Here is a 243793-nt window from a genome sequence, read left to right on the forward strand (position 1 = left end):
TCCATCTTCTCCAATTTAACTAATAATTTTTCATGTGGAACTGTATCAGATGCCTTACTGAAATCCAGATAGATTACATCTGTATTTCCTTTGTCTAGAAAAATGGTTATCTTATCAAAGAAAGAGATCAGAGTAGTCTGGCACAATCTACCTTTTGTAAAACCATGTTGTATTTTATCCCAATTTCCATTTACCTGTATGTCCTTAACTAGTTTCTCTTTCAAAATTTGTTCTAAGACCTTGCATACCATTGAGGTCAAATTAATGGACCTATTGTTTCCCAGAGCATGTTTTTGTTCTTTCTTAAATTACTCAATATACAATTCGAAAGGACTTTGTGTCCAGTGGTATTCTCATCTGTTCATATTAGACTTAACCAAAAGAATTTGTGGCAATGTTGAGTATTTCCATAACAGGTTTTATTTAGTCTGTAACCCTGAATCTTGCTCTCCATACCAAGGATATTGTTAAACTCTGAACTCTAGTCCTAAAGGTAAAAAAATTTAAAATGCACACCTGTTTAATTATGAAGAGGTAGAACCTTGAATGCAAGAAGCTAGACAGATCAGTTATGTATGAAAAGCAAGATTTTTATGTTTGACTCATAATTGAATTTTATTCATTAGATCCGTTTGGGAGAAGAATTACAAGAGTTTTCTTCAATACCGCTGTAAATCTGGGTATAAATTTAGCCAGTGTTTCTCTTTATGTTCTGACACATACCCTATAAGATACTGAATTTTTTTAATGCTTTTTTTGGCATAGAGTAAAACAGATAAGGGCTAATTTAGCATTAGGAGTGAATGCTTTTATTGGTATTATCTTCTTCCTCTTTCCACAGTCTGTCTCCAAGATCCTAGATAGTGCCAGTCTGGAGCTGCTGAATGAGAGCTGCAGGAGATCTCTGTGGAGGAGGGCCAGCCAGGCTGATTCTGTTGAACAGATCGATGACACTATATTGACGTGATATTTAAGATCCCGAAGAAAAGAGAACACTGAACCAACGGCTGCATCAGCATTTCAACTCAAAAACCAATGTTAAATGTTTTCATTTTTGAAAATATATTAATTCTGATGGGGGCTTATGAAAAGGGCTCCCAGAGAGTATTTTAATATCAAAAATATACCAGAATAGCCTTAATTAGACCTACATTCGCTAAAAATTGAAAATTTGGTCCCCTTTTTGAAACTGAATGCGCAAGAGACAGGCATACCAATCAGTATCAGTTAATTGTAGCTGATTGTGAGGTGTGTCTTGAGCATCCAGCCTGTGCGTGAAACCCGTTTCCTTCTCAGAAATGTGTAAAAGCTCTAGGAAAGGAGCTAACACTGGTCTTTTCCACAGATCTTGTGCAGAGGAAATAGAAATCTGTGGAAGTTAAAACGTAATGTTTTTGTGTACTAACTTGCGGCTTGTGATGGTTCTGAAGACTGAAAATCCCTGTAAAACTATTATTTAAAATAGCCTTAGAAATTTCAAATGCAAAAGGGGGATTAAATGCAGATTGTTTGAAGATGGAACGTTTAATAAAGGCTTTGAATTTAATCCTGATGATGAAAGCACTTTTCTTTCTACAAAAGTATATTGTCTGAATGTAAAGCTATCTTATGCCAGGTATATGGGGAAAGCTTTCCTATGATGTGTTTACTTTTTGATCCATTTTTTCAAAAGATATTTGGAGTACTCATTTTTGTGTGTACATAACTTTGCAATGAACAAAAGACCTTTCCAATATTGAAACAAGCTGGGGGGCTTTCAACCAAGGCAAGACTAACACAATTAAAAAAAAAATGACAAGTATTGATTCCAACTCAATAACTACATTCCCCAACTCCCACAATTCTGTTGGTCAATGGCATCTTGAACATACCATCTTCAGTTGCCCAACTGTTGAACATAACAGGCCTCCACTTTTGTGACCTCTAACACTTGGTACTGAATTAAGATCAGTACTAGTCTTAACAAGATTGGGGTTTTTTGGGTAATTTTTCTGGTCATTGAGCTCTGTTGATCTCAGAGTTATTTATCTGGCAAGACCACTTCAAGGTTTTATAGTTCACCAATACTGTTGGCCCCTTATACAGAGAGACATCAGAAAGCTGTGGTAGCAGGAAGCTGAGGTGTGTTTTGGAAGGTAAAGTGAGATTTTTGTGTTCTCTAAGATTGTTAAACAAACCATATCTATTTTATAAAAACCCCATGGGATTACTCCAGATTGTATGCTCAGATAAATAACTTCAATGTATGGGACTAAACACACTTCTCCCTTCATCCTGATTGGAGCCCATAAATTTCATTGCTTTTTGAGGAGTCAAAGCAGTCTCTTTTCATATTTCATATAATAAAGGCAACAAGATTTTGATCCTTCATGATCTAAGCCGCCTCATACTAGTGTGATAGAAGAAATTTAAACCCCTCAAGTGAGTATTTTGAGAAGCAAGCATAGAAATAGCTATATTTTCAGTAAACATGTCATTTGTAGAAACATCTTATTGATCTGATTTCAGAGATATTGAAATCAGTGGGAACTGCAGGTGCTCAGCACCTCTACAAATCAGATCATGTTCCTTAAGTGTGGTATGGTCCTACTACAACAAAATCCTCAAAGGTAATACAATCCTGTTTCCTAAGTGACATAAGTAGAAGACTGATTCAACTATATTCTGTTTCTCACAAATGTTATGAGTCATAGCATTTTTCAGTTTAATCCTCGTTTGCCAGGCCTTCTATCTCTTGCCAAGCTGTAGACATTTACAACCCATGTGTCACTGAGATTTTTTTCAGTGCTAATTATACTAATTCCAATTTTAAATAGTATACATAAGTAATGTACGTGTGAGGGTTAATAAATTGTAAACATATGGTTAAATCCAGTAAAATCAGCTCAGTTTATTGAAATACTAACTTGTGTCAATATTTTGGCTTGAATCTTTGCTAAACAAAATTTGACATTCTTGTAATTGCTTTGAAGACACATGCAGTATCTAGGACATTGGTTGTAGCTGTTTCTTCATCTCCTGCTAGTGCATTTTTGTAGTGTACGCCTAAAAATCTATAAGTGAAAAAAATCCTGAATAAACGCTAAACTGAGACACACTCATAGACTTTAAGGTCTGACGGGACCATCATGATCATCTAGTCTGCCCTCTTGCACATTGCAGGCCCCATAATCTCACCCATTCACTCTTATAATAGACCCCTAACCTCCGGCTGAGTTACTGAAGTTCTCAAATCATGATTTGAAGACTTCAAATTACAAGGAATCCACCATTAACACTAGTTTTGGCTCTAACAAGAACAATATTTCTATAGAAAAGTAATTTGGGAAAATACTGTTAAAGCTACGGCTTCTGTGAATAATTTTTAAAATGTTGTTAGGCTTTGTCAGTTCTCTGTCCCAGCTCTACCTGAAAGTTTTAGGGTATGTGTGAACCTTACTTTGCAATTGCAATAGTCACTTGCAAGTGTGCTCGTACAGAAGCCTCATTATGAATTACACTAGCAGAAAAGACAGAACACCCCAGTGACCTGCAAGGTGGCTGCAGGACAAATGGAGCTCCGTCTTGTATACCTCTCCATGGAAGATGGATAACTCATTGTATAGCTTAATAGGGTGCAGCTGCATACAAAAAATAACAGCTGTCAGCCTTATTGGATCATATCTCCATACAAGAGTAGGCATAGTCTTACACTTTACCATAGGCCACACCTGTTTAGCAAAAAGGGCAGCAGTCCATGAGCTCCACCTACATATTGGATTATTGCAGAGGTCGGTCTTCATGCTCAGTGGATTTCAGCTGTAGATTTCAGCTTATGGAAAATGAGGTAGCCACAAGCATAGTTGCAGAGCTATGCAGGAGCCAGGCGTTGTCAACTGCACAGGAATGCATCTTTCTATTAAGAATGAGAACTTAATTCCAGAGCTGCCAAGGACCCCTTCACCATATGACACAGGAGGGCATTCCAGAAGCTGTCGGGGGCTATGCTGCCTGAGAGAGAAGGGTAGGAGCAGGCTTTAGTGTGGCCTGCCTGGAAGGGAGGCTATTCCAGCATATGGAACGCAATGGCAGCTGCAGGGCTGCCAACTCTTTCAACAGTTGATGGTTTGGTTTTTTTCTTAAATCCTCAGCTCCTGGAGTCATGTGACTGGTACTCTCGGCCCTCATGGCTGCTTGAAAACGTGACCACGCAAGGCTCGGAAGCCAGACGGCAAATAGAGCCCAACATTCAGTGTTGTTAACAATCCCACCATTTTGTAGCCTCTCTCATGTTTGACTGGGGCCCTGGCTCAAGGCCGGGTGAGGCAGGTGGGAGCCATGGGCCTTGCCCTCTGCAACCTGTAATTGGGCAGCCCACACAGCACAGCGGAGGGGTCCTTTGTGGTGGCTCCCTGCTCTGAGGCAAAGATGGGTGGGGCCCCTGGCACAGCAGGTCCAAGGGCTGGGAGCCGCCAGTCTGAGGAAGGCTGTGGGACTCCTGGGGGGGAGGGGCACTGTCCCGACTGTGAAATGGGCGCCAAAACTACTGAGGGGACTCGCGCCTCTCACTACACATGCGCCGGAACACAGCGGCGTCGGGCGTCAGAACGCGCATGCGTCCCTGAGCCCCTAGCTAGCCTCGGAGTGACACGGGCGTAGGCGCACAGGTAGAGGGAGGAAGTGAGCGTTGGCCCGGGGGCCGATAGGACGGGGCGGTATTGCGCATGTGCAGTGGAGTAGCCGAGCGGCTGGCGGTCTCCAGCTGCAGAGCGCGGCTGAGGTGGTGCGCGTGCGCAGTGTGAGCGCTCGGGGTGTTGCTGCCGCCGCTGTCAGTTCCGGCTGTTTGTTCGGGAAGTGGATCCGGCCCGGAGCCGCCGCCGCCGTCTGAGGAGACCCCCACCTCTCCCGCCGCCCGGAGCTTCCGCTCCCCACCGGCCATGGCTAGAGACTACGATCACCTCTTCAAGCTGCTCATCATCGGCGACAGCGGTGAGGAGGGGAGCGAGGCCGGGCCTAGGGGGCGGCGGGGCTAGGCCTCTCCCCGGGGCAGGAGCCCCCGCGCCCCCACCGGGGGGGGAGGCCTGTGGTGGCTCGCGGCGGGGGAGGTTCGGGGGGTGGCGCCGGGCCGGGGGGGCTGGGCTGGGCTGTGCAGGGGCGATACGGCCGGGGGGGATGGATTGGAGGCGGGGGGGGAGGGGCTGTTCTGGTTTGTAACTGGCTGCCCAGGCCGAATGCGAGGTCAGAGAGCGACTAGGGGGGTGAGACTCGTTAAGCAAAGCTTGATGCAGAAACTTCTCTAGGCGGAGCGGCTGCCACCTCCTAATCCTGCCGGAACGGTGGTGGTGGTGCTGCTTATCCGCCCGTGAGAGTTAAACACCCCCCCACCCCACCCCACCCCCCGCCAGCCAGCTTCCTTGGTGGACTTCTGCGGGCTTGCCCTCGCTAAGTGGGGCTAATCGCATCTCACCCCGGCCCACCAAGAGGCCTCCTGTAGCTAGAATGAAACGGTTGTCTCCTTTCTTTTTAGAGTATCTCTTTAACCTGTGGAACTTGCAGTCACAGAGTGTTGAGGCAAATAATTTAACAAGATTCAAAAAAAGGATTAAGCACATGTATGAGTAAGGATAACATCAGCATTTACACTTGCTAGGATAGACTTTACAAGGGCAATCAAACCTCATGTTTTCAGGGCATAGGCTGTTATCTAGCTGGGATCAGGAAGGAATTCCCTCATAATAACATACAGTTAAGTACAGTCTAGAGGGTTTGGTCTGTACTCAGAATGCCCTAAGGACTCTTGTGTCAATTCTTATGTTTTTAACATTTAAAATAAAGTTTTTCTTTAGTATTTGTCAAGATATGCCCTATTGAAGCTTTGTGTATGTGTTCATCAACTTAGAAATAACTTTGGATCTTGTTTAGATCTTTAAAATGGAGAAGGAGTATGTGTTGGATGTATATGTTCCATCTACTAATCATGGATGCCCAAAACACTTAACCTGTTGGTTGAAGATAGGGAAAATGTCTGATCTTTGATTTTAAAAGGCTTTGCAGAGTTTGAAACACTTTTGAAGGGCAAATAATTGAATGTACCTTCTGTCATGTCAGTTGATTTTTTTTGAAGTGCACCAGAAATGCAGGTGGGGTTTGTCTACTTTTATATAGGGGTCCCCAAACTTCACCCAGTCAAGTTCCATAGTCGCAACCCTTCAAGAGCCTGAAACTTAATTTAACTAAAATGGAGTATATGTTATCCACCCTTATCTTTTAACAGAGGTGTGACCTGTAAAGACAGTAGGTCCCAGTATGCAATGTGGCATGGCCATTTGTGTAAAAACTGAATGCTGCATGATCCTAGGAACTGTCATCTCAATAGGCTTTCAGCTCCCTGTCAAAAGTGATTGAATGTATACTACACTGTGTCCCCCTCCTTGTTGCTCTTGTGGCTGCAAGAAAGATAAGGCTTGTGTTTACAGAGGCCCTATTTTAAATAAGGTCCATTTTCTTATTTTAAAAAAAAGGGGGGGGGGGTTATCCTAAAACCCAAGGAGAGGAGGGCACATGTGGTAGCTTACTGATCACTTTACTAGAATAGAGTTTAAGTACTGTCTTCCTTGCCTGCCAGGAGGTTTCAAAACAATTTAGGCAAGATTGGTAATTTGGAGAGAGCCCTATATTGGAGAGGAAGATTTTTCTTTTGACCAATTAAATCCCTTTGCTGGCATTTCTTAACTTGGGCAAAGCCTCTAGTCACTGAAGAGTGTCCAGTGCGAGAAACTGCATGATCTGATTGTGAGAGGACTGGATGCCTGCAGCTCGAGGTTCTAACAGTTATCCACTGTAGAGCTACAAGTATTGAGTGTTAATATTTTCTCTTTAATCCCAAGAGGAAGGCTTTGTCCCAATTCCCAGAAACATTTCATTTGCATCGTTTATTGATCCTTACAGAAAAGCCCAGTGTTAGGAAATGCAGTGGTGTTGGATGGATTCTGCTTTTCCCAATATGGAATTGTGACAGAGTTTAGAGGACAGTAGGTTTTCGTGTTTAAAACAGGTCATTTTGAAAAGATGATTGTAGTCTTAGCTGTTCAAGTTGTGCCAAAAATTTAAAAAATGAAATATACAGATAGTCTATTACTTTCTACTTGCATGCCTGTGTATGTTCTTTCATTCAGCTAGAGCTGGGTTTGTTTTGAAAGCTGTGATAGGGAAATTTATGCACTACTAGATTTCACAAAATTAGTAGGCAAGGCAGTGCTTTTGAATTCTTACTTTTACATGAGTGGAAGAAGCTCTACTGACTCTCTCTCTCTCCCCCCCCCTCCCCCAAACTTAAAATGTACGTGCATAGGAGGTGGGGGCCATGAGGAGTGTGGTTTCTCTGTATATGAGCAGTGTGCTTTATAGACAGTGTTCATTCAGTGAGATCTGTCATCTGGAACAGCTAGAATTTCCTGAATTCCGGAGGCTTGGCTTCTCTTTACAAGCCTTTTTGTGATTGCCTGTGGTCAAGACATTGTCCACCACTAAAGTAGATAGATCCTCCTGACAACATGCAAGTCATTTGCTCTCCATGGAGTTCTACAGTGCTGTTTGCAGCTGGTTTTGTCTTAAACATAGAGATGCAGTCTGATAAGACTATAAGACCCAACATGTGGTGTTGAGGCCACTTGGATCAAGATGACATGCTCCTCCCTGGGATCTGTAGACTCAGCAAGCTGCATCTTTTTTAAAGTTGACAGTGGTTGCAACAGCGTTTGTTATATAAATTATATGAAGCCTTTGGGCTCTTGGCATGTTGCTAGTGCAGCCCTCTCTAAAGTTTGGGCAACTGTTACCAACCCCTTTCTTGGAGCTTAGGGTTGTTCAGCATCTGGCTACTGTAACTTGGTTGTCAGTATTGCCTTCTGTATAACACTCATCTTCTGTGAGAGGCTACCTTTTCTGCTCTTGATGTTTAGGCAAATGCTGGCTAGGCTTATGCTTTTGGCCTGTGAGACATGGATTTTTGGGATGGCAGGGAAAATAGATACTTTGTTTAGTGTTATGGAAGGTTGGAGGAATCTGTAAAGACTGAAGAACTATAGGAACTCTGTGCAGTCATCATACAGAAATCCTTGCAGAATTGTTAATAGTGACTGCAACTTAACACGAGTAAGCGCTGACCTGATAGACCCTAGTTTTAAATGAGAGGAAATAACATTGGTCAGTTACTGTGATCAGGTGAGCAAACTGGAGCTAAGGGTCTCTTCTAAGAAGCAACCTGGGGTTTCCTCATGCCAAAACCCAGTGGGTTTGTTGTGAAGGAGTCAGTTTTGTGATGGATTTTATTGGAAGCAGGTGTGCACAAGATGTTCCCATGAAACTGGAAATGCTGGAATGTGACTTCAGATTGTTTAAGGAAAACCTGAATGAAGTACTGTTCAAAGCATTCAGAATTGTTACATGAAACCTCTCGTGCAAAGGGTGCAATTTCAGTGATCCTGCAGTATGGAATACTCGCTGCTTCCTGTTAGATGACAATATAGAACAATGGTTCCCAACCTTCTTGAGCAATTGCACTAGTTTACCTTGGCTGTATTAGTCAGTGCCTCCTGTCTTCCATTAAATAATGCCCATTCTAACCCCAACTTGGCAGCACCAAACCCTGATCTCAAGGCCCAAGTAGCCCAAATTTCACTGTGGGTTCAAGTGTACATGATTGAATGGGAGATAGGCAGTGGTGCTCAGGCATGGCACAAAAGATCAGAGATGGGATTTTTTAGAATATCTGCTGGGGATGCCTGCTCTGTCATTATTGGTCCAAGAACTGAAAGTTGAGGGAATTGCAATGGATCCCTTGAGATCTGACCTGCAGTTCTGTTCATGCCAGTTTTCTCCTCTGAGGCTTTGGTCAGGAACTGATAGAACTAGATTATCTTCCAGAAGAAGAAATTAAATGGGATTCAGAAAATACAGTGAATGAAAGACAAAATACCACCATCTGTTACTTCTTTTCCAACAGAACTCAGCATTTTTTCTCTCTCTCAGGTGTTGGCAAAAGCAGTTTGCTGTTACGCTTCGCAGATAATACTTTCTCAGGTGAGTGTTCCTTTCCTCCAGTGGTGAATTGGCCGAGGGCTGTCCTAGCACTGCCCTATCACTAGAGAACTCGCATCCTGGGAGTTCACTTAACCTGGCACTGCTAGCCATATTAGAAATCTGTTATCTTCCCAGCTCCATTTCTCTTGGCACACCCACACAAAATCCTTGCATTTTGATTGTGAAAATCCCATGGTGTCTAGATCAGTGTGAATCCTGTGAAAGAGTTCAATTTGTTAAATGTCCGTTGCACCATGCAAACTTCTGCCCATTGTAAAACCTCCCATTCATCCTGTGGGATTAGTTAAATCATGATAATTTAATTCTTTGTAACATGATTAAGAGTTATCAGGAGGCGATTAATAGAATAGATTGTAGTCGAAGGGAAGAGAGATTCCACTAGCAGTTAAGATAAATTTTGCCCTGCAAACTCTCACAAATATTTTACTCTTATTTGTTACCCCTCTTTTGATGAATTTGGTGCTTATTCTCAACCACTGGTATGGTGTTGGAATAGCTTTCTTGAAATAGATTTTTTGCCACTGGATTTGATTTTTGGCATCAGTAGTGGAAAATAGCCTGGACTCATGAATAATTATTATACAAATAAAAATGGGGCTTGAGATACCTGTCTAAAAGGAGTCCAGATAGATTGGGCAAAGTGACAGAGTCCTCCTGAGGCTACCGCCAGCTGCAGCCTAGACATGTGTCCTAGTGAATGTTGATAAGTTTAAAGGGAACAAGGTTTGGTGTTCTCACTTGCATACACACTTCCTCTCTGTAGGCAGCTACATTACCACAATTGGAGTGGATTTTAAAATCCGGACAGTTGAGATTAATGGAGAGAAGGTGAAGCTACAGATATGGGACACAGCTGGACAAGAGCGTTTCCGGACTATCACATCGACGTGAGTATAGTTGGGCTCCTTTGACTGTGGCTCCAAGCTTAGATATGATGGGCTTCTTGGAATGTAGCTTGGCTATTATAGCACAGGAGTTTCTCAAATATGTGGTCTATCTGTGTTTGTGGGGATTCTTTTCCAAGCTTTCCCATGACAATTAGGGATAAAGGATTTATGGTTAAGGCACAGGACTGGGAGGCAGGACTCCTGGATTCTTGGCTATGCAACAGATTTTCTGTATGATCTTGGGCAAGTCTCTTAATTCCTCTACCTCTGATTTCCCAACTGTAAAACTGGGAATGTTTCTCTTTTTTTTATACGTCAGGAAATCTAGCCTCTCAACCTTCTGCAAAATGTACTACAGAAGTCCAAAGTATTAATCCTCTCTATCAGTTTTAAGTATCAGAAAAGCAGCAAGCATCCCTGTGGCACCTTATAGACTAACAGACGTTTTGCATGAGCTTTTGTGGGTGTGAACCCCCTTCTTCGGATGATGCATTGCATCATCACACAAGCTGCAAAAACGTCTGTTAGTCTATAAGGTGCCACAGGATTCTTTGCTGCTTCTATCAGTTTTGTAGTTTTAATGAGGCGTTTGAGGTTTAAGAATTCAGTGTCAAATATATGGATTCTTTTTGGAATTGCTAATGGTGAAGGGACATTCTGATGATTAAAGTACATAGCGTTCTGTTGAAACAGACACCAACAGAAAGTTAACCTTCTTGGTCTGAGGTCAGTTCAAGCTCATTGTCCTTTGAACAACTGCAGTGCTTTTCCTGTTCCTGAAGAAACCACACCCTGAGCTGCAGCTGCAGCATTGAAAGCTCAGGAGAATGACATGTTTTTGCTATAACTGGTTACGGTGGATTTGGGGCTGCTCAGAGTGGTGTTGGGGGAAGAGGAAGGAAGACCTTTGGAAATGGATCCTTTGTTTCCTTTCTGTATAAAATAAATTTGTACTGGGAGGACCCAAGTGCCTGTTTTCTCATACACTTTAAGGCTAGAAAGGCCTAGATTGTGATAATCTAGTCCTGTCCTTCTGCATGTTGCAGGCCACAGAACCTTGCCCACCCATTTCTGTAATAGACCCGTAATCACTGGCTGAGTTACTGAAGTCCTCAAATCATGATTTAAAGACTTCCAGTTACCGAGAAGCCACCATTTACTCTAGTTTAAACCTGCAAGTGACTCATTCTGCAGAGGATGGTGAAAACCCTCCAGGGTCTCTGCCAATCTAACCTGAGGGAAAATTCCTTCTTGACCCCAAATATAGTGATCAGTTGTACCCTGAGCATATGGGCGAGACCCACCAGCCAGACCTCTGGGAAAGAATTCTCTGTAGTAACTCAGAACCCTCCCCATCTAGTGTCCCATCTCTGGCAGTTGAAGATATTTGCTATTAGCAGTTACAGATGAGCCATATGCCATTGTATGTAGTCGTATCATACTGTCCCCTCCACAAAACTTACCAAGCTCAGTCTTGAAGCCGGTTAGATTTTTTGCCTCCACTGCTTCCCTTGGAAGACTGTTTCAGAACTTCACTCCTGGATGGTTAGAAACCTTTCTCTCATTTCAAGCCTAAACTTGTTGATATCCAGTTTGTATCCATTTGTTCTTGTGTCAATACTGGCACTAACTTAAATAACTCCTCTCGCTTCCTGGTATTTATCCTTCTGATGTATTTATAGAGGGCAATCATATCTCCCCTCCTCCTTCATTTGGTTAGTCATTCACAACTGACTTCTCCTTTGGCTTCTGTCAGTTAACTGAGGCAGGTCATTTTTCATATAACATCAGGTAACTACCCCAAATTAAAAAGCCTGATGGGGTTGGCTGCCTCGTTTGGATATTAGAAATCGGTGAATTGTGCTCCATCCTTTTCCTTTGCATTTCTTCACTGATACTGCTGGAGACTTGTTTCATAAAAGCATTGCAGATTTCGTTACCTCTCCTAGTGTTCCTGTGCATGACATCACTTCTTGTTTCAGTGCTGTGGCCAGCTTCAGAAAGGAAGTGGTGAGGGGGGAGGCAGTAAGGCACTGCTGAAGTTCTTATCAGCTGTGCATATGGAACACTTGTTCTGGTTGAATTTGTGCTGAGTCAGCAAGGCACCTTCCTGTTTTCAGAATTCACAGCCACACTTCAGCTCTGAATTAATGAGCCTTGGTTCGCAAGGCTGTGGGGGCTGATGTGAGCTAGATCCGAAAACCACAATGCCCAGCAATTAAAGGGGAATTCCAGGAAATGACTTACTTTTGAGGACAGGAATAGCTGCAGAAGTGACTGTCTAATGTAATGTGTAAACCTTCTGCTTCTCCTTCCACTCTCAATCATTTAAAAACAAGAACTTTTGAGAATCATAGAGGATGCTTTCTGCATGAAGGTTTTTGGACTTCCTGATGCATGTAATGCTGCTGCTGTTACAACTTCTCTGAGAGAGCTGAAGACAAATTGTAATGTGCAGGGGAGTAACGAGCCCCCATGTTTTCCCATATTGCAGAGTTTTCAGGGTAATTACTAGCCTGCCACAAACCTTCCGCGGAGAAGCAATAAATATGTCCAGCTTTGCACACAACTGAATGGGCATTTTTGCTTTCAGCCCCTCTGGGACGTTGATGGCAAATACTTAGGGAAGAAGTAAAAAAGCTGCTTCAACACCCTGTACTATAGTAGAGAAACTTTTTCCTCCAGCTAGGTGGGCTGGCTGTGGCTTCTGGAGTACGCTGCTACTTCCTCTTTAGTTGGCCAGTAGGTGTGAGGCAGCCTCCTCTGGGGTGGACCATATTCTCTATATAGATAATAAACCACAAGATTGTGGATTCAGAGTTTTATTGTCAAGGGAGTAACTGATTTGCTTAGAGCAAGACATTGAGTAGCAGATCAAATTACCAGGTTATAGAGTATATGGAAGGGCTTGGCCGAACAAAGCGTGGGAAGGGTGCCAATACATTGTCAGCAGAATGGTTGAAATTTTAGGTTGCTGTAGCAGTGACTCTTTGGATTGAAAGGGAAAAGGTGATCCTTGGCTATTGCTATAGACCAGTAAATCTTTTTTGCAGAGAAAGATAGTCTACAGGTAGATGTCAAGTCAAGTATGGTAAACAAACTTGAAGTCTGAGAGCATCTGTCGTAATTGTGATGGGTTTGAAGTGCTGCTGGGAAGACTTAGAATTGCAACATGACTGAACTGAGTGCAAGTCTGTAGTAGAAAACGGGAAGACAGAAGAAGCTGCAGTCAAGTCATCTCTGTGTAAAAGCCCAACATACTGAAGTTACAGAAGCTGAATAAGACACAGAAGCTGTTAAGGAATGTAAAGGAATCTGAGCAGGAGAATTATTTTTTATAAAGCCAGGAAAAGTAAAATAGACTGAAAAAATCCTACAGTAAATAGCAAAATGTCAAAGGCAGCAAGACTATGTACATATGAAATAACCAGGGGTCTTGGGGTTATTGGTGTCTAGGTGGAGCAGTGACTAGTGCACTAGCCACTTAACTTTAGAGTGCTGGGTTGACTTCCTCCTAAATCCAAACAGAATTTTAGTTTTGATCTGATAATCCCATATGTGCACATCAGAAACCCTCTGGGGACATTGCAGGTCACGAATAAGATGTGAGAGTTGCAGGCGCTGCATCTTTCCATGCTGGGTCTGCTCAAGTACATTTGTGAACATAGAACAGTTTTTAACGGGGTTGGTAGTTTATATCCAGTCTCCTTAAGGACAGTGTGGGCTTAACTCAAGGAGTGAGGTAATTATAGAGTGACTAGCTACCATGCATTTGTAGAAGAACAGGGTGGAGATATGTCCAAGTCAGGGATCAGTTTTCCAGGGACAGCAGAAGTAGAGTTATGGTGTACTGAACACCAGATATGGTTATTAAAAGGTCAGATGTACCGATTGCAGATGATACGCATTCATGCATCTGACAAGAAATAAGCAAGGAAATGGTGAACTTTTAACAAACGTTGAATTCACTACAGTCAAGTGAGATTCCAGAGGACTATAAACCAATGAACTAACTAACAGCTTTGGAAATGCCATATTGGACTAAACCAACAGCTCACCTAGTTGGGTGTCCTGTCTTTGACAGCGGCAAGTTTTGGATGCTAGAGGAAGGTGTTAATCTCCAGGCTGTATGTAACTGTATGATACAAAACCAGCAATTTAGAGGGAGATTTTTTTTCCTGATCTCAGGTGGTGATCCGCTTATATCCTGAAGCATGAGATCTGCTTCCGCTTGTAATATAAAACAGACTACTCTAACTGCAGGTGCTATTGATAAATGTCTAATCCCTTTCTAAAAAAATGTATTAAGCTTTCTGATTCAATAGTATCCTGTAGCAGCAAGTCCCACATGCTAATTCTAAAATGTTTCCTCCTTTTATAGGAGTAGCCTTGGAAGAGATGTAGTGGGTTGATTTAAGGATATCATTGTTTAAACAACCAGCCCTGGAGTTTTGTGAAGATTTACTACTCTGTTGTGTAATGATTCAATAATAATGTACTTACAGCTTAAGATTTTACAAAGTTTTGTAGAAAAGATCAGGGTAATGTTTATAATGTATTGATGCAGCTGTATAAACTGCAGGATTCTCATTCTTTTATTTGAATTTCTTATGATGCAGCTCCAGAATTTAAGCTTTTGTACATTTAAAGTCTCTAGTTTTGTGGTAGAAAGGTAACCTTCGAAAGGTAAACTGACCTAATAACCTTTGTCTGCGGACATTTTGAAATAATAATTTGGAGGTGTGAGTAGCCCCATTCATCTCAATAGGACATTAAATTGGAAAACCAGTGATGCTTTAAACATCAACAGCTATTTGATGACTGTTCTTTTTAGGAAAAACACCAAGTTATTATACTTCTCCATTGTTGGATGTTGTGGCAGCTATTGAGTTGCAGGGGGTAGCTAGTTGTCAATATTTGTGGGGATGGGGAATGAGGATTTCATTCCTCCCTCCTTCAAATTTAAAATGGCCTCCATCCTACCCAAAATAGGGAGGGGGGGGGGAGGAGGAGATGCATCTGCTCCTTGGTATCAAAAGCCTCAACTGCCTCTTAATTGTCAAAAACACAAAACTGACTCCCACTCCTTCCCGGGTGCCAAAAGCCCCGTCTGTCCCCTACCCATCTGCCAAAGCCAACAACTTCCCCCAGGCAATTTCTATAAAGCAGTTATGTGTGTTTAGTGCAGCACATGGAAAACTGAAAGTATGGCCACAGTGTAAATCAATATACAAATGAAATCGTATAGTCACACTACTGTGCTGCACCTGGGCTGCATCAGCTATGTCTAATGTGCCACTTAAGACACAAGACCTTGGATAAGATTCATGGATAGTGTAAAGCCGGGCGACGAGCTTAAAAAAAAAGGGGGAGGAGGGGGATTAGTATCTGGAAATAAGAGTAGTCATAGATTAAACCACCAGGTTAGTCAAATGTTGAGTGAGATCTCAGACAACGAAGAAAATTGCAGTTTAGCATAGACAAATGTAACATTGTGGGGGGGAGAAATGGGTCAACCCAAAGAACATCTGTTACATGAAAGAGTCTTCCAGTTCAGAATCAAGAAGAGGATTTAGATTTAAAGCATCTGTCCATTGCTCAGCACCAGCAAAACCAAACCAGATACAGGACTAGGTTTGTGAGCAGGATGAGAGAGCACAAAACGGGAGGTGCTGTGCCTATATAAATTTGGACCCAATCTGGAGCAGAGCTTGTCGTACAAGTCACTGTTTCACATGGAAGAATATTTTTGATGTGGACTGCAGCCCCTGAGGATAAAGATGTTGTGTAGTCTAAAGAATCTGAATTATAAAGGAAACTTCATATTTTTTCTACTTGAGGAAAAGATGAATTGGCCTAACAGGCTTCAAAATCATGAAAGGATTGGTTGAGAGAACTGGTTAAAGGGTTTAAAAGTACAGCACAATCTAGAAAAAAAAGTCTGGGATTGAATATTCTTGGTCTAAGCTATTTCATGCCAATGGAATTGAACATATGGCATATGTTTCTGAGAAAGCAATGCAAGAAAATTATGATATGCCTGGGTTTCTTTGTGGAGAACGTAAGAGTAGAGATAACACATAGATAGGCAGACAGGTTCGCATGGTGACCTTCCATACTTCTGAATTGTGGTGATCCTATCCTAAAAAGTTGCTCAACACCTAGTTGCTGCCACCACCACTACCTGATGATGTGAAACAGAGGCCAAGACAGCAGTTAGCAGGGAAAAGCATAGCTGAAAAGCCTTCTAGAGATAGCAGTACTTTACACGTCAGTGGGTGAGAAGCACTGTGTGTGTTGCAAAGGTCTGGTATCATTAATTCTAGTCTTACAGATGAGGAGACGGCGGTAGCGATGTTAAGTGACTTGCTCAAGCTGTTACAGTAAGTCAGTGGCAGAGATGAAAATATAAATCAGAACTAGTCTGAAGTGTAGCCCAGTTGGTCTTGCTCAGTGTCACAGTGCACAGATGGATTGGGGTGTCTTCTATCTGGGGAAGGATTAATTCAGCAAAGGGAGAACTAGATTCAAAGTGTTGGTCGCAGCTGTCATCTCTGAAGAGCAGAGGGAGGAAGAGCCCTTGTGGAAATGCTGATGATGAGATTGGTCTCTGGAAATCTTGAAACATATTTCTAAGGGAAGTGCCTCAGTTTGGCTGCTGTGAACTTCCGCATTTGCATTGGTAAAAGCTAATCCTAGTCAGACACAAGAAAAGGAGGAGGAGGGGAAAGACAGGTAAACGTGCAAAGTGCACCTAGTAATATAATTCTTGGAGTGGTTCTACAAAGAAAACCATTAAAAAAAAAAAACAAAAATGCCAAACCATTGAGAGGGATCAGTGTTAATTGTCTCAATGATTTACAGAGCAAATTTGCTCAATTCAAAAGCAAAAGGTTTCTCTCTGAAGTGCCAGCCCTGCAAACTCAACTGGGATCTGAACGTTAAGCTGAACATAAAGGTTCTTTCCTTCATGCATATCATTGTACTAAAGATTTTGCAGGCCATAAACGGTCTTCATTGATGCCTGCACTGCTCCATTTTTTTTTTCAGTGTTTGCACAGGTGAAACAAATTGGAACTTAGTGAACAATTCTGATGCACAAAAAGAAACTGAATCCATCTTCTTTTCTTAGCTGTGTTGGTTCTGCAGGACTAACTAGCTTTGACTGAATTTCACTTATTTTTAATCACTAAAGGTAGCAGATATGACTCTGAATGCACATATGGAGCAGATCTGTTGAGTAGGAAGGTGCCATCAGTACACAGTTGCTTTTCAGAGTAGCATGGGGCTTTAAAGCAAAAGGAGTAACTGGGGGCTAAATAGCAAAACAGACAAATCTCTGAATAGTTTATATGTGGAGATCTGATCACAGATTAGACTTGTTCATGTTAGTCCCTAATGAGCATTTTTCACATCTCAAAACTACAGCACAATTTGGCATGATTTAATGATCTTTGCAGGAAGGCCTATGGCTGGAATAGTGGGTGCTGTTGCTAGAGAGGAACTGGAGGCACTTAATGATGTAGGAGAGAGGGAGGGGAGCTTGCAAAATTCCTTTCCTGACTGCAACCATTGATCAGTCTTTAATTTGTGCAGGAACCAAGATTCCCATGAAATAGGCAGTGGAGGATGGATTGCCACTGTCTGCTCCCACAGCCGGAAGATCATGCTTATCCTTGTTTGGGTCCCAGGCAGCCCGAACAGGACCTGTAGGAGCAGGTTTATCAATATAGGGGCTCTGAAACTTGTTCATATGGGCCAGCTGAGCAGAGAACTGTGCATGTTTAGGGGCAGAGCATGAGCTGACAGTTGCACATTAAATGACTCCCAGTGGGGTGAGGGGGATGGGGACTTGTTTGTTCAGCTTTGGGGATTTCTATCTAAATGATCTAGAGGCCCGTTCCAAAGAACGGTGTTAGGATAAGGCCAAGCAGCCAGAAGTTTGAACTAGCATCTGTGTCCTTTTCCCACCCCATAGGTATTACAGAGGGACGCATGGGGTCATCGTTGTCTATGATGTCACCAGTGCAGAATCCTTTGTGAATGTAAAGCGGTGGTTACATGAAATTAACCAAAACTGCGATGATGTCTGCCGGATACTGGGTAAGCTCCTACTCTGCTGCTGCTTGTTCTGGGAAGCCTTTGCTACGGCAGCCTGGCCAGTGGAGGAGGTGTAGCACTGACCTTTTTTCCTTTTTAGTGGGAAATAAGAATGATGACCCAGAGCGGAAAGTGGTGGAGACGGAAGATGCCTATAAATTTGCCGGGCAGATGGGGATCCAACTGTTTGAGACCAGCGCCAAAGAAAACATTAATGTGGAAGAGGTAATACCCTGAAGGGAATAGGAATATGGCGACTTTTCAGAAGTAACAGGCTAGGAATGGCAAAATATTGCATCTGTTAAAGGGAGATGCAAATTTTACTGTTAGGAGGCCAAATACCAACAAAAGTAGGAGGGGTTTTCATTGCTATTAGCATTTATTGTGCCTCCGTATATGCAAACTGCAGCTGAGCAGTTGCAGTGGGAAGGAGAGAGAGAGGGTCAGGTGGAGAGGTACTGCAGATAAGGTGACTTTTCTTCAGTGCAATAAAGGCTAAAGCTGGATGGCGAAATTAATAAAAATGCATCAGCCTTTTAGATCTTTCCCAAGAGATCTTCTTTCACTGGAAGTGCCAGCCTCAGTGGAAGGGAATGCTAGAGCCTGAGTCGTTGGCCTTGGTGGTGCTGTGGGCAAGTGAGGGTTATGCCAAACCCTGACTTGCTGTTCTTGTTGGCACTGCTGGGCTAGACCCTCACTCACAGGTTTTAGTGGAGGAGGGGAGGGTGGGGCTGGAGGATGCTGGACCCCAGTTCACTGGCCTTTGCAGGGGTTGTGAGAGAATATGCTGAAATCTGACTTGCTGGTCTGAGTGGCATCATGGGCTGCTTTTGGTGTTCCATCTACTTCTCTAGAGGGTAGCCCCTCAGCAGCCAGCCAGCACTCCCAGATGGTCTGAACTGCATTGTGTTTTTCTTGCAGATGTTTAATTGCATTACAGAGCTGGTTCTGCGAGCAAAGAAAGAAAACTTAGCAAAGCAGCAACAGCAACAACAGAATGATGTGGTGAAGCTAACTAAGAACAGTAAAAGGAAGAAGCGGTGCTGCTAATGCCATTTCCCTGTTGCAGAGACTCTGCTCTGACAGATCAGCCCCTCCTAGACTTGGGCTACTTCACTGGGGCAGGCTTTGGGAGGACTTTCTCAGTTTTGTGCCGTTATTTAAAGATTTTTCTCCATATTTTCTATCAAGAGGCGCTGGCACCTTACCATGTTAGTGCCAAGAAAGTATCGGATGGACTCTTGCCCCTTCTCTCCTCCCCTGCTCATTCCAGTGCGCCTTGTAGACAAGAAAGGACGTTGCCTACCAAGTGGACTGATTAACCCAAGAGTTTGTACATAATGTATATTGCTTTAACCATCTGCACCTCCCTCTTGTCACTTTGGCTTATGCCTTCTTAATGTCAGCCAATCATGAACTGCAGTTATCTTTTTAAAGATAGAATACAAAGTTCTTAACTCGAGTAGGCTCCAGGCTGGCAGCGATTGCTGCTGGGGCCTTGGGCTTCATTTTGTTTGGGCTCCAGGCTGGCAACTGGTGCCCCTGGGGCCTTTGGCTTCACTCCGAGTTCCAGACTGTTACTGGGGCTTCAGCTTCATCTTTCTAGGTTCCGGGGTTGCTGCTGGAGCCTGGGGTTTCACGTTACCAGCCCAGGGCTGGTCTGGTGCTGGGTTTCACTTTGCCATACTCCAGGTTTGTGGCCAGGGCCTTGGTTTTACATTTGCTTTGTGGTGCAGCCCAGCTGTACCTGTGCTCTTTAGTTTGTATCAAGATATTTAAAAACAATGGGATTTATTTGGATTTAAACTTTTTAAAAAAACAAAATGAAACTAAACTCCAGTGACTTCTGCTTCGGGGTCTGCTGGTTGTTCCAGGTGAGGGTCCAGACACTTCTTGAGAGCAACAAAACAGTGTGAATCTGCCAAAAAAGCTCCTCGTGTTGCCCTGTCCACAAGTAGATCTGAATTCAAATGTGAATGCTGGTGGCAAAGCGTTGCTTTCAAGAGAGATGGAACATGTGGAAGTGAATCCAGCTCTTTTGGTTGGTGTCTGGATCCAACAGTTGCTGCAGGATCATTCCCAGGAGTCTCCTGTCAGAGAGGAGGACTGCTCTCTCGAATGTAAAGAAATGGAAAGCTATTGCTTGTATTATGTGGTGATGGTTGGGGGTAGGGGTTTTCTTTGGTAATGTACTCTGGCTTCACTGTGCTGAACAAACAGCATTCCTCTGGCCTTCATTGGCTTTTGTGGGAAAATAAGGGCTCAGTTCCTCAGTCCCTGAATAGATATGCTCAGAGGCTGAGACTGTCGTAGCAGGAGCACGAAGTCTTTGGGTTGCTGAGTAACGTGTGTTCATCAACTGATTCTCTACGTAAAAAAGAAATTCTCTTGAAATACTGACTGGAAAGGGATGGGGGTTTGGGCTTCTGGCTTCATACTTGACCTTGAAGATGACACAGCACTCAGGTGTCAGCACATGGTCCTCCGGAATCACTGGCCTTAGGTTTGGTAGGGCATGTCCCACTGACATCCATGAGCTTGGATAATCCCAATCACACCCAGGAAAGGCTAAATTGAAATCACTTATTTATTTTGCCGGCCTTTTTAGATTCTTATGGTTTGTGGTAAAAGCCCTGATCATACAATCACATCACAGATCAGTCTGACTTTAAAGATTTTTTTTTTCATGCAAACCATGAATGTGTGACAAGTTTTTAACTAGTGCAAGTGTTGGGAGTGTATAGCAGCTGCCTTTTCCCATCCCCCATCTCTCTTCTGCACATATCTGTCCATGTTTCAATGGTAACCCAAGAGTAAAAATGAGCTGGGGATATTGGGGTGATACTGCTAGAGTGAGCACTGCATGAATGACAAGACGTGCATTGGTTGCTTCTGCAGGTGGCAGCAGAAATTACACCAGGCATCCACCCTATGTGCTTCCAATGTGGAATATAGCATATGTACCAGGAAGGAGCTCTGTCAACCTCCTCTGTCCCTTCCTATTGAGATGGAGCTGGCTTGTGCCACAGTTCCCACTCTGTGGACTTGACTTGAATTACATTGATGGGGCTCGTGTGCTGAAGAGTTTGTAGATCTAGGTAGGGGTAAAGGGTATAGGCAAAAGTAAAGGGGAAAACTGAATTTGTTGGAACTGATGCAATAAAGTGAGGAAATGGTGCACCTGATCTGGAGTGTTTTGATGTGGAAAGGTTAGTTCTCACTGAGTCCAGGTCTTTGTGGCCGCAGTTGTGAGCTTTGCCAATCCAGCAGTCCAATTTCCTGACTTGAAGTGGGATGTTTTTTTTAGTGCTGCCTCTACTGGCTGTAGAGGAGCAGCTGTCTACCTGCTGCTGCCACTGAGTATTAGTATTGGGGGATAGGGACTGCATCTCTAGTGGTGCTGATGTGAAGCGATGGAATGTCTAACTGGTTTGCTAGGATTATTTCTGCATTGACAGTTTCTAATTATGCTTTTTAAATAATTTTAAAAAACTAAAAATAAAGGTTACAAGATGCCAAATCTTCCTTTTGAAAGTCTGTTTCCTCTGCTGTCCAGCATCTGGAGCTGGGTTCTCCCCCGCCTTGCCTCCATCCTCTTGTTATATGTGCTGCTTTTCTGGGGGGGGGGTGTTTGGCAAGGAGCAATGGCTGCCTTCAGTCATCTTGCTGCCCTGGGATTTTTCGCTCTGTTTAGTGGAGCTGTGTATTAAATCTTTTTTTATGGGTTGAAAATTGGTGATTTGTGCTTTATTCCTTCATTCCTGTCCCAAGGGAAAGCTTTGGAGACTTCATTTGCAATTACACAGGATAGAGCTGGACACTCCAGCAGAGTTTGGAGCTCTTTGTTAGAGGCAGGAGAGGACAAATACTAATTAATAAAATAAGAGGCTGATTTCCCACCCCACCCCTAATGCAATTCTTTACATTGTGGGTCTACCTCCAGTTACTGTTCCCCATGTCCCCTCTCCCCCCGCCCCTCATAGTGACTTACGGCCATGGCTGTACTTGTTGCCCTCGGTATTTAGTTTCTCCCAGTGTAGACAGGATTACACGGATGAGAGAGCTTCTCTCATCGACGTTGCTACCGCTTCTTGGGGAGGCGGATTAACTGTGCTGATGGGAGCAGCTCTCCCGTCGGGGTAGGAGCGTCTTAAGCGCTGCAACTGCGCCAATGCAGCATTTTAAGTGTAGCCCTTCTCTTAGGTTCCCAGACAGCGGAAGGTGTGAATACTCCAAATAGATGGGTTACGACTGCTTCTCTGCCTAGTCACCTGGAAGCGTGCACATGGCTCAATTGCTTGAGATTGTGAGATGTACTGAGTATGCAGTCAGGGTGAGGTTCACAGAATAATCAGGGATCAAAGCCCAGAGACAGTACCGTAGAAATGATCCATTTTATTCTGAAGAGAACTATTTACAAAAGAAGCTGTGGAGCATTGTTTTTACTAAAAATATGCCTTTATAGATTTATATAATACGTATCTTATAAAAACCATACACTTATTTACATTACTTCTACGTACAAAAATTACAGCACTGTGGTATGTACATATCTATAGATACATTCTTTCTGTTTGTCCCTGCTGTGTGCTTTTTCACTTTCAGTCTATGGGGACTGTCGCGTCACTATCTTACCCAGGGACGTCCCTTGTACCTCTAAGCTTTTGGTTAAAACAATCTTGCTTTGCAGTGGTTGAAGTGGGAATGGTAAAGAGGGTTTGCTCTATGTCCAGAATCCACCATCAGTCCTAGATAGGGTAAGGCCTACACGCATCACCTGAAGTCCTTGTGCACGCACTGTTGCCTGTAAGCCCACTTTATTGCTGCTCTGCACAAATTGTGCCATAGACTTCACTCCTCAGTTTCTTTTCTTAAATTGATCTCATTTTCTTGTGTAATGGTACCTTGCTGATCTAAGTGTGTGTTAAGACAGTAAAGTGCTAGTGACTTGACTTGCATCTACATTTATTGTCTGGACCATGCTCGAGTCTCATATATAACAGTAGGCCCCAGCTGTAGACTTTGCTAAAGGGAACTTCCCCCAGCTAGCAAAAAAAATTTGCTTGTTTTCCCACAGCGGCAGTGAGATTGCTTTATAATTGTCGTTCAGTTGTGTGAAATGTGCAGCCTCCATCCTTTAGCTGTGCAACTGTTGTACGTCCCTGCCATATTGCCTGGAACTACCCCTTAAGTACTGATGGGTGAAAATAGTTTGTACTGGTGTTGACTGCTGCAGATCCAACTCCCGTGCAGTGGTATAATCCCTGTAGGCTGATGCTTGCCTGGGATACGGAATCTACTCTGCTGGGTTACTGTGCTTCCTCCAGTTAGTGTTCTCCCTCCCAGTGACCTTTTTTCAATAGGTTTGTAAGTGTCAGGTGCCCTGGGGGCAGGGGAGGGGGTGCTGGCATGCTGAACTCCTCATAGGCAGTGAAAGGAGCCTGGAATTAATCCACTATCAGCTGTGCTGTCTTTGATGGTGAGTGCTCAGTGACAGTTTAAGGCAGTGGTGGGCGGCCTGTCAGGATAATCCGCTGGCCGGCCATGAGACAGTTTGTTTACGTAGACTGTCCACAGGCACGGCCGCCCGCAGCTCCCAGTGGCCGCGGTTCGCCATTCCTGGCCAATGAGAGCCGTGGGAAATGTTGCAGGCTGCAAGGACGGGCCGCAGGTTTCCCACCACTGGTTTAAGGGACGATGAAACATTTAGGACACTTAAAGCACAGCATTAACTACGTGACATTTTGCTGAGAGATTGTACTGCTAGACACTGTTTTATGTATCTGGTGTTAAGGTAGTTTTGTTGCAGTTGAGCAACAGCAGCTCAGCACAAGGACAGTTTCCTCTGACCTGGTTCATAACTCTGTCCTCCCCGTTTTCTGGGCTGAATAGCCCCCATGCTCAGATGGAGTTGCACTTTAAGTCCAAGAGAACTATATCCCAACCATCAGCTCGGAATATGCTTGCTTTCCTTTCCCAACCTCTATCAACCTTCCCACTGAAAAAATATTGCAAGGAGATTAAGGACTAGCTCCTTCCTTAAGTGAAGAGATTTGTTGTGAATTTCAATCACTGGCCTACGCAACTGTGACTCACGTCCACTATCCCCTTCCAGCGAACATGCAACAAAAGGCACCTTTCTTATCACTGCATCTTCATTGCATAACTTAAGCCCCTTTCCTTAGGATGGCAAATATACACTACATCATGGCTATAGATTCCTCTCCTCACCCACACATGTGCTGGGTGTGCAGCTTGGAGAGGACTGTAGGAGACTGGCAGTTGGGAAATGAAAAGGTGACAGCAGCATAAAACCCTTCTAGAACAGGCTGTTGCTTAAACATGCCAGTGTCAGCTTTCTCTAAAGGGGAAATGCTTATTTTATTGGTGGTAAAGTAGTTTTAAAGGAAGAGCTCTAAGTGGTAGTAATATGGCCTGCAGAAGGTACCAACCCTACTAATAATCTCATACGTACTGCAGGACTTCTAGCACCAAAGTGTGTGCATATATGTAGAGCAGCAGCATGTTCACACTCCTCACCCCAGGTTGATCAAAGCCGCCTAACCACAAGGGGAGGGTCTACGACCACACTGAGCATGAGGGGATCCAACCTTCTACCATCAAGGCCTGAGTAGCAGAAAACGTATACACAGGAGCTATGGGTTGGCCCTGAAGATCAGCCCTATGACTAAAGCTACTGCAGCAATGCTGAGCAGTGGAAGAGCTACACCTAGGACCTGATCTTCAGACACACAACAACCCATTCCTATTCAAATCCATCAGTTTTAGGTGCTCAGGACTTTGAGATGGCAGGTCATTGGAGCCCAGTCCTTAGTCCCATTGAAGCGACTCAGATTTTTGGCTGTTGATTTCACTAGGAAGATGCACAAGGCCTTTGGTCCTAAGGCTGAGCTACACTGAACTTCCACAGCGAGACGAGGGGAAGAGTCGGTATCTGAGGAGCACTGAACATTCAGGCTCCTTGACGATCAAATCTTCAATACTCCGGGGTCTGGAACTGACCAACAGGGACCTAGATTCACCTCACAGCATTAGCAGATTATAACTGCACTGAGCTGGAAGGGATCTGGAGTCCTGATGCGGTATGAGTAGCTATGGAGAGCACCAGGGGGAATAAAGACTTCTGGTCGTAAGCAGAGGACAATAAGGACTTCCCCCACAGAGTAAGCTACAGCCATGTAAACATGTTATGTTCCCAGGACCAGTGCAACTACCGCCTGTGTAATCTGCAGGACAGCCCAGCTGCCAGGACTGGAGGTTGTATGAAGGCCACAACTTTTCCCCTACTCTTCCGTGACACTAGTAGTCAGTCCCCTGTATTGCCTCGTCTTGGGGTTGCTTATTTCCTTCTCCAGCATAAGAGAATGAGTTTAAGACAATTGGATTATTCTTCACAGCAGAAACTGAGTGGCCTGTGTCAAAGCGCCTAAAACGTACCCTGAAGTTTATCACTTTGCTTAAGGAATAAGAAAAGTTGCTCTCAGTTGGTACCATATTGTCAAACTGCAAATCTCCAATTCATGTAAACTTTTTGTTCAGAGCAGGTGGATTGTAAATAGTGCAGTCTCAAGGGTTAATTCCTTCACCCTTTGTGTTTTTCCTTTTGGATCAGATTCAGGTCCATTAGGAAGCTGGGCAGCTGCCCCCAGCTTCCCAGCTTTAAGCAGGAATAATTGGAAAGATTTCTCCTTTCACATTAATTTTTCTTGAAAAAGGAAAAGAGACGGTTCCTTTCTGCCCCAATGGGCTCATCCCCCTGCTGCTCCGGCCTGAACACGGGGGAGGGTCTTGCACACCGCTTTGCTCTGTAGCCACTGGAGAAGGAATAAGCAGGCTGGCTCCATTCCTTCAGATGTTTGTCCATCAGCTGCTGGTCAATGACCCTGTGCATGTCGTCCTGTAACAGAAGTGGAAAGGGATGTTCAGTCAGAAGCACAGCCAGCGTCTCAGCAGAGTTTACTCATGGACATGGCTAAAATGGGATTATAGAATGGCCATGATGAAAGGAAGAAGGGTGGAGGGTACAAGGATCTCATTTAGCCACACAGCATGGGGCCTTCACCAGCATCGCTCCTCAAACACCAGGCCCTTAAAGAGACCAGATGTTTACCTTTTGCCCCACAATTGTTAAAATGGAAATCAGGCCATTCACAGTTTAATGTAATTTAGGGGGTGGCTGTTTTTCAAGGTTTTGCTGATGGCTGTGAAATGGAGCACGGCTTCTGGTACCCTTCTCTCAGGTCCCTGGCTTGTCTTTTCAGAGCTGGCTGGCTGCCATCTCCCCTCTCTCTGTCCAGGAAGCTGCACAGATGAGGCATGTGGCTGAAGCAGAGGCCAGGAAGGGACAGGACTGTAGTTCTGAACCTAGAGTAGCTCTGTACTGAAGGGTAGGCAGGCCAGGTGGCAGAGAGAAGTTGAAGGTGGCCACATACATGAGAACCTCTTCAAGAGGGAACTAAGAAGGTAAGGCTTCTTTTCATAATCAAAGAGAAACTACTATCATGGGTTGTGCTATGGATGAGTTACGCAGCACTAGTACAATTTACTGAGGAGTATTATGGTATCTTTCTGATCAGTTTTCAAATAACATGGCACAGACCATCTGCAGCTGCCTGATCAGCAGGAGGTCATAATTCACCACTGGATCATCCAACACTTATACTTTAAAAGACACCTTCCTTCCCGTAAGTAACTTTCACAGCATTGTAACCAACAAGATTGCCATATGCAAAAGGATTCAACTCAACAGCCAACTCTGACAACATCCAGCAAGACATGACATGACAACAGGGAAATCGTAAGTTTAATAACCACAACCCCAGTTCTGCTGCAATTGGCTCTAATGTCATATACAAGCAGGAGACCATCTTGTACATGTTTTACAAGAAAATAGGGTCAGAATTACCGTCTTGTTTGAAATTTCAAGTATGTCAAATGAGCCCAAATGGCCGAGGCTCCTTGCCTCTCAAGGGCGTTGCTCATCCTTGCAATGTCCATGAGGGTCAATAGAACGTGAGGCTCTGACTAGTTAAACACAGCAATACAAATACACAGCACTTCCAATGTTCAAAGCTGTGCAAACACTAGTGCCTCAGATAGACCCCTCACTGGAGGCTGGTGCAATCAGAATCCTCAGTTCACGGAGGGGGAAATGGAGGCTGTGTGGTGATGTGACCTGCCAATCTCAGAGCAAGTATTCTGTTTATGCCAGTCTCCTACTGCACATCAGCTGACTCAGCCCCCACATCCTTCAGAATTCAAACCAAAACACAAACAGCTACCCATCACTCATGGGAGTGACGGTCTGAAAAGCCAGGGTTGAGCTTTCACATCTGTCCTCTGTTCAGCCTACTGTGTCCAGGCGTTGCCAAGGTTGGGGGCTCTCTCGTCTGATAGCTGCTCTCACTCTGGCCTGCTGTCTGATAGTCTCTGCCAGCAGCAGGCAGCTTTAGGCATCCTCATGCTAAAAGGCCTATTTTTGTGACACACCTGAATTTGGGCTCTGCTGGGCTAATCCCGGAATGAGGTAATAACCACCTGGCTGTGGCGGCTGACGACCTCACGGCTGTCAAAGCCTACTGTTTAGAGGAAGCCCACTGAGTGGTGGGGTCTGATTACGCAGAATGACTTTCTAGCCAGATGGCTACATAGTTTAACAAAGATTCGGCATTAATCAGACTCAGGGTTGCGTGAGTCCAGAAGATGACAATTTCCAACCCACGCACATTTTATGCAGCATAACACTCTAATGGGGGTTGGTTGCTATGGACGACCATCAAATGCCAGTGGACACAGATGGCACATGCTCCATCACCCACCATCACAGCAGGTGCAAGTGCCGGCTCTGATTTGGGATGTTTAGGCAGTTGAGGGCTCCAGATCTGTGTAATGTGGTCAGTGATTCAGTGAAGGCACTGGGCTCCTCAGACTCATGTAAACAGCCTGCAGACACTTACGGTGCCATTCACGTTTACAGTGTGTTATAATAAGCCCGTTATTTACAGGCTAATAGGAGGTGATGTCCCACTTTACAAGGTGATATGGTTGGTTGCCTGCTAGGTAACCAGGAGGGGGTAAGTTGAATAATTTAGCCTGAAGTGATTAGCTTGTTTTCAGGAGGGAAAATCCCTGCCTTTCTAACTAGTCTAGTACATGTAATATAACAATGTTCATTTTAGATTCCTTTGGACCCCAAACTATTCCCCCACCTAACTCTGTTTTCAGGCCAGTTTTAGAAATATAAATTTACCTAGGATGTGCCGTACTGGAGCATGCTGCAGTTCCAGTTAGTCCACTAGGTTGCCTCTGCCCTATGTATCTGATGGATTTAGAGGCAGATGATCAACTTCCAGCAAACACACAAACCACCACACCTGAGCATCTGTAATGCTAGCTCCGGGTGTGTGGGAGAAGGGGGAGAATCGCCCCTTGTGGTCTATTCACCCAATATCTGGAGGTGGGTGGACTGATATCCCTTGTGATGTACTTACCCGAAGCCCAGCCCTGTTCTCTGCGCTCTTTAGGAAGCAGATGCAGTGAGCTAGAAGTAGCAGGAAGAGTGACAGGGCTGTTAGGGGGCCTGAAGCAAGGTTAGACTGAAGAGTTCATATTTTTTTTAATTAGGGCTGAAAAAAAGGAGGCTGTGATGGAAGAAAGTGAAGGGGGAGGGGGCAAGATGAACTTCAGTATTAGCTAAAACAGACTCGAGCAGCTTAACATACTTTGGGTTTATATACCCAGCTTTTCAAAGGGTGGCTTCCTCTGTGCAAATGAGGAAGGCACTCAGCCATCTCACGGGCAGATTTGTGCCCTCCTTTAACTGTGGGGTACCATATAGATACTGCAGAGCAAAGGATAAATATAGGGCAGCTGGATAAAGAGCCCTTTAAAAGACTGTCCCAGGAGACATTACAGCTTGAGGTCGCTGACTAGACAATGAGGTAGGTCAGAGGTTAGAAGTTCAGTGACTTGTCCTGGCCATGTCTGCGCTGGCATTAGAACTCAGGAATCTGTGGCTCCTAGTAGTTTGCAGCAAGGGATACACAGGGATGGAGGGAGTGGAGAAACTGGGTGAGGGGAGCGGTGATGTATCAGTTTCATTCAGTAAGCCAGAGTAGACAGGGATAATTTGACAGTGCCTGTGTATTCTGATTGGCTGAGGGGGAGCCTCCATTTTTAGAGTACACTGTTACAAAGAACGTGTATCGTTTTGGGCGTGATGTCTATGGACTAGAACACTGCGCCAGGACAATATCCCACTGCTAGAGACAAGCCCCAGGGAAAGCACAACATTTATCAAAGCTAACCAGCAAACCTGGTTAGACACCCTATTATCCAAACAATCTATTCCATTGACTAGCTCTCATATACACATGATTAATGGCATTCGCTTAGTGCAGGCGTGACAGTTGTTCACAACAGCATTGTTGGGCAGCTGCATTTGGATGTCTTAGTGCTCGTGAGGCTGACTCTTTGCTGCCTTTCAGCTGGTGGAGTCACTTACAGCCACTTTGCATGGGTGTAACATGCTACTATAGCAGAGTTCTGCTCTCCCTCCTGCCAGCTGTAACATTTCAGAGCCAGCTTGCAGGGGAGTAAAAGCCTTCACATGGTGCAAGGCACCAGAGAATCAGGCCCCAGGTTTCTTTCAGCCCAGGTGTTGTGGGCTTCTCCGACTCTACTGGGGTTTCATGCAGCTTTTCAACAGCCAGGCATGTCTTATTTAATAGTGAACGTTAAAGGGAAACTGTTGCATCTCTATTTGAATAAGCAACACACAAACCCCTTTCATCATCTAAATTTTTCCCCATTTGCTTTTGGGGGCACCACTGCTGCTCCTTATTCAGATAATGGTAGGCACAGGTAAAATCAGTGAAAATATCTCGTGAGCCATAGAGTAAGAAATGGCACTTATTCTAACCAATCTCTCATTTTCCCATGATATGTGTTCAGTGGCAGATCCTGGGTTCCCCCGTGCAGCGATGTATGAATAAAAGACCAACTGGAACATTTAATTCCACTAAGATCTGCTGTTTCCACACCCAAACTGAGATGAGAATGGTTTACCTGGATTGCATGCATGTATCTGTTAAATGTTCATACTGGAAATAAGCTATCCCCAGCACTAGGAAGTGATGATATATGGCTATTTTTGTCGAGGGCCATTGGTTAAAATAGAGACTAAGAGAGCAAAAATGTAGTAGTTTGGACACCTCACCAGTACCAAGATACAATTATGAATTAAACACAGCTAGAGTAGTGGGACAGTTAATTTAATTTTCTAAAAATATTTGGGGTCTTGGGGCCTCCCTGCCCCCCCCACAAAAAAAACCCTTAAACTTCATTTATATTAGATGGTTATCAGACATGAATGACTCTTTTTTTAAAAAAAAACCCTCTCTCTAATCTTTTCTGGTTCAATAAATCACAAGGCTTGGCAAAAACTTACTGCAATATAGGAATAGATATATTTTTAAATGTGGAGTTCCATTTCTGATAAACTTCTGTAGTGGACCACTTTCTGCTCCCATTAAAGTCAATGGGAGCAGGACTGGTCCTGCTATATTTCTGCTGTTTGACATTATATACTATGAAATATAATACAGCAAATGCCTGTTAATAAAACTACAATTTAGCAAAGTACTACACGGTAACTAAGAGTGGTTGACAACATCAGTCCAAGTTCCAGTAGAAACCAGGGATGTCCATATAAGTCTTATCTGCAGCCTTCGGTATCTGTTGTACTGTCAGCAGTCAAAAGATAAGACTACAAATTAAAAAAAACCTCAATTTTTATTTCAATGACTCTTCTAGGTAGGCGAATGAGACTGAATGCATTTTTAGCTATTAGCGGCAAGAATTTCTAGTATGGGCATACCAGGCCAGATTCCCACTGTCGTTCACTTTTTGAAGTCACATGCATGCAGAGTGGGTACAAAATGCTACCCAATCAGAAATCTCCACTCACAGTGGTGGTGGAGCTTAATATTAGCTTTGCACAAATTTAAATGACTGCACAATGGGAGAATGGGCTCATGGTCCTTACCAGAGGCAGGGACACCTTGAATAGTCCAGTTTTTCCATGTAGCTTTTGAAAGACTCCTATCCACTAGTGTGCGGAGTTTAAGTTCACTTGACATAGGGCATGTCTTCAGCTTTAACGTGGCTGTGTAGTCACAGTATAGTGCTAGGAGCGAACTCTCCCAGCGCTATAAAAAACAATCTCCACAAAGGGTGCAGCTCCCACTGTCTACACTGGTACCTTACAGCGCTGAAACTTGCAATGCTCAGAGGGGTGTTTTTCACCCTCCTGAGCGAGAAAGTTGCAGTGCTGTAAAGTGCCGGTGTAGACAAGCCCTTAATCTTTGTGAATTTGGGTCTGTACCTAGGGGGGCTTCTCAGCTCTCAGTGAAAAGCAGCAATTTTTTTTCCTCCCGGGTCAGTAGCTGTTATCATGTAGAGCCCGTTTGGTGGCCTGTGTGAAACAAGTCTCAGTCCAAGCTTTACTGGGTAGATATCCCAGCTCTAAACCAACCACCACCTTGGCCATTTTAGAGATGACAAGGACTGAATGGATCATGGAGACTGAACTCCCTTCAACCCTAGAGAGGATCCCTCTAGGGCAGGATTGGGATGCACTAGCCGGGCAGCGTCCAGGAGTTTACTCTATCCCAGCCTGTGCTACCTGCTCTGTGAATAGCCAGACGTTTTCAGTTGCAAGAGCTATCAATCCAGCATCCTCCGCTACTCAAAACAGAGGTAAGTTATCTACTGTGTCATCTCATCTAGGCAAGATTCCCTGGTAACATCCATGGAATAGGAATTTTTTTGTTTTGTTTTAAACCAAGTGTGGGATTTTTTTAATGTATCTTCTAAATTTTGTGTATGCAATTGGAGGAGTGTGATGTGTTTTCTCAGCTTAGAGGGTGAGAAAAGCAGTTTCCTTCATTCTCAGGCTTGGACTACACTTCAAAATTTACATCGGCAGAGCTGTGTCAGTCAGGGGCATGAATGCTGACTAAACTTCCAGTGTAGCCACAGCTGTGCCAACAGAAGAGTACTTCTGTGAGCACATGTCATGTTCCTACACTGGCAGAAAAACTCCTGTTGGTGTAGGTTGTGTCTACACTAAGGGGCTATGTCAACATTGCTATGCCAGCATAAGCTTTGTAGGGTAGACATAGCCTGAGTGGGTAGTGTTATGGCTTTAAAGTTTGCGTCTTTGCCCAGCTGTCACTAACTCTGGATTGGCTTCCCAAATGACTGCTTCAATGTCAGATGGGTAAGTGTTGTAGTGGCATGGAAAGCTAGTTATATACGTTCTGAACAGGAAGAGAGAGGGCAATGCCTGCAAGGGCTTTTCTTGGCAAAAAGTTTTACACGCTAAGGGCCAAGTTGTGCTCAGTTACATTATTGTAAGTCTCTTGGAGCAGTTCTGGGTTTACTCTGGCATAACTGAGAGCAAAGTCGGCCCTATGATGTAAAAAGGTTTTGCTTTAACTTTAAAACCCTTACTATGAAGTGATGTTTTGGTTTTACAAAGCTTTTCAAAAGGCTGTTTGTTCTCATTCATTATTAAACAACATTAACTCAGTTTTATAGGCCAAATCCATGCCTGCTGTAACTCCAGAAATCAATGGCGTTACACCAGGAGTTACAATAATTCTGATTATTTAAAATGGTAATTACCTGCTATGTTTTCTTGTTCACAGCCAGTTGTCCTAACACACATCAAACTCAGTGAAGTTTTCAAAGCAGAAGGACTTCAGGACTGGACACAAATGACAACATACAGTACTCTTCAGAAAATACTATTTCCCAGACAGACTCTATTAGCTTCACTAAAATAGACCCGACCTTTCCATTCATAGAGCTGTTCACATCCTCAGAAAGGAACAGCTCATCTCACCTGTTTAATAAGATTTGTGCACATGCCAAGAGACATTTGCCATCCGTTTACCTGTGCAACCTCACTGAAGTCAATGGGTTGTGCAGGTGTAAGTGAAGGTAGAATTTTACCCTTACAGATCTGTTCTTGCTCCTGTTAAAGCCAATGACAAGACTCCCACTAGCTTCAGTGGATACTGAATCATACCCTAGCTTTGGAGAGGAACACAGGTGTTACAAGGAAACAGCTATAGGAGACAGACAGTGAATTCGAATGGGCACCTTGCACTGTGTGGAAATGATCATGGAGGATGCCATGTGTAATGAAAGTAGTGAATGGAACAGAGGCTACTGTAGTCTGTGAGACACACTTTCCTTCAGCAGAGAATGAAACAACACTGGACTTGGATGTGATGGGAGAGTGAATGAGGTGGGTGGGATGGAGCGTGGGAGCTCACCTCAAAGGCAGGAGGGGTGTACGACTAAAGCTGTTGGTACGGGAACTGAGAAAGGCCACTAGATCAGAAACCAAAGGAGCCAGATAGTAAAAAGCCCTGAGGAAGCAAACTGTAAGCAGGAGAAAAAAGAGAAACGAGAACACAATGGAGTTGAAATAGGAGAGAGGTTGCATGGGAGAGGTTTCTACTGGTCAGCTTGGATAGTCAGTGCAGTCATCATCTTACTCGTTCTGTAACAAGCTACAACAAACCAGGGATCCATCAATCTCTGCCTTGGTCTTTGTCTCTCCTGCCATTTGTTTGTATCTTTTTTCACACATCCCTCCTCCATATTATCTGTCCAAATAACAACTGTATCTTAGTTCTCTCAAGTGATCTCTGGCTTTGTGTGACGTTGGTACTAGTGGCTCCCAAACTGGAAGAAGCCAGGTTAGCCATTTTACCTATAATTTGGAGTGGGACTGAGTTTTCACCTTTCCCTCTAGCTAGATTTTCTGATGGAAAAGAAAACATTTACATCTGTGTCCTGAAACGGTAGAGCCCAAATGATCAGTAATGGCTTCGTTGCCTCTGTTCCCTAACTGAAGAGGAGGCACAGGAGACTGACTGAAGTTTTTAGAAGATTTAGTGATGCTACACGTGAGTGTCTTCAGTCAGCATGTTACTTGGATAGTAATCTGATCTGAGATGGTCAATGTCTCTGACCTATGGACACAGGAAATCTAGAGTAAGGAACCTTTGTCCCGTTACAGCAAAACTTTTCCACGTCCACATCCCAGAGACCGAGCCAGGTCACAGCTGTTCGAGAGAAGGAGCTGAGTTTTGAAAAGGAGGTGTACCTGTCACTAGGCCTATGTGCAGCTGTGAAATTAGAGCTGGTTCCTTTAGTTGCTCTATCCCCATATTAAATAGTAGTTTCTTTATAGTACACTGTAACAGCCACCATCTGCAAGGGTCCAAATTCAGAGATCACTCCCCGGCTTTAACCCTGGGGCTCTCAGTGGGTCTGTGGCTTGTGCCCTTCACACTAGTGTTTTATTACTTGACAAACAACAACTTTTGTATTCCAGATATAGTCCAGCTTCAAGTGTGACATGAGTGTACAGACAAGAATGAGTCAACCTGTGGAACTTTCCCTTCCTCAACCAGTTATACCCCTCGCCTTGAGCCAATGATCTGTAAGTGCTTCCCACCAATGCTCCACTTTGCACTGATGTTGGGCATCACCTACCTGCCATGCCTCAAGCTGCTGTGAGAGGTTCAGTTTCTGTTGAATAGCATCCAGCAGCTGACTGTTCAGAGACATCATGTCGATCTTGCACTTGGCTAGTTCCATTTCCACTGCATTCTTCCTGGGGGGAAAAAGAGAGACATGGACACTCTCAGAGCACAATTCAATTTTACCTAGATCAATTCCTGCAGGTCTTCAAAACCACCTCACCCGTGTTCACTGATTTCCATTCAGCAAAATCAGGATATGGAACCTGACATCAGATCTGCCAAAGGACTCTGATATTTAGTGAGTGACTAGCTCAAGCTTCTACTGGGACAATGAAAAGGAGATGTATCCTGCCATCAGGTGAGCAGAGCCCTTATCATATGGAGAATACTTCTCTGTAGAGGGGGAATGGAAAGCAGGACATACTCTGATAAATTGTTGTGTAGGTTTCTGGTATTAAGACTCTGGCCCAAACAGTTTACACTTGTAAGTCTTTATTCAACCATTTCCTGTGTCTCATATGCCCAAGAAATAATATAAACTGGTAGGGAATATCTTGGCTGCTAATTTTAGATCCAAGTTTGTTCTGATATTTGTATTAACCATATCTGATTCATCCGTTACCCTGCAATAACAACTTTCCCCTGCTTTTCTGCAGAAGAGTGGTCTGGGAATTAGTTTTTATGTTATAGGCAGAGCGGGTAGCACCACCTACGCTTAACAATGCTCAACACCTCTCATTAAAACACTGTTCTCAGTTGCTTATAACTTTGCCAAATTAACTGTTCAGGCTGAAATTTTCCATGCTGGGTGTCTGCCTGAGGCTGAATTGTTTTGGAAAGTTTCAGCAAAAATGGCTTGAGATAGGAGGGAAATAATATTCTTGCAACTTCTCCCCTGAGACAGTCCAATACCTCCAGCCTTTGGAGCAGGGTTTTGAAGTTTGGCAGGGGATGTCACCTTGGTGCTTGGGATGTGCCTTTTGCTGTTTTTTATATCTGTTTGTGCATGCACAAACACTCTCACCTAAAGCACCATCCCCCCTACCCCTTGTCTGCAATCAGTCACAGTCACTGTACACCCTCTCTCCAGTAATAGCGCACACCCCCAATTCCACACACCATAAATATTAATGGTTTGTCCCATGTGAACTGCTAGGGTCACTTGAACAGCAAAAAATCTGCAGATCTCCAGTGAAAGGCCCCAGGTCTGAGTGTTTCAGAAAAATATGCTTCTATTGTAAAACAGCCCATCACTGCTTGATATTAACCGTGGAATTTATGCATCCCCCGAGTGGCACAGTTGCCATAGAGACAGCAGAACTGGCAACCCATTCTGCTATTAAATGTCAAAGCAAGCCTTTTGCACCAAACATCAGTAGCAGGGATATTCCCTACTTCTGCCAACAGATGGCGCTGTTACAATGGCATTCTGAAGGGATTTGGTACCCTTTGGGACACTGTAAAGAACACTTGACAGATCATGTAATTAAAAACAAAATTAAGCCATTGTGTATGCTTGCTTATCTGCCCGCCCTCCTCATAGACGTGCATGATTTGAAGTGTTCTGCTCCTCTTGCCAACCCAGCAAGGGTTAGGCATTGCTGTAAGGAAGTGGGCTGCATTGTGTTCTGTCCTGTCTCACTTCACCGGAGGTCAGAGAGTCTCCTCTGATCTAGAGTAAGCAGAATACAAGTGCTTTTGCCATTCTCGCCCTTCCTCCAGAGCTTGGTGTCCTGAACTTCATGTTCCTCCCTCAGGCTGCCTAAAACTGAACAGGCAAAGATGGGGAGGGAAGGGGAAGACTGGGGAGGTAAAAAAAATAATGAAAAAACGTGGCATAAAGACTGGATCAAAGTCATGGGAGGGGAAGGACAGAGGGATGCAGTAACAGGGTTGCACAGAGAAAGTAAAGCAGGAGAAAGGGAGAACAGAGGGAAGGTGGAACACAGAGGCTAAGGGCAGAAGAACAGGATAGAGGAGAAGCATAACTGAAGGACCAGAGGATTGCAATAACAGAGATTCACAGAGGCACCAGAGCAAAATGGAAGAGGGGGGCTGGAAGAGCTATGGAACAGGTTAGAGAAGGTGCAGTAGCAGAGATACACAGAGGAACTGGAAGGGAGGCTGGAAGTGCAAAAGAAAATAGGAGGAGGAGGAAGGGACCAGTTCCAATATTTGTATTCCCTTCCCAAATGGGGCAATAGCCATCCCTTGGCTTGATGAAAAGATCTGTCCCCCAAAGTTGCTAAAAATAGAATTTATGGAGTTTCTTTTTAATGAGAGCAGAACTGCTGGTTCCAGGAACTTCCTGGGATCAGGACCCATGTCACAGGCACTTAGCAGGACTCCTCAGCACTCAGAAGTGGGAAGATCTACCACTTTACTGGCAGCAGCCTGGCAACAAAGCTGCCCACAAAGTGACAGCTTTGAACAAACTGATGGGTAAATTCTGAGACCACAACCCAAACCCATCTCTGTTTTTCAATAGAATTCTAGTTACTTGGCAATGGCCTCATCTCGATCCCTGATGGCCTTCAGAAGCTGTTCATTTGTCTCCTTATCTTCAGCTGACCCTCGGAGCCTGTCCCTTTCTTCTTTCAGCGCAGTCATCTCCACACTCAGCAGCGTCACCTGTCAGGAACAGAAAGAGCACTGTCAAACGTTTCTCCTCTCAGGGTAATAATTAGTACTAGTGGAAGGCACCTGACTGGCAGCCTTGAAGAGAGAAGTCCTCTAATCACAGAGCACTTAAGATGAGCAGTGACTGGCTACCACTGGACATGTGCCTCAGCTCTGATCTGAATGAGCCACCTTGTAAGGGTGAGAGTTTCCAATCTCCGGGCCCATCAAACCTTGGTCTTTACAGGGGCTGCCAACAATGGTGATAACTGAAGTGGTGGCTCCTACCTGCAAGGCCTAAGCTTTGCCAACTCACTTGACATAGGCTGCCAAACAGCCATCAGATGGCAATGACGCCACTCCATTACATTTAATGATCACCATGGATAATGTTAAAGGCCATTTTAAATGCTCCACTGCAGCCCCTATGATCCACCATAAAGGAGATGGGTTGTGATCCCACTATCTCAGCTACATTACAGCCACTGAAGGTTCACTGTCAAAATGTTACTTCCTCACCAAGAGACTCCTCTATTGATCCAATGTCCTTTCAGCCTGCACTCTGGTCTCTGATCTTTCCTTGACATCACTTGGGTTCATAAATTTTCAAGTGCCCCTGCCCCACCACACTGCAATAAGTTTAAAAAAATAAAAATGAAAAAAACCCCTCATTTTCCTGACTGTCTTTTCTTTAGAAGTAGTGAGCAGTTAAAAACAAACCTATACAAGAGTGATGATGTGTGAAAGGCCACTCAGCTCTAAGGAAGGTGTTACTGGCACTCATCAGAATTTTAATTAGACTTCAAAGTACATGTAAAATATTTAATAATCTGAGAATCTATTTGCCATTCATCATAGAATCTCAGGGTTGGAAGGGATCTCAGGAGACCATCTAGTCCACCCCTCTGCTCAAAGCAGGACAAATCCCCAGACAGATTTTTGCCCCAGATCCCTAAGTGGCTTCCCTCAAGGATTGAGCTTATAACCCTAGGTTTAACAGACCAATGCTCAAAACACTGAGCTATCTCTCCCCCATCCCAGTCCAAAGTGAATTAATAGCATATGAAATCATGAGGGACTCGCTCTATCACAGCTCTGCAAACCTCCATAGGCATTTGGTGTCTTGGTCTGCTGTATGGAGGAATTCCGTTACCAACATACTGCACTACCACCTTGGAAAGCTTTCTGAGATGCAACAAACTACCCTTCTCTAAACCTCACTGGTGGTGGGAAGACAGCTAAGAAGTTATCCATCACAACGATACTTCCAGTGACAGTAGGAAAGTATCTGCCATTGATCTGCTTCTGGGCATGGACAGATTGTGGGAGATGAATGTACACAGAGAAACTGTTTTTGAAGATGGAATTCTGATGCCAGGTTAAAATACAGTACTGGCGGGCAAGTCTTTCTGGGAGGCTGAAGGAGGTGGTGATATATGTTCACTAGGCTGAAGTCCTACACAGCGTTGGACTCTCCGTGTCCAAGTAAAAAATACAGAACCATAGAAATGTATGGTTAAAAAATAAAATAAAATAAATAATTGGAGATGTACCTAGCTCCTAGAACTGGAAAGGTCATAGAGTCCAGCCCCCTGCCTTCACTAGCAGGACCAAGTACTGATTTTTGCTCCAGATTCCTAAGCGGCCCCCTCAAGGGCTGAACTCACAACTCTGGGTTTAACAGACCAATGCTCAAACCACCGAGCTATCCCTCCTAGGAAAGAACCTGAAGAGGTCATCTAGTCCACCCCATATGCTGTGGTAGACCCAAATAAACTTAGACCATCGCTGAGAGGTGTTTGTCTGACCTGGTCTCAAAAACTTCCAGAAATGGGGATTTCCAAAACCTCCCATGGCTGACTATTCCCGTGCTTAACTACCCTTCTAGTTAGAATTTTTTCCTAATATCTAACCTACATCTCCCTGGCTGTGGATTAAACTGATTACTTCTTGTCCTACTGACTGTCCTTCTTGGCACTGACATTGCTCAGACCCTGGATCTGGCTCCTCCCAGTATTCAGGCATCAGTGGTTTGGCTGGGGATGCTGCTGGGGAGAGCGATCTTTCCCTTTTCCTCAGTTCTGGAAGGCTTGAAGAAGTGTTTAGGTTGAGCTGAAAATTAGCGGGTTGGATACGTGCTGGGTTCTGTCTTGCTGCCACAGTCAGTAAGACGGAACCAAGACAGGGTTGCAGCCATCCCACCTTTATGCTCTCGGATGAGGCAGCATAGGGTGCATACATGGCTCCTGCCACGCCAGGTCCAATCTCGCATATGCATGAGGCACATGCACACCTACAGAGGGATCCACACTGAGACATACTTGACTCATACAGGGCTCTGACAGGTGTTGCCAACAGGTCTTCTCAGGATATGACTAGATGACCTCTTCCAAGTAAGCAGAGCGCCCTGTGGGAATGTGCCACACTCCTGTCTTATAAAGCAACATGCATTTCAAGGGGAGTTGTGGGGCAAAAGATATATCTAGCTTCAAGACTAAGCTTGATAAGTTTATGGAGGGGATGGTATGATGGGATAGCCTAATTTTGGCAATTAATTCATCTTTGTTTATTAGCAGGTAAATATGCCCAATGGTCTGTGATGGAATAGGATCTGAGTTACTACAGAGAATTCTTTCCTGGGTGCTGGCTGGTGAGTCTTGCTCACGTGCTCAGGGTTTAACTGATCGCCATATTTGGGGTTGGGAAGGAATTTTCCACCAGGGCAGCTTGGCAGAGGCCCTGGAGGTTTTCACCTTCCTCTGCCGTGTGGGGCACACATGGGTCACTTGCTGGAGGATTCTCTGCACCTTGAGGTCTTTAAACCACGATTTGAGGACTTCAATAGCTCAGACATAGGTTAGGGGTTTGTTACAGGAGTGGGTGGGTGAGATTCTGTGGCCTGCATTGTGCAGTAGGTCAAACTAGATGATCATAATGGTCCCTTCTGACCTTAAAGTCTATGAGTCTGAGTCTGAGAGAAGGTCCAGCGAATCTGTATGGATTGCTCACCTGGCTGTGAAGTCTCTGCAGCTCCTCCAGGCTCTGCCTCAGCTTCCCTCTTTCTCCCTCCATTAACTCCCTCAGGGCTCTTGAGTCCTCACTTGTTTGCCTGATCTGTTCTTCTAAGGCATCATCATCACTTCTCCGAGAACTCTGGCAGCAAGCAAGAAACATCTTGCTCAGCTTTCATGTATAAGTTACAGTTTGCATTAGTTTTGTACTGATTTGGGGACAGCTCTAGGAAAGTGGGAATGTCACTCTGCAAGATCTCTGCTGTTACAGTACACATTCACATACGTTTATACGGTGTCCAGAGGGCTCACAACGCAGCCAGTCACAAATACATCAACTAAGACGAACACGCACACACAGTCCCTAAGCCTGGGTAGAGAGAACACACACAGATTACTTACCTTAGCAGAAAGATATACAGACACACTCCCCACTCTGTAATCCTCTACCCTCATCTCTGAGTACAACCCAGCTCCGATATTTACCTCTTCATACACTTATTCCTAACCAGGTTTCCATGTTTAGCCTTTATATGTTATCTCCATTCTCCCTTGAACAAATACAACCTTGTATTCTTGCTCAACCTTTTATTATTCAATCCTAACTCCTACAGGCATTGAAACTGGTTGGGTCATGGTTCCCATTCATATCTGAGGTTCGCAGGTACACATAGCCTGCTGGCTTATTTCTGGATGTGCCACTCCAGAATGGAACTGCCTTCAGGTTGGCTGTTTCCTTGTGGAGAACACACAAGTCTTGAGGATGAAGCAAATGGAGGGCCAAGATGTGATTTTTTCAGTCTTTGTGAAAGGCTACACATTTCCCCACTACTTTACTCTGTCATGGAGGTTATCCCAGTTCTCCAAAGAGAGGATCTGCAGGTCTCCTCCAGCATGATTTCATTCAATCACCTATTAAGTTTCTGAGCTCTGCTGCTATCCTCAGTACTCCAAGGCAAACAGTAAATGCTATGCTGCTGCAGAAGATTCTCTCTCCCATGCATAGGGGCCACCTCTGGTGGCTTATCACAGGAGTGTTTGTGTCTATACTCTATAGGGACCCCAATCCTCATGACAACTCTTACCTTGCTTTTCACTCTCACTGATCTCTTTATATCATTGCAGTTTAAAACAGGGTTGGGAGACTTTAATCAGAAATGATGGTGAAAGACCCAACATACCATGAGAAAGTTTGCAATATTTTCAAGCTGGCTGAAACTAACACTAACTAGAACTCTTGCAAGAAACCCTGATCTCATGAGTTCTCCAGAGTGATTTCCAGACTGGAGAGATTTGGATGAGTATCTGAACAGAACCTTGATACCTTTTGAGGTCATAAGCTTAAATCCCTTGGGTTGGCATGTCTAAATACTGGCCTACTTGTGATATGTGAGATTGCTGGAAATGGGTTGTGCACCCTGATGTCCCATCTTCAAGGCCACAAATTCTGAAAGCCCATAGAATTAAAGATCTAAAATAACCCACCCATACCAGACTCTTCCTTGCCTAGCACCAACACTGACACCGAAAATCCTTCTCTGTGTCCAGCTACCTACCGGGGAGTCTGTGCCATCTAGAACACTTTGTATCAGCCTCTTCAGCTCATTGAGACCGGCACGTAGACTGCCAGCAGGGACGTCTTTGGCTGATGAGGTTTCTGAAGACTCATCCATGGAGGAGTCCGTGGAGACTGCAGAGTCTGCGCTGTCATTTCCTCTGAGATGAGAGCAGAGATATCTGACTTGGCAATAGGCCTCCCAGAGCTGCAGTCTCAGCTGGAACAAGACAGCATTATATTAGTCCATGGCTTCAGGGACCCATGAGATTCTATTGCCTGTAGACTTCCAGGATGTGACCATGCCCTGTTAGCTAGAAAAGTCCTTTGATGCACCCTATCCTAGATATAATATTAATGAAAAACAACAAGTACTTATCTAGTGCTTTTCATCTAGAGGTCTCAAAGTATCATTACCTGCATTGCATATATAGGGAACCTGACACAGAGAGGTTACTTGGTTTGCCTAATGATACATGGTGAGTCAGCATAGGAAATTGAGATAGAACCCAGATTTCCTGATTTACAGCCCAGTGCCATGTCCACTGGATCACACCGTCTCCTTGAATAGCCAGGACTTGTGCGGCCCTTGCTCTTTTCATCTGTGTGCACGCGCACATGGATTTTAAGTGTACTTTACAATATTGTCTCCTTAGACTAACCTCACACTTGGTAAGGCAACTCCCATCTTTTCATGTATTTATCCTAGCTCCTGTATTTTCCACTCCATGCATCTGATGAAGTGGGTTCTAGCCCACGAAAGCTTATGCCCAAATAAATTTGTTAGTCTCTAAGGTGCCACAAGGTCTCCTCGTTGTTTTTGCTGATACAGACTAACACAGCTACCACTCTGAAACCTTAACAATATGTGGTAGCAGTGCAGCCCTTTCTCTCTCTCCTAACTGGTGTGGTTTTGTACCCCTAGGTAAGTTCACACCAGCATGTGCACATGTATTAATGCAGTGCTATATTAGATCTAAAAAAAGTGTTGGATGACTACAGTGTGGTTTTTCAATAGGCTGTGACTGTGGATTTCTTAACTGATATCAATAGCAGCTTTGTGGAATGTGTGGTGTGATTCATTGCCATTTGCACTAGTCTGCCATGCTTTCCAGCTACTAGCCATGAACATGTTTACACATGTGCGTTCATATGGTGCACATTTACAAAAGTTCATACGCTTCCCCAGTGTGCAAGGATGATCATACCTGCTCTCTCTCTTGTTCCAGTTCTTCTGCCTCCATGCTCTGCTCAATCTCAGATAGCAGGGATGTGCTGGTTGTGTTGAAACTTTGTAGACTTCTCTCCTCGCTAAGCTCTTCTACCTTTCCCTGGAGCTGCCGACAGGACAGCCGCACCTCCTCGAGCTCCAGCTGACTTTGATGCAGCTTCCAAAGGAAATCAAAGGAAAAAAAAAACTAGTGAATATGACTGAGGAATAGACAAATCTCTCAGCTCATGAAGGACCTTTGTGGGAGCCCTGAAAAGAGGGTTTCCACGCATGTGGGAGGAACGGTCTTTGCTGGCTTGACTAATTTCTAAAGCTTAACAGTCTAAGACATTATTACCAAAACTTTACTCTCAGCTAAAACTAGACATGGGCTGGGATCTAAAATATGCTGAAGACTCAAAATCACTAGGTTAGTTACGGCTAAGATGTATTATGAAGAATTCCAGAAGGAGCTAAGGAAAAAATAGGTAATTAGACAACAGAGCAACAAGTGAATTAAAAAAAATCACACAACCATTTGTGTTTCAAAGAGATGTAGTTAAACCCTGGTCATTCAAACCCCGGTTAACCAAGATTCACATATCCATTGCATCTAAAATTCACAGAGAAACATTTCAGTAATTTGAAACTCCAGTTATCTGAATGTTTCAGATATCCCTCAAGGCATTTAAATCAGGGCATATCTGTAGTGAGAGGTACACAACTGAGAAAACAATTATTTACAAAAATATATGTGATATGCTTGTAAGTGATGTAAACGGAAAGTAACACAAATATATCAGGTCTCTTGTTACACTGCTGGTACAAAGTCAAAGCAGTAAACGCTAGTATTGGGTGCAAGCACTTTCTACACAAATAACAGGCAGACAGAAATTCAGTGGACACAAGTGCATGGGAGATAATGTACATTAAAGGGAACAGTTTAATCCATCTGTTTACACTGGCAGGTTCTGAATTAGTGATAGCCTCTAAGGAAAAAGATCTAGGCATCATTGTGGATGGCTTAGTGTACAGCGGTGTTCAAAAAAGCTAAGATGCTAGTCTGTACTAAGTAGGTGATAGAGAGAAGTATGAAAAAAATACTATGACACAACGATGGTAAATCCTCACCTTGAATACCACATTCTGCAATGGTTCCCTCATCTTAAGAAAGACAGCAAAGGTCCAGTGGAAGGCAACAAAATTAGTTGGAGGCATGCTGTGGTGGGGGCGGGGTCCAGATGTGGCAAGATGAAAAAAGACTGGGAGTATGTAGTTTGGAAAGGAGAAGAGTTCTGATAGATACTATTTTTATAAATACTGTATACTACAAAAAAAGCAGCTGGGAGTTCCTATTTAACTCTCTCCCATTACATGAGAACTAGAGGGCACTTGCTGAAATTAAAAAGTGGAAAAATGAATGAAGGAAATATTTTAATGCAATGTATAATTAGCCCATGAAACTTACTTGGGCAAATTGAGGCACATAGCTTAGTAAATTTCAAAATCTGATTAGACTTTTATCTATGAATAAATTACATTAATTAGAATGAAATTATAGAGGTTGGTGAAATGGACAGCTCAGGATGTTAGTAATGGCAGAAAGAGTCTTTCACGTCTAGGTCACCAGTTCAAATCCACACCAGGCTGGTAGCAGAGTACTAAGCAGCGCTCAGATTGTAATGACTTTCATCTGCATAAAATGAATTGGTGGGTCTCAGTTCAGCTCCCGGTGGACAGGTGTCCAAATCAAAAACCCACTATCACAGCTCACATTAACTGGCCCCCAAAATGGCAGTCTCACAGCAGAGAGGCCAAGGACCTCTCTGGAGTTCAGTGGAGCCTGAACTCCTGGGATGGAGTTCCTCCAAGCCTGGATTGAGGAACAGTGGTAGGGCAGAGTGAGAAACTTTGTTTCCAGGACTATTGACCCTGAGTTCAGGAAGAAATTCTTCCCCTCATCTACTACGGTAGAACAGGATTCTAGTTAGGTGCATTATAGGGGATTTTGCACCTCCTGCTGAAGGAGCAGCCAAGGTCAGACAGAAAATAGCAGGCTAGATGGACTATCAGTCTGTTTGTGTAGCAGTTCCTATATTATTATATTCCACAGACTGGCAGAGAAAATGGGGAGCTAATTGCCAAAGAATAAAATAGCCGGTATGGCCACAAACCTGCAGTGGGTAGGGTGAGTTGAGAAAAGAAACCATAAAATATCACTCACCACCCAGAAACAGGCCCTATAACACTGACATAGAAACTTGTTCAACATCATTCCAGGAGTAATATTTACTAAGGGGGGGATAGCTCAGTGGTTTGAGCATTGGCCTGCTAAATCCAGGCTTATGAGTTCAATCCTTGAGGGGGCAATTTGGGGATTTAGTTGGGGATTGGTCCTGCTTTGAGCAGGGGGTTGGACTAGATGATCTCCTGAGATTCCTTCCAACCCTGATATTCTATGAAAAGCAGCTGAGAACTCCATAGGTATGGTTTGTGAATCTTTTGAATAGTGACAGATCTGAGGCTGGCTACCATGCTCTGGACCTCTGCCCAAAATAACCATAAGAGGACCTTATTGGAGTTAGTCCCAGTAAGAAATCAGCAGAAATGCAACCAGGTTCCTCAACTTCCAGTGAAGTACCTGTTTTCCTTGATTAAATGTTCTCACTCCTTGTTCTAATAGTTCATTTTCTCTTCCTTCAGGCTCCTCTGTGAGAGTTCCCATTCTCTGCAGGCCATATCTAGGTGCTACCCACTCTGTTGTTCCTCTGTGATCATGAGAGTCATTTTATTCTTCCCTTTGGTCTCCTATCTCCAAATTCCCATTCTCTTAACTGTAGGTCCAATCCCAGATCCCCTCCTTTATCCCTTCTTAGCTTTCAGAGTTCCATTTTCTCTTTCATTTGAGCCTCTCTCTCCACCTCCTGTTCTCCTCACCTGCAGATCCTTATCATGGCTTTGTCTTTCCAGGACCAGCACTCGCTCCTGCAGTTCCTCCACTGTTCCCTGAAGCAGATCATTTTCTTCCATCATGGCACTAAGGCGACACTCCAGCTCCCGCTTCCTATCGGTAAGCATCTTAATCTGAAAGAGAAAGAGAGCTCGAGTTGGGCTCCAGGCTTTGGGAAAAAAAATTTCTTTCACAATGTGGTAAGAGAAAAGCAGCAGGAACCAGAGTACGTCTGTGTCTGCACCTGTATGAGAGAGACTGTGCCTCTTTATGCAACTCAGAGCTTAGAAAGAGGCTGAAAGAAAACACCTCCCACCAGAAAACTCTGTGGAGCAGAGTGGGAGTGCAGCTCCTGAGACGCTGGAATGTGCGTTGCCAGGCAAACATAGAGGGAGGGAAGGGGCAAAAACACTGTGTACCTTGGAATTTCCGAAGAGCTACAGTAAAGCATGACCCTGCCCTACCCACCCTCCTAAGGATTCACCCAGACCATAAAATCTGCAAGAATGTGAAAAGCTAGTTACTCTGCCCAGCTTTATTATGACTCTGTTCCTGGTGTGAGCAAATGTTGGAGTTCCCAGGAAGGGAACCCCCCTGCGTTTCTACAGGGCCACTTACTGGAATCCCCAGGAGAGGTAAGGGAGGGGTGTGTGTGTGTGAGAGAGAGAGAGAGAGAGAGAGAGAGAACAAGTGTTGCTATGCCCTTTGTGGGTGATAGAGAGGATAGCATTGTGATCATACACCTTGTTCTTTGCTGTATGCTTGGTTTGATGATTTCTCAACACAATATAATTTTATGCTTTAAAAAACAGCCTGATGGTTTTGTGCAACAATTACTGATATCTTCCCAACAATTACTTGTTTTAAAATAGATTCAAGCCTTTCAGTTGTCCAGTGCCGCAAGTGCAGGTGATGAGGGACAATGTGCCAAGTCCATTCACTTAGCAAGAAGCTGTATATAGGATGATTCAGCACTAATAAAGGACACTGTTTGTTTAACCAGGAAAGAGAATAAGTTTTCCCACCTAGCTATCTATCCAGGTTCTTCTACAGTACCTACCACCATGATACCTGAGTGCTGGCCGGGGGTATGTTTTGTACACTGTCCAACGCCATCAGCTGTTCTTCAGCTATGCTCACAGACCTTTGATGCTCCCAGTACTTCCTGGTCAGTTCCTACTCCATCTCAGATGGCATGGTCCAGCAACTCATGTTCCCTAGGCCTATCTGATACCCACTCTCCAGTAGTGTCCCAGGTCCTTTGAGGCCTCTCCGATAGCTTGGGAAATATGCACAAAGGTCTCTTCAAATCTCCTTTGCAGCTCCTTGATTAACCTGCTGGTTCTCTCCAGGTTGCCCTCCCACCTGTTCTGGATGCACTCCTAGCCCCCATTAACACATGCCCTAGATGCCTTAAACTGTCTCAGATATTGGTCTAGCCATTCTGTGGTTGCCTTCTAGACTCTCCTCTAATCCCTCCTGCCTTACTGTTCTCTAGGTCTTCTCCAGTACATCCATGTTAGTTGCTAACTGTCCTCCAGGCTATCTCTGATATTCTTCCATCTGGCTGCCTTCCAGGCCCAATGTTTACGGTTATGTATGTAGTGTACAGATGGTGCCTGGACATAGATTAACTAGACAATCAGCTGTCCTGGAGAAAGGAGGAATACTGTATTCGTCCAGGGGAGTCAAGTGTTTGGAAAGATGAAGGGATATTATGTCAATTTTGTATATCTGCATTTCTCTATTTATAGAACACCTCCTGTACGTATTAGGACATTATTCTTCTATGAGTAATGATTGCTGAGAAGTCTCTTCCCCTGCAAGCATGACTTCAATGTAATGGAGAGAAGGGATGCAACAGAGAGAAACACAGAACAAACAGACTGCATTTTACATTAGTACTTGTTATAAAACTCAGTAATGAACACCCTGTGAATAACTGTAAAACAAAACAAAACCCACAACTGTCCTGCAGGCCTTGGGCCAAGGCAAGTGGGTGAGGGGAAAAAATGGGCTGAAAGTGCAAGACAGGAAGGACCTTAACAGGTGGGGCATGCACAGTGATGGTAACAGACATGCATTCAAAACTCAATCAAAGCATCTGTACTTACTTCAAGGACCTGCTGCTCCACACCAAGGGGAAGAGGACAGGAAGGGAAGAGAAGCAGAAATTTAGGAAAAAACTCTACTAATCAGTTAAAAAGTAGTAGGATTGTACAATAGGGTTTTTTCCCCACTCCTCCAGGTCCTTCATACTCAAATCTCCCATCCTCTCCAGATCACAGAAGGAAAAGGAAACAAATAACATACTGGCCAAGATATCCAGAGCTAAAATAAGTATAAAGGACGGCCTCATGTTTCCACACACATCTCAAATGCAGGAGAGGATTTCTGCTTTCTTCTCAGCCATTCAGAACAGCTCCCCCCTCAGAAGTGGAGTGTGTGTTTGGATGTGGCCAACTGGAACATACCCACATTTTGTCTCTAAAAGCTCCCCATCGCTGTCTCCTCTGCTTTACATCTTCCTGACAGGATTATCCTTTAGACAGGGGCTAAAACAAACTGAAACAGGATGGGGCACTCTCACTGCACCAGTCAGGAAGGAGGAGCTGTGGTTTCCAGCTGACTGTATATACCCCTGCCTTTAGAACATTATCCATACTCGGAGTTGAATGGCAGGGAATGTCTTCCATTGAGCTCTGAGAGCCATGCTTCTTTCATGACAGTAGCTGTGCCTGTATGACAGTCACCACCTTAAAGAGGGTAAACTTAATGGCCTGTATGTGACTAACACACTTTTGTACATGCAGTGTTGTTGTAGCTGTGTCAGTCCCAGGATATTAGAGAGACAAGATGGGTGAGGTAATATCTTCTATTGGACCCACTTCTGTTGGTGAGTGAGACATGCTTTTGAGCTTACATGGAGCTCTTCTTCAGGTGACCTGAACATACCCACATTTTGGCTCCTCAGAGAGCCACCTCACTGTCTCCCCTGCTTTCCATCTTCCTGATAGCATTAAGTGACCTGAAGAAGAGCTCTGCGTCAGCTCAAAAGCATGTCTCTCTCACCCACAGAAGTTGGTCCAATAAAAGGTATTACTTCACCCACCCTGTCACACTTGGGTACAGTAACTCAGGCTATTCTCAAAACAGGGGACAATTCTGCTACTTATATACAGGAGTCCTGTTGGTGTGAACGAGGAGCATCAGTTAAGAAAGAAATACATGTGGCCAACTAAATTAATTAGCTCTTTCTGCCCTCTAGCTAGCATCCCTTTTTCTTGCTGGCACAAACTATCACCATTAGGAATTTGGTTTTGTTTACCCAGTTCAGAGGGGTTCATTACATAAGATTAAAATATTACCGAATACCTTGAGAGACGTATCAAACCTTAAACCACCATGATCAGAAGGCCACTCACCTCAGCCTGGAGACTTTCAAGCCGTACTATATGTTGACTGGTTGATGAGTTCTTTTCCCGGAAGTCCTCTCGAAGGGTATGGACCTGCATTGAGAGTTGTCTCTCCACCTCTGATGCCTGCAAATAGGAGGCCACACACAATTACCTTGAAATGAGAAACAGGGGCAGGGAAAAATCCGGAAAGTGATCAGCTTCTCCCACCCAGGGTGGATTTTATAAATATGAAGGGAAACCCCCTAAATTGATGTTATTTCCCAACAAAGTGTGGAATCACTAAAAATTCAGAAAAGGGAAGGCACACTGTGAGCTGGCTAACCCTCCAGACAAAGCTGCTGAAGACGCTTGAGTTGCATAGGGTTATAAATCAGTGCAGAAGTCATCCCACACAGCCTCCTAGAACCACTGCAATTTAGCAAGCATCTCAAGGATGGGGACAACCAAAGAACACAGCCCACAGCTTTCCTCCATTTCACTCTGCACTACTCCTACTGCATTCAGAGGCTTGTGCTGAGCCTCAGCATTAGTAGACCAAATTTACCTCATTTGCATCTATTTATATTTGGCACGAGGAGAGGAATAGCTTGACAGTGAGGGTAGCTGGAAGTTGACCTCTCTGGGTCAATCATGTCGTTTCATTATAAGATTTAAAGTGATCTCCGGCACCCCACTCTAAGCCCCGGGCCATCTCTCTACTGGTATGGTTCTAATAATCTTTGCCTTAGGTCTGTGGCCTGGTAAAGGGGGAGATGCTCCAGGTGCATCTCTGAGTGGGGTTTGTTATGCTCTTCCCTTTGGTTTTGTCAGCAAAGATGGCTCCCAGGTTGGTATGATGAGGGTTGAGAATAGTTCCAGAACATTCGACCAGCCATTCCTCAGAGACTACTGCAGAGCTTCAGCTGTAGTAATAGCCACAGAACAGTCCTACTGCCACTCAGAAATTCAGAACGATTCCTGCACTTGCATAGCCTATAAAATCATAGACGAGGAAATAGAGCAAAGCCACTTTTTCCAGGTTGGAAAAAAATGGTGGTAAATCGGAAAAAGATAGTTTAATTGGTTCTCTCAGGATTTCCTGCCTCCCTGTATGTCAAACCTAATTCAAAGAAGCCACTCTCTGACCCCTATTAGAACCATAGCACCCAAAGCTCACGCCTATATCTGTCAATAAAAAAGGCTCTGTTGCGGGCTACTAACTGATTTTTAGCTTCCATCCTGTGCCAATATATTGTGTTTCTCCACCCACCCCATCCCAGAACAATTTCCACCGGGACTCATGCATCCGATGAAGTGGGTTTTAGCCCACGAAAACTTATGCCCAAATAAATTTGTTAGTCTCTAAGGTGCCACAAGTACTCCTCATTCTTTTTGCTGATAGAGACTACACGGCTACCACTCTGAAAACTGTCACCAGGCCTTTGTGATTCTTTTCGCTTTGTGGTAAGCTTGGAAGTGGAAAAGAAAAGCATATCCAATTTGACTATCTGCTCAGTGGTAAATTATGTCCTCTACCACTATTCCTTTGACAATATAAAAGGTAAGGCAGAGTAGGCTATTTATCTGCTGAGGCCTTAAGCTGGCTGATATGCTTGATTGGGCTGAATCATCAGTGCAACACAATCCAACACGTACACAACGAAAACACAGACTGATAAATGCCACGTTGGGGTTTTTTAGGGATTAATATGATTACTATATTAGCATAGCTTACAAGATTGAAACATAGTTTTAAATCACCTGCTGAGAATTTTTTTTTTTACTACTTTGTGATAAGGGAGAACAGAAACCCACTGTTGTCATGGGGCATGTCTACACTAGTAAAAACAGGTGTATTTGTACAATGTGATAGCTAACACAAAAAATCTTAATGTAGACATGGCAAGTTGTAGTTTTAGCTCAATTCACGTGGCTGAGGTCATCTCGTGGAGGTGAGTAAAATAATACCTTCCTTAGCCATATAAAGTGTGGGAAACATAGTCACCCACCAATAGCCTAGTGGAGATAAAAAGGAAGTGACCACATCACATGTTTCTTTATTTCTCTCCTCAACAGCATGGAGAGAAATGGTTCCAATCCAGAGTCACCCTTAGCTAATCAAATAATTTATTTTTACATTCTCAAATTTTCCAGCATTCACAGAGCCAAGAAGGTCACTTCTCAGCTGGTCGCTGTGTATGGAGATCTGTTTGTCACTGTTGAATTTTTGTGCCAGCTTGGTTCTGAAGGTTATTAATCCTGCTGCAAAATTCACTCCTCCAGATATGGATTGAAAAGGACTGAATTTTCCTCCTTCATTTAAATTATTTTATAGAAAAAATCTCAATAGAATCAAATGCTCTAAAGGTTACAGAACAACACAAGTTTCAGTTAATAAATATTTAGGTTTTCTGATTCTACTTATTGTTTATTTTGATTTATAAAGTCCCAAAATTGCTCAGCTCATGTTCTGCCTAACGTTTAGCAGTATCTGATTTTAATATGTCCATTTACCTTTAGTGTTCTCAAAGATCTTGTCTTTGCTCTACCTTTTTCTTCAGAGGTGGATTAAGGTTTCCTGGGGCCCTGGGCCAGAGTAAGTGGGGGCCCTCTCCCACCCCTTCCGCCTGCAGCCTCACACCTGTTCCACTCCTTCCGCCTGCAGTCCTGCCCACAGCCCCACCCCTTTCTGTCCCTTCACTTGGGGCAGGGCCCACCCCTGTTCCACCCAGGGTCCCCCGCCCACTGCAGACCTTTTGCTCCTTTCTGCCCACCCTGCCACTGTGGCCCCAAGACCGGAGACGCTCTGTCCCCGTGCCATGGCCCCGGGATGCGCAGTGGGGAGTGAGAGCTCCCCCAGTCCCAGGGCTGCAGCAGGGGTCCAGGTGCTGGAGTTTTTCCCTAAAAATAAGTCCTATATAGAAAGCTAACAAGACTGTAAGAAGCCAGCATCTCTACCTAATGTACTTTTATAAGGGAGACAATATAAATTTCATTAAGACTATTCAAGACAAATGTTAGTTTACTAAATCATATATAAAAGGAGAGACAGCTCTTAATTAATGGCAAAATCAAAAAAATTAGGAAAGTGACTGAGTTACTCTTTTACTAATTTGCCAATAGCTGAGCTCAAGAGTTCTCCTTTCCCCTGTCACTGCTCCTGGATCATTAACACTTACAGTGCAGCAGTTTCATGCACTGCCTCCATGGCTTTAAGGTACCTGCAATATCTACAATTTTTAAAGGGGACAGCGGAGGAACCATAAATGTGGGTCTTGAAAGGTAAGTAGAAAAGGAAATTATTAAATATTTTGTTTTAAAATATATTTCCCAATAATAATGAAGTTTTTATATATATCCAGTTATTGATTTGGGAGCTTAGATTTTTACCAATGCTTTCAATTCATGTCAAGTTTTATTCAGGTCCACTCTGAACAGTGACTCTAAGAGCAATATCATGGAGTTCCTTGTTTATAGCCTCTCAATAACTCTTGTGCTCATTTTATAAGTGAAATTAAGCCTTTCCTAACAGCCAGCCACTGCAACTCAAACTGTTAACAATTGTGTTGACTAGTCAGCAGTTATGACTTTGAACACACAAAGAGAAATCTTTCCAAGCTTTCTCTGTAGCACCTGTCATTGTAGTTTCTAAGTGCTATGTAGCTAATTTAGAGTGTGAAGTGTTTCTTATCGTGGCCTTGCATGGATTCTGTCCTTTGCCTCTCCAAGGGTATGTCTACACTACCTGCCGGATCGGCGGGCAGTGATCGATCCAGCAGGGATCAATTTATCGCATGTACTCTAGACGCGATAAATTGACCCCTGAGCACTCTCCCGTCAACTCCTGTACTCCAGCTCAGCAAGCGGTGCAGCCGGAGTCGACGGGAGAGCATCAGCCGTTGACTTACTGCAGTGAAGACACCGTGGCAAGTAGATTTAAGTACATCGACTTCAGCTATGTTATTCACGTAGCTGAAGTTGCATCACATAGATTGATTTCCCGCCCCCACCCCCACCAGTGTAGACCAGGGCCAAGATTACAGAATTCAGGGGCCAGATCAGATTTTCCTTCCCCCCTTCCCATAGTACGAAAGTGCCATTTCTACTTAAAGAAGAAGGTGGGTGAGGTAGTATCTTTTATTGGGCCAACATCTGTTGGTGAGCGAGACAAGATTTTGAGCTTACACAGAGCTCATAATTATCTCTCGGACTAACAGAAGTTGGTCCAATAAAAGATACTACCTCACTTACCTTGGCTCTCTAATATCTTGGGGCCAACATGGCTACACCACCATTTCTACATAGTCACTTTTCAGTGCAGAACCACCCTGAGTAAAAGGTTAATCTCTATTACACAGTTCAATGTAAATTATACAGTATCTTGTGCTAGATATTGTGGCTGTCTGTTAAAAAATTACACTGGAAAAATGAGAACTTCTGTCTGTATCACATGATGGAAGCAAAAAAATTCCCAACACTATTTGAAAACTCTTCTATGGTAAAGGCTTTAAGAAGGGATTTTTTCACACAGTTGAAGGGCTGTTAGCATTGCACAGCAGGTTTAATATCCTAGGATATTTTTAGAACATTGGCATTTTCAGTGTCCGTGAAAGTGTATTGTATGTCTTTCTATCCACAGTTGGGTTGTTGCACTGTTGCAGGTATATTTCATACAGGCAGGGCCGGTGCAACCATTTAGGTGACCTAGGCAGTCGCCTAGAGCGCTAGGATTTGGGGGGCGGCATTTTCTTTGGCAGCGACCATGGCGGCCGGATCTTCGGCTGCGTCGGTCACCGCCGCCATTTAGGTGAAGGGAGCTGGGGCAGAGGAGCGCGGGGAGGGCTGCCTGCAGCAAGTGTGGGGGGGGCGGCATGCAGGGGAACTCCCTGCCCCAGCTCACCCCTGCCCCGCCTCCTCCCTGAGCACACTGTGGCTGCTTCACTTCTCCCGCCTTCCAGGATTGCGGCGCCTAAGCTGATTGGTGCCGCAAGCCTGGGAGGCGGGAGAAGTGAAGCAGTGACGGCGTGCTCAGGGAGGAGGCGGAGCAGGAGTGAGCTGCTTCACTTCTCCTGCCTCCCAGGCTTGCAGCGCCAATCAGCTTAGGTGCCGCAAGCCTGGGAGGCGGAAGAAGTGAAGCAGCGACGGCATGCTCGGGGTGGAGGTGAAGCATGGGTGAGCTGGGGTGGGGGGGGATGCCTCAGGGCGGAGGGTGGGGAGCTGCAGCAGGGGGGGCGCCTCAGGGCGGAGGTGGGGAGCTGCCGCGGGGGGCACCTCAGGGCAGGGGCTTGGGGACGGGGGAGGGCGCAAGGTGGAAGTTTCGCCTAGGGCACGAAACATCCTTGCACCGGCCCTGCATACAGGAGCAATGGGTGAATATGTCCTATCTGCTTAGCTAATGTGTGGAAGTATTTCATTTCCCAAAAGAGGTTTCTTTCTACTCAGTATCAGCTCCCTTAATGTCTGCAAGCAACACCTGCAAATATGGAGCATCACCCACTCACCTACAGCTGCTCTTTCATCACCTGCAATTTGAGTTGAGCTGACAGGTTCAGGACGCCTCTAGCCTGGCAGGGAGTCTTAAATCTTGAAGTTCTGTCTTCTGGTCTATGAGGTATGATCAGAAGCCAAGTACTTAACCTAGACAGACCTAAGGGAAGCCCAATTGACGGAAGTTCCAGGAAGAATAGCTGTGGATCCTGTGCTTGGAGACAGAGGCACTTGGTAAGTGGTGTGTTTAGTCAATCTGTTGTTTGTTTTGTTTTCCAAGAGGGTCATGTGACTGGGCTGTGGGCTCTGAATAAGCCACATAAGACAGGTTTGTTTGTTTATGTCTTTGTGAGAACCATGTGGCTGTGACCCTGGGGTCTTTGATCAGCTCCAGTGTTTGAAGTATGAGTGAGTAATTCCTCCCTGTTATTTAGGGGGTGGGTTTAAGCAGTGAGGTTTAGTATACAAGTCAGTTGCCTGGCAAACAGGAGCAGCAAATGGGAGTTTCAGCAGGAGTTTAGACAGGGAATACGCTAGGCTTTCATTCTATATGCAGTTCTGTGCTCAGTAGTGTGATGGAACAGTGGTGACCTGCAACAGATATACCACGTTTTCTTTCCTGCCTGAAACCAGAATGAACTTCCTCTGTATGAAGTGTGAAATTATGACTGGGCTGGAAGAAAAAGAACAGACACTGGATCATCAAAGAGGGTGAGGAGATTTTGGATAATCTGATTTGGGAAATATCACCACACCAGATTCAAGAAAGAAAGCAGCTGGCCACCAAGTAGCCAGAGTGTGTGAAAACCAGAAAGGAGGCTGGGCAGTTTGTAACCATCAGAGACAAGAGGATGAGGCAGCATTCTGTATGTCTGGAGGCAGATGAGGATGGGCAGGCTGTGACTATGAGAAACAAGGACCAGGAGAACTTCCTTATAGCGAGAAGTATTTAATCATTTTGTTCTTAGCATGAAAATTGCAGAAAATATCTCTGAAGATCCAGTTGGTTGAGTGGAATGCAGAGATGTATGGGACACACCTGTGGATGGCTACTGAGCCTAACTCACAAGACAATCAAGCAAGTCTGCAAAGAGATCTCCAACTATCAAAGGGGATTCTATACTAAAGAGATTGAAAGAAAGTTCTGTAACGGACAGGTGGACATCAGATGATGTGCTCTGTTCCTGGAGGCAACATGTGAGATCTCACAGATTTGATAGGCTTCTGAAGTCAGCGGGCAATGATCCACTGGTGGTGATGCACATCTGCACTAATGACATTGTTTCATGGGATACTTCACAGATCACAGGGGATGTCAGGAACTCTATAGGGTGCTAAAGGAGAAGAATGTCCTTGTGATCTTTTTGGAGATCCTTCCTGTCCAATGAACAAAGGAAGATAGAAGGCGGAAGATTCTGGAAATGAACCACTGGCTAGGTAAGTAGTGTTAGGGTTGAGAGTTTTCATTTTGAGGAACGTAGGTCCAGCTTCTATGAGCAGAGGGGGCTGTACAGTTTGGATGGCCTCCACCTCAGTAGAATGGGAACCAATCTTCTAGGGAACAGACTGGCTAGACTAGTCATGAGGGCTTTAATCTAACAACAAAAAAGGAAAGGTGAAAATTGGAAACAAATGAGCATTCATTTAGCACAAAATCAAGATGCTGAAAACAAAATTAATCAGGCATCAAGGGTCATGAGGAGAAGAAATTCTTTAATTGCCTATATGTCAATGCTGGGAGCCCAAGTAAGAGGAATTAGCATTGCTCATTTATGAGAATAAATTTGACCTAGTTGGTATTACTGAAACCTGGTGGGAAAATTCACATGATTGGAATGTTAAAATGTACAGTTATAGGGAAGGGATGAATGGGCAAAAGATAGGGGAGTGGCATTCTCTATAAAAATGGCATTAATGGTTTTTGAGTCATGGACAACTCGAAAGCAAATCATTTTGAATGTTTATGGATCAATATTCTAACAGATGCATAAGATAAAGCACTAGTTGGTGTCTGTTATAGGTCACCAAATCGCTCAAGAGACTATGATAACCAGCTTTTAAAGCACCTGGATACAATGTGTGTGTGTGAGGGGAAAGCTGCCTTATCATGGGAGATTTCAATCTGAGTGATGTATGCTGGAGACCTCATGCTGCCAGTTCTAAAATGTCCTTGGAATTTCTAAAAACCTAGATGACAATTTCCTAACTGAAAAAGTGCTGCATCCAATGTAGGGTAATTCTTTATTAAAACTCATCCTGACAGATAAAGAGGAATTGATCACAGAACTAATAATTAGTGGATGCTTATGTACAAGTGATCATGACTTTATTCTGTTTGGAGATAACAAATGTAATCAAGTCAAAAACAGTAATATAGTTAAATGTGATGATTTAAAGGGGCCAATTTCACAAAGCTGAAAACAATTATTTGCCAAATCAGGTGGAAGAAGGAATTTAAACTGAAAATTGAGAATGATAATTAGGATCTGTTTAAGAACACTTTATTAGATGCTCAAAAAGACACAATCAAGAAAGATTATACTGATTAAAAATCCAACCTAGCTTAGAGGGTAGTGAAAGCAGCTATAAAAAAAAACAAATGGAAAAAAGAGAAGTTGATAGCAATGAATATAAACTGGATGCTATGAAATATAGAAAATTGATAGGGGAAGCAGAAGGACACAAGGTGAACTCTACGGCCAATGGAGACAAGGACAATAAGACGGAGTTAAGTATATTACCAAGAAAAGGAATCCTAATAATGTTGTTGGTCCATTACTAGATGGAAATGGTAGGACTATCAACAATAATGCAGAAAAGGCAGAAGAGATCAATGAATACTTCTGTTCTATATTTGGGAAAAGGTTGGATAAAGCAGTGCTATCCAGTGATGATAAAACACTTGCCATTCTAACAGTAATTCAGGAGGATGTTGAACAGCAGCTACTAAAGTTAGACATTTTAAAATCAGTAGGTCTGGATAACTTGCATCCAAGAGTTTTGAAAGAGCTGGTTGAGGAGCTCTCTGGACCATTAATATAGATTTTCAATATGTCTTGAAACACTGGAAAAGTTACAGGGTACTTGAAGGAAGCTAATATTGGGACAATATTTAAAAAAGAATAAATGGGATGACCTGAGAAATTATAGGCCTGTCAGCCTGACATAGATCCTGGGCAAAATAATGGAATGGCTGATACAGGACTCTATAAATAAATAATTAAAGGAGAGTAATACAATTAATGTCTAATGAGTTTATGGAAAATAGATCTTGTCAAACTCGATACCTTTTTTCATGAGATTACAAGTTTGGTTGATAAAGGTAATAGTGTTGATGTAATATTCTTAGACTTCTGGAAGGTAGTTGTGTACCAGATGACATTTTGATTAAGAAGCTAGAGAAATACAAAATCAAGGTGGCACACATTAAATGGATTAAAAGCTGGCTAAATGATAGGTCTCAAAATGTAATAATCCATCTGGTTGGAGTGTTTCTAGTGGGGTCCCACAAAGGTTAGTTCTTGGCCCTAGTATTCATTCATATAGGTTTAAAAACAACAAATGCAACTACAACAAAATACAACACATCAATACTTGCTAGTGTGCTCTTGTGTATGACCTTTTTAATAGTACTGATGGATTATTCCTGTGCCACTAAACACTACAATATTGGAGAATGGATGGGTTAGGAAATCAGTAATAAGGGGGAGGCTAGAGGAATTAAAAACAAAAAGTTTTGGATCTTCCCAGGCCTTTCACCTTTTCTTTGGACACTACAAAGCATCCAGGCTTTTCTTTGTAAAGGTGAGAGACATGCAAGGACTAGTTTGCAAGGCAAATCTCTGCATTTTTAAACTGAACTCTCAGAAACCAGATGCAAAGCAGCAGCCTTCATCTTGTGCATTGAACACTGCTATTCGGATAATTTCCTGGGTAGGTCCAAATTTATTACCATAGGTTAATTTGTCTTCCAGGATTGCGAACTTTACACAGGCACAAAAGTGGAGTATAAACTGACACAAGAAGATTTGATAAAAACTACAGGTAATAACCAACTATTGTCTCCGTATGGAATGTTTTCTGATTCGTTAAATGAAAACGTCTTAACAAATGACTATGCACATCACAGGGCGTAGGGTGAAATAGGGTGACCAGGTGTCCAGTTTTCAACCAGAACACCTCGTCAAAAAGGGACCCTGGCAGTTCCGGTCAGCACCGCCAACCGGGCCGTTAAAAGTCCGGTCGGTGGTGCTGCCCAGCTAATGCAGGCTAGTCCCTACCTGTTCTGACACTGTGCTGTGCCCCGGAAGCAGCCAGCAGGTCCGGCTCCTAGGCAGGGGGCCACGGGGCTCTGCACGCTGCCCCCACCCTGATCACTTGTTATGCACTGCCAGCCAATGGGAGCTGGGCAGGAGGGTGGTGCCTGTGGAGGAGAGCAGTGTGCAGATCCGCCTAGGAGCCGGACCTGCTGGCTGCTTCTGGGGCACGGTGCAGTCTGTGGTGACCGGGAGCCACTGCAGGTAAGCCCGCGCCCCAATCCCCTGCCCCAGCCCTGAGGCCCCCCCCCCATCCCAGAGTCCCCTTCTTCACCCCTAACCTTCCTCCCCAGTCCCACCCCAGAGCCCTCACCTCCCACACCCCAACCCCCTGCCCCAGCCCAGAGTCCCCTCCCACACCCTGAACCCCTCATCCCCAGCCTCACCCCAGAGCCAGCACTGCCAGCCCAGAGCCCTCACCCCTTCCCACACCCCAACCCCATGCCTGAACACGCAGCACTCTCCTGCACTCCAAATCTTTCAGCCCCACCCACCAGCCTGGAGCCCCCTCCTGCACCCTGAACCCCTTAACCTTGGCCCCACCCCAAAGCCCATACCCCATCCCAGAGCCCATACCCCGTCCTGCACCCCAGCCTTGAGCCCACTCAAACCCAGAGTCCCTTCCTGCACCCCAGAGCCTGCACCCCCAGCCCAAAGCTCTCAGCCCTCCCCAGCACCCCACCCCCCTGCCTCAGCCTGCAGCCCCCTCCCACATTCCAAATCCCTCGGCCCTGCCCCCCAGCCTGGAGCCCCCTCCTGCCCTCCAAGCCCCTCATCCCCAGACCCACCCCAGACTCCTCACTCTCTCCCACACCCCAACTCCCTGCCCCAGCCTAGAGCCCCCTCCCACACCCTGAACCCCTAATTTCTGTCCCCACCACAGAGCCCACACCCCCAGTTAGCGCCCTCACCCCCACCCACACTGCAACCCCCTGCCCCAGCCCAGTGAAAGTGAGTGAGGGTGGGGGAGAGCGAGCCCCTGAGGAGGGGGGAATGTAGTGAGTGGGGGGCGGGGCCTGGGGGTAAGGGGTGGGGCCTCAGGGAAGGAGCTGGGCTAGGGTGTTTGGTTTTGTGCTATCAGAAAGTTGGCAACCCTGGTCTGAAGTCCAGCCTCCCTGTTGTACTGAGCTTTAAATGGAAAAGGAAATAAGTCATGCATTCAGCTTAGCTTAAGAGGAAAAAACTATGCATTAGAGAGGGCCCAACTCCTTCTCCTATTAAAATCAATACTCCCATTTTGGACCTACAATAGGTTGACATTAAAAGTCCACAGAGAGGACAAAAATATGATAAGAAACAAAGCATTATAGTGCTTGGAGGACATCCAAAACTAATTAGTGCACAGTATTGCACGTTTTGCTCTTGTTCTGCATGCATATGTTCCACTCATGGAAGAAATGCAGAAAACGGGATACAGTTCTGGGTGTGAATCACAGAGTTGAATTTTGCTCTCAGACTCTAGGTGCTCCCAATCTACTAAAATGAAAATCAAACATAGGGCTCAATGGCAGCAAACTTATTCCTGGTTATTAGAAAGGAATAAGACCCTACTCCTGTTATACTTTAACTATATTAAAGATTATTTTAATTGTCTTTACAGCATTGTCAATCTTCATATGTGACCTTGCGCAAGTCATTTAATTTCTCCATGCCTCATAACTCTGTCTGTAAAATGGGAATGGATACCACCAACCTCACAGGAGGGTTGAGAGGCTGAATTAATTAAAGGTCAGGTCTAGTTTCACTGAAATCAATGGGAGCTGATTTCAATGGGACCAGCATTTGGCACCAATTGTTTGTAAAGAGCTTTGGGATCCTTAGCTAGAAAGTGTATTATATCTTACTGCAAAGATGTCAAAGATAGATCCCAAATGTCCTCAGTTTTATCATCTGGCCTTGACTTTAAATGAAATACCTGAATGATACACGCCAAGTCAGTAGAGGTCAAGGTCATTGTTAAGAGATCAGTGTGCAGTGTTTTATACTGTGGAAAAGTGAGCCTTTGTCTAACAAGGAAGGCAAATCTGTACCTTTCCAAGGAATGAGAATTCTGGGAAAGGAGACTATCATAAACCTAATCTTTCAAACTCCAGGATAAGTGGAATTTTAACATTTAAAGCGTCTACAAATAACTGCTGTTTCCCCAAATAGGGGCATGCTTGGAGTTCTTAATATGGACTGTGGCAAAAATCAGCCTATATGTGGCCTCTCTAATAAGAAAAGCCAAAGAGGAGTTTGAAGAACGGCTAGCCAAAAACTCCAAAGGTAATAACAAACTGTTTTTTAAGTACATCAGAAGCAGGAAGCCTGCTAAACAACCAGTGGGGCCCCTTGACGATTGAAATACAAAAGGAGCGCTTAAAGACGATAGTCATTGTGGAGAAACTAAATGGATTCTTTGCTTCAGTCTTCACGGCTGAGGATGTTAGGGAGATTCCCAAACCTGAGCTGGCTTTTGTAGGTGACAAATCTGAGGAACTGTCACAGATTGAAGTGTCACTAGAGGAGGTTTTGGAATTAATTGATAAACTCAACATTAACAAGTGACCGGGACCCGATGGCATTCACCCAAGAGTTCTGAAAGAACTCAAATGTGAAGTTGCGGAACTATTAAGTAAGGTTTGTAACCTGTCCTTTAAATCGGCTTCGGTACCCAATGACTGGAAGTTAGCTAATATAACGCCAATATTTAAAAAGGACTGTGGGTCTTTTATTGCTGTGTTGATGTACCCTTGTGACTAGCTGGGGACATAGGACCTTCCAAATATCTTCAAGAGTGTTTATTTTTAAATGAGGAATAGTTATCAGTGTGGGCACAAACATGAAATACTTCTTCAGAAAGAGAGAGGCTCCAAGCGCCTAGCTGGCAATTGGAACCCACGGGAATCCAGCCTCTATTCTCAAAGTCAGTACTGAAGGAAGTATCTTAGGCTGAAGTCTAGCTGAGAGACTGGCCATCCAGGTTCAAAAATATGACTTCTATTCTCTCTCTTAAAATGTGCCTATGCCTAAAAGTGGGTCACAATGAGAGGCCCAAAATGCAGGACTGCTGGAAGCTTAAAATGATTTGACATCCATTTCTTTAACATAAATAATAAAGGGGAGAACACACCAGAGTTATTTCGGGGCACATTTAATGTGTGACAATCAAGGCAGAGTTGTGAAGGATGGGAAATGAATTCTAACATTTTCACACATAAAGTGCAGAGATGCAATTTCTGCGTTTAAGGTAAACTCTATTCTAGATCTTAACATGCATTAATCAGAAAACAAAAGGAAATCCATTAGATGGCCCAAGCTTTCAAAAGCATTTGTACGCCGTGTTTAAATTTGTGCCTGCAAACAGACTGTTGACCGCTAGCTATCTGAACTGTAGGAGTTAATATATCAGTGCTTGCAAACTGAATAGGTGGATGTCAAAAGTATATTATTTTCACCTGCAAAGAGATATATGCCAAGAAGTGCAAACACAAATTCAGAGGCTGTTTTAGAAAACTTGGCCCATAACCTTTAAGAAACTGACTGGCAAGTAAAATCTGAAAAAAACTCCTCCTCACCTCATCCCCAACCGAAGAGAGAACAGTCTCTAAAACAGAAAAGGGAAGAAAGAAAATAACTTTTTCCTAGTTTGCAGAATAAATCGATGTATCTAAACAAAGGATCGGGAAGGAATTTTTCCCCCAAGCCAAACTCTGGTATGACCTTGGTTTTATTTTTCCCTCCTCTGCAGTATGCGGTGCAGGTCACATACCAGGATTATCTGGGTATAATCAATTCCCTGCCTTTGCAGAGGCCTCAGGCATTGGTGCATGTCGGTCTCTCCAGTTCTCTGCCTGTGGCACATAATAGTTTAGTCTCCTACGGCTGTAATACTTTGGTCTAATTTTGTTTTTTGGGTTTAGCGTGCAGGTGTTGGGTGGTGTTGGTGGCTTGTGCTATACAGGAGGTCATACTTGATGATCTGATGGTCCCTTCTGGCTTTAAACTCTACATATGACTCTCTGAGATGGATTTAAATCAGATCTAAGGGTTACTAAGCCAACCATTCATTAGGCTCAATTTCTGTCCTGTCATTCACATCACAGTTCAGTTCTAGAATAAAATGTTCAGCTGACACTCATGCTGATTTTGGTAGCTTCTCAAGTGTTTTTTTCTCAAATCTTGAAGCCCCAGAGCTGATTAAATTTTCCTTGGACTTGAGCACAGACTGTTGTTGGATAGTGAACAAAGCCTTCACTCCAATCACTTTAAAAGTTCACTTTAGCAGCAGGAGTTTCATTTTAACTCACACAATAAAACAGATTTTTGGCTGCATACATAAGAAGCCATGGTCATAAACTTAAAATTAATACTTGGGCACAGGGAATCCAACTCGGGACTATGAACTCAATAAATATACAAACTCCTCTTTGGGCTAACGGGGAATCTCTGCCCACTGACAGTCACATGAGGACAGAATGTTTTTGTAGGCCAGTCACTAAAAGGTGAAAATCCTAAAAACAGCTCCGATTCCATCACGCGAAGAGTGCAGTAGTACACACACCAGTACAGTACTGGTACAGTACTACAATTGTAGGGTCACATTAAAAACAACCCCCCCCCCCCAAACTGTCTCTCCTTTGAAGGAAAGCATCATCATACTTTCTAACTGTGCTGGTGGGCAAGCCTTTGCCCTACTAGCAATACTCCCTGGTCAGTCCTTTTTATTCTCCCAACAACCTAGAATACTGCTGACCATAGAACTGGGCTGTTAGACATCCAGATGAAAAGCTTTTAGATGTCTATTAGGTCTGTCTCCTCCATGCAGGTAACCTAGCATCCGAATACTTTTCCTTCTATATTTTCATCAGCCTCCAGACACAATCCTAAATTGTTGTTCTCCTTCATGATAGCAAAAAATGATCTGTCTGTTTTAGATTGGAAGCGCCTTGGGGCAGGGTCTATGCTGTCTCTGTTTTTGGTTGGTTAGTTGGTTTTTTTAAATGCTTAACTCTAAAGGTGAGTGCATTATGGAGATCCTGGAGGCTGCATCATCATGTCTTTTCCTTTATCCTCCCCACCCAACTTCCTTTCTATGTTGTCTCCCCCTGTGCTTGACTTAACTTAGCATTGAACACTGCAAATATTTTACACTAATGCATAATTTTACACAAGTGCATAGTGTCCCACTGATGTATGTGTTTACAGGATTTGGCTCTTAGACTGTAAGCTCTTCAGGGCAGGGATGTGGCCTTTGTTTTTTGAAGTGCCATGCATCTCTATAGTGTCATTTAAGTAATAAACAAAGAAATAATAGCAGCAATAAACTCTAATTGGGGCTAAAGCTGCTACATTTGACTGCATTCGGTTACTCTGTAATGAAGACTCTCTTAATAGCTACTTATACAACTTAGGGTACACACCTACACAGCAAAACAGACCGGCAGCAGCAAGTCTCAGAGCCTGGGTGAACTGACTTGGGCTTGTGCAGCAGGGTTAAAAATAGCAGTGCAGACATTTGGGTTTGGGCTGGAGACCTGGCTCTGAAACTCACTGAAGGGGGAAGGGTCTCAGAGCCTGGGCTCCAGCCAAGTCTGAACGTCTACACTGATATTTTTAGCCCTGCAGCATGAGCCCCGCAAACCCGAGTCAGTTGACACGGGGTCCGAGATTCACTGCGGTGGATTTTTGTGTGTGTGCGCTTTATAGACATACCCTTTGAGTCTAATGGGCCAGATTCTCCAAAGTGCTCAGCATCCAGGAACTGGGGCTGCTGAGTGATGAGCACTTTTGAAAATCTGGTTGCTTATTTAGGTGCCAATGTGAGAGGAGTTGGGTGAAGAACTGTTTTGAAAATCTGGCCTTAGTGTTGCTATGACTGGTTTGAGCTCATCAGGTTCTTAGTCAATTTTCTTGAGAAGCAATTGCATAAATGTGGGAGGCTGGAGGCAAGAGCATGGAACCTTTTTTGGAAGCTTGTCCTCCCACAGTGGGATTTTAAACAGTTTCTTAGAGCAATTATTTTTAAAGTTCAGCTTTCAGCATATTTTCCTGTGTTTCTGCTCTCAAGCTATGTCCTACAAAAATGTGTGCTTGGAAATACCAAAAATAAAATCAGTAAATTAACAGAAAGGACAATTTGTATGAAAAATAAAAAGAACAAAGCTAATTTTAAAGGCACACCATCCCACAATGTTTTTACTCACAGTCTGAAATCATACATACGTTTCAGAGCATGTTATCACTGCTTGAAAAGAGGTTTTTACTTGTTTTTTCAATGTAGGTTACAGGATGTTGGGCACCAAATTAGGGACATCCCTTCATATGCTGCATGGGTGGTCACCTGTGCTGAAACAAGCCACTTTTGGGTCACATAAAAATAACTGAAGTTTTTATTGGAGGGGTGGGGAGGAAAATAAATTTCTGGCAGGAGAAAAGAAAGAGCTACTGAGGCGATGTCACTGCCAAAGGTTGGCGACAGTGTAAATCAGAATGCACTGAAAGGATATTTTAGGCACAGACACTTTTGTGCCTAGCTTTGTACTCTGAATTTGGGGCACCAATGTCCTAATTAGATTTATGAGGGCAGCCATGGTTTTGAAAATGTAGGTCAGTCTCTGTTATTGTTTAATGTAAAAACCTTCTCCGAATGGTTCAGTAGGAGCAGAGATCTGCTCTAGAAGGATACATTGTCATTGTTTTTGAACTGTTTTTATTTTGGCACTAAATTTTCTGCTTCTTGAAAACACTGAGCTCAGACATATTGAGTGTTTTCAGTAGTCACAGACCAAACAGGTTCAGTTTGGAGTGGGTGAAAGAGGCACAAATGCTCAAAGCAGCATGACCGTCACCTGCACTCCAGCTTTCTGTGTAATTATCAGCAGTGAAGTCATTCCTATCGAGGCAAATCCAAGTCAATTGGGTAGAGAGGAAGCTGAGGACATTGTCCAGATCTCAGATTAAAAATATTACCAACCCAAGCACAGTGGGAATTATACAGAGAGGTGTCTCTGTTTTATGTCACTCTATTTGCCCACTTCAGAAAGGATGTTCTCCATCACTATATTGCTGCTAACATACTGTCCTTTCCCAGCAGATGAAGATTTGATAGCACATGCTCCAGTCCCTGACCAAGACAGCTTCCTGGCACAGCTGGCAAGATCAGATTGAGGAATATGGTTTATATTCCAAGAGCTCCACCTACTTGGACTCTGTCCTGAGGTGGGGATCTCAGAGTACATCTACCCTTTGAGCTGGGGGTGTAATTCCCAGTTTGAGGTCTGATTGAGCTAGTATACTAAAAACAGAGGGTAGCTGTGGTGCCGCAAGTGATTGGAGGGCTAGTCGCCTCAGGTATGTGCCTGTAGGCTACAGAATTTTTAGCACACTTTCTCAGTCAGAGCTTGCATGGGAATTTCTCCTCACACTGGGAATACACTCCCAGTGCAAAGTGTAGCGATTCCCTATGAGTGCCACTGAGGCAAGAGTTTTTATTGATGCTGTCACTACCAAAGCCTTGTGGAAGGGAGTGAGAGTAAACATATAAACACCCTCTCCTGCACCTGATACAGCTGGTCTGTCCACTTGGAGATGGGAGGAATTCAAATTGTTGTTAGTTAAGCAGAGGTCCTGTTGAGTGAGGTCCCTTTTAGTGTTTATAGGGATGGCATGTTGGTGATCTATACCGGAGCATTTTAAGATATTTCGTTTGACCTAAAAAGCCCTAAATGGCTTGGGATCTGCCTATCTGAAGAGACTACCTCTCTGCCTGAGCTATGCTGCTGCTGTTGAGATTAGCAAAGGCACCTGAGCTAGAATTCCCTCAGTATAAAAGAGCAGGAATGGCTGGCACAAAATGCACTCCTCCCCTTGGTCTGAAGTAGTTCAGTCCTGTTGCCCTCCAGGGCATGCTGCAAGGTTCCTCATTCCATGGTGGCTTTTGGGGAGTAGGATGTTGCTCAAGGGGCATGGGGTATTTATATGGAGTATGGGGCATTTTCCTTATTTATTCCTTTGCTGCAAGATTTAACCATTTGCTGTTGTAGTAGATAAAATCAGCAGCAGCCTCCTCTATCTTTGTTTAGTTGTGCTTTTAAATAATTGTCAAGGCTGCCTGGAGCTTAGGGTAGGCGCCTTGTGCCTGTTTATACAAATTGAAATAAATAAAAAGAAATATTTCAAGAGGACAACAACTGGAATGAGAGCTGAATAAAACAGATGAAGTAACTGTGTGGCTGTGTCAACTCCTCTTAACTGGGAGCAGGGAGATTTCATGCTCACATACAGTTAGAATCAGATTTATTTTTGGGAAGTTTTTATTTTGAATTCTGGCAATTTGCATTTTCTTTGTCTCCTTTTCCATGCAAGTTCATTTATTGTTACTATTTTTATTTAAAGGGAGAAACAAGGCTAACCTCATAGGGGAGAGCATGCAGATTATTCCACATTTTGAGAGCACACTGATCCAGTACAGTAATTCTTAAGAAACTTCAACGGGCTTTTAAACTGGGATCTGACATAGCAATACTGCATTTAAATTAATATTTTTCTTTTCCTCTCATACTGTATATCTCCTGTTAGTGAAAAGCAAGATTAATGTGATCAGTGTCAGAAGAGAAAACTTTATTCTACATCCCAGGCTGGGATGTGGCTGATATTTCTCTTGTACATGCATGAGTTTTTGGTAGGAAGAATAAGTGCATCATAGCACTGTGGGCCCAAATATGGGGCTGAATGAAGGAATGCATCTAAGATGGTGTAACTTACACGTTCTTCCAGCCCTTCAGCATGCTGGTTACAACAATGTAGGCCCAAGCTACAGTAACTATTGTAAAAGCACCAGTGCCTAGTTGTTTGTCACAGTTAGGTGTGTCCATGTTCTAGAACAGCTGATTTTTGGAGTGTGAACGGGATGTTAGGAAATAGAATTACAGCTCCCTTACACTCACCTCAGCCTCTTTTATGCCTACTCACATGATGTCCCACTTATCAATATGCTGCTTATGTCACATTACATGGCAGCCCCGTGGTTCTGGCCCCCTGACTGGACTGTTTTTCTGGCCTGGGGCAAACCTGGAGTCCTCTCCCTCAGACATTTGCTCTTGGGGGAGATTTAAATGTGCATAGGCTTCCCTTGCCATGGCCATCCAGGCATATTTGTGTAATGTGTGGCTAGGTATAACCTTGCTACCTAAGGTGTGGCTTATTTTTAACAAACCATATTACTCCTAGAAAACTGGAGTAAATACTAGGTCTCAGTATATAGACTCTCTGTTATGATACTTCTTCATGGGTTCAATATGTATTTTCAAAACTTTGTCTGGTTTCAGTTGCTTTAACTCTTTTCTATGTTCCCTCACATACTTTGGTTTCTCTGCTCAGTTCCTCCCTCCTTTTTCTTTGTTGTTGTTGCCTTCCTCCCCATTTAATTCTTTTCTATCCCTATCCCCTCAGATAAGCCTCTCTCTGATCTCCTAGTTTGTCACAGGCACTTCAGGTGCTATTATTCCATCTATTTTCATTCTCTCTTTAATTTTAAAGGAACAGCACCAACACCACTTTTTTTGGCCCAGTACAACCAAGCTGCATTCAGTGAAGGACCTGAGGTGGAGGCAGAAAGGTCGCTTTATGCCCCTTTTGCATTTCCTGGGACAGCCAGGCCTGGTTTGGCCCCTACTGCAAGTTTCAGAGCTGCTTTATCTTACATTGCCATTAATGGCTGAGGATTGCTTTCGCACAGCATGCTCCAGTGATACCCCCTACATCATGGGCATGATAGTGGCAGACAGACAGCTACACCAACTTAACACCACCCAAAGATTCCTCCAGGCTGGGGGAGACCCTGACCATGGTAGCTTTCCGGTCCTTTTGTGCCACCAGATCTGTAGGAAGTGTCTCCACGGGGGTCAAGTATATGGCCTATTTTGTTTATCTAGGTTTTTACATGACACTCATCATCTTGGGAGCTGAGGAGCAAGAGAAAGGAAAGGAATATTATCCATACTATAGTTCTTTATAGGAAGATAGATACTGACTAGACAGACCATGGGTCTGATTTGGTATGGGAATGCCTATCTCCAACATTGGCCAGTACCATATACTTGAAAGGAAGGTGCAAGAAAACCTGCAATAGGCAATTATGGTATTACTTGCTGTGATGGAGTGCCTACTGTATACAGGTAGTGAAAGAGTTGATATGGACTGGAGAGGCCAATTAACTCACTTGGTTGCATCTGGAGGGTTGGCCAGACCTAATTAATGATGAAACAGAGCTGCTGAGAAGCTGGGTGGTTACTGTAAAGAGAGAAAATGTGGCACAGATGGGGGTAATAGGCAGAAACTTTGCAGTCAGCTTCCTGGTAGGGAATAGGAAAGCTCTTGCAGGGTGAGGAGAAAGGCATGGTAGGTAGAAGTCCAGGGAGGTGGCAGCAGGGAGTCTGCTGGAGTGAACCTGGGCTGCCTGTGCTAGGGTCCCTGAGCTGGAATCCAGTGTTGTAAGTGGGCCTGGGTTTCTGCCAGCCAGCAGTATGGTGGCGTGAGCCCCCTGAGAAGGGGCTATAGATTACTGGAAACTCTGAGAAAAGCATGTACAGACCACTGGGTCCAGAACTGAGCGTGGCAGATGAGATGGAGAAATTAGACATTTGTTTTTGTTGAACTTTTAGATATCCCTGGACTAAATGTGACCTGGCTGGAGGGCTGAGTCACGAGAGGAGACAGACAATGCAGGACCAGAGTGACTGTTGGTCGAGGGTGCCAAATAGGAAAGAGTTGCTATGCCCAGCTGTGAGGGGTATACTAGCAGTGAGCTCCCCCTTCTATATTTGCCCCCAGAGACAGTTTCTAAGCCGCATCGGTTAGAGGCTGGTTTATGGCCTTAGAGGTAAGGACTTAAATCCTTTCCTAAGTACTCAAGAAAAAAATCTTTCCTATTGTAACCTTGGACATTTGAATCATCAGTATCAAAGTCCAATACTCTTTAGAATCCTGGCAAACTCTGGCCTTCAAAGATATCTGGGTGGCAATGAGTTCCCTAGGCCAACTGTGCATTGTGTGAAAAAGTAATTCCTTTGTATTAGTTTTAACATTAGGGTCTCTGATTGTCATGGGAGGCTTCCTTTTTCCTGTATACGGAAGTGTGTGTATTCCCACCAGGGCAGGCGTGTAAGAGGTCTCACATTGAAGGGGTGCGTGGGAGAAACCTCTCACTCCTCCTTCAGCTATGGACCTTTGTACCCATGAAGACCACAGCTTTCCCTTGAAGAATATCAAACCCCATCTCTCTTTCCTTTTCCCCTGCTCCACCCATAGTAGATTGCTAAGAAGTTAGAACATTGTGTCTGGTCTCAGGGTCAAGATGGGTGATGTTAGAATAAAATCACCCTGATAATAAAGTGTGCATACAACTGCACTTGACATTTTCAAAGTGTTGTCCTACTTTAATTTCCTCTCACCTGGGAGGCTGACTAGATATTATGGCCATTTTACAGATTAGAGAACAGGCAGAGAGGTTAAGGGACCATGAGACTTTAGTGGAGAGGGCAGCATTACAAGATCTTCCACACACACACTCTTTCCCTGCAGTGTTCCAGCAGGTCACTCTAGGGCAATAGTTGGAGACAGCAAGCAGCTGGCTGGGATTAGTTAGGCTATTCCTAGAAGATGATTTCATTGCCATGATGGCCTGGGCATGGGCACCAGGTTTGTATAATTTTTGGTGCTACCCAGAATAGGTCCAAGCAGAGCTGTCCTGTCCATAGGATAGACCAGGGTAACTTCCCCAGGCCCTGAGCTTCAGGGGGATGCAGGGACCAGGGCGGCCTGGAGGGTTAGCGGGGGAGCTTGGCGCCGGCCTGCCCTGCTCTGCTCTACCCTCCTGGCTCCCAGCATCCCTTGGGGGAGGGGGCGTAAGTCAGAAAGAGGCGGGGCAGGGGCTTGGGGTAAGAGGTGGAATGGGATGGGGAGGGGTCAGAGCAGGGGCGGGAAGAGGTGGGGTGGAGGCGGAGTAGGGGCTGGGACGCTCACTGCTGCTGGCACCAGGTACCCTGCTAATCCCTCAGGCTGCCCTGGACCCTGCATGCCCCTGAAGCACAGGGCCCCCCAATGTTCAGGGCCTGGGTCGGGTGCCTTGGTCCATCCTATGGCTCTGAAAATATAAGCCCAAATACTGGGGAAGCTGGTCCCACAGTCCTGACTATTGGTGGAGCCCAGGCATCACGGGCCCATATAACTCGCCACTCATGGGCCTGGGATCCAGGCAATGAATCCCAGCAAAGCCTAAGGCTGTCTGCAGCAACTCTGCCAAAACCAGAACATGAATAGCACATTGCTACTCTTGTGCTTAGTCTTAACATTTAAACCACTAAATGCAGGAAGTGCCAGAGAGGTCCTTCACTGTGAATGAGGGACCTTTCAATATATGTTTCTTGGATATGATTAGCTGGATCTGAACCATCCTAAAACTGAACATCTCAGAAATATAGTTCAATCATTGAACGAACAAAAACGTCATCGGTTCCTGTTGTTGCAATAAAGCCATCCCTGCCCAGGGACAACTCAGAAATGCACTCTTCTATTGTCAAGGATACTAAGTATGTCCAGAAAAAGTGGACAAAGACACAAATGCCACGTAGGAAGATACATCTGTCTGGTGGAGTTGAGCACCCCACAGTTATCTTGAGGGATGTCCCAGAAATGTGCTTCTCCAATATGGGACATAGTATTGGAAAGTCACTTTATTCCATTATTTTAAAATGGTTTAAAACACAAAGTGCCAAATAGCAACACCAGACAATGGTTTAAAGAGCTTCTCACTTCTAGGTCAGGTCAAATGGTCACCAATAATAAAAAGTTATTGTTGTCTAGCTGTTTGATGCCCTATATGAAATTAGTTTGGTGGTTTCAGTCCAGTGGTCAAGTGTTCACATGTTTCTAACAAATTGTCCAACATTGTTGGCAATGTCAGCAGAGAGAGACTGATCAGGCTACAGAAACTGAACAACATACACTCAGACTTAAAGCTGATCCATTCAGGTCAGGATTTATGAATGTTGGTAAAACAGTGGGGGAGGAGGAAGGGAAACTTGCACTGCTACTGCCCATTCTATGGTAAACAGAGGCTAGCCATTTCCAGCAGTGTCAATCCAGCATCAAATTCCCATGTGTGAACAAAGCTACACAGGAACTCTTCAACTGGTGCTTAAATTATAAAGACACTTCTTTTACTATTGCCAAGGGAAAGTATTTTTGATGAAACCAAGGTGTTCTTTCACTTGTCCTTGTTCAAAGAGTTTGCAGTCATGTCAAATTATAGTGCATATCTCCAAGCTGAGACATTACAAATGAAGACACAAATAATACTGAACAAAAGGGGAATAGATTGTGAAGAGGAGACAACTAGTTTAAATACTTGTGCACCACAAGCCATGTTTGCTGTCACATTATGTATTTAATAAAGGCTGAGATGCCTATATACTATTTTAATTCTTGGTTTGCTTACCAAGCTGTTTTTCCAATAAGAAAAATTCAAGAGCTTCATATCTTAGCAATGTTAACCTGCAGTATGTGTACTGGGGTATGTGGAAAGCATACTGTGGGCTGAATTCACTGGTCTTCTAAAGTCACTTTGCTCTGCTTATTATGCATTTCAATGTGGCCTTGAAACTGGCTGGTCATAGCCAATGAAGAAATCCTCCTATGCAGAGGAACACTCTGCTGGTGCAAAGCTGGCAGAGGCAGTTCTGTCATCTTCTGTGCCAGCCACTCCCTTCCTTGGTGTAAGGAAAAGGAGGGGGCACATCAGGGAGGGGTCGTTGTGGAGTGGAACTCTGCTATGACTGACCTTCCATTGGTGTAAGGTCCCAGAAGGACTTTACACAAATAGTATCAGTCAAGGCTGCTCCTGTGCGCAGTGTGATCCAAACCCAGACTGAACAGTATTCAGAAATTAACAGGTTAAGGGGGGTGGTTGGGAGAAGGGCAGCATCTGTTCATTAAGCCCTTGTTGTGGGGATTTGGAACTTCCCAGCATGATACCCATTGGCACCAAGGGACTAAGGAGATAAAGATATTAAAATCCAACTTTTCAGTACAAGCCTTTTGTAAAGGGCTGATTCAAAAGACACCTTTACCAGTCAAGCTGTGAGGCACTAAGTATATCCACACAGCTTGAGCCTGATAACTTGGAGGGCAGGTACAAACCCTAGTTTTTGGAAACAGAATACTGGCTTTCCCCTTTCATTACGTTTACAGGGGAGCTTTGGAGTTCGTGGTAGTAATAATCTCACTGCAGCATTTTTTAACATAACCTGGTGTAGTGAAGAGACTGGCCTCCCACCCTGTCAGAAGGAGAGAGACCTGAGATCGCCCCCTGGTGGGCAGAACTAGGTCACTTGTGGCCACCCTGCGGAAGCAGAGGGGTGAGACAGGAAGCTGGACTATAAAAGGCCAGCCTCCTAGTTCAGTAAGGAGAGGGCTGCCAGAGGAGCAGGATGTCTGTTTCTTGCTGCTGGGGCCAGGAGCTGATGGAGATAGCTGTGTGACTAGAGGAGTTACCTGAATTGCCAGAGACCAGCAATGCTGATGAACTGCTGGGGTTGCTATTGGTTGTTTACCCTGGAGAGATTGAGGATGACCCTGGAACCCAGGTGCCCCAAACTGGGGAGGGTAGGAAGGAGCCCAGGGATGCTGAATAGGGTTTGGCTGTGGAATTATTGTGAATTGGCCAGCATGTTGTGGGTGGATCCTCTGCTGACCTAGTGGTGAACTACCCTGCCACTAATAGGGCCCTGGGCTGGGATGCAGTGGAGTAGGAGGGCCTGTGTCCCCCTACCCTGGGCACCCCACCTGTGGAGGGTGGCCACCTCCCACTTGGAGGCCTGAATGGGTTAGGCACTGGCTGGAGCTAGGGCACCAGGCACACTTGCTGTTGCTAATTAGTTGAGAGCTAATTCCCCACCCTGAACTGCTGGGCTGTATTGCTTGGACTCAGCCTGAGCTATAAACTGTGAATTGCCCTGACTGGGGTGGAAAGATTAAGGCCTGGGCTGATTATTGGCCAGGCCTGCTAACTGCTCACTGCCCTGATTGAGGGATTGGGCAGAGGGATTAACTGCTACTTGGATTAATCACCAGGTGGACTCACCAGCTGGGAGCTGCCTCCTGCTTGAGGAGGAAGGAAGCTGCCCTGTCAGAAGGGGGAGAGACATGTGCCCTTCATTACACCTGGTCAATGCTCTTCTTTTCCAGTAACTTCACAGAGCAGGAATTTACACCAGGTTATAAGGTTCATTGGGGCTAATCCCTGCTAGTATTACATGCGTCCATGGTAACTGTCAGATGAGGCATAATCTTAGTGTGATAAGATGTGAGAAGGGTATTTATGGATAGTTGCCTGATGATGCTGGTTTAAATATACCCCAAATAGATTATGTGAACAGCTTTTACTTAGATGTGTCTCCTCCATGGTGAATTTTGGAAGATACATTTCAGATTGAGTCCAAAGTCACTAATCTGCCATGTAAAACAGCAGCCAGTTTGGGGGTGGGAAACCATCCCTGTCATTTCCAAGTTGCCCTTCGTTGCCTTATCCACTGTAATGCAGCTGGGGGGGCAAAGCATCAGTGTCATGAGATCAGTGGCCATCTGTTTGCTCTTTGTATAGTACCAAGAGAGAGTTTGGTGCATGCCTGTGTAAACATATACACACAGCTAAGTTGAATCAGGCATAGCACTGACATGGATTTAATAAAAATCCATCTACCATATGTACCTGGCTCTATTATGAGAAAGTGTGGCCACTGTTTCAAGGCAATTTTTTGTTTTGTTTTGGGGTGCTGAGTGCATATGAATGTTGGTTTGGAATCTCTCTAGGAAGCAGTTTATCAGCTACTATATTTCTCCCTCCGACCTGTGAGCTGGGCAGCTCTGGGCACTAACTTTGCAATCCCCCCCCCCCCCCCCCCCGGTATGTAGGAGGAGTTAACTTTTATAATGGGTGGGTGGCTTGCATGCAAGTATGTCCAGTCAAACTAAGCTACCCATTCTCCTGACTTGAATAGTCCCTACTAGCACAAAGCTCATGATGGCTATAAAGTGAGCCAGTCCCCAGGCTGGTAGTGGGTGGGAGTGCCCAGGGGACAGAGCTTTCAGCCTCTGGCAAGACAAGAATGCATCCTGTCAGGCAAATGCAACCTCTCTGGCTGATTAAGGAGAAATGCTGGTGAGCAACAAAACCCACTTGTTTTCCTCAGCCCATGATAGAGGGCCTTGAGTATGGATTGTAAAGCAGAAAAAAAAATAGGGAGGGGATTCCCCAAGTTTAAGACCTGATACAAATTACTCTCCTGGAAGGAGGTGGCAGGTAGGAGGAATGTGTCACTAGCAGCTGGTCCATCAGACTCTGTCACTGCTAATCTCAGTAAGCAGCAGTGATGAGCTGGTGGGCTGGATAACACCTTCTATTGTGGGAGGCTTCAAAGTAAATCGGCTGGTTTATCCCTGTACTTGAGTTAGGAGGAGCTTTTCAGAAGGCTCATAGCAATAGCTGCTAATCTCAGTGCCCCCTCACTCCTTCCATTTTAAGGGGGTTCAAACAAGGGGGCTAGACCCAAAGTCAGCTTTACACAGTAGTTTAAACACTGGGCAGGGTCACTGGACTCAGCTGACTACTGATCAGGGTTCTCATCTAGCCCTCAATTCTTCATGTCCTATAAAACAAGTCCTTTTCCATTCACCTCTTTGGAATTCATGTCCAATAAATGTCCGTTATTCTGAACAAACAATGCATCCCTTGGAAGCATCACCTTTTGTGAAGGCCATAAAATCTGATCCACAATGTGGAGGCAGGAGTGAAGTGTCTTGAGGCAGGTTATTTTGAATTTTTAACTTCAGATATTTAATCTCAAACTCTCTAGGAGTTGGCTTTTAAAGGTTTAAAAAGCTAATTTTCCTTTTGTGTGTGTGTGCATCCTTTTAGCCAAAATATGTGCCTCAGCATCTCTGATGTAGGCTTTATAGGCACCCACTACTTCAGATACAAGTGCCCTAAAGAAGGCTGGTTTTTGCTCTGAAACAGAATGAGGAAAAGGAGCCAGAGTTGCAGATGGAGTCTAGCAATAGACCTTACTGGGTCTAGAAGAAGCTTCACAACAACAAGCAGGCAGAATCTGTTTTGTATCTCTTCCAAAAGATCTACTTAAAGTAGATATGTCCCCATTATCAGGATCTGAGCACCTCACAATCTTGAATGTATTATCCTTTCAACACTCCCTTGAGGCAGGGCAGTGCTATTATCCCCATTTTGCAAATGGGCAAAGAGGTACAAGAGGCTAAATGACTCACCCATGGTCATATAGGAAGCTGGTGGCAAGGCAAGGACTTGAACCCATGTGTCAAGTCCTAGGCTAGTGACCTAACCACTAGACTAGCCTCCCTCAAAAAGCTTGACCTTGAACAGGGCAGAGCTTCCTAATGCCATAGTGGGACAGTGATTCAGTACTGAGGGTGTTTTTTTAAATCTCACTTACCACTTTCTAAGAGGTCCCAAGGAGAGGTGGTACGGCTGCAACAATCATTTTCTTTAGTGACCAGTCTCCATAAACTAGCTGTCCTTGGCTTTATAGGCTTGAGATATTAATCTGGTATTTAAATCAGAACCATTTAGCTAACTGTTTTTTTGTTTTTTTTTTTTTGGCCATTCATGCTAAGGGGAAGAGAAGAGAAAAGAGTGCGACAGGCAGCAAGGAACAAACACTTAGCCCATGAAGTACAACAGTCAATAGAAATCTACATTTTTCTAGACAAAGGCAGACTGACACTATTAACTGCAGTGAATGTAGTAACATGCTGCACCTTTATAAAAGCTACTTAACACAATGTTTATTAAAGAGACTCAACCTGTTAACTTTTAGAATAACTGACATTTTAGGAACATTTTTCTTGTCGCTTCATGTAAATGAGTCAGAAGTAAAATGAAGCTGCTCTAGAGGGCTTATAATATTCCTCAAGAGCTGGTGGAACAATCTGCCTTGGAACCTTTCCCTGCATTTCCATTCACTCTTACATCCCAGGAAAGAGATGCTTTATGCCTGCATACTTTACTCTCAGCTTGGCTGGACAAAATATTTCCAAAGCGCATGTCCTTTTAAACCACTCAACTCTATTCCTTTAAATTTTTGTTAAAGGAAAGTCATCTTTATGACAGGGCTGATAAGTTGTTTCCACCCCTCTACCCCGACTTTTTTTTATCTTGGAACTTTCTGGAATGTCGACTCTGATCTATGGGTTTTGCTGAAGGATCAGATGGATATTTCAGATGAAGTCTATTGTTAAGCTTTCATAAGATGACTAATGGAGCAAGGTGATTGTATCTTTGACAATGGACCTCCTTTCTCCAAAATGTTAGTCGTAGTTAACTACATGTTCACAAAACAAAGAATTTTGTCTAAAGGCCATCCTCAATTGCTAGTCTTTCATGCACAGTTCTTGTAAGGTCACTTCACTAGTTCTCCACTCATCACAGAATCTTCCAAGGTAAAAGGACCTGAATTTCTAAAAGAAAACAAACCTTGTTTTGAAGAAATATCCCAATATCTTTTAGACCCTATTTTATATTATGAAACAAAAGGGCACAATTGCAATGTCCTTTCTTTTCAGGGCACTTTTAGACAAATTCTGCTTGTCCAAAGAATACTGAACTTATCACAATGTCCATGTTGTGTATATAAAAATACTAGTTTCATTGTGACTTCTTTGAGATGTCTTTCTTAGTTTATAGGCTGTCTCTTCATTGTCCCCTGCATAATATCTTTGGTGTAAAGGTTAAAAAAATCTTCCTCCTGGATTGGCCGGCATGCCTGTAGGTGTACCCTGGAGCTATGCGCCTGGTTTTTGAATATCTCCGATTTAAAGGCAAACGTGTCATTAATAGTTATAGGTAAAAATCCAGCAAGATTGTGTAACTGCTGTGTTCTTTAATCCTACTACTAACTCAATCACAAACTACTCAGAATGGTGAAGCACTGGAATGGGTTACCTAGGGAGGTGGTGGAATCTCCTTCCTTAGAGGTTTTTAAGGTCAGGCTTGACAAAGCCCTGGCTGGGATGATTTAGTTGGGAATTAGTCCTGCTTTGAGCAGGGGGTTGGACTAGATACCTCCTGAGGTCCCTTCCAACTCTGACATTCTATGATTCTAGGTCAAGTTGTCCATGTAATTTCCCACTGCAATAATGATGGGTATCAGTCTATGCATAAATCATCTTTTGTATTGTGTTCTTCCATTAATTCTTGAATATTGTCTTGCAGTTTCACTGCTCAGGAAGGGTGATGGGTCACTAAATTTTCTAAACTGAAGCCTCAAAATGGCTTATACATAGCCTTTTCTCCTAGTGCTTATAGGTTAAGGAATTTATGTGCATTATATATAATATATATCCAGGAGATCAAGAGGAGAATTAAAAAAATTGTTTGAAACCAATACTTCCTCTTGGTCTCCCAATGCATCATCTTATTGGTGTTGCACTAGAATCTATGTAAGATTCTAATCTATGGCAAAATGTATCAAGTACTTATAAGGCCCTCATCGGATGAGTATATGACCCCATTACCAAAATATCTGAGCACCTCACAGCCTTTAATATATTAATCTTGTGAGATAGGGAAGTGCTATTATCCCCATCTGAGTTTGTGGGCTACCACCCTTTTTGGAAAAGAACAGGCAAACAAACAACTTAAACTAAATGTGGTGCTAAACAAAACTAGTTTCCTGAAAGTGGCTGCCCCCTAATAACCTACAAAAATGGACATGAATTTTGGAAGCAGATTCATGCTGGGAAAACTTTCCCTGACTAAAATGACTGACACATGGGGCCAAACTCTCTCTCCTCAACTGCACCACTGAAGTCTGAGATCAGCCTCACCAAAGTAAATGAGAGTAGAGAACATGGTCTTGCGTCTGTTTACGGGTAAACATCAGTTAGGTAAGGTTAATTAACAATCAGCCCCAGGCTAATATAATCTAACTCTGAAATTAGCCATTTTGGGAGGGGAAAACAAGGAGGTTTTGGGCATACCAGGGAAAAATAAGCCTTTGAGGGGCAAGAGAAAAACGCATAGCAGCTTGAATGTTCAGAATAGCTGAGTCCAGAATAGGTTTTAGAGAACTTGGATGAAAGTGATAAGGTAGGAAGGGATGTGTCTGGGAGAAGATGATGATGTAATGGCCAGGAAGCTAAGGGGAACCAGTGATTGGCTCACAACACCTGCTTCAGAGCAAACTACAGTACTACTGTTCATGATCTTCCAAATGGATCCACTAATTGCTATATGAAGGGCAAGTTCAGATGTGAATGACATATTTTAAGTGCCTGTATATTGGTGGAGAAAATTCCTGTGCCAGATATATAAACAGTTTTTTCTTGTGACTTATCTTCATATACATCATGACCTGTGCAAAAGATGGAAAATTCAGTAGTTTTTTCTTAAATGTTTAATTTAAATGTCAAAGATAGACAATTAGAGTGTTTTAGGGAGTAGTTACCAAAGCGTTAGAACTTTGCTCCCACTGGGGGTTCTCCTCCTAGTTTTGATCTCTTCCATCCCCCTTCTCTGGACCTTGCATCATGGCAATCCTTCTAGCCATCAAGAAGGGCTGGACACAACTCCCACCAGAGTTAGTACATGAAGCTCATGTGTCAGCACTTCTTCCACATGGAGGTGAGCAAAACTGTCTTTGCAATGTTTTCTACTGGCTGGGTTCTGAGCTCTGACCCCATGAAGAAATTGCACCAGGTCAGTTTTGTCATTAGCTTGAAGTGTTCACTTTTCTATATTCAGATTCTACTCATAAGCTACCACTATCCATGCAAGTTACTTGTGTCCCCACGCATTTCATTTTGTTCTATAAAATCTGTATCAGACTCCTTTCCCACCTCATCTTCCTCTGCATGCAGTTTGTTTTTCAGATGCACAATAGAAACCTGTCAGACTGCAATACCAGTAACATTTAAAGAAAAATTAGCCTCACAACCCACCCACTCCCAAATTGCACCATTCAAAAGTGACAGCGCCGTGCACTTTCAGTCAAGTGTATGCTGGCAGTCTTACCCAGGAACTGTCTTGTCTTTCTGTGCCACAATTAGTGTTGCCAATATGTTGGTCTAACTGAGCTCAATTCAGTTCTACATTTAAATAGTTGTGGAACATGTATCAAAGGTCTGTAAAAAGCTCCAGTTAATCCTATAGGTCTTTCAAATAAGATGTATGATACATTGCTAAACATGATTCTATACAAACAATTTATTAAAGGTTTGGTCTTCATGCAAGATGACTCTTGTGTTTCATAAGTAAATAGAACACTAAGTGCGCTCATTTAATAAAGCCAATGGAAAGGAGACCTCACTCTCTCTCGAACTTTTGTGTAGTAAGCTATTTTTAAATGGCTAGTTTAATAAAAAATTTTTTTAAAAGGCCTTTACTCTAAGATATAGATCTAGAGGCTCTTTAGAGGTCAAATGCTCTAAGTAGGTTCTTCCATAGAGATGTTTACAAAGCTGAGTTTTTTTGAATAGCCCTGGTTTCAGCTAGAATTGCAATGTGTGGACTAGACACTATCACAGTTTTCTAGACTCTGCTGGAGCAGATTTACAGCTGCAAGTATGAATAAACAAATATTTTAAAGATTTCATTTCCTACCCACATCTGAGCTGCTGCACAAAACAATCACTCTAAACATTAAAATTAGACATGGATTCAAATTAGAAGTGCTGAATTTCTTTGGAATGAGAGAGCCAATGGGAAATTGTCAGGTCAAAACCCAATTCAGTTTTGGTAGCAGGTCAGAATCCAGAAAGGGCATATTTTCCAGATGTCTCAAGGGGGTAGAAAACTGAAAGCCAGATCATCCTATGCAACTTCCATCATTCTGGGGCAAAAACTCAAACAGCTGAGATTTCAGCACCAAACTCTAAGCCCAGATCCAGATTTATCTCTCCAACAGCTATCTAAAGTATGAGAGGCCAGTGAGCTCTAGTTATGGCCATTTATCAATGAACTACCCTACAACTTATGTATGTGATATACCTGCTTTTGGAAACTAGCACTCAGATGGGGCATACCCCAAAGGAGGCAATGGCTGCGCACAAGGCAGGAGAGTGGGAATCAGGAGTCCCACGTTCATCACCACTTCTGAAAATGTTGTGCTGTGACAGTTGGGGCAAGCTACTGCCACCATTTTGTGCCTTGGTTTCCCCTGCCTACAAAATAGGGACTATAGAAATGCTGTGAGGCTTGTTGGCTCAGCACTAGGATTCTTGGAGCAAAGGCACTTGTCTCGTATCTCACTTATATCAGGCTGAATTTAGTATATAAGCTGGTGCAGCTCTCACTTAAGTGAAAGAATTTGCACCTTCTTATCCCAGGCTTAATAAGATTTATTGTATGTATTTATATATATATATATATATATATATACACACACACACATACAGACACAGAAATTCACCACCTTCTTTGTTGTGGGTGGGGGAAAAATGCATTTTATCAATGTATTTCAGTAAGGTGAGCCTTGCTAAATTCCACTTGGCCATTTGCCTGGACCAAATAACTACTTTTAACAGGTGAATAAAATATTTTGTTCTTCATCACCTGTTACAATAAGGTATGGGCTTTCATTCTTGGGCTGACAAATCTCCATGACAATTTCTGGAAGCCTAAAGCAAATCAAGGAGAACCTGTTTTCAGATGCAGCCCTACAACATGCACATGTCTAATTCAGGAGATGGGAGTGTGCCACTTCCCTGTAGCTATTCATTTAAAAGGGATGTCAGATAGTTCCTGACTGACCAGTTTAGACGTCACAACTGCATCTTCCCTGCACTTGCAGCCTGACCGCAGCGGACTCACAAGTGGAATAACAACCCTGTCACCATGGCAACATCACCAGACTGGGACAATGTAATATGCTGTAGCCTAGCAACTGGTGACGGGGCTGCTCAGCAGCTCTGGAAATGGCAAATAGACAGCGTAGAGTGAGATTGATCATCCCCCGGCAAAAGCTGGGATGACGCTGAGTCGAGTCCCCTCTCACCCCCGTAAAGCCTTGCTGCAGGCATCAGATGGGAAAACACCAACATTCCCCCACCCCAATGATGCTCAGTGGAGGGATGAGGATGGAAAACACCCCTACTACAATCAGCAAACACTAAACAATCCTCCCCTAGAACTTCATCCTATAAAATCTGCCGATCTCTCTCTCTCTCTCTCTCTCTCTCTCCTTTACCACAAAGCAGGGTGCAGCATTTTCCTAGTTGTTATCATACCTAGGGCTTATGAAAATAATAGCACCTTATAGCTGTAGTACCTTTCATCCTGAAACACTTCACCCAACCTCAATCCATATATGCAATACCCCTGAAATTCAGCCACAGCTGGGATGAAGGGAGTAGCTATCTGTGCACGCAGGCCAGCTACCCTCTGTTAAATTTGTTAAAATAATTTCTCCCCTCTGACATTAAGAGCTTTCCCCAAGTATATTTCAATGGCGTTAAAAGATGTGCCCGTAGGGGCTCCGAGAGAGGAAAATCACTTGTTGCTGACAAATAGGGAGGCAAGTGACATTTTGATTAAGAAAACTAGGACAAAACTGTAAATTTACATCAAGGGCCATGGGATCCTGAATGCCCAGAGTGAACAGACAGGCCCTCACTTTAAAGGTCTGAGCTGCAATTCATCTGATTGCAGTTTACTGAATTTGTTTAACCCTCGATTTTGAGGAAAATAATCTGACCCTCCTGGAATTCAAACTTGTGGTTACAAGCAATCTAGCTATTTCAAACTAGAGGTTTAGATAATGAAGCCATTCCCCCATGTAACCAGCAGCGAGCCTTTGTTAAGCACACCAATAGGGAGAGATCTACAGTGATCTTAAAGTGTCATTAAAGCAGTTTATAACCTTAAAACTTCTCTGCATCTCTCTCTGAACACTATTGCCTTTCTAGACAGACAACAAGTGCATGTTTCTTAGCATCCATCTATGGCACTGAATCAACTTCGTGCAGAGCTTTCCAGGGAAGAACACACAGCTGTGTGATGTCCCACATTTACAGCTTTAGTAGAGAAAAGTCCCAATAATCTGGTCATGATATGGTAAGAAGCTGGATTATTATCTTGGAGTCACTGCTATGGTGTTAATCAGAAGCCTTTCCTGGCACAGTGTATTCTGCAGAAAATTCCATGTGCACGGAATAAACAGGGTCCTGTAAATGATGTGGGGATTTTTAGCTATCGGGGAATGGTGGGGCAGCCAAACAGTCCCATACAATTCATGAAGGGCTTGAGCCAAAGCTCAATGAAGTCAATGGGAGTCTTTCGGTGGGCTTGGATCAGACCCTTTGACTTTTACAATCTTACTCTCGGCCCCATGTCTAGGCAGACATGTGTCCCCTATTACTTATGCAGTATATCAGAACAAGACTTATCACGATGCACTGACTCAGGTCAGGTGACCTTCAGGCTCTGAACCCAACTTTGCATCACTTTAATTAATTAATTAATGGAGATATCCTATCGCCTAGAACTGGAAGGGACCTTGAAAAGTCATCGAGTCCAGCCCCCTGCCTTCACTAGCAGGACCAAGTACTGATTTTGCCCCAGATCCCTAAGTGGCCCTCTCAAGGATTGAACTCACAACCCTGGGTTTAGCAGGCCAATGCTCAAACCACAGGCAATGTATACCTGTAGATCAGAGTTGGGCAAACTTTTTGGCCCAACGGCCACATCTGCATATGGAAATTGTATGGTGGGCCATGAATGCTCACAAAACTGGGGGTTGGGGTGCGGAAGGGGGTGAGGACTCTGGCTGGGGGGTGAGGGCTCTGGGGTGGGGCCAGAAATGAGTTCAGGGTGCAGGTGGGGGCTCTGGGCTGGGGCAAGGGGTTGGGGTGGTGAGGGCTCCAGCTGGGGGTGCGGGCTCTGGGGGTGGAGCTAGGGATGAGAGGTTGGGGGTGCAGGAGGGTGCTCTGGACTGGGACCAAGGGGTTTGGGGGTGGGAGAGGGATCAGGGCTAGGGCAGGAGGCTGGGGTGTAGCACGGGGTCAGGGGTGCAGACTGCAGGTGATGCTTATCTCAATCAGCTCCCAGAAGGAGTGGCATGTCCCTGTCCCCCCACCCCCTGGCTCCTAGGCGGAGGCGAGGCCAGGCAGCTCTGCGCGCTGCCCTGTCCACAGGCACTGCCCCTGCAGCTCCCATTGGCCATGATTCCCAGCCAATGGGAACTGCGGGGGTGGCACTTGGGATGGGAACAGTATGTGGCGCCCCTTGGCTGCCCCTACGCATAGGAGATGGAGTGGCGAAATATCACTGCTTCTGGGAGCCACACGGAGCGGGGCAAGCCCCTGACCCCACTCCCTGGCTGCAGCTCGAGGGCCAGATTAAAACATCTGGAGGGCCGGATGTGGTCCCCATGCCGTAGTTTGCCCACCCTTGCTGTCGAGCCTCCTGTGTGAAGATTCAATACAAAAGCTTCAGTAGCAGGCAGCTGATTGCTGCTTCATTAAAACAATTCTAGCCACAACAAAATTAAAACAGTACTTTAAAAAACAAATCAGTGATTAACTTGCAAGCCCCAGGATGCAGAACTGGTAATTCACAGGAAGATCCTTCCAGGGCTGAGGAAGTTTGCTCTCCTGTTTTCAAAAATCTGTGCTAGTCTGAGCTGACTTAGTAACAGAGGGTAGGTGCAGGGGTGGCTCTAGGCACCAGCAAAACAAGCTGGTGCCTAGGGCGGCCAAATCTAGGGGGCGGCAGGCTGCGCCAGCGGACCTGCCGCAGTCATGCCTGCGGGAGGTCCACCGGAGCCCCGGGACGACCGGACCTGCCGCAGGCATGACTGCGGAGAGAGCGCTCGTCCCGCGGCTCGGCTGGACCTCCCGCAGGCATGACTGCGGCAGCTCAAGCGGAGCCGCGGGATCCGCGAACCGTCCGCAGCCGCGGGGGGTCCAGCCGGGCCACGCGGGACCAGCGGACCCTCTGCAGTCATGCCCGCGGGAGGTCCGCTGCTCCCGTGGCTCCGGGGCGCCTCCCGCGCATGACTGCTTGGGGCGGCCAAAACTGTAGAGCCGTCCCTGGGTAGGTGCCACATCTCCCAGAGACCTAAGAGGCTTCTATTAAACATATGTTTATAGAATAAGTTATTAGAATGCTATAGACCAAATTCATTCCTGGTGTAATGTCACTACAACTTAATGGAATTACACCAGGGATGTATTTGGCCCAACCTGTTTCCCCTAATAATTAGCCACAATGCCAGAGCTGGAAATGCACTCTGCAAAGCCAACTTATTATGTATATGTGAACCTAGATAAATTACCTGCCAGAACCAATAGAAACATTTAAAAAACCCTTCAGCTTACTAACTGCAAACAGAAAACTCCACGCTGCTCTGAGTAGGGCAAGGGTAGCCAGAAAAGGTACTCAATAGAAGTGGTTGAGAGAGGATATTATCTGGCCTGCAACTCTGGAATAAAAGCATTTCGCTCCAAGCAAAGGAAGGCAAAAGGCAAGAAGAGACCTTCACTTCTACTCAGAGGTGAAAGTGGGCTGGTACGGGCCAGTACAGCGTACCCAGAAGAAGTGGCCGCTGGTACGGGCCCATACACAGCCAACGTTAAAAAGCTGCCACGGCAGAGCTTTAACACCACTGCCCCTTTTTGCTCCCCCTTCCCCCCAGTGCCGCCGGGAAGGGGGGGCAAAAGGGGCAGCTGCCCAAGGGCCCCGCAATTTAAAAGGGCCTGGGATTCCTGGCTGCCGCTGTCACTACCATGGTAGCGGCCTGAGCCCTGGGCCCTTTAAATCGCAGCCAGAGCCCCGGGCGGTGCAGGACAGGCAGCACTGGCTGTGGGAGGCTGACCCCCAGCCCCGCCCCTTCTGCCAGAGGCCTGGAGACTTTTACTTTTAAGTTACTTTCACCCCTGCTTCCACTCCTATGAAGCTTCCATCTCTTAATACAGAATCTGAAGAGGAAAACACCCATTTAAAAATTGAGACAGATTAGTCACCGAAAGGATGGCATGTGGCTAGTAACTAAAACCTGCGCTGGAGACTTGTACTTGAAGCTGATCTTCCCCAAGTTTTTTTCTCTCTACGCTAGAGGGATTGATTGAAATAGCTCATTCATTATAACACCATGTCAGCAGCAAATGTTGTCAGAATATAAAATCTACAGTGACTCTACTGAAGAACTATCCTAGAGGGAAACCAAGGCAACCTAAGACTTCACTTTCTCTAAACACTGTATTCCAGGAACACAAGAGAATACACACTTCTTCCTGCCCCAGAGAACAGATTTTCATTGCAAAAACTACTGGAGCTTGATGTTGTTAAATTACTTCTTAATGCTCCATGTACTGTAAAAGAAGCTTAACTTAAACTGGGAATGATACAGCCTCATCCAAACTGTAGATGCAGCCTCATCCAAACTGTAGGCTTCAGCAGTCCATTGCTTGGTAGCTGGAAGTATGTGGGAAAGCCATCTGGAAAAACCTATTTCAGAAACAACACAAAGATTCCTTCAATCACTTCCTGACAGCTAATACTTTCTCTCATTCTAAGTAGAAGGTCCTTATTATTTATATTACAGAAGCAATTACAGGCCTGAACAGAGATCGGGGTCTCTGTTATTTGCTTTAGCTACACATAGGAAGAGCCAGTCCCTGCTCCAGAAAGCCTACAGTCTAAATAGACAAGATAGGAAGTGTAGGAGAAAGGGAGCATTATCCCCATTTCACAGATGGGGAACTGAGATAGGTTAAGCACCTTGCCCAAGATCACAGAGAGAACGTGTGGTGGACCTGAACTTGGATGTAATGAGCCTGTGCCTTAACCACAGGACCATCCTTTGTCTCCTATACATCATACTTAAACAAACAAATATTATAATGAATTTCTAAGTTATATTGATGCATACCTCTCCCCTGCATTTAGGCAGAATCAGAACTAATCAACTATGTGTCAGACATTTTACTGCTAACCGATATTCTCCTTTACCTCATGTTGGGGCCTGTACTAGATGTCTTACAATAATACTTTGTATGTTGAATTAATCCAACACACAACTGAGATTTTAATCACAAATCAGGAAATTCAGAGGTACGGTTGTTGTGGAGACCTTAAACTTTCACTTTTTTAATGTATCACAATAGTCTTTCATTATGATCTCAATACTGCTTACCTAAGTTCTCCATGAATTTCAAAAGGATACAATATTCTGTTTCCATTTCCCATTTTAAGCTGCTGAGTAGTGTTGCTCTGTTTTGTTACAAACAGCTACTGCATCCCCCAAGGAGCTGCATTTCAAGGGTAGGTTAAGTGCCCGTAATATAATAATATTAACTGTTATTAGTAGAACTATACACACCTATACTACTTTCTCATCTGAATATCTCAAATCACTTTACAAACATTAATTTATCCTCTCGTCACCCCTGTGAGGAAAGAAAATATCTTTAGTTTTACAGATGCGGGAAAACTGATGTACAGAGAGCTAAAGTCTACAGCAAAACTACGAACAGATCGTCTGACTTGCAGTCCTGTGTTTTAGCCACAAGACCATCTTGCTTATGTCCTTTAGCTACTCCAGAGCCAGTGTAGGGCTCTGTTAATGTTGAAAGCTAGGGCTAAAAAGCAATACAAAGTAATGTAATGCTTTGGCAACAAGATGCTATTTAGTAAATGACATATATAATCTTTCATCCCTATATCTTTAGATACACATAAAATATGTACCATTTTGTATTGCAATGCAAGATTTTATTTTATTATCTTCTAATTAAAGACCCTAATGGGACAGAAATATTCAAGGGGGCAGAGTTAAGGCAGCTGTGGAAAACTTTGCTCTGAATTATTATGCAATTAAAGCTTCCACCTTATTGTTGCATTAACATTATTGCATATGAATCTCTTTTGGAAGAAGAAATTATTAAAACACACAGAATAAAAAGGCATGTGAAAACCTACAACCAGCACTACAGTAAGCCTTTATATAGTACCTGCGCTCAAGATCGCAAAAGACACACCTTTTCCTAGAATCTTTTTTCACTGGATGTCTTCCAGTTGACCAGACCTAAGCTTGCTTAGCTCATGAGAGTCCCAGCACCATGGCTGCTGCAGGCTAGTGTTTTTTTGGTTTTTTTTTGTTATATTCACTGAAAGCCTAGGAAATAACATGAACAGGAATCAAACCCAGGTCACTCACATAACACTGCAAAGCAATTCTACCAGGTCAGATATCACATATATATCTTCAGAATAAGATAAGGGATCATTAAGCGCAACAGTTAGATTACAGAGGAACAACAAATGTAGAACACTAAGCATTCTTAGGTAGTCACTCATCCATATACTAATCAGGCTTAGATTAAAAAACAAAAATTGGATAACGAGCAACAATCTGATTTCAGGCTATTAGACCCTGGCACTTCAACTGCGATTTACCAAGATTCCCATGGCTTCATCCCAGTAAGAACTTATAACAAAAGATGATGATATAAGATGTATATTAAATGTCAGGAAGTGTTGCACAGGTGCCAAACTGAAATGCTGAGAACTACATTGCTTACTAGTATCTGAAGTTCACCCAATAAGTTCTCTCCATAAATCCACACTCTTTATCTCTAAGAAGGGGGCTGATTGTCACTGCATATGTGACGTTCAGCACCAAGACTGACATTCTAAAGAGATGAGTGGCCCCTCCTCTTCCAGTGTCTTTGTGGGACACACAGGTTCTGTAGAAATGGGTTAGGAGGGACACCGAGCATAGATCTCTGGAAGTAGCAGGGATTTAAAGGAGCAAAAAGACCAGTTAGGACTTGGATGGTGGTGGAACACTGTGACTCTTTAGAAAAGGAACTGCCATATGCCATGTTTGTACAGTGCAATGGGGCCCCGACTTAGTGGAGGCTCTAGGTGTTCCTACACTATAGACACTATACAATTATAATCCTGTGTGGCCCAAAGCCCAAGGAAAAGGTTTGTCCTTTCTTGAATTGTCTTTCAGCTTGTTATGATGCCTGCAAGCTACAATCCTTTATGTAATTGTCTTAATGACTGGCCGTGAAAAGAGCATGGCAGTGGAAAGTGGTCCTGAAGCTGTCAGAAATCTGACTGGGATTAAGTTCACAGCCTGACTCATGTGAAGTCCTAAGCCTCTACCCCCTGCAATATCAAACCTAATCTCCAGAATGTCTCTCTAGTCCTAGATGAAGATCTCAGCCATGGATTCATCTCTCTCCTTGACAGAATTGTCAGTGTATGCTACAAAGAGCAGATTCTAGATAGCCCTATCACTGTGGTATGAGAGTACTTCACAAACATTAATGAATTTCTCCTCTACACCCAAGGAGCTAGGAAAGGATTATTATACCAATTAAAAAGAAAAACCACAGATGGGGAAATAAAACATTAAGTGACTTGCCCAATGCCACACACATAATCTGTGGCAGGGCTAGGAACAAACCCCATAATTTCCCATGTTGCAATCCAATGCCTTAACCACAAGATAATATTTTCTCTCATACAGAGACCTTGCAGAAGCTACATATGCAAAAAGACACAGTAAATGCACAGCTGCAGCCAGAGCCCCTGTGTCCAGCTACTGATATTCTCCGGGTGCCAGCACTGTGGCTCAGGTCTTATTTTTCCCTTCACCAACTACTGTGTTCCTATCAGCTCTAGACAAGGAAATCCTGGCCCAAGCCAACACTTTGAGCTGCTGCTTCCCTACTGACCCCAGTTCTGGATCTTTAGCCTGAATCTACACAGTGCACTGTGCTGCTCCAAGTACTGCACTTGATATGCTGGAGTAATTTACCACATTCACATGAGACATTCTTGCAAGGGTACTACCATACAGACTGTTAGATTTCTGTTGATTCTCTGGGAGTACCATGGAATAAAGGAGGACAAAAGATACAGATTCTTAATGTTCTAAGACAGGTTAGTTGTTGGGCTTGACAACCCTTAATCATCCTTCTTTAAATTATTGAAGGTATGCATTCAATCTAGAAAAAATTCTCATCCCAGTTTTCAATTTTCAATCCTCCTTCATGCAGTGGGCCAAATTATGCCTTTAGTAAAAATCATGCAACCCCAAAGATGTTAGTAGGGTTTTGTATGTTTACCCATGGACAGAATTTGCCTCAGTGAGTGCATGATCTCGGGGTGACCAATTCTGCCCTCAGTTCTAACAGTATAGATACCATTTAGCTCAATAACTGTCACACCTGGATAACTAGAGGCAGAATTGGGCCTTTGGTGTCATCATTAAATTGACAGTAGATTAGTCTTGCCCTACATATAGTAAAATATTAATGACACTTCAAGCTGATAGCTGTTTAGAAGTCTGATTTAAGTTCCTGGAGAGGAAAAGAGAAGTTGGATGAAAAATATCCATAAAATAAATAGAAAACAGCCTTGACTCCACAACTAACAATATGTGATTGTGTTGTGGATCACCTGGAAGAGCCCATTTTCAGGGTATGAAGTACAGTTTAAGGACAGTACATCTTGTTAGGGGCACTGATTTAGTTTGACCAGAGACATGGAATAGATTTTTTTTTTAAGGGAAGGGTCTCACTCATTTGTGTAAAAGGTTGATTACAGAAGAGTTCAAGACTTTTCCGAATGACAGAGTTGACTAACGACGGGGGGACTTCCACCTCCCCTGCCCCTGTCCCTGCTAGAAGGCCTCACCTTGCTGAGCTGATCCAAGAGTCTTTGGTTCTGTTCAGATAGTTCCTGGACGGCTCGTGTTTTCTCTCGATCTGCTTCACGAAGGTGAACCTGCTGCTTCTCCAACTCATCCTGCAGCTGTTTCACATCGCTCTCCAACTCGGACACCCTTCCTTCCCATTCCCCTTCTCTGTTCTCAAACCGTCGCCTTAATTCGTGTTTCTCTTGCTCTAGATGCTAGGTAATAGAAAGAAAGAAAAAGATTATGAAAGCAGAAAAAAACCCAAAGGATGCTGCATGTTCCTACCAGATTCCCCATTCCCAGATATCCCTCCTGTTTTCATCAGCGCCTCCCTGTATGTTCATGCAGCAAACACAATTCAAGAATTTGCTACTTCTATATGACTTGCAAATCTATATTAGAGTCAAGAAACGGGTAGTGAAATCTCTCCCTATTCCAATAATAAATCTGTCCATGTGCTTTGTAGATAAATGGAGGAAGTAAAAAATGCCAAATTTTGTTTTGAGTACAAAGAAACAGCAAAGCAGACTCTGAATGTCAATAAGCAGAAAATTTAGGTCACACAGACCAATTAATAATTTAGACAAACATGAGTCAACTCAAACAATTTTTTGGGGGGTCAATCTAGTACCATCCTGGCATTCTTGTTCTGCTCTCACAATCAGAGATCTTTAAAACCAGTTCTGTGGTGCTTTAGGCACCCTGCAGTAAAATATGCTTCTTGTCAAGTGGCTCTTTCTGTCCTAAATGGGTACATAGTATTACTGCATGCTGTAAAACAACTATTGTTTTCCACACCAAAGGGGGTGAGGGGGATGTATCCGTGACTGGTGAAGTGACTTCTGTACCTAATATATGTATGCATATATTTAGAACCAGATTTTCAGAAATTGACTTTAGATTTGCAAGCACAATTTTGCATCCACAATAATTGTTTGTAAAAATCAGGTAGTTAGAAGTCTATTATAATTTGCATGTTTTGCAGGGCCAGTTAACTGAAGGTCTAAAAATGGAGGCTCGGCTAAAGTAGAGCTGAAAATTAGGTCAATCTCCTTCCATAGTATACCCTTTTGCAGAAAAATCCAGGAGGGCTAAAGTTGCTTGGAAAACTCAAGTTCACAGTGTTTCTGGGGTAACAGAGGCCACATTTGCTTGCCAGCAGACTGGTTCACAGAGTGAAGCCCTTTCCTGTTGATGCTCCAAGATTCTTGGGGAAATCTTGGGTATCCTGAAGAGTGACAGCCTCTTCTTGCTACTCTCTGGGTCCCTTTGTCCCATATGGCAAGCTGGCTCCATCAGAAGCCATGCTGCCAATGCCTCTTCTCCTGAATGTGGTCCTCCTTTCAAGAAAATGTGACAGCATGGGACAAGAGGCCACTGGGATTAGTACAGACAGCAATTCCCCATTTTAACCAGGACACAATCCCACAGTGAACAGGTCACTATCTCCCCTCCCTTCATGTCCATAAACCTATGGGGAGAAAAATCATACAGTATTTATGTGGAGTGGCTTCTTTGGTGTCTTTAATTCTTTAATTATCTGTACCGTGTTAGCACCTGAGTCTCAGTCATGGATCGACCCCCATTATGCCAGGAACTGTACATCCGAATAAAGAAAGACAGTCCCTGCTCTGAAGACTGCCATCTCGATTTTAGAAAAATCTCACGAGGAAACGTGTTTCCTACTATTTTAACGATGCTACAGTTCCTGCAGTCTATGGGATATATTCTAATTTTAGCAGGTGAGGGGGAGTTATGCATGTATATACCCACACATCAAGCCAAAAATATCCTCCTTTATAGTTCAATATCTCATTCATTGCTAAGCACTGTTCAGAAGGATATGGGTGTGTGTGTTGTGGATAGAAGACTGAACCTTAGCATGGTGAGTATAAGCAGTGCAAACAGATTACAATCAACATTCTCAGGTGTATAAAGAAAGCTATTGAACATAATTCAGAAGCAAACTGTAAGCCTATATACAGGACCAAAATGACTATTTTAAAATATTGTGCTGATTTACTACAAAAAGATTAAATAGATGGAAGAGGTGTACAGCCAATGGGAATCATTGATTCGGGGAATGTAGTTATCAGGAAGACCAAATAGCTCTAGCCTAGTTGTCTGGTGAAGGAGATACAACAAAAGGTATTGTGGGAAACCACTGCAGAGTCAAAAGAGTGGAATCCACCAAGATGGGCTGACTAGATTTGTTTTGTCTCTACCATTTTTTTTTTCATTTTTACAATTTTTTTTGTCTCAATAACAGACTCTTCCTATAATCAATCCTTCCCCAAACCTGGAGTCCTGTAAGTTGGATGGAGATCTCTAGTGCATTTCCATGCTATTTAGTACTGACTGGAGTGAAAGAACAGACTGTTCTACTTGATATTTCATTTCTAGCATTTATTTCTACTCAGAACTGAATTCTATTCTATTCTGAAAGGTGTGCTTCCTCATCCAATTAACTGAGTTGGGTCTGTCCTGACTTAAAAAGGCAGGAGCAAGTGGGGGTTGCCTTGTTGACAATGAGAAGCTGCACTGCAAAATGCTGGAGAAAGGACACAGAATAGGAACAGAGGCATTAATTGTTTTAACCCTTTGCAGAGGATAACAATGAGATTCAGAGAGCATCCCAACTATAAGATCTGGATTCCATATCTGGAAATGAATGTAAACTCTGACTCAGCACTGAGAGGTCTCTGTCAAAGTAGGTGTGCTTGGTACCAAATGCAGAACCTTAGTAACCAGGCCATCAAACACACAGAGAACACTTTTGGAGATAACAAAGAGCTAACTGTGCATTGTGTGTGTGTTTTCAGAGGAAAACAAACGTATGAATCTGCAAAGAATCAAGAGAGAAAGCGCATATAGATTTATAGCTGTTTTGGTGACTCCAGAAGAGCAGATCAGTACATTGTTAGGTGGGAAGTGGATACACTGGAAAAACTGCACTGAATTCTCAGCATTAGCTCTGAACAGTTAACTTGGGAGGAAAGGAGGAAATGTTTCTTGAAACTTGCTATTTAAAGCAGTAAATCTGAGTGACACTGTAACTAGGGTGATCTCAGCTAACAGCTCAGTTTCAAAAAGCAGCAATAATAAATTCTACAAAGAGAGAGAGAAAATGCAATATAGGGAAATGGATAAAATAAGCATGATCTTTTCCTTTCCCTGCCCCCCAGTCTGCTCCTGCTCCCATTGAAGTGAATGGAAGTTTTTCAATAGACTAACTTTTAGCTTGATGAACACAGGATTATCAATGTTTTTTGCAGTATTGTGTAGCCATGTTGGTCCCAGGATATGACAGAGTCAAGATATTATCTCAAAATACCATGTCTCTTAGGTTAAAGCAAAAGCAAATCTAACTATTAATGCACTGGGAGTGAAAAGGGCTAAATATTAAAAACATGTACGTGGGGGAACATTAAACTAATAAATAGTGTAATTAAACAACATTTTGAACAAATGTCACCTTCACTACTGTTGCTATCAGAAGAGTAAAATTACTGAGAAGTTTTACTATGGAGATAAAGTTATTGGCTATAGTAAAGTATAGGGTTTAATAACAAAAAGACAGATATCCCTTTAGGATGAAAAAGCTCACAGAACAAAGAACTTTGGTACTTACAGTAAATTCACAAATCCTCTTGAATTTGCAAAGATATATGACTCCACAAGGAAGATAGGAATATACTGAAGTGTACACACAGGGTCAGTGTTGGGTAATGGTTTCAAATTAGAATGTTAATCTGTCACTGTTCAAACTAGCTCTAAAATGGTGTTCCCTGGGTTTAGTATTTTCAACAATATTCACTGGTGGAATTAGAAACTTCTAGTGTAAATCTCTAAGCAAAGAACTGGTGTAACAGTAATACTTTATATAGTTGTGTAATAGAATATGTCCAAGAGAAGCTGCCTGTACAAGCCCTTTCATTTATAATCACTCCATTTCAACCTAAAAATCAATACATAGCTCAATCCACTGAGTTCCTAGCAAACAGCTTTTCCCAGCTATTTATAGGTATTTTCAAAGCAGACAGTTCACAGACACATTTAACATTAAGGTTATCTGCTGGCATACATTATCCATAACAGCCAATTGCTAAGGCACAAAGATTATGTACACAGTACCTTCTACTTTAAGTTTCAATTCTGAAGTATTCCTGAATCTAGACTTAAAAAAAAAGTGTGTGTGTCCACAGTTAAAATGTACCTACTGTTCTACCTACTTATGCAGGGTCAGCACCTACTTCACAGACCTTTCAGCACATTATGTTGTAGTCTGATTTAGTACAAATTATTCAAAGTTCTACACAGTAAACAAAACTGAAAAAGAGGAATATTTTCCCTGTATTGCATCATTAATTTTTTCCCAAATAGGTTTTTTCCTGTCATCAGCCTGGGGGATTTTCAGTTGATGCCTTGTTGAAGGCCTTTCCAGGTCTGTCTTGGGTTCTCCCTTTATAATAACCATGTGCCTCATCTCCAGTAAACATGAGAAAGGAAGGTACCTGTATTATGAATTACTATTTTCTAGAAGACCAACCACACCAGAGAAATGTTTTAAAGACAGTGGGTGAGCATAATTTGTAACTGAAATGCCTTCATGCAGTTCCAGATGTTCCAGTAGATTATCCAGGTGTCCAATTATATACAGGTTATACAAAACCACTATGAAATTAACCTCAGATGATTTCATTTCCATTAACTATAGTTCCCATGGCAGGTTCTGGTAGGTCTGCAGATAGATTTTTGCAATGTTGTATAACTTATCTTTGGGCAATCAAAGGTTTTCATGGTTCCTCCCATCCTCCATAGCCCTAAGACAGGAGGTCAAGGCAAGAGCATCTCTAGGTTTCAATATAGAAATCTTCTTTTAGCACATTACACAACAAAGTAAATTAGATAAAAAGGACTTGTGCCTGAAACCTACAAACAAGTCCCCAAAGTTACCTTGAAAGGAAAAGTAATTTGGGTGAAGATGGAAAAGGGGGGATGTTCTTTACTTGTGCCTTTAGAGTACAATGCTCTAGCAGTGCCCCTGAACTTAGCATTGCCAGCTTGTGGCCACTGAGCAGCTGAGACACACAAACAACTTGCTGCGAAGAAAGGCCTCCTCCATGCTTTCTAAGGGAGCTCAAGTCTTCCTGCTCCTCCCGCTGTCTCTCTCTCTAGTCCTTGGAGCCGGGGTGCTTCCCACCCCGAATGCCAATGCATCTCCTTCCTTTCACCAGCCGGGGCCTGCAACTTAGGTGAAACGCTCGTCGTTATCCCTGGAGCCCAGGTTTCTCTCACCCCTCCCGTTTCCTCTTATAGCGTCCCTCAAGGGCAGGTTTCCAGAACCAAGTTCTCACTTGCTCCCACCTACACTGTCACTGGAGACTAGGGCTTCTCGCCCCACCCGGCACGCGGTTCCGAGGCTCACATCTTCGCCCCCCCAGTAAGTGAGGCTGGAGTCACCCAGCCCAGCCCACCCCACTGCTTGCCCCTGGAGCGCAGCTCGCCACCTACCCCGCCTTGTCCCGTGTGCGAGTGTCCCTGAGGCCGGCTCCTCCCCTAGCCTAGCCCGTCTAGCGGCCAGCCCCAGCCCCTCACCTCCAGCTTGTCGGTGAGCTCCTGGTGCATCCGCTCGTACTGCCGGCTGATGTCCTGGTTCCTCTCCAGCAGCGCTTTCCCCAGCCGGGCGGCCAGCACCAGGTCCTTCTCCTTCTGCCTGATCAGCGAGAGCAGCTCGGGCTGCTGCCCGGCCGGGGCAGGCCCCGCGTCCTGCTCCCCGGCTTGCTGCTGCCGCTGCTCCCCGGCGGCGGCCAGGAGAGCCAGCTCCTCCTCCAGCGCCAGCTCCAGCTCCCCCGGGCCGCCCTGGAGCGGAGCTAAGGCGGCCGCGGCGGCTGCGGGGCTCCGGGCGGCTCCTGCTCCCGCCGCCCCCTGCAGCTCCATGCAGCAGGCGCTGTCCAGCTCCGCTGGTGCTGAAGCGGCGCCCGCCAAGCCCAGGCAGTAAGCGGCCATGGCCCGCCCCTCGTGCGCTCCAGGCTGCGGGGGCAGGCGAGCCCGGCCCCCGCCGCTGGGGCTGCCTCTGCCCCTTCTCCTCCCGCACGCTGGGCTGCGCCAGGAGCCTGCCCCGCGCTCCGTGCCCGCGCCGAGCCGCCGCCGCGCGCGCCGCCTCCCGGGAGGACGCGGGGAGCCGCCTTAGCCGCCCTGTTGCCGGAGCCGGGCTGTCTCAGCGCGCGCGGGCGCCCCGCTGCTGCCGCCGGGCGCGGTCCGCAGCGCCGCTGCCCGCGCCCCATCTCCGCCGCGGCGCCTGCAAAACATCGCGCTGCAGCAGCGGCTGCAGGAGCCTCGCGAAGCCGGCGGCGCGGCCACCCCCCTCCCAACCCCGAGCCCTGACGACAGCAAACACCTGTTCTCCGAGGGGCTCTGATTCGCCGAGCCGGGTAGCTCCATAGGCCGGCACCCAGGTGCTGCCCTGATTAACCCCTGCGTGCCCCGAGCCTCGCCGCACTGCCCAGAACATTCCCTCCCCCAGACACACGCAGGCGCCGGGGCCCCTTCCAGACAACCCACCTTGGACTAACACCCAGGCACAGGCTGCTCTCGGGGTGGGGCCGGAGTACTCGGCCCTTACCCTGTCTATGGTGCGGCAGGTCTTCTCCAGCCAGCCCATAACGAACAGCACAGCCCTAGGATGGGGTCCCCTAGCGCCCCTCGCAGTGCCCGGGGCTGTGCTGTCTCAGTGCAGGGCCTTCAGCTGCGGAATGCCTAGGAGAAGAGGTGAGGCTGAGTCTAAACCTGCCCCTTCATACTACGTAGGAAACTATTTGTGAGCAAAAACAGACAAAAGCAAAGAGTTCAAGCCAGCCCAAGGCAAACCTTACTGACGGTATTTGCCATCTAAGATGACAGGTGCCCTCAAAATTACCTCAAATTAGTCTTTAAAATGCCTTACAGATATTTCTTTATAATAATGCCACTCACTTTAACGGGGGTAACATCTTCAAAGCACTTTACCGATGTTACCTAATCCTAATACTCAGCACTTATATAGCAGCTTCCATCTGAGGACTCAAGCTCTATATTACCATTAGTAAATTAAACCTCACAGGCCCCCTGCCATAAATGTTATCCCCATTTTACAGACGATGAAACAGGCAGAAAGCATGTAATTTACTTGCCCAAAACTACACAGCAAGTCTAAAGCTGAGTCAAAATTCCCTCTCGAGGAGTTCTTCACTCCCAGGCTTGCTCTACCACCACTACTTCTGTTGTTATAAACCATGATCCTCTTAAAAATCTGCCAGATTCCAATAACAGCCCTAATGTTGCATTTCATCCTGCCTAAGATTGGTTCCTGAAAATCAGAATCTTTATGGTTCTCAAATAATTCAGAACTCATTTTTGGATGAATCATAATCTAAAATATTTTTCTTAGACATGGTTCTCAAAGCTCAGGCAACATGGTTTACTGGTCAAAGCAGGGGACTGCGATTCAGCAGGACTCCTGAGTTCTATTTCCAATTTACCAGTGACTTGCTTGTTATGCTGAAGCAAACTACAGAAGTCCTCATTTTCAAAAGTGGCCTCTAGTTTTGGATTCCCAATTTTGGACAGATAGGGCTCAACTGGAATTGTACCTACTCAGCCTCCCGAAAAACCACAATTTATGTGTCAAAAGTTGAGCAACAAAAAGTGAGGCACCTAAAGCTAGAGGCTACTTTTGAAAATGTGGGCCTTATTCTCTCAGTTTATCATTGTATTCATCTGTAAAATGAATGGCATAACAATGTCTACTTTGTAGGCATGTTGTGAGAATTACTGTAAGCATGGCTCTGATTTAGGATACTAATGACACAATCAAAACACTAACCTGTTAGTAGAATTGCTGTGATGGGGCACCTCTCCACACTGGCATGGAAGGGGTTAATAGACCCCTAAGGAGGCTGTGCAGGAAGCAGCCAATAGGGAGAGGCTGTGAGGAGCAGCCAATCAGGACCCAGCAGGCCCATATAAAAATAGGGCAGGGCAGAGTAGAGTTAGTTACTTCCTAGAACTCTAAGAGGGAGGACGTGTTAGTGCACGCATTCATTCACTCTGGACAGAGCAGTGTTAGGCAGGAACAGGGGAGTGAGAGGGAGCTCTTGCCTGCCTGCCAGAAGTGGGATGCTGTGCCCCTGGAGTAAGGGTGAAGAAGATGCTGGTGCTGTGGGGAAGTGGCCCAGGGAAATGTACTGAGGAGCTGGAGGGGATGCAACATGTAGCTGCTATGTACAGGGTCCCTAGGTGGGCCTGGGACCTGCCACTCACCACTGGAGAAGTGGCAGGACAATTGACTGCAGTTGCCACTGGAAGGGGGGACGCACAGATTGTGATGTGGCTCAAGGGCTGTGTCATGAAGAGGCCACTGCAGTCCTAGGAGTGATATGGGTCCAAGAGCAGATGTGATGGTGGGTGAGGCACCACTGGGTGAGGGTGTATTGACCGGCAGAGCTAATCCCCAAGATGGCCAGCAGGAGGCACCAGCATGGTGAGTGAAGCCCTGCCACAACTGCCTTTAATGAATTGGGGGTGGGGAAGGCATTTCAAAAAAGCTTATAATTGTAAAATAACAGTTCATTAAAGAAATTCTAGTATTGAGTTAAAGAATTAAAGAAAAGTTTGGAGAATCCCATTTCATCCTCTTAATAAGAGTGTGTGAAAAATTAACACTATTGGCTAAGCCAGTGGGGCATCACGCATGTACAAATTCACCAAAAATATGGTTCAGACAGACATTTTTTTTAATGCTGAAAGGAAGAGTTCACAAGTAGAAACGGATTTTTTTTTTACACCCCCAAATCCTCTACCATATCTGGCATAAAACTGAGATCTGATACTTGTAGGCCCCCAAGCCAAGGAAAATACCATCCTACCCAAATATCTCTAAGGAGACAACTTTGCACCCCTTAAAGTGCCATTATGTTATCCAAGCCCTTCTTGCCCTTTTGGAGGCCTTGGTTAGGCTTGCTAGGCTAATGAGGTGCTCCTCAGCATCTTTATGGCCAGCAGTTTAGTTTGGATAGCTGACTACAACTCCCAACAGCCACTGGGGCTTGCCACCAATTAAAGATCAATACTTTTATACTAGGATAAAGTTCATTTTAAAGGCAGCCTCAGTGACTGCTGGGAGTTGTAGTCAACTCTAGGATTAAGTTCCCTCTCTGGAAGGAGACAACACAGAGGAGTTGGGAACCATCAAATACCCAGACTCCCTTGAGATCTGTATTAGGGTATTTTGCTAAGGGCCCAGGACTTGCCCTAACTTTTTTTTTTCGGGGGGCGGGGGGCTTGGGGAGGGGAAGAAGGAAAGTGGTGCTGAGATGTCAAATTATTAAAACTTATTTTTTTAAAAAAGGTGTTATTTTAGCTATGGTTGAATTGAGACCCCTTTAAGGAAGACTACACTCCTGTAGAAAACAGGAATTTTACACAGCTTTATCCCACTAAAGGTTGCCTCTAAATTCCCTCCCCCTCCAGGGGCCTCACTTGAATTCAGTCTATCTCTATACATAATTGCATATATATCAATAGCTAGGACACAGAATTAGCCCCACCCTCCAACTAATTACATCTCACAATTGAGCTGTATCCCTTTCTAGTGCTCATGAAGATGTCAGATTGGGAGCCCTAAAAATCTTCTGTTTATCCACAGATAGGTGAGTTGTGCAAATGCAAACTTCCCTCTAGCTTTCTGCTAATGGCCCTTAACTCTGCATTAGGAGAATAACTTTGAAGGTAACTTACCCAGGATGCCTATTCAGTCCTTGGGATTCTTCCTAACAATGTCAGTTAATGTGAACTGTGGTGGAGTTTTTGTGATATGAATACCTGTTCACTAGGAACTAGACTGAGGCCACCAAGAGCCATCAAATGGTATAACTGTTGGTCATTATTACCCAGAACTATATTTGAACCAGTAAATTAGAGGTGAAAGGCTCTGTATCCCATTATCAATTCTTTCAGTCATCCAGTTCCTAAGACCTGGCTTTTAATTAACAGAAGTTTGATTGGAAAGCAGGGCTCACTTTACTGCGAAATGATCCTGTACAATATTATATTCCTTAAAAGAACCTCTCCCCAGAACAGAAACCATACTATTACTAGGTATGCTAGGTTTCTTCTTCTTAACTAGGGGAGGTAATTTAAAATCCAAACTGATGTGCCTTCTGCTGGTATAGCCTATTATAACAAGACAAGCTTTCTGGGGTGGTTAATGAAATCCATTGTGGCATTCATTTTCATCTCTAATGCCTCCTTCAATGTATACAATAAAAAGAGATTATAGTGAGAAGATATTAATCCCCCCCCCAAAAGCTTCAAACAAAACTCTTAGCTCTAGCTGTTGGATGTGTGAGAGAGGTGACTGCCTGGGAGGAGAAACAGACAACCTAAACAGCATTTATTACAGATATGTTAATACCATATTTGTACATTCTAGTTCAACATGCTCAGCTTTCATTTGTGCCCAGCTAACTAAACAATATTCTATGTAATACATTTGACTCAGTTTATATTAATGCTTTGTTAACTGCATGGCTGTCTATTAATCTCCATGTCAGAAAATCCATCACTGTCCTCAGAATTTAATAATTGATTACTGAATTGCTTTAAACTCCTTTATTCATTACCCTTCCTTTATTGTATCATGCACATTGTTTAAATGGGACGACTATGACGGTTAGCAGTCGTATTGCACCGTCCGCAAGGCAAGGGATGCTGCTGTGTAGCACTGCAGTACCCAGGAGACATACGGTGACAGTGAGCTGAGTGGGCTCCATGCTTGCTGTGGTATGTCGTCCGCACGGGTAACCCAGGAAAAAAGGCGAGAAACAATTTTTTGCCGTTGCTTTCAGGGAGGAAGGGAGGGTGCCTGACAACATGTACCCAGACCCACCCGTGACAATGTTTTTGCCCCATCAGGCACTGGGAGCTCAACCCAGAATTCCAATGGGTGGTGAAGACGGCGGGAACTGTGAGATAGCTACCACAGTGCAACGCTCCAGAAGTCGACGCTAGCCTCGGTACTGTGTATGCATACTGCTGACTTAATGCACTTAGTGGGGACACACAATCAACTGTATCAAATCGATTTCTAAAAAATCGACTTCTATTAAATCGACCTAATTTCGTAGTATAGACATACCCTTTGTCACCTCACTGTTTAAACCCTTTCCAACTCATGTATGAATATATTGAACAGCACAGATCGCAGTATAGATCCTTGGGGGACCCCTCTATTTACCTCTTTCCATTGTGAAACCTGATAATTTATTCCTACCCTTTGTTTCCTATCTTTTAAAATCCTCTATTAAAAATCAGCACTAATCCATAACGCAGATTAAATAGAAATCCAAGAAAAGGTAAAAATGTCTAGACAGTTGGGTTTACAGCTGGTCTGAACTGGGTAACTCAGCAATGTTTTTCATAAGTGCCTATCAGGTATCCTGAATTTCTGACCCTAATATTAGAATGCTCTTAGCCCATTGACTAAGTGCAGCTCTGAAAAACAAGTGATGAAAGTGGAACGGATATTATGTTAATGATAACAAATAAGACATAGAATCATAGAATATCAGGGTTGGAAGGGACCTCAGGAGGTCATCTAGTCCAACCCCCTGCTCAAAGCAGGACTAATCCCCAACTAACTCATCCCAGCCAGGGCTTTGTCAAGCCCGACCTTAAAAACCTCTAAGGAAGGAGATTCCACCAACTCCCTAGGTAACCCATTCCAGTGCTTCACCACCTCCTAGTGAAAAAGTTTTTCCTAATATCCAACCTAAACCTCCACCACTGCAACTTGAGACCATTACTCCTTGTTCTGTCATCTGGTAACACTGAGCACAGTCTAGATCCATCCTCTTTGGAACCCCTTTTCAGGTAGTTGAAAGCAGCTATCAAATCCCCCCATATTCTTCTCTTCCATAGACTAAATAATCCCAGTTCCCTCAGCCTCTCCTCATAAGTCATGTGCTCCAGCCCCCAATCATTTTTGTTGTCCTCCGCTGGACTCTTTCCAATTTTTCCACAGCCTTCTTGTAGTGTGGGGCCCAAAACTGGACACAGTACTCCAGATGAGGCCTCACCAATGCTGAATAGAGGAGAATGATCACGTCCCTCGATCTGCTGGTAATGCTCCTACTTATACATCCCAAAATGCCGTTAGCCTTCTTGGCAACAAGGGCACACTGTTGACTCATATCCAGCTTCTTGTCCACTGTAACCCCTAGGTCCTTTTTTGCAGAACTTCTGCCTAGCCACTCGATCCCTAGTCTGTAGCAGTGCATGGGATTCTTCCATCCTAAGTGCAGGACTCCGCACTTATCCTTGTTCAACCTCATCAGATTTATTTTGGCCCAATCCTCTAATTAATCTACTGAGCGTGTTCATCCCATTTGTATGTATGTATCATTCTTGTATCTGAAGCTAGAAATATGAAGTATATCTCCTGAAGTCCTATTGTAATTATGCAAAGTGTGGGCCATCAATGATGGTTTGGAAGCTTAATGGCTCCCATTGTCTAGGACAATTGGTTGTAAATGGCTCTGTTTACTTGCAAACCACCCTGAGTAGGTGCAGGCCAGCCCTGGAAGAAAGAAGAATGAGGTCTCACAGGACATGTGACCATGTCACATGATACTGAAATCCATCTTAAATCAGTTACTTTTCCATTTGGAAGGAAGGGTAGTGACCCAGAGAGACAAAAGATTCCTGCCTTGGGCCAGAGCTACAAAAGGGGGTGGAACAGAACAAAGGGGGCTGCCAATCATGATAAATCCCCTAGTTACCACGTGAGCTGGAACTAACAAGGACTGTACCTGGGGAAAAGATTGGGCCCAGACTAGGAAGGAGTCTAGTCTGTGAAAAAAAGCTTATTGGAACATCTCTGAGGGTAAGATTTACCTGTAAACAGTTTCTTAATGTATTAGGCTTAGACGTGTGTGTTTTGTTTTACTTTGCTTGGTAACTTACTTTGTTCTGTCTGTTATTACCGGTACTTGAAACCACTTAAATCCTACTTTTTATATTTAATACAATCACTTATATTTATTAATTAACCCAGAGTAAGTGATTAATACCTGGGGGAGCAAACAGCAGTGCATATCTCTCTATCAGTATTATAGAGGGCAGACAATTTATGTGTTTACCCTGTATAAGCTTTATACTGTACTGTATTTCATAGCATGTTGGAGTATCTTACTGTAACCCTTTGATCTATGAATTAGAGATGGACATTTTTTACTACAGTTCTTAGTCATTTGTTTCCACGTGAGAAACCCTTCAAAGCTTCACAACAATCTCACGGGACCTATTTCAACACTAGAGCAAACAAGCACATCACTACTGAAGCCAATGGATTCATACTTCCATATACTGGCAGTGAATTCAGCTTGTATTTACTTCAACAGGTGCTCAGTTAGTACTAAAGAAAAACTCAAAGTGGCTTCATTTAAAATGAAACACATGCCTTTTGCAGAGGGTTAGGATGAATTTTAGAGCATGAGAATGCATAATGAGACTCAGTGGAATAAGCTTTCTAAAAATGTAGCCCATTCTCACTCAGAACTTTTTGTTGTGTGGTCAAGTGGAAGACAGAGCAAGTAGCATTTTCTTCTGTCTTGTGGTTTATTTATATGAAACAGTTATTCTCTAACTTTCTGGGCTGCTGTATTAACCTGGTTAGAATTGTTCTGTGGTCATTAAATGCCCAGACATAACTTTATGCATTGTTGTGGGGAAGGGAGAAGGCAGAGAAAAGTTTTTTTTAGTATCTGTCCGCTTGCTTATGCATATGCTGCAATTTGTAATCACACACTGCTGTTGCTACTGTGAGTCATCTATCATTATTGTGTTATAAGTGACCATGCTGATACGAAGCAATCTTGATTTTTAGTGCAGCTCCTTCAGGAAGGACCACTACTGAGGTCAATTATTTCATGATAATGGCAACTCTGCCAGGTATTTGTGCTTCACTGAACAATCATGTTGTTATGGCAACTAGGGTTCTATAAATTATCTGAAAACCAGCCCGATTCACAAGTGTTGGGTGCAGCAAGTGGAAAATACTGTTTTCCTTTTAAAAAATGTCATTTGTATTCACAAATGCAGCCACTAATTAATAATGTAATCCAAATGTTGCAGCCATATTCACTTGCACAGTAACCGCTATTTGGGGCAAATCCTCTTTGGTGCTGATCACAAGTACACAGGCTTGACACTGAAGGCCCAACAGAAGGGAGAAGGAATCCTCCTTGAATGGCAGCTGAGCCACATTGGCCATTATTTTAGCTTCATTAGTGTTTGGTCAGTTGCTAACCCATTTTTTGAAGTGGTATATGACCAGTACATCTACATACTTCAAGATCCACTGACTCCTGCCTTTACCTTCCTTGAGGCCCCATCTGCAGCCATGCACTGGTAATCCCCAGGCAGCTGAGCTCTGCATCATGCAGGCAGCATACACTAGGCTCCTAAAATCTTGTCCTGTCTATGCAATTGAACCAGATTGGCTGTGCTGTGGGACAAGACTGTCTGTGGCTGTGGAGAAGCAGGAAGGATGTGCTCCTTTAATGTTGAGAGAAGGGGGACTGGAGAGCTCAAGGGATTGGTTATAGGGTACAGAACCTTTCTCTTCTACACAGCTAGTTAAAATCTTGGTGGCCTTTGTGAAATGAATTGATAGCCTTGATTTTTGTCCACAGTACAAAAGCACCTTCACCGGCTGGCTTGAGGAGACTTTACACCACCAGTACATCTTTCGATACTATCTCTGTGGGTTAGAAGTTCATTTATCTGGGAGAGGCAGTGAATAAAGTCCCCTAGGAAAGGATATAAAACATATATAAGCCCTTTAGCCCTCAGACGCTCTGCTTATTAACCATCTCATAGGAAACAACAGGCTTTGGGCTAAAATCAGTTTTCAAAAGTTTCTGAATATTATTCAAAGCTGAGAACTCAACCTAGTCTCTGAATAGAATAGGGAAAAGGGTTTAAAATAGTCTTTTGTCTGAGCAGTGTCAACTTCAGAAAGTCAGATCAGACAGTCTTGGGCTTAAAGGGTCAGTATACAGCCAACTATTGCAGCTCTCAGTATTTTTCATGTATTAAAACTACTTTTTAAATAATACATTTAACCTGATATCTTGTGCAAACTATGGAATTTAAACACTATATAGTGCTTAATAAGCTATCTTTTAAAAATAGAAAGAATAGTCCCTTTATGCAAAAGTGTAATACTATTGAATAAATTTAATAAACCATGATAGTTTTAAGCAATCTTGAATGCTAAAGGTAGTTGGCCTGATTTATTTATATATAAATACAGTTAGATAAATCTGTAATGGCTCAGTCCTGCTCTTATTGATGTCAACAGCAAAATTCCCCATTATTTTTAATGGGGTAGAACATGGCCCTTTAAAGTCGTAGAGGCTGGGGCCAGTCAACTTTAGTTACTAAGTAGGCACATCTGAGCAAGGATCAGGTGATTCCCCTATAAACAGCAGCAGAAATCTGCGGAGTTAGAGTCCCAAAAGTTCCAACCTGTCACATGTTCCAGGGGCCAGAAACCCTCTATACATTCCACAAAATGCCCACAACAGGGATCACCTCTTAACACTGAATGCTGTTTAGTCCCCGAGGTATTGAACACTGGGGGATGAACTAGTGTCCTTTGGGGACAAGACATCGCTGTTAAGAATGTAGTCCTGATATTCAGCCTACTTTTTTCCTTTGTTCAGATCCTTCCTATTGCCCCATTATACCCTTTTGTACAATTCTAAATTGTTCCCCTCTCTACTGTGGTAACCACTTACAGGAACTTGAAGAAAGTAATCATGCTCCCCTTCCCCCTGGCTTTCATTTAGGCAAGCCATAGGTATTTAGTTCTTTTAATCTTTCCTTGGAAGCAAAAACCCTCCCAGTCATTCTTGTTGCTCTTCCCTTAATTCCCCCAATTTAGCAACACCTTTCTGGTTTCATCAAATGAATAGTTGCCACTGGCAACTTGCCAGGCTGTTGGACCATATCTTTCGGGCCTGATGCCTGAATCACAGTCCATGCGGCTTTATCAGAGTCAAAATACGCAGCTTTAGGGGAGCAATCTGCTTCTGCCCAAGGTAAAAGTATATTGTTTATTAAAAAATAAACTGGAGAGCTACAGGAGGATGTTTCACCATAAAATAAGATTTATAATTGTCTTCAGTTTAAGCTAATATTTACATATATAAAAGTTTGTAGGGAGAAAATCAAGTATTGCTAAATAATGCATTACAGGGACATTGCCAACTTAATTTCATTGGGTTTGCTTGTGTTTACTATCCATTGTTTGTAATATTCTCTTAGAGATGTGAACACACAAGATTTTTACAGTATGATTCTGGCTCTTCCATTTGGCAAAGGTTGCTTTTTTGGGGACAGGGCAAAAACCTGAATATATATTGATTGAAATAAACCTACATTTTCCTTGCCACCTTTACTCTTTATTTAGGTACCAGCATCACTAATAACATCAGCACAACCTGGAAAAATTTGTTTGTGATATTGCTGCGGAACTAGGTAAAGGAGAACAAGGGAAAACTATTTATTTGTATAGAATCTACCCAGTGACTATTCTTTTATACAATGTTTTGGTTAAACCAGAACTTTTCATGAAGAGATACAACTGTAAGATTTCAGTTAAAGAATTTTTTAATCCCAAAATTGGTGTTTTGTGAGCAGCCCTATTCAATTGTCTCAGACCAGTTCAGTACATTGCTGCCAGGTGCTAAGTTGATGGTGCTCAGCACCTCATCTGATCAAACCCAGTGAGATTTGAGGGCACTTGGCATGGTGCAATACAGACAATAGCCATACATGATCTTGTACCATTTTTCAATTAATGACCCCGAATAAGCACAACACTGAAGCATTCAAGTGGGGAGGTATTTAATTATCTTTAGAAGAAAATTTATTTTAAAATTGACAGTCACACAACCTAGATTTTCAAAGTGTTATATGCTAATCAGGACTTTAGGTAGAGCATCTGCACTAAGCACTCTTTCCCTCAGGTAGTTCCCCACAATGGGTACTTTAAATGATCACTCCCCTTCAGATGGAAGTCTATTGAAAATGAATGTTGGAAATGGGAGTGCAACTAGATACTGCAAAAATGAGGCATATCCTACATTTTATGAGACCACCTCAGAAGTAGAAAATATTTCAAGACTGCCACTGCCTTAAATGATACAGATATGAGGGGGATTGTTTTCTCTGACTGCAATGGGTGCCTTTAAGACAGGTAAATTGGAGACATCTAGGCTTTTGCTAGAACAGGGAAACTTTCATACCAAGCCCCAAACTGATTATTCCTGCCTGATTTCATTGCCCCCAACCCAATCTTCTGCTCTAACTATTAGGCCACACTTTCTCTTCGAGTCAAGCAGCTGTAAGGGACAAAATGCTTATTGTTTGCTTCCTCCTATTAGAAATATTAGACTTTTGAGGCTGCATATTAAAGGTTAAAGCATAATTATTCTATACCATTTCATAGACAACACAGATGGGTACTGGTTATCCTATAAAAGCCTGAAGAGAACAGAAAGACACTGACACTGCTCCAAAGAGCTTGCAATCAAAATTTAACACAAATCACAAAAAGAAAGGGTGCTCAATAGCAAGACAGGAAAAGGAAGGACAAAGGTTCTAGTAATCTTACCTGGTGAGATTTTAAAATTTAAGAACCAAATCTGCTCTCCATTGTAAATAGGGACATACCAACATGAGGTTTTTTTTTTATTTTTTTTTTTAAGTCCAAAGTCTTTCTTTGCTCAGGTTAGGTGGATGCAGTCCAGAAAAATTGGCTATAAACATGGCAGCAGAGCAGGGAAAATACATTTCTGATTGTTGCAAGACTCTCAGAATATCAACTTCTCCTGTACTACTAATTCAGTGATGGATCATAATAGAGCAAATTTACTGGCCATGTTACATAAAAACAAAATCAGAGGAAAAAGTATGGTATTCTGGGAAAATGAAATCTTTCTTGTAGGACAGGTTTGTTGGGAGTGTTCTGTATAAAGTTCATACTTTCTTTCAAAAAATGACAAAAAATAAATCTAAAGATAAAAAGCTCCCTTTGTTTTCCTGCCTCTCCTACTAACCCTTAATACTGCATTGTACACGTCTAGATATTTTAGAAAGTGTGCAGACCATATTTGTCATTAATATATTCTGTATCAATTATCTACTTGCACACAGCTCCTGCGTGGGTGAATTTCAGATTCAAGAATTTCCTCAGTAAAGTAGATTCTGCCCTTGTTGCCCTCTTTAAATTCACTTTAATTATTCTGTATAAAAAGTGGCAGGCTCTCTCTCATACCAAAGGAGGGTTATGAGAAAATTGCTGCAGTCTTCTATACTATGTATAGTATAGCCAGCAGGTAGTATTCATTGCAGCATCTTCTTGTTTATACCTAGCCGACTAACCTCCACATACATAATGGAAACAGCTATGTGTTTGCACTATGGTATTGTTTATTTAGCATTTCAGAAGTGACTTTGCAGCAAAAAAGACAGTGTCTAACCTAAATAGTGAGAGTCTGCAATCTGCACTGGCAATGCTATTGTACCACCTTGAAGCTTATTCCTGCATTTCTCATGCACTGAAAAGCACCCATGGATGTCCTGATGGGAGTTGTGTGTGCATGTGAAAAGTAGGATTGGACCCTTGTGATTTTCATTCCCTTGGCACATGCTTCTATATATTTTGTTTACCCAGAGTTGCACTGCTCTCTCCTGGTGACTTACTGCCTCAGTGAAAAGGTACAGTCAAAACAAACCACAGTACTCTAAAAAATGGAAGTGATGAGACTTTCATAGGCATATTAATTAAATAAGCCTAAATTTATGCTCATTTTGTGCTGATCTTTAGATGAGATCATTCATATCTATTGAGGGTAACCTCAGTGGTTTCCAACCCTTTTATTGTGGGCATTCTATGTCAGTCTACTTATTTTCCCATCTCTATAAATCAATGAAGTATTTTCTTCATATCGTGTTAGAGGACTATTCTATCAACATGTGAGGATTTATGGAAGATATAAACTGCTTTCAATGGGAGTTATGTATATGAAATGCCTCAAGTTTGGATTTTGGGGAAAAAAGACCCCTCAATTTCTGACTCCAGATTGTAAAGGGCATGATTTACAGGTCATATGTGAACACTGAAAGCCTATCAAAGTGTATTATATTGAATCTTGGCATAAGATCTTTGCTTCTCAGGTTAGAAGTGGTTGAAGTATTGTGGATATGGCTTACTCAGTTCTAGATGGAAGAGAGGATGGAGTGCATTGTACCACTCCGATGGTACCCTGTACTAGATAACTTGTGTACAAAAGGACAGTATGAAGGAGGCCTGGATTGTTTACTTGCCTGCAAGACATTGCTATAGGTTGGCCTGGTTCAAGGGAAAATTCTCCAGGGAGAACAGAATAATATCATCTTACCTATGAACATAGAACCCAGAAGAGGGAAAAATCATCTTATGGGTTTTGTCAAAAACTTCTGTTGGTCCTGGCCACCTCCAGGTTCTCTCTTTTTTTGCTTGTTTTGTTTTTTGTTTTGTTATAAAGGTAAGTATTGGTCACTGGCACAACTTGCTTGCTTATCTTTTAAAATTGGTTCATAAAATTGGAAGGAGAATGTATAATAGAGGAATCCTTTGACACTGCCAGAAAAGTAAATATCTCCATCTACATTTCAAATAGTTCTCTTAAAAATCAAACCACTTCATATTCATGTATTAGACTGGATCTCAAATAATGGTACATGTACCAGAAATGATGGTTCAAGCTTTTGTAGCTAGTAGTCTGAGCAGTCTCTACTTTAAGGACTGCTTTTGCAACTTTAGTTATATTGACTAGCACTCATTTATGCACACAGTTGCTGGAGAATTAACTGAATAAGTGCAGTTTAACTTGACTAATGGTAGCAGAATTGGGCCTTTAATGATCAGCTGCTGTGGAGAACCCAAGTACCCTACCAATGCCTGTTTCCTGTCCTATCCACTTATGAAGTTGGATACCCTTATATGTCATCAAGCTTGGATGACATGTAAGAGACAGGAGCAGCCCAAGCTGCATCTCAAGTCAAAGCATGTTAAAGCAAATAGGTAGAATAAGGACTGTCTTGTACAGATGAGGTCTTAGTCTGGTAAGCTGGTTTTATAACCTCCAACTTTCTGGAGAACTAGAGTTGCACCAAAAGGTTGGGATACACTGTACTGGATATACATGTTTATCCAACAAAACACTGATGGCTTGTCAGCATGAAGGAAAAAAACTCCTTTATTTATCCAAATACTTATATTGTCATCACTGTAGCATCTGAGCTCATCCATAGGGATTCTGTTCAGCATGATTGTCATTTAGCAGACTCTAAAGGAACACATCACAGCAGACTTCCAGACCAAATTAAATTGCACAAACAATACAGAAGACTTGCAGTCTGTCTGAACAATAACAATCCTGCATCCATACTTTCATTTTGTTTTTCTAATGTATTTTTCTTCTGACAGCCCATCAACATTTAAAAAAATATTATACTGTTACTGATGCTTGAGCCATTTGACAGCCACTTGAAAGAACCCCAGCAGATTTTGCTGCTTATTTTATTTGTCCTGACTTAACTAGTTTCCTCTGTTGAAATATCATAGCTCAATCTGTAACTCCCAACATAGACTATGTCAGGAAGCACAATATGTGCGGTGTAGGCGAGTGCGGGTACTTAAGCTGTCAAGGGAAATCAATTATAGGAATTCTTGAATTGCGCATTGGATAAAAAACAGATGACATAGCTTTACATGTGCAAGTGTGATGTAAGCTTTTTTAATTTAAATAAAAAAATTTCCATAATCACAATGAACATTTGACATTAAATACTATAAATTGCCTAGGCATAGTGATTTTTTGTATATTTGAAGTACTGCAGTCTCCTCTTTATTTTGGTGTGGAAAATATGTGCAAATAAAAAAGTAAAACATTCCCATTCTGCAAACATTGTGTCCTCTGCATAGAACTCATGCAGATGTGGTCCCTTAGAGAAAGAAAGAGGTTAAGGAAAAAGATTAGTTACCAGTTACTGGTGTTCTCCTAAAGTATTGCTTTTGCTGATCCACACTGGGTGTTGTGTGCCCTGCCATGTGACCACAGGAGCCATTGTAGTAAGGCAATTATCCATTAGAGGGGTACCACTGATCTGGCACTGAGTAGGAATAAATTAAGAAATACTGAACGTTGATGTGTTTGCTGTATGACTACAGTGGGTTAGCTCCACAGGAGTCTGTCTGGAAACATTTAAGAAGGAAAAAGAATGGCTTAAGATAAGCTAGCCCTCAGCAAACACTTGAGAGTTGTTCCTGTCTTGATCTCTTACAGGACTGGTTTTCACCAGAAGGGTCAAAGCCTGGGGGGAGAGAAGAACGATAGCAAAGTTTAAAGTTCATGTTCGTTCTCTCTCAGCACTTGTTGTTCAGGCACCCACAGTGGAGGACTCTAAATTAGGCCTGCCTAGGTTACCAACCTTTAGGTAAAACACCTGTGTGTGTAGATTGTTTTAAAATGCCTTTTTTCTTTTGCTTTTTTCCAACTGTTAAAATAAGTGATACTTTTAAGAAGGCTGTTTGGTCACTATAAGCTACTAGTCATATTAGGAAGAATCACAGGTACCTGAACTTGGTTGAAGCTGCAGGGTATGCACAGTGGATACACATGATTCTATAGCCCAGGGCCCTATCTAAGAGTGGGAGAATTGTGAAATTCCACCGGGAGATAGGTAAAGGCACTAAGACCTGAGGTGGGCATACTCAGGGTACATCTACACAGGGCCTGAGTCCACTGACTTGGGCTTGAGGGGCTCAGGCTCTAGGGCTGAACAACTGACATGTAGACATTCTGGCTCAGGCTGGAGCCTGAGCTCTAGAACCTTTTGAGGGTGGAGGGTCCCAGAGCTCATCTACACAGCAATTTTTAGCCCCACATCTTGAGTCAGGTGGCCCAGGCCAGCCGTGGCTGTGCGGCAGGTCTTTTATCCCCGTGTAGACATACCTTCTGAGGTCAGAAAAGGGACAGAGGTACAGCTAGCTCTGTAACTATGAAAGGGTGCATGCCTCTGTCCCTCAAATCCAGTATTCTAAATCCAAGAGTATAAAAGCCCAGCCTCCTACTGATCCCTGCCTTCATCTCTTTATGATGGCCCAAGTTGACGGAGAATTCAGTTCTCTGCACTGGTGTTTTTATTTTTAAATGACAGCTAGTGTTCTCTTTCAGAAAAGTTGCTAGTTAATAGTGAAGATTACATAGTTGGTATAAATTTCCAACTGTTGGCATTTAAGTTTGACCATTACAACCTGATGTGAACAAAAATGCAAATAGTTAGCTAATTTGTTTAATGTTTAGAAAATGTAGGTGTATTGTATTACTGGCCAAGCTTGTGAAGCCCCCAAAATACCTACCTTCAGCTGGTATGCCACTCTCGGTAAAATCAAGCGAGAGATAATTTTAGACATGTGTCCATGAGCTTCTAAAGTAGAGGGGTCACATGCTTCATCGCATATATAGGCCAAGCTGTATTTCTAGCCAATAACTCTTGAATGCCAGATCTGGTCAATTCCAAATTTCAGGGAATGTTCTAGGCCTCAATGGACAGAACCCTACTGATTTTAGAGAAAATCAGAACAGGGAAATTGGGGGAATCAACGTAATAAGGATGGGGGAAGTGGGTAGGTACAGAGCTCCTGGCAAGAGGAAGAGGGGTAGGTTGCAGAGAGTCCCAGAACTAGAAGGGGATGGGGGAGTAGCACACAGGGAGCATGGAGGGCTACAAGGAGTCCCAGTGTGTACAAAGAGCTTGGCCTAAAGAAGCAATGAAATATGCTGGTTTATTATATTATAACTGATAGGCAAACCATTAAGAGGAATGTCAAGGATCTTAGTTTGTCTCCCCATATCCCTCAGTGTTATCAAAACACAAAAAAAGTCAAAGAAAATATATGTATTTTATTTTCAAAAGCTCCAAATGAAGATCTCTTTGCAATTCTGAAAGTGGGGCCTGTGGATACATGAAAGAATCTTTGAGCCAACTGCAGCCTTTGTAAGTGAAAAGATGAGCCAATTGCCATCGTCCCTTCCCCTCCACTCATAATTTGACAACTGTCCCTAAAAACAGAAGATTTGAAAGCAAATGTCTTTGGGATGTGGTTTTCCAACTGGAGCTCTGAATTCTATACATTATCTCTTTCCATGTAACAAAACAGCAAGCTCAAACCATCAATTACAGCATAAAATCACGTATACACAAATAAAATTCCTGTCAGATAAGTTTAAAATTCAGGATGAGGAAGTCCAGATCCATCACTTTAAGAACCAACACTAATAAAAATAGCCTTTTTTAAATGGAATGTTTTCTACAGAGGAACTCCCGTGCCTAGTGCAGTCTCTCTTTCAAGGCCTGATATTTTAGTTACCTTCCTTTGGCTGAAAGGGATTAAACATGATTCCTCTGAGGACCATCAGTGGTGCTCTGTGCCCATAGAGCAGGGTTGTTGCAGTGACACAAGGTGCTTTCTTTACCCCCCAGAAGAGGAGTATGCTGCTTCTGGAGGCCTTCTAGTCCAAGTAGCAAGGGAAGAGGTTGGTGTTTTGGTTGGGAAAAGGGATGTTAAATTATTTTATGTTTAGTTCTTTCTTACAATGTCAGGAGTGTTAAGAAAGGGCAGTAGTGTCCCCAAAAGTTCAAAAATTACATTTTGGTCTTGCAATGGCCTAAGGGCCAGCAAACAATTTTGTAAAAGCAGCAAAGAATCCTGTGGCACCTTATAGACTAACAGACGTTTTGCAGCATGAGCTTTCGTGGGTGAATACCCACTTCTTCGGATGCAAGACATGTGGATACCCACTTCTTCGGATGCAAGAAGTGGGTATTCACCCACGAAAGCTCATGCTACAAAACGTCTGTTAGTCTATAAGGTGCCACAGGATTCTTTGCTACTTTTACAGATCCAGACTAACACGGCTACCTCTCTGATACAAACAATTTTGGTCAACCATTTTTACTGCTGAAGTTAATTCACTTCATTTGCCATTGTTGTCTTGGTCATATAAAGCATACTTTAAAAATATTCAAACATAAATTAGCATGAATAACTGAGTTTAGACTCAAGCTATAGCCCTTGCAAAATAGTGAATATTTCTTGGCCGAATCTGACAAAGCAAACAGGACAGAACTGCTAATTCAGAAAGAATTAAATAAAGTAACATGTAGGATGTCACTGAGTTCTACAAGACAGGAGAACCACACCCACTCAGAAAAAGAACATCTTAAATATATACAGTACCAAAATCGTGATTCTGAATAAAAAGGCAGCTAATAATATCTAAACTTCCTGAACAGTCGTTTGCAAGATTCCTTGTACATAATCTGTCACTGCTCATAGTGATGGTTTTACCTACATTGTGAACAAAGCACCAATATTGTTCATTAGTTCTTTTCATGCTTACCATCACATACATCAGGTTACAGTGTACAGATAATTATGCTTGTTGGAATTTTTGGATTAATTCTCTAAAGAGGTTTCAGCTTCTTTCTTTTAAAGTAATCAGTCATGTTAAGCTATGACTTTGCTTTTGTACTCTTTGTCATAAACACCAGCAAATGAAACAGACTATTATGTATAAGTTCTTAGAGAAATGATTTGCCAGTGCCATACTACATCATTAAAAACAAATAGTCTTATCTCCTTTTGGACTTATTTTACATAAGAATCATGCTCCTTCTGGCTTGCAGTATTTTTGTTGCTAACTTGTAAGTGTAATCCAGCATGTTTAGTTTTGTTTCATATGACAGAACTCAGGCCTATTCATTACATTTTATCTATAACACCCATTTACAAATTCCAATAACTCTTACATGGTAGAAAGCCAAAGAAATGCCTGGGAAGTGGAGACTTGACATAAATGAGCTCTTTTATCTTTTGATCCACAACTCTGAAATCCTTATTTTCAGATCTTAAATATCCATCTGTAGATGTGTGATCAATTTTAAAAGACAAAGAATAAATTACATTATGTAACTGTGGTTGTGTTCCTCAGCCACTCTTTAAAACTGACCTATTTTTAAAAAATCATCTAAATTTGAAGGGGAGATGAGAGTATTTCCCAATCCATTAGAAACTTGGTTTCAGTGATGCTTCTTCTTCAGCCCCTTCTCCAAAAACATTAACAACTTGTTGTTTTGGCCCAGCCTAGTCCCAAAATAACTACTTCCATTTTGCTATATAATGCAGTTTAGACAGAGCAACAGCAACACATAATTTACATCTAATTCCAGAAACACCTAACTAACAAACAGACTCCAAAGAGTCACATCAGTGTAGCAACATATATGTAAGCTGTAACGCCATCTAGCTAACTCCCAAATTAATTCACATCACTGCACCTTTCTGGAGGTCAGCCAAACAGAGATGCCGTATGTCTCTCTATAACTCATCAATATTAGAAGAAGATATGAATTGTTTGGCACATCTTTCTGTCTCTGGCTGATGTCCGAGACAGATTAATCAGAGAAGAGCACATCACCTACATTAAGACATTTGGGGGATTTTCTGAGCATCTCCCTTGATGTCAATTAAGTGGATGGGACAAAGTCAAACTCCTGCATTAGAAGCAGGATATAGCCAGCAAAAAGTATGGAAAGTTTACAAGGTCCTCTATGGATCAAAATTGGCATCTATGCAAAGTCCAGAAGAGCCTCCCACAAGCTGCTGCCTAAGGAGGCCAATTATTGTTAAATTGAGCTCTAACAAAGTGTTTTCTCTATAGTATTTTGGTTTGAAGCAAGGAAAGGATCTGAATAGCTAACAAAACACCCATTAGCTTGCAGACTGCATTTGTTCTAGGAAAACAAAAGTGCCAGTTAGAATTAAAACTCTACCAATCAGTTTTAATTGTGATGGCATTTAACATCTGTCTGTTTCAGTCTAAGGATGCACTGCCTGGTAAAATCCTTCTGTTTAAATACTCTAAAAAGAACTTTACAATTGGTATCTTCACTTAAAACTTGCAACTAAAATAACTGGATTTAGCCATCTTTTAAACCATTAATATAGCTAAATACTGGAATAGCTGTACTTTTGAAGACTTTGTACATTTCTAGATGATAAAAATAATTGTAGTTTACTTTTAAGTAGTGCAAGTTCACACTTTTACATACTAGTTTTGCCTTTCAATAAGTTGTTTTTAATATTCCCCTCCTTTCCATGCATGTTTTCTCTGCCAAGCAGTCCTTTCTTCATGCTTTCCCTTTTGTACAATAAAGCTGTTTTGTCTTAAAAGCCTCTGATACCTTGTCAATTTTGCTTTAATTAAGCCTTCTGTCATTTGTTGGTCTGCAACATATGATTCTCATTGTGTCATGATAGATCTAGTATTCAGCTGTTACACAGGATGTTAATGTGAACACATCAATATTCATGCTTCTTGATAGATCGTGAAGCTTAATAAATCACTTTTGAAAAGTCAGTGGTGTTCCTGTCAGAGCATAAAACAAGCTAGAGGATGAGGTATGTAAAATGTAGGTTGTTTGTTTTTATCTGGTTTTTATTCCAGACATAAATAAGATATTTGTCTAGTAACAGTGAACTACTTGTTTTACTGTAAATATTAGGAAAATAAATCATTATTCTTACATTTCAGTAGTTATGGGGCTACCTGCATCTCTATGCCTTTCTGGACCCTGAATGCACCCAATTCAGGTGTTTGGCCTCTTGTCGGTTCCTGTGTCAGTCATCTTGTGATTCTTAGAGCAGGACCCAGGTATATTACCCTCTGTATACCAACCACTTAACCTGCAGGCCCTCTCTTTAGAAACCTATGACCAGTGATATTGACCAGCAACCTTTATAAAACAAAGTATTTTTATTTAGTAGTTAGACCAAAGCATCCGAGAACAGATTTAAAAAAACAAGTAGCCTATACACTCTTAATCTAATTTTATGCTTCACTACAAGCTGTTAGGTAGGCTGTCCTCTTACATCACAGGAATGGAACTGAACCAATTTATGGTTTCATAGCCAGCTCAAATCTTGCTGGTCTGTAGGTCTCTGCCTGATAGGGTGACCAGACAGCAAACGTTAAAAATCGGGACGAGGGTGGGGGGTAATAGGAGCCTATGTAAGAAAAAGACCCAAAAATCGGGACTGTCCCTATAAAATCGGGACATCTGGTCACCCTACTGTCTGACTCATCCTGTTCAAACTGGGTTGGGTGCTTCCCACAAGAGCAGGCTAGAGCCATTAAGGCTATTCTCTCTGCAACTGTCATGTGCAATTTGTTAGATGACTATTAGAAAGGGCTTTTTCTCTTTGTTTCTCTAGGCAGATAGGCTGTGCTATCCAGACAAACTTCTAGGCTGAAATATCCACTCCCAATTACGGGACAAACACACCATATTAATGACAAATGAAGATACAGTATTAAAATCAAAGAGTACCCCCATACTTGTCAGGAGGTGAATGACATTTATTGTGATGAGGTGACACTTCATCATAGGCTAGAAATGATTAAAGGGAAAGTCAGGCACATTCAGTTCACCTGTGTGGTAATTAGTTACTTTTCAGCCAGAGAGGGTGAGACTAAGAAGGATCTGGTAATCACCCAGACACTAAGGCCTCATAAATGGGCTAAGAGTTCAGTTTGGGGAAAGAAGCCAGAGAGCAGATTTATATGAAAGGCCTAAACACTGTTAGAAGCTAGAGGCCTGGATTAACCCAAGTTACTCAAAAGGTCACCTTTCTTTCCCTTCCCTCTGACAGCCTAAGGGTACGTCTACACTACGGGATTATTCCGAATTTACATAAACCGGTTTTGTAAAACAGATTGTATAAACTCGAGTGTGCGCGGCCACACTAAACACATTAAATCGGTGGTGTGCGTCCACGGTCCGAGGCTAGCGTCGATTTCTGGAGCATTGCACTGTGGGTAGCTATTCCGTAGCTATCCCATAGTTCCCGCAGCCTCCCCCCCCCTTTGAATTTCCGGGTTGAGATCCCAGTGCCTGATGCGGCAAAAATCATTGTCGCGGGTGGTTCTGGGTAAATGTCGTCAGTCACTCCTTCCGCTGGGAAAGCAACGGCAGACAAGCATTTCATGCCTTTTTTTCCCTGGATTGCCCTGGAAGATGCCATAGCATGGCAATCATGGAGCCTGTTTCGCCTTTTGTGACTGTCACAGTATGTGTACTAGATGCCGCTCACAGAGGCGATTCAGCAGTGGCACACAGCTGCATGCTTTTGCTTTTGCATGATAGCAGCGATGGTTATCAGCCATATTGTACCATCTACCATACCATAAATTGGTAATAAGATGGGCATGGCTACCAGTCCTTTGCACTGTTCCATTTGCTGCTGTCATAAGTGCCCCTGGCTGCTCTTAGCCAGGGGCTAAAGTTAAAATTGGGAATGACTCCCTGAGTCAATCCCTCCTTTTTGGTATCTAAAAATAGAATCAGTCCTGCCTAGAATATGGGCAAGTGTACTAGAGAACCACTGTATCAGAGAACCAGAGAGCACAGCTGCTCTGTGTCAGATCCTGCATAGATTATGAGCTGTATGCTATTCACAGGGGGTGCTCCTGCAACAACCCCACCTGTTCATTCCATTCTTCCCCAGCCTTCCTGGGCTACCATAGCATTGTCCCCCCACTTGTGTGATGAAGTAATAAAGAATGCAGGAATACTTGTTAGTGAGAAATGAGTGGAAGGCAGCCTCCAGTTGCTATGATAGTCCACATAGGACATTAAGGAGTGTGGAGGAGAGGAGCCTAGCATCCTGCTGCTAGTCCAGGGGCAATTGAATCTTTTCTTTACACATGAAGGGTGGGGGCTGATGAAGCTCAGTCCCCTATTGCTATGATGATGATGGTTATCAGCCATATTGTACCATCTACCAGGAAAAATTAGGGCCAGGTGCCCTTGATCGACCTGACCGATGCTAGTAGCATGGTTACCAGGCCTTTTGCACTGCCCCATGTGCCAATAGGCTGATGATGACAATGGGTATCAGTCTTATTGTACCATCAGTCACCCATGGCGGGGTGGGAGCAAGGATGTTGGTGTTGAGTGCTGCACCATCGCGTCTATCTGCAGCATTCAGTAAAGATAGGGTGACATGTAAAAGAGTCAAGACAGGATTGTTTTCCCTTTCACTTCTGGGGGGGGGGGGGGGTTCGTAAATTGCCTAGCAATGCCCTGACCCACCATGGACACTGTTTTGACCCTAGAAGCATTTGGAGCTCAGCCAAGAATGCAAATGCTTTTCAGAGACTGCAGGAACTGTGGGATAGCTTGAGTCCTCCAGTCCATGAGCGTCCATTTGATTCTTTGGCTTTCTGTTACGCTTGCCACGCAGCAGTGCGCTGAGTCCCTGCTATGGCGTCTGTCTGGAGATATTTAAAAAATGATTTTGAATTTCGTCTTCTGTAACGGAGCGCTGATAGAACAGATTTGCCTGCCCTTACAGCGATCATGTCCGCATCGTCCATGTTGGAGCTCTTTTTTTATTTTGATTTCGGACTGCATCGCCACCCGTGCTGATCGGAGCTCCACTCTGGGCAAACAGGAAATATTCAAAAGTTCGCGGGGCTTTTCCTGTCTACCTGACCACTGCATCCGAGTTCAGATTGCAGTCCAGAGCGGTCACTGGTGCACTGTGGGATAGCTCCCGGAGGCCAATGCCGTCGATCAGCGTCCACACTAACCCTAATCTGATATGTTAATACCGATACTAGCGTTACTCCTCTCGTTAGGGAGGAGTACAGAAACCGGTTTAAAGAGCCATTAAAATCGATATAAGGTGCCTCCTAGTGTGGACGGTTGTGGCGTTAAATCGGTTTTACGCTCCTAAAACCGGTTTAAACGCCTAGTGTAGACCAGGCTTAAGATAGCTATGCTAAATTCAACTATGGCCACTTTATTTCAAATGAGAGCGTCCATATGGTGATTTAACGTGCTGTAACTAATATGTATGAGCTTAACACCTTAGTTAATTTGTCTTAACTTTCCTGAGTATCCTCATATACACAAGCCCTGAAACAAGTGAAATTTGGCCAACAGGGAGAAGTTTGTGAATACAGGGGGGAGAACTTTCATGGGAACTGTACCAATAGAACTCACTCCTAGAAGGGATAAGCAAGACCACAGACTTTAACAGCATTCAAAAACAAATGGAAAACCCATTTCTTCTCCCCCTCAATAGTTCTTAACATACTTAATCAAAGTCACTGTCCTTTAACAAAATTCAACTACTCTGTGTGATGAAGAAGACATTTATTGTTAATTACTTGAGGCATTTCATATTATGGTGATAAAGGCATAAGTATCTAGGTAGCTTTCACTACCACTGTTCACATTGCATCTGTTCTTTGGAAAAACTGAGCATCAGTCTTTGATCTACATAAAAGTTTCCCATGAATTGTTCCTCTTCCCTTAAAACCTTCATCTCTGTCTAGGATCTTAGATACAGAGCACTGTGGAGCAAAGAACATCCTTTTGTGTGTCTGAAAAGAGCCTACTACATTTTCCGGGCCAACGTAAACAAATATAAATAATCCTCCCTCTGGGATTCTAGCACATCTTAAATTCACACACAAAAAGAATTGTTAATAATTCACTCAATTTACCTTTTGCCACGTGGACAGACTCTTGCTTTGGTGATGTCAGGAGTTCAGTATACAAGATCTCAGCATAAACAAAAATTTAGCAACCAAGGGGCTGTAACTTTGGGGGAGCCTGATAAAAAATAAAAAAATTCATTATAAGAAGTGTGCTCAAATGTGAGTTGGAATAGGGGGTAGTGTATGATTGGTCTGAGGAATAGTATGTGCACTCACGGTGTGTTCTATAAGCAAAAATATGGATGGAGTTTCAGAATCTAATAGGAAGGTTGTCATGTTCTCTTTTAAAATGTTTTCCTTAAATTTTACTTGTGCAAATGAATATAAAGAGTAAGAATTATAATAAAAGTGAGTGAACATAAAACAATTTTTCATAATTTTATGGGAGTGCACTGTTTATGTGAGAAGCAAGGTCCACAAAGTAAAACTATTTCCCCAGGCTTATCCTCTCCTCCCCTTCACCCAGTTCCTTACATCTCCTTGTCAATTGCTGGAAATGGGCCATTTTCATTACCACTACAAAACAGTTCTTTTTCTCTCCTGCTGATAATAGCTCACCTTAACTAATCACTCTCCTTATAGTGTGTATGGTAACACCCATCGTTTCATGTTCTCTGTGTGTGTGTGTATATATATCTTCCTACTGTATTTTCCACTACATGCATCCGATGAAGTGGGCTGTAGCCCACGAAAGCTTATGCTCAAATAAATTTGTTAGTCTCTAAGGTGCCACAAGTACTTCTGTCCTCTGGTGATGTTGCCTTAGTTTATAACTGTGGCTGTATCTCTTGCTGGCCCACCATCTCCCTCTGGTGGAGGGATGGCTTTGTGAAAAGAACAAGGAGTACCTGTGGCACCTTAGATACTAACAAATTTATTTGGGCATAAGCTTTCGAGGGCTAAAACCCACTTCATCGGATGCATGCAGTGGAAAATACAGTAGGAAGATATATATACACAGAGAACATGGAAAAAATGGGTGTTGCCATACCAACTATAATGAGACTAATCAATTAAGGTGGGCTATTATCAGCTTTGTATAACCTTCCAACTAAACCTATGTACACCCTTTTTATTCTCGGGTCAATAAAACAAGTCCATACAAAACGAAGACAAAGTAGTCATTCACCAGTCCTGTGTGGGCTCTATATTTCTCTGTCTCATGTCAGGCTCAGTCAGTAGTCTGTTTGTCCCTTTTCCCCTTCTACTAGAGAGTACCAGCTTGCCCCTGCTGCTGAGGGGTAATAGAACAGACCTCTTCCTCAACTCCAGATTACAGCTTGGATATTCTGAATTGTGAACAAGCATGTCCCCTTCTACTTGCCTGGTGCCTTTTAGCTGCCCAGTCCTCTGTCCAAATATCTTGTCACTGAGCAGAGGCCGCTCTTATAGTTGCTTTGGTTGTTATGATCCCTGTCCCCCAGGGAGTACACCTCCCACAATTTTCCTTTCCTTAAAGAGCTCAGAGCTAGTAGTGACCCTGCACAACAGCACATCCCCTTAAAGAGGCCACCACACTCTTACAAGAACTAAGATGACATATAGAGGGTGTGTCTGTGTGTGTTTTGTTTTAAAGCCTCATGACCTTCTACAGTATAAATCCCCTTTCTTTTTCACATCCTTGCCTCTTGTCATCCTGTGTCTTATCCTACCTAGACTGTAAGTTCCTCAGGGCAGTGACCGTGCCTATCTTGTATGAAAAACCTCTTGTGCACCAATGATCTATAAATAGCTAATATGGATGGAGTTTTAGTTGTCCCTGTATTTCTTGAGTTTGTATATTTGATATATTACTTTAATATTGTGTGTGTGTGGTCTGTATTTTAGATTCTTTTTAACAAGAGAAGATTCTTATGGAAGTATGAGAACCCAAGCAAACTTTAAAACATGCATTATTTAACTAATAGACTTCAGTGGCCTAGTGTGTAAATAAATACAGGATGAAAATCTGACTCCACTGAAGTCCATTGGAGTTTTGCCATTGACTCCAACAAGACCAGAATTTCACCCACAGCATTTAGACATATACATTGCTGCATGGGGAAGTAATGCAGAAGTTGTGAATTTGAGCATGCCCTATAGTACACTTTACTTTAAAAGTAATATCTCTTTTATCCAAAGGATGAAGCTTACAGTATAACCACAATTATAATGTCTTATTTATGCAGTCATGGGTCTTTACTCAGGCAAAATTGAATAGTTGCATCCTTTTTATTGATTATTAAAAGCACTAGGACCCACTACCTGATCCACAGAGGGTCCACAAAGGAAAATATCCTGTAGTTTTAAGGATTTACATTACAATTCACATTCTATTTAGAATGTAAAGATACATGTACACACCAACCCACTGATTACAATACATATTGAGCAGAGTTGTAAGGGCTCCTCATAGCATACTAAGAGTAAAAATTAAAAATCCATTCAGTATTCTCAGAATGTATGGTATAATTTACATTTTGGACAAAGGTAGTTATTTTTTACTGAACTTTAGTGAAACGATTATTAATTTATATTTACTTAGTACTCTACATTCTAAAAGATCCTGAAGTGCACCACAGTTATAGGCACATAGAACATTTGGAATGCAGCCATCTCAGCATATTACCTAACAGCATGAGGAAGGAAAATGTTGGCCAAGGAAAACCTCTACTCTTATAACAAGAAGTGCTAAACAGACGGTAATCAATATAGTGCATGGTGAGATGTCAAACAAGTGAAGCTGCATATCAGGATCTGGTGAAGAAAAACTAAGAGCTATTTATTCTGTTAAGTCTTTGATTGACCTCTTAATTAATTTAATAGTAGGGAATGAATATTTTGTTCTGTATACTTGCAGGGGTTCTGCTGGTGAGCCTTTAAATTGAATGAGACTAGTCACATTAGTAAGCATTCACCAATCTGGCTCTTAAGAATGGAAGGAATCAGTCTACTATGGCTGGCTTTGAAACATGTCATTTAAAACATTGTAGAGGTAGAAGGAATCAACCCTTTAGCTCTGAGAACTTACAGTGATACCAACTTAAATAACAAAAATAAAGCACACTTTAGTCTGAAGCTTCTTACCTATTGTCACAAGAAACTGCTAAGATTACTATAACAAATGTTTTTCTCAATTTTTCAGTTTCTTGGTGCCTTTGATAGCACTGTGTGTATTAGTTTCATTTGTCAGTTTCTCCTGTACTTGTGCATAGTCTCTTGTTTGTCTGGGTCTTTCACAGAGCAAGGCAGCAGGGGAAAAAACTACAAATGTAACACTACTTCCAGATGGCTAGTGGCAGCAAAGGGCAAGGTTCAATATATCTAGGGGCCCTCTTGACAAATAATGAAACCAGTTCAGAACCCTGGGAAAACTAAATACACCTGTGCTACGTGCCCTTAACAGGGAGAACTTCCCCATGTGCAAGCACTGCAAGACCATGTACAAATAATGGAAATCTTTATTAGGGAAAGGGAATACAATCATAAACTTAGAAAACACAGCAACAGAATATATATATATATATATATATATATATATATATATATATATATATAATATTAGGCCTGTTGATTAATCGCAGTTAACTCACGTGATTAACTCAAAAAAATTAATTGCAATTAATCGCAGTTTCAATCTCACTGTTAAATAGAATACCAACTGAAATTTATTAAATATTTTGGATGTTTTTCTACATTTTCATATATTGATTTCAATTCAACACAGAATAAAAAATGTATATTTTTATTACAAATGTTTGCACTGTAAAAATAATAAAAGAAATAGAATTTTTCAATTCACCTCATACAAGTACGGTAGTACAATCTCTTTGTTGTGAAAGTGCAACTTACAAATGTAGATTGTTTTGTTTTTGAGTGCAGTTATGTAACCAAAAAAAATATAAAATTTTTGAGCCTGCACGTTCACTCAGTCCTACTTCTTGTTCAGCCAATCCTTAAGACAAACAAGTTTGTTTACATTTACAAGAGATAATGCTGCCCTCGTCTTATTTACAATGTCATCAGAAAGTGAAAACAAGCATTTGCCTGGCACTTTTGTAGCCGACATTGCAAGATATTTATGTGCCAGATATGCTAAACATTTGTATGCCCCTTCATGCTTCAGCCACCATTCCAGAGGACACGCTTCCATGTTGACGACGCTCATTAAAAAAAAATGCATTAATTAAATTTTGTGACCGAACTCGTTGGGGAGGATTGTATGTCCCCTGCTCTGTTTTACCTGCATTCTGCCATATATTTCATTTTATAGCAGCCTCAAATGATGACCCAGCACATGTTGTTCATTTTAAGAATACTTTTACTGTAGATTTGACAAAATGCAAAGAAGGTACCAATGTGAGAGATCTAAAGATAGCTACAGCACTTGACCCAAGATTTAAGAATCCCAAGTGCCTTCCAAAATCTGAGAGGGACGAGTTGTGGAGCATGCTTTCAGAAGTTTAAAAAGAGCAACACTCTGATGTGGAAACTACAGAACCTGAACCACCAAAAAAGAAATCAACCTTCTGTTGGTGGCCTCTGACTCAGATGATGAAAATGAACGTGTGTCGGTCCGCACTGCTTTGGATTGTTATTGAGCAGAACCCATGTCCTGTGCAATGGTGGTTGAAGCATGAAGGGACATATGAATCTTTAGTGCATCTGGTACGTAAATATCTTGTAATGCTGGCTACAACAGTGCTACGAGAACGCCTGTTCTCACTTTTGGCTGACATTGTAAACAAGCAAGGGCAGCATTATCTCCTGTAAATGTAAACCAACTTGTTTGTCTGAGCGATTGGCTGAGCAAGAAGTCGGACTGAATGGACTTGCAGGCTCTAAAATTTTGTTTTATTTTTGAATGCAGTTATTTTTGTACATAATTCTATATTTGTAAGTTCAACTTTCAGAGATTGTACTATAATATTTATTAGGTGAATTGAAAAATACTGTGGGGTTTTTACAGTGTAAATACTTGTAATCAAAAATAAAGTGAGCACTGTACACTTTGTATTCTGTTGTAATTGAAATCAATATATTTGAAAATGTAGAAAACATCCAAAATATTTAAATAAATGGTATTCTATTAACAGTGCAATTAATCATGATTTTTTTAATCGCTTCACATCCCTTATATAATATAATGTGTGTATGTGTAAGTAAAGTCATCCTCTTTCTAATAACTTTGTCAACAATGCCTCTAATTCCTTCCCACCTGCTGGTGAGAATCTGTGAGGGGTAACAGTCCCTTGGCTGTACCACTCAGCCATCCACCAAAACCATAGTCAGTTTGGATCAGTAACTTGTTGTAATCCCAGCATCTCTTTGCAGGTCTTTCTCCAGTCCCAAGGAGTCTTATCTGGTCCAGCCTGGAGGACCACCAGTGGTTAAAGTGGTCTGTGTGGGGTTTTGTTCTGTCTCCTCCCCCCTGCCCCCAGTGGGCTGGGGAGGTCTATCATAACATGGGAGCAGCAGCTTTGATAAGACCATGCTTAAAGTGCATCACTTAACAACCCAATTTGATATCGATCTATCTTTCTATCTAGATAGATAGAAATAATAGATTTTTACCAGTGTCTGTGACCTCCACTTTTAAGGACTAGACCTACTTCCTGACCCATTTTTGTCATTCAACTTTATTAAAGTCCTGCGTAGAAAGGTGCCTCACCAGAATCCCCTCAGCTTTGATGCTGTTCTCTGCACTGTCTCTCACAGCAAAGTCTCCTTGGGAGGGGAACTGAGAACACTTAAGACCCTTGGACAGAGAGTTCTGATTGCTTGGAAGTAAGTTCAGAGCAATGAGGTCCACATAGCCTCTCTGGAAGCCCACTACCCTCCAACCCGAAATCCAACTTTGTACAGTGATGGTGACTTTCCAAGTGTCACTAGCGAAACGGTGATTAGGTAGCCTATGCAAATAGAGCTCTCTGTGTCAGCACTTTCCCTTTCCACCCAGAGTGAATAGAATGCTTTTTCCCCTCCAAAGCTTCTGCCCATAAGGCTTACACAAATATAGGAACATGCAGCTATAAGCATAATAAGATTTAACTTTATATTGTCCCTTTAAATAATAAAATGCTGGCTGTCAGTTATTTTTAGTTTTTGCCCTGAAACACAAAATACTCAAAAGCTACCTGTAGAGAGAATGTAAGAGCTGTCTACAACAATTTCAATAAACAGATTTTTGAGATTTAAATATTCCCTTGTAGGGTTATGCATACAAAAACCACAACTGTATGGTAATGCATGAGACCTGGAAAGTAGAACTGACTAGTCTAGGATCATTGTTCAAGCTGAGTGAAATACAAATAAATCAGACGTGAAAATGGTGGAAAGTAAATTAGATTTTAAAACTTTCAGTTTTAGTATCTTGAAGTGAACCTAGATATAGAATTAAAATATTTGTGGTATGATTATCTTATTGGTGTCCTCTAAGTCTTCCTGGGGGGAGGAGTGGAATAAAATCACTAGAGGAACTATATAAAATTCATAATAAAATTATGATAGAACAATTTTTCTGTTTAGATCTTAGTATTTATATAGACCCCTTAAACTAGGGAAGTCAAAGTTATTTACAAAAATTTAGACCCCCAACATTCTAATGAGGTAGATAGGTATCATCCCTATTTTACAAAAAGAGAGATATGGAAGTATGTATAGGTAAAGTGACTTGCATGTAGTCATGCAACAAACCATTAGTCCCATATTTTGCTGGCTTGATACCAAGATGATGTTACCGTAACTGAAATGATTGCTGGATGGTGAGACAGTCAAAAGTTGCTCTGTGAGACTCTACACTGCAATGTGATTATTTTAGGGTTGGGCAGCTGAATGATCTGATGACTGGCCAATTGACCTGTTAAATAATGTCAAAATAATCCTATTTTAAAGCATTAATTTATTGCAATAGTAATAGAAGAGAAAGACTTTATGGTCTCCAACAGGCTTAGTTTTAGCTATAGACAGATACTTATGCCTAATTACAATAAACAAGTTACTTCACCGAGTTATTTTAATTCAGAAATTGTGAAACAAATTCTAAAAATGATGGAATGGTTCACAATTCAATCAAAAGGCAGTCTGCTGCCTACATCATGGTATCCTTGCTGGACTATTTGACTATTCAACTAATAGGTGGTCAACTGACATAACTTCTCTGGTCAACTCACCCAGTGGTCAAGCAGAGATTATTTTTAAGGAATGTCTCCAAATTGCATCATCTTGGCACATCATCACATTGCATCCCGCCCTGATGCTACTGGACCAGACCAGTAACCCCCTCACATCGCATAATAAACACGCTGCCATTTTCCAAGTGTCCCGTCACTTTGGCAGGGCAGCCTCCCTGCTTCACCCCCCTCTTCCCCAGCTCACATGGCCGTGCAGCCACCTCTTCACACGAGGCTGGCGCTCTGGGCAGAGCACCCCGGTGATGCTTGGGAGGGCCCACGCTGCACTGCAGCATTTCCACGCCACCCAGCCAGTGACATTTTTGCATGAGGCTCACGCCACGCTGCTGTGGTCTGCTACCACGTGCCCGCCCCCGCGGCATTTCTTCTATGCGCCACCCTCCACTGGGGGCCTTTTCTCAGTGCTAACCCCTCTTGCCTACATTGTGGGGCCAGGCAGGCCTCAGATGGTGGGGTGAGTGGCAGAGCTAGGCGCTGTACGCGGGCTGCCTCTTCTGGCGAGACCGGGACCAGCCTCAGCCTCCAGGAAAGCCCCGTCTCGCTCTCCCTCAGGGAGAGGTCTGAGGAGAGGGAAACGTGACGGTTAGAACCGTTAACAATTCCCCCCACCTTGCTGCGCGCGAGCACGGGCCTCAGAGCCGACTGTCTCCGCCCACAACGTTTTTCCGCCGGGGAGGGGCTGGGTGGACGCACGAACGTGCTCTGAACGGGGCGCAAACGTCACCAGGAGGAACATTGGGGATTGGCTAAGGCTGACGTCTGCCTCGCGTCACCGGAAATGATGGTGATGGGGACACTACCCCCTGCTCCGTTCAAACCTGGATGGCGGCAAAGCAGAGCGGCGGTGGGTAGCAGGGCCCTGGGCGTGGGGGCTGCTGGGAATGTAAGAGGTCTTGGAGAGCTGGTTTGTGTGTCTGTTTATAGGGGAGCCGGGCCCCTCCGTGGAGCGAGGGGACTCTCTTCCCCGCCGACTTTCCTGGGCTCCCCCTGGACCTAGGGAACCCGCCCCTTTTCCTTCAGTTGGGGGAGTGGCTCAGCCCCCCCATTAGTCTCCTCTCATTAGAGGTTGGGGGTCTTTCTGGAGGGAGGTAGCCCCTTCCCCAGCTCTTGTTAGGGACGTGGGGTCGAGCCTCCATCCCTTCCCTTGGAGGGAGCTGAGCTCTCTCTGCAGGGAGGGGTCAGCCTACCCCCACTCCCCTCTGTTTCCTTGGAGAGATGGGGGTGTCAACCCTCCACCCCAATTCCCATCTCGTTAGGCGTTGGGGTCTTCCTGCAGGGAGGGCCGAGCCCCTTAAGTCCCCTCTCTTGGAGGGAGGGGGTCAAGCCCCCTTATTCTCTCATTGAGGGCCTGCCACTCCCTTCAGGCAGGGGGTTGCTAGCTCCCCCCTCCCCCACACACATTGAGGCATCGCTTGGGCGGGGGCAGCTCTCAGCCTGTCCTTTGGGAGCAGAAGGTTTGATGGTGACAGATATACTAGGGCTCGCCTTACTAGGTGGGATGGATGGCCCTTAAACCATTTGGTTATGAAATGTTGCAGTGAGGTGTCTTTTCCATATGATTTGAGTGCACTAGGCTAGCTGACAGGCCTACTGCCTGGTTATGAAGCAGGTACAGTAGAACCAGTGACATAGCCAGGTTTTCAGTGTAGGGGGAGCAAACATTACAAAGGAGCCCTCCCTTGGCTCCTCCTCTGGCCACGCCCTCTTGGCTCCTCCCATTCCCCCCAGATTAACCCTGGGACTGGCTCAGGACTCCTGCGGGCTTCCCGGGGGTGCGGATACCCCCGCGGTCCCGGGAGAGTCTCTCCTGCCCAGCACGCTCTGCAGGTATCCCCTGCCGGGCTGTGCTGCCCAGCCCCACCCACGGGGTCCTGTCCCCCAGGCTCCTGCGCTGTGCCAGAGGGCCCCCCCCCTCGTCCAGACAGCACAGCCTGCGCCTCTGCCCTGAGGGCCCAGCTCTGGGGAGCCCCTCACCCGGACCCCACAGTGCAAGGCACCGGACCTCCCCCCCGCCCCTGCTTACCTTCCATCCTGCGCCGCCGCCTGCTCCCGGCGCGCTCCATGTGGGGCTCGCCAGCCAGGCAGCCTTAAAGGCACAGGGGCCCTTTCGCCTCCCCCCACCTGCCGCATTAGCAAGGGATGCGGGGGCGGGGAGCGCTTGGCTGCCGAGCCCTGAGCCGAGGAGCCGGCCCCCTCGCTCCTCCAGCCGCGTCTGCCGTCCCCCCACGGCTCCTCTGGGTGTGCTGCTGGCAGTGCCGGCTGGCAGGTGCCGCTTCTGCACTGGCCTGCCGCCCCACAGCTCCTCTGGCCCGCTAGCTACGCTACTGTGTAGAACCTCAAAGTTACGAACACCAGAGTTACAACTGATCAGTCAACCACGAAGTACACAATCAGGCAGCAGCAGAGACAAAAGAAAAAAAGCAAATACAGTAGAGTACTGTGTTAAATGTAAGCTACCAAAAAAAAGTGAAAGCAGCATTTTTCTTTTGAATAGTAAAGTTTCAAAGCTGTATTAAGTCAATGTTGGCAGCTGTAAACTTTTGAAAGAACCACCGTAACTTTTTGTCCAGAGTTACGAACGAACATTTTAGAGTTACGAACAGCCTCCATTCCCCAGGTGTTTGTAACTCTGGGGTTCTACTGTACTGTTAACCAACAAGTTTTGTTACCTCTGTCACTGCTGTGAGGTGAGACTTTCTAAGCTGTCTCAAGGATTTAGATCCACAGTTCCCATAAGTTTAGTGGGAGTTGTACATCTAACTTTCCTAAACAGCTTTGAAAATCTCCTTTTGTGACTAAAGGCACGGTGTGTGTTTACAGATCCTGCTTGTGTATGAAACCATAATTCTTCCTAGAGTTATAAGTTACCTTTAAATTAACTGTGGCCGAGAGAGATACTCTTTTCTCATTTATCAGGGGGTAGCCATGTTAGTCTGTGTCCACAAAAACAACAAGGAGTCCGGTGGCACCTTAAAGACTAACAGATTTATTTGGGCATAAGCTTTCGTGGGTAAAAAAACTCACTTCTTCAGATGCATAGAGTGAAAGTTACAGATGCAGGCATTATATAATGACACGTGAAGAGAAGGGAGTACCTCAAAAGTGAAGAACCAGTGTTGACAGGGCCAATTCGATGTCTCAATGTCTTTATCTCAATTCTCAATGTTTTTATCTTGCATGTTGGGCAGCACGTTGTATGATCTCGTTTGCTATTTCTCCTCTAAAGCATATGAGGTGTGGTCCATGCCTAAAAATTAGATCGACCTATTTACATCACTCAGGGTTGTGAACAATTTTGCACCTGTGTGATGTAGTTAGGTCGACCAAACCTCCGTGGGGAGGTGGATTAACAACATATTCTTTTAACTGAAACTTGACAATCACAAACATTTCTCTTGACCTTATGCATCCTGGAGTTAGTGCTGGGTGAATTTGTTTTGGCAAGTAGTTTATTCACCAAAAAATGCAATTCTGGATTGACTGAACCTGTTCACGAATTCAGGTCAAATTTAGCAAATAGTTTCAGTCAAAAATGAGGGAATAATTTCCAAAAAAGTTGAAATATTTCTTTTTGGACACTTTGGAAATGAGACATTTTGATTTTTTTTTAAAATGACATTTCGTTTATACATTTAGCTAGATTTAATTAGCTTCCCTTTGTGCAAAAAAATGTTTAGTTTTGGGTCTAACCCGAAATGAAACTTTTTCAGTTTTTGATGTAGACAAGAAAAAACAAAATATTATTGGTTCAGGTCACCCCACTGAACTGAAAAAACAATTATTCGCCCTGCCCTATGTAGGGCTCTGTACTGTTACCCGTAGCTCAGAGCCTTCCACATGAAATATATTAGCAATAATGAGGTCCCTAGTGGACTTCATGGAGCCTTTCTCCCTAATTAGTTTTTAATATTTGTCTCTCCAAAAAAATTTTTTGGCTTAAATTATCCGAGATTTCTTTTAAAATTTCCCTTGACAGCCCTTCGAATTTTCTTTTTAGGATGTATATTTCTGGGGTAAACTGTGAAGATGCTGAAGTTTAAATATGCCGCGCGGAGTCCGATGGAGCCAGCTTCCATGGAGCCCATAGCTAGCCGTGCTTCTCGGCTGAACCTGCTCTTTCAGGTATAGGGAAGCGGGAATCAGACTTGATGAACTGCATGATAGAGAGGCTTCTTGTTAGAAGCTGAAAGTCTGCACCTAATTTGCATAAAGTATAGATGATTGCAGCTGACCATCTTTTAATATGGAGCTGTTGCTCATATACTATAGATTTCAGATTAAGATGGAGCATCTGATGCTGAGTGGACTCTTCTGAGATGAAGATGGAACATTGCATGCTGGGACCTGTAGTCTTTGCCGGCTTCTCACTTGCACTTGAAGATGAGGGTGGTCATAAGCATCATTTGACTAACTAGCTGCACTTCGAGCATCTTTTTTTCAATTAGTGTCCAGGATTTAAACAGCCTTTTACTTCAGATAAGAGTTGCTATGGTGATTGCCTAGCTCAGGGGTTCTCAAACTTCATTGTACTGTGACTCACTTCTGACAACAAAAATTACTTCATGACCTCAGGAGGGGGACTGAAGCCTGAGCCTGTCCGAACCCCACTTCCCCAGGTGAGGGTGGGGTGGGGAACGGGCCAAAGCCCAAAGGCTTCAGCCCAGGCAGGGGGCTGGTAACCTGAGCCCCACCGCCTAGTACTGAAGCCCTTGGGCTTTGGCTTCAGCCCTGAATGGTGGGGCTTGGGCTTGGGCTTGGCCCCGGGCCCCCAGCAAGCTTAATGCCAGCACCGACGACCCTATTAAAATGAGGTCACAACCCACTCTGGAGTCCCAACCCACAGTTTGAGAACTGCTGGCCTAGATATTCCTGAAGCACATGGCAAAATCCATGGGCTAGTATAAAAATAGGACAACTTAAATCAGAAGCATTCAGAGGACCTAGAAAAAGAACACAAATGATGTGATTTGGCCTTTTAGCTGCCTTTTTTGAGTTTTCAAGGAAAAAAGTAAAACATTTGTAATAGTTGTGTGCATCACTAATCACTATCTGATGTATTTAAAACAAACCTCTAAAATATTATTTGTTTAATTTGTGAAGCAGCGAGGTTTTTTTGGTTATGGATAATATATAGTCTGTTCCTATACATATGTTATTGATTTGAGGCTTTTCATTATTGTCTGAGACTCCATCTGCTGTTGCTTTTTTTCAGGGGAAGCCACCCTTTGTGACTCAACAGCAGATGTCTCCTCTCTCCCGGGAAGGCATCCTTGATTCCCTATTCGTTCTTTTTGAAGAATGCAGCAATCCTGCTTTAATGAAAATTAAACATGTAGGCAACTTTGTAAAAAAGTGTAAGTTTTCTGAGACTAATTCTAGAACTAATTTGATGGATAGTAGTTAAAAGTATGGGCATTTAAATAACAAACTTAAATGCATAAAGCATTAATATTGCTGTCTTTGATTTGCTCCTGTAAATTACTTTGTATGGGCATCTCCTGCATTTATGTGGCAGTCTCCTGAACTTATTGGAGCTCTGTACATATGCAGAGGTCCACCTGCACAGTCAGTTGAAGGATTTAAAGTGCATCTTTTCTAATGTGATTTTGTAGTTATGATATAGTTCTGTTCGAAGTCCCTTAGAGTACTGCATACAGAATTGTTCTGGCTATAAACCATTGACAGATGTGAACAAATTGGAAGGAATTTGGAGAATATGAGAATAATTAAAGGCTTGGAAGGACTTATTTAAGAAGGAAGATAAATATTTAATTATTTTAGCCTGGTGTAATATTTTAGATACCATGTATTATGCATGGTGTTTTGTGTATGTGAGCGGGTTGGTGGGTATATCCTGTAAGCAGTAGGTTGGCACCTAAGAATTTTTTTCAGTCAGAGTAAACTCATTTTACAGTGATATGCTGAGATTCTAAAGAGAACTGCATTACAGTCAACTAGCATTTTTGCTAAGATCTAATTGCACAACATTTAGTTAAACAGAGTTTATGACTATCTATAATAGTTCCATCTGATGACTTCCAAGGATTACATGTAGAGTGAAACTACTAGTGTTTGAAGACTAAAATAATGGAGAGAGAGGAATTGATTATCATGATCCAAGGAAGTATAACAAGGAATAATGGGATAAACTGAGCAAAGGAAAATTTAGGCTGAATATCAAGAAAAAATTGCTAGTAATTGCTATTAGATTATAGAATAGTCTCTCTCAAGGGACGTTGTGAGGAAGTGGTGAAAACCCTGCTATTTGACTTCTAAAACTAGACTGGACAAAGTACTGTAACACAGTATAGCAGTGGTTCTCAAACTTCTGCATTGGTGACCCCTTTCACACAGCAAGCCTCTGAATCTGACACCCCCTTATAAATTAAAAGCACATTTTTTTAAAATATTTAACACTATTATAAATGATGGAGGCAAAGCGGGGTTTGGTGATGGAGGCTGACAGCTCGTGACCCCCATGTAATAACCTTGCGACCCACTGAAGGGTCTATACCCCTGCAGTATAGAAACTAATCTTGTATTGGCAGAGAATGATTGAGATTGTCTAATAGGTCTCCTTTATTTCTGATTTCTCTGATGCTATGAAAGGGGCTGAGTTATGGTTGCTGTGCAAACTATCTTTGAATTTCCTGACTCTAAAATCACAATCATAACTTTGCATTTGCATTTTTAAAAAATTAATTTTGCTTGATGTAAGTAAACAAGCAAATTATAAAGTGATTTTAATACTTATTGAGGGCTTGGAACTAAAGGAGTATTTCTTCCTTTTCTAGAACTGTAATCATCACAAGATGTCACTTGCCTAATGTAAAATAACTTCCATTTTGTTCAGATTCAGAGACTGTAGCTGAGTTACGGGAACTGCTGCCCAGCGTGAAGGATTTTGAAGTAAAAAGTCTGGTGGGAAGTGGTCATTTTGCAGAAGTACAGGTGGTGAGAGAGAAAGTGACTGGTGATGTCTATGCTATGAAGGTGATGAACAAGGAATCCTTGTTGGCACGAGAACATGTATGTGCATTCATTTATGGTATATTCTTTTAATTATGTCAGTAGACCTGCAAAAGGTGACCTAGTGGCCGTGAGCATTTTCTGTCCTCTGTTATTAAACTTTGATTAAAAACTCTGATGGGAAAGATGGTTCTAACTTGGAGTAAAATGATATAATAAAGAATTACACTAATATTTCAACAATAAATTCCACCTCATGGTGTTTGGGGTGATTTGGGATTAACTAGATTGATGGAAATTTTACTGAATGAATTGCATTTAAGGTAGCATTGTCATGTAATGTTTCACTATGTATTTTTTGCAGAATTGGTTATAGGATGCTCAGTCCTAATTGTGCTAGCATGGGTTCTTGTTCTTGTCTGATTTTGTTTTTCCTCAACTGGGTGGTGGTATTATTTACTATTTTTATTATGGAAGTGCCTAAAAGTGCCAAATGAGATTGGGGCTTCATTATATTAAATATTGTGCAAACGCATAATGAGAGATGGTGTTACCCTGGAGAGTTTCCTATCTAAACAAACAAGGCAATGAAGTGTGGGAAGGGAAATAGAGGTACAGAGAGGTGAAATGACTTTTCCAGATCACACAGCAGGTTAGTGGCAGATGATGGTTTGTAAGTAATTTTTGAATAAATGGCACGTTATAAGCTTATGGCAATGATGGATGTTCCTCTGGAGCTAGGGAATTCTAATCCGTTCTGCTACTTTTTATTGGGATTAAAACTAATCCATTTTTTTTTTGTAGGTGTCATTTTTTGAAGCAGAACTGAGTATATTATCTCGGAGTAGCGGTACTTGGATCCCACAGTTACACTATGCGTTTCAGGACAAAAAAAATCTCTACTTGGTAAGTGTAGATTTTTTTTCTCTTCTGTGGTATTTAAGGTTGAACGTTTCTCTCTTTTTTATTAAACAGCATTATGGTGGCTGGAAGTTGAACCTTTCCTTCTGTAAATTCTCCTACACTATAAGTAGGCTTGGCAGAATTTTTTTTTTTATAATTTCAATGGATAATATTGATTTTTTTTTAATTTTAAGCATTTTTCTGTTTTTATCAATTTAACTTTTCAGAGTTGTGCAAAATTATAGGTCCTAAGCTTTTTTTTCCTAAGATTTTTATTGATTTATATTTTTGCAGTTGTGGGAAATTATGCAGAGTCAGGCAATGGGGTGTGTGTCAGACAATTATTTAATGACAGACACTAAGATTCAAAAAGTTAAAGCTTTATAAATGTTAAAACAAGAAACTGTCAACACTGTATGTCAAAATTTTAGCCTTAAACTCTAATAAGCAACATTTTTCTTTCTTAGCCTAGCTGTAAATTTCTATCATCAATGGATATAGTTTTCAATTGATTTGTGTATGTACGGTGAAATTGATGTTTATCTACATTTACTGATAAAATACAATCCTTGCAAGCCTAACTATAAGATTATCTGGCCTATGTAGTATTTAAGGGCTTAATGGGATGTCTTTTTGTGTGTCTGAACTACAACCATGTCTCTAAAATTTCATTCAGGTTATGGAGTATCAACCTGGAGGAGACTTATTGTCACTCTTAAACCGATATGAAGACCAACTAGATGAACGTATGGTGCAATTTTATTTAGCAGAGCTGGTTTTGGCCATTCACAGTGTCCATCAGATGGGCTATGTACACCGGTAGGTGGGCATCTCTTTTAAATACACTTACGATTTTATCATAATTCTGGAATGAGTATTGGAGTGGTGAACTCCAAATCTCATAGAACATCTATTCCAAGGTCTGTCTTTCATATGTTAGGAAAAAAATTAGAAAACGAATTATACTCCAGCTGCAGTTGTAGCTGAAGGCATTACGTTTGATGTAAACTCTGAAACTAATATGAAAGGATGGCGACAGATATGTTTGGAAGCTCAGTTACATTGTTTCGAATTATAGAAATACGAAGACATTTTACAACACTTGAGTTGGCATGTTTTTGGCACCAAATAATAAAATAAATGATTTGCACTGTTAAAGATTATTGAGGTGAGATGAGTGCTTTGGAAAAACAAAGCCAATATAGTATGTTAGAGTACTTGAGTGCATGTATGTATTACAAGTATTTCTAAGGAACCCATCACCATGGTACATGGATGTTATTACAATCTGATACTCACTCCAAGTGTTCAGTTGTATGGACAGACAACACATATGTCCCAACCAACAGCAGCTGCTGCATGTAGGGCAGCAGGACGCAGACTTTTAACAGCTGGAAGACTACTTGGCTTTGAATAGCGTTTGAAAGAACAACAAAATAAGTTGGTTCTAAGGATTTGATTTGAGAACCATGTGATATTGCATTGCCATTCAAGTTCAGCACATTGATGTGTCATGAAATAGCAATGCAACAGCAGCTCCTCTCTTCTCTTTTCTTTCTGGTGGAAGAAATACATTTGTTATTAATTGTTGGTTCCTCCACCCTCCAGTGGGGAAAACTCAGTAGCTGACTGCCTAAAACCAAAGTTGTGAGTGGAGCAACAATTGGAAGTCTGGACCCCACAGAATCCCTATGTAGGGTTATGAAGAACAGCATGCAATTAAGGAGACACAGATTGAGTAGTAAGGAGATGTTATGTAGAAGTGACAGCGAGGAACAGCTACTGACTGGCATAGAGAGATTATTGATTGTGTTGTGCTTACTTACAGAGATATCAAACCAGAGAATGTTCTCATTGACCGACTAGGACACATTAAACTTGTGGACTTTGGGTCAGCTGCCAAAATGACAGCGAACAAAACGGTAATAAAGTGTGTATAAACGTTGTCTGTCTTGTTTGGATACTTCAGTTAAAAATGAAAACCAAATTCATGTCCATTCCTGACTGTTGATACTTTATTCTTTTGTCTTTCCTGTCTATTATGGAATATTAATGAAAACTTAACACTTTTCGTCTTTGAAGTATCTTCCATAGCTGTAGGTAGATCTGTAAACAGATTAGCTTATACAAGTTTTCAATTGTGGGTAGGGAAAGGACAAATCTTTTACAGTGCTTCCCTTCTCATGGCACTAAGGCTGTGTTACAATGTGAATTCATACTTTAAAAGATCTTTGTAGCTATTGATTTTCCTTTATTTTTCTCTAAAAGGTATTTTGCATTGGTATCACAAAAGTTCCCACTAAAACATTTGAGTGGACAGTACTACTTGTACGCATACTTTTCAGAAATCCAGGATAAAAAATCACATGAAAGGGTCTAAGGGCTTTTTTCTCAGGAAGGCCCTGACTCATCAACATACTTAAACATGTGGAGAACTTAAGCAATTGTGTAGTCCAATGGATTTCATTGGAACTATTTATGTGGTAAAAATGAAGTCAAATGAAGTAAAAATCTTAAATGAACCAAACTGTACCATAGAATTTCTATGGATAGTAATTCCATGCTCTAATAATAAGAACATAGCAGTAGGGATATACTACCGACCACCTGACCAGGATGGTAATAGTGACTGTGAAATGCTCAGGGAGATTAGAGAGGCTATTAAAATAAAAAACGCAATAATAATGGGGGTTTTCAACTATCGCTGTATTCACTGGGTACGTCACCTCAGGATGGGATGCAGAGATAAAGTTTCTTGACACCTTAAATGACTGCTTCTTGAAGCAGCTAGTCTGGGAACCCACAAGAGGAGAGGCAATTCTTTAGTCCTAAGTGGAGCACAGGATCTGGTCCAAGAGGTGAATATAGCCGGACTGCTTGGTAATAGTGACCATAATATAATTAAATTTAACATCCCTGTGGTGGGGAAAACACCACAGCAGCCCAACATTGTAGCATTTAATTTCAGAAAGGGGGACTTAACAAAAATGAAGTTAGTTAAACAGAAATTAAAAGGTATAGTGCCAAAAGTGAAATCCCTGCAAGCTGCATGGAAATTTTTAAAGACACCATAATAGAGGCTCAATTTAAATGCATACCCCAAATTAAAAAAACATAGAGAACCAAAAAGTGCCCCTGTGGCTAAACAACAAAGTAAAAGAAGCAGTTAGAGGCGAAAGGGCACCCTTTAAAAAGTGGAAGTTAAATCCTATTGAGGAAAATAGAAAAGAGCATAAACTCTGGCAAATGAAGTATAAAAATATAATTAGGAAGGCCAACAAAGAATTTGAAGAACAGCTAGCCAAAGACTCAAAAAGTAATAATAATAAAAAAAAATTGCTAAGTATATCAGAAGCAGTAAGTGTCCTAAACAACCAGTGGGGCCACTGGATGATCCAGATGCTAAAGGAGCACTCAAGGACGATAAGGCCATTGCAGAGAAACTAAATGAGTTCTTTGCATCGGCCTTCACGGCTGAGGATGTGAGGGAGATAATCAAACTTGAGCCATTCTTTTTAGGCGACAAATCTGAGGAACTGTCCCAGATTGAGGTGTCATTAGAGGTGGTTTTGGAACAAATTGATAAACTAAACAGTAATAGGTCACCAGGACCAGATGGTATTCACTCAAGAGTTCTGAAGGAACTCAAATGTGAAATTGCAGAACTACTAACTGTAGTCTGTATGCTCTCATTTAAATCAGCTTCTGTACCAAATGACTTGAGGATAGCTAATGTGCTGCCAATTTTTAAAAAGGGCTCCAGAGGCAATCCCACCCATTACAGGTCAGTAAGCCTGACTTCAGTACTGGGCAAACTGATTCAAACTATAGTAAAGAACAAAATGATCAGATATATAGATGAACATAATTTGTTGGGGAAGAGTCAACGTGGTTTTTGTAAAGGGAAATCATGCCTCACCAATCTAGAATTCTTTGAGGGGGTCAACAAGCATGTGGACAAGGGGGATCTAGTGGATACAGTGTACTTATATTTTCAGAAAGCCTTTGACAAGGTCCCTCACCAACTCTCTTAAGCAAGGTAAGCTGTCATGGGATAACAGGGAAGGTCCTCTTATGGATTGGTAACTGGTTAAAAGATAGGAAACAAAGGGTAGGAATAAATGGTCAGTTTTCAGAATGGAGAGAGGTAAATAGTGGTGTCCCCCGGGAGTCTGTACTGGGCCCAGTCCTATTCAACATATTCACAAAAGATCTGGAAAAAGGGGTAAATGGTGAGGTGGCAAAATTTGCAGATGTTACAAAACTACTCAAGATAGTTAAGTCCCAGGCAGATTGCGAAGAGCTACAAAACTGGGTGACTGAGCAATAAAATGGCAGATGAAATTCAGTGTTGATAAATGCAAAGTAATGCACATTGGAAAACATAATTCCAACTCTCTCTCTGTCTCTGTCTCTCTCTCTGTCTCTCTCTCTCTCTCTCTATATATATATATATAAATAAAATGTTGGGGTCTAAATTAGCTGTTACTACTCAAGAAAGAGATCTTGGAGTCATTGTGGATAGTTCTCTGAAAACAACCACTCAATGTGCAGTGGCAGTCAAAAAAGCAAACAATGTTCGGAATCATTAAGAAAGGGATAGATGATAAGACAGAAAATATATTGCCTCTATATAAATCCATGGTATGCCCATGTCTTTAATACTGCATGCAGATGTGGTCGCCCCATCCAAAAAAAGATATATTGGAATTGGAAAATGTTCAGAAAAGGGCAACAAAAATGATTAGGGATATGGAACAGCTGCCATATGAGGAGAGATTAATAAGACTGAGACTTTTCAGCTTGGAAAAGAAATGACTAAGGGGGGATATGATAGAGGTTTATAAAATTGTGACTGGTGTGGAAAAAATAAATAAGGAAGTGTTGTTCACTCCTCATAACACAGTAACTAGGGGGTCACCAAATGAAATTACTAGGCAGCAGGTTTAAAACACACAAAACGAAGTATTTTTTCACACAACGCACAGTCAACCTGTGGAACTCCTTGCCAGAGGATGTTGTGAAGGCCAAGACTATAACAGGGTTCAAAAAAGATCTAGATAAGTTCATGGAGGATAGGTCCATCAATGGCTATTAGCCAGGATGGATAGGGATGGTGTCCCTAGCTTCTGTTTGCCAGAAGTTGGGAATGGGTGACGGGATGGATAACTTGATGGTTACCTGTTCTGTTTGTTCCCTCGGGGGCACCTGACATTGGCCACTGTCGGAAGACAGGATACTGGGCTAGATGGACCTTTGGTCTGACCCAGTATGGTGGTGGTTATGTACTTATAAGTCTTGCGGAATCAGGGCTAAATGTATTCAAAGTGTGCATGAAGGTGGCATATCTTGAACTCTACTGATACTCCAGTTTTAAAAGTAGTCATATTGCAGTATTCTGGGATTAGATTCTGAACACATTGCTTTCTAAGTGAATAAAACCTTATTTAGGTTTAGTTTTTTTTTCCAAGCTGTTTCTAAATTTAAAATACCGTGTACATTTTAAGAAGTGAGAATTTGAAATTAAAATATTTAGAAGCTGTATTTATAAATAAAATATACATTTCTAGTCTAGAGCCTGCTTTTGTTGTGTATATTTGGAATTTATATAAAGAGCCTTTCTTTATCGTGATCTTCTCTTGTATACTGTACTTTTGTATCTTCCAAATCTTTCTTTTAGCAGAGCCCCCGTACCTTCTTATTACCTTTCATGTTCACCCTTTTCTCCTTTTTCTCATGTCTTCTATTTCTTCAACCTCCTGACTACTGCGTTGCTCTCCCCTGCTGTTTTGTTTCATCCTTATGCCAGTAGCAGTGTGAAAATGACTGTAATTCTGATTCCTGAAGAACCTGTTCAGAGCACTTCAGAGACCAGGATTCCAGTAAATTTTAGTTTCTGGTGGCATACGCAGAATGGAATAGTAGGGGAGAATGATGGATGAAGTGTAGGGCCAGGAAGTCATGCTGAGAAATGTTGATCCCTAAATTTCACTTGTGTATGAGAATTTAGCTCTACACTCCCAATAATGTCAGTGAAAGTTGCATCACTGGGCTATGCATTACCACTTAACATCAGAGGTTAGTGTATGTGGTACCTCATGCTCTTTAGAATGCAACATTCTAAGTCTTGGTTACTTCAGTTGTATGTGGTTTGTAGAAACAATTAGCTCTTTTAATCTGTTAACTCACTCCATGTGGTGAATAGTTTTATCGGAAGTTATTAATTTTCAGTTTCCCCAACACTGTAACTAACTCTATATTAATTATCTTGCTCTCTGATTCTTTTATGGGAAAGCTCCTACTTATAAATTTACTTGTAAACAGTGGTGTAAAACCAGATGCCTCTGTTCTTTATAAGCATGATGAAAAATTAATTTCAGTGCCGGGAAAATAATCGAGGGCAAAACTGTGACTTCACATGCAATGTCTTTATTTCCAGGTGAATGCCAGGCTGCCTGTTGGCACCCCAGACTACATGGCACCAGAGATGCTAACTGTTTTGAACGGGGATGGTAAAGCTTCACATGGCCCAGAGTGCGATTGGTGGTCTTTGGGAATCATTGCTTATGATATGATTTATGGAAAATCTCCATTCACTGAAGGGACCTCAACAAAAACCTTTAATAACATCATGAACTTCCAGGTAGAGAGGTCTTTCCTATATTTCAGGATAAAGAAGGCTAGAACTAAAAATTCCTTTTTTCTACAGCTGGAAAAAGGAGGTTCTAGATGTCTGTTATTTTGTCACATTCTAAGAGTTCTATGAAACATGTATTGAAAATGTTTCCCAAATTCTCCTTGAATGTATGTCAATCATTTGACTATCTCAGGTTACTTCACTAATTATTATAAGAATTGTCTATGCAATTCATCAGTTAAGAAAGATTTCTCTGTGTCATGCTGTAGTATTGATAAGATCTTCTTTGATGCACTGTGAAATTGTCACAAAGTATCTATTAACAAAATACTTTCATTCCTATCTTGAACCTTAAAGTTTTTGGCATATCTCAGGTTAATGAAGATTTGAACCTAACAGCTTCAGATTCTGTTTTCCTACTGAGCAAAGAAATATTTTTATTTCAAATGCAGAGGTTCTTGAAGTTCCCAGAAGATGTGAAAGTCAGTAATGAATTTCTTGATCTGGTCCAGAGTCTGCTATGTGGGCCAAAGGAGAGGCTAGATTATGAGGGTCTCTGCTGCCATCCATTCTTCTCTAAAATTGACTGGAATAACATCCGTAATAGTAAGCAGAACAATATTATATTAAAAAGGTCCTTGATAATATGTGGGTATGAGTAAAATGAGTATTTGCTGAGTGTTTGAACTGATTAATCATTAAAAAAAGAAGCAGTACTGCATTATGACAGCATAAATGTTTTGAGGAATGATTTATTTATTCTGTTTTATGGCTAGGATGTGTTAATATACTGTATGTTATAACCTCACAGGTGAAAATTTAAGTAAAGAATGATATAAAATACAAATGTATTCCTGCAACTCTTCCCCACTCCAGTCTGCCTACACCTTTATTTTGTTTTTGTTTTGTAGTTTATTAATCTTCTCTCCTCTTACCGCCTCGTGATTCAATTTGTTATATATGAATCATGCTCATTTTACCTTCTGTTTGTAGTGACCTATGTCAGGGATGCTATCGGAATGGAGTTTATGCTACTAGAAACTAAAGTAGAACAGGGATTCCCAAACTTTTTCATAGTGTGGATCACATCTAAATAGAGATTTTCTTGTGGACATGCCTGTTCACAATTGTGCAGTCCACCTTCTCCCCTGGTGATAGAATAAACACCTGTGTGGCAAATACTTTTCCTTGTAAACAATGCCTGTAATATTAGGAAAGTAATGCAATTTAGCTGCTGGAAATACTGAGGCGCCAGCACCACATGTGAAGCCAAGTACTTCATTCACCAGTGGTCCTTGAACCTTTGATTTTTAGAATACTATTCAGTTATTTAAACTGTGAAATCCTTGGAGCAAGAACCATGTCTTCCTTACATTTGGTACAGAGCTAAACAGATTGGCTACCATGAGAATAGTCTAGATTCTGTGATTACTATTCGGCTGAGACTGCCAGCCTCAGATGACTATTTGTCCTCTTACTTTGGGGATTCTCGGGTTGAATATTGACTCCCTCCTTCTTTTCAGCTTCAAGAATCCTAAACTTTTAGAACAGCTATTCTATCAAAACTGTTGGTGGTTACGTTTATAATATCATTGAGTTTTGATTGAGAAGTTTCTTCTTATTTCAGCATGTCTGGTGCAGATTTCAGCTCACACTTCATCTTTTCCTTGAGCCATCTTTACTAGTTCACCAGTTTTTGTTCTCGAGGTTCCTATATTGATTGAGTTTAGACCTTAATCTTTTCAAAGGTACTTTGGATGCTGTGGAAAATGGTGAATTGGAATCCATTCCAGTGCCACCTTGGCAATCTGCTTGTCTGGCATTCTGGAAACTGCCCAAGTTAGTTGGTGTTGCCTTGCCACTTCACAGGAGAACAATGATGCTGACTGACTATTCAATTGTTAGGCATTCTTGGGGTTCTTTTGAATGTCCAAATACCCATGTGAGCAAAAAGGAAAAATCCAACCCCCCAAAACCTCCAAACTTATTTCCATCTGTAACTGGACAGTAAATTGTGCCCTAGTCTGTTACATACAGACCTAGCCATGCTGAGATCAATACAGTTGTGACCTATAGGCTAAATTATTATGACTCATGTAGGAATGAAGCCATACCCCATGAAAAAGCTGTAATTGGTACAAAACACAGCAGTACTTCTGCTTTTAGCAACAGAATGAATACATCACCCTGGTGCTTTGCTCTCTGTATTTGTTCCCCATTAACTAAGTTTGTCCAGGTCAGTGTCTGTCTTACTATTCAGAGCTGTCAGGAGTTAGCTTCCAGAAAGATTGCTGCTCTCTCCATCAGCTTGACTTCTCATGATAGCTATGTTCAACTGGAGCAATGAAACTGTCAACCAGTAGTGGGATACTTGTGAGAGCAGGAAGTGGAACTTTCACAGGAGCTAGACATAGCCGATGGAGCTCACACCCATGAGCTGCTGATCATGAACCTGACCACTTTCAGAATAAAATGTAAAACTTATTCCTTTGACATGTCTTTCGCTAAATAAGTTCTATATGCGCGCACACACAGAGATACTCACCTATAAAACAATCATGTTATTTCTCTTTCAGGATGAGAAGGAAGAAAGTGATAGTTAGTGTGTTACTTCCTAAGTATTTGGGAGGTACTCCATCACTGTTGTAACTGGGGCTATTTAAGCTCCTAGATAATCAGCCTAACTCTACCCCTTTCAGCTTAGAATTTGTGCTGTTAATACTGACAAAAACATCCTTTAACTTTTTGTTGTTATGGGAACTTATAAACCAATTATTGGATTTGCATTTAAACCGTATCTTCTCTTCCCCTGAGATAGTCACTTCTATAAAGCTTCCAACCTCCATGGGTTCAGGCAGCTGGAATCTGAAGTCAGCTCCTAAATGTAGAAGTAGAATGCAGCTCGACGTAAGCCCCCAGGTCAGCCAGCTGAACCTACTCCAGTAGGTGTTTGAAAAAGCTTTTCGTTGTTAGTGCTGTCCTTGCCCTGTATTTATTTACTTTTGCTGTTTACTGAAGTTTATTATTACAGAACATTCACTTCCTAAAGATTGCATGTTGATTTACTTGACATAATGTACTGCAAAAGGTTTGGATTGTGTATTTAGTATTTTACATAGAGTAAAAATTATATTGGTAGCCAGAATAATTATACTTATCTGTCAGTTAAATAATAATCAGGGTTTAGACTGGAAAATTCAGAACATTGCTCTTTAAAGTATATAAAAGAATACAGAATAAGAGAGACGAAGGACACTGGGTATTATGTGCTGCTTGCTTACTGGCCAGAAGATTGCAAGCTATCCAATAAGCTTTTCATAACTGTAGTTTCATGTTTCATTGTTTTTTAAAGTCAGTAATTTACATTAGCCATTTAATTTGAATCTAAAATTACAAACTTAATCTCATGAAGTACAGTTGAGAAGTGGTCAGGAGGATTTTTGCCTTAATCTAAATACAAAACACACAGGGCAAGGACAGTATTTCCTTTGGGGATTGTCCTGTAGTTGCTCTTTGGCAAAGTCCAAAGGAAAATGGCAGCAGTCATAGTAGTAACTAACAGCGCAGCAACTAACAGAAGGTCTTGAAGGGCAGGGCAGAATATTGACCTGTAAGAAATTAATCCAAAAGTATCTGAGAAGAAAGGAAGGAACTTTACATCTTGGTGCAAAGGAAGGTGTCTGATAGAGAGCTGGACACTACCTCTGGAGAAATGGCTTCATAAAAAAAAAAATCCACTGTATTCATTCTTCCCAATCTGTGATGCTTGAGGTAGTGTCATAACAGAGGAGAGATCCAAGTGAATCTATTGGTGCTGAAGCATTTGTTCTTTTCTGACCTGGCCTGAGGAATGATCTCATGGCTTTGGGAAGATCACTCTTCTTGTTAATGGCAATGGACAATGTAGCCAAATACATAGTGATATTTCCCCCCCCTCTTTATTGCTCTTTCATACAGCAAGCCAAATGTTTTGGCTGCATACCCCTCTTAGCAGAGAACAGGAAAGAGTGTTCATATCAGAGGATTCTGTAAGGGTTGGAGTAGCATTTGAATATGGGAAATTGAAAAGCAAAGGAAACTGAAGCAATTACTTGGGACTTTCAGAAGTACCCTCCTGATGAAAGATGATAGTTTAATAAGCAGGATAAAATGTTTAAGAATAGCAAGCAGAAAGTGAGTTGTAGAAAAGGTTACTGAACAGGAGGAAACACAACCAGGGAGAATATGGCAGAGAGAGAAAATGTGAAAACTACTTGAAAAGACATATCTTCCTGTTTCTCTTTGCATGAAGTTTGTATGATATTGAGGTATTTATGTAATGTATTTTTTTTGAGAAATGGGGTCTCAGGAACAGTTTACCAGTATAAGTGACTCCAAATCATGCATCCTTACAATATGATAGTCTATTCTGCAAGATGTACATTGTGGGAATGTTTCCCACAAATTAAATCTGGATAGCTGAATGTCAGGAACTTGTCAAACTTGTCAGGCTTTTAAAGTTCACTTCAGATATTCCAGAATTGAGATCATCTCATTTTTGAGCCCTCGTATCTCCCAAATGCCTTATTGGCAACTGTCCAGAAAAAACTGATCATTGTCCTAAAATATTTTAATTTTTTTTAGGTTGGGTGAAGTTACAAGGGGATCAAAAAAGGGCTAGTTTCTGCTTTCATCAGGGAGAGACTATCCTGTCTGTTTAAACAGTTGAGAAAAGAGAGGTTCTTAAATTTAATACTTGGGCAAAAATGAACTGTGATTGAGATCTGAGTTCTTCCCATATATGTGGGCTCTGCACACTAGTTCATGCTGCCACGCATACAACCCCACATGGTTTGTAACTGCAGTTGTGTACACAGATGTGTCCTCCAGAAAAATGGTGTCTCTTAGACGTAATTTCACAAGGGTCCATAAGAATTTAGCTCATGGAATTCCTGCTTGCTGTCTGCGTCCCTTTTCTGCATGGTCCCCCAGATAAAAGATGGCTTTTTCACATCTAAAAGCAGAAAGACCTTGCTGAAATGTTTCTAGTATGGCATAAGTTAGTATGACCTGAACCATTCTATTTGTTGTCTGCTGTACTGATGAGGGAGAAAAAACTTGTGTGTGAATATTTTAGAATGGGCTTAAGGAAAATTAGGGCTTTTTGCCATCTACTATAGTGTCTTGTATCTTATAAATTTACTCACTTTTTTGGCACATGGCATGTAGTTCTCAAATTACTTATTTGCATTGTTTTTATATTATATGGTGATAACTATTACATTTTGTATTTTTTTTCACTAAGATATTGTTGGTCTTCAGTAATAAAAAATACATGATTTGTTTTTTCTTTTTATTAATCACCAGTTTGGTAGGCAGCAACTGAAGCCAACTCAAATTTGGAGTGACACTGCTGTTAACTGAAATAAGAATATATCTTGGGAAGATAATTGCCTTCAAACAATGGAAAAGATTCTAAAGTAGCATCTTGTACAGTTAGTGAATATTGTTTATAGCTGGGATAGGCCTATTGTGTATTATAACCTTTTGTAGTTAGGCGTTTCTAGATCAAATATTCTTAAAGATATAATTCAGAGCTGATGCTGTCCTTTGGGTTTTCCATAACTATTACTGAAAGCACAAGATACTAATGCTCAATCTACTTGCCATTGGAAAGGCAGTATACATTTTTGACACTGGGAAGAACAGATTATATACGAGATACATTTCTATTCTGTAGTTCCTCCAAATCCCCTAGTCCAGTAAGGTCTGTCTTTGACCTAGAAGAGGGGAATCCCAGGGAAATGCAGTATCCAATCTCTAAAGTTACATGGAAATAATTTGAAATGATGGAGTTGATTGTATTATGCCTTGAACTAGCATAAATACACATATTAACACAGTTCAAAACCTGTTTTTCATTTAGTGTAATCATAAAGATGGTGATAAGCTGAGTAATTACTGCAGTGCTATTTTTTAATTTATCAGCATATGACACCCCCTTACCTCCAGAAGTCATTCTTTAGAACAGGTGGATGAGGGTTATATACTTCCTCCACAAGAAGGGTATCTGAGTAAGCAATTGATTCTTATGTAATGTACAGTTCTCTAGAAGGCATTTAAATAATGACCGCATATGCTGTTTACTTGCAACATATTACAGGCAGAAAATGATCCATGTATCAATCAGTTTTTATAAGATTAAAGTTTCAGGATTAGAATATCCTGTTTGTAGCATCGTTTTGTTTCTTTTTGAATAAACCTGTAGAGGGAAAAAAATATGAATCTCCTGAACAAATCTTTAGTTTTGCCAGATGCAATGGCATGTATTTGATATTCAGTTCCCAGAGTCTTACTATGACCTCTTTTAAGCGTTCTTATTTTTTAAAGAAGCACTTGAGAATAGCCTCAATATGAACACACTTACACCTTTGTATTTGCTAGTCTTCATCCTATTTTGAGGATACCATAATTATAGAGGAATGAGAATTCTCTGGTTTTAAACAAGAAATAATTGGCCAGTTCTGGTTACCCAAGGACCCTTTCATAGACATGCATTTAAACCTTGTTAACCAACCAAATTGCTCCCTTTTCTCAGCCTGTTATATAAGCCGCACCAATTATTTTACAGGCAGTTTCAAGAGACAAGCAGGGGAATGCCTTAATCTCAGGAATAAAGGAATCTAAAGACATTACCAAGTAATTATCAAAAGCAGCCAAGCAAAGCGGATCTAGCATATCTCTTTCCAAGTGTGTCCCTTCTCCCTCCTGTGAGTCTCTTCTCATCCAAAGTGGTCTGAAACCTACCTCTGAAGAAATTCATTTTCCCCTTTCAGTCACTGTCAGCAGTTCTGATCCACTTGCAGCCAGAGGTGTGTTTAATGACTTTCTTTTTTTCCTTGCCATTGTTTCTTGATAGTAATATGGTAACAAGGTTAGAAAGAAGAGCTTCTCAACTGTGTTAGGTTGGTAATAGCTCTTCTCACATGAATGCCTCTTCAGGAGATGCAAAGCAAAGGGCAAATTCAGGTTTCTTCCCTTTCAGCTAGCTTTCTCTGTGTCTCTCTCCTTTTGTGCAGAGCTTTTATTAAACATCAGAAGAAATTGCAGTAGAAAATGTAATATTAAAATTAGCTTTCTCTTTCTAAAAGTCCTATTTACTTTCCATCTTTAGCTTTCTTCAACCATATGAAGATGTTGCTATTGGATATTGTGTTGTATCTTGTTCCTCCTTGCTTCTGTTGTTCTTTCATTGAGTGCTATTTATCTTTTATCTCTATACTTATTTTAAGCATATTTAAATTAGCTCTACCACTGTAGTCTGAGTGGGGACTTTTAGAAGATACTTGTTAATGGTGAGAGGAAAGTTTCTTGCCTTTAATTGTAGTTGCCTGAGAATGGTTCCTCTGTAGATTCCTTCTACTTTCTGATGAAAGGTGAGATTCAGTCTCTCTCTTTATTTCTAGCTTGAACAAATCTGTTAAATATTAAATGATACGGTCTTATATAGAGTTATAATATATACCTTCCTTTTCTGTTAAGGTATGTTTTTGACTTACCTTACAAGAGGGGTTCTAGACTTTACCATATCAACTAGATAGTCTTCTCCTTCCTATATTGCTCTGTCTCATCAGTCCAATCTCTCTTTAAATCTTAGATGGAGGCAGCGGGAATAAACCAGTTAAAGGGTGCCCATAGGCCTTTTCATTCTGGATGCTGAAAATAAAATGTATTACTTCTATTTCTTCCCTTTACTACTCTTTAATTCTTTATTTTGCAAAGCATTTTGGGATGCCATTTGTATGAAAAATGTTATAGCTAATTAAGTTGTATTGTAATCTATTGCTCCTGTGTTTGTGTGAGTGAGAGCGCTAGACAGAAGAGCTATAACTGGATGTCATATTGAGAGAATTCAGTCTGTAATACAGATCCCATCCTATTAAACATCTGCAATTTTTTTAAACCAATGAAGTATCAGAACCTATTTGTTTGATAATGACAAAGATGATTTGAATGTTGTCCTGTTTGAGTGGTAATATACTTTCCTTATTAATGCATATTTTTATCTTTGAGTTTTTCATTCATCCTACTCCAATGTTCTTGAAACTATGGTATGTGAGTAGTATCTTCCCAGCTTGATGGACCTTCCTTTCTTTTCCCTATTTGGAAGCTGTGTCAGCATGGCTCCCTGGAAAGCCACTAATAGAGCATGCATGTATTGTTGCAATTTACTGATTTAAACAGGCAGATTTTTGTTTGTGAATGCTGGTCTAGTGGTAGCTTGGTGTTGGTCTGCTGTTAGCTAATACACAAATTAGCATAGAAAATTAAGAGTTAAAAATTGAGCTGTGAAAGGATTTGGCAACCTAGAGGGAGCTAGCAAGCTCCAGCAGTGACTCATTCTGCTTGTGTCAGTCAGATAAGCATCAGCATCTGTCACGAATGCAAGCAGGTAGGGTTAAACTTAGAGCATGCACAGAGTGAGGAGCAGGGAGCCTGCACTGCAGGGGCTGTAATGTTTGTTCCCGGTTCTTCAATTCTCATCAGCCCTTCAGCTACAGGAGATCTATACTGGATCCATGGTAACGGTTTTAGCACACAACACTTCCATCAGTTTGTAACAATGGGCTGTGTTCTAGTTGCGGACTGAAGAGCTGTCTGCTTCATAGAGCAAAAAAGAGCTTAGTAGATTTGCAGGGAGTGAAGACCTGAATGATGAAATTTAAAAAAAAAAAAAATCTTGGGAGGAAACATGCTTTTATGAGGTAGGAATTGCACAGCAAGCTTTTACATTCATTCTTTTCACACATGCAGCCAAACCAGCAGGGACCTGGGGTGCTGCACATCATTTAAAAGAACTTATCCTTTTGTTTTGTTGTGTTAATTAAACTGCAGCAAATGTTAGAAGATGGGCTGAAATTAAACAAGTGGTTAACAAGTTAAGATATTTTGATTTAAAAATTAGAGTAAGAAATAGATTATAATTCCTGCCATTGATACCTCGATTCAGATTGTATTGGAGCCAGACTGCAGTGGTGTCCCACCAAGAGTTCCAAATCCTAAGCAAGCTGTCATGGGGAAGCAAATCTTTATTTCTTTTTCTTCCTTCTCCAAGAGCTATTTGGGGTTAGTAGCTGCAGCATGTTGAAATCTTCCAGGAACAAGATACGTTTACTGATGGTAACAAGAACCAGAAATCTGGACTGGGGAGGCTGCTGGTAGAGGTGATAGGCAGAAATTAGTCCTTAGCTGGCTAGCAAGGTAGCTCACTCTATTCTCATGAAGTAGTTTACTCCACTGATTTGGTGGATTAGAGACATTTTTGTTTTTCTAGAAAAATCAGGAAGAAATAACCTGATAATAATAAATATGAGACCAAAGCTTTTCTTAGCCTGGTGCCTTTGACTCAAAATACCAGTTTAACCAGCATGGGAGACACTGTGGCTGCAGAATGGTAGCCATGTTGGTAGCTGAAGGGTTAATCTCTTGTTGCTGTAATACGATTTGAGAGCAGCAGCTCAGTCTGCTTGTGTTAGCAAGATTAAAAGCAGGAGCTGCAGTGCCATTGCAAGCATTGAATGAATGGGACCGTTGCAGAGCAAACTGTAGCTGAAATTTGTCTTTTCTCCTCGTTTTTTCTGCCAGCTCCTCCCCCCTTCGTTCCTACCCTCAGGTCTGATGATGACACCTCAAATTTTGATGAACCAGAGAAGAATTCGCGGGTTTTATCCTCTCCGCGGCAGTTGAACTCAGCCGGCTTCTCGGGTGAAGATTTGCCGTTTGTGGGGTTTTCCTTCATCAAGGCTCTGGGGATCCTCAGATCAGAGTAAGTGGGAATTACTGTCTAAGTGAACAGGATCAGTACAAGAAAATCATGGCTTGTACTGGGGAGGGGATGGGGGAGGGGGAAAGCTGCTTTTAACTGGCCTGCGCCCTGCTTTAGGGAAGCTGACAGCTTTAGGCTCTATCTGTTGCTGCTGTGGTTTTGTATATTTAATATTGTTCTCTGGTTTTGTGTGGAAAATAAGGCTGGTTCTGAAACTGACATTGCTAAAATTATGATTTGGTTACTTTGCATTAGTTGTGTTTGCTGTTCCCTGGAGAGGAGTGGGCAGTTTGATTTCTGTTTTTTCAGGTCTCTGGAAGAAGGAAAATCTTACGGAGTTCAGAGGCTGAAGTGGGGGTATGTTCTGTTAGGTCAGAAATGCAGAGACTGGTTGTCACAAAACTAGGGGTGGGTGTGAGGCTGAATCAGTGATTCACAGAGATGGAGAGCCACTAATCCAGAAATGTGTGTTGATGGGTCAGTGACCCAGAGATAGAGCTTCACTGAGCTGGCAGTGTGTACTGCTCGGTCAAGTTAAACACTGAGACTAGGCATTGCTGTATTTTGGATGTAGTATGGGGTCAGAGAGCCATAGGCAGTGCAGGGAGGGGGTGAGGAACTGAAATCCATAAAAATTGGTCTTCATTTGGGAAGGAATTAGTATTTCAGAGAGAGAACCGAGACAGGAAAAGGAAAAATGTAAATGGCATGGTGTAAACCCCTTTGACCTGGTGAGTCCTTGGTTCCTGGTGTTAGAGCTAATGAGAAAAGCATTAGTGCAGCACATCAAATTGAGGAATCCTTATTCCAGTACCAGAAGGCGACTCAGAAATGCAATTCCTTTAGCTGACTTGGTGACTCAACATGCTAAGGTACTATCTTTTAGTTTCAACCGTTTTCTGTCATCACTGAGTTAATCCCCATCAGGGACTTGAACCAGGTTTCATGTCTTTGTCATATTGGCTGTGATAGTTGCTTTTGGTGCTGAGTAAGTTGCTCGAGAGAGAAGTGTGGAACCAAATTTTGTGGTATTCTTGGCTGTTGCCCATATTTTGAGTCAAGGTTATATGATGTATAGGTTGGTGATCAGAAGGGGAGACTCTAACTGTCTTTAGTGACTGTCCCTCCTCACAGGTGTTGCCTGCATGGTTGGGAGGGAGGAGGAGGAGGGTATAATAATGGTTGAAAGATGAGATGTTGGCTTTTAGTGAGATGTCAGTGGAAGTCAGATGTCAGTTGGTAAATGTCAACTGTGGATACTTGGGGTTAAAATCTACCTTGAATTATAAGTGAAATGACTTATGGTGTCATCCTACTCCCTAATGGACTCTTCTCCACATAACAAAACCAGAATGCCATTTGTGTAACTGTCAGTAGAGGCTCAGAACTTGATCTAGGTGTATTGCTAGAACTCTGTATGTATTGGGATCCTGGTACGAGAAGTGTGGAGAGGGTTTATGGTTAAGTCTCAGGTCCACTGGCAGATGTGTGATATTGGTAAAAGGCTGATCAGATGAGGGTGTTACAGGTTGATATAAGTGTGCATTGTCAAAGCTGTGTTGGAACTGATTAGTGGGAGGTGGTGCATATAACAGTTAAGGACGACTGTTGACGTTTTGTTTGGGTTCTAGTAGTAGAATAGTGAGGATACAGCAAAAGAGGGTCAAGATTAATATGCATTGGAGGAATTATGGGTAAAGTTGTATAGAACTGCCTAATGCAGCCTGTTCTCCTGTATGTTGATGCACAGAATTGGTCATATATTAGGTTCCTTTGGAAGAAAGGGATTATAAGAAGATTCTGTTTATATTATAGGCTGAACTTTATATTAGAACTGGATTTTCATAAACTCGTTCCTGGATTTACCTTTGGGAGTAAAGAACTGCATTTTGTTTTGAGGAGCAGCTGCTAAATATTGCAAGGAATAGAGGGAGATTAGGATACATCAGTATTTAAACTTGTGTTGAGCTAGTGCAGTGACTAGTGATCTCCTCAATCCCACTGCTAGGTTGGGGAATGAGGAAGATTTCTTTATAATTTATAAAATGTCCACTGTGTACTAGGTACTTTATTGAACAAATAAGACACATTACCTGCCCTGGGAAGCAGGAGGCAGTGAATGAGAACAACAAACAGAGAATAAGGCTTAAAGAATCATTTGTGTACTTTGCTAGTAGTAAGTGGGGTGCTTTCTCTAACAAGTGTGAGTTACTAACTCATCAGTGCAGAATTTAAACTGTCATTTAAAAATGAATTATAATTCTTATGGTTGCTAAGTGATGCTGGGCTGGTTTCCTATGTTTGCAGACTGATAGCTCTAGTGCCTTTCTTGCTGCCCACAGTTTTGTGCAGCAGCAGCAGTAGATTGTAGTTAACAAGGTCCCTGTTACTTTCACTACATCTGGGATGTATTAGGTTAGGTATTTCCAATAGACATAGGGAAGTATTAATGCCATTGTACAAGGCACTTGTAAGACCTCATCTGGAATACTGTGTACTGATCTGGTCACTCATGTTCGAGACAGATGAATTCAGATTGGAATGGGTGCATAGAAGGTCTGCTAGGATGGTTAGGGGAATGGAGAGCCGGTCCTACCGGAGGAAACTAAAAGAGCTGGGCTTGTTTAGACTAGCAAAATGAAGGCCGAGAGGGGATATGTTTGCTCTCTGTAAATACATTTGGGAGGTAAATGCCAGGCAGGGAGTAGAGCTATTTAAGCTGAAGGAAACCCACCATGGATAAATTTTAGGCTGGCAATTTAGAAGAAAGTTTCTAAACATCAGAGGAGAGATTCTGGCACACCTTTCCAATAGGAATAGCTAGTTTTAATATGGAGCATGATAAGTTTATGACTAGGATTATATGCAATAGTAGGGAGTGGGTTTGATGACCCAGGAGGTCCCTTCCAGTCCTATGTTCCAGTCAGAATCTAGTGGGCTGTAGCCAAACTGTCAAGAATCATGTTACTTTCACATTGCTGCCGCTGGTTGGCAAAGCCTTGAGGAGCAACAGTGCAGATAGGCACTTGCATGATTCATGGGTAAGGAGGACTCCCACAAAAGGATGGAATAGGGGGTACAGCAGACCTCTCTTCATTCTCTTTTGCCCCAACTCTTACCCTCCTTAAGCCAATAAGAGACTGGAGAAGTGTGAAGAGGACTGGTTCTTCAAATTTATCAGACACTTACTAGCTAGAGGTAAGGCTGATACAAAATGAGGAATTCTCATGTTTGGTGCAGGTAAGCATCTTCTATGCATCTTCCCCCTCCCCAGCAACTGAGGTTGGGAGAGGGGCTGACCTTATCACCAGTATGTTACCCCAGACTTTGCTGGTGAGGATTTCTTCCTCTGTTGTTTTTCGTATTGACCTCTCTGGCTGGTAAGTTTAATCTAACAGCTGGTAGGTTTCTGTTCCAGCCCTTGGAAAGGGAGAAAAGAGGAAAGGGAGAACAAGGTTTCAATAATAATCTGCTGTTTCAGTTCATTGCATTCACATCTTGATGGTATCATTGTTTGGTTTTTGCTGTGTTTTAGGATGGAGGAGGCATTTGAGAGGGAACAGAAAATGGAAAGGCTGGAGGAGTGGAAGGGTAGAGATGGAAATTAAATTAGAGAATAGAGAATGAGTAAGGATATGATTTGGTCACGGATTCCGTGACTTTAATTGATTTCCCTGACTACTTCAACTTCAGCTTCAGCCCCGTGCATGGCAGGACTTGGGCTTCTGTGAGGTATTGTTTATTTCCTGTGTCCTGTCCGTGAGTTTTACTAAAAATACCTGTGACACAATCTTAGCCTTAAGCATGAGGCATGGGAAGGGGGAGTATGGATATATGCAGGGGCCAGGATTAGGACAGATGGTACCAGCAGCTATGAGAGGGAAGAGGCACAGGTGAGTTGGAGGCTTATGAGATTGGGATAAAAAGATGAAGTAAGAAGATACAGTGCATGATAGAGGATGGGCTGTGAACTTGCCATTCCCTTTTGGTTAACCTCTAGCTTTTTCTGTAGTGATTCTTACTTGAAAAGATTAGGACAGGAGGAGCCCTCTGATATCCAGCACTTCTGCACCATTCCCTACAGTCCTTCTGGGAGAGGCTCTGGCTCTATCCATGAATTACTAGGTAATCAGCATTAAGCCAATTCATTTAAATGATAACTCAAGGAGATAATTTTCCTCTTGAAAATAGATTAGCACAGCTAGTGTGGTTAGCGTTTTCTATTGTAGATTTGACCAAGACTTAAGTTTTTTTATATTCCCCTTCATTCCTGTGTCTTATTTACATAAGTCATTCCCTTTTGTTGTTGTTAATTTGGAATTGCAAACACTGTTGTGCTGAGATAAGTGACTCTTAGTTTAATGCAGTGGTTCCCAAACTTGTTCCGCTGCTTGTGCTGGGAAAGTCCCTGGCAGTCCAGACTGGTTTGTTTACCTGCCGCGTCCGCAGGTTCGGCTGATCGAGGCTCCCACTGGCCGCGGTTCGCTCCTCCAGGCCAATGGGAGCCGCTGGAAGCGGTGGCCAGTACGTCTCTCGGCCCGCGCCACTTCCAGCAGTTCCTATTGGCCTGGGAACGTGGATGCTGCAAGTACACAAACCAGCCCGGCCCACCAGGGGCTTTCCCCGCACAAGTGACGGAACAAGTTTGGGAACCCCTGGTTTAATGGTTAATTTAATTAAATATTCTGAAATGATACCAGTTGAGTGATATGTTTGCATGGTAGCTTTTGCTGTCAGATTGAATGTGTTTCGCTTCTGAGATAACTCTGAATGAGGGGGTATGTAACAATGACACTACAGCACACATCTCACATCTTGTCATAAAATCCTTTGGGAGTTTGGATCTCCGTGATAAGGCTTCTGTTAGATTTTAAGCATCCCATTTCTCTTGATTACTCTCTCTCTCTCTCTCTCTCTTCTTGAGACTTAAAAAGGTGGTAGGGGTACTTAGGAAGCAGTCTTAGTAGAGTTTGCATGAAAGGAGGAGTTAGCTGAAGTGGACACTGCCGAACTCTTATGTGTGCCTAATGCAAATCCAGTATATGGAGACCAGCTTGCTTTGGGGTTGAGATGTACCGATTTTCATAGTGACAAAAAATTGCCATGGTTAGCGCGCACATTTTTTTAAGGGATCTTTTTTATTTTGAATGGGAGGGAAGGATTGCAATGTATTTCTTCCCAAACCCCACACATCACACCTAAGAAACAGCTATCTCTAGAGCCAGTTAATGACATTCCAAACTTTGGCTGGGGGATCATTTAAGGGTAGCAATACACCCCACTCCATCCCACCACTCCATTGCTGTGCGGTGTGCTTTCTCCCTGGGTCCCATACTGTTGTTCCCCATGTTGCAGTGCAGCTAGATGGTTTAGTTGTCTCTCCAGGCAAAATGTTTGAATTGCAAAATGGTGTGTACAGTATTATGAGCATGCTCCTTAAAAAAACAAAAAACGCACACCAGGATGAAACAGGAACTTTTATAATGAACCAGTGGTGCAAGTGTCCTCTTTTCTATCAGAACTAGCTAGAATCTGCTGAGCAGTGCCTGTGGTTTGAGCAGAAAACTAAAGGGCAATGATGAATGCTGTGGAACTATGTCAAGTATCAGAGGGGTAGCCTCTGCTTGCATCCGAAGAAGTGGGTGTTCACCTACGAAAGCTCATGCTACAAAACATCTGTTAGTCTATAAGGTGCCACAGGATTCTTTGGTGGAACTATGATTATTTTTAAAAAATGGCTTTTGCTGAGATAATTTAGAGATCTCGAAAGTTAACATTTTAATATAAAAAACTTGTCAAAATTATCATTACACATTTGCAGTTATTTTTATATTTATAAGAATTACATTTTGAAGCAGATTTCTTTGCATCTTTTTTAGTTAATGTGATCTTTTAATTTTTATTTCTAGCACTGTTTTTTCTCACCTATCCATTTTTAGCCTTGTTTGTACGCCTGACTATGATGGGATTTAATAAGTATTTTTCTCTGATGGCTGCTTGTTCTCTGGAGGAGTCTAGTGATGTTTTGATATATTGACTTTTAAAAATGATAATCTGGGGGATAGGATTGATTAGACCAAGTTAACCAATTTGAGTGTCTAACCAGTGCATTCAATTTTATGATTTATTCTTCTAATAAATCCTCATTATATCTTGTCATTTGATATGTGGGTTTCATTCTTCTAATAAGCTTGTTTCTCAGTTTTTAAAAAAAAGTGATTTCATTATATTAGATATTTCTATGTAGGTTGGGAGTGGTGGGCTCTGCTATACTTAGGTTAATATCAGGATTGCATTCCAAATGGCTTTAGAAGGTGGCACTCATTAAAATCTGTTGTTCCACACATGCTGCTGCAGCACAGTTTTATAAAGTCCATTTCTTTTCATGTGTGTGACTAATACCCTCTGTGTGATTTGGACTTGGGAGTACATTTTCTCAGAAAATGGTGGTGGTAAAATCAAACTTTCCTTGGTGTAAGAAGAGACAGTGCTGCTGTGTGTGGGTGTGTAGCTATGTGCAAAGGGCTGCTTGAAGCTCATTTCTCTCCATGGGGATAACTGGCTGCATACCAAAGCTGTGGCCAGGAGAAGCCGGCAAGCAATGTGTGGGCAGACTGCATGTTCTTTTATTAGCACCTTCATTGTACTTTTAAAATCTCAACTTACAATGAGCTCTAGGCTTCTTCTGTTAAAACTGGTTCCTTCATTAACTACTTAACTACCTAGTTGGAATCACATTTTGCTACAGGGAACTGTTTCTGTCGAATATGATTTTGTTTTTTAATTTTTTTGTATAATTTGAGATCATATTTAAGCAGGTAATAGTTAAAACATCTGGTTTAAGAGTACAAAACACTAACATATGCTCCAAATCACAAATAGTCACTTCTAATGCTTTTCTAGAATCAGTTTAAGCCATGGGTTCTCAAACTTTTTTTTGCTGGGACCCCCTTTGTAAATATTTCAGGTTTTGATAACTGCCCCCCCAAAAAAGTGGACCCCCCCCATGCCACCATTACTTCTGCACTGCTGCTGGCAGAGGCACTGCCTTCAGAGCTGGGTGCCTGACTCTGAAGGCAATGCTGTTGCCAGGAGCAGTGCAGAAGTAAGGGTGACATGGTATGGTATTGCCCCCTTTACTACTTCACTGCTGCTGGCAGCAGCAATGCCTTCAGAGCTGGGTGCCCAGCCAATAGCCACCACTTTCCGGCTGCCCAGCTCTGGAAGCAGTGCAGAAGTAAAGGTGGCAATACCATGACCTCCCCCATAATAGGTTTGCAACCCCCTTTGGGGTCGAAACCCCCAGTTTGAGAAGCGCTGGTTTCAACCAACATGAATAGTTAACTTTATGGGGGGGTAAAGAGCCCAATCAGAGAGAGTGCTAAAAAAATGTAAATGCGTTCCTCAATTTCCTGCAGTCAAATTTCAATGAATGCTACAGTTAAGTAGATTTTTCTCAGGAGATACCGCTTATTGGTGGAACTTTGAGATCTAGAAATGAGGCTAATTGTGTCCGTGTGGATGAAATAGAGAAGGAGTGTACAGAGCTGCACTGGGAATGTTTCAGTAAAATCCTGGGATAGCAGAGAACAAGTTAACGAGCAGGTGCTTCAGCTCACTGTGGTTCAGAGTTTGGCACCTTTGAGTTTTCAGTTGCTTTTCTAGTACTGTCTGCTTTTGTTTTTGAAACCTGTTTTAACAGTAACAAAATATAACAGGCAATGAATTTTCAGCGAATGATTTAACTTCTTGAGTGGTTAAAACCAATTTGACATTTGGCTTTGTAACACCAGCAAGGAGCATCTAGAAATGCGTTCCATGTCACCTTGTTTGATGTTATGAATTTAAAACTTACTGTGTAAATGAAAGTACTAATCTTGTAACCAGTAGAGGAGCTGACGTGGTGGTTACTAATGACACACAATGTTGATTGACCTAACCTAGTAGCTATTACACTATAAAGTTTGCCTCATCTTTCCGCCTAGTTTAGCCCAGGATAACCACCCAATGATCTGAGCAAAGTTGTTTAAGTGGAGAGTCATGTACCGTTTTGCCGATATTTATGTATTATTTGGCTTTGTTCTTTTAGGTCTGTTGTCCTGGGGTTGGACTCTCCAGCTAAGATCAGCTCCATGGAAAAGAAACTCCTTCTAAAGAGCAAAGAGCTGCAGGACACCCAGGACAAGTGTCACAAGGTATTTATTTATGTGAGTGGCCTCCCTCATTGCTCCAGGAATCTACAACCAATGTATGCCAAGGGATCTGTCAGATGCTGCTGATCGTCCAGATCTATGGTGGGCAAAGTTCTTTTCCTTCAGTGAAATGGCTTCCTGATCAGTACAGAAGAAGATGAATTTAGGCCATGCCTTTGCTGTAGATATGTTAAACTTAACAAGAGGAGGCTCTGGATTTTAAACAGCTCTTTTCTCACCATGACACAGATGACTGCTTCTTCCAGCATGCAGCATTTACTTCTCATCGGTTGCAGAGTTGCTGCATTTCTGTTCTGAGTGATACAAAGTCTCTCTTCCTAGTCCTTCAGCTTCTACTTGTGTAACTGTTGCCATTTCATTGATTATGGTGAACATCTTTTAACAGTTGCTGTTTCTTAGTAAAGAGAACTCATTGGAGTCTATAAAAACTCAAGTGTTGTTTGAGACTTTTATGAGAGTGCAATTATTTGTTTCCCTGTCTTGTGCTGGATTTGACCATTTATTCCTGCAAGGAGATGGGGGAGACCCATCCTCTGGTCCAACATGGATTTGGGATAAAGCTAAAGTGACCCATCTCTGCAAAACCAGAGATGACTGAAGAATGACTGAATATGAACAAGCAGCTTGAATGAATGGGGTGACTTAGACTTACTACCTGTCCTTGTGAAGAACTGTGCATTCCCAGGAGCAGAGACAATGGTATTGGAATTTAAATAGCATTTGGAGAATTATAACTAGGAGTCTCTTAGAGACTGAAATTCATCACATGTGGTGCGTTGAAATTAGCAACTGACAGAGCTTTGGGAATGCTTTTTAACCTTTCAATGTTTGTTGCAGATGGAGCAGGAAATGACGCGATTGCACCGGAGGGTGTCAGAGGTGGAGGCTGTACTTAGCCAAAAGGAGGTGGAACTGAAAGCCTCTGAGACCCAGCGATCCCTCCTGGAGCAGGACCTGGCAACCTACATCACAGAATGCAGTGTGAGCCTTTATCGTAGTCCTTTTCCCTTTGAAGGTGCAATTTCTGATAGTCTTTAGCTTTCTGTTCCATGATGGTCTCGGTGGTGCATATACAGTAAGGAAAGAAGATAATGTGGAAGAGGAATGGTTGTCTATTGAAATCGGAGCAGTAAATTGTTTGAGAGTATTGAAGGCCTGGTAGATACGGGTTTGTTCAAACTTTATTCCTTGGCCTATGTGCTTACAACATCATTCAGTAGTAATGGTAAAGGAGCTAAAACCGTTGTCTTGCTCACAGTGAACTACATTTTGGTTCTCTTCTTGTCCTAGTAGCAATACTGTACCGTTTTTGGGTTCTGATCTTGATAGACTTCAGAATGAAAGCAAGGTGGGGCCTATTCAATACTTAAAGGAAAACCTCAAAGGACAACAAAAGTGTTTCAGGACATGGTGTTGACTCAATAATGTGACATTCTGAGTTTGTACTGCTCCAATTCCCCAGCGTAGTGATAGCAATGTGTCTGTGGCAAATGCTGTTTTTCAGATGGGATATAAAAATGAGGCCCTTAAAGATATGTATTTAAGATCCTTTGTCATTTTTACAGGAGTAGGGATGTCTGCCCTGTTGTCTTGGCAAAATTCCAATGAGGATGTTTACACTCTGCCTACTTAAATAGGGCTTATATTTTCAATTGGATTTGGTATTTTGCTGTCCTCCTTCCCCTCTCTCACCAAAACCCAAAACTCTGTCTATGTATCATGCCAAGGCAACACTCTATCAGTGGCTGCTTTTCAGTGGAGTGTGAAGCATTTCCTATAGAGTGTAACTTCATTTATCTAAATAGAATGGGGAACATGAATTTATCTGGATAAATGGGGGGCTTTAAATGCAATAATGCACAGCAGGAGGTGCATCTGAAGCTGGGTTGAACCATCTGGATATACTGTTTTCTGTTGTATAAACAACATTAAAAAGTTTTGGATCCTTCATATATATATATGTTAAAGAAAGTGTAGATTCAAATGAAGTAAAAATCGTAAGCGAATCCACAGGTTCCATAGAGTCTCTATGGATAGAAATTTCATGCTCTAGTAAAAATATAACAGTAGGGATCTATTATCGACCACCTGACCAGGACAGTAATAGTGATGATGAAATGCTAAGGGAAATTAGAGAGGCTATCAAAATTAAGAACCCAATAATAGTGGGGGATTTCAATTATCCCCATATTGACTGGGAACATTTCACTTCAGGATGAAATGCAGAGATAAAATGTCTCAATACTTTAAATGACTGCTTCATGGAGCAGCTGGTACAGGAACCCACAAGAGGAGAGGCGACTCTAGATTTAATCCTGAGTGGAGCGCAGGAGCTGGTCCAAGAGGTAACTATAGCAGGACCGCTTGGAAATAGTGACCATAATACAATAGCATTCAACATCCCTGTGGTGGGAAGAACATCCCAACTGCCCAACACTGTGGCCTTTAATTTCAAAAGGGGGAACTATACAAAAATGAGGGGGTTAGTTAGACAAAAGTTAAAAGGTACAGTGACTAAAGTGAAATCCCTGCAAGTTGCGTGGGCCCTTTTTAAAGACACCATAATAGAGGCCCAACTTCAATGTATACCCCAAATTAAGAAAAACAGTAAAAGAACTAAAAAAGAGCCACCGTGGCTTAACAACCATGTAAAAGAAGCAGTGAGAGATAAGAAGACTTCCTTTAAAAAGTGGAAGTCAAATCCTAGTGAGGCAAATAGAAAGGAGCACAAACACTGCCAACTTAAGTGCAAGAGTGTAATAAGAAAAGCCAAAGAGGAGTTTGAAGAACGGCTAGCCAAAAATTCCAAAGGTAATAACAAAATGTTTTTTAAGTACATCAGAAGCAGGAAGCCTGCTAAACAACCAGTGGGGCCCCTTGATGATGAAAATACAAAAGGAGCGCTTAAAGACGATAAAGTCATTGCGGAGAAACTAAATGGATTCTTTGCTTCAGTCTTCACGGCTGAGGATGTTAGGGAGATTCCCAAACCTGAGCTGGCTTTTGTAGGTGACAAATCTGAGGAACTGTCACAGATTGAAGTGTCACTAGAGGAGGTTTTGGAATTAATTGATAAACTCAACATTAACAAGTCACCAGGACCAGATGGCATTCACCCAAGAGTTCTGAAAGAACTCAAATGTGAAGTTGCGGAACTATTAACTAAGGTTTGTAACCTGTCCTTTAAATCGGCTTCGGTACCCAATGACTGGAAGTTAGCTAATGTAACGCCAATATTTAAAAAGGGCTCTAGGGGTGATCCCGGCAATTACAGACCGGTAAGTCTAACGTCGGTACCGGGCAAATTAGTTGAAACAATAGTAAAGAATAAAATTGTCAGACACATAGAAAAACATAAACTCTTGAGCAATAGTCAACATGGTTTCTGTAAAGGGAAATCGTGTCTTACTAATTTATTAGAGTTCTTTGAAGGGGTCAACAAACATGTGGACAAGGGGGATCCGGTGGACATAGTGTACTTAGATTTCCAGAAAGCCTTTGACAAGGTCCCTCACCAAAGGCTCTTACGTAAATTAAGCTGTCATGGGATAAAAGGAAAGGTCCTTTCATGGATTGAGAACTGGTTAAAGGACAGGGAACAAAGGGTAGGAATTAATGGTAAATTCTCAGAGTAGAGAGGGGTAACTAGTGGTGTTCCCCAAGGGTCAGTCCTAGGACCAATCCTATTCAATTTATTCATAAATCATCTGGAGAAAGGGGTAAACAGTGAGGTGGCAAAGTTTGCAGATAATACTAAACTACTCAAGATAGTTAAGACCAAAGCAGATTGTGAAGAACTTCAAAAAGATCTCACAAAACTAAGTGATTGGGCAACAAAATGGCAAATGAAATTTAATGTGGATAAATGTAAAGTAATGCACATTGGAAAAAATAACCCCAACTATACATACAACATGATGGGGGCTAATTTAGCTATAACGAGTCAGGAAAAAGATCTTGGAGTTATCGTGGATAGTTCTCTGAAGATGTCCACGCAGTGTGCACAGGCGGTCAAAAAAGCAAACAGGATGTTATGCATCAATTAAAAGGGGATAGAGAATAAGACTGAGAATATATTATTGCCCTTATATAAATCCATGGTACGCCCACATCTCGAATACTGTGTACAGATGTGGTCTCCTCACCTCAAAAAAGATATTCTAGCACTAGAAAAGGTTCAGAAAAGAGCAACTAAAATGATTAGGGGTTTAGAGAGTGTCCCATATGAGGAAAGATTAAAGAGGCTAGGACTCTTCAGTTTGGAAAAGAGAAGACTAAGGGGGGACATGATAGAGGTATATAAAATTATGAGTGATGTTGAGAAAGTGGATAAGGAAAAGTTATTTACTTATTCCCATAATACAAGAACTAGGGGTCACCAAATGAAATTAATAGGCAGCAGGTTTAAAACAAATAAAAGGAAGTTCTTCTTCACGCAGCGCACAGTCAACTTGTGGAACTCCTTACCTGAGGAGGTTGTGAAGGCTAGGACTATAACAATGTTTAAAAGGGGACTGGATAAATTCATGGTGGCTAAGTCCATAAATGGCTATTAGCCAGGATGGGTAAGAATGGTGTCCCTAGCCTCTGTTCGTCAGAGGATGGAGATGGATGGCAGGAGAGAGATCACTTGATCATTGCCTGTTAGGTTCACTCCCTCAGGGGCACCTGGCATTGGCCACTGTTGGTAGACAGATACTGGGCTAGATGGACCTTTGGTCTGACCCGGTACGGCCTTTCTTATGTTCTTCTGGATGAAAAATGATATCCTCATTAAGTAGGTGACAGGAGCATTTGTCTAAGTTGAAATTTGTCAGACACATAGAAAAACATTAAAGGTTTTGCCCAAATCTTGAAACAATGTTGCTGCCCCTTTCTCTTTAAAGTTTAAAAAAGAGTAAAGGACATAACTGAGTTCAACAGCGGGGAGAAAAATAGCAAGTCATGGTGGTAATATAGCATCAGCTAAGTGCCAGTGCTAGAGATGTGAATAGATAGTGCTAAAGGATGGATAATTAATGTCGCTGAGAAGTCTCACTCACTGTGTGTGCTCTTTGACTCCACACCTGGTCTACAAGAGTAGGGTTTGAACTAACATCTCTGTGCAATAGATGGTATTTGTAGGTGTGTTGCTTTTCTATGGCTGGAAAAATTGAAGTTCGGTAGCAGTGAATTTGCAAGTTTCCGTAATTGGTGTCTTAATTTATGTTGTCTCACAGTATTTGAGGAGAAGCTTTGTGTTCCTTTGACTGGGATATTTCTTACACAGTAGTGTGCAAAGGGTCTATGCATTGAACATTTTGCTTTCTGCAGAGCTTAAAGCGAAGCCTGGAACAGGCACGGATGGAGGTGTCTCAGGAGGATGACAAGGCACTACAACTTCTTCATGATATCAGAGAGCAGAGTCGAAAACTGCAGGAGATCAAAGAACAGGTACAACTGCTTCTTGGGAGCAGAACAGCTGACAGTAGAACTCACTGCTTGTATTACCTGGTTCTGATGCCAGGAATGTATTTTATATTGGTGGGATGCCAAGGCTGTCTGTCTGTCTGAGGGGATAGGGAGCAGGAGGGAAGAGTTTCTTAAACAAAGTAACTAAGAACAAATTTGGACTTGGGTGTGTGTGTGTGTTTGCAAACATGCATGGTCTCCAGCCTTCCTATATTATTTTGCAGTCCATCAAGCTGATCAAATGAAATCTTTGCCTAAAAACCAAATTAGGAGAAAGTTGCAATCTTTTGTGAAACTGACATGTTGGAAAAATCCATTTTAAGCAATCAAGTTACACAAGTTAACAAGGGTTAATATTGCTTTCACCTAAAGCTCATGAATCCTCACATGGGAATTCTGAATTGAGGGAGAACCATATTAACCCATATCTTGTTTTAATTTGACCATTTTCAGTGTCTACTCAGCTTTGAATGTGGCTGTTTTTCAAAATACTCCTATGTCGCTGAACTGTTTTTTCCAACTTAGCTTTTTTGCAGAGAAGATGTTTGTTCAGATAATTTTTTTCCTTCAGAAAAGTGGTAAAAAAATCATTATTCTGTGAACTTTGTTTTACTGGGGGTGGAGAGAGAGCTTAAATGAAAAATACAACAAATAATGTTGGGTAATTTTAAGATTAAAAATAGTCTACCACACAGAACCCATTACATTCTATAGTGTAATGGAAACACATTATATTGAGAAAAAGAAATTGAAATTTCTCCGGAGTTCAAACAATAGTTGGCAATCATCTACTGCTTTTCATCTTCAAAGCACTTTACAAATATTAACTGACTAATGTCTTTGTGTCTAAGACTCGTATGCACAGAACCCTTGGTAATAGCTCTTGTCTGGAGACTTATCTTATGCAAAATTTAATGAAGTGCAGATAAAACCCTCAGGATGTGGCAGAACCATATATACAGCTGAAGTATTCGTTTTGCTGGTTGTTTTGGAAAATGACTGTGTTCTAAGGCTAGCTACTTTGAGTGCTGTTGCTGATTTAGTAGAGTTGTTTTAAATATTTGTTATATGTAGGATGTTTTTGGATGATGATTAGGTTGCGAAAATGTACAAACTTATTTGTCAGAGAGGAAAAATAAAAATGTTGTTAAAACTTGCATCCCAACATGATTTGAACTCAATATCTTTTAACACAGATTTTGGCTAAGATTCATGAGAATGTTAAGGTGCTCCTTAGGTCACCAGAGGAAATTGTGTCTAAGAACCTACTACAGGGTTCCTCTGAGTTATTGTAAGCTTAGGTGCTAGAATTCTGCATAAACATGCAGTGTAGAATCTGTTCACTCGTACTAGCTGGTCAGTCTTGGCAAATAAGAGGGCTTGGAGCATTTCTTTCAGGAAAAGGAAATTAGGGTCTGAGACAGAGGATGGAGATCCTGCAGGGAAAACACTAAGAAAAGCCATGTTTGGGAAGAATCCTGCTGAGGTGGTGGTACTTAAGTTACCAACAATGGCAAATCCCACAAGGAGAATAAAGTTCAAGTATTTGATATTTCAGGGTAATGCCATAAATTCAACATCAATTTGGGTACAGTGTATAAAGAGAGCATTATTATTTCTGACTTGGCTTCTAGACATTACTTGACTTAGTATATTTTTATATGACATTTTTAAATCTCTGGTTAGTTTTCACTTCAGCTTTTCTGAGTTCAGTTGCCCAATGTTGGATGCCTTAGGTTAAGATGTGGAAGTGGAAGTGTTGTGTGTTTGAGTTGTGTGGCATTTTCTTCTGATCTTAGTATATGATGTGCTTAAAGAAACAGCCTGGATAGTATCAAGAAGCAAGAAAAACTGAAATTTTATTTAACTACAAATTCATTAACTTTCTCAATGGCATGTGAGGCCTTGCTTATAATTCCTTTGTCAAGTGATTGTTGCTCTAGAAATTGAGCATTCTTGGAAATGCTGATCCAAATTGTGATCTCTGAGCAGAACAAACTTCTTCCAAACATTCTGCATCTTTCTTTGCACAAATCCATTGATGTGAAAGGATATTTTGAGCTAATGCATGTTTGCATCACCTATGGTATAAAAGCTCCAGCCCCGTCCAGGGAGAAAATACTTGGACTTTAACAGTTGGACTTGGTGGGAGGATGGACCCCAGCTAAGTCCCCTGTTGGTATTATGAACCAGAGAGTCACTCTAAGGCAGAAGGCTGCTAGTGGCAACCTCCAGCCATATGTGGCAGGAAGTGCAGAGAGCAGAGAATTAACTGATAAATATGACTTTGAACACAGGAGAAAGTAAAAGTAGTGGGTGAATGGGCAAGGTTTGGTAGGGAGAAATGAATAATAGTGTGCGTGTATATGGACTCTAAGAAAATAACATGGAAAGCAAGATCTGTTATGTCCTTTCTCCCATTCCTTTGTCTGTGTTGTGTACTTGCTTAGCATACTCCTGGTGCACATGCTCCCCACCCACCAGATAGATATAAAATCAAGCTCTTTAGGAAAGGGACAATATTTGTTTTCTTGTAATCACTTGTATATTTAAAGGATTATACAAATGCTTATTATGTAATAATAATCAACACTTAGATTCCTATACTGAAGATTTCATTGGTCACCCCAGGATCTATCTACACCACTTCTCACCTTGGATGCTTGCCCTAATTGGAACAATTAGTCCAAATGTTCTTTCTGTTCTTTGATTTTTAGGCATTGCACTTTTCCAGAATTTTTATTCCAAATCCTTTATTGTAGTTTAATGGAGGAGTGCACTACAAAAAATAGTAGCCTTTGGGGGGGCGGGAAATGTGACTCCTAGAGGGTTATCCTCCAAAGGTAGCATTTGATATCAGACTACCGCTACTCCCATCAAGAATGATAGAGGACTTTTACTTTAGGTTTAATATTTTTCTTTCCTGAGCTATCAAAAGAAACCAATAAACTGATGGTTGGAGGCCACAACACTTTTTTTTCTCCTTTTCATCCACCCTGACCACCCAGGTTTGTAGTAATTCTCATGTTATCAGTCTGAATAACTTTGAGAGAATATATCTGGGTGTTTGACAGAGAGACAAAACTCAGAAGCATATGTCTATATAGATCACTAACCTTCAGGGAGAGAAATAACATGTAAGTACTTTACTATTTGTTTAAAAAACCATGGGTGTGTTTCTGCAGTGGAATCCCCTCAAAATAGATTTTTTTGGTTACATTTCGTATCTTCTCTGAGGTAATGGCTTGGAAATGACATATTGGCTCTGTCATGAAAGACACAAGCCAGAAAGGAATGGATACTGTATTCTGTCTGTCTCTCACCCTTTTATTTCATGTTTTTGTCCTCTCTTTACATACTTTGTCTGCTTTCTGCCTAGTCCATATAGGTACTATCGTATTGTTTGCCACTCTCTGTCTTTCCTCTGTGCTTTCCAAAATGTAATGTCCCTTTTCCTCTCACAGGAGTATCAAGCCCAGGTGGAAGAGATGAGGTTGATGATGAATCAGTTAGAAGAGGATCTTATTTCAGCTCGTAGACGTAGTGATCTCTATGAATCGGAGTTGAGAGAGTCACGATCGGCAGCTGAAGAATTCAAACGTAAAGCTACTGAATGTCACAACAAACTACAGAAGGTAGTGAAGGCTCCCTGGGAAAGGTGTTGTTACACTCCTAGTTTCTAGTGTGTGTTGGCTGGGATTTATAAATGAGTTGCATTCAAGTCCTTGGAAACTTGGTACAGGTTGTATGGTTGGAAGCCATTTTGTATTACCAGTATGGTTGGAACAATTTCATTTATTCCCTGTAAAGCTGTTTACATTTAAACTGCCTGAGGTTATGATTCTGGGTGAAGTCCAAGATCCTACAACTTTTCTTCAGAGTTATACATTTTATATTTTTAAATTACAGGCTAAAGACCATGGGAAAACTGAAGTAGGAGAGCTGTATTCCAAACTGGAGAAGGTATGCTTCCTTAGTGTCAGTAGAGTTTACTGCCCAAGCATATTATCACTATCAGAAACCCAGAACATCCATGGATAGTCAGTGGCATGAACAGACTGCCATCCTCTTTCTCTGTGGGACTGACTGTTCTGTGTGATTTGATTTAAAGCTGGGCTTGGTCAGGCTGTTGTCAACTGAACTTATAGAGTAGGTATGCCAAGACAAAGCTATTATGAGCAATCTGTGCCGGAGGTGAGTTAAAAGAGAAACCCTGTATGTATCATTATGAATGAAGAATAGCACATGGAAAATATGATGATTCTGAAAAATAAATTTATTTAGTTCTGCATGCTGTTGCAAAGTGATTGATTTATTTAGTGACAAATATGGCAAATGGTCTAGAGGAAATTAGGAGCAGGAATGCATTGGATCATCTGGCAGGTTGGAATTATAGGGAGAAACAAAGATCCTGGGAAGCAAGACTAAAATAAATAAATCACAAGTATGGTGGACATTCATTTTTTCTCCCTTGCATTTAACTGTAGATCAATACAGAGCAGCAGACCAAAATCCAGGAGCTGCAGGACAAGCTGGCAAAGGTAAAGTCAGGGGTGGGGTTAGTGAATTTTTCACAAGGCTTTCCAGCAAAACCCTAATGCAGGGGAGATGTGCACTGTTTCATAGTCAAAAATAGAATTAGTCACAGCAAGAGGGGATGTCAGAGGGAGAAAGTGGGGGTGGGAGCCGGTATCTGAAATCAGAATTCTCAATATGCTTTCTGCTCTTGAAATGTGTCAACAGTGTTTATTTTTACAAATGAAGCTGAGTCACAACAGGAATAGTGCGCAGAAATTCTAATTTAAAAGACCAGCATGGGCGTACAGCATCTAACACGCTATCCTAACCTTTTATTTCTGGAGACCTAGGTTCATGTCTTGCTAGTTCAGCAGTGAAATGTATTTTGGTCTTGGCTTACTCTCCCAGCATACTTTGGTATTAATCATAAAATCACTTCTCAATTAGCAATCTCTACTCTGTTGATAGGTCAAACAGTAGAATGCAGGGGACTGGACTAGATGACCCATCGAGGTCCCTTCCAGTCCTATGAGTCTATGATAAGTGTTCATGACAGGATTAGGATACATTAGCATCTGGAGGAAGTATACACAGTGCCTACCTTGCTGTAATCAGTGCTATCAGTCTCACTTTAATGGGCACTGAAATTCCAGTGCACCCAAAAGGGCTATGTATGAGAAGACACTATACCAGCTAATACATTGCTAATGGTGGTTCTTTTTGGGGAGAGGAGAGAGCTAGCTGCTTCATATCTGTCTGGGAGCATCTGAAACCCCTTCCCACAACTAGTCTGCTGGCCTTTTTGGCTTTCCAGAAATGGGGCTTCTTTAAGGAGAATAAATCTGTAGTGTGAACATTGAGGTCAAAACAGTATGAGGATGTCATTTTCATCTCAGTCCTTCCAGCAGGCCACCAGTTTTCACCATTACTGTCTCATTCGTTTCAAGAAATGATGTGGCTCAACACAATGTTCTCTCAGCACTTGAACAGAAATATATTTGTGAATCTTGTCTCAAGGGATTAGGCTGAGTTTGTGGACTAGGCTTGAGCTCCAGTGCAAGTAGAGCAGTAGAAGCTACTGGTACAACAAGACAGACCTGTAATTCTCCTTCCCTCATGCTCTTTCCAACATTTGCAATAGCTGAAGTGAAGTTTGGAGCAGAAGTTTGAACTTGGATTCTTAGAGTTTAAGGGCAGAAGGGACTACCATGTCATCTAGTCTGACCGCCATCACAGGCCACTAAACACCTATCAGCCGGCCTAACACCAGACGTCAACCAGAATTAGAACAAAGTATTACAGCCCTCAGGAGACTAAATGAAATATTCCTTCACATGGTTGGATGTTGTGCTAATTCTAGGCTGCCAGACCAGGCTTTTATAAATGTTTTGTTCAGCATTCTGAACATCTGAGGTTGCCATCATACTGTACATGCATCTGTTACTCTGAAGACTTTGTGTGTGTGTGACTTCGTACTAACATTTACTGATATTTTTTTTCCTTTTGGTTTAGGCTGTGAAAGCCAGCTCTGAGGCAACTGAACTTCTTCAGAATATCCGTCAGGCAAAGGAGAGAGCAGAGAAAGAGTTGGAGAAATTGCAGAATCGGGAAGACTCTAATGAAGGCATGAAAAAGAAACTGCTTGAAGCAGAGGTGAGCAGAGAATTTCTGGCTACACTGGACTAGTCAATAGGATGTAACTGGGCTTAGAAACCCCTACTTGTAGAACACTGAATACCCAGGATCCCTGTAACAGCTTGTCAGAGGAGAGAGATTAGAAAATAGCAGTTGATTATTCATTCTTTTATAAATGTATTTCTCTGAAGAATACTTACTGGGAGGCTTTTTGGTGTTGTTTTCCATCTGGATTCAACATGAACATGTGACTAGGTTAAGTCTTTGGGAGTGGGGATGATTTTGGATGTAGAAGAGGACCACATACTGATGGCTTCAGCTGACTTTTCCTAGTGCCTGCTCACTGCTGTTTGATGATCAAAACTTGTTTAGCTTAAATGGCAGTTCATAATTGCTCTGCAGGAACGGCGCCATTCTCTGGAGAATCAAGTGAAGAGATTAGAGACTGTGGAACGCAGAGAAAACCGACTAAAGGAAGATATTCAAACTAAATCTCAGCAGATACAACAGATGGCAGACAAAATTTTGGTGAGCAGGGATGAAAATGAAATAAAGGGAAAGAGTATGCCACAGTGAAGTGGGAAGAGAAGACATAGAACTACATAAAATCGGGTGGGGGTTGTTGAATAAGGGAATTGGATGTTGTATAAATTTTATGTTGGAAATAACTTCAGGGCACAAATTCTGCTGCCTGCAGTGTTAATTATAAACTAACTCCTAGGCATCTATGATCTCTTACCAAATGACTTTTTAAAAATCCCAGTTGCCTCAATAGAAAATTTTCCAACTCAATTGTATTAACTCACTAGTATGCAATTCATTTCCTACTGTCTATTTCAAATGCATAACTTTCTTAATGGTCAGTGCTGGGTTGTGTAACAGTGACATCTTTCGTATTTAACTTTGAAATCCCTTGCAATTTAATCCGACTTCTATCCCAAATGCTTACATTTTGCAGAAGAACAAAATTAATCATCAGAACTGTTTTTCTCTTAAAATATTTGTCAGAGATCCATTCTCACCCACATACCTTCCCCACTATAGTTGGAAATTTCTTGTTTTTCTTGTTGTTAGATCTGTTAAGTCTTTTTGGTTAATTTAGTCTAAAGGGAACCAAACAGAGAGTACTGCTGGTACTTTATACCTCCCTGGGGGAAGAAGCCATTGTCTTGTGATGAGGCAGATGAATAAATGTGTGCTTCTCTGATGAGTTCTCTTCTACAAATACCCATTCAAACAGTGGGTTTCCTTCTGCAGCATAGGCTGTAGGATCTAGACCTGTCAGTCACAGGGAAGTGATTTACTGTGCCCTCGGGAGCACTCCCCACCGTCAGTGAGACTGCTTTCAGAGACAAAATATATGTTACATATATCTTTCTTGGTAGTTGAGTTTATCAACTATCTATCTTTCATTAAATTACCTTTCTACAGTGCCTGAAGGAGACCCAAAAGATGTATTGAAAATTAAAAATGATCCCCTACCAAAGGAAGGGTGTAATGGTAAACCTGACTCATTTTTTAAGAGGAGAGATCAGGATAGTACATATTTAGCTTCCCCTTAATAGCTAGGTTCATCATTCCAGCAGTAAGTTTATAACAGCAATTCTAGTCTGAAGGAGGGCTAATTAAAAATGTGGTGTTGAAGGAAAAAGGTCACATATTTGGCGTCGTTTGTTGCTTTTAGCTTGAATGGAGGTCAGATGAGACTGTAATCTAGAAAAGCGATAGATATGGATTCTCTGCCCCTCCCCCACTCTTTCTCTTGGGGTTACTACCAGGAAAACTAAGATGTTAAACACCCTTGAACAGGTGGTTGTAGTCCTGACTGCAGGAGAACTGGAGACATACCCTGTGTGAAGGCCCAATGGGAATGTATAAATAGCCTTAACTGAAGTTGATAGGTGATCTATAATTGATCTAAGAAATAGCTGCATAAATGGATTTCAAGATCAGAACCCTTGAGGCACCATAAAGGTGGTAGAATAAGGCCCTTGGCATTGTTCTGTCTTTCAGCATCAGGGCATGATAAGTTTAAGACCACTGCTTGCTGGGGTACAAAGCCAGCTTTATATTCAGAGACCATGTAACACATCAAGACTTGTTGCATAAGTCTCTTGTGTGTATTTGGGCATTTTTGTTTGAGTTTTATTATTCTCCATAAAAAATGGAAGGGAATGCAGAAATATAATTTCACTGTTCAATGGGCCTTGTTTTGGATCTGTAGTTTTCTCCATGTTTACATAGAATGTTGGACCATAATGCCCTTATATAACACTAAAGCTCAGTGGTTTGAGCATTGGCTTGCTAAACCCAAGGTTGTGAGTTCAATCCTTGAGGGGGCCATTTAGAGAACTAGGGTAAAAATCTGTCTGGGGATGGGTCCTGCTTTGAGCAGGGGGTTGGACTAGATGACCTCCTGAGGTCCCTTCCAACCCTGATATTCTATGTTCAAAAGCAACTAAGACAAGCAGGTCTGGAGTTTCAGGGGTCTCTTCCTTAAGTCCTGCCAGTTCTGACTTGGAGAGTTATCCCTCTTTGGAGGGCAAAATAGAAAATGAAGTTGGTTTTTGCTGATTGCAGTTAGAAGGTTTCTTTTTATGATGTCTAGAGTTTTTGCTCTACAGTTTGGTGAGATCTGGACTTCTCTGAGGAAGCGTTTTGGTTTTTTTCTTTAACCATAAATGCCTTATGTTTCTCCTGGTGACAAGACAACTGGCAGAAGACCTGAGTCTGAAGATAGGTCAGATGTGGACCGTTGTTCTGTTGGCATGTTCCTGTAGCGGAGAGGGACCTTTTCTGTGAATTATTTTTTTTTGCTACAGTGGCAGAGTATATGGGGTGGTGGGCTGAGTCAGATATACATACCTCTGTCTGAAGACTCCTTAATCCCATGAGGCAGCTGGTATTGGGCATTTTTTTACAGGGACTCTGATGAACTGTTCTTTGGAGTGATGGGGAGAAGAGGATGGGTGGAGATGTAGGAACAGGTATGGCCTCTGTTTCTTCTAGTTTTGAGGGAAGAGAGAAATGGAGCCAGGTGATGAGCCTTCAGAAGAAATGGATGATGGCTTTCTCTGAAGGAATTAACTCCTCCGGTTGTACTTGATTAGCCCTGCTGGCCTGTCTGTAGATGAAGAGAGCCACAGGAAGGAAATGCCAGGTTCTGAAGCATAAAAAATAAAGGGCAATTTATTCTTTGCTGCTTGGGAGTAGAGATGGCTGTTCTCAGTGGCGATGATGAATAAAAGACGGGTTGGGTGCGGGGAGCTGAATATGAACTGCTGGAGAAGATTATCTGAAATAAGAGACTACATTTCTATGCCCACACTGCAGAGGACCACTACAGGAGCTGGCAGAGCTTCTACTCTAGCATCAGCATGTGCGTGGTGGTAACTCTGAAGCTGCTGCTGACCTGGTTCTGTGATTCACTATTTGGACCTAGACTGTGTGGGCCTGTGTGAAAGCTTAATTGGCTTCTCGGTACTAGAAGACGTTTTCCAACTGAAGAAAACAATAATGCCCCTTCCAGGGTGCCAAATTTTGCAGGCTCCTTCTAGATGACTACTTTTTGGCAGGCTTTCATTTTTGTAGCCCGTGTGGTAGAGGGTTGATGCTGTGACTGGATCAAAGGAACCTTTGTGTGCTCCCAAGATGGTTTCCTGAGATAAGAGAAAGGAAGATCGGGGGGATAGAAAATGCATGTGTGTTACCTAGAGAAATGTCAGGGAATCAATCCACTTTCCAGGGTTTGTCAGGTCTGGATCTGCCTCCTGTGCTGCAGAAACTGCTGGAATGGCAAACCTAGCCATGAAGGAGAATAATGTTCTCTGAAGTCTCAACTATTGAGAGCAAGCCTCAAGAAAGGAGACTCTCTAGCTCTACCTTAAAGACCAACTTCATGAACAAAAATGCCCCCCCCTCTACCAAACTGGCTTACCTGTGAGAGACAGGGCCATTTAACTTATTCAAGGCTGTATTTTGTGTGACTTATGTTCCTTCACCCTTGTGAGCCACTGAGGATAAAAATATTTTTTTTTGCATCTAATATATAACTTATAAAACACTTTTCATCTTCAAAGCAATTTATAAATATCCATCCTGGCAACAACCATGTAGGGAGGACAGAGAGGATTATCCCCACTCTACAAATGGAGAATCTGAAGCATAGAAATTAAGGCACCACTGCACTGAGAACTACACTGATGCAGAGGTTTACCTGCATGATCCTCAGTGCAGAATCAAGGTGTAAGTGGATGGATCACTTGATGATTACCTGTTTGTTCATTCTCTCTGGGGCACCTGGCATTGGCCACTGTCGGAAGACAGGATATTGGGCTTAGATGGACCTTTGGTCTGACCCAGTATGGCTATTCTTATGTTCTAAATGATATGCCCAAGGCTAGAGAGAGAGGGAGGGACATTATGAAAAATGAGACTAAACTCTCAGGAATTCCCTGTCCTCTATTCAAATCACTCTGCCACATGTCTTTCCCTTGTTAGATATCCATCCATATATTTGAAACCTTCACCAGCCAATCTGATGCAAAGGAATTTAAAGTTAACGTCAAGATGATTCGGTTTTTTTTGTCTATGGTTTCAGAATCCCATCACACATCTATCATTCATAACTGCTCATTATCACAAACCATTCTGGCTCCATTTTGGGGAATGCCTTAATTTTTTTTGAAAGCAGATTGGAAGGGGCAGTACTGGCTCAGGAGGCAGCTCTTGGTGGAGGTGGAATCTACTTCTTTTTTAAACATCTCTTTACCCTTTTTATTATACTACCTAACACTAAAATAGGATAACTGATATATCTATCTGCCTATAAGGTTTAATGCTGGTGATATGTACTTACATAATGGTATCTCATGCAGCTGAGATCCAAGGCCTCATAGATTTATACTAGAAAGCCTTAAAACCAGAGGGAATGAGTGTTTTGTACATGTACTGTATATGTATTTATAAATTCTGTATATTATATTTCTATATATGTCTGACATAAATCTTTGCTGTGTTCAGGAGCTGGAGGAAAAGCATCGTGAGGCTCAGCTGTCAGCACAGCATCTGGAATTGCAGCTGAAACAGAAAGAGCAGTTCTGTGATGAAAAAATCAAAGTAAATATCCCTTTTCATTACCTTCATACTCTCTTTTATAGGTGCATTGGGCTCTGGATTATCCCCAAACAGCTGCTTTTGGACTCTGATCCCTTGTCCTCTGCTTCCTTCTTCATTTCTTCTGAGGGTTGAATGAAAACTAAATAATTCTGCTTTTCTAACCTGTGCCTGTCATGCTCTCACTTTTTGTGTGAGGCTGCATTATCCATGTAGGCTTTGTGAGAGCTATATGAATCTAACTGTTAACAGACCATTCTTTTAGAACGGGTGATTCTTATTCAGTGCTTGTGGGAAATCAGTCTTTCAAAAAGGCTTTTAATTCTTCCTGATGATCTTGCTTTGATCTGAAGAGCGTTAACGCTAGCTTTAAAGCTTTAAATTTAGTAAACACAAAAGCACTTTTGAAATTCCACCTCCTTGGAGCTGTAACATCTGCCAGTGAGTCCAGGGATCCACCCACTCTGAATTTTTTCTCTTCTCTAGGATATTTTAAGAATTGTAACAAACAGTTGAAAACATGATTATAGATACCACCTAAAATTAGGGAAACCATAGAGAGAGAGAGACAGGATTATGTAGTCAACTTCAGAATTTATCTAAAAAACCTACAGTTTGTCATTCAGCAAAAGTATTCTTTAAGGATCTCTGTGCCTTCCAAGTGTGATCTTTTCCCACTCTTTGTCATTATGATTTATTACATTTATATAGCACTATAAATTTACACAGCATTTACAAATGTAAAGGCGTGTTCACTGGCCCAAACAGCTTAGTCTGAATAAGATTAGACTTCAAACAACTGTCCAGGAGAGAGAGACTATGATGATGATGATAAAAGAGAGGAGGAATTTCTTGAAAAAAAATACTGAGTAGTGGAGGGTGCATGGCAAAATGGAACAAGCATACTTTTCAAGGCAGGAAGCCAAGAGTTGGATGTTAGAAAGGAGACCAAAGAAGTGGTAAGGTGAAAGGATTGAAAAGAGTGTAAAGAATAGGAGGGAGCAGTAGAGGGAAATGAGAGCCAGGGTATAAATGGGGCAAGATTATGTGGGCTTTGGTAAATGAGATGAGATGACAGTGAAGGGATTTAGGAGGTGGGAAGCATGTATTTGGAGCAGAAATAATAGTAATGGGAGGAAAAACTATAATGAGAACCTGGATTTGGGAGAGGAAGAGCGAGAAAGGTTGAAGATTATGAGCATGGGAGGCACTAAAGATAGTGGAGTTAACAGTGGAGCTAGTGCATGGAGTAAGATTAGGAAGGAAGATGTAGGGAAGAGACTAGACGGAGGGACAAATTCAGTTTTGGAGAGGGGGAGAGTGAGTTTGAAATGGTGGCTCTTCCAAGAAGAGATGTCTGAGAAACATTGGAGTTGTGACAGGACAGAAGAATTAGAACGGAATCAAAATGTCAGTTGTCTCTTTGAGTCCAACCATCGCTACAACAGTAGTCCATCAAGTCCAGTCCTCCTACTCCTTTCGTGGCTAGGTTACTGATTTGAATTCAGATCTGTAGTCACTGAAACTTATAGTATTATGAAAGCTCTTACGTACCTCTTATGTATTTATTTTGGGGCTGTTAAGCGATTAAAAAAATTAATTGTGATTTTAAAAAAATTAATCGCGATTAATCGCGCTGTTAAACAATAATAGAATATGATTTATTTAAATATTTTTGGATGTTTTCTACATTTTCAAATATATTGATTTCAATTACAATACAGAATACAAAGTGTACAGTGCTCGCTTTATATTTATTTTTTATTACAAATATTTGCACTGTAAAAAAACAGAAGAAATAACATTTTTCAATTCATCTAATACAAGTTCTGTAGTGCAATCTCTCTATCATGAAAGTTGAAATTACAAATGTGGAATTATGTAAAAAAAAAAAAATGCTTTCAGAAATAAAACAATGTAAAGCTTTAGAACTGACAAGTCCACTCAGTCCTACTTCAGCAAATTGCTCAGACAAACAAGTTTGGTTACAGTTTTCAGGAGATAATACTGCCCGCTTCTTGTTTAATGTCACCTGAAAGTGAGAACTGGCGTTCGCATGGCACTATTGTAGCCGGCATTGCAAGATATTTACATGTCAGATGCGCTAAAGATTCATATGTCCCTTCATAGAATCATAGAATCATAGAATTCAAGATCAGAAGGGACCATTATGATCATCTAGTCTGACCTCCTGCAAGATGCAGGCCACCCTTGAAGGCGAAAAATGGGAGGAAGGCGAAAAACCTCCAGGGCCATTGCCAATCTTCCCTGGGAGGAAAAATTTCCCGACCCCAAATATGGGCGGTCAGCTGAACCCGAGCATGCGGGCAAGACTCTCCAGCCAAACCCTCTGGAAAAGGTTATATCATACCATTCACCCATTATACTATTATCCCCTCCATAAACTTATCTAGCTTAATCTTAAAGTCATGGAGTCTGTTTCCTCGTTCACTGTTTCCAGTAGTGCACTCCTCTGATGATTAGAAAAACCTTCGTCTAATTTCAAGAATTTCCTTCCTGACTGACAGTATATCCTGTTCGTATCCGTCCATTAGCACTGAGCTGAAATAATTCTTTTTCTTCTCCTTCTTTATCCTCTGATATATTTAATATATGTAATCATATCTCCTCATAATCCCTCTATCTCTTCTTAACAAAAAGAGCTCCAAAAAAAACTCCTTTCTCTCCCAGTTTCTTTCCTTTCATTCACTTCGGATCATTCTAGATCATTCTCCTCTTCTTTGTTTGTTCCTGTTCAGTTTGAATTCATCACCAAAACACACAACAAACACACAATCTCAAAAATAAGGTCTGATATAACGGGACTAGCACCTCACCCTACTGCCCCCTATCCTTACTAGAAGCCTAATGCTAAATGATTTTGCTTTCTTTTTTTTTTTGCACATCCACATCACATCATCATCATCACTCATAACCATCCTCCTCCTAGGTCCCTCTCCTCCTCCTCCTTCTCCTCACTGGTCCCTCCCCCTTATAACTAAAAGTCTTGTTGTTAGACATCCTAAATGCATAACACACACTTCACACATTGAATTTCATCCTGTTAATACTACAGTTTACAAGGTCATCTATCTAATCCATGAATAAATATATCCCTCTCCTCTCCTCGAAATTCAACCCCCCCCAACTGTCATCCATCCATAATCCTTATCAGCCACCTACTCTCTTGGTTTCCAGGTCAAATAAATTGATTGAAAAAAATCGGAAAAAAAACCGCCTTGAAACTCACACTGGTAACCCCCCAACAACGGACAGTCCCCCCCTTACTACCCTCTGCAGTCTCCCTTTAACCAGCTCCTTCCACACCTCTTTTTCATTTCGATCCCCCCCCTTTCCAATTTTTCCAATAATTCTTCTTCATGTACCGTATCACATCGCTTAACTGAATCCAGATATATGATATATGAGATCATTTCCCTTAAAAAAAAAATGTTACTCTCTCAAAGAAGGAGATCAAGTTGGTTTGGCACGATCTACCTTTCGTAAATCCATGCTGTAAATTCATCTTTAACCACTGTTCTAGAGAACATTTGTCCACGGTCATGATGGGTTCTGCTTGATAATGATCGAAAGCAGAGCAGATAGACGCATGTTCGTTTCCATCATCTGAGTCAGATGCCACCAGCAGAAGGTTGATTTTCTTTTTTGGTGGTTCGGGTTCTGTAGTTTCTGCATCGGAGTGTTGCTCTTTTAAGACTTCTGAAAGTATACTCCACACCTCATCCCTCTCAAATTTTGGATGGCACTTCGGGTCCTTAAACCTTGGGTCGAGTGCTGTAGCTATTTTTAGAAATCTCACATTGGTACCCTCTTTGCGTTTTATCAAATCTGCTGTGGAAGTATTCCTAAAATGAACATGTGCTGGGTCATCACCCGAGATTGCTATAACATTAAATATATGGCAGAACGTGGGTAAAACAGAATAGGAGACACAGAGTTCTCTCCCAAGGAGTTCAGTCACAAATTTAATTAATGCATTATTTTTGTAATGAGCATCATCAGCATGGAAACGTCCTCTGGAATGGTGGCTGAAGCATGAAGGGGCATACGAATGTTTATCATATCTGGCACATAAATACCTTGCAACACCAGCTACAAAAGTGCTATGCGAATGCCTGTTCTCACTTCCAGGTAACATTGTAAATAAGAAGCAGGCATCATTATCTCCCATAAATGTAAACAATCTTGATTGAACAAGAAGTAGGATTGAGTGGACTTGTGGGCTCTAAAGTTTTACATTGTTTTGTTTTTGAGTGCAGTTATGTAACAAAAAATCTACATTTGTAAGTTACACTTTCACGATAAGAGATTGTACTACAGTACTTGTATGAGGTGAATTGAAAAATACTATTTCTTTTATTATTTTTATAGTGAAAATATTTGTAATAAAAATAATATAAAGTGAACACTGTACACTTTGTATTCTGTGTTGTAATAGAAAGCAATATATTTGACAATGTTGAAAAACATCCAAATATATTTAATAAATTTGAATCGGTATTCTGTTGTTTAACAGTGCAATTAATCATGATTAATTTTTTTAATTGTGATTAATTTTTTTGAGTTAATCGCATGAGTTAGCTGCGATTAATGGACAGCCCTAATTAATTTTTTAATTTCAATTTATTTAAATTCCAAAGCTGTGGACATATGTGCAGAGTATTAATTAAAAAAAAAAATCTATGCAACAGCCAAAAGGAGGAGTTTCAGTTCACTTTCTAGTGAACAAGTGTTGGTATCTCTCAAGTCGCCACCTTACTTGGCGCTCTTGTTATATGTCTCAGCAGAGAGGCAAAGGATTAAAGTAGTCATGGAGGCTGAATTACTCTCTCATACCTACATGTGGTTCTTCCCAGTGCCGGCTCCAGCTTTTTTGCCGCCCCAAGTGGCGAAGAGGAAATAAATAAATAAAGCCACAATCAGCGGCACTTCGACGGCCGGTCCTTCCCTCCGAGAGAGACTGAGGGACCCGCCGCCGAATTGCTGCTGAAGACCCTGACGTGCCACCCCTTTCCATTGGCCGCCCCAAGCACCTGCTTCCTGCGCTGGTGCCTGCACCCGGCCCTGGTTCTTACAGGTCAATGTTGAGGCACATCAGTGAGATAATGAAAAGGAGCTTACATTGCCACTTTTCTGCACCATACTTCTCTGTGAATAGAGGAATTAATTTTCCATGTATGTCTTTCATGAGCACAAATTATGAAACTGTTTAAAAAACAATAACAGCCCGTAGTATTTCCAATAACTCCTTTTACTCATTAAACTCAACCTTTTCAGATAGCTGAGTAGTCCCCTCAAAGTTTGCTGTCCCAGGCATTTCCTGCCATCCCATCTAGTTTTCCTTAGAAGGTGGTCACGCCCCTTCATTGATTGTAAGCCTTCCCTGGTGGCTTTCTTTTTGACTGCCCTTTGACTAATGAAACAGGTTCAAGGACAGAACAAGGAGTAATGGTCTCAAGTTGCAGTGGGGGAGGTTTAGGTTGGATATTAGGAAAAACTTTTTCACTAGGAGGGTGGTGAAGCACTGGAATGGGTTACCTAGGGTGGTAGTGGAATCTCCTTCCTTAGAGGTTTTTAAGGTCAGGCTTGACAAAGTCCTGGCTGCGATGATTTAGTTGGGAATTGGTCCTGCTTCGAGCAGGGGGTTGGACTAGTTGACCTCCTGAGGTCCCTTCCAACCCTGATATTCTATGATTCAAAGTGAGGAAATTTGTTTTGTTTACTTCAGGTGCTAGATGCTCAGATGAAGAAAGATCTTGCTGATAAGGAAGCACTTGAGAATATGCTGCGAAGACATGAAGAAGAAGCACATGAGAAATGCAAAATTCTGGCTGAGCAGAAGGCGGTAGGTGTAACTGAATCAGAAACAGAAACATTTTAAGAGTATGTGAGAAAAATAAAAATTAAGATTTGATAGATCTTAAGGTGATTGTTGTTAGTTAAACGTTTAACTGCATGCTGTAAGGTATGGTACAAAGAGAATTGTGTGAAGAGATGAATTGTGTTGTGAATTTTCAATTTTTTTTTTCTGTTGTTTATGCAGACAAATATAGAATAAAGATAATAATATGCTTAATAAAAAACAAAAAAAATTTATCTTCAATCATTGTCTCCATTTTTTGCTTGTCTGCTAGAAAAAAAAAAATAGATTGTTTATGAATTGTTTACTAATGAGAGAGATCCGTCCGGACACAAGGCAACAGTTTTGACTCTCTCCCTCTTGTGTTCACTAGAGTATTTAATAAAGTATTTTGATTTTGCTGCACCCAAACAAAAAGCGAGAACTGAGTTTTTCTTCGACAAGTATTTTAAGTCTCTTACCCAGTGATGTTCCTACAATAAAGATCTTTTGCTGCTGGGTCTTGTTGCTGGAGGCTTCTTGGGGGTGGGGAAGAGGGGTGTGTGTTTGTGTGGTGGTTTGTTTTGTTTTGATAGCTGTCCTTTTAATTCATTATGTCTGCAAGAACATTCCCTTTCAAGAAAATCATCCATGCCTAGTATGTTACTACCTGGCAGTCCAGCACATGGTTCACATGGGAGCTGCTTGCTCGTGATCTGGACGAGACTGAAAAGCAGTTATAGATTGATGTAACAGATGTAACATCTGAATATGTGATTGCTTCTTTGTTTCTTGTCCACTCAGTCTGATATCTTGTTTCTGAATGAAGTTTCTAGAAGTGATTTTTAAGTGCCCCCTTGCTGTAGTCACTAATTTCCATCACATGATCTCAAAGGCAGACTGCTCTGTTTCAGATGATCAATGCCATGGATTCGAAGATAAGGTCTTTGGAGCAGAGAATAGTCGAATTGTCTGAGGCTAATAAACTGGCAGCAAATAGCAGCCTTTTTACACAGAGAAACATGTAAGTAAAGGAACTGCTACAGCACTCTTGCATTTACAAACCCCGGTGTGAGCTCAGTAAGACCTGTTCTCCAAATATATTATTTCTCTAACAAGCAACTATAGTTTGCTCAATATTTTATTTCCCCTATCATAGCTGTTCAGTTTTATTGGTCTGTGTTGTTGCATTTGTTTTGGATCATTTCATGAGACTTGCTGTCCCTTTTTTTGCTGCATGCAATTTTTCAAAATATATATATATTTAAATGTCTGAAACACTTCTTGAGAAGCAGTAATTCCAATACTGTTCCAGCTGTGGAGATATATAACAATTAGTACACCTCTACCCCGATATAACGCTGTCCTCAGGAGCCAAAAAATCTTACCGCATTATAGGTGAAACCGCGTTATATCAAACTTGCTTTGATCCACCGGAGTGTGCAGTCCCGCCCCCCTGGAGCTCTGCTTTATCACGTTATATCTGAATTCGTGTTATATCGGGGTAGAGGTGTATTCCTTTTGCTTCCGGTGTTTAGGACTTGATCACATCTGCTTCTTGTGGCATTACTCATTGGAACTCAAAGCCTTATTATAATTATTTGACACTCAAAGATGAGAAGAAAATGTTAAATGTCCTTTCTTCACAAAGCTTCCATCCTGCTCCCAACAGCTGTTAAGACATCTAAGAAAATGAGATATTGGTTTAGGAATTTTCCCTCATTTTTAAATGTTGATTATAAATATGAGGTATTGGTGTTATCTCGGCCTGTTTTCGTTTTTTTTTTTTTTTTTAAAAAGGGGTGGGGGCACGAGCCGAGCCCTAGGGTCGAAGTGATTCTTTAATTCTGATTCCTTATTTCTGATCCTGAAAGTATTTGGATACAGTATCAGCCACAATGATTCTATATGGTTTTTAGCTTCAGTTCCTCTTCAGATCTTCTCATCAATGGCCAGTCGAGCTCTCAGTTTAGCCATTTAGGGACCTTACTTTTCCTCCCCATGGCAGCTCCCTCAGGGTATTCAATTGGGACCTACAGTCCTCTTCGCTCACTGCAGCATCAGCAGCTTTGCTAGAGGTAAATCCTTATTTTAAAAAAATGAATAATAAAATACTGGGTCTTTTGTTGCTATTGTCTCAAATCTTTGATTCCATCTCAGCACCAGATTTTGGTTCAGATTTTAACTTAGATGCCTTATCTTCCCATGAAGATAATTGTTTTCCCTTATTTTTTTCCTAAATGGTTTTAAGTGATTTTAAGGCGATGTTCTGTGTTACATGAGATTCTACTTTCATGTGTAGGAAAGAGCATATGCTACTTAATATCCTGTAAGTAGGAAAAAATAGGGCTTGAGTTGTTCCTATCAGTGAGATATTAGTCATATCAAAGTTTGGCTGTCTGGAGAAATATGTGCAGACCATCAGCTGCATAGTGGAATGCTGGGTGGCATCTCTGAGGACAGCAGTTGGTTAGATCCATTTGTGAAGTAAAGCAAGGTTGAGTTTTGGCAAAGATTCTCTGAACTCTTCTTTTAGCAGTGATTGTACCAACAGAGATGTAATAAAAATTCCTGGCTTTACATTTCAAACTTCTGTCAAGCTCTTCAACCTGAGCAGACTGAAATCTTCCACAAAAGTAACTGTTAAAGTTATATATGAGTTGCTTTATGCAGATGATTATACTCTTGTTATATGCACTCTAGTTAATCATCCAAAAAGCTTGTAGAGGCTGCTAAAACCATAATATCATTAATCTGAAGAATCCAGAAGTAATCATACATGGGAAAGCATAGGTAAGACTTAGCATCAGTCAGTCGTCTTGAACTCAGTGTGGTAATAGATTTCACTTCTCTTGAAATGCAGTTCTTGCTGACTAAAGAAATGTTTACCAGAATCAAAAAGGGGCATTCTACCGGTTAAAATATTAACTTTGGAACCAGCATGGTTGTCATATGTGAGACCAAAGTTCCATGTTCACCATGCTGTAATGATTTCTTTCGTGGTCTGTGGCTATGAAAAATGGAGACATTTGCCAGCATATAAGAGTTGGAGAAACTTAATCAAGACACTTTGGAACTCTTTTATGGATATTATGGTGGCTGGATGCTATAAGGATGGGTATTGTAATAATTTAATAATAAAATCACAAATAATGCAATTCTGCAAAGAGGATGCATAAACAGCTTTGAAAGTCTACTACTGAAAGCAACGTTTAGCTGGACTAGATGCAGCCTCTGAAAGGAGGACACCAGACTCAAATCAAAAGACAGAGGAAGAAATATAATGATGGCTAAAAAAAGAATTCTACCCATTGTGACTTATGTTAAATATTCACATGTTGGGAGGGAGAGGGAAACAAATGGCTTTGGCAAGTCAGTAATCGTGCAGCAAATTTAGAGTGAGTCATGTTAGTCATTAAGAGAAGTGAGTTCTTTTTGAGCAGAGACTGTAGATCTTATAGATATAACTAGCAAACCCTACTGCATTACTCTGACCTGTGAAAAGGCATGTAAATCTGTAACTGAACCATATTTGAATCCACAAAAGCTATTACTAAACTGAGCATTATCGATATGGACAGTTAGCAGTTAGAGCCTTCAAGGAACTGTGGAATCCAACTAGCCTTTGTTCTATCAGTAACTAAAAAAACTAATGATTGGTTCTGAAGGAGGCAGTCATTTCTCATTCTACTGTTGCCCTGGCTGTTTGGACAATTCTGGCTGCCAATAATCAGTTGAGGGAAGTTAGAGGGAAGGATGATTTTTTTTTTCTTATCAAAGCACAGGACTGTGACTCAGAAGACCTGGGTTCTATTTCTAGCTCTGCTATGTGATCCCAGGCAACCCATGTAATTTCTCTGGGAGAGGGATAATAATACCTATCTCACAGTATTTTTCTGCATATGAGTTCATTAATATTTGTAAGCTCTGTGAAGAACCTGAATGGAAGACACTATACAAGTGCAAAGTTTTCAAATGTATTATAATATGATTGTAGGAAGCTACCACTAATTCAGAAAGAGCTTTTCAGCTCTTTTTCAATTAGGGTATCTAATTATCAAGCCTTCATGGTAAAAAAAATAAAATAAATAAAAATAGATCATTGGCTGTAGCAGAAGTTACCAGCTTCTGAATTTCTTGGGAGCACAAGTAATTGTGTGTTCAGTGCATACATCAGGGTTTCAGTCAGGGCAAAAGTTTGCTAAAGTGTTGGCCAGATTGGACTCCTAGCAAGTTTCCGAAGTCCAGAACTAATCTGTATGCAATGAAGCCAGTTGCAGTTCCTCTGATCTTTTAATATGGACGTCTAATGTATGGAAGTTCCTGCTCCAGCATTCATTGAACCATTTTTTTTTTCCAAATGGAAAAACAAATGATGAGGAAAAGGTTGACAGCTTAGAATGAGTTGTTGATCAGACATTCTTGTAGGTTTCCAAGGTTTGGTGTTCACCTTTCTCCATGTACAAACAGATGTACAACCTGCAAAACCATGATATCTGAGCTACTCAAGGCACATACTTGGTTTAATCACCGATGTGGGAATCTGTGCAGAAGCCGACATAAGAGTCCCTATTTTTTCCATAAAGGGGATGTGAAATTTAAAATAGGAAGAGCTAATTTTGATGTGATCACATTCTGCTTACCAGGAAACTTTTATACCAATGAAACTACATGATCAAGATATATCTTGATTATGTCTTGTCTTGTTGTGTATTTTCCTATCAGGAAAGCCCAGGAGGAGATGATCTCAGAGCTCAGACAGCAGAAGTTCTACCTGGAAACACAGGCTGGGAAGTTAGAAGCCCAGAACCAAAAACTAGAAGAGCAATTGGAGAAGATCAGTCTTCAGGACCATACTGACAAGAACCGCCTGTTGGAGTTAGAGACTAGACTGCGAGAGGTGAAAATTTAATCTTTTGCAGACTGATGTACTTGGTCGTATCCCCTTTCAAGGAGTACAGTGAGAATTAAAATTAAGTAGTTTCAGTTTTCAGCACTGCAGGATAATGACTTGAGCTGAATGACCCAATTTTTGCTCCATTTCTGTAACAGTGGAAATGTCCTTGCTGGAAAGAGTTGAGCATGACTATTTTGGGTTTTTGTTTCTTAGACTGGTCGAGTCTGAGTTTCTAGATCAGCTTGCTTTCTTAGAACCAAATTTATTTGCATCCTTTTGTACAACATCCTTTAATAGTGCCCAGATATAATGGTGATGGGCACAGTATATATGCTTAGCTGGATAATTCATTTATTTTCCATTGTAGACTTGAAAAATCAAGTTTTTATATTATTTTCGAATAAAAAGGACAGACAGGCAGAAATAGGTTGGAATCACCTCATGTTCCAGAGAAGAGTAACAAAAATGATTAAAGGTCTAGAAAACATGACCTATGAGGGAAGATTGAAAAAAATGGGGCTTGCTTAGTCTGGAAAAAAAAGAAGACTGAGAGGAGACATAACAGTTTTCAAGTACATAAAAGGTTGTTACAAGGAGGAGGGAGAAAAATTGTTGTTCTTAACCTCTGAGGTTAGGACAAGAAGCAACGGTTTAAATTGCAGCAAGGGAGGTTTAGGTTGGACATTAGGAAATAACTTCCTGCTAGGGTGGTTAAGCACTGGAATAAATTGCCTAGGGAGGTTGTGGAATCTCCATCATTGGGGATTTTTAAGAGCAGGTTAGACAAACTCCTGTCAGGGATGGTCTAGATCAGGGGTCGGCAACCTTTCAGAAGTGGTGTGCCAAGTCTTCATTTATTCACTCTAATTTAAGGTTTCACATGCCGGTAATACATTTTAACATTTTTAGAGAGTCTCTTTCTATGTCTATAATATATAACTAAACTATTGTTGTATGTAAAGTAAATAAGGTTTTTAAAATGTTTAAGAAGCTTCATTTAAAATTAAATTAAAATGCAGAGCCTCCTGGACCGGTGGCCAGGACCTAGGCAGTGTGAGTGCCACTGAAAATCAGCTCGTGTGCCGCCTTTGGCACGCGTGCCATAGGTTGCCTACCCCTGGTCTAGGTAATACTTAGTCCTGCCATGAGTGCAGCGGACTGGACTAGATGACCTCTTGAGGTCCCTTCAAGTCCTATGGTTCCCTGGATAATGTCTTTTTTCCTTCTTTGCTGTCCCTCCTCTAATTCTCAATAAAGACCGAGAGCTCTACTCTGGCTAAGAGGTTTGGGATGTCCAATGTCATTCCTTTAATTAGCCAGTTGTTGCTAGACATCAGTGTAAGGTCTTCTGGCAGGCCTATTTTTCACACATCTGCAATATTATGGGCAGATTCCCTTTCAATAACATAAGGAGTCAGGCTTAAAGTATTTTAGTTTGAAAATAATCTTTTTCCCAGGGCAATCCTTGGAGGAGGGCATATAAGTGAACAAGCAGCAGGAAGAAAAATTGGAACTTATTCTTTGAACTATTTTCTCCACTCTGCCATGGTAAATGGGATCTGCCAAGATGTTGCATCAGTGCAGCGATAGATCTGTCTGTAACAAGAATCTGAAGGGAAGTTTAAATATGAAAGTAATTGAACAGTATGTAAAGACACTTATCTATTCAAAGTAATATTGATAGTTTCTTCTTACAAAGCCTCAAATGCAGTATATTAACTTGCAACTATGGAAGATAATCACACAAATTATACTTCAACTTTCATATTGTCACAATTATTTATATCAACATTTGATATGTATTTACAACATAGCTGGCATTACTCTTATATCCTAGTTTTCATTTCAGAACACCATATAGTTTTATGTTTGAACCTTTTCAAACCAAATGAGTGTTTTTCAAGTGATGGATGAAGCAGCATCCTGGGGATAGTTACCTTCAGGTCTGATTTTTAACTAATCCATCCAAATCTGACATTAGACTGGAGTGTTGCCATGTAATCCCAGAGTGCAATTCTAGGGCAGGCCTCTAGTTTGAAATGAACAAATGTAGCAGCTGTACTCTCCATTTCCTTATTAGTAACTCATATCCAGCTGCTGTTGTTTCTCTCCAGGTTAGCTTAGAGCATGAAGAACAAAAGCTGGAATTGAAACGACAGTTAACAGAATTGCAGCTGACCCTCCAGGAAAGAGAATCTCAGATTTCAGGGCTTCAAGCTGCACGATCAGCCCTCGAGAATCAGCTCCGTGAGGCTAAAACTGAACTAGAGGAGACTACAGCTGAGGCAGAGGAGGAGATTCAAGCTCTCACGGTGAGTCCTATACTTCTGGATTGGTATTGTGAACTATACCTGCAGATCTGACAGAATGTTGATGCACACTTCATAATAATTGTCCTAACTTATTCGTTTTGAGGTTGTCCTAACTTAAATTTTGTATGTTTTTCATTTTGCAATGCAACATATGAAATGTGCCTTGGATTGAGGAAGGCACAGAGACGGCTGAAATGTCAGAGTTCTTTGTCACTCAAAAAATACGTATGCCTGTTATTTGTTGTCCACTTGTGTGAAAACTGATTGGCTATTAGTGAAAACTTCATCAGTTTACTTGATAAGCTAAAAGCCCCACACTAAATTATTTCTACTGTACGACTTTAACTTTCTGCTGTTTTGACCTTTGAAAGTAGTGCTGTTTTAAAAGGAATGTGATCACAAATGTTCTGATATTTTCTCTATAATAAGTTAGCCAACTCTGCTATCCTTTTAAAAAAAATCAGACACGTACTATTGTTATTTCTCTAATTTTACTCCAAAGGCTGTTCCATTAAGAATTGCTACTTTTAGATCTTGCAGTCTCTTGTGAGGTGTGTGAATTCCACAAACTTCAGCAGGGGTTGGGGTGGGGGAAAGATTTTTCCCTGCCCAATGAACGAACCACTTAATTATATGCTGCTGGTTGCTGCTTTGAGTAAAAAAGATGCTTTTAAACTGTTGGATTTTAAATAATGTTTGCTTTGCGAAGGCTTGCTAATGCTGTGGGAGGCAAAGAAATAACTGACCTCCTACTTGAGCTGCCGGCTATCACTCATCGAAGTATCAGTCTTCACTGACCTTCAAATCCAGTTATTTTAGAGTACTGGAAATAGTCTGTTGGCTCAATAGAATCTGATAAAAGGGAATCTCCTTGAGTCCTTATTCCTGCTATTATCACTATTCAGATGGGATGGGGGTTCAGCTGAAGACTGGTGTGTGTGTATGCCAATGCTGTTGGATATCCCAGGGTTGAGGAGGGAGATCATTCACTCAGAATTGTTCTAAACTGGTATATACTGGGTAATATATGCTAGGAAAATGCAACAGTAACTGAATAGGGCATGGCAGCAGTGTATCTCAAATACAAAACAGTTCTTTTTGCTCAAAAGTGAGATGGTCCAACTGAAATTTGAAAATTTTGGCAGAATTGTTAGCTGCCATGCGAACAGAATGATGACGTGTTTGATATTTCTTCCTACCACACCAATGAAACAGATGAATGTGTGTGATCTGTGCTTGCTCAGGCAGATATTACCACAACTGTTCTGGTGAAATGGTAGTGCTTTTGTACCAGCTATCGTAAGATTCCAATTTGGCACCTCCATGTCACTTTACTCCAGTTTAATGGGTTGGGATATTTTTTGTTTTGAGGGTCTTTTTTGCATTGCCTGTTCTGGTAAGATAACTTTTTAGTTATCACATTGGACTTCTGCTGACCAACTTTTCCTATTGAGTCTCTTGGCTGTAAGGAAAATGTCTTGAATAAAGGTGATTGGATGTGCTAGTGCACTAGCCTTTTATCTGTTAAGGCCTTAATATGCATATGATATTAGTCACAACTTAAATCAGTTTGACAGCCTGAGTGAATCTTGAGAGAGGCCATGAGGCTGAAACATGAAGTTTGCTTTATCATGCTTTGCTTGTTAATAAGGAAGTAAAATGATGCATGCATTATTTAATTCTTTAAAAATGCTTTGCAGCTTTTAATACTTTGGTTTCCATCTTCCAAAGAAACCATTATTTAGTTTAGTCACGGTTTGGGAGAGTCTTAGGACTAAACAGGAGTTCCTCAGGATAGGGTTGAGGTAGATTGGCAGAGCAGTTTGTGGAAGCGTACATAGTGCTTCATTGTAGACTTTTCTTTGCAATCATTAAAATATATGTAGTATTAAAAACATGTTACATACAGTATTAATCCAAATGTGGAAGTAAAAACAGAAGTAAAAACAAACTACTCAAATTATCTTAAGCGAAGAAGGTACACACTTAACATTAAATGATCACTTACCTTGGAAACCACTTAAGATGGAATGTTTTGCATCATCCAGTCTGTTGTACATTTTGCTACAGTAGCTCAGAATTGGGAGCATGTGTGCGCTTTGATTAAGTAGGATATGACTTAATCAGTTCTTTGCCACTACAGAGTGCTTTCATAGCCTGCAACATCTGTCTTCCAAACTTTGCTTGCTGATAGATTGTTCTGCAGTTTATTTAGCAACAGCTGTTGGATTCTAATTCTAATGTATGAAAAATTGATGATTAACTTCTTACCTCCCTTAGGCACATAGAGATGAAATCCAGCGTAAATTTGAAGCCCTTCGTAATAGCTGCACAGTGAGTATTAAATACAGATCATTGAATTATTTTGAAATTAAGGATAAGGAAGGAAACAAACTCATTTACTCCTTGATGGCAATTGTTCCTGACATTGGCTTCTGGCTTGCAGGAGTTAGCCTGATTGGATCTGATTTCGTTTAGGCCTCAAATAAACCTCAATTTAGAGGTTTTATTCTGATTTAAAATTGACACTGCCTTCATCTTTTTGGAGAAGGAAGTCAATTCAAATATCTCATTGCAGTGCAGCTAGTAAGAATGGTGTAGCAGCTGCAAAAATTATGTGGGATATAGATTTTTTTCCTTTTATAAGGGAAGGGAAAAGTTTCCCTGTCCAAATCCTGAGCTATATTATAGATCTAGGCCAGAGTGAAGGCTCTATCTTGCCACTCTGGGTTTTAAGGAGGGCTTTAACTCTGTCTGAATGGAAAAGAAGTCCTGTGCTTCTGAATAATACATTGTTACATTGTTCAAAGAGAACTCATTTAGGTTCTTAACTTGTACGTTCTGTTACTCAAGAGATCTTTTGATATGTTTTTTCATTCATTTAATTCATACGGGACAGATATCCTAGATTTTGTGTTCCTTATCGTTAGATGTTTTTCCAGATCTGCACTCTTTTTTTTTTCTTATTTCTTTATGGTGCTGTGTGGACCATGATGACATCGATGTTTCAATGACACACAAATTCTAGAAGTGTCACACACTGACCACCATCTTCTGTGTAATAATTGGAGGCAGGTCTCTTCAGTCTTTCTAACCTCTCCTCCACTAGCTGGATCTAATTGCTCCTTACCTCTCTAATGGGTATTCCTCTCCCATACTCAGTGACCTCTCCACAAAGTTAATTGTCCACCATGCTTTGATTGCATAGTCATAGGTGCTGTAGGAAAACCCAAGGTAGAAAGAAAATGCCTTTTTTCAAGAACATCTTTCAGAATTTTTTTTTTTTTTAAACCTTCCAAATCTGTAGTCCTTGTTCCTCAGGGCCAGGAAATTTTTTTACTCTGTTTCCAGTGTACACTGATTTGAAAAAATGAGTAAGTAAGGCCTAGTCTTAATTTGCTGTGGCTTAACCTCTTCCAAAATAAATTCAGACTATCTGTACCTTCTGTCCTCTCTGTCAAGGAGGTAGAGGGTCCACATGTGTATTTCTATCTATCAGTGCTTATTCCCACAGCTGCTTTTTCTACTTCAGTGGTAGATACTCCTTTTCATTCCCTTGTTCTCTGTCTTGCTGTCAGCACAGAATAGCAGCTTTCTGTGCAAGTGACTGATACAGATTATTGGATTTGGCCAGCTTCAAAGGTCACATAATCTGTGGCTATTCCCATAAATTCTCTTTTCTGCACAGCAAGCTAACTTAAAGAAGTCAACATTCATTATTTGGCTGATCTATGACTTTGTAAGAATGGGCAATAATCTCCAACAGTGAGGACTGGCACAAGTCGATGCCAAACACGCCAGGTGGTTTCAAGAACAGTGTGAACTTTGGAGATGCCACATGAAAAGATTTGCAAGTGTAATGTTCATCTTAGGTCCTTTAGAAGGGTGGTTCATATAGCAACCAATCCCCATCAATAAGAAATTAATCAAATAGCAACTGAATGAATAGTGAATGAATAAAAATTCCAACACCACATTCAGTTTGCAACCCAAGAGAATGAAAAATATAGTTCTCAAGACTTCTCTCAATAGTTCGTAGGCATAAACTCTCATTTCATGTCAGAAGACGTCTAACAGCCTACCCTCTTCTCTTCATAAGAACTGAGGAAATGACAGCACAATCTTGTATTGAGCAAGGAGAGATCAGTGCATTCTTGTCATGCCTCTTTCTCTGATGCTTCAACCCCATGTTCATTCAGTAATGACCATTATGATGCAGGTGTAACTTTTTAGTGGACATACAAGGCTATGCCACAGTGGTTCAGGGGTGCTGGAACAATTTTTATAGTGGGGGTGCTGAGAGCCATTGAACCAAATTGTAAACCCTGTATATGATGGAAACCACTTCAAACCTGAGGGTGCGGCAGCACCCCTAGTTCCAGCAGTGGTTCAGAATTTGTGCTGAACTAAAAATAAGATCCATTAGGGTTGTAATTCAAACACATTCCTTTTTAGTCAGCCTAGTAAGGATTAGTGGCCTCTACTCATAAGGGATGTTACTTCAAGATGAACATCAAGAGTTAATTTCCTTGAAGCACTGTGCTGTCAAACTTTATAATGGCCATTGCATTTGTTTTACTTTACTTACAAGTTCAAAGCAATATAAGTATGAAAATAAAATGAATTATATAGAAAATGTATTACTGAAGACTGAATGATTTTGATAATGTAGAATGAAAAGTTGCTGTACAGAATGATAGGTAAAGATACTTACAATCTACTTTCTTTGATATCTCCTAGTTGTTTAACTCTTTAGAGGTCCGGGCGTCTGGACACAGAGCAAGCTTACACTTCTAATGTATGTTCTGGTTTATTTATACCCTCAGTCCACTCGTGTCCCTCCAACCAAGTCAGGTTACTGTCAGACTCTTCTGATTGTGTACTTTAAAATTACTATGATTTGGGATTTGTGCATAGAGAATGTTGTGTGATTGTATTGCAAGCCTTTTGTTCTTGCTAGAAGTGCCCCTGCTTGGTGCGTGAACTACATATTCAATTGCTCTCTGATAGATTCAGGCTTGAGTTAATCAGTTTACTTCAGTATATCTTTCTATTCCCATCAGGAACAAAAACAAATCTTAGCCTTTGCTCTTAGTCTTATAAGAAATAACATAATTACAGTAAAAATTGCTTTACTTCTCTCATATCTTATCACATCTGTAGCTTATCCAGCAAGTCTGCTAAAAGGGAAAGTCTAATTCTGTGCTTCCAAAGATTCAGTACATCAAAAATGCATCACTTGACTTTTTTGAAATCATATTCCATAACAAATATTTTCAAGACAGTCAGAAGGATTCTACTAATAAAATGCATTTAATTAAATAGGGAAGTTTTATATTTTTGACACCTTGCTCTTATTTATGGTTTACTGATGGATTTAATGATTTTAGACAACAAAAACAGTTACGTTGGCTTCAGCAGTAATGTAAGCATTTCATAAATATAAATTTCCGTAAAGAGACAGTAAAAATATCTGTGAAAACTTAGGAAAAAAATTAGATCCTTAAATAAATTACTATCAAGTTAATAAAATCCTGTACATTTCTTCATATAAATCAACATCTAAACCTTTGGGCTCTTTCAATTACAAGCTATTTTTATTTATTACTTTGGCAAGGAGAATGGAAGATCTTGATATATTAATTGGGTGCAGCATCTCCATTTAGCCAGAGAATAATCTAATAAAACCAGATCCACCTTCTTCTCTCCAAAATGGTACCTACACTTTTTTGTCATCACCTTCTATTGTTAGCTTTAGCCTTATCAGGGCTTGATCCTGTAAACACATGTGAACGGATTGGACTCTGAGACACAGATCCTGCAAACCCTTTAGGCACTTTACTTATGTGTATAGTCCTGTTGACTTCAACCAGATGTCCTGATTCTGAACTGATTTCAGTGAGATTATGCACATGAGTGAATTTACCTCGTTGGTGCTATATACAGTAACATTCATTCCATAGCAAGGAAACCTTGCTATATCAAAAGATGAGACTGTAACATGAGGCTAATGCCCAGGCAAAAACTTTGGTATGACTGAGTTAAATGCATAAAAAAATCTGTCAGTTGCTTGGCTGTGTTGTAACCCATCCGTTATTTTGTAAAAAAGGCTCCTTCTTGGGCATCATCCTCCTTCCCTTCCCCCCACCCCAAAATTGCTTAATATGGGGAGAAGAAAAACACAGGCACCAACATGTCACACTGCCTCAGACCCATGGCATTATCCCAACCCCAAGATAAGCAGTAGGTGATTTTCCAGGAGGTGGGGAAAACAACCTCTGCTCCTAAAGTGTGCCTCAGTCATAGCAGAGGCGACTGGAGAAAGGGGAGGGAGGTGGGCATCGTCATCTTTTTCTCAGCCACTGAAACCACTTGTCAGGGCTGAGATCTATCACATTCTACTACGGTGTGCTATAGGACCCCTGGATCTTCTGTCTTCCCTACTGGGGTGGCCTTACGTGGTGTGGGAGGGGGGTGGCTCTTGGGTCCAGGGCTGTGTCTATTTGTGTGTATTTAGGGGTGATCTTGGTGCTTGTCTTGTCTCCCCATTAATCTAGGATTTGGGGGGGGGGGATGCCTCGTTCTCCTTCCATGCACCCTTTCTTGTTAGCTACAAGGTGGTTGTAAGGAGAAAGATGAGTAGAGCAGAACTTTAAAGGGGAAAAGCTACACACATTAGTCTGGAAATTTCAAGTTAAGATTGCACTTAAGATCTTTACCACCCCCAAAGAGTAGCTATACTGATGTGCTGCTGAGGTCACCCAAAACCCCCCCCCAAAAAAACCTTAATTCTTTCTTTCTGCATCCAACCTCCTCCCTGCACACCTATTTGGAGCTTCTGTGAATGGCTGAGACATCTTGATGGAGGTTTGAAGAAGTTTGCAGTCTGCAGTGAAGAACATCCTAAATCTGATTTCTTGGCATACTTTGCCTGTAGTGTTGAACTGTGGAGAATGTGTCTTGAGTTTTGTATGGCTGTGTCAGATATGTAAATCTAAACACCACTATCCTGAGCCCCTGACATCTAAGCTACCTAAGTTTTGATCCATCCCTGGAGAAATTTATAGGCCCAGATATGGCAGCTATGAGTCTATGTGAAATATCACAGCATGGCAGCACTTTGCATTTGAAACTCTATGTTTGGTGGGAATTGTCCTGAATGTGGTCACTTACATAGAAGAGATGTCATTTTCTGGTTACTCTGTATGGTATTATAAAGGTAGGTGTAGTTCACTATAACAATGTAAAGACGATGAGGCATTCAGTTTAAATACTGCAGTAGTGTGCAGCCAGTCTCAACAAGATTAACATGTTCTGGTTAAATCATGTCTTAATTTTCAGAATTACAGATGTGGTGATGATGTGCATTGTCTGAGGATATAATTGTTTCTTTGCTTTCAGATGTTCTGTGGATGGTGATAGAGTGGCACAGCTAAGTTTGGTGGCCTGAAAGTGTATTTTCATGCTTTAGTATTACTTAATGAAATAGATAAATATTAACTTTGAATTTTGAAATTGCATTTGGGTTTTTAAAGGACACTACTATGTACTCTTAAGCGCGCTTCCCTTAACTGCTGTTTGCAAATTTAACTCCAGTGTAACATAGTTTTTTGCCTGGGAATTTCCTTAATTTTACAATCACTTCAAGAATTTTCTCAGTTACAAGACTTCAGTGGGGTTGCAAGTTGTATGGACTCGAACCTCCCTTTTTATCAGACTGTACTTCCAGTGTCTCCACACATAGAATCATAGAATTATACGACTGGAAGGGACCTCAAGAGGTCATCTAGTCCAGTCCCCTGCACTTACAGCAGGACTAAGTATTATCTAGACCATTCCTGACAGGTGTTTGTCTAACCCGCTCTTAAAAATCTCCAATGATGTATGTCCTCAACCTCCCTGAACAATGTATTCCAGTGCTTAACCGCCCTGTCAGAAAGTTTTTTTCCTAATGTCCAACCTAAACTGCCCTTGCTGCATGATTGCCTTCTTCCTGGTTTCCAGGCTAGGCAGCTCCCTCACAACTGGCTCCCACCTTCCTGCGTGGCTGTCTCTCATCTACTATTCCAAATCTGGGCTCTGCCCCATGTGGCTGCCCTCATGCTGCTGCTCCCATTGTGACTCTCTTGGCTATGTAGAATTTATAAACTCCACATTGGGTCCATAATGTACATGGAAGCTGATTTTAATAATTAAATCTGTCAGCAAATCTCCCCTTCCTCCATATCATCTGCGGAAAGAGAAACCCTAGTCAGAGAGATCATTCTTTGCCAAAGTCAACCGATTAAAATAAATTTGAAATTTGTAGGCCAAGCCATTTTGGAGTTAAGATGAGCCAAAATAATCTTCAAGAAATGAGATCACATCATTTCCTCCATTTTTGAACCCTTCATCTCTCAAATACTTTGTCTGATTTGCCTCAAACTTTCTATAAATGTTCTGCTTTGGAATAAGATCACCAAGTTCAGGCAGATTGGTTTAGTTTTGGTGAGGTTGGGGGAAGTGAGTCAAAATCACGCTTCTAATGGAAGGTTAGATTTCGCCCTGAAGGGACGATGCTATCATCTTGAAATTTAGTCAGTTTGAACTAAAATTAAGTTGTTTCAAGTGCTACTCCAACCACTGAGTTGTTCTGCTAATTTTTGCAGTTTTACACTCGCTCTTTCCTGTATTTTAAAAACTATAAGTGAAACTGATTGTATAAGGGAGGTGATGAAACTGATAAGACTGGTGGTGCTGTCAAATGTATAAAGAAAACCAACTGGAAATAGAAGAAGAATTTCTCTGGTCTGAAATGTAACAGAAATCTCAGTTACATTTTCAGACAGCGGTGTTTTTGTTTTTTATTTTTTTTTATTTCTTAGTTGGTGTCCCTTTTAACAATGTAGAGACTGACATGTCCTCATGGTGCAATCATGGTTCCTAAACAACTGATATGTTGTATAAGTGATACCAGGACAAAATATTTAATTTCAGTAGAGCATTGGGAGTGTTAAAGTAACAGCCACACTATTGAAAATATAAGTCAGTGATGTTGCATTTTAGGGTATGAATCACCTTATGAGTTGGCCCTAAACAAATGGTTGACAGAACCCCCCTTCACCCTGTAGGGAGTAGTTTAAGTCCGTCTTTTTTGCCAACAGTTTAAAAGGCAAGTACTGTTGGTTTAGATCTAGGAGAGGCATGGTGAAAGCCTGCCATGGGTATGCTTTAGAGAGCCTGTAGTCAAAAAGAAATGGTTGCATTCCCCTCAGAAAAGCTGAAAGGAGCTGTACTCTCTACTGCAGATATTGAGGTCCTTGACTGTTGCATGGGAAACCAGAACATTTAAGTCTAAACATGTCACGAGATAATGTTCTGGGATCTTAAGTTTTGCTTTTAATAAGGTGTTTTATTACCTTGACATACACTAGCATTTTTACATATGTGCTGAAATGCCTCTTGAACCTATTTAGGGCATTTTAACACAAACTGTGCTAAATGATGTTCTGTGGTTCTTTTTGTTAAGCTGTTTTCAGATTAGATGTATGAGGTATTTCCCTTCCTCCTTCCCCCCAATTGCATTGGTCTAGTAGTACAGGTAGCTGTAGAATTCTTTTCTACTGATCTCCCCTTGAGTTTTTCATACGGGTTTCCACTCTCAGAAACTGGAGGGTTGTATGAAAATACTCCATTTTTATTATTAATTTTTTAAAACTTTGGGATAGTTTAAAAAACCAAACTTTGCATAATGAGATGTCATCTAGTTTAATAAATGGACAGTCCTGGTTCATAAAGGCAAGGTGTTGTCAACCTGGTTGAATCCTTGCTTTTCTTTGATGGCAGTACTGAATTTTCTACTATAATCCGTGGTGCTGCCAAGCTTTTTCTGTCGTCATATTTGTCATGTTGCCATCCATAACTCTATTGTCTTGATACTATCTGTTCCTTCATAAATTATAGCTTTTCATGGCTAGTTATGATTTTAGTTAAAGTAAATTAAGCAATATCTAGGCAGCAGCTTTCCAAATAGTACCACATATTGCACCTCTCATTTAATGATCTTAAAGATTGTTTTACAAAACCTCTGAGAAGTATTAGCCTTATTTCAGAGATGAGGAAACTAAGTTATCGAGGTGAAGTGCCTTGCATAAGGCACACTGCAAGTCAGCGGAAGACCTGGGAAGAGAACCTAGCTCTCCTGGCTCTCAAGCTGATGTTCTAACCTCAAGGGTGTGCCACCAAATTAATCATAAATTGTATTGCAACATATTTATACCTTTTTAGGTTAAATCAGAATTAAAGTATCTCAAGTTGCTTTCTATAAGAATCAAGAAAGACTGCCCATGCTAAGCTCATGCCCTTTCATAAGATCTGCAATTACAATTGTGCTCATGTTTGAATTGGACAAAAATGCTACAATCTGTCTATTTGTTCAGCAAGGTGTGGCTGTAGGACTGGATAACATCCTTTCACAGAACTCTACTCACTGACCTGTGACCCAAACTTCTTTTGTTCTTTTTAGGTGATTACAGACTTGGAAGAACAGCTGAACCAGCTGAGTGAGGACAATGCAGAACTGAACAATCAGAATTTCTTCTTGTCAAAGCAGCTTGATGAGGCCTCTGGGGCCAGTGATGAGATAGTACAGCTGCGAAGTGAGGTTGATCACCTCCGTCGAGAGATCACTGAGAGGGAGATGCAGCTCACCAGTCAGAAACAAGTGAGAGTTTAGAAATTCTGTTTAAAATCTCTTCATGACACGTATCTTCTTGCAAGACTCTGACTAGCTAAAAATTCTTTCTAATTTGGAGAAATAATGGAGGGTGTTTATAACTTTTATAGCAACTTGACCCTACAATGACCACTCTGGGAAGGAGTGTAAGAATGCACTGAGATCTTTAATATGTCCCTTTGTGGCTCACTGCAACATTGGCAAGGAATGGTGCTTCCTAGTTGTTTCATTTTTGCTTGTGGCTAAAGCCATCGTGGGGTATTGGTGACATTAAAGGTAACTACAATTAAATGCATAAAGATTCAGGCCTTGAAATAATGAGATGTGACTTACCAGTTGATGCTGTGGATTTGCATGTACTGTAATTGGAATGGTGAAGCTGTATCTTAAAAAGTGCATGTTTGATGTGGGAAGTGAGAATTAATGGGAGGATTTATTTTTAGACAATGGAGGCCTTGAAGACAACATGCACAATGCTGGAAGAGCAGGTGATGGACTTAGAGGCCCTGAATGATGAACTGCTAGAGAAGGAACGTCAGTGGGAAGCATGGAGAAGCGTTCTAGGGGATGAGAAGTCCCAGTTTGAATGTCGGGTGCGAGAGTTACAGAGAATGTTGGACACAGAAAAACAGAGCCGGTATGGCTTTTCTCTTCATTAATCTTTGTGTAAAAGTGCTCTGTGGAATATAGTTCAATATAATATAGAATGTGAGACATGAATTTGCACCCAATATTAAATTATATGAGGTAAAACTGGAAGATGGATATTTAAATTGATACATGTGACTCTCCAGTGATGTGTTCCCCTTCATTCCTGTGCAAGGCCACTGAATTCAGAAAATAGTATTTCTAACTGTAACTTGCAAGCTATCTTTCAGATTAAACCTGGACTGTACCATGATATGGTAAACTCATCTTTGATTCTCATTCCTTGTTCTGGTGACTTTGAATTCCCAAGCAGTAGTTCCAGCAGGGGCTGAGAACAGGATTCTGTAATGTTGGAAGCATCATAATAAGATGACTGGCTATATAAACCAACATTTTGAGTGTGAGGCAAGCCTCTGAAAGTGTCTATTGATGTCCTAGCATCCTAGAAAGAGGTCAGTCCCAGAGAGGAAATCATCAGGTAACATTTTTTTCCCATTTTTAATACAGAGTGCGAGCAGATCAGCGTATTACTGAATCCCGCCAGGTGGTAGAACTAGCTGTTAAAGAACACAAAGCAGAGATTCTTGCTCTCCAGCAAGCACTGAAGGAGCAAAAACTCAAAGCTGAGAGTCTTTCTGACAAGGTCAGTATCTTTTTATCTTAATCTTCTATATATTCACTAAAGAAAAATGTGTCAACTCAGGTGTTCGTGATAGAAATGTAGTTTTGAGCTGAACAGTCTTTCAGTTGGAGGGGTAAATTTTACAAAAAGACTGAGGCCTCTCTTGTTGAGGATGCAGTTCTGAAGGCCAAGAGCCTAGCTTTCCAATCAGTTAAATTTAACCCAAAGGGCTGATCCCTACATCATGGGTGTTAATGAAATCTCTAACCGATGTGACATCCACATTTGAGCAGCAACAGCCAAGACCCTTAAAAAAAAAAAAAAAAAAAAGAAAAAGCAATAGGTAATATTTTTCATTCTAGCCTTTTATGTTTGATTGGTGAATTTGGATTTTAAGATCTTTGGGTCTTATAATATTTGTTTGCATCTATGATTTTATATATATATATGTCCGTCTCAACTGCCTAGCTCAATGATTTGGAGAAGAAGCATGCAATGCTGGAGATGAATGCACGCAGTTTACAACAGAAGCTTGAGACTGAACGTGAGCTCAAACAGAGGCTTCTGGAAGAGGTAAGGGCTACCCTGTGACGGAATTTCATGTTATACAAATGTATTTGGAAAGATCCACAATGTGAACCCACAAAAATAGTTGTACTAGGTTTCAATGAAGCTAGAAAATTCAGAGTTAATGCCAAAGATCCAGGTTGCTACTCTATCCTTCCTTATCTCAAAAAAGATATACTGGCACTAGAAAAGGTTCAGAAAAGGGCAACTAAAATGATTAGGGGTTTGGAATGGGTCCCATATAAGGAGAGATTAAAGAGGCTAGGACTCTTCAGCTTGGAAAAGAGGAGACTAAGGGGGGACATGATAGAGGTATATAAAATCATGAGTGATGTGGAGAAAGTGGATAAGGAAAATTTATTTACTTATTCCCATAATACAAGAACTAGGGGTCACCAAATGAAATTAATAGGCAGCAGGTTTAAAACAAATACAAGGAAGTTCTTCTTCACGCAGCGCACAGTCAACTTGTGGAACTCCTTACCTGAGGAGGTTGTGAAGGCTAGGACTATAACAGCGTTTAAAAGAGAACTGGATAAATTCATGGTGATTAAGTCCATTAATGGCTATTAGCCAGGATGGGTAGGGAATGGTGTCCCTAGCCTCAGTTTGTCAGAGGGTGGAGATGGATGGCAGGAGAAAGATCTCTTGATCATTGCCTGTTAGGTCCACTCCCTCTGGGGCACCTGGCATTGGCCACTGTCGGTAGACAGGATACTGGGCTAGATGGACCTTTGGTCTGACCCTGTACGGCCGTTCTTATGTTCTTAATGTTGCTGTGGAGAATAGAAAGTAAGTCAAAATGGTATGTTAGTTTTCACTTTGGAGAAGGGTGGTTATCCTAGAGATGATGACTCATCACCTATCGCAATTAAGGTGGTTTTGTTTTTGCCTCATTATAACCTTGGAGTTTTGGTGGCTCTGTGTGCTTTGGTTGGTTGTGCGGAAAGATAGTTTCTTCTGCCGCAGGTAGGGAGTAGAGACCTGAGCACTTGTAATAAATTTAATTTCACAGATCAACCAAATATGCAGATGCTTGACCTTGTTTCTAAGAAAGGTCTTTCTTAGAGAGAAATGTTGAGGTAGCTTTTGGTGTCTGTGTGAAAGGCTTGGAAAACTGGCATCCAGAAATTCTTGATGTTGCTGTCTCCCTCACTAGTTTAGCAGATATACGATCTCCAAAAACCAAACAAAGCAAATTACTGCTTTATTTATTTTTGTGGATGTGTGTGTAAAAATATATTTAAAAAGGCAGCGTTGCTATGAACTCATGCAAATCACTGGTGTTAAAGATGATAATATGGCACTTTGGGAAGAAGGAAAGATTCTGGGATTTTACAAATAGGGTAAATTAATATTTGAGCTATAAAATAAATGGATGTTTAATTTTAAGTTCTAGGAAGATGCTTGTGCTGCAAGAAACATTAACATTTGGCCTTTGTTTTCCCACTAATAGCAGGCAAAGCTGCAACAGCAGATGGATCTGCAAAAAAACCACATCTTCCGCCTGACTCAAGGCCTTCAAGAAGCTCTGGATCGAGCAGATCTTTTGAAGACTGAAAGGAGTGACCTAGAGTACCAACTGGAAAACATTCAGGTGAGGGTCAGTAAGAGGAAAGCAAAAGGGCAAATATCAAATGTGAGATTTTCAGTACGTAGCCTGTCATTGTTATGTGCCATTTCCGACAACTGGATGAAGTCAGCTCTGCTTGAGTGTTTGACTTCCTGCTTGGTCTTCCATACTGTCTCATCTCTGATTGTTATGCTGCTGTTTCTCTATTGCTGAGGTTTAATTTTCTTTTTTCATGTGTGGTTCACAGGTTCTCTATTCCCATGAAAAGGTGAAAATGGAGGGCACTATTTCTCAGCAAACCAAACTCATTGACTTCCTGCAAGCAAAGATGGACCAGCCAGCCAAAAAGAAGAAGGTGGGTTAAAGGTTTGGGAGGCAGAATTCAAGAAACTAGCCATGGAGTCAATGACTGAAATCTTCATGATTTAGTTATTTACTGTGTGTTCAAAATATTTTTTATTTTTATCCTTACTGCATAACACAAACACATTCCAGTTTAAGGAACATTATAAATGACTGAAAAAAGCTTTATCAGGCAACATGTCCGCCTTGTGGCCTGTCAGTATTTCTGTTTCCACAATGAGTCAAGTTGCAGCCCACTAAAAACACCTCTGCAGCAGCTGGGGAAATATGAATCTTCCCAGTTTTGTTTTGTTTTCTTTTTTTTTTTTTAAATGAAAATGTACGAACAAGTTTTTTAAATGGTAAGTATATGTGAATGTATTAGAATCAGGAAGGGTTAATCTTTTAGTTAAATCATAAGGTAGGTAGTCAGGAGTCCTATTTCCAGCTTTGTCACAGACCTCAGTGTGACCCTGAATTAAGCAATTAAATCTATACCAGCTTGTGAAATGGACATAATGTTAATGTATGTCAGGGACGTTGAAGCTCAATTAGTTAGTGTTAACACTCATCGAGATCCTCTGTTAGGTGCTATAGGAAATGCAAGGTATTGGTGGCATTATACAGGCAATGTACGCTGCTTATTTAAATTAAAATAAAGTTCTCAACATTTTTCTCTTCAACTCCAATTAAAAGCCTATCCTTTTGTACATCATAATTACCACTAGGCCCTCTGGCCTGCAGTTAGTTAGTTTCCCTTTGCCTAGTTTAAATCATCTCTTACTAGGAGTTAGGAGTTGTCTGTGTGTTTCTGTTGCTAGGGCCTGTTTAGTCGGCGGAAAGAGGACCCTTCTTTACCCACACAGGTTCCCCTGCAATACAATGAGCTGAAAGTGGCATTGGAGAAGGAGAAGGCCCGTTCTGCTGAGCTGGAGGAGGCTCTACAGAAAACACGCATTGAACTCAGATCTGCTCGAGAAGAAGGTAGGGGGGTAACAGAAAAATTGAATCTGGAGAAGAGAGACATTTTGGCCTCAAAACTTGCCTTAAAATTGTGCGTCTCTGTAACAGTAAAATTACTGTCTAATTCCTACTTTGCTGCTTTGAAGATACATTAGGGCTACATGCTTTCTGCACATTGTAACCCTTGAATGGTTACATAGAACCATGGCTGGAAACTAGCCTCATACTGGATGAGTTAACAAGTTGTATTTGTCTCTGTAGCTGCCCATCGGAAAATAACAGACCACCCTCATCCATCCACTCCTGCCACAGCCAGACAGCAGATCATCATGTCTGCCATTGTCCGCTCCCCAGAGCATCAGCCAACTCCCATCAGCCTGCTTGCTCCACCCTCAAGTCGCAGAAAGGAGTCCTCCACACCAGAGGGTAAGTCTAAAGGAGAATATGAAATGCCTGTTCCTATTCAGAATATCCACCCCCCTTTTCAAAACCATCTTTTCTCTTTTCATGCAGGTGTGTATAATGACGTGCACAAGTACTGGTGAGCTCTAGGTAGCAGACTTGGAAAGTAATGTGAGGGGAATTGGAGCCTAGTTTGTATAAGGGAAAGGGGTTGTGTTACCTATTTGTGAGGGATGAATTTTTCTAAAAACTCCTGTCATAATAGAAGTCTTGGATCATCCTTTCTTGCTCTTGTTCTGTAGTCTAAATCTCTGCTTGAATGAAATTTCAACACCACTTATTGTATAAAACTTCAGTTAAAGGCTTTCTGTCTTGGCTTGGATTTTTTTAATTGATTGATTAAAAGAAGCCTAGTTTTTGATAGAGAATCCTTTAAATAGTGTGTCTGGAATTAAACTTTTTTCCAATGGGTTTTTCTGTTCCCTTGTTGTTGATTAGTAGGCGTTTTTCAGCAAGCAATACATTCTCTGGGGGATAGTGAAGCTGGCTAGACTCAAAGAGCTGTGAAATGCATGAAGTAAACATACTCGGAAAAAAGGGTTTTTTTGCTAACCTCTATCTTAAGTCTCAGTAAAGACTGACAATGAAAAGTGCAAACAAAATCCATTCCAGTCTTACTGTTGTTCCATATTGTGCCTCTTCAAAGTCACAATGTTCTTTGTAAAATAGGGATTCGTACAGAGGATATGCTGCCCTACATCAGCACAAAACAGGGCTGTGGTAGGCTTTGCTCTTCAGACTGCACTTTACTTTCTCAACTACAATTCTGCATTGATCAAAAGGGTGTATGGATGTTTCCTCCCTGGCTGACACATCTTTACTTGTCTAAGCTGCAACTTCATTCAGCTGAGCCGAGAATTCTCTATAAAGGGAAAGGAATGGCAATAGGCATGAGGAGACACATGAAGCGTGCATTGAAAGGGTAGGTATTGGGTGAGAGGAGAAGTTGGATCCTTATTAGTAAGGAATGAAGGAAGAGGTGTATGCTGTCGAAAATATGGGGCGAGACTCATCAGCAAGAAGGATGCAATTGAAAATTAAGGGGCTATGCGCACGTGTATATGAGAGAATTGGTATTGGGTGTCTGGATGGTCCCTGGGTGGGTCATAACAATGGGGATTGAACCCCAGACCTCTGAATCTAAAACCATAAGCCTCTACTGCCTGAGCTGAAAGACCCAGGTCTGTTAGCCCAATGGTTGTCATACACTCAGAAACTCATATGCCAATGGAGATGGAAAGAGAGCCATGCTTTGTAAGCATGGATTACATAAACATAAGGAGAGATGTCCTCAATCATGGGTAAGCGATGGGTATGGGTAGCATGGGAAGACACATGCAGCAGGGAAAAGAATTGACATGAGGGGTAAGATTTGTTCACTGCCAATCAAGTGTATTGGCAGGTGCTGAGATGTGCTCATTGGTCAGCACTGAAAGTTGGGGAAATCTGTTCTCGGTGGTATGAAGTTGGTATGGGGAAAGCATGCGCAGTATCTAGCATAGGTAAAGTGAGAGAAGCAAGTTGTTTGTTGGCAGCACAGTCCTTTGTGACCATCTAGTCTGACCTCCTCTATAACATAGGCCATAGAACTTTCCCAAAATAATTCCTATATCTCTTAGAAAAAGATCTGTTCTTGATTTTAAAAACTGTCAGTGATGCAGAATCCACCATGACCTTGGTAAGTTGCTCCAATGGTTCATTACCCTCATTGTTAAAAACGTACACTCTGTTTCCACCAATTTACAAAATTGTTTCGTTTCAACCTCCAGCCATTGGATCATGTTATACCTTTTGTCTATCCCTGTGACATTTTTCCCCCTTCCAGAGTTCAGTCGGCGTCTGAAAGAGCGAATGCACCACAATATCCCTCACCGTTTCAATGTGGGGCTAAATATGAGGGCAACAAAATGTGCAGTGTGTCTGGATACTGTGCACTTTGGACGTCAAGCATCTAAATGTCTTGGTAAGAGCAGGACGTGTGAGTGAATGGAGGGCAATTGAATGCTAGAATGGAGGGTTAACACTTCAAGTCATTCAGAATAGAGTCTCATGTCCTTGTTCAGTGAAGACGGTGAGTTTCTCCACCAACAGCCTTGGTTACATTTTTTTAGGTGTCCGTGGAAAGAGACAGTTCTCTTTATTTGGGAAGGCAGGTGACTGATTCCCTCTCCTAGCTACCATATGGTTATTTTGCCCATATTGCCTTGCCAAAAACAGCCGGGAATTGGGACAGAGTGTGACTACCCGGAACTCTTCACCAGGGAAAATATGTTGTTTTCTGGACCAGTACTGCCTGTGAGAACTGGAGAAATCATTCCAACTTCTTTCTCGCTCCATGGGAGTATTTGGTAACATATTCTGGGCCATCAGAGACTTCACCATCCAGTTCTTTCTCCCTGCAAACAAAGATTGACAGTGTCCAATTATGAAGACCTGAAGAGTAACTAGAGGGTATATTTGAAAACATCAGATGGCTAGATTGAACAGGAGAGGGGTGGGTCTCTGGGTGACTGGTTGGAAGCTGAATGGACTGGGCCATGTTTTCTGGTGTATGCCTTATAAAGTTTTACTCTCCCAGAATGCCAAGTGATGTGTCACCCAAAGTGCTCAACATGCTTGCCAGCTACATGTGGACTGCCTGCAGAATATGCCACACACTTTTCTGAAGCCTTCTGTCGGGACAAATTGAACTCTCCAGGACTGCAGCTGAAGGAGCCAAGCAGCAGTTTACGTCTGGAAGGATGGATGAAGGTGCCAAGGTATAAACATAAGTCTTTGTGCCAGAGCAGGTGGTGGCACATATGGAGCTGTGCTATAAATTATCCCAGATCGTGAGGCAATTTCTCTGAATTCTCTCGATATTTGCCATTGCAATCTTGTGTTACCAATGAAATTTATCCCCCAGGGATTTGCTTGCCACTCCAATTCAGAATCTTGGTGGAAATTCTGATGATCTTTTGTGCTTGCTGTGTTTTCAGGAATAATAAGCGTGGACAGCAGGGCTGGGACAGGAAATTCATTGTCCTGGAAGGAACTAAAGTGCTAATTTATGATGCTGAAGCAAGAGAAGGTAACTTCACACCTTCAACTAACAAGATTTGCCTTTTCTGTTTTCTGAGATTATTCGTTGTATCGAAGGGTCTAATGAATATGTTAACATTAGCTATTGCTAATTTGAACTGCCGTGTCTAATAAGGCAGAATTGTTTCCCCCCCCCTTTAGGATTTTATTAACCTTACATGCTTTAAATATTGGCAGTAACCTTGTACTCCAGCTATGAAAAACCCAATGTGCTACCCACTTCCTTCCTCCAGTTCTTCATTATTTTCTCACTACTTTCTTGTTTCTTTGGGTCTTGTTCTCATTCATCTTCATGTCCCTTCCCCTTCCCCCGAAAGCTGGACAGCGGCCTGTGGAGGAGTTTGAGCTGTGCCTTCCTGATGGAGATGTAACCGTTCATGGGGCTGTAGGAGCTACTGAACTCGCAAATACAGCAAAGACAGGTGAGAATCAGTGCAGCCGAGGTAGAATGGATTTCAACTGATCCATGAATATGGCTTGGCATCCACCGGCAGTTAACTGTGGTAGAACAGATCTCATTCTGCAGTTAACCTTTTAAACTGCTGTTCTGTAACATCATAAATCTTCCTGAGGTTACCTCTATTTCAATTAGGTATGCCTTGTGAATAGTTCAGACATCTAGCGTTGGACCCACAAAGTTGATTGCTTCTCTCCCGATGGTTGAACTGTGAATGAGGTACTCTTTCATTCAAATAGAGGTAAACCTTAGAGTGGCTTTATAAAGTTATTATAAAGCACTTTTAAACATAGTTCGTATAAACTTCCTCCTTCAGTGCCCTCCGCCAATCTGAATTTTCAAAGTGTATGTTCTAGCAATAAACCATTAACCTGAAATAATATGAGGCATATGGAATCAGTTATTCTCTAAAAAGAAGTAATATTTGTACTGTACTGATTGTGTGTCTATATATGGAATTGAACTGATTTAAAGATAATTTATCTCTTGGATTTAATATTGTAGGTTAGAGAGTTGAGCTATCAAAAGTAGGAACATTATTGTTTCTTAAAACAGGTTATTGAACAACAATTTAAAAAAGGAAACTGTCTTCTTGTGTTGCATAAGCCAGTGTTACAGACATGGAAGAGATTACTTAGTGACTTGCTTTTAGAAAGTGTACACTGTGTAACAGTGCAGAGAAAACTATCAGGGATCGCTTCAGTCATAGGGCTTTTTAAAAAAAAGGAACTTCTGTGTTATAGCTGACACTTCTCTTCCTCTCTGAATAAAGGCTGATAGTTAATCTTTATTTAGCAGATAGAAAGATGGAAACCATACACACAATGCTATCAATTTTTTTTTAGCTTTAATAGCTAATTTGCAGCACCTGGAATGGAAAAGCCCATCTTTACTGATAGTATAAATTGTAGCAGTAAACATCTTGTTATGGTGATGTCCTCTCTGACAAAGATGAAGGATGCTAATTTAAGCCAAGTGAAATTGTTCCGAGTGCTAATCCCAATTTTGTTCTCTCTCTGCACCACCTTAGATGTGCCATATATACTGAAGGTGGAGTCTCATCCACACACCACATGCTGGCCTGGTAGGACACTCTACTTACTAGCACCTACTTTCCCTGATAAGCAGCGCTGGGTCACTGCTTTGGAATCAATAGTGGCAGGAGGGAGAGTTTCCAGGGAAAAAGCTGAGGCTGATGCTGTAAGTACAAATAGATTCTCTAATAATAAAAGATTCTTGCAGGGAACCATTTTGAAATTTTCTTGTAGTATCTGACATGCTGAGTTTGAAATTAAGTTAAACTAGTTAATATTATTTCTGTCTTTAATATCATGTAATAGGAATACCGTGAGCCATGGTTTACAACGAGATTGATGCCTCACAGTGTCGCACCGTCTTTCAGATCCGAAAAATAGCAAATCTCAGAAGGCGGCTTATTTTTCTCCCCCTCCTTTGTGATTTGTTAGCTGTTTATTCCTGACAAAAATGGTGTTACGTGGTCTCACTGCTGTTCCATTTAGAACAGCCCTTTTCATCGCTATAACTTTCCTGATACAGGGAAATTGTGCTTTTTGGCATCGCATATTCAAATTTTGGCTCCCGAGTCAACGGAAATCTGACTAGCAGGAGTAGTCCAGGATGTTAATTAGAACTCTCTTGATTTTCTTCCCAACTATTACGCTGTTGGGCAGTCTCTCTTTCGAAAGTTTCAGTTTAGTTTTTCTAACCACTTTGTGGGTGTTGAGACACATCAGGATTTCTTAAGTTGTATCACTTCTCAAATGTTCCCTGTTCAAGTAAGTGTTGGGATGTGTCTTGAAGGGACCTCAGTGCCACTCTGTAATAAACTAATATATGAACCTTCTGCTAACTTCTGTGTTATTAATAGACTGATGTGCCAGTCTTAGAGCCTCCTTTCTGCTTGGACTCAAATAGAGACATACATGCTTGTTTCCTCACTTTCCTAATAATTGTGCCTTGTTAAGTGGCAGCTTATGAACCCTTGACACACGTTTTGTGTTGCAGAAGAACTCTACTTTTCCACAGCTGAATGCTGTGCAATATAGCAGATGGTTGCAGTTCAGATAATGATACATTGTTTAGTGTTTGTTACAACCAATGTAGCATGAGTCTGGAGGAATAATGTGCTTTAAAGTTTTGAGACAAGATTGTACATGCTAGCTCTTCAGATGGCTGTGAGTCAGTGCTAAGTGTTGTCTAAGTGTTTGATTTGTGTTTCCTAGTTAATCATACTGTGTTTTCTTTTTCTCACTTACAGAAACTGCTTGGAAACTCCCTGTTGAAGCTTGAGGGGGAAGACCGTCTGGATATAAACTGCACAATGCCCTTCAGTGACCAGGTGATGACATCAGTGCACAACACGCAACCTGGTCACTGTATACCTTGCATGAATGGAGTATGTGTATCCAGACTTGTAAATAGGAACATGTTTCCTTTTGTACCTTGGGGTTGGATTCCATTTTCCATTGGCTGTTGTTATGCATGAGTGAAATTTAGTCTTGGAGCATTTCTGTGATCTTATACAGTGCTGACTGTTCAAATTTTGTCTTTATAGGTAGTACTCGTTGGTACTGAGGAAGGTCTCTATGCCCTGAATGTGTTGAAAAATTCCTTAACACACATTCCAGGACTTGGTGCTGTTTTCCAAATTCACCTCATAAAGGATCTGGATAAACTGCTCATGATAGCAGGTATGATGGTAGGAAGCTGGCAGATTTTTGCTTTTGTGGAAGTGTTCTGATAAATGTTCTAGATTGTGAAGGTTAAGGGGAAACTCCCTACAGCACAATGTCAGTGGAACTTGCTTTCCCTGGGTTCCTGGCTACATTTTATGTATAGCTTTTCTGTGGTGCTCATCACAGAATCACCTCAGATTCTCATGTACACTAACGAATGAAGTAATGCTCACAATATCCCTGCACAAAGGCAGTGAGCTCTCTGTTTTTTTACAGATGGGGGACTGAATAACAGAGGCCAACATTTTCAAACCTGAGTTTCTAAAGTTAGGCTTCTTACTCTATATTTAGCACCTAAATAAGTGTCCTGGTTATCAGAGGTGCTGAATACTCAGTGCTGTGATTGAAGTCAGCAATAAATGTTTGTTGATTCCCAGACCTCTCCTGGACTACTCTGGCTGTCTGTATAGGGGAGAGGAGCCGTTCTTTGCTAAGAGCTCTCTCAGGCAGAGCCAGTCGAGATCCCGTCCTGCTGTTTCTGTATCATTCCCACAGGTTAGAAGGGAAGCAGGCAATGGAACAGTGAGAGCAGCTCTTTTCCTTCCCCTCCCATGCAGCAGCAGAGATCTGCTGACCTTCCCCCCTCCCCCCAGCACACAATGGAGTTGCTCTGGAGGCTGCCAGGGAAGTGGTGGGTGACAGTTATGGGTGGTGGTGTCCCTTATTGCCTCCTTGAAGTAGTGGGGCTGTTGCAAACACCGTTTAAAAGTTGCAAGGCCTCACTCGGGATACGTATCCAATTCTTAATCATCTACACTCCTTTTCCTTTGTTTTTAACAGTCGCCCTGAAGGGCCACAGATTGGTCACCACTGTCCTAGGATCCGCAGCACCATGACCCTCTAATGCTCTAACAGAGGCTCCCACGACGCTTGCCCATGTAATATAACTAGGGCTGCTTTCATTGTCTGCTTTTTATGTCCCTCAGTCTGAATGCGAATTGGAGCAATATACTTTCCCAGTGGTGCTTAGCTCTCCGTCCTGCTCTTTGACTAGAAGGACTAGATAGATAGCGCAATTTAATATCAAAACCTCCTGCATAATGTTTGTGGGGAATCAACAAAAAAGCTTCACACATTTGCTGTATAATATTAAGATGCCCTAGCTTTTTAAACAGTATTTCAAGTTTGTAGGAAAGAAAGTAATTGTAGACAAAAGTTACACCCAATGTGATATTTGAAAAGGTGATATTACTGAAAGCTCAGGGTTCCAACATGGGTCAAAGTGATTCTTAACTGTAGCACCATTAGGCTCTACTACAAACTTGTGTGGGCAGAAATGGTAAAGCACCTTTCACTTGAAAAGGAGGGGTCTTCCTGGCTAATCTAGGCAGTGCCTTCATGAGGCCATGTACTGATGTCTTTCAGCTAGACACAGCAACTATAACAATCCAAGGAGACAGTGCTTGTTTTCCCGGGTGTATTTATTACTCCTTTTTTAAAGTCCTCTTTCACATGGAATTATTTTTTACATGTATAGTGTTCTGTAGCTGTTACCACAGTAACAACCCATAATTAGAAGCCGCTGCTTATGTAACAGAATAGGCTCTTGCAGTGAAGAGTGAAATTCTCCCCTTGCTTTACTATCTTACATTGAAAAAATGTAACTGTTTCTGTCCTCAGGAGAAGAGAGGGCTCTGTGTCTTGTTGATGTAAAGAAAGTGAAGCAGTCTCTAGCCCAATCTCACCTCCCAGCCCAGCCTGATATCTCACCAAACATCTTTGAGGCTGTCAAGGGATGTCACCTTTTTGCTGCTGGCAAGGTAGGATATAGATCCTTTGTGCCCTGGGCTGTGCTTTAGTTTAGCTATTGATCCCAGACCCAGTGAGACACTAGAAGGGATTGCCAGGTTTAATCTTCATCAAATCAGCAACTTTATTTCTTGTCATAATCAGCACATCCAGGAGCTACATACTTGGTTTTTTGTATTTTTCTCCAAATAAAATGAGTAAAAGGGAGGGGGGGAGGGGAAGGAGCTTGAAGGGTCTATCACAAATATAAACTAGCACAGACCACCAATAAATGGAATATGCTAACCGGTTACATGATACAGACTGTGAGATAAACCTAACATAACTGATGAAGAAGAGCTTTGTATGAGTTGAAAACTATTCTCTTTCACCAACAAAAGTTGGTCTAATAAAAAATATTATTTCCTCCACCTTGTCTGTCTGACTGTAGACATTCGCTCTCCATTTTTAGTCTCTTGTGATTAATAAACTTCCTATTCCTCTCTTTGCTCTTGAACACTGGGTGGTGCTTACCCAGGTAGTAAATTTGCTCATGCAGTTGTATCATTCAACAATGTTCAGTGTGCTTGCCAATTTCAGTGTGAAACACTTGGCCACTGCAGAAGTTTTCAGCAGGAACTGCTTATGCAGATTACTCAGATCCTTGACAAGTTGAACATAATTTCAAAGCATTGTTTAAGATACAAGTTCAAGAGGTTAAAGATCTAACCTGCCTGGGTTAATTTGGGTTCATTATCACTCTTAACAGAAACATCATTCTATTAAAAGCGTCCTGTTCTTTTAATTAACTTGCTTCAACTACAAAAGAAATCGCAGAAGCAGTCTGGATGTGTGCTGTCCTTTAGGAGTGTGAAAAGGCTGTTCATTCTTACACTAATCTGCAGTTACGCCACACTGTCCTATTACAAATATTACTCACTCATCTCTGCCAACATCTCGGTCCCTTTCACCAAAGAGAACTGTTTCATGTGTTCAAAATATTTTCCCCAGCTTTAGTGTGAACTTCTCTATTGCTATCGCTAACCATATTTTTAACCTTCTCTGTAGGTTGAGAACGGACTCTGCATCTGTGCAGCCATGCCCAACAAAGTGGTGGTTCTGCGCTATAATGAGAGCCTCAGCAAGTTCTGCATCAGGAAGGCAAGTTTATTGATTTCTCTCAGTAGTTCACATATTCATAACAATCCAGTGTGAGACTCCATTCTGCTGAGGAGCAAGTGCCTAAAACCTATGTTGCTCATACCGATTTTGCTTGCTGGCTAAATGACAGTAAATTGTGACCTGCTCCAGTTAAAATCAGAGCTGCTAGCAATTTTGGGTATGTCTGCATTGCAATTAAAAACCCGTGGCTAGCCTCGCCAGCTGAATCGGGCTTGGGCTAAGGCGATATTTAATTGCAAGTGTCCAATCCACTTGAGTCTTGAGAGATCCTAACCAGTTCTTTTTTAACCAACTTTGTTACAAATAAAAATAATTCTTCATTCTCTCATCTAAAGTATATTCAAAAAATAAATTTGATTGGCAGCATCCCTCCCCTCCCCCCATGCAACTCTTGCCTTTAAGGCCTGGAGGTGCCCAATTTTATAGTGCTTCAACCTAGTTGTCTGTTAATATGTAACACTGTGTATAAGTAAGGATCACTGCTTTACTCTAACTCTGCTTCTCAAATCTCTCCTACATCCTCTCCACCCCCATAATGGGGCTGTACAATGAACACCACAGCATGCTATTTAGAGTATTAGCCTAATTTGTAGTTGACAAAGGTGTAGATGACAGTTGCATGGTCTGTCTGAAAGAAACAAATCCAATCTTTTGGCTTTTCACAGATGCAAAAGCTGATCTGGCTGTAACTGTTGCTGCCTGCACTTCTAATGGTAGCTGGAGTTCAACCAGATTCATAGTGTGCACACCTGTCTTCTAAATAGCCAGTACAACCCCTGTAGAGAAGGAAACTCATGGATGTAGCAGGCAAATTAATACTAGTTCTCCCAGCAAGGGAACTGTTCCACCTGCTGGAGATTGCAGGCTCGCAGTCTGCAATTGTTAAACACCTTTTATAGAGGGAAATATTGCCACTCAGAATCCTATAAAAAGAACAGGAGTCCTTGTGGCACCTTAGAGACTAACAGATTTATTTGTGCATAAGCTTTCGTGGGCTAAAGCCCACTTCATCGGACGTATAGAATGGAACATATAAGAAGAGTATATCTACACATACAGAGAAGATGCCATACCAGCTCTAAAAGGCTAATTAATTAAGATGACCTGTTATCAGCAGGAAAAAAACATTTGTAGTGATAATCAAGATGGCCAGTTACAGACAGTTGACAAGAGGTCTAAGCATAGTTATCATAAGGAAATAGATTCAAGTAGTGTAATGACTCAGCCATTCCCAGTCTCTATTCAAGCCAGAGTTAATGGTATCTAATTTGCAAATCAATTCAAGCTCAGCAGTTTCTCATTGGAGTCTGTTTTTGAAGTCTTTCTGTTGCAAAATTGCCATCTTCAGGTGTGTTACTGAGTGGCCAGAGAGCTTGAAGTGTTCTCCTACTGGTTTTTGAGTGTTATGATTCCTGATGTCAGATTTGTGTCCATTTATTCTTTTACGTAGAGACTGTCTGGTCTGGCCTATGTAATAAGAGAAATGTTTAAACAAATACAGGGGAACTAATGGAACAGAAAAGTTGAATAAGGATCATCTAGACTCATGCCAATGTGCCTCGTCCTTCTCTTCCAGGAGATTGAAACTTCAGAGCCATGTAGCTGTATCCATTTGACCAATTACAGCATCGTCATCGGAACCAACAAGTTCTATGAAATTGAGATGAAGCAGTATACCCTGGAGGGTAGGAATCATTTCCTGTCATAAATAAACAGCTCTGTGAATGTTCCTTTGGGGTAGATACTTGTCTACCTACATGGGAGCAAGGGGTATGAACTTACAGGAAGGCTGGTGCTGACACTGCTGTTCCTTTCTACCCCTTTACAGAGTTTCTCGATAAGAATGACCACTCCTTAGCCTCTGCTGTGTTTGCTTCTTCCACCAATAGCTTCCCAATCAGTATCATACAGGTGAACCCTACAGGACAGAGGGAGGAGTACCTGCTTTGTTTCCATGGTAAGTGTATCATGTGGCTGCTGGACTAGCATGATCATCTGCACAGCATTTGTCACAAGATACCTGGGAACTGTAGTTATGGGAGGCTAGCCATTGGGTGTGCATAATCATATTGGGTAACAACATTGCTGGAAATGGCATATTAGACTGTAGGTCATATTGTGCAATATAAAATATAAAGGTTGTAGATCCTAAAAGGGCAAGACACTGATCCTATCTGTTAAAATATGTTGGTCAGATTCCTTCTGGGTTATGTGAAGATCTCTGTGCCTGTCAGTCAGCTCTTCTTTGAGTGTCCTCTGCATATTCCCACTCGTGTGACGCTCCAACCAGTGCAGCATGAACTGGTAGAACTCTAGCTAGCAGTAGTCGTTGGAGCACTCCTGCGCCTCCCTGGCCCATCCCCTCAGTGAATGTTGAACGTTCCAGGGCATAAGTATAAAAGGGGGTGTGGCACTCCAGCTGCCTAAATTACTTACAGCTGCAAGCAGCTGAATGCATGAGGAACTGCTTTGGGGTGCTCCTGGATCCATAGCTTATTAGCTAGTTAAGTTTTATAATTAGATTTAGTTAGCAGTTTGTTAGATCGTTAACTAGCTTAGTATTAGGTGAAGTTAGTTGTAAGTCTGCAGTTCAGAAATGGCAGAACTGAAGAATAAAAAGCCCTATTTTAAAAGATGTGTGTCACATCCGGCAGTATTTGTGGCATCTGACACACCTGCTAGATACTTGGCATCTCTGGGTGAGGGACACTCACCTTCAAAATGCTAGTTTGCTTGACTTATACAATGTGAGCAAAAAAGAACAGACAGAACAGGCCTCAGACAATTTTACTACAAGAAGCACTGTCAGCAAAACCATCTGGAACTGGGCAAGTTCAAGGCTCGAATGAGTCTGAGGCCAGTGTTGGCTCTGAGTGAATCTGGAGGGAAGGACAAACCAGCCACCTCTGTACCCAGTACTAAAGGATCTGGAAGTGAGAAGCTTCTGAAGAGGAAAACTACTGTGGTGCCCAGTCCCTGTTTCCAGAGTCAATCCACAACAAAGGCTATAGCTGTTATGGCGAGCACGAGCATCCCAGCCATGTCTGTCAGCCTCTTTGCAAAGAGCAAATCCCCAGAGAGACCCCTCTGACCAGAAGTTATTCAGTGAACATACTTGGGGAAAAGCATCATATTGGATCTAAATGAGTGCCAGGCCCCTTTACACCCTCGCCTTGGAACCGTTTGTTCACTGAGCGGGGAGGATGCGTAGCGCATGAGGGCTCCAACTTATTGCTTGCTAGAATTCTACCTGTTCAAGCTGCATCTGTCAGAGCATCCCAGGAGTGCGAACTTAGAATTCATTTGGAAGAACTCCAGTTACAGGTAAGTAACTTTCATTTCTATGCCAGTGCTGAAGAGAATACAATGGGATCTTTTAAATGAATGTTCAGTGCGAATAGATGTATAACCACTCTGATTAAACGTTCCTGGCTTTCTAACTTAAACTAGAGGATTCCTTATGTGATGCAGTGACTTCAATAGAAAGATTGTTCCTTTCATCTCAGTGGAGAAACAAAGGGTTATAAGCTACTTTTTAATGAAATTGTTTTTGTTGATCTTTAGTCCAGTGTCCTAGAAGTCCACAAAGCACCTTTAACTCCAACAATAATAATCCTTCAGGTATTTACAATAACAGCCTGCTTGGACAGCAGGCACACTTTTATGACTAAGGGCTTGGCTACACTTGAGAGTTACAGCGCTGGTGGTGGCTTTACAGCGCTGCAACTCACTCACCGTCCACACTGGCAAGGCACATACAGCACTGTATCTCCCTGGCTACTGCGCTGGCTGTACTCCACCTCGGCCTGGGGAATAACGACTATAGCGCTGCTCTTGCAGCGCTGGGGTGCCAGTGTAAACAGTGATTAATCTTACTACGCTGTAACTGACCTCCGGAACCTTCCCATAATGCTTTTTAAGTAAAGATAACACTCTTTGTTTTGTTGTGATGCCTCTCTTTGTTTTGTTGTGAACTCGGGGCTCCCCGAGCTGCTTATCTAAAAAACAAACACAGCTACTGTTTGCTCGAGCAGAGGGGGATGAATGTCCACAGCTAGTGTTTGCTTGAGGAGAGAAGCAGCCGGGTGGGGGGGTCTGTTTTGGAGCAGCTGCTTATCTGGTCTGAAGGCTATTTGCATTTAGTGAATGAGAGAGGGGTGGAGGATGGGGTTTAAACTTTTAAAATGATTGAAGGTTGGTGCTGTGTATCTTCAAGTCCTTAGAACTTGTAAGGCAGGGAGCTGACACAGTGTCAGCTCCAAAAATCCACTCTCTCTGTCCACCCCACCCCCCTCTTTTGAAAAGCACGTTGCAGCCACTTGAACGCTGGGATAGCTGCCCATAATGCACCACTCCCAACACCGCTGCAAATGTGGCCACACTGCAGTGCTTTCCCTACACAGCTGTACGAAGACAGCTTTAACTCCCAGCGCTGCACTCCTGCAAGTGTAGCCAAACCCTAATATTTCTGTGTTTCTCCTATTTGGAGATGCTGGATTCCTAGAAGTGTAAGGAATAATAACTTTACCTTACTCAGTATAAAGAGGACTTGGACTGCAACAACTGAACTATTGAAATCATTCCTAAACCAGCAGGGTTTGCAAGCACTATGTCAATGAGCGTCATTTAATTCTGGCTACTGTAGAATTCACCAGCTGCAAAAGATGGCCATCATATTTCTGTTGTAAAAACCCACCTTTGCTTGCCTTCCTCTCTTTAAAAAAATAAAAAATAAAAATCCAGCCACAAGCAAATGACACTGGTGATTGTTCTCTGCAGAGTTTGGCGTCTTTGTGGATTCCTATGGAAGGCGCAGTCGGACAGAAGACCTGAAATGGAGTCGCTTGCCTTTGGCTTTTGGTAGGTGTTGAATGATGTTTACCAGTTTTGTGCTGGTTCCACCCAGTTCCCGTGTTCCAAAATATTCAGCGTTCTGGGGGTTATCACATCCAGAAAACAGCCCCAGTGGGAAGGATCCCCTTCAGCCTCAGTGTTTTCTAGTGGTTACAAATAATTATAAACCTAAATGGATGTAGCAGCCTTTCTGAAGCATGAAGAATAAGAGGAAAATTAAATCAAAGTGATATATTTGAATAATATTCCCAGTTTGACAGTGACTAAATTGACCACGGGTATTTTTAATGATGAATGCTTAGATGTGTCTGAAATATTCAAGAATCTGGCATATCAAAATGAAATCATAGGGTCTTTTGCGGTTCCTAATAGATTTTGTCCAGTTAATATTCCATTTTTAAATCCCTTTTGTGAGATATGATTGATATAATGGTATGGGAGCAGATAGGTACAAGGCAATGCTTCTTTAAGCTTGTTTCTCCCCATTTAGCAATATAGTATATAGAACTGCTACAGAAAACCCACATCCTTAGTCTTCCCTATGGACTGCAGGAGGGCAGGAAAATGTTATCTTCATCCTGCAAGTTTCCTGACTAATTTTTACTAATGTCGAGTCTGTGCATGGTGTTCTTTCTCTGCTGCAGCCTACAGAGAACCCTACCTGTTTGTGACTCATTTCAATTCCCTTGAAGTGGTTGAGATTCAGGCGCGTGCTTCTCTGGGGTAAGTCATGCTCTGCTCAGCACTTTGGAGAGAAGAACTATGCTTTGCTGCAGGGGTGGTAGCTCTCCAAGAATAATATACAACAACCAGATTATAAAGAGTTTTTCTCTTCCCCCCCCTTCACTCAGCACTCCTGCACGAGCCCACTTGGATATCCCAAATCCTCGGTATCTAGGGCCGGCAATTTCATCTGGAGCAATTTACCTGGCCTCCTCCTATCAGGACAAATTAAGAGTGATCTGCTGCAAGGGAAATCTAGTGAAGGAGTCCAACAATGAACACCACAGAGGATCCTCCGCTACACGCAGGTATGAGTTACTGTGCTACATTCAGTGCCATTCCTCATGCTATGTATGAGCATTAGTTCTAGACCCCGTTCTCCAGTATTATTGCATGACAGCCTCATTTTGTTCTAGTGGGAGAAGCTCAGCTTCTCTCAGGAGTATCAGAAAATCCTGCTGGTTTAACAGATGTTTTAAAATCCAGAGTGCCGGTGTCTCCCTTCTGGAACCTGAACTCTGTGGCCATACCTCGATAACTTCCTCCACAAATACTTTCAAAACAAAACAGGAGTGTTTTGTGATGTTAACAATACTGTTGTGAAAGAAGAGATGGCCCCAGGCGATGAAGAATCTCTGCATGCATCTGTATTGAGATTCTTTTTGAAATTATTTTAATGTGTGTGTCCAAAACAAATCTTGCCAAGGAGGTTTCCTAATTGTTCTAGACAGAATATCCTAGCTGAGTCCACTTTCAGATACCCAAAGTCCCATAGAACAGGAATATCTTGAATGTTTTGGAATTAAAAGAATTTATTCTAGAACAAATAGATAATTAAGCTGTGATGATTTCCATCAAGACCATGGGAAGGCCTTCTGTGTTGAAGTCTAGGGTGACTGCCTTCCTCACTGAAGAATACTTTCCATAGAAATGGATTATAGTCAGTTGCTCCGAGATCCCTAGTTGATCCCTAGATTAGTACTGGATGAATCAGAGATGAGTTTTTGCCACAGGTAATCTGGATGCTTTGTTCTCTTAACATGACTAAGAAAACCTGTACCAAAGTTCAGTTTTAGAACAGTAATAAAATTAGATGTTTAAACATCGATACACTAAAACAAATTTTTTTGAATAAAATATTTATTGAAATAAATTGCTTGGCCCTAGTCATGGAATTATTCCTTAGCTACAACAGCTGGGACTGACAGAACAGAATTTGGACCAGAAATGATATTTTAATGTCATGCTGATGTGGCCATAGCTTGAAAGTCTAGTGCTAACAATTCATTATTGCAATGAAAATGAAATACAAGTGGCTTTAAAGGGTTGGGATTGTGGCTTTTAAAAACCATTTCAATACTGTATGTCTGAACGGGACAGAGTAGGAGACTCAGATAAGTGACGTGATCTTGTTCTGTTAAGCAGAGCGGGGACGAATTGGGCGGGTAAGTGAATATTGTGATTGACAGTGCCCTGTTGTATAGTGAAAAGTGTTACCTATAAAATGAGAGCAAAATTTAAAGCTTGGCAAATTTGTAACCTCTCCTCCTATCCTCTTATTTATTAGAATGTTTACTTAGATGTCTTGTAAGTTGTGCTTCTTGAACAAATCCTATGAGGTGTAAATTAATTTTTAATGTACTTTCAAATAGGAAATCCCTATTGCTATATTCCTAGGAAAATAAGTAGTTCTTGTAGCTGTTATTTAGGGCTTGTCTACATTACCCACTGGATCGATGAGTAGCAATTGATCCAGCGGGGGTTGATTTATCGTGTCTAATCTAGACGCGATAAATCAAGCGCTCTCCCGTCGACTCCGGTACTCCACCAGGGCGAGAGGTGCAGGCGGAGTTGACGGGAAAGCGTCAGTCGTCGACTTACCGCAGTAAGTAGATCTAAGTAGGTCAACTTCAGCTACGTTATTCGCATAGCTGAAGTTGCATAACTTAGATTGATTCTTCCCCCCTTAAGGAATATTCCTTAAGGAGCTGAAATGTCTAATTTAGTAGAGACACCCCTAAAGCTATGTAGTCTCCTTGATGCAGAGATTTCTGCAGGAATACTTATATTTATCTTCAGAAGGAGGGTAAACCTCTCTTCTGTAATACTTGATTTCTGGCTATAGCCTATTTAAAGCCACACTTATCTACCTCCTTTCATGAATTATCATTTACGCCTCTTTAGGACACCATGTTAAAGAAAAACTGCTGGTAAGAGACTCCATCTCTGTAATAATAACGTTCCATCCAACCAGGACTTGTCTGGTGAGTGGTAACAAGCCTTTGCAGTTGGTGCTATTATATCCACAGAGCACACAGCTGGGAGCCCAGGAGTGGGGCTTTTCTGAACAGTTACAGGGAAGTGGTTAGCATTTTTCAGTAAGGCTGAATTAGCTCTGGATGCTCTTTCACTGTGGAGTGATTGGGGGGGAAGATATGTCCTCTTCAATAAAAATGTAATTCTAAGGTTTTTGTCACTCAGCTGTCCGCGCCCATTGTTTTTGAATGACAGCAGCCCTAATAAGAGAGGTCCTCCCACATATAATGAGCACATAACCAAGCGGGTAGCATCAAGCCCAGGGCCACCAGAAGGTCCAAGCCACCCTCGAGAACCAAGCACACCACATCGGTATCGAGAGGGAAGGACAGAGCTGCGCAGGGACAAGTCTCCTGGGCGACCACTGGAGAGAGAGAAATCTCCAGGCAGGCTTCTGAGCACCCGCAGAGAAAGGTCCCCTGGAAGGTTGTTTGAAGAGCCCAGCAGGGGGCGAACGCCTGTGGGAGGTGCAAGAACTCCACTCTCACAAGTCAATAAGGTAAGCTGGAGCTCTGTCAAACGTCTCATCTCAGGAAAGTATCTGAGTCTCCCAGTGCAGAGTGACTGTTTGTACTGTGAAAAGCCTGTGTGGGTGAGGGGCTTTTAAAATATATGTGCAATCACAGTACATCGAAACATATGCATTGGCTGTGTGAAAATCTCTTCCGAAGAGAATATTTCCCCACAGCACTACTTTCATGCCATTGCCAAGGCAGCTGGTCCAACACTGGGTGTGTTAGAGCTGTGTATGACTACAGAACAGGTGTTGAAGGCATTGTACATCTGTGAATGTGGAGGGTATCTGCACTGAGAGGAATCAGGCCCACATGAAATGGAATGGGGATTTGGAAGAAGATGCTTGTCAGGAACTCACTATATGCCATGTGAAGATGGTGGCCGTCATCACTGGTAGGTGGGGAGATTCATGACACGTAGCATTTTCACCTAGACAAGGAGACACATGGTACTTGGTAAAACTCTACTCTGCCTCCTGCTGAAAGCCCTGCTGCTAGTGTGTCCTGGGACTACGTATAGGAGAACAGGAATGTTTTACTGCATCTTGTATAACTTGTCATTTTATTTCCCTGCTAGGTCTGGGACCAATCTTCAGTATAAGTCTCAGCTAGACAAACTTACTCCTCATCGTGATCTGCAGGAAAAACAAAGGAAATGTACTGAGTATATGCACTCCATGCTTCTGCTGCCCAGTTACCAAAACCACCTTCTTGGGCCAGAACTGGCTCCGCGTCAGGAGGCATGTGACTCTAACAAGGATTGTCTGCCTCTCAGTTTATTTCCCTGCACCTTCCTGCAGTCATACTTTTTGCACTTTGTACTACTGTTACTCTTTCAAGCAGTTCATAAACTTTTTGTACTCTAGCTTTAGTCCTTAACAGTTCATCAAGGAAATCAAATGGGATAAGGATCCCAACCCAAATCTTAACGTGGTTAGCACCATTTACCAGATAATAAATCATAGTTTTGAAAAAGATGCTGGAATTTATCATGGCCTTGTAAACTGAAAGGCCATGGTGACTTGGTTGCAATAGACAGCATCACTGGATATTCTCTACAGAGCTCTAGAGAATTAACCTGGATCCGTTTGTTCCCCTGCCACTTTCAAAGCTAATTCTCTGTAAAATTGACCCAGTGCAGCTTTGTTCAGCTGGATGATGAGGAGGGCAGATCCCCTGATTAGATGGTCACAATCCCCCAAGCCCTAAAACAAAGTGCATTGTCTCTGACGTACTGGGGTACAAGACTCTTTACCCAGGTTTTCTGCATGGCAATTCACTGCATGCTGCTGCACCATCACTCTGGCTGCTCTCACCTTTTAGGTTGCTGTGCTAAGTATTGTATTGTACCTCACTTGTAAATTAATTGAAGCCTTTAGATTACGCTGCAAAATAACCGCCATGATTTACTGGAGAATTTGGCACAGAAGAGAGTTACAATCCTTATTATATGACAAGAGAACTACAATCGCTGTCCCTCACCTTCACACACCCCAGTGGTAAACACAGTCCCATTCAGAAATTGTATCAAAATCCTTAGTCATCATTTGCCATAGAGGCCACTCCTCAAGTGGTTGACAGGTTGCCCCCTGCCCCTCAGGAACGTCAAAGGAAAGCATGAGAAAGCAAGTGCACGGAACTGTCATCTCTCAATACAAAGTTCTTCTTTCCTGTTCTGATTGTATCTTGTTGTACAGTAAGAGCTAATAGTCACGGCACTAGAGGATACTTGCAATAAACAGCTTTGGCGGTTACCAAACACCTCACCTTTGCTTTTGCCTCTAACCTCAAGCCATTTATTGCTTCATATTCTCCAATGCCATGAACATTATCCCTTGTAACTGAGCCAGAGAGCAAATGATTTTCAAGGCAGGTTTTGACCATTCAGTCTGCTTCAGTGACATGCTGAGTAAAAAAACATGTTCTCTATAAATGGAAAAGAGCAAAACTGCATCCAGTTTTCTCGTTGGCCAAGCCTTTTATCTTCTGCTTGTCTCTTGCCAGCAAGTGCTAACCTGTCCTAGACACCCATAAACCTCCAAATGCCTTGTCAATGCCCTTTGGCGAGTTTCATGGATATTGTGTTCTGTTCTCTTGTCTGTTGGGTTATTTTAGACCAGATGATTTGGCAGGAAATGTGCTGAAATTTGTCTCTTGGTCTCAGTATTTTGAAAGGTCACAGAGATCAGTCTTTAAATCTTTGCATCTCATGGAAGATCTTCATGACCTGAGAAATGGGCTTGTCGAGTCCTGAAAGTGTATATCCTGTCTTGTTTGTGAAATGCTTCCTGCTATAGAAATAGCTCAAAGGACTGTACATATTTACAAGAAACTTTATATTCGTAACAAAAGGGAATTGAATCGGTTTCTACTTTTTTATTGTAAACTGTGCATTTTTCAACACTAGCTTTTTGTTTTAATGGTGGTTGTGGACAGCCATCTTCAGACATTGGAGGGGCCTCAGCTTAATCCTCCCAGATCCCATGTAGAAATATTGTAACATTAAATTGCAATCGAAAGCTTGTTAGCATTAATGAGGTTTTAGGTATCTAAAAGTACAGGATTTTTCTTCATTACCTTTTTATTATTGACAAGGGAGGGAATCAGAGGTACAGATCAAGCTCCACCTGGAAAATATTGAACTTTGTTGTTGAACAATAACCAAATAAAACAATTAACTATATTAACTAGCATGGTGAAATGACCTTTTCCTTCCATGTAGGGTACCACTAAGCCATTCTAACAGATCAGCCACTAGCAGGAGCTACATAAGTGATAGGCGTGTAAGCTTAACAAAGAGCTCACCTTCAGAATATTCTGCCTTTTAGCAGACATCTCCTCCCATGTGCTATCAGAAAATTAAAGCACATTGAAACAGAGGTGGATTTGTCCAGATTTTTAACTAGTAGTGGTGAGCCCTTAGATACACACCCATTGGTGGTGGTAGAGATACACATGAATATCTGGAAGAAGAATCCAGCCCCTGGCAAATAACCCAGACACAAAATTTCAGCTAGGAATAAACCCCTTTAATTGCCAACAGCATAGGCTTAGGCGGCTGCTGCTGCTGCTCTTCTGCAGTGGTGTCTTAATAGGAAGGGAAACAGTTATTCATCCCACCATCTTAATATTCTGGTGCTGTAATGCCTGAGAGCTGCAATTTTTTAAAAGCCTACACAAATATAATTCAGATTGTACTCAATCTGCCAAGTTACTGTACATCTTAATAACTTACACCTGGTGGGAAAACTCTCTCGATCAGACTTAAATGTAAATACAACTATTTTTAACTAAACAATTTTTACAGGGTCTGAAGAATTCTTTCACAGGAAGAGTTTTTAATATTCACTCTGCTGCCTGCGGTGACTTTTTATTTCTGTCCTCCTACTGTTCATTGCTTTTGTGCACATAAATACCCCCACCCTCCCTATGAAGAGTTTTCTTGGTGGGCGTGTGGGAGAATTACTAATAGCTACTATTACACTTTGGTCTACACAACATTTTTCATGGCAATGTTCTGCATAAAGCCAAACTGCTTGATTTATCTATTGTGCCTACTACCTGATGTATCTGATGAAATGCTAACTTGTTAAATGTTCCTTTATTTCTATTTTAATGTGCACAAAGAATACATATTTAAAACTCATTGTTTCAGTCCTATGATGCATGATCAGAATTGTAACAAAACTAAAATAGTTCAGAAACTGGTGAAGTAAAATATTTATTAAGCCTTTTGACTACCATGAACACTGCACAAATTCTCACTGTCACCGTGCTGAAATTTACTGGAGAAAAAGCATTGTGTCTATTGCAGAGTTGCTAAGGTTTACTCACAGGGAGGAAAGGGAAGGAGAGATACTGCACCTACCTATAGCTCTAGCCTCATAGAAATAGCCAAGAAACAACAGCCAGAAGTGGGCATATACAGTAGCTGCTACACTCTTCCACTTTGCACCCAGCTTCTCCTGTTGGAGGAATTTAATTTTAATAATAGAAAGTGAGCAGAATATGATGAATCGGACTCCTGTTCACTTTTACAGGAATCCACTCCAGCAACAATAGGGCTGGCTACATTTCAACAAACTGTCGCCCTCTGGCACATGGCCCAAAGCTGTTTCAGATAGTGCTGCTGTTTCACGAAAGGTCAAAACTGACAATCGAGCATGTCACCAAAAAAAAAAAAAGTGCATGATGTCAGTACAGAGAATGTGTGTTGCATAGAAACATCCACTGCCCCAAGAGTGGGGTTGGAATATGGCCCTGGGTATCGACACCTGCTATCGTCTCTGGCTGAGGAAATTGGATCATAATGGCTGAGGTAGAGGTGTACTACTGCGCTATTACAGTTGTGTAGTGTGGGGAGACACCAACTGGGGATTAGTCTTTAGCACCAGAGGGAGACCCCACCTTACTTCTAGAGCAGAGATGAATTCTGCTTCAGCCCAAGAAAGTGAAGCCAGGATGTGTAACAAAGTGGTGATCATTAACTTTCCTCCCAATTACTTCATAGCATTTGTTGGAGAAAGGTGAGAAGTAATTACACAATCTTTCTGCATGTGTAAAGCTGGGGGCTATACGAGGCCCTCAGGTAAAGAAGGGGGCTGATTGTCTATTTAATTATTAGGCATAGAAGGAAGCTGAGGCTGCTGTTCTAGTCAATACAACTGGCCAGCTCTATTTGCAGCATACAATTCAATGCAGGGGCAAGAAGCCACTTTGTGACACTAGTTCAACAGCTATTACATAGCCTGTGTAATAACTAAGAGAGAACTCATTTGAGCTGTAGTGGGACCCAATCTTCGACCTAAAAACACCAGATTTACCACACCCTGAGCTCTGTCTCCTATTGAAAGTTTCTTTTGCCACACATTTTTTTTCAACATCACAAATTTAGCTATGTAACCCCCATACCAGCTAAAGAGGGGGTGAGCCCACTAAACAGATGACAAACCACTGTCAAAAAACTACACTAAACCGAGGGATGGGTTTTTGATATGAGGCTCTTGAGTGTGGCTGGCTTTGTTTTTAACATGGATAGTTTACTAAGAATGGCTGTATGGCCAGCCACCAACCGTAAAAACAAGCACCTAAGAAAATGGTCACCCAGGTACTGCATGGTGGTTTAGTGCCCACTGTGGCTTTAGCAGTGGTCCAGTTTCCCTCCTTTCCGAGCGCCCTCAAAACTAGCCACTGTAACTAGGGCTGTGAGTCTGACACCTCCATAATGCCCACAGCTGCTTGGGGGGCTAGCTGCATAGGCTGCTGCTGCTCAGGCAGCGCCCAAGCAGCCAGTGTGGCTAGTCCTGGGGTGGCGGGAGCAGCTACATGGGGGGACGCACCCGAGCATCAGTCCTAGGGGCAGCCCCCCCACCATCAGTGGTTCCCAAGGCTGTCCAGAGCAACAACCCTGGGGCCTGCCCAAGCTTCAGTCCCAGAGGAACAGAGATTAAGGCATCTTGGGTATTTACATCATGGCCATGAATTTTTGTTTAGTGCCTGTGAACTATACCTGCCTTTTACTAACTCTTGCCCATGGGCCAGAAATTGGCAGGCAGCATTCAAAGGCAGATGTACCCTGTATATTTTTCTTTGGGTGTGCAGCATGTCATGCAGGGCTTCTAGTGGATGCCATGGGACATAAGGCAGAGGCTTTGTGCACTGCAGCTTTTTGGGGGGGGGGGGGGGAGGGAGGGTAGACTGACTCTTGGCGCCACTGTAACAGTCTTACACGCTGCCCAGAGCATTTTCATGTACAGCAGGCCTCCCTCAACCACAGATGCAAAGGCAGACTGGGCATATCAGCCATTGGCACAATGAGCTCAAACGTTTCCCTGTCTTCCACGGCAGTGTGAGTGGGCCTCAAACACGCTGAGCTTTAACTCTCTGAATAGAGAGTGTCCACAAAACAGCTCTTTGACAACCCCCGTGACAAAAAGTTTTGAGGCAGCATATCCCCAGGTGTGGTGATTTTCTGGAGCCCAGCAAGAAAAGCTTTGCAGCCCAATGGTGGGCCAGCCTGCAGCCCAATGGTGGGCCAGCCTGCAGCATCACATTACTTATTGACTGACAGCCACCATCTTAAAAAATATATATATTTGTGCTCATCTACCTCTTCATACCTAACACCTGCAATGCTGCTGGGAAGTTTTGAAGTAAGTTATCCAGGTATGGACATGAAGTATAGCTCACACTAATGGCTTATGCCATTGCTGACAACTCCTCCTTCGTGTCCCATTGCCTCACTCACGAGCAATTTATTTTACTGTTTTGTGACAGAAAAAGTCGGTTGGGGTCACCTCATAGATTCCTTTTTATTCTAGTATGAATTAATCCTCCTTCATTCAAAACATGCATCTAGGTATCAATTTCACTATTTGAGACTAATCACCTCTAGAAATCCGCTAGTAGAGGTTTGCTTTTTCTTTGATTTAAAACCAACTCGGATTGGCTCTCCCACTAACTAGTCCATCCCCTTCAACATCCTAGTGTCTGTTGGTGGCTAATTCATTTGGTACCTGTGTCCTAATCTAGCTGATTACTGTACTGGAAAAAAGCTATAGTGGAGCAAGTAGTGTGATGAAACTAATCATAAATATTAGCTGAGAGGATACTGACATTACAGCTGCAGAAGGTCAGTTACATGCACTATTTAAAGTTTGGCAATAGATAACAAAGGTGGTAATTGAGAGTAAACACGGGCCAACTTGTATTGCCAAGCCCTGGCGCTGTCTCTGGGAAGCATTTAAATAACTAGCAGGTTCTGTGTAAGAATGAGGCTCAGCAGCTTATGGCCAATAGTAAAATTGGCAGGAAGCCATTAAAAAAATTGCAATGATTGGTGCAATTAAAAAAAAATTAATCACATAATTAGTTGTGGTGTTAATAGAAAACCATTTATATAAATATTTTTGGATATTTTCCACATTTTCAAATATATGGATTTCAATTACAACAGAATTCAAAGTGTACAGTGCTCACTTTATTTTTGATTACAAATATTTGCCCTGTAAAAAACCAAAAGAAACAGTATTTTTCCATTCCCCCATTGCAAGAACTGCAGCGCAATCTCTATCCTGAAAGCTGAATTTACAACTGTAGAATTAAACAAAACAAAACCTGAACAATGTAAAGCCTCCCAGTGCACTCTTTTTCAGCCAATCGCTCATTATGCCTCCAGCCAACCGAGTATGGTCATGGTCAGTGGGGCTGACAGGAAACAAAAACACATTATCCATTTTTCCTTAAAATGCTTTATATTTTAACTTGTTTCTGAAGGGGTCAGACAGTGACAGGAATTCCATGTTTTCCAAGAAAACCCAATAGCAATGTACCCTGAACTACTCAAAATATTGTAACAATATAATTGAACAGTTCAGATGACTGAAAACGAGTCTTATCATTGACTGTATCACATCTAATCGTGGTCACCAATGATCTAAGTAACCATATGATTAGCTACCTGGTGGTTTTAGTAATATGCACCCCTGTGTAGTGGGTCACTCTTATTGGCACTCAGAGGTGCCCAGAAATGGGCAGGGACTACGCATTCCCCAAGTTGGTCCCTCCAGGGCAGGCCTGAGGCACAGTGGCAGGGAATTTTGCGTTGCCCCTACTGCATTCGTTTTGGGATCAAATGGATCATCATTACGAAAGGCAACCAGGCACCATTTGCGAGAACTACATTCGCTTATACAAATATAAATAAAGCAGGAAGTGACAGAAATTGTTGGGAGTCCTTGCTGCAGAGACCACATGAACTTAAGTTGGCAGAGTCAAATGCAAATATAGATTCAGGGCCAATCCAGCCCTTGACATGAGTGGGTGCAGTGCCACTTCACAGGGGCTGCAGCTGCTTATATCAGCAGATGAGTTTTTCCCTCAATACCTCATTTACTATACAGTTTTTAAAGTAACTTGGGAGTCACCTTACCATCAATTTGATAAAAGCTGATACTGAAGAATTAAAGTCCTTATGCTAAATTAGTCAATTTCTTTATAGGAACCCAGCCCAGTCCTTATCAGCAAGAGAATTACAAGTTTGTTACAAGAACAGATTATCGCAGGGCGCATTATATGGTCTACATGAAACCCAGCAATTAAGAACAATTGTCTTTATCAGCACTTCCACTGGGGAAAAGTTATTTCGGAGTTCTCATAAGAGAAACAATGCTAGAGCGTCACTCACATTGGAAAACATACTCAACTCATCTACTGATTAAACAAACAAAAAAAAAAGAAATAGTGACTGTGATAGTGGCAGCATCTCTGGCTTTGCCCAAAAAAGCTGCAACAGAAAAATGCCATTTTTCACGTGTAGTCAAGCCAGGGAATGGGCTCTTTGTGGAGCTCAGTGGTAATATAACTGAATGTTGGAGCTTTATGATAAAAACAGCCACTCAATCAGCAAGGATCCCGCACTTCTTAGAATATTATTTTCTACAGCCTGTATCGCTCATGGATGACATTTGAGCTGTCACGATCCCCATATTTCCCAGCCTGATTTCACTGGTACATCCCAGGCGATTGTTATTGAGCTGAGAAAATGACAGCACCACCAGTCATCTATTTGGTCCTGGCTGAATCTGAAAACTTCCAGATGGGACTGAGAGAACAAGGCAAATATGAAACAAATGTGAAGTCTTTAAAACCGTATGAAATCAGAGTCTGTTTACACTAGCATAGACCATGCACATGTTTCGGTTTAACGAAGAATTTGTTCCCTCTGGCACTTCATCACCCCAGGATACCGGGTCTAATCATATTGGCTTGTACAGCAATGTAGTCACATATTTTTTCTTGTAACGATGAGTGGCGCTGAGTACCATCACTCCATCCTAGGGAAGGTGGAAAACAAATTAGCACAATGTAATGGTTAACTAAATGCAACTGCTGTGATAAGGTAAGACTCCCTTACCTTGATAGAAAGTGCATAGAGGTGGTTCAGCATGACGTGATTGGGCTCAGGAAGTAGAGCTGGATCGCACTGAAAAGCATATAAAAGGAGGAGACAGAGAGTGGAAAAACTAAATTATGGCATATTGTCTTTCACAGGCAACCACTCAACAAATCTTTGTATTGGCTCCCCATCAAAATTCCAATATAATCAAAGATCACTTAAGGTGGGACCAAGGGTATATACGGGGTTACCTTTCCTCCACCTAGGAATGGGCCTTTTCTCATTTCTTACAGGTTTGCTATGTTCTCAGAAGTTCTGATAATTTTGCAGCGTATAGATTAGGATTTATGGGTGGGGAAACGGTGTTACTATTCTTCTTCCAGTTTTGAAAAAGGATCAGTTAAGAAGATAATTACAAATGGATCAGTTTGGACTTGAGTAATAATGATCTCACCCGCTAGGGGACGCGTCCAAGGTTTGGGATTGTTACAAGCAGCTCCAGTGCATGTTTAACCTCTCAAATACCTGACCTTGACCCAAAGAAAAAGGTTGTCTACTCACAGAAATGCCAGTGTCCTTATTCAGGATCACCTGCAGCAGGTGTGGTGGAAGAATAGGTGGAGTCTTGAAGCGTTCCTCTGGCTTAGAAACATAGGGATCCTGGTGGTAGGGTCCTGGGGGTGAACTTGATAGCTCTGTTAGGGAGATGTTAAAATATTTAACCTTAAAGATGATAAACTCTTCACTGATCATTAAGCTGTAGTAGTAATTTCACATTCAGAAAGATGTGTATGACAGAAGTTAATTGCGCTATAAAGTAAATCCTCCAGGAATTATAGAGATGCCACACTTCCTGTACACTCTAGATGAAATCTTTGGTTTCCTGGGACACACTTCCTGCTGGGCCAGAAACAAATTAAAAAATACAACCATCACCCAGGACAGGGCCCTTACAAGCTGCAGCGACACAGCACAGTAGGAAGTTTTGTCACATCATTTCAGAAATTAGCTCCTGTTCCTAACATAGGGTTAATCTTGAAACTGGTCTGCTCATCAGCAAGATACTACTCCAACAGCACACAAATATGGGAACACTACTAGCTGACAGAATGCAAAGGGAATCCAAATTTCAGAATCGGGTTACAGAATTTTGGAAGTTTTGTGAAGCTCAAGCACAAAGATCTTTAGCAAGGAGCCCAAGAGATGATTTTAAAGACTCCAGAGTCTGCCTACTGGAGACCGGCTGAGTAGGGTCAATCAGCAGCCAAAACTTCAAGGGTTGGTCCTGAAGCTTTTTATTTATTTATTTATTGGGGGAGGAGGAGGGGGAAAGAGATCTCCTTGCCCAGTATTTCTGTAGCACACATTCAGTACTAAGTGCTACCGCAGATTATTTGCTTTTATGCTAGTTTTTGGCAGTCCTGGCAAATAGTGGAATAAAATCCCCTTCTTGGTGACAAAATATTACTGAAATTATTTACTGTATACGAAAGGGGCCAAGCTGGCAAATAGAATCCTCCAGGTACCCAGACGCTGCCATGGCATTCCCCACAAGCACACAACAATCCTGAAAAAAGGGCTCAGTCTCCGTGACCTTCAAACCGCTGTCAAGGCGGTCAACCTCAGTATCAGTTTTGAGGTAGCTACTGATTCACCAGGGAGTGGTCTGAAATCACCACTTCATGCCTCACATTCAAAAGGCAATGACTTACTACTGATCTAGATGGGGTTTGATCAGTGACCTGTACTCTGCTACAAACTCCTCACTCATTCCAGCTTCTCTCCTTTTACATTTCATGATCCCTGCACATATCCCCAACAGATCAGGTATAAAAAGTGAGATTCTTCTACTTTGGGGATTTAACTCAAGACCAGGAATTAAACGTAGAGGGTATTTACGGAACTTCAAGCACATGGTATAAGATTACAAATGGATTCATACCAGACATATCTGAGCATTTTTGGGAGTCCACCATTAAAGCATCAAATACTTCAAAATCAGTTTTCTTCACCTGAATGATGTTGTTAACCGTACCAAGCTGGCTGGTTACTACTGGCTGGGAAGAAACAGAGGCAAAAAGTCACAATTCAGAAGGTATGCAGGGTTATTAATATTCTACAGACTTGAAAAACCAATGTCCCACAGTCCTCATCACCTACTTCTTGTTTAGCCTCTGGTTATTTAACAGACAGCCAGCATTATTAGCTTCAGATTGGTACAGTTACCTAGGCCAGCTGGGGCGGGGAACATTTCACCAGATCAAACAACCAATTGCTATTGTTAGCAAAGGCCCTTTCTTTTAGGTTAGCGTGGAAGCCAACTAATTTCTCCCATTCATGTGCATGAATCATCTTGTAAACCTGCAGGATCACATAAAAATGTTACCTCCGAAGGATCATGCGTCCACTGACCATCCACATAGAACTTGTACTGGTGCTCTCCTTCTGGAAGATCCAGGATTGCTACAAAGTTATTGTGGCTGTGATTTCAGAAAAATACACAAACAATTAACCTTTTATTCTGAAAAATCTATTCATCTACAGACTCGCTACAATTATTGTACGATAAAGAATGCAAAGATCTCAAACAGAATCTTTCAGAAAATTCCTGAAGGGAATGACCCTTTTAAAACAGCATGTGAGGCAATCCAATGCAATAATCTAAATGTACAGAAACAAGCTAAAGCTAATGAGTACCTCCTCAGTGACAGCTGAGTCCTCTCTCTTCATAGGCACAACTGCACATGTTTTACATTAACACCGATCACCAGAAAATCCAGGCTCCTGGTGTCAAAGGGTTAATGTTGTGTTTCTGAAAAGCCATTCGTCTTGCATCTTTGTTACCCAATACAACATGAGAGCACACTAGTTTTGGCCCATCAGCCAGAGCTTCACATACAATATAAAGATATACTGGAGTGAACTTTTTTTCAGTATCTTCCATCACAAATCTTGCCCATCAAATGAACAAGAACTGCGAAAATGAAAGCAGTAACCGCCAGAAAAACTGCTCTGAGTAGACGCAGTTTGATCAGATTGTCATTCCTGTGCTACGAGCTTCCTGCCTGTTTTGAGGTCTTCACAGGAGGAGACAAACCTACTTTTTCCCCCCACCCCGTTATTATTTCTTTGTACTTTTGCTAGGAGAGGTCTAAGTTGTCAGACAAGAAATCTGAGACTAGACAAACTCTACAGACCACCATGCCAAAACTACCTCCCTCGCCTATTGATCTGACCATGGCATCCAGTTCTTTGAATCCTTCCACTGCCTCCCCTTGAAGCACTGCACCATGTTTGCCCCTCCAAAGCCCTTTATAATGCCATCCTGGGCATGTGTCTTGGGCCTGGCTTCCAACTACATTCCCCGCTCAGTCTGTCCAGTCTGAAAATTATCCTAGTATTGATGCTCCATTGGTCCCCTTTTCCCTACTCCTGTAGCTAAAAACTCTTGTGGTTTTCCCAGTGTGTCCCATCTTCTACATCTACCTTTAGGCAGTAAACCCTGCATGGCAGGGACTGTGTGTCTTTTCCACAGTGCCAAGCAAATAACTATTTCCATGGGACAATTTTCACCTCCAGCAGTCAGCGTGTCCCACCATTCAAATAGTGACAGTTAGCACAATACACTAAGATTTCTCCTCTTAAGAGCTCTCAAAGCTAACAGAGGTGTGCAACAATAACATGACCCTAATTGCTTCCAACTTTAGATAGAATGCCAACGATGCAATGTAACAAGTTTGTTACCTTCTTGTAAGAGGAAGTTTACTCCAGTTGTTGAAGGAACCTGACAGATAAACCTCTTTCCCTCCCGCAGTCCAGCGAAAGACTGTTGGCCGATTTTGAACAGGGACTTTTTCACTCACTTCCAGATCTTGCTGCCAAGCTAGAAATTCCTCTCTCTCTCGTGGAGCCTAGAAGCACAAAACTTTACTCAACAGAAGTTCTACGTTGGCTCCTTTGCCCTGTGAAAGGAGAGGTAAGCTTAGAGAAGGGTAACATTTGACTAAAGGTATCCTCAACTCTATGTATGTTCTTCACCATTCCCATAAACTGGAAACAAATGCAGGTAGCCACTGTTATATCAGAGACAGAAGTCGGTATCTCAACAGTTTGCAAGCTAGTTTGTAAATATTTTTAAATAACCCATAAAGTGAAAGATTAGTAGCCTTCCAAATTGGCAGAAGATATTAAAACAGAATGCAAAACAATTAAACCAGAGAAGTAACTATCATTGAGGGGGGGAGAAGCATACAAAGTAGCTGCACATATTTAAACTGAGGGGTAAAAAATAATTAAAAAGGAATTTCTTGTATGAGGCATTTGTTAGACCCTACAAAATGCCTTCCATAGAGAACTTGCAACTGGACCACAGGTACAGCTTAACGCAACATATGATGAAGTTGGAAGACAGTGAGCTAAACATTCTTATTACACCCAACAAGGGGGACAGACCAAAATTAGGACCATTAGAAACTAATACTAAATAGGGAACTCTGACAGAACTTTTAAAATGGAAAGAATCGTCATCTGGAATGTTACTGAGCATGGTGATTAAAAAAAAGCATAAAAGGAACTTAAAAGATATAGCAAAGGAAAGTGGTGTACTAATATACAACATTGGGCAAGGGCTTAGAGCCAATGATCTTATTAGTTTTCCTACAATTTTTGTTAAAGATGTAGTATTTCATTCACAGAAATCTGCTAAAAGGTTAGAAGAACAAAGAAATAGTTTTTTCTTCCCTTAGAGAGAGAGAAAGTCAGCAGTGCTTCAAGTTTCTAAAACTCAGTTCATACAGAAAATTGGCTAAAATATCACTAATATCACTTCCAAAAATACAGCTTGATAGAATGTCTAAGCTACGAGGTGCCAGTGTCAGGGGTTATGATGGAAGGAGCCGCCATAACTTATGATACCTTTATTTCCTCAGAATGGAACAAGTCTGCATCTTCAGGACTATCCATCAAGATTTTTGGTCTGTCACCTTCTTTTGTACTAATGGCTCCACCAGAATTGTCTCTTCGGGGCGTCTTATGGCCCCCATGACGCTCCATACCAGCTCGCTCACTGCTTGTGTTCCCCATTTTAAGTACCTGAAAAGAAAAGAAATAGCCTTACCCAGTGTGACACACACATATTAGTGAAGTTTGAGCTCTGCCATTTTGCTTTTAGAAGAGACTACAGAAATAAACCCATGGCAAAACAGACAGTGAGAAATCAGACACGCCCAGTAATACAAAGGCAGCCATAAAAAACAGTAGAAAGATATTCCTACTCCTTTCATGCATACACAGTACTGACAGAAAGCATAGTAATTAGACCATAACAGCTTGACTTGTATTATAAGCGACACTGGAGGAATGGGGCGTACAGACAGATACTCCCTGACCCGACTCCACACCCTTAGCACGGACCAATGGATAGGACACTAAGCAAGGAATTAGGAATAAGAGCCTAGTCTTCTGACTTACAGAGCTGGAGAAAAATCATTCAGTTACTCTAGCCTACAAACATCTTTAAAATATACTATACCTAAAACAAGCTTGCTCCTAAGGCAAAAGGGGTAACTATAAGGAAAGCCTGCATATAGCCCTGTTTATTTTGTGTTACAAAGTAAATCCTGGCAACTTTGAAGCCTCAGCATGCAGGTAGTTGTCACAAAAGCACAATCTCTCCTGTGGTCCTTCAGAGATACTCATCATAAGATAAGGTCCTCTATGGTACCACTCAAAAGATGAGAGGAGCTAATATCAGGGTGCTTAGTCCTGGAGCCCCAAAACCAACATCTCTACAACTTGAACTGAAGGAAGATCTCTTTTCTTTATCTGTTAACAAAGCCTTATGTTCTTTCTATGCAGAAGCTAGCCAATAAAGGCACACACATTCATACACATATATAATGACACCAACTACAGTCAATAACTAAAAAAAAAGAAAACCCACACAAATATTGATGTCAGTAAGAACTTGTCTGGGCTCAAAACTACCCACAAAAATATCAATAATTTTACTTAATTAAAATGTTCTTCAAATATAGCCACTGCAGTAGTTTTCAGAAAGATCTACCTACTACAAGAAAGTTTATAGGGGCGATAAGCTCTTTTTGAGATTGAGGGAGACAGATGTTTGAAGTTGGTGCATTTGTCTAATCAAGGTTTATTTTTAAAACTAACAAAAGCAGCCTGGTGAATTTACTCAGAGTAACTGTGAAAAAGAGTGAAGAGGATAATTTCATCCTCAGTTTACTCATCAGTTTCATTAATTATTGGACTGTTTTTTTAAACATCTCATTCCAAGTGTAACAGGTGTCAAGTCTATTAAACCTCAGGTCAGGGTTTCATGGATCCTACCAACATACCAAGCCAGCCCCAGATCTGGGGTAAAATTTTCATAAAGGCTTCTGGGACTTCTGTTTCTCAGTTCTATTGGCTTTCAGTGAGACTAAGGCCTCGGCTACTCTAGGGGGGTGGTTCGAACTAAGATATGCAACTTCAGCTACGCTATTCGCACAGCTGAAGTCGAAGTATCTTAGTTCGACTTACCTGGCTGTTCTCACAGCGGTGAGTTGACTCCCCTGTCAACTCCGCTTACTCCTCCTGCCGAGGTGGAGTATGGGTGTCGATTCGCGGATTGATCCCCGATACATCGAACACTACTCGCCGATCTGGCGGGTAGTATAGACGTACCCTTAGGCCCCAGACAAACAAAGGGTCTTAAGCATTGCAATGCTACCTTTGAGGCATGAAGAAAATAACTGAAATCCACAAATCCTGGATTAGGCGTCTTTGCTCCCTTTACAATGAATGGGGAGAGAAAAGCTGGGGAGAGAACCGCTTATGCTAGTAAATGGGAGATACTGATGAGAGGGGTGTGTCCAAAGCCCCACCAAAGTCTGGGTTCCAGGAAGCCTCCTATTTTTACTTGCCATCCAAATTGTGATTAATATTCAGATATCTATTGGAATGATAAAGTTAAATGTCTAATAGCATACTGCACAAGTGCAGCCTTTTCTATTGCTGGTAACAAGTATGAGAGTCTAGATTTAACCCTCAATTTAAGAGTCACTAGGAGTTACTTACTGAGTCAGTTTTCTCTTATGAAAATTTATAACTGAAAGTCCTTATAATACTCATCAACAATTCATTGATACACTGTTTTAAGAACTTCTTCCAGTCTCCCTTTTAGCAATCCCGTGAAGTTACAATATCCAGTCTCGAGTATTTCAGATAAAAATTCCAAAATCTGCCAATTCACCAATCCAATTACTAATTGTAATATTAGTAGGAACCCTTCCCATCCCATCTATCCCATATACAAACCATCAATATACAGAAACACTGAAGTTGTATAAAAAAATTAAATACTTGATAACTACTATTAATCTGTTTAAAACATGAGTGTTGCCACATTGGGACAAACTTTCTAAGTAATTAACTCATTATTTCAAGTTTCAATTACTTTTTCTTTTATTTCACGACAGCCCATCATTTCTGAATGTTAAGTGTTCACAGTGTTATTTTTTCTAAAGCTCAAGGAACAAACTCTGATGAGACCCCAGCAGAACACGCCTGGAAGATGCCCCTTAATTATCCCATAGTCTCAGCAGTCCTCAAACTTTAGCAACCTAAGGACCCCCCCCAAACCCCCTGCTCAGCCCCCTCTCCACCCCTTCCCCCAAGACCCCACCCCACCTCTTCCCCCATCCCACCTCTGAGCCAGTGGGATATTTGAGTGACCCCCAACTTCAGGTGGGTGGGCAATTATGGGAGGGCAGGAGGGTCTGCCTCCCTCCACCCAGTGCAGCTGGCCTTGCGGTGGGTGATGGATGGAGCCTCTGGCCAGGGGCTCCCTGGGCACTCACCCAGCTCCAGGAGGAGACACTGCTCTCAAGCGTGCATGGCTCCTGGCTCCCTTCCAGGTCCCACCGCCCCATGCATGGGCCGGCTGCCCCGGGGCGGTGGGCCTACCTTTTTTAAAGTTTTCTACCGCTGCTGTGCGCCTGCTCGCTCTCCTCCCAGTGGCAGATTAGCCACTGGGCCAACCTGGGGCCCCAGAAAAATGGGCACTCCCAGGTCCTACCCACTCCACCCAGCGCTCCAGCCTGGGACTGGGATTGGGATGCAGGGGTTTGCCCCACTCCATCCCCCTGGTGCTCCAATCAAGGCAAGGGCCTTGTCCCACTCCATCCGCCCCACCGGCGCTCCAGCTGGGGTGCGGGGGCTGGCCCCGGCATGAGCGCCAGGTGGGTGGAGTGGAGCAAGCCCTGACACCCCAACACCACTCTCTGGCTGGAGTACCAGGCGGGCGGAGTGGGATGGGACAAGCCCCCATCCCCTGACCCCTGGCGGCAAAGAACAAAATTCCAGCCTTGGTGGCAGGTTGTTTCTGTAGAGTAAAAAGTCACGAGTCAGTTTCACGCTGCCCCTTCAGTCTTCGGGGATAGAACCACGGAAACACAGACTTGGACGGGGCCCCCAGAGGTCACCTGGTCAAGCCCCCGACACTGAAGCTGAGCCGTGTATACCGAGATCATCGCTGACAGGTGGTTTTCTACAGCCCCAAGCCATCACCTCCCTCAAGCGCCGATGCACCATTAGCAGCGGCCGCAAAAGGCTCCCTTGCCCTGTGCCTCCACCGGGCCCCGCATGGGCGGCTCTGGGGGGGGAGGGGGGGAGCTCGCGCTCCATGGCCCCCTTGACCGCGGTGATTTCGTGTCAGCGCTGCGGGGGGTGGTCACGTGTCTATCAGAAATGAGACCCACGAACTCGCTAGGTGGGGCAAGGATCCAAGTCGCGGGGGGGGGGGGGGGAACCCGGGCCCGAGCTCGGGTTCGCCAGGAACTCAGCCCCGAACCCAGGCTCCTCTCGGGCAGCGCTGGGAGCCCGCCCCGCACGCGGATCGCGGCCCCGCCTGCCTGGGGGCCGGGAATAGCGGTTGTAGGAGGGGGCCCGGGCCCAGGCCAGGCCGCTCCTCCTTCCCCTCAGCCCCACCCCCAGCCTTCTCCCTGCCGCTTTCCACGGGCCGCCGGGACCGGGGGGGCGGGGGGTCGCCGCCCATCGCCTCAAGGTCGCCGGGCCGGGCCGGCCGCTTGGCACCGCCTCCCAAGGGCGCCGCCCCCGCTTCACGGCGATACCCAGCGGGCAGGGGCTGGAGCGACGGGACCCGCCACCCGCATCTCACCGGCTGCCGCCCCCGAGTCTGCCTCAGAAACTCCTTCGGAATCCGGCCCCGTCCGTCCTCCCGCCCGGGCTACTTCCGCTTCCGGCGACGCCTGTGCCCCCCTCTCCCTGCCCCCTGCGGCGCGCGGCCGCTACAACCGTTCCCGCCGCCCGCGGAGCAACGCTCGAACCTGCCCCCCGGAGCTTCACTTCCGGTCACTAGCGCCGCCTTCCCCCGAACTTCCGGTCAGTCTGCGCCCCTCGTCCCTGCCCTTCCGGCTGCTGTCGCGCGCTCGGGCAGGACTCGGAGACCCTCATCGGCCCAACCCCCCGGGCCCAGGTTCTGCGGTTCAAGGGATGCCCCTTATTGGGAGCCTCATCCAGCCCCGGCCCCGCTCCTCGGTAGCATCTGACCGTGCAACGGATCCCACGTCGCGTTACCAACGTGCCGCGGCCAGCAAACGGCCGCGTGGGGTAGCCAGGGCGGAAGAGGATACGTGGGGGTGGGGGTGTTCTCCAAGTCTCTGCCTCCCCCCCCATGGCACCAGGGCTTGCAGCCTAGTGCGCCGCTTTTCATAATCCGGTTCCTCCTCGTGCCTCTGCTCTGATCGGCAGTGCGACAGCTAACAGGGTTGCCATTTAAATGGTCAGCAGTAGGCTTCAGGGTTAACGCATCCCTAGCGATGAGTAGAAGCACTTGACATTGTGCTCGGAGCTATTGGTAACGCGTTCCCCGGCGAGTTAGGGGGCCTGGCTGACATTACACCAGTGGCTGGTATGTTTTATGCAGGGCCATAAGAGTGCTGGCCATGTATTATAAATCATCATCCCATTTCCTGACCGGCATGTCCACATCCAGGATTCTCCCATCTGCCGAAGTATAATTTTGTCCCATAGATCCCGTGTTTGGAGCCCAGTTCTCTTACAGCTGTTAAGGGTGGAGATGTGGGAAGCAGGGGATTATCTGAAATAGTGCTGAAAGAGTCTGGCAGAGCTTTTCCACCCACTAGCTTTTTACAGCAATAGAATTACTCCCTTTCCTTTTAAATACAGTCGTGGGGCCCCCTCTGTGATTTTTCCTATTTTCCCAACTCTCTGCAGC

General features: G+C 42.2%; 5 protein-coding genes and 1 long non-coding RNA gene across 19 annotated transcripts in view; 3 read left to right on the forward strand and 3 right to left on the reverse strand.

Annotated features, from left to right (window-relative positions):
• Positions 1–1553, forward strand: part of GCN1 (GCN1 activator of EIF2AK4) — a 60829-nt gene extending 59276 nt beyond the window's left edge. Inside the window, exon 58 of the mRNA XM_039504871.1 lies at positions 842–1553. Coding sequence (XP_039360805.1) covers positions 842–967 — 126 coding nt within the window. The 3' untranslated portion in view covers positions 968–1553. The remainder of the gene's footprint in view (positions 1–841) is intronic.
• Positions 1554–4555: 3002 nt separating this feature from the next.
• Positions 4556–21590, forward strand: RAB35 (RAB35, member RAS oncogene family). The gene is made up of 6 exons (XM_039505785.1): positions 4556–4968; positions 9010–9060; positions 9845–9968; positions 17947–18071; positions 18169–18293; positions 18990–21590. Exons 1-6 carry the CDS (start codon positions 4917–4919, stop codon positions 19116–19118), a joined length of 606 nt encoding a protein of 201 aa, XP_039361719.1. The 5' UTR covers positions 4556–4916; the 3' UTR covers positions 19119–21590.
• Positions 21591–25753: 4163 nt separating this feature from the next.
• On the reverse strand, positions 25754–96996 carry BICDL1 (BICD family like cargo adaptor 1). Of its 4 annotated transcripts, XR_005589721.1 has the most exons (12): positions 96520–96996; positions 90921–91136; positions 49425–49541; positions 48114–48125; positions 45987–46133; positions 43048–43227; positions 41841–42059; positions 40283–40426; positions 37155–37285; positions 34665–34785; positions 32778–32859; positions 25851–25986 (listed from the first exon to the last, which is right to left on the reverse strand). XR_005589721.1 is itself a non-coding variant. In XM_039505793.1 (11 exons), exons 1-11 carry the CDS (start codon positions 96928–96930, stop codon positions 25786–25788), a joined length of 1899 nt encoding a protein of 632 aa, XP_039361727.1. In that variant the 5' UTR covers positions 96931–96996; the 3' UTR covers positions 25754–25785. The 4 variants fall into 4 exon arrangements, 3 of the variants coding, with proteins under 3 accessions (XP_039361727.1, XP_039361728.1, XP_039361729.1); XM_039505793.1 differs by lacking the exon at positions 32778–32859 and having other exon boundaries at positions 25754–25986; XM_039505794.1 differs by lacking the exons at positions 32778–32859; positions 48114–48125 and having other exon boundaries at positions 25754–25986.
• Positions 96997–111885: 14889 nt separating this feature from the next.
• On the reverse strand, positions 111886–129424 carry LOC120386459. Of its 3 annotated transcripts, XR_005589722.1 has the most exons (4): positions 129244–129424; positions 121656–121764; positions 117690–117876; positions 111923–112020 (listed from the first exon to the last, which is right to left on the reverse strand). It is a non-coding gene; the product is annotated as an uncharacterized LOC120386459 (long non-coding RNA). The 3 variants fall into 3 exon arrangements; XR_005589724.1 differs by lacking the exon at positions 117690–117876 and having other exon boundaries at positions 111886–112020; XR_005589725.1 differs by lacking the exons at positions 111923–112020; positions 117690–117876 and adding an exon at positions 121326–121502.
• Positions 129425–129460: 36 nt separating this feature from the next.
• CIT (citron rho-interacting serine/threonine kinase) lies at positions 129461–228872 on the forward strand. 7 transcript variants are annotated; one of them, XM_039505788.1, is made up of 48 exons: positions 129464–129665; positions 132819–132943; positions 134034–134175; positions 135675–135850; positions 136595–136696; positions 137370–137512; positions 138522–138615; positions 143133–143336; positions 143783–143936; positions 152955–153135; positions 161225–161330; positions 162186–162329; positions 166662–166781; positions 170264–170434; positions 170709–170762; positions 171287–171340; positions 172830–172970; positions 173355–173480; positions 177975–178070; positions 183817–183933; positions 184842–184951; positions 188653–188827; positions 190939–191136; positions 193417–193470; positions 201641–201838; positions 202294–202487; positions 203006–203141; positions 203589–203693; positions 205144–205284; positions 205508–205615; positions 206424–206586; positions 206827–206991; positions 208853–208990; positions 209606–209786; positions 210006–210097; positions 210426–210530; positions 211596–211765; positions 212844–212924; positions 213141–213276; positions 214942–215081; positions 216118–216210; positions 217808–217916; positions 218060–218188; positions 221011–221091; positions 221730–221808; positions 221937–222116; positions 224320–224623; positions 225217–228872. In XM_039505788.1, the coding sequence occupies exons 2-48, from the start codon at positions 132848–132850 to the stop codon at positions 225238–225240; spliced, it is 6210 nt and encodes a 2069-aa protein (XP_039361722.1). In that variant the 5' UTR covers positions 129464–129665; positions 132819–132847; the 3' UTR covers positions 225241–228872. The 7 variants fall into 7 exon arrangements, with proteins under 7 accessions (XP_039361726.1, XP_039361722.1, XP_039361725.1 ...); XM_039505791.1 differs by having other exon boundaries at positions 206469–206586; XM_039505786.1 differs by having other exon boundaries at positions 129468–129665; positions 224290–224623; positions 225217–228870.
• A 2724-nt stretch (positions 228873–231596) lies between these two features.
• Positions 231597–243190, reverse strand: PRKAB1 (protein kinase AMP-activated non-catalytic subunit beta 1). 3 transcript variants are annotated; one of them, XM_039505614.1, is made up of 8 exons: positions 243106–243190; positions 238450–238626; positions 237280–237446; positions 235922–236015; positions 235478–235592; positions 234097–234230; positions 233554–233622; positions 231597–233473 (listed from the first exon to the last, which is right to left on the reverse strand). In XM_039505614.1, the coding sequence occupies exons 2-8, from the start codon at positions 238615–238617 to the stop codon at positions 233396–233398; spliced, it is 825 nt and encodes a 274-aa protein (XP_039361548.1). In that variant the 5' UTR covers positions 238618–238626; positions 243106–243190; the 3' UTR covers positions 231597–233395. The 3 variants fall into 3 exon arrangements, with proteins under 3 accessions (XP_039361548.1, XP_039361547.1, XP_039361546.1); XM_039505613.1 differs by lacking the exon at positions 243106–243190 and adding an exon at positions 242883–242995; XM_039505612.1 differs by lacking the exon at positions 243106–243190 and adding an exon at positions 242714–242848.
• Between the last annotated feature and the right edge of the window lie 603 nt (positions 243191–243793).

The sequence above is a fragment of the Mauremys reevesii genome, linkage group 18 (genome assembly GCF_016161935.1).
Source record: "Mauremys reevesii isolate NIE-2019 linkage group 18, ASM1616193v1, whole genome shotgun sequence".
In the NCBI taxonomy this organism is placed as follows: domain Eukaryota; kingdom Metazoa; phylum Chordata; order Testudines; family Geoemydidae; genus Mauremys; species Mauremys reevesii.

Bases quoted from the DNA above. Each gene is read 5' to 3' on its own strand.
- PRKAB1 (XM_039505614.1), bottom strand. From the start codon at position 238,617: ATGGGGAACACAAGCAGTGAGCGAGCTGGTATGGAGCGTCATGGGGGC. The intron at 233,623-234,096 runs GTGAGTAGACAA...TATGCTTTTCAG, and splicing joins ATAAGGACACTGGCATTTCT to TGCGATCCAGCTCTACTTCC. The intron at 233,474-233,553 runs GTAAGGGAGTCT...CACCTTCCCTAG, and splicing joins TCTATGCACTTTCTATCAAG to GATGGAGTGATGGTACTCAG.
- RAB35 (XM_039505785.1), top strand. From the start codon at position 4,917: ATGGCTAGAGACTACGATCACCTCTTCAAGCTGCTCATCATCGGCGAC. The intron at 9,969-17,946 runs GTGAGTATAGTT...CCCACCCCATAG, and splicing joins TTCCGGACTATCACATCGAC to GTATTACAGAGGGACGCATG. The intron at 18,294-18,989 runs GTAATACCCTGA...TTTTTCTTGCAG, and splicing joins AAAACATTAATGTGGAAGAG to ATGTTTAATTGCATTACAGA.
- CIT (XM_039505786.1), top strand. From the start codon at position 132,848: ATGCTGAAGTTTAAATATGCCGCGCGGAGTCCGATGGAGCCAGCTTCC. The intron at 143,937-152,954 runs GTAAGCAGAACA...TTTTTCTGCCAG, and splicing joins CTGGAATAACATCCGTAATA to CTCCTCCCCCCTTCGTTCCT. The intron at 216,211-217,807 runs GCAAGTTTATTG...CTTCTCTTCCAG, and splicing joins GCAAGTTCTGCATCAGGAAG to GAGATTGAAACTTCAGAGCC.
- BICDL1 (XM_039505793.1), bottom strand. From the start codon at position 96,930: ATGGCCGCTTACTGCCTGGGCTTGGCGGGCGCCGCTTCAGCACCAGCG. The intron at 49,542-90,920 runs GTGAGGCCTTCT...TCCTATTTGCAG, and splicing joins TCTTGGATCAGCTCAGCAAG to GCATCAGAGGTGGAGAGACA. The intron at 42,060-43,047 runs GTATGATCATCC...GTCTTGTTCCAG, and splicing joins TGGAACAAGAGAGAGAGCAG to CTGAGACTGCAGCTCTGGGA.